Source organism: Maniola jurtina, chromosome 2 (genome assembly GCF_905333055.1).
Source record: "Maniola jurtina chromosome 2, ilManJurt1.1, whole genome shotgun sequence".
Lineage (NCBI taxonomy): Eukaryota > Metazoa > Arthropoda > Insecta > Lepidoptera > Nymphalidae > Maniola > Maniola jurtina.
The window spans coordinates 11,275,157-11,511,485 of record NC_060030.1 but is presented as its reverse complement, the minus strand read 5'-3'; the positions used below and the strand labels follow the sequence as shown (position 1 = coordinate 11,511,485).

General features: G+C 35.5%; 8 protein-coding genes and 1 pseudogene across 10 annotated transcripts; 5 read left to right on the top strand and 4 right to left on the bottom strand.

Annotated features, from left to right (window-relative positions):
- Positions 1-273: 273 nt before the first annotated feature.
- LOC123871347 lies at positions 274-6,038 on the top strand. Of its 2 annotated transcripts, none has more exons than XM_045915117.1 (6): positions 274-551; positions 1,536-1,627; positions 3,305-3,457; positions 3,776-3,865; positions 3,952-4,308; positions 4,812-6,038. In XM_045915117.1, the coding sequence occupies exons 2-6, from the start codon at positions 1,555-1,557 to the stop codon at positions 5,966-5,968; spliced, it is 1,830 nt and encodes a 609-aa protein (XP_045771073.1). In that variant the 5' UTR covers positions 274-551; positions 1,536-1,554; the 3' UTR covers positions 5,969-6,038. The 2 variants fall into 2 exon arrangements, with proteins under 2 accessions (XP_045771073.1, XP_045771064.1); XM_045915108.1 differs by having other exon boundaries at positions 3,952-4,317.
- A 1,104-nt stretch (positions 6,039-7,142) lies between these two features.
- LOC123872734 lies at positions 7,143-12,525 on the top strand (annotated as a pseudogene).
- Positions 12,526-13,205: 680 nt separating this feature from the next.
- LOC123871361 lies at positions 13,206-16,557 on the top strand. Its single transcript, XM_045915128.1, has 6 exons — positions 13,206-13,467; positions 13,682-13,779; positions 13,874-14,021; positions 14,931-15,023; positions 15,538-15,695; positions 16,341-16,557. The coding sequence occupies exons 1-6, from the start codon at positions 13,401-13,403 to the stop codon at positions 16,539-16,541; spliced, it is 765 nt and encodes a 254-aa protein (XP_045771084.1). The 5' UTR covers positions 13,206-13,400; the 3' UTR covers positions 16,542-16,557.
- Positions 16,558-18,480: 1,923 nt separating this feature from the next.
- LOC123871338 (N-alpha-acetyltransferase 35, NatC auxiliary subunit) lies at positions 18,481-28,997 on the top strand. 2 transcript variants are annotated; one of them, XM_045915098.1, is made up of 14 exons: positions 18,481-18,589; positions 19,668-19,750; positions 20,108-20,259; positions 20,900-21,123; positions 21,778-21,958; positions 22,382-22,571; positions 23,084-23,265; positions 24,061-24,300; positions 24,695-24,835; positions 25,460-25,623; positions 26,146-26,335; positions 27,253-27,410; positions 27,725-27,818; positions 28,363-28,997. In XM_045915098.1, exons 2-14 carry the CDS (start codon positions 19,672-19,674, stop codon positions 28,501-28,503), a joined length of 2,136 nt encoding a protein of 711 aa, XP_045771054.1. In that variant the 5' UTR covers positions 18,481-18,589; positions 19,668-19,671; the 3' UTR covers positions 28,504-28,997. The 2 variants fall into 2 exon arrangements, with proteins under 2 accessions (XP_045771054.1, XP_045771044.1); XM_045915088.1 differs by having other exon boundaries at positions 18,503-18,669.
- Positions 28,998-29,131: 134 nt separating this feature from the next.
- LOC123870816 lies at positions 29,132-31,291 on the bottom strand. The gene is made up of 3 exons (XM_045914274.1): positions 31,067-31,291; positions 30,481-30,631; positions 29,132-29,924 (listed from the first exon to the last, which is right to left on the bottom strand). Exons 1-3 carry the CDS (start codon positions 31,289-31,291, stop codon positions 29,791-29,793), a joined length of 510 nt encoding a protein of 169 aa, XP_045770230.1. The 3' UTR covers positions 29,132-29,790.
- Positions 31,292-37,843: 6,552 nt separating this feature from the next.
- Positions 37,844-57,871, bottom strand: LOC123870806 (adenylate cyclase type 2-like). Its single transcript, XM_045914262.1, has 20 exons — positions 57,772-57,871; positions 53,927-54,109; positions 52,508-52,654; positions 51,669-51,834; positions 51,123-51,325; positions 50,393-50,542; positions 49,475-49,593; positions 49,049-49,193; positions 48,238-48,374; positions 46,837-46,986; positions 45,225-45,369; positions 44,022-44,096; positions 43,361-43,497; positions 42,616-42,786; positions 41,941-42,256; positions 41,213-41,576; positions 40,713-40,891; positions 40,117-40,378; positions 39,551-39,675; positions 37,844-39,048 (listed from the first exon to the last, which is right to left on the bottom strand). Exons 1-20 carry the CDS (start codon positions 57,772-57,774, stop codon positions 38,599-38,601), a joined length of 3,627 nt encoding a protein of 1,208 aa, XP_045770218.1. The 5' UTR covers positions 57,775-57,871; the 3' UTR covers positions 37,844-38,598.
- Positions 57,872-65,152: 7,281 nt separating this feature from the next.
- Positions 65,153-194,483, top strand: LOC123871235 (protein artichoke-like). The gene is made up of 3 exons (XM_045914923.1): positions 65,153-65,452; positions 156,250-156,337; positions 191,726-194,483. Exon 3 carries the CDS (start codon positions 191,754-191,756, stop codon positions 193,482-193,484), a length of 1,731 nt encoding a protein of 576 aa, XP_045770879.1. The 5' UTR covers positions 65,153-65,452; positions 156,250-156,337; positions 191,726-191,753; the 3' UTR covers positions 193,485-194,483.
- Positions 70,861-77,504, bottom strand: LOC123872733. Its single transcript, XM_045917229.1, has 3 exons — positions 76,865-77,504; positions 71,774-74,650; positions 70,861-70,889 (listed from the first exon to the last, which is right to left on the bottom strand). Exons 1-3 carry the CDS (start codon positions 77,502-77,504, stop codon positions 70,861-70,863), a joined length of 3,546 nt encoding a protein of 1,181 aa, XP_045773185.1.
- On the bottom strand, positions 141,591-143,408 carry LOC123872732 (MFS-type transporter clz9-like). The gene has a single exon (XM_045917213.1). It carries the CDS (start codon positions 143,406-143,408, stop codon positions 141,591-141,593), a length of 1,818 nt encoding a protein of 605 aa, XP_045773169.1.
- Positions 194,484-236,329: the final 41,846 nt, after the last annotated feature.

Genomic DNA, 236,329 nt, shown 5'->3' with positions numbered 1-236,329 from the left:
ATGACCACAGTATATCCGAGATCAACGCACTGTAAACGAATGTTCTAGAAAACATTTTCCTCTTAGTCATGGAACTATGGATTCTAAAGAAATTGTTTGAAAAGCAAAAAATATTCATAATATAAAGACAAAAATAAGGAAGTACGAAATATTTTAATTTTATAATATGAAATATTAGTAATAATTAGTTATTATTCATTAGCTGCAATTTTCCGTATATTTTCCTGTCCAAAGTGCATGGAACTGAATACTACAAAGGCGGTCAAGAGCGTCTCTACTTTCACCCGTCCTTCACACATCTTTTATGAGTGAAAGAGACGGATTGTTGTTTTCCTTTCTCGTATACGTCATTTCACATTTCTCCGGTTTGTTGAAGTGGCTATATGAAATCAGTGTCGTTGTTCCATTGGTATCGTTCGTTTTAGGGCTGGCGTGTGATTTCTAATAATTATAATTTAATTGACTGTGAACAGCCAAAGAGGTGTGACAGCGGTAGCGATCGATCTTGTATCGATTTTATTACAGACGAGCAAAAGAAGTCAATTTACAAGGTAAGTGTTATCAGTTTAGTTTGATTTTATGTAACTTTTCTTTTATATTACGTTATATTTTCATGTATAAAAAATACCGGAAAATATTACCTGTATGGCCTCCTAGGTATGTTTATTAGAGTAAAATATTCACATTCCATACATATGAGTTAATTTTTTTCATTTCAATACACTCGGTACTCGTATTAGTGTGCAAGCAAAAGACTTCAACGCGCTACAGTGCCAGATTTTGAAACGTAACAACAAAAATATTATTATGACATATTATATTTATTTTATAACAAGTATTTATTATATTAAACTGAATTCGTTATAGAGGAAAAACCACAATTATATAATACTTTAATTTAAATTCATAAGTACGTTTAGTTATGATTTCTTTTCATAGTTAAGCAACCCGTTCGGTTGCATCACTTTTTCTACGAATTTTCCTGTTAAAAGGTAGACATCATTTAACTAGGTTATTCAAAAATTTTACCCGAGCGAAGCCTGAGCGAGTGAGCTAGTTTTTACTCAAATTAATATGATTGAACTTATTTGGGAGCTAACTTATGCCGGTTAGGTATGCTTTTAAATGCAACTCGCGCCTATTGTACATTGATAATACAGTCATAAAACTTTATGCAAGTGTCAACAGCAACTGTACAATGTTTTAACTTAATAAGTTGAACTATGCGCATATGCGTAACGAATGAACAAACAATCATTGTTTTTTATTTTTTTTTAATCTTTAAATAGATATAGTGATATAATATTCTTGACTGCATATAAGAAAAAATCATCAAGATGTTGCATTTCTATGATAACATCGTATAACCGAGTTTTTCTGGTTCTTCCCAGTAGGAAAGGCTTTCGGGCCAATGCAGTGGTAGATTCTTTTTAATGGTTAAAAACGCTTGTAAAAGTTAATTTGTATGAAAAATCTTTTTATTGTAAAGGTAATTAAAACGTTATATTCCAAGGGTACTTTTCTTGTATTTTCAGACGGAGTGCGAGTTCAACAATGAAGCTCTCCCTAGTGTTTGAGCTTCTGTTAATATTTGTGTTACTAGCATTTGCAGCCTCTAAAAATATCGGTAAGTGAACTAAGATAAAGTAAACTATTTTTTGGTTACCTACTAAGTAAGTATTACGTTATTATGAGCTAAAATATAATATATATTATTAGTTTACAATTTATAGCTTTCTTTATGCAATGACTAATAAAACACAAATACTTTGAATAGTTAACTTTTTACAGTTTACAGAGGATGTCTATCTGTGTTTATAATTAAATGTTGTGTTAAATGCTTGTGAATAATAAAGAAAAAGCTGATGTAACTATAATGTTTATGGATGTTTCACGCGTCTATGTGAATAGGTGTTCATACGGTCTAGTATAGATTACTTTCAACAAAATAGGTAGATGTTTGACCGTGCTTCCTATAGGTAGATGTAGCGTGGGCCGGTGTATTCAAATGTACCTATATGTTCGGAATTAAGACCACATTTAACTGAAAATTCTTACTTAAACATTATTGATATTCCTATAGTTTACTTTTAGTAATCTTTTGGAATAATCTTAATCATAGAGAAACTTGTTGTAGGTGAAGTATTTTGTCTTCCTTTGAACCAAGATAGCAATCATTTGGATTAAATAATTACCTTAGGCGATAAATATTGCGAATCTTTATATTAAAATATAGTCTCAATATGCCAAGAATTATAAATATTACACTATCTACTTGTGTATATACGAGCAAATCAAGCAGGAAAATATTTACGATACAAATAAATCTTTACTAATGTAGATATGCGCATTCGTACATCGTGAAAAAAATGTGTGCATTATTTAGTCAACAAATTCGATTCAACACAATGTAGACATCTTCCGTGAAAGCGGAATATAAAACAGATTTATATTCCGTTTGTGTATTTGAAACACGAAATGTATGTAACTTATAAACGATCTAGCGTGACATCGATAAAAAATATTTTAATAAGTTTATGAATTAAAATCTATAAATTATAAGTCCTGAGTCACTGAATGACGCGTCAACGCCCAGTAAAAACCCTTGGACAAGAAAGCTGAAATTTTGCACAGAGGTTTCCCTCAATGCAGACAGGGAACAAGGCCGGATTTTTCGAAATTTATCTGAAATAGAGAATAACGAGGATTTATATTTTAAAAAACGCTGTGGGCGGTGGCTAGTTTTTGTAACTGTTCTGATAACAGATTAGGTATTATAGGCGTAAGAGCACCTGCAAGAGCAATCACAATGTATTTTTCAACACTGAAAATGCGAATAAACGCGTCGACCGCAACGGATGCACCAAAGAAATGTGAATGACGTAAGCTGCGTATATATATCCGGCGGATGCGGCTTGCAAATTCATAATTATGAATGCGAAAGTGTCCGTCTGCTAGTTTTCACGGCTCATCTGTTAACCGATTTGGATGAAATTTGGCACACATCTAGCTTGTATCCTAGGTCATAAGCTACTTTTATCCCGGAAAATCCAAGACTTCCCACGGGATTAAAAAAACTTTAATTCACGCTGAAAAACTGTTTAGTACAAAGATGCTTGCTTCCCGGTGTCGAATATAGGTTACTCTTATCCCGGCAAATCAGAGAGTTCCCACAAGATTTTAAAAAAACCCAAAACTTAGGCGGACTAAGACGCGGACATAATCTACCTAGTTCAAAATAAAAGAAAGGTTGTCAAAAGTTACATCCAGATATTTTTTAATTTATCTGAACTTTATGTTACAGGAAATCAGAAAAACAACAAGAAAGGCATTCAAAAGCAAAATGATGACATAAAAATAGAAGATAACAGTATTAATAGGTTCTGCAAGTGTTCTGAGGCGTACTGCAACTGTTGCCGAGATTTCGCCGTTCCTGTAATCAATTTGAACGGTCCAGGTAAGATATGAGTTTTTCCTACATATCTATGCTTTTTCCCCTCCTGGTAGAGAAAGAGCCAGCGAGGGCCAGATCTTCGTTATTTTATAAAAGCTAAGTCAGATAAGCTGTTTTGAAGTTAAGTTTGAATACGTTTCCAATGCAAAAAAAAATAATTGGAATAATATCAGTAGAATAAAAATTGTTTTATTGACACTAGTGCTATTTTATTCATGAGTTATGCTACTTTATTAGAGATAGGGGTAATGGTAATAAATTCCCTTTTTTTAATTGATTAATTTTTAACAAAAAGTGATTAATTAAATGTTTTTTTTTCAGGATGTGCTTCGCTAATGTACTTAAGTGGCGATAAAATGTCCGTATCATTAAGCTTCGGTAATAAAGTCATCACTAATCGGACACTCTCCAGTATGTATGCTTAAATCTTATTATTATTTTAAAGTTTGTTGAGACTCATCCAGTAAATAGTATGTACTATGCTTGGTTTTTCACAGGTCGCAAACCTAGTCCTGTTTGCATGCCTCTACCCGGAGGTATATCAAAGTTCTGTGGACGAGTGTATAATATAGCGAGAGCAGGAGAAGAGTTTAGAGCCTGTCTCGGCTTGGAACTACAAGCTAAGAATACTGTTGAAGCAGCAGTAAGAGTATCCTGTTTCAAGTTCGGCCCTAGAGGTGTAACTTCTGAGCCAGCTGATCCGCTGCCGTTAGTGCCTCAGGATGAAAAGGATGCAGATGACGACGACGATGACGACGACGACGACGACGACGATGACGTCGTCGATTTTGGTATCGACGCTGATGATGATGATGACGACGATGATGAAGAAGAGACCGATGATGATGACGAAGGTGATGATGGTTATTAATTTGTTTAATTTTTTTTTAAATATAAACATGAAATTTACAGCTTACAACATCTTGATATTTTTAGTATAATTATTATCTCTGAGTTTAGGAAAATATGTATATATAATAACGTCTGACTCAGTCTGCGTTTTGGTTTTACTGTAAGCATACTGAGATATTATTATTTAATAAATAAAAAAACAATTAATCAATCAATTAAAATAAAATATCCGTTCCAAGCAACTTGACCGAAATTTTGCGCAAATTTTGGTCACGCTGCCTTCTTTCATTGGATTTAACATGATGAATCAACATCTTATTTGTACTAAGACTTTTGATGTAGTGACCCCAGGCTCACTACACCAAAATGGAAGAAAATTGTAACACTCGCTAAAAGACATACCTGCATACATCCTAACACAATCATAAATTTTTATGATAAGTATTTGAACAAATAACGTAGGTACAATTACAAAATGTAAAGCTTGGTCTTCTCAACTTTTCAGGTGGTCTCGATGCAGTCAACGATGTAGACAGCGCAGACTACACAGGATTCAGTCTTCTCGGAGAAGATTTACTAGGAGGCCTATTCGGTTCGTCCGGTGGCAAAAAACCGACAAAGAATAAAAATAAACAAGCTCCATTTACAACTACCACGACGAGCCGTCCGCGTCCCGTCCGTAGACCGATCAGACCTGTTAGACCTGCTACAACACTTAGGCCATATGTTACAAGGATTACTACAATTAGAGTTCGACCGGTCAACCGTAGACCTACACGCAGACCATTAAGAAGACCAGGTACTACTATACGACCAATAAGTGCTTCTTCCGTTACGGCAGATAAAAGTGCTACCGTTCCAACGATATCTACAACCATGGCACCTTTAACATCCGTAACCACGGAGGTTAAAGCTCCTTCAATTGAAATACAAGAAAACGCTCAAAGTGAGACTCATCAGGTAATACCTATAACTGAAAAACTTTTACCAACTCAGGAATCGACGACGCCTAAAAGTGATACCACGTTTGAAGATTCAGGTTTAGAAATGTCCTTAGCCCATATAACTGATCAACTTTCTCTTAATATTATGCCAGTTACTCAATTAGTACCAACAGAACAAGTCAAAGAGGATGATGTGAAAGCCACTACGGAAAAAGAGATGAATTTTGAAAAAATCGAAACAATTACTTCTAAGCCACACTCTAAAATCCCTTTTGCAACGACAGTTGACGATGATGAAAATGAAGAAACGGTGCAAATAGTCCAAACTCTGGATTCCCCTGAAGAGCATGCTGCTGATAGTGAAAATGTAGTAGATGAAACTAGATCACATCATGAATCAAATCATCATTACGAAGGACTTTCTCTGCCCAAGAAAAAGCATAGAGGAGGAAATTTCAATTTAGATGATTTAGATGTTCTTGATTTAACTGGTATTGGAGAAAGTGTTGGTCATCAATTAGGCATTTTCGGTAGACATAAACGGCAAAACAAAAATAAAGTTAACAAACCTCACAACATGAGAGGTTTTAACGATTATGATGATATTCTTGGATTGGAAGCTTTAAGTGAATCAATCGCTTTTCCCGATATCGATGATCTTAGCAGGAAAGACAGAAGAAGACAAAACAAAATGATGAGAGGTTTATGGCCTCAGTGATTATAAGTCAATCTAGTAGTAATTCTTAGCTTATTATTTATTTATTTATTTCTACATATTAAATTGTAAATAGTAATCTTACGTAAAATGTTTATATTTAAAAGACATTAAATTAATCATAAATATTTGGTATTTTCATTGAATTTATCGTAATTACAAAGAGCAAAAAACTTTAAGAGCATAATTTATACAAGAGCATACTTTAAAGCATTGCGAAAGGCAAAATTAAAAAAAAAAGAAGTAAGTATGAGCATTTTATTTCAATCAATTTTTATAAATAAGAGGCCACAATTATCGAGTTCCCTGGTACTGTGATGAGCGCTGTGGTCTTATAAGTGGGAGGTCCCGGGTTCAATCCCCGGCAAGGGCAATTGGGACATTTATAACTTAACTCTGATCTGGCCTGTTGGGAGGTAGTTACCACTCTATCAGTGAAAGTGTATCGTACCGCCAACGCTAAATGCGTTTCAGTATAATGCTGTGTAGAAACCGATAATAATATACGGAATGGGTTAAATAAATCTACCATACCCTTTTATAGTTAGCCCGCATTTTAGAATGCATCATCACTTACCACCAGCCAGGTGAGATCGCTGTCAGGGGTTAACTTGTAATGGGATAAAAAAAATTTGAAGTTTGTTATACAAAAAGTATATAGTACTAGCTGATGCCCGCGACTTCGTCCGCGTGGATTTACATTTTCTAAAATCCCGCGGGAACTCTTTGATTTTCCGGGATAAAAAGTAGCCTGTTAATCCAAGGCATAATCTATCTCCATTCTAATTTTCAGCGAAATCCGTCCAGTAGTTTTTGCGTGAAAGAGTAACAAACATACACACACACACACACACACACACACACACACACACACACACACACACACACACACACACACACACACACACACACACACACACACACACACACATACAAACTTTCGCCTTTATAATATTAGTGTGACAGAAATTTATGACCTTCAACATGTCTGCAATAACCTAATAAGCAAAGCAGTCTGGTAAAAAGATCGGCCTCACTTGGGGCGAGTTGAAGCCTGAGGTGTCCGATTGATCGGCTTGTAAGAAAGCGCTGTCTGCCCTCTGCCACGGAGCCCGAGGGAATACATAGGATTTAATAATGATGAATAAACTCTACGTCAATAATAATAAGAGCAACTATGTATGGTAAATAACAATGTTTAAATATAAATGAATTTAAGGAAAAACGTTTGCCTTAATGCAGATTATTATAATTCATATTTCAAACAACAGTAAAGTAAGTTTTTCATATAAGAATAAAATAACTACCTATGTATAAACTCGAAACCAGTAGTTATGACCTTCCATTTGAAAAAAGTTATTGCTTTACGGACATCCGTTCGTCGTTATACCACTTCTAACGAAATGCAATGAGAGATCCATAACAAACGTCATGAGCGTTTAATATGCGCAATTGATTGCATAATTGTCGGAAGTGTTTAGCTGTCTGGAAGTGGATCTGTTTTGGTGATTGCCTATTTATTATATGTAAGTCCCCAACAAAGTCACTAATAGCAACTTACATTCAACTTGCGTTCCCAATTCTGAAAGTAGGAATCGATACTGCCATTTAAAGTGGCTACTTTCTCCAGACCGTAGGTACATTAAAATTTAAAACTTGTTTGCCATGCTCATTGGCCGTGCAGCTCAAGCCAGGCTAGGAACTTTGTAACTGGACAGCAGTTAAATAGATGGAAGTTTCATGCTTCACCAACAATTTCAACTGGAGAGCCAGTCGAAGCTGTTGTAAAAGTAATTGTGAATTATTTTACAATGTCTTTACACCTTAAACTGCTGTCAATATTAATTAGTATACACTTTCATTCCTTTTGTTTTGCTAGACATGGTACGTATTGTTATCCGTAAAAACAAAATACACTATTTCAGTGCTTATTCATGCAGAAATTGTTTATTGTTTATTGTTTAACGCTTTCTACCTTTACCCAATAATATTTCAGGTGAATTTATAACTAAAAATGATAGACCTTACGGCATTTTAAATATAAAAGTGCCACAAGCACTTTGGCAGCAAGCTTTAAATCCAACACCAGTACTCAAGTCTCCTGTAACTATTACTGTGCCTATACATGTTGCTGCAGAGGAAGAAAATGAAGTCGAAGAAAATGAAATTGAAAATGTAGTAAATGATGGCACTGAAGTTAGCGTATCCGTAGACAGCACTTTGATAAACGATGAGCCTGTTACTTCAACAACTGTGGCACCTGTGACTACAGTTTCTCAATCGCCAGTTCTTCAAGATGGTCTTCCAGAACAACCAGTGCAAGAAGTAACTGGCCAAGTAATACGATTCCCTTGTACGTGTAACGATGGTCAGTGTGGATGTTGTACAGGAGCGATCATGGAACGCTTCAGAATGAAAGCATGCGGAAATATATCTTTTGTACCAGAAGATTTTGTGTTCGATGTTAGATTAACTATGAACAATAGCACTGTAGTCCGGCGTAGAGTTTCAGGTAACTTCTTAATTCTTTTTCATTGCCCCAAACTTTTCTCAAGTAGGTATTTACATACAAACATTACTACTTCAATCATATCATCATTAAAATTTTACATTTCAGCTAGTGATCCCCCGCCCATTTGCTTTAATCCCAGGAGAGCCCCATTTGTCCGAGTTTGTGCAGAAATCAGCAACATCCGAATTAGAAACGGAAATGCATTCGCCTGTCTAGATATTAATGCAGATATTGCTAATTTCCCTGTTTACTCAGCTTCGTTTAGATGTTTTGGGTAAGACTTTATTAAAGTTAAATAATTATATAAGAAATTTATTTACGAATTAGTTTAACCAATTAATATGATTCTCAAAACAAAACTATGTGAATCTATCTAAACAGTTATTTTGTTTGTTTCAAGATTGGGAACATCTGGTATACAAACTGGTTTAAAACCAAAACCAGTATCTTCGGGTCCAAAACCAGTGAACTTATTCGGAAGTGGCAATACTAACAATGATGGAACCATCTTAGATGCAGCCGGTCAAATACTTACTGGTGGTGGTAATGGAAACGGATTATTTGGAGTTCCCCAAGGGGGACTTTTTGGAGGAGGCGGCGGGCCTTTAGATGCTATTGGAGATGCAGTAGGGGATCTAATACAACGAAGATAATTTACGAGTAATATTGATAATAAGACAGATGTTGAATAGGATCCAATAGACTGCTAGTAATTTAATTATTTAACTGTAATTTAAGAATAATTTATTAAAGCTTTATTTTTATGATTTTTGTTTCATTTTTTCAGTGGTTTAATATTAAACTCTCAAAAGACAAAATTAGTCCACATACATTCACCAAATTTAAAAGCTAACAGCATGTTAAAACATAAACTTATTGCGCATAATCATAACTGTTTGCACCAACCACATAGCAACTGTAATTGTCCCACTATTGAAATAGTTAACTCGCATAAATACTTAGGATTAATAATTGACCATAAGTTCAACTGGCATGAGCACATAAAGCATGTATGTGATAAGCTCAGAGCATTCTTGGCAAACTTATTTATAATTAGAAATAGGTTAAATTTTAAAGTCAAATTGATGCTGTACAATGCTCTTGCCGACTCCATAATTGCTTATGGGTTGAGTAGCTATGGTCGAACCGACAAGTCGCACTTACAACATGTTTATCAGTTGCAACTAAGGATTTTAAAAACCATTGTTCCTCTTAATATTAAACTACTTGCAAAAAATAATGAAAATCTTATATTTAAGTATTGTAAAGTGATTAATATTTATGACAAAGTACAATTTACGCTTCTGAAAGAACAATTTTTTAATTTAGCCATACAAAAGGAAGTTAGTAACAAAATTCAGACACGCAAAGTAACTCAAAAAAAACTAGTTACCATCTTTGCAAAAAATAAATATGGTGAGCGCACCAGCGCGTACATGATCCCTCGCCTAATAAATAGTTTAGATAATACTTTTAGGTCAGGACTTACCGAATTTAACCTTAAACACAAGTTAAAATCATACTTTCAAAACAAATATTAACAATTCCCATTTTTGAAAAATTAAAAATAACAAATTATTATCTTGTAATGTTCCCTAGTGCTTCTATAAATAATGTATATATTATTTATGGAAGTACTATACACAAAATCGATTAATGGACGGAATGATAAGCAACATACTAAACCTTAGTGGTTTTTTTGTTGTGTTAAAAGCATTTGTAATACGTTCAATATTTGATAGTTAATAAAAAAAAAAAAAAAAAAAAAAAAAAAAAATTTAAGAGAAGCTACAAAGGGGAACTTTTGCAGGAGGCGGCGGGCCTTTAGATGCTATTGGAGTTGCAGTAGCAACCTAATACATTGAAGAGAATTTGATATTGATAATAAGAAAGATGTGATATATAATTCAATAGACTGTTAGTAATTTATTTACTGAACGGTGATTTTAATAATAATATATAAAAATTTTATTTCTACGATCTTTGTGCCATTTAAGAGAAGGTAATATGAAGCCTTTGCCGGAAATTTCTCAACAGTGTGTCGGGGCATATAAAAACGGATGTAAAAGGTAAACATCCGTAGAGTGGCTCGATATAACCGGAACGAACGTGTAAGGAAAAATTAAAAGATTAAACAAAGCATAAACGCACAAACGAGCTCATTATGTGAAAGTGGTAAATCCCGTGATGATCAGATCTCGCTATCACCATTAACCGGTTCAAAGTTAAGGCGAATTGGGCCGACTGTATTACTCGCACGACCGGCATTGGCGTAGCTCCGTTGCATTAGGCTATGGAAATGTACATCAAGTTTTTTATATTTGTTATAGTGACATTGTTTATAAGCCCTGCTTGTGGAAACGGTGAGCGATTTGTGAGATTTTCACACTTTTGAATGTTTATTTTTTAACCCCGACCCAAAAAGAGGTGTTATAAGTTTGACGTGTGTATCTGTGTCAGTGGCATCGTAGCTCCTAAACTAATGAACCGATTTTAATTTTCTTTTTTTTTTTCTTTGAAAACTGGCTTAATCGAGAGTGTTCTTAGCCATAATCCAAGAAAATCGGTTCTCCCGTTTGAAAGTTATTAGCTCTTTTCTGTCATTACTGTAACCTTCACTTGTCGGGGGTGTAACAAATTTTTAATTTACACTTGTTCATACTGTGATTTCTTTTATATAAAATAATATGACAGTCATTCAAGCGAAATATATTATTTTATATACTTATGTAGTATGTATGCATGTTAGAATTCGCATAGAGTATGAGTATAAATTGGTTTGTAATTAAAACTGGTAAATTTCTTGAAGAGCAGGTAATATTTATTATAATATTTACAAAAATTAATACTTGTTTACAGTACTAACTTTCAATGATTTGAATACTACCAGCTTTGATAAGCTATCTGGTATCGAATTACCAGACAGTCCCTTACTGTTGCTGGATCGATTAAACTGGAGGCGGATCTCAAACATTTCCCACTATGCAAGACAAAATCAAGGAGGCAACGAAGAAACGTCGTCTAGAAGATGCACATGTAACCTTGGAGTTTGCAAATGTTGCACAGGCTTTTTAATGGATTTGTTCAATCAAAAAGCTTGTATGAAGGTTACCTATCATCCAGGCGACTTTGCTTTTGATGTTGCGATGTCTTTCAATGATAGAATTCTTTATGAAAATTCTATTTCAGGTATGTGCGATCCGCATTACTTTGAAAGAGGAAAACATTAATGTTAGGTATTTAGTTACTTAATAAAAGTTGTTACATGTTTACAGGAAAAAACCCAAGACCGATATGCATAAATCCACCGAGATTGACGAATTTAAAAGTTTGCGCGCAATTTTATAACGTATTCTTTCCCGGAAGGAACTTTCACTTTTGTTTAGCAATGAACGGAAAATGGCGATCGCTCCAATTGTTCAACTTTGCATTTGATTGCTTGCGGTAAGGTTCATTACCATTAATTAATTTGATCATTTTTAACTCTGTCGTAGAGGAGACCCGTACTCAGTAGTGGGCCGGCGATGGGTTGATCATGATGATTATGAGGATAATGTTGATGCAAGTTAAGCATTATAGTAAAACAGGAGAAAAAGAACGGGGCAGGACCTAAGATATATTGTAGTTTTTATTATACTTAACTTAAAGAAGCATGGATTTGACCCGAAACAGTCTTAAGAGAAAAGGATTGTTATAAAAAATAACATATCAAATTAATTACATATTATTTATTACTTACTACTTTGTAGTTAATTTAAAAGACGCCTTTTTCGGGAACAAATTCTGAAATAAACTCAAGAAACCAATTGATGTAATTACAATTATTGCATACTGGGTTTACAATAATTAATGAATTTTTCATTTTGTTTCATAAAGTATGGGTGCAAATGGCATAGCTATGGTGAGTCCTGAGGAAAATGGTGGAATAACAATTCCTAATCCTCAAGGCGGAGTCGACGCTGTTATTGACGCAGGGGAAGACGACATAGAAGAATATGACGAGTCTAATATAGTACGGTCACTGTTAGAAATATTCGACGAAGATTAATTTTAAATAACTAAGATATAATTCTTAAGACTATTTATTATTTAGATTGTACAGGATACGGTCAATCGCCATATATTATGATAGTGAATTTGAATAATTATGTACAATTACGAGAGTAAAAGAGTTAAGCAACTACCAATGCGATTTGTTTTACAATCCTATAATTAATAATAATTATAAACGCGAAAGTGTGTATGTATGGATGTTTGTTAAACTACTGGACGGATTTGGCTGTTGGAATGGAGATAGATTTTGCCCTGGATACTTTTATCCCGGAAAATCAATATTTATAAACCTATATTCACGGGAACGAAGTTGCGGGCATCAGCTAGTATTTTATATGGTTGAAAAATCTTATACAAACATGGGTTATGGTTTGATTAACTTATTGGTAAACATACATTCTGATCTTTGTTAACTAGCTATTACGTACTGTCAAGTCAATATTATTGGCAGCAAAGGAAGCTAGGCTATTCGAAGACTTTCATCAAAAGGGCTTGGGTCTGATTTATACGATCGACTATAGATTGTAGCTTTGGATGAAATATAATGCCCACATCGGGCCTTGTGGTCATTTATTTCCCATTACTGGCGCTCCTATAAGTACGTTTTCTAAACGAAAGAGAAAATGGTCCGTCCACTCCAGCAAAAATGGATATTTAATGACGATCAGTAGTGGTGCGTCTGTATACGCAGGAGTTTCTCTAGAAAGTCCCGCAAGCCAGTTGTCGTTCGTGCATCGTATATCTTGCATACAAATAATAACTATTGAATCTCAATCTATGAGTTGACGTAACTTACCGGCGTGCTGTCATTTCGATAGTGTCCCTTGAGACCTCAACATAATAGGTACGAGACAATACGAACTTAGAAATATGAAATTGAAAGTGGAAAAAATGTTCTTCTTTTTTGGTATTTGTGCTGTAATAATTGGCGTTAGTGGTAAGTTTTATGTAATTTTTCAATAAGAGATTAAGTAGGTGTATCTAATTAATCTTCTGTAAATTAAATTAATTTTCTTTACCCTCCGTAATTCTAAATTTTCTTTCTTTTCCCAATAATAATATCTAGTACAAGGACTGTCTCTTACCCAAATACTTGCTCATTGCCCCTATTGCAATTTTCGTCACATTTATTGATTTTTCATGAATTTTAGGTGTTTCTTCTGAGCAACAATTTTTCGAGAGTATAAAAGAGGATAATGCAATGGACGTTACTGATTTTTCTGTGTACTATGATTTGGAAACCAATAAGGTAAAATATTGATGATTTTATTAATATCCTTTAAGTAAAAGAATTAATTGATGTTTAAGAACTAGATAAAATCAAAATTCTCTCTATTTTTCAGACAATACGGGCCATGATGCCCAGGCCGTGGTACAAGCCCGGATGGTTACTTCGACTACCGTTTAGAGGCGGACCATGCAAATGCGAAGGCATGCGTTGCAAATGCTGTACCGGTATTCGAGTGCAAGCTTTCAATTTGGATAGACAAAGTAAGAATGACCATCACGTCATTTGCGTAGTTACTTTTGCGTAGTTACTTACTCGTATGTTAAGTGTAGAACTTATTTCTATGAGATTCCAACAAAGGTTTCAGCTTTAATGAATAAGTATATTAGGTACTAGCTGATGCCCGCAGCTTCGCCCGCGTGGTTTTAGGGTCTGAAATCCCGTGGGAACTTTTGATTTCTCAGGACAAAAGTAGCCTATCCGCAATAGCCCGTCTCGGGGATGCAACGTGTTTCTGTACCACGTAAAAACATTTAAATGGATGATTCTTTAAAAATCCCGCTGGATCACCAGGATTTAGGAATGCAATTCCTTACAGCATCAGGGTTGAGGAGTTGGATCCTCGAAGTCAACGACAAAGTCTTTACTTGGTACAGATACCTTCAATATCAATCAATTTATAACCGACAGTTTCTAAATCCCATTAGTATTGATGGTGAGGTCCCCTGCAGCATCAGAATTGAAGAGTTGGCATCCAATTTTTTTATAAAACAATGTCACAAAGTTCCTCTATCGATTAAAAAAAATACGCAAATCGGTTCAGAAATCTCGGAGATTTCGGTGTATATAGGCAGAAAAACACAACTCCCTTTTTGAAAGTCGGTTAAAAAAGTAGCCTATGTTATACCCTGGTCAATCCTCTACTTGTCTGTGAAAATCCCGTCAAAATCGGTTCAGCCGTTCCGAAAATTAGCCTTTTCAAACTGACAGACAGACAGACAGACAGACAGACAGACAAAAATTTTAAAAACGTGTGATTCAGTGTTGGTATCGTTCAAATAACCATATGAGCTTAATATGAGGTAATTATTTCGAAATTACAGACAGGCACTCCAATTTTATTTATTAAATTAAGTATAGATTTTATTTTAATGGGTACTTTTAATTTTCAGCATGCGGTATTTTAACATACGACTCTCAACAGTCTACCATCGATTTCGAAGTCGTCATGAATAATGCAAGCGTGCGAAAGGATTCCTTTTCGAGTGAGTAAACACATTTCGGGTTCTTCTACATCCTAAAGATGTTCTGATAGCCAAACGCCTTGTTCTGTTTATTATTTTAAACTGATTTGAGTGGTCACTCGACTACAAATACGAATCACCTGCCATTTTTAGGGTTCCGTTGTCTGTCTGTCCGTCGTGTCTGTCAAGAAAACCTATAGGGTACTTCCCTTTGATCTAGAATCATGAAATTTGGCAGGTAGGTAAGTCTTATAGCAGAAGTAAAAGAATAAATCTGAAAACCTTGAATTTGTGGACACTTCTTTAAAAAAAAAATTAAAATGTGTGTAAATTTTCAAAGTAAGATAACTATACCAAGTAGGGTATCATATGTAAGGGCTTTACCTGTACATTCTAAAATAGATTTTTATTTATTTTTATGCATGATAGTTTATGATTTATCGTGCAAAATGTCGAAACCGAGTACGGAACCCTCGGTGCGCGAGTCCGACTCGCACTTGGCCGGTTTTACTTAAATAAAGTTTCTTTTTTCCAGCTCGGAACCCACCACCTTTCTGTGTGCCTATACCAGTCCCGTATTTACCACCTGGCTTAGTTGACATGTGTGTGAGATTATTCGACATCACAGTAGTGGATCAAAAGCTGCACGTTTGTATGGATATGGATACTAGAATCGACATGGCACCGATAGTGGTATGTTTAAAAAAATAATATATATTTAGTAGGTAGTATAGGTAATCTACTTATTTTTAAAATATGCACGAGTACCTATGCATTTACCCCAGGCTTAGATACCGGCTGCAGTAATATCCTAGGTACAGTTTACCTATTTCTTTTGTATCTTTTATATCGTATAATAATTAACCCCCGACCCAAAAAGAGGTTTAAGAGGTAAGTTTGACGTGTGTATCTGTGTATTTGTCTGTGGCATCGGTAGCTCCTAAACTAATGAACCGATTTTAATTTAGTTTTTTTTTGTTGTTTGAAAGGTGGCTTGATCGAGAGTGTTCTTAGCTATTTAATCCAAGAAAATCGGTTCAGCCGTTTGAAAGTTATCAGCGCTTTTCTAGTTACTGTAACCTTCACTTCTCGGGGGTGTTATAAATTTTTAATTTACACTTGTAATTATTAGCATACTTTTTTGGAGGGCAAATACGGAAAAGCTTTATTGTTTTAAAAAGGCCAGTGCAGAAGAAAACTGGATAGCCCCCGCGCCAACCAGGTGCGCGGGTGCCGCGCGGGTGTGCGGGACGTCCCTCCGCCTCATACCCCGATTGCCATCTCGTCCTGTCGCGTACTATACCTACTTAGGTGTTAATAAAAATTGTTTCATTTTAGATTTTACATTTCGACTGCATGGATATGGGGGCAGGAGGTGTTAGTTTGACCAAACCTGGTGGTTCGGATTCAAATGGCTTATTACCTGGAGTTACTGCACCAGAGCCCGGGCAAGTGGATAGCGATGTGTACGACCCCGTTAGTCAAAAGGAAGAGACGACGGAAAAAATATTTTTCAACAATAGTATTAAATACATTTAAGTTTTATATTTGATTTTAGGTATGGATAGGTACGTTATCTACAATACTTAGGTATAATAAACAATTACAGTGCATTTCTAATAATTTTAAGATTGAACGTTAATAAAATTGACATGATTAATAAATTCACTCTTTTATTTTTATTAACCCCCGACCCAAAAAGAGGGGTGTTATAAGTTTGACGTGTGTAACTGTGTATCTGTGTGTCTGTGTATCTGTGTATCTGTGTATCTGTGTATCTGTCTGTGGCATCGTAGCGCCTAAACGAATGAACCGATTTTAATTTAGTTTTTTTTGTTTGAAAGGTGGCTTGATCGAGAGTGTTCTTAGCTATAATCTAAAAAAATTGGTTCAGCCGTTTAAGAGTTATCAGCTCTTTTCTAGTTTTCTTGTAGAAAAGAAGGTTAGATAACCGTTAGGTTCATAATATTATGTCAATAGACAAATGTCAAGCTGTCAAGATGGACGTTGCCTAAATACATCATTATTTATTTGAAAATGATGTTTTGGAAAACTCAAATACTTTGGATCGTCGGGGGTGTTATAAATTTTTAATTTACACTTGTTACAACCGAGTTATAGCAGTTCCATACATTACAAGTTACAACGCAATGGTAGGTACGCACTACGTTTACGCACGCAATGGTAGGTACGCACTACGTTTACGCTTACGCAGCCGATGCATCACTACGAGACGAGTTATCTGTTCCAATCATCATCAAAAAAAGGTGGAAAGAGAGATATAAATCATACTAGTTACCTACTTACCTGTGACTTACCTAATAATATAGTAGGTAGGCAGTAGGTAGGTAAGCTTAAGTCTTGATTCCCTTGGGGTTTTTGAGGACACTAGCTAGAGAGATACATACACCTCTGTCTATCTTTTAAACTGTTAAGGGTCATGAGACCGGCCTGCCCGCGAAATTCAAATTTAATTTGGTTTTTCGCAATTTGTAAACTATTACAACAACGTAGGCTTATGGTTATTTTATTTGCGACAATGGCAATATCATCCTCATAGGTTTATATAAAAATCTTTACTTGAAAAGGTCCAGTTTAAGAAATAAATTAAAGTATCGACTATTCTCACAAATTAGTCGATACATTAATTGAATTTCACGGGCAGGCCGGTCTCATGACCCTTAAAATCAAAAAGTAATATTATTATGATGTGCTTTGTATTTGAACACCAATTTTTTAAAAGTTAATTTTGAAAAATCAAAAATAATGAAGCCAGATCCGTGAAGCCAATTAAAAAAGTAAGCTGACGTTGTCACTGTCAAGCTACTGTTGACGCTGTCAAGTGTCACTTGCCACAAAAATACGGAAGCGGCTCCGGGATAGGGATGTATAAGTGCCAAAAGGTATCGATATAATTTATGTACTTATAACATTATTGATTTCCATTTATTGAACAAGAAAATCGAATTGGTAAGATCTTGTAAGTATATGACTGTGTGGTTCTACATTATAGAAGAGAGAGAACCAGCGTGTGCCAGACCTTTGTTATTAAAAGCTGAAAGTTTCTCTGCGTGTTGTCCCCAACACAGGGAGGAACGATCAGCGAGTATAAAGTTCGGTTCCTGGTGACTTTGGAAAATATCAGGTAACAAAGGTGAAAAAATGTCATGTATAAACTCTAATTTTTTTGATAACTATTTTCTCTGGAATAGTATTATTAATTACATGCATTGCCAGATACAATCATAGTGCCGTGCTCTGCCAGACGCCCCTAAAGTTCATCAGTTTAGCCAACAATTTATTGCTCAGTTTGCGATGGACTTGGATTGATGGTTTGGTCTTAACGAGTTTTTGACAGTATAATTTAATTTTAACATGACAGATATTGTAAAATTGGATTGTCTCAAATGGATTATCGATTGAAGTTCGATTATTCATTAAACGGACGCAAACCTTAGGTACATCGATATTCGATATAACGATATTTTGCTACACTAGCACCACCCTAGCACACCTAGTAGGCATGAAGATGAAATTGATTTTTGTGTAAATAATACTTAGGTACATAATAAAGCTAAAATTAAACGGTAATAATATATTTTACGTTCGTAATTAAGCTAAGATAACTTAAAATGGGTGATACTGATGATTATTACGATGGTGACGGGTTAGTAAAGTTATGCATGATATTTTATTTTGTTGTTTACTTACTAAACTCAAATTTGGATAACAAATTCATTTCATAATCGTCTTTTTCTTCTGTACAGTTTGATTTATAATAGGAATCTTTATTTGGAATTACTACAGCGTTGTGTTTATAATACCTACCTAACCTTTAATAACCTTTAAATTATGTGCTACCTATCTTTGTATGCTGATAGAAATACCTAAGTTTTATGCCTTTGTCTGTCATTAAAAACTTTAGCTTAATATGTAATGTTATCTGTAAATATTAGTTTAAGTGGTATTTTTTTTGGTACCAGTAATATAATTTTTTCAATGATTATTATTGTCAATAAGTAAAGTAAGAATTTTTTTTTATCCAGTATCAACCATTTTAACTCTTATTTATGACAGGATCTTTTAAATCTAAGCTTAGTAAATTAGCCTAATATGGTAGATACATAACAAATTACTAAGTATATAAAAATCATATGAGGCACACATCTGAGTTGCGATACAATAAAACCACAAAAATGCATGCATAGCATCTATGAATATGGCCCTTCTAAATCAATAGTAACTTAAAAGTAATAAAAATTTATTTAATTACTTAAAATAAATTTCAGCTCTTGCTAACTTTCGGCTTCAGCTAAAGAAGGTAGCTTTTTTGGCTAACGATGACTGAAGCTGGAGTTGAAGGTTCGATCTGAAACTAGCATATTGTCACAATGCAGTATGCAGGCTGTTGATTCTGGAAAAGCTGCATCAATGCTTAGTATAATCTCAAATTGTTGTGATTGGCTAATTTAATTGTATTCTTGTTACAATAATGCATTGTAGCCAATAGTAAGCGAGTGTCAGTCAATCAGAGCAGATCGTGATTGTCACACTACTGCAGTAGGGCCCATAAGTCTCCTGTCTTGTGCTTTGCATCCCCGTCACACGCCTCAAATCGTGTTGAAAATGTTTTGCCATTAAATGATTATAAAAGTGTTTTTTTAGGACAATGGATTCCATACCAACATCACCTGAAGTTACCTACAATTGGGTTGATATTACTACAGATTTCTTCAAACACATACAAGGTATGTACATCAATTTACATTTACTATAAATTCAAAATAAGTAACTGGATAAGTTAATTTTGTTCTTGCCCAATCAGTGTGCTGAAATAAAATAAATCTTTCCAATTGTGGGACAAATTTGCACACCAAGGCATTATTTTATTTTTCCTTTATAATATATTATTTTATTTTTCCTTTATAATAAATAATATTCCATAATAATAAATAATCAATACAATTTTGTTTAGAGATTAATCAATGCTTTGGCAAAGGCTTCCTCCAAACTTTCACACTTCTCTTTTTGTTGCTTGTCTTATTCAAGGATTTCATTCATCTCAAAGTTGCAATATATCTCTCAATTTGATGCATTATTTTTAGATCTCCAATTAGGTGAATTACTTCATGATGGCCACCTCTTTGGATTATTTGAGGCCATGTCAGCTATTGAGATGATGGATCCTAAAATGGACGCAGGAATGCTGTGTAATAGAGGAAACCCTAAACCTTTAAACTTTCAGCAAGCTGTTGCAGTAAGTTATAACTATTATTAAAAACTAGCGGATACCAGGTGTGTGCTACTATGCTAAAAAAGAATGTGCCAAATTGTTTTAGTGGCCTATAACCTTCTTTGCATTATTGATTAGGGCAAACTGGTTAGATTGAAGGTTATATAGTATATCATATTGATTGAAGGTTTCGAAGTCTAAGACATAGGTAGAAATATTTTTGTATTTTATATATTAGGATTTAAAAATTTTTCTTTAAGTTTGTGACACATCACCAAAACCTGCTTGAACAATTGACATGTTTATCAGGTCAAAAGCACATCATCAATAAAAAAAAAGTAGCAATCAAAGAATACCTTATGAGGTATTCTTTGATTGCTACTTTTTTTTAGTATTGTTCAGGTAGATACAGAAAAGTCCCTCTGTAAAGACATTTGAATAAGTAGAGACTTGTACAGTAAAGTGCAATTAAGCTTGAACAGTGCTGCAGCTTGTAATCTAAAAATCGAGCCTAGTAGTACCCCAGATATTATTGTTGGAAACATTTCGAAATTTTTGTAGGCTAAGAGTAGTATTTTAATCCAAGATTATGATTAAAACTTGTAAGAAAATACAAAAAAAAAAGAAAAAAAAGAATAACAATAAGTACATTAATATTTTCCAGTGTGGCAAGCTAAAAATAGATGACTTAGAGCCATCTGAAATCATCGGCATCATAGATGCGACAGTGGCATGTATTGTTTCCTGGTTAGAGGGGCATTCCCTCGCGCAGACAGTGTTCACAAACCTGTACCTACATCAACCACACTCGATAACAAACAAGACCTTAAAAGCTTACTGTATTGCTGTCTATAAACTGCTGGATTGTATTAGAGATTGTATTAACAAGTAAGTCTTATGCACAGAATTCCAAATAAGATAATAGAAATGGCATAGTGTGTGCAAAATGAGTGGTTCAATCTGAACAGGCGTTGACTGTGTATTGTACAAAAAATGGTTTAGGTTAGGGTTGTATATTAAATTCTAAGTCCATGAGGTGTGTAGATAGCCATGTTGCAACTTCAGATTGGACTATTTATTTTGCGATTGCTGTCAATTTTGAATGCCAAAGTAATAAATCTGAAAACTGTGAATTTGTGGTTACGTCCTTTAAAAAAAAATGAAAAAAGGTCTCGTATTTTTACAAACAGGTAGGTGGAGCTATTTAAAATTAGGTATAGTAAGTACCTACGTGATTTAGGATGCTTTAATAATAATAATTAATAATAAATGTGTTTGAATTTTCAAAGTACGATAACTATACCAAGTGGGGTATCATATGAAAGGGCTTTACCTGTACATTCTACAACAGATTTTCGTTTATTTTTATACATAATAGTTTTTGATTTATCGTGCAAAATGTCACATTTTGTGTGTGGGTCACATGATGGTAAGTGATTACCGCCCCCCATGAACATTTGCATCACCAGAGGAACCGCCAATGTCTTGCTAGTCTCTAAGCAAGTATAGCATAATAATATAATATGTATAACTCTATTTTAGAGCACAAGTGTTTGAAGAAGAAGATTTTTTACCAATGGGCTACGGTTACCGGTTGGGCTCAAATCCTCAGGTTGGGAACACATACAATGCCAATCTAGAAGTGAGTGAACAGAAGTGTATTGCTATGCTTCGGGAACAGGAGGAAGAACTGAATAAGAAAGCGAGGAGTCAAGAGGATGAGGTACACAGATTGATGCATTTCCTTTTTTTTAGTTCGACTAGAAAGAAAAACATTTATTGACATCATATAACAATACAATATGAGGCGGGGTGTTGACTTACCCTGGCGCTTGCATTATTCGAGCATATGCTCAAGTATTTCTGTCCATCTCTTTTCACTCTCTGGTCACTGGTAGAGATCTCTCATAGAGATAAGTGCTTCCCTGTCCATTTTTCTTTCTTTTTTTCTTTATTGTTACAACTTTCTAGTACAAATTAAAAAAAATGGTCTACTACCTACGTTAACTGCTGATTAATGACTAGATTGACGTTTTGTTAGTTTTTATTAGCAATCTGTTTTAAAAGTTATGTACACATGCATGTTTTTAATTTTTTGTGGTAAGATGAAAACCGTTAAAAAATTAAAAAAAAACCCGTTTTGTAGGCCAATGACTTGTGGATGGCTTTAGCAGCTAGGATCCGTTTCACCAGAATGTTCTATCAAGCGCTCCTACTAATAACTAGGAGGGACTCGCAGTCTGGAGCCGACTGTGTCGCACTGTTGAATGGATGCTCCGAAATGATGAAGGTTATTATTAGGACTATGGGAAAAGGGACACAACCCCTGGAGAATTGTAAGTTTTTTATATTTTTTATAGAAAATACCCTTTTATGGTCCTATGGCATTGCTCTGGTGAAAGAAATGCATCGGTTCTAGAGGGCCGATTTTGATCAAAGTATTTATGTTTTGACTATTATGTTATCTAACTGAAAATCAATCTAAGGGATGGTGTCTTAAGAAATCCCGTAATCTCCCAATATTCATTGAAGGTACCCACTCATATCCCTTATAGTTGAGCGTAACAGAATCTCTGTACAAGAAATCAGGTAGGCACTCTAATGTTCTACGTATGGAGCGCACTTTGACTTAGCTCTGACTTGAGACACCGTCAATACGAGACAGCGTTATATCGCTGATATAAATCTGTCTCTTTTTGACTGAAATTTAAGTCTGAGCAAAGTCAAAGTATGCTCTAACGAGCTCAGTCTAAGACATCTTGTTAACAAAGTCAAAGAATGGTGGATATCCATTCTTAGTTTTGGTCTCACTCTATAAAATCAAAGCTCATTGAACTGTCTTTTTCAGCTGACTCACCAAACCCAATGGGTTTTGAGCCAATGATCAACCAACGCCTATTGCCGCCAACGTTCCCTCGGTACACGCGTATCAAGCCGCGCGCGGAAGCGTTGCAATATTGCGACGAGCTGGTCACCAGACTGCGCCACGCCTGGAAGATTACGTCTGCTACCAACTTCCACACTGCGCTGGTATGTTTGTATCAGAACCCCAAGAGTTGGGGCTCTTTGGCCATGCTTCTTTCATATTTACCCAGAATTAGCCCCATTTAAAATTTTATTTAGTAGGGTCGAATGAAGTACAGAACCCTGATTCTCTAAAGTTTCTTGACATTAGCGATTCTCGCATAATTATCAAGACAGGTCATGCTCATAAAAAAAATTCAAGTGGCCCGTGGCTTTCAGATGTCTGATCGTAATTTTTGTAAGGATATGGCAGTTTAGCACTCCTGCGCTAGAATTGCTAAATGTAGAATTTAGTTAAATATTGCCGGTCGCCTCAACAATTGAATAAGTTCTGAATGTAACGAGAAGAACCAGCAAGAAACTCGGCGGTTGCTCTGTTTTTATTGGTTTGCTTTACTGAATACGAGTATAGTCAAAATCTAGACTAATCACTTTCTACAACAAAACCGCAATTTTTGACACTATCATTTCATTTAAATCTGTTTCTTTTAAATTTCAAGATCAAAGAATTTTGATGATCTCATCTATTATTAAACTAGCTGATGCCCGCGACTTCGTCCGCGTGGATTTAGGTTTTTGAAATCCCGTGGGAACTCTTTGATTTTCCGGGATAAAATAGCCTACGTGTTAATCCAGGATATTATCTATCTCCATTCCAGACAAATCCGTCTAGTAGTTTTCACGTTAAGGAGTAACAAACATACACACAAACTTTCGCCTATATAATATTAGTGTGATGTGATAGTATGATTGGTGGGTGCCTGAGGAACAATAATTATGAATGTTTCCAATTTATTGCAGGACTTCTTCAGCGAATTCAGCCGTCAACGCGCATGCATACTGTCCCGATCAGCCTTGCAGCTGCTGTACCTGAGCCCGTCCCCCGCCTCCACCGCGTCAATGGCCCAGGCCGCCGCCAATACGCCTGTGGGCCAGCTGAGACCTCAAAATGTGTTTGTGGACATCCTCAGAGAATCTGTGAAGAGCTTTGTCAACTCTCCCAACATGTCAACAAAGACTGCCGTCGGAACTAATCCTCCGGTGAGTGATCCCTTATATATATGGGAAACCACAGTTATATTACAAGCAATAGCCTGTGGGAAACCAAAATTTTTCCAAGGTTTTCTGCGTGCTTTCTGATTACTTTTGGACTAGAATCACGTCATTAAACATTTCATCACTTCAACGATTTCTAGTAGCGTATGGGAATTCTTGGTTATGGTTCCATAACCGGTCAAAACAGGGCATGTGAAAAGGTGAAGGTGGAGTTTTTATGGAATTGAATAATGAGTTAACTGTATCTCGAATTGCGATTGCGGTCATAGATATATACCAAAAATCATTTAAGTAAATAAATTTAACTGTGGGTGTGATATTTTCTGGATTGTGAGTGTAGTCTTAGTTACCGTCAGTAAAATTTCGTCCATTGTTTCAGGCTCGTGAATTCGTGGAGAACTTCCTAACACGATGCATCCGTCCATTCGCAGTGTTAGTGCAGGTGTGTGGACATAACCGCGCGCGACAACGCGACAAGCTCGCGTTACTGTTGGACGATTTCGCCACACTTCAGGAAGAGGTGAGAAATCCCGTATCCAAAGAAATTAAAAGGAAAATAATTAATTACTTACTTAACATGGATGCAAGCTATTTCTGTGCCAAATTTCGGCAAAATCGGGTAAATAGCAATCTATTTATGTCTATTAGCCCGGCCAATAAGCGATATACCGAGCATGGCCCGCTTATGTCCATTTTTAGTCCATCGCAGCTGAAGCGTCTTGTAACTGGTCAAGCACCGTTCGCAGTTCTTCAAGTTGTTTGGCGAAGAGAACGATATCATCAGCGAATCAAAGATGCTAATTATAAGAATAAGATACCTTTTCTATTGATGTTCACTCGGTGGGTGAATTGTCATCGCCGGCTCACTACTGAGCACGCGCCTCCTATAAGAATGAGAAGAGTTTGGTCATACTCCACCATGCTTCACACGCCTTTGCGAACATTATGGAGGTACGCAGGTTTCGTCACGATGTTTTCCTTCACCGTTAAAGCAACCTATTTCTATATTGTAATTTCTTAAAACGCACATAAGTTGAAAAATTAGAGGTACATGTCCGGAATTGAATCCACGACCTCCCGTATAGGAGGCGGACGTCCTATCACGGCCATGGATGAATAGTACTAGAATTAAACTTGTTTACAGGCGGAAAGTGTTGATGCATTAGTGAGCAGCGCGGCGGGGACGGTGCTCAGGCCTTACTTCACTACCTGGATACTTTACCACGTGCTACGCGTTATGATTGCGTACCTTTTATCTGGATTGGAGCTTGAGTTGTATAGCGTACATGAATATCATTATATATTTTGGTAAGCTTTATATATAACGTATTTTGATGACAATATTAGGTTTGAAGTAGAAAAAAAAACTTCTAAATAAAACAATCAAAAAAGTACAGCCATTTATGCCGTATATTTTGACACTCACAAATAAATCAAAACTTACTTTCTGTTGATCTAGAATTACGTTTGGGAAAAAGTAAGCTTTCACAGCACAAGTAAAGAAAAAATCGGAAATCTTTAATTTTTAGTTCACACATAAAAAAAATTCTATGTGATTACAAACTTCTTACAATTTTGCAGTTTGCAGTTGGAGCTATTTTTTTTAGCAACAAAATAATTATCGTATCCGTATCCTTCCGATGCACATGTACAGAACCCTCAATGCGCGAATCCGACTCGCACTTGCGCAATAATTTTATTTATTTACACAGATTGATCATGTTATCGATTCTGAACTGCCGCTCAAAATATTGTAGGTGGACCAAAAGTATCTTCTGTATAATAAATACATCTTAGGACGGAATTCCTCATTTTCCTTTTGTTTTGTAGGTATCTATACGAGTTTCTATACGGTTGGTTGGTGTCAGCGCTCGGGCGAGCGGAAGGGTTGGCGGGGGAAGTGCGGAAGTGTGATGCGCGGAAGAGCGGCGCGCGGAAGCAGAAGAAACGCACGCGCCCTTACGCTAGGGAGGGTCTTATGTGCCAAGTCATGCAGAATATGTGTGGGGGATATTATAAGGTATCTACAAGAGTTTCTGTTCGGCTTGTTGATATAGGAGCTTGGGCGCGCAAAAGGGTTGGCGGGGGAAGAGCGCAAGTGTCACGCGCGCAAGCAGAAGAAACGCACGCGCCACTATGCTAGGGAGGGGCTTATGTGCCAAGTCATGCAGAACATGTGCGGGGGATATTATAAGGTATCTACATGAGTTTCTGTATGGCTGGGTGGTGTAAGAGCTCGGGCGCGCGGAAGGGTTGGCGGGGGAAGAGCCCAAGTGTGACGCGCGGAAGCAGAAGAAACGCACGCGCCTCTATGCTAGGGATGGGCTTATGTGCCAAGTCATATGATAGCCAGACATCATCGCTCTGATGACGTCATCCATATATATTTGAGTTTCAAATTTTTTATAAATCCATTTGTGGCTCTCTCCATCGGAGTGCCCGTTTTCTGTATTTTGGACACTTCAAAGTTTTTAAATATTACGGTTTATACATTTTTCAGCGGTTTGAACCTGTTTTTAACCCCCGTCCCAAAAAGAGGGGTGTTATAAGTTTGACGTGTGTATCTGTGTATCTGTGTGTCTGTGTATCTGTGTATCTGTCTGTGGCATCGTAGCGCCTAAACGAATGAACCGATTTTAATTTATTTTTTTTTTGTTTGAAAGGTGGCTTGATCGAGAGTGTTCTTAGCTATAATCCAAAAAAATTGGTGCAGCCGTTTAAGAGTTATCAGCTCTTTTCTAGTTTTCTTGTAGAAAAGAAGGTTACATAACCGTTAGGTTCATAATATCATGTCAATTGACAAAATATGTCAAGCTGTCAAGATGGACGTTGCCTTGATACATAATTATTTATTTGAAAATGATGTTTTGGAAAACTCAGATACTTTGTCGGGGGTGTTATAAATTTTTAATTTACACTTGTACTTTATTATTTCAGGCTCTAGTCGCATTCAAATTACAAGGCAAGCTTAGACAACCGCAGTCAGAGTTCGACAACGAGGCAGTCCGATACAAGCACAGATTCGCGCCGCTCTCTGTTCTGACACCTCCGCAAGTGCATTATCACGAGTTCCTAGAGTTGACACAACCTTTACAGTGAGTAACCTTAGTTGAATCCATACTAATATTATAAATGCGAAAGTGTGTCTGTCTGTTTGTCTGACAGTCTGTCTGTCTACTAGCTTTTCACGGCTCATCCGTTCAACCGATTTTGACGAAATTTGATACAGAGATGGGAAGGATTTACTTTTTATCCCGGAAAACTGACCAGTTCCCATGGGATTTTAAATATACTACTACTATAGTATAATATTACGTGCGGGTATTTGTTGAAAAATAAACTGACTGGCTAGTTTAGCCATCTTAATTGACTATGTATGAAAAATAAACATTTATTTTCATTGTTCCAGGTATGAAAATCCAGTAATTTTATATTTAGGCGGCTGCAAGCATTTTCAGCAGGCGCGGTCTTTACTAGAAACTATAACAATACCAGATCAAGAAGTAAGAATGACTTAACCTTATTTTTTTTTAAACCGCCGCTTTACTTTCAAAATTGAACCCAACTAAGCTAAATTGGTACCAATTTACGAAAATTGAGTTAATGAATTCTTAATTAAGTACTAGATTTTTTTAAATTAATGCATAATCAACTAAAATGTACAAAGATCTGAAGAAAATAGCACAAACTGTCATTTACAGTAATAACATTAAGTTACTTGAACTAAGAGAGTAATCACAAGTCAAACTTTAAACGTTATTTTTCTCGACATCACTGCAATGTGGTATATTTTTTCATACCTGGGTCTAATTAAAAAAATAAATAATTTTAAAGGTATTTTTAAAAGTATTTATAATTTTATTAGTATTTTCTGTCGTTATTCCGCTGTTCAAATTCTTCGGTTCCGCAATTTTGGATGTATAATCATAAAAATTGTTACTTAGGCATGTTGACGTCGGTATTCTTAGTCTTTCATCATCTATTATAGGATTTTTTTGAACATTTTTAGCAAATGTCTTTTAAATGTTTTATCTTTTTTATTTTCAGGTGACAGATCTCCTGAAAGTAGCCAAAACAAATTTCGTAGTGTTAAAATTACTAGCGGGAGGTCATAAGAAAGATTCAACTGTGCCACCTGAATTTGATTTCTCTGTACATAGACACTTTCCTATAATAAAATTAGTCTAAATAACTATATTATACTGAAGTTTTTACATTTTTTATGGGTCTTTGGCCCTATGCATAAAGTTGTTCAGAAGAACATTATTGTATGGTAGTAGCATTATTGTATTATTGTATGGTAGTAGTATCTGATTTAAAAACCCGATCGGATCGAGTCGGACTCGCACAAGAAGGGTTCCGTACCATTGTGAAAGAAATAACACTTTAATTTTTTTTGTAATGTAACCACAAATTCCTATTTTCCTCTGGACGGAACTCTAAAAAGAGGATTTTCGAAAGAGACTTTTAATCAACATCATTAATAATAATAAGAACTCCTGAACGTATTCGATATAGATAAATTACTATAGATCGATATGTAAACTGAATGACGTCTGTTTGATTTTTGTTAAAAATATTTAAATATTTTGTAATTGGAAAGTCTCACTGCTATTGTGAATATTTGTAAAAAGGAAATTACAGAAAACGAAAATATTATGTATAATATTGTGAAAATATAATATACAAAGTGCAATACAATCATTTTTTTCCATAATTATCCCCCAACCCTAAACGGCTACATTTTGGTTTGTGTACATATTGACGTAAATAGAAATTACTTATTTGTTATAGTTAAAAATGAAACAAAGTGTAGTATATAAATGAAATTTATTGATCTTTAGGATGGTTAAATTACAATAACATTACATTAATATGACTAGTACATCATACGTCAACGATTGATACGTATAAAGCTCTGTAGGCGAAACATGCTAATTTTAATCTGCTAAGTAAATTATAAGATTTCCGTAGCTTATGTGTCCTAATTCTCTTGTTTGTAACAATATGTCTTTTCATGTTTTACATAACTAATTGAGTTACAACGACAGTACCTACTCTTTTAGGGCACAACTCACATTTACCTACTTTTAAGATCTTATCTGGGGAGGCTAACGTGGATCACATTGCGAAAATCGCAGTTACTGTTATAGTTACTGTACTGTGTGCTATCTAGTCAATACTGAATGGCGGCCAGTCAGATTGCGATCGTCATACTGTAGCTGTCAAACGTGTGTCAAACATATATCGTTACTATCTGATGCTCATTGAAATCGTGCTCGGCGCGAAATCCATTTTGTGATGTCAATTTTGACAGATTTTCATATAAGAACTACCTCAGTTGATGTTACAATAGCAGTTAGTAACGAGTAAGTTACGATCATCATAGAGAACCAGTTTCCTATTCACAAGTCAGTTTCCACTACGAATTCCCGAGTGTAAAAATATATTATTTTATAGGTTTGTCTTAGATTTTTAATTATCTAATTTTTCTGGTACATCATCTATATCTTCTACATCATCTTCGTCTTCAGAACCTGCGTCGGATACGTCGGTGTAGCAATCTTGTTCTATTACTTTGACTTTCAAAAAGTCAGATGCTTGTGGTCCTGAAACAAATAAACAAATCTGAATATCATCTTTGTAGACATTTTTAAGATTTTCTACAAAAGTCTCCATAACCCATATTATTATGTTCTTCCTTAAAAGTATGTTTTCAAAATGTATAGGTAGGTAGTAATGTACTTAGTGGTAACATTTTTTACAGTTTGTTAAGCATTTTAGCTGAATTTTGGGGAATAAGTTATATTTTACTTTCTTATTTCAAGAAAACTAATTTTGATGCCGAAAATAGCTAGAAATAGGTACCGATAGTCCGATTTATAATTGCATGGAGTAAATTGGCTGGTTTTGATGTCCAACAATTAAATAGTATGCCACTCTAAATGAAGTAATAAATATTGGGGGAATGTTAACTTGGAACAATCGTTTCTATTTAGTAAGGGATCCGGGTCGTACTTGGTTTTCTGTTGTAATCGATAGTAACTTTAAGTCATTATTCTTTAGTTTCATTTTCAGACAACTTAGCAAACGTCACTTTACTCCATGCAATTATAAATTGTATTATAGGTACCTTATTGTATTAAACATTTTTTTTAGTTTCACCTTCCGTATATACGACGCTGGTGCCGAAGTCTTGCACTGGCGTGGGCGTGACGGGTCGGTTCGGCGTTACTGCGCTTGCGTTATCCTCACCGTCGTCGGCGCCTTCCTCATCGCTTTCTATTATTATTTCGATTTCTTCGCAGTCCTCTACCTGTGCATTGATTAAAAGATGAATAAGTAATTGGGCACAAAAAAATATATTTTAGACTTGAATAAGGCTTTTGATTTTTTATCTCAGAAATCGTTCATAGGAATAACCACTGGAGTCTACCTAAACCATCTTAAATACCGTGAACAAGGTTTATTGTTTGCTAAAAAATGTAGCTATATGGCTATATGGAATGCCGCAAGGCGGTTTATTAGGGCTTTTATTTTTTCTGATTCACAGCAATGATATTCTAAATGTTACGATATAATTTTGCATTTTTTGCTGGTGCCATCAATATCATGCTTATGTAATTTTCAGTATCATATCAAAAATAAATTGAATATCCATTACAGATAAAATCATCCATATCCATAAATCTGCAAGCAAAAGTACTGCTACGCTAATCGCTACTGGATAATATAAAATATTTATGCAAACCTGAATATCAAATGACTGTTGCCTATTCTTGAATTCTTGTAAAAGCCTGGCGGAACTCGGCGCTGTGCTGGGCGTCAGCTTAACATAACTGGGTGAAGGAGTGCCTTGACTACTGCTGCAACCTTCGGTGATGGCATAACCAGTGTCGAAGTGCAACGCCATATTGGGATTGGCGAAACAGCGTCGTCTCCTTAGCTGACAACCTGGCTTGCGTTCTTCTTCCATTTTGATTGACCTGTTGGTTCAACATTTTTAGCAATAGATGCAAGTTTTTAATATATTTAATAGTACCAATATTAGGCTAAATATTTTTTTAGTATATTATCAGTAGGTATGTTTAGATTAGCATTAAGGCAATAGAACAATAATTACTGTTTAGGAGTATACGAACAAAACTGTAGCGATGGGATCTTAATCAATGATTTATGCAATGTATTCAGCATTTCATAAACCAATATAAATAAAGATCCCCTTAAAAATATAGATATTCATTTAATGCCTATCGATTCCGATCTTGCACTAAACTGCCGAAGATTTCCTGCAGACCAATCCTGAGTCAATTTAATAGGATGATTTCCAAAATTACCCAAAAAATGAATCCGTCACATTTCGTTGCTACAGACAATTGTTGATAAGTTATCAAAAACATTACCTGTTATCAACTTCTTCCTTTTGATGTTGTTATTTCGGGAGCACAATTTGGACAACACTAATGTAAACACGATCTATTATTTATTTGGTAACCTAAATAACATTCAGGTGTGCGGGGTGGGCACAGACTAAGAAAGAGCCTTGTGTGGTTTAACGTGAAGCCTTAGAGCTATAATCTGCAGTGTTTTTTTCAGGGGTTGACAACTTTATTCTACTAGTGAAAAACTATTTGTAAAATAAGTATAGTGCGTTTCATCGACTAGTACCTATGGCGTTAGGTTGGCTCCCCTGTCTGTCCAAGTCATTGGTACCATATTTACATAAGAAGACGCAGATTTTGTTTATTTTCATTTGATTTTCCTGAATGAATGAAATGAAAATCAAATGAAAATAAACAAAATCTGCGTCTTCTCATGCCAAAATGGTGCCAATGACCATCCAACAGACAGGGGAGCCAACATAACGCCATAGGTACTATTCGATGAAACGCACTATAGGTAGATAGGTTTATGTATGTATAACGCCTTGTGCAGCCTGAGTTCAGCATATTAGCCAGAATCGGTATTTTTCTTAAAATATCAGGTATAATAAGTTTCTTAAAGTATCGGTAGGAATAATAGGTACGTACGTGCAGTAAGTACTAGGGAAGTATATCTACTCGTATGCAAGTAGTTACCTACGTAGCTAGGCAACAAGAAATATTGCGTTATCCTGCACCAGGAAAAAACTTGCAGCAATAGCATAATTATTATTCAAGCAATTATAACATTATCCTCACTTTGCTGAAGAACCTACCTACCTATTACGTTAATCTATAATATAAAAATGAATCGCAAAATGTGTTGGTAAGCGCATAACTCAACAACGCCTGGACCAATTTGGCCAAATCTTTTTTTAAAATGTTCGTTGAAGTTCAAGGATGGTTTTTACGGCGAGAAAAATTAGAATTATTGCTGGAAAAACCCTAAAAATAGCCCTTTTCTTTTTCCCATACAAATGATTTCTAACTAAAACGTAGTCAATTTGAGCTTTATTGCTATGGTATAAAGTTCATATTAAATTACAAGCACTAAATGTTGTCTAAGCAATGTACCACATTACAAATCTTTTTGACAGGACGAAGTCTGTCGGGTCAGCTAGTTGGTAATAAAATTAACTTGACAGTTAAATAAAAGATGAGTGGATAATAAAAGTTGTATTTACGGATGCACTTTGACCCTTTGTCAGTATTTCGTATATTCTCACTAATTTTCTTTGGCTACCTAAATTTTAACGACCTCCTTATGGTAAAGTAGTGGGCGCTAAGCACATAGGTATCTAATAAGCAGAAGGGCGTGAGTTTGATTTCCAGCAAGATCAATTTGGGAGTTCATCATTCATGGAAGGATTCGGCCGTGGCTAGTTATCGCTCTACCGGTAAAGTCTTGGCGTCAAGCGATTAAGCGTTCCGGTACAGTTACGCTTGGAAACAGATTTATACCTATATAAGTACCTATAGGTACCTACCTATAAGTACCTATAGGTTTAGTACAACAGCTATTAAACCCATGTAGTTTATGTTTTGAAAATGTTAATTCGTCTGAACGCGCGCTTAGACTAGTAAGATGCACTTACTGAAGATCATTATGACACCAAATGAGGCGGTTAATGTTTCATAATTGTCGCCTATGGCTAAGTGTCCATAAGTCCATATTACATTTCCATACACAACAGATCCCAATCAAGGGCCAACCTGTCATCGATTAGAAAAATTCACTCTGGTCCTCTGGTTCCGGTGAGAGGCTTCGGCCGTGGCTAGGTACCACCCCGAAAATACCTAATAAACCAGAGGGCGTGTATAAAACCAGCAAGATAGAAAATATATTTTCCATCTATTTCCCCAGGTTTTCCGGCCCTGTTACTCACCTATATGGTTTCACTGCCCACTCGAATGTTCGTACGTGTCATAACCTACATTTTTTAAGAAATATGAGTACGATAGTATGACAGACAAACAATTATTATTATAATAAACATCTATAAGTCAATTAAGTAGTTTTATGTATTGTAAATTAACTTTTATTAATATCAGGAACTTCTTAATGTTTCTCTATGTAGGTATGCCATCCAAAAGTTTCTTAAAATCTGACCGAAACTGCGATATTTGTATATGTGTAGGTATTGATTTTAAGAAACTTTTGGCCGGACACAATCACTACCTATCCAATAGATAGTCAAATACGGCAACGCATAGATATAGGTAGAAGTGGGATGCCCAAACCCTGCACGAAGTTGAACAACCACGTTTCTATACAGGTTCTGCACTGGAAAACGCAAAAAGGAAAGCCAAAAATTCGGCATACATCGTCGTTACTTCCTATTCGATATTGACCTTCGTTATCTCGATATCGACCTTCGTTACATCGAAGTCTACTTTCGAAACCGCAACATTGACCTTTGTTACCTAGACTTCGATCACAGTTACCTCGGAATCGATATTCGTATCTTCAACTCTACCTTCGTTTCCTCGATGTCGAACTACGTAACCTTAAAATCGACTTTCGTACTCTCGACGTCGATCTTCGTTAACTCAATATAATTTCGCTATCTGACATTCATTACCACGACATCGAATGTTACCTTGTATTCGACTTTCGTACACTCGACATCGAACTTCGTATCCTCGAAGTTAGCTTCGTGACCTTGAGTTGACGTTCGTTACCTCGACATTGAACGTTCCCTAATAGCCGACCTTCGTTACCTACACATCAATCTTCGTTCTCCCTGCGTTATTAGAAACATCATGTTGACGCGCGTTTTAAAAGTAAGAATCCGCCTTTTTCTTAAACACAAAGAATCGTGTGCCCTTCGTATATTTTAAAGACTAGGTATAGGTAGGTAGCTAAGATAAGGAAGGTAATAATCACATCACACTAATATTATAAAGGCGAAAGTTTGTATGTATGTGTGTGTGTGTGTGTGTGTGTGTGTGTGTGTGTGTGTGTATGTTTGTTACTCCTTCAAGCAAAAACTGCTGGATGGATTTGGCTGAAATTTGGAATGGAGATAGATAATATCCTGGATTAGTACATAGGCTACTTTTTATCCCGGAAAATCAAAGAGTTCCCACGGGATTTCGAGAAACCTCAATCCACGCGGGCGAAGTCGCGGGCATCGGCTAGTTTATGATAATAGTCTTCAGGAACAGCTACGAATGTAGAACGCATGAAGCTGACGCGGAAAGACATGAAATTAAAGGTACCTAGGTATAATCACTGTGTATAATACATAATAGCTTTTTCTTGCTTACAGAACCGGATTCGCAGAACTAATACTATAATTAGTTGACTAGTAGGTACCTACTGTAACTAAGTCATTAAAAAGAAAAACGAAAACAGGGTTCATTTCATAGGTAGTGCTATCCCTTTTTAGGATTTCTGGATAGCTAACAACGAAGTTGGGATTGTCATCAGGGTTTCGATAATCGTAATTGAATCGCAAGGAATACCATAATTTGAACTAAGTTTGATTGAATCGTGCATTCATCCTGGAGCAGTGCACTGTGATTTTAAACAATAAGTAGTTAGTGAGGAGTATCAGGAGCAGGTAGGAAGGTTTATAAAGAACAACAAGTTGTGCTATAATCCGCCACATCAGAAAAATCTGTATAAGTACAACGTGCAGCACGCGTTATGCATCGCCCGCAATCCCACTGCTAAACGTGCAGATCAAACCAGCAAGTGCGAGTCGGTCTCGCACATGATAGGTTCCGTAGTCCGTACCATCGGACAAAATATAGATGTCGATAACAGTATTGGTGTACCATACCTAGCTACTTTTAATATTCTTAACATGGCGGCTGTGCGGCGGCTTAGCATGATGGCGAATTTCGAAAATTTCTTGTTTTTTTTTTCCATTCGTGGTTATAGCGGCAACAGAAATACAAATTCTGAGATTTCAATTCTCCACATATTACAGTTCATGAGATACAGGCCGCTGACAGGATGGACGTACAGTGAAGGCTTAGTTGGCACCCTTCGAGTAGGTACGGAACTCTAAACATGAAGTAATACCTACACACTTCTGAAATACGTAGGTACTTACTTAACTGACCACTCTAACACGCACGGAGCATCTTCAGGAGATGTAGCCTCTACAATGCATACTACTGTCTACATCATTACTACACTGCACATACCATAAAGATTTATCCGTTTGAGCGGATTATGGACTTCTCCAAAGTAACACCTGTTTCTAGCCTGCAGTGTAAGGTGATTGCCATCATCACACTGTACCTACTTAGCTGTCATGTTGCTATGAGACTATGGTATTAGGTAAGTACTAAGTAGGTACCTACCTATATCTTTGCTAAGATCGATGACAACTCATACCTACCTACTGACGCGCAAATTCAATATCATTGATGCCCAAGTTTTATTATTATTTTATTTAGTCAAGAGGTGAACGTAAATCAAAATCATAATAAAACTGACTACCTATTTCTTACTAGCTGACCCGATCCGGATTCACTTGGCTGGAATTTACGAAAATTCTTAAGGACTCATTTGGGACTTGAGAGACCTTGCAAAAGATTAAAATGTCTATGTAGTAACAGCTAGAAACTTTTGGTCGTTTATGAATATATTTAGGTACCAATATAATACCTATTACCTAAGACATCAGTGTGACAAGTTGATAAACAGCACACCGAGATGATTAAGATTTTATGTAAGTGTTCCGTTCCGTTTCTGCTTTTAAATACGGAATTCTAAAAACTTATACCTATAGCTACCTACTAATCATTGATTGCCAATCAATATATAAAACAGATGCGTTGGCAAAACCGTTGCACAGTAATCAAGACATCACGTTCCTTACGTACACCTACTTACTTACCTACCTATTTAATTATTTTTAAAAAGGCGTAGAAAACTATTATGTATTATTCGTTATGGTGTTTTCTACTTTTTTCGGCTGCTCTAGTAAGTGGGGGAAAGGTAAGTGAATTCCTACTGTTAAATTAATAAAGTAAAAATAAAAAATACAATTTTGAAGAATCATCCGTTTAAATGTAGATTAGATATATTAGGTAATTTAGTACGGAAATCCCTTGCATCCCGGAGAAGGGCTACTACGGATAGGTTACTTTTTGTCCTGGAAAATCAAAAGTTCCCACGGGATTTTGAAAACGTAAATCCACGCGGGAGAAGCCGCGGGCATCATCAAGCAAAAATATAATTATTTAGATAGATTTATGTAGATATTGAGGTATTAGTTTCGATTAATCAAAGAATTTGTAATTTTGGAAGCTGATTTTTCACGGCAGGAAGAGCATTTTGAAGCAATGTTTATTATTACGAGTATATAAACGAGTATAAGAGAGTATTAGTTTCTTTCATTATATAGGTAAATAAGTTCTTTGTGAGTTGTACGGAGTTAAGTAAGTATTTTTGTACCCTTATATCCGGTTGAGTTTGCTGTGGGCTCTTCTTAGACCTGGGCGCGTTTGAAACCCTCGTAGATTTAGTTTTAAGTTTAAGTAAACAATTACCACCACTACCTATATCATTTAACAAATCTAACAATTCTGACCATCAATATGAGTACAATAGTACCTACTTTGAATAGGTAATTGTTTAATTTGAGTTTGAGTTGTTATTTCGGGGTTTCGAGTTCCGACTACTGTAAAGAAAAGAAAAATTGTTCTAGTAAGTAGGGAATATTATCATTTAGGTACTTACCTATTTTGATTTTTTATTTTAGGTCTTCGTAAGCGTTCCACCCCAGTACGCCACGGGAATTTTTTCAGCTTCCGTGGATTGTATACAGAGAACTGGTGTGCCTCCAGACATCCTGCAGCAACTGCTCGAGCAACGTTTCAAGGACAGTGATCAATTAAGAAAATTCATATACTGTTTCGGCACAACCTCTGGATACGTTGATAACACTGGACACTTTAAGACTGACATGATGGCGAAGCTTGTAGGAAATAATGCGCGAAAGAATCAGTTCGTTAATACCATAAATGAATGCAACAAATCAATCGGAAAGGATAGGTACGAAACGTTATATAAAGCGTCTGTTTGTGTACGTGAAAAATCGCCTATTATAATCACTTTGTAAAGTCTTTGAAATATGATCCATTGCTTGGTATCGTCATCCATCTGTTATTTATCTTTAATTGACATTGAATTCTCAGGTTTCCTTTACTTAATCAGTTACTTGGAGTCAGGTAAGGTATATCTAAAGAAAATAAATACATTCACCTTCACGTACAGTCGTCCTAGTTTTGCTACGAAGGTCGTCGGCTCGTTTTGCTCACCACCTCTCGATCTCATGAGTTCGCATCCAGGACTTCCTGCGAACTTCTATCTTCGTGCTTTAACAAAACGCTGTAGGGCTAGGATAGACTAGATAATGATTTATTTCAGCAAACAGTTTTCAACACGATTTCAGTCAAAACTACTGTTGACCAACAAAGACTGGGTGGAGTCAGTCGGCCTGTTTTTGTAGTTTAAACTAGTTTTGACCATATGAGAATTCAGACTGTACTAACAAATATATTTTATGTTAATAATTTTATTTATTGAATAAACCTAGCATTTTCTACAAGTAAAAGTATTGATTATTTTGTAAATCATATACCTGCGCTTTTGTTATAATTGAATTATATTAAGTATATTATGTAGTAGGTAATAGACAAATAAAAAATTATACTTCTAAATATGGAAAGGTAACTACTTATTTTGAAAAATATACAATTACTTAGTGGGTAGTTATTTACTCCATTCATTCAACACTTACTTAAGTTACCTATATTTAATTTAATATTAATAATCATTTAATTATAAAAAATTACGACATAAAAGAACATTCGAAATGAAACAACCACAATGCTTATTTTAACAACGAGTTTCCATAATATCAGTTTCTTTATCACTCAGATTATTCATTTGAGATGCGGGACTAAAATTTTCCACGTCCACTAATCCACTAACTGACCTATTATACTTTTTTTTCTTGAAAAAATCTTCTATATTTTCATTTGAATTTTCATTCTCGGATGGAACACCACCTAAGTTATGATAAGTGGAGTTTTGTGAGGAAGAATCGAAAATGCCTGTTTCACTTGAAGTACCGCTAAGTAGAGTGGTCCTAGCTGTATATGCTCGCCCTTTATCATTGTACTTGAGGTAGTCCAAGGTGCAGATATTTTGCTTTACTAGATTGAACTCGTCATCAAGTGGTACAAAATATGTCTTTATTAACCCTCTCCCTTTTATGAATACATCGCCACGACATTGAGTAAGTATTCCACATTCTTCTAAGATTTTTGCTGTGTTTTCAGTCACCTGAAAGATTTGAATGATTATGTATCCACATATAAAATTACATTTATCGAATGCTAAGACTAATGATGGCTGTTGCGAAAACAACACGATTTGAGAGAGCTTTACAATAGGTACCTACCTACCTACTCAATCAGAAGAAATCTTTAATGAAAATCTTTTTTGAACTCTATAAGGTTTTAATTTAAAAAACTAATCTTTATAATAACTGCTCTGCTAGCTTTCCGTTTTACCAATTTTGATGAAATTAGATACAGATATAAGTAGCATGCATCCCGAGAAAGAGCATAGGCTACTTTTGGCCCCAGAAAATCTAAGGCTTCCTACAGGATTCCTAAAAAAGTAAGTCCACAAGGACACAGTTGCTCTACTTTTACTTAATAATTACCCTAGCAAATCTATAGCCAAAGGCACCTAGAATCATTGTTTAAATTACCAATGAGTTGGTTTAGGCCATTGGTAAATTAAACACTGATTTTATAACCTGAATATTGAACAATCTTACCTGAATCCGGCCCGATTCTCCAGTAGAGTCCATGCGGGAGGCCATGTTAACCGCGTTACCCCAGATATCGTACAGTGGTTTCAGCGAACCAACCACACCCGCTGCAACTTCTCCGTTGGATATACCTTTAAAACAATTCATTTATCTTTATTATAGTTATATAGGTACCTATATAAAAAGTATAAAAAAAGGAAAAACATACTGACTGACTGACTGGTCTATCAACGCACAGCTCAAACCACTGGACGGATTGGGCTGTTTGGCGTGCAGATATTATGACGCGGACGTAGAGAGATGAGAGCTATTATGATGTAGGCGTTCGCTGAGAAAGGGTTTTTGAAAATTCAACCCCTAGGGGGATAAAAAAGGGGTTGAATTTGTAATAAGTGCTAGAAAAGTAATTGTCAGACCGTCGAATGAAGTAATTTTTTTGATTTATAGACTAGCGCTTGGCTGCTGGCAAGTGATGATGCAGCCCAAGATAAAGCGACTTGCCTAGAAGAGGCCTATTTACTCTTGACTTGAAGGTTATAGAAGATATTAAAAGCAACAAATTAGGTGATTACCAATCCTTAGATTTAATCCTTCAAAACTTTGGAAAGAGCCGCGATTGAAGTTTTGCAGCTGCATCATCATAGCTGCTGCAAATTCGACCATAGTAACAACTATTGTTCGATTGTATGGAGTGTTTTTGCTTCTATCGACTATTGAAGTGTAGGAATCGTATGAATCTCGTCGATTCGGATCTAGTCCACAAGCTGCCATGTACGTCCAACCCGCCATTTTGATTTTCTCCACTTTGTGCAATGATGCACCAGTTAGAAGAAGCTATAAAAGATTGTTTCATTTATAATAATATTAAAAGTAAATAAAAATTCTATGCCATCAAAACATGAACCACTAGGCTCTTAGCCAAGGTGGCAGGTCAAAGCCAAGCCGAGATGGTAGGCTAAAGTCACGCTAAAGTACGTTACCAGGGAATCGTTCTTCCTTGCGCCTACTTGTATAATTGGGCCAGGCCTCGAGACCCGCCCGTACCCCCAATTAGCCTTAGCCAATTGGTAAAAATTACACAAGTTAAATTTCGAACAATATTTAGACGCTTTATTTGTAAAATTTCTTCATGATATATCGAACTAGTGTTCAAAATTAAAATACGTACCCGATCAAAATCCGATATGACTTCGTCAAGTATGCTTAACAAGAATTTATCGCTCATCTCTGCATCGTTTTCTAATCCTAACTTATAATCCGTTAGCGAAGCAAACATTACCGCTACATTGTCATATTTCTCATAATACAACTCATCCAGAGATCTGTTCAGATCCATATATACCTGTACTAGAACAAAAGTATCTGTATGAAATTTCAAATATTTTTTGAAATACCTAATAGTAAAGTTGTTATGCTTGGCCCTTACGCACATAGACATCCGTCGAGCAAGCCATATGTAGTGCATATCTCATGTTGCGACACATAAGAAGTTGATGAAATGAATTCAACAACGTTGAACATATAAACTTCGAGAGCTAGCAGGTGCGATACACGCTACAATATGATTAGCAATTTTCAATGGTGTCCTTTGCCTTTTACTTGCATTTAAAAACATTGAGCATGTACGCATGTGGAAACCTAGCATTACATTATTATCATCTCGCTTACCAACATGTGCAGGCAAAATATTTTCTAGTAGCATATTATTAACTTTCAACATAGTTTCCGCTTCTGCTTGTTCTTCCTTCAGTTGTATTTGCCATAAATGATCTAATCGATTTCTATATTCAGTAGTTCTATCGATCCAATACAAAGTTATAGTTATAATGACCACAGATAGTGTATGGGACACTCTTGGGTCTAAACCGACGTTCCAAGTTGTGTCGATAGAGAAGAGGTTGGTTTTGATTTCCCAAACAATCCAGAGGTAAAATAGAGTCATGCCACCAGCCACAATCCATTTGAAAATGAAGAACACTCTACTGAATAGAAAGTTTAGTAGCAATGCTAAACTCCAGCATTGGGTAACGTGCTGAAATATTTTTTTGGATATTAATCAAACTTTATATCACGTTGCATCTGCATGAAGATCTTAGAGTGTCCATGCAGATGCATGCTTTAATATAGAGCATATCAGCATATTATATTGTGACATTCCCACACACTTAAATTATTTGCTTGCCTGAACTTGAAAATACACTCGAGCATGTTCGTACATAGATACGACGTCCAAAAATGCTATTAGGCTGAATTTCTCAGCTCTAGCTGACTTCATGCACAAATGATATAGCTTGATATAGGTATTTAATTTTGATCATATAAGTGAAGTTTATAGAAGTTATAAAGTCTAAATTTGGTAGGGTAATGAAACAAATAGATTAGCAGAAAGAACTTACCCAAGAAGACACGCAGTTTGATAAAACGCTCTCCGATGTTGGTTCCACTTTAACTTCTGTGCAAGAAATGACGTTTATCATGGAAGTTCCAGCGAGACCCAGACTTATAAGCATGTATGTTCCCGTTCTTATTTTTGGACACCGTATGATGGCTAATGATAAATCGTAAATGCATCTGATTAGTTTATTCTTGGGTTCGTCGATGCCTTTATGTTTTGTCCATGCAAATTGAAACCAGGATAGGGGCTGCATTATAATTAAAAATAGTAGCAATATACCGAGCAAAGTCTGTGCATACCACTCGAATTGGTAAAACCTAAAAGAAATAAAAAAATTCAGCCTTACAATTACCTACGCCGTAATGCCTGCAGGAGCCGCAAGAGGTGCGTTTTTGAGTATTGAAAATGCAAAGGATAATGCTGAATGCCATCATTCAGCAGCACAAAATTCCTAAGTAGAGGTGTCATTAGCATCAACCTTTTCCCTTGACCTTGATCTCTGCTTTCGTTCGCCGTTTTTTATTCAAAGCACGATGCGGTCTAGTCCTGTGGTTTGCACCACATTTATTTTTTAAATCAGTGCTATGTGGCTTTTACAGCTCTAATGACGCATCTTCTAAAGATTTTGCGGGTCATCCCTTGGTATGCGATCATCTATAATGTAAAAGTGTCATACCAGTGTGTGGTCAGTCCATTGATAGTCATAATCAAGCAAAGCATAAGAAGGCAACACGTGATGTAGTACTTGAATAAAGGATCTGGTTGCAGTAGAAAAGATTTCTCTAAGTTCAAATTCTTGTACATGAGCGTAAATCGGTTAAGTCGAGATTCCTGTTTGAAATGGTCCCTGAAAGGTAACATTTATCATTATAGAATTTAATTAGTATATTTTGTATCGTTATTATTAAATTTATTCTTCTTGAGGAATTTATTGAACTGTCACAAATCATAGTTATAACATTATAAATGTGAAAGTGTCTTTTTCTGTCTGTCTGCAAGTTTTTCATGTCCTTCAGCTGATTTTGATGCATCCCGAACGTAGGCTACATTTTATCCCAAAAAGTTGAAGAGTTTCCACAGGATTTTTAAAAACCCAATTCCATGCGGACCAGATCGCGGGCATCATCATCTGGTATAATACAAAATCTTAAAAATAAAATTGTTCTTCTATGTACCGAAGTTCATTTGGCTACTTTTATAGGTATGCATGCACATGCATATTGCTATGCAGGTATGCATAAGCAGGTGGATTAATTTAGGCCATTATTATTGTCATGTACGTTTACGAATACGCTTTTCGATACACTCACACTACTACTACTTTGGCTGAAGGGACTTCGAAATAGGTATGGTAGGGTACTTCGAATGTACAGTTTGAATTATGTAGGTACTGAAAATACTACTTTTTAATACGTACTTACTTTCCATTGCGCATGTCTTCTATTTCCTTAGCCATCTGAGCATCAGCCGCCTTGAGCATTTGTTGGTATTCAACTAGATTCTCGTCCATAAACGCGGTCGTTCTACGTGCAGATGATGAACTTCTATTTTCCGATCGCTACTAGAAATAGAGATATAATTTGTTCTGAGACCCACTTTCAAAGAGTTGCTTCTTCTTCTTTGTCCTTATTCCCCGCTATCACAACATTTTTTCTTTCACTCACTTCTGTCATACTTCAACGCATTATTCACCCCTTTCACACATAATCCTCTTTCACGTAATCCATCCACCTTTTCTTTTGGCTTCCTCTCCTCTTTTTCCTTCCACATACATATTTAACTTTCAAAAAGTTGCTATAAGTACCAAAACAATTTCCTTTTTGAAACACCTTATCAAAGTAATGGCTGAAGGGCTGAAGCTACAAAAACTTTCAATGGTGCGGTGCGATAAGCATTTTTAGAAACGAGTCTAATTGGAAAATGTAATTAGCAAACTAGATGTGCTTGAAACATTAAATTAAAAGAATTTGAAAAAAAAATGCGTCTTAAAGGCAGTCAAATTCTCACTAATAAGATATACTGCATGGCGTACGATTTGGGCTGTGTGGATTTAGGTTTTTCTAAACAACAAAAATAACTTACTCTACCACGTCGAGTCGGAATTATTTTGTTAAATCCGACAGAAGCTCTTCGAAACGGCTTGTAGTCGATGATAGGCTATAAACAAAAAAAAAAAAATATTGCAAATCGGTCCAGAAACCTCGAAAAAATCGGTCTAACTACATACATATAAAAAAATATATATATTCGCGTCGAATTGAGAACCACCACCTATTTGGAAGTCGCTTAAAAATGAAGAAAGCTTACAATAAAATTATACTTACGTAATACTTACTCGTACTTCAAGTTATATGTTGTGAAGTTATGGTTAAGTAATCCAATATAAATTAGCAAAATATCTGCTTGTAAATATACAGCATAGTGGTGTGTGTCAAGACATGTAGAGATAGTTACTCTTCTCTTGAGCACTCTACGTACGGTTAGCATGCAATAGGTGTGGACTGTGGCGTAATATTGTAAAGAAATCTGAATTTTTAACCGACTTCTAAAAAGGAGGAGTTGGGGTCTTTTTTTATGTATGTTCCCCGTTACTCGAAGACGCCTCGACCGATTTTGATTGTTTTTTTGTTTTAAAGGGTGTAACTTCCCATATTTTGGTAAAGATAATATGATGAATACCTTCGGAGATAGAGAACAGAACTCCTCAAATGGATAAGAGTAAATTACTCGCGATCAGTGTAAGAACAGGTTTTTAACGAGGCATAGCATATTTTAATACAGTGGGGCCACTAAAAATGCCACTAAAAATTGTAAAATAAAAAATAAAAAATTAAAACCGACTTCAATAACCACAAACACTAAAAAGTTTAAAATAATTTAATATATTACTGAATATATTGTGTAAACCAGAGTTAACGTAGTTCTATAATAACATTTTTTGGAGTTGGTGGTACTCATTCTGAGAGGAGACTGTCTTCAGTTCGGTGATGGGTTAACGATCATGATAAATAGAATAGAATAGATTTTTACAAGTGCTTTTGAATCGTCAAAATAATTTACCACTGGTTCGGAATGCCGCTCCTACCGAGAAGAACCGCAAGAAACTCGGTGGTTGCTCTTTTCAATTGTTCAATTCACAATAATATGCCATACTTTAGAAGCAATTGCAGCCCCGCCCATTGCTGAAGCGAGTTAAATCCATGATGATATTATATTCATTCGCATGTCGATGCTGGCTGTACAATTTTACTTGCGCTATCAATGTTACGGTATTTTAAACTTTACCTTTTGCGTTCTCGAGAGTAGAAATGTTTGTAGCTTATTCTTCATTATGAATGGATCGTTCTGGGACGCAAAGTTCGGCTCTATAATGTATTCTCGTGCGTATTCCAACAGCAGATCTAATGTTTGCTTCGTTATGTGCACTTTCCTAAAATAAAAATATGTGTCTATGAGGTAAGCAAGTTTTTAGTCTTTAGTTTAAAGTCAAGTTACTAGGTTAGTAAGGATAACTTTTACCTATAAACATACAACATAAACCAGGAACTAGACACTAAAAATATTGCACGTAAGTTTTCTTTGTAACGTTATGTTCTACTAAAAAAGGGCCTTTAGAAATTACTTACAAGTAAAACTGGGGCAACTCAGCTAGTCTGTACTAAAATTGCAAAGTTACTACTTAACATTAGCAAAGTAAGCGCCAAGCTTTGCGTGACAGAGCTTCTGGCTTCAATGGAAGGAATGCTACTACTTCTTCCAGGCGATGCAAAAGTCGCGAGTCACATTGGGACTCAGTTATTGACTAAATAAATCAACAAAATGGCTGATTCAAGAACTAAGATAATAAAATGATGTGTTTGTGATTTAACGATATATTATAATGAAAATAAAGGGTACATAGACATACTTACCACAATTAATACTATAATTCAAAATCATTATATTAATCGTGTTATGTATCCGTTATTTACATTAGAATAAAAATACTGTCCCATTATGTGGTTTAATTTGCTTTGCACTTTAATAATTTTACTAGGAATACCCATTTAAAAAGTCTGCGTAATTAAGCCGTTTGTTTGCAATTAAAGTGACCCTAAACGATTCAGAATACAACAGCTTTCACCCAATTCAAATTCACCTGGGACAACTGACAGCGAGACACCACCCAGGATTATCCTGTCTTTCTGTCAGTCCAAAATGTCCTCATTTTTGAATGCAAAAAGGGAACGATACGTCTGTTCAGGTAGCGTATTGTATCAGATTTATTTATTCAATTACACTGCAGCTTTCCAACAAATCAAGTTCCAGTATTCAACGTTTTGTTGCATGCAGATAATCAATCTCTCTGTCCCATGTCGGTCTGTCTGCATGAAATTGCAGAACTATTGTTTTAATGACAAGCAATTTAGCCTTTGTGCATGCGCGTCAGGATATATTGTGGGCCAAAACAATTACCAGACTGTACGTGGACGGTGGAGTATGGTTGAAATATGGTGGCGTGTTACATTAGCCGTGTCGTTTCTGTTACAGTGGGGCCATTAACTATATTTGTGAAAATTTAACGGATTCTTCTGCCGTAAAGTCGCCGGCTTATCGTTGTTTTATAATATTATATTTCAGTTAATGTGCTTTAGCTTTCCAACCTTGTTCACCCTTCTATAAACCCCTATCCTATAAAGCAAGACACAGAGCGGGTTTCCATCTTTGTGTCATCAATGTTTTATCTACATCCACAAAACGCATTGCATTTTCATTTCTTATACGCATGACTAAGGTAAAGATACCTTTTAAAGTTTGTGTTTCCTGATCCGGGTATTTACATATATATGTATGTATAACAAACAAGCTTATAGTGAATTAAAAACAGATAGTAAATATGATATTTGCGTTAGCTTACCCCGCTTTTCCTGTAGATTCCATTTTGTTTGCAATAGTAACGTCTTTCGACCAAATATCGAATTGCCACTTGCGAATGCCGATCAAACCGCTTAATATTTTACCTGAATGCACACCGATCCTCATATCAATATTCAGGGCGCGTTTCTCTCTGTAAATAATAGTAATATTCAAGTAAAGTTAGCAGGATGTGCAAAATCATTTGTTACTATTTGAATTTCTTTGTTGTTAAACCCCATAAATATAATGTTTCAGGGTCCTTGAGAGTAAATTAGAATAGAAATGAGTAAAAATGTAATACGTTATACGACGAACGTATGAAAATAATGGCCTCATAAGAAAATATAGTCACTATGAAATGAGGAGATATAAGAACAGAACTAGAATAAACGACATAGGCCATAGCCTAATGGGTACGAAACATACGTTTGGTGCTAGAATGGTGACCGAAACGTGCAGAATTGGTAGACTTCGCACAAGATGCACAGACGACATTAAACTAGTAGCAGGGGCCCGTCAAAAGCCCCTACAAGAGACCCTAGATATTCAGCAGTGGATGTCTATCCGTTAATGACGACGTGTGCCCCATTAATATTGTTATCTTTTCCATAATTTCACTAGAGTACAAAATGGGGTTATTCAAGGATCAACAAATTTCTCAAAGGCCGGCAACGTATCGGCGGCGGCTCCTCTGGTGCTGCAAGTGTTCATGGACTCACCTGCTCGTTTGCTCGTTAGTTAATTTATTTAAATATTGTTAAATATTTATTAATAATATTGTACAATAATGTGCAAACTAAGTTAAACATCTAAGTAGGTATTCCCCCTGATTCCAGGAGACAGGTAAGATGAAGTCTAAAGTCGCAGTCTCAAGCTGGGTTGGCCGTTTGCCAAGCAGATTATTGTCCGCAGGTAAAGTATGATATTCATATAATGCGGGCGCTGAACGTGCTTAAGGTTTTAATGGATAGCCTTTATGTGTACGCGTTCTGCGATTTTCTCATTTTAATATAACAAAAAATCTTTTGCCGCATCGTGGCTGGATGTTATACGATCAGCTTTTATTAGCTTTAGGTATAAGATAAGAACTCCTCGATAGTAATTACCTACCGTCCTGCCATCCTATCCTTACCCCCCGTCCACACACTGCAACCATGCAACTCTACTCGCGCAATTAATCGCGACGCCCGACGCACTAGGTCGCTTGCCTTTGCAACGCGATGGACGTCGAAACTGTGGCAGCGTGCGCGTTATTGCATACTTACCGACAAAACAGGGAGCGATGGGCATGAACGAGGAACACACTACGTCTCTTTCTCCGTTCCTCGCTCCTTCCCATGCTACAGAGGCAGTGTGTGGACGGGGGGTATCTCAAAAGATATAATTGAAAAAATATACACACCTAACATTTTTAATAATATGAATCATTTCTAGTCCTAAGTCCACGCAGTTCTTAGCATGTTGCTCGTTTGGTTTTGGTATACCGCTCACACAATAGTAGCAGTCCCCTAAAAACTTGATTCGCAGGACGTCGTGTTCCTGAAAACGTATTAAGTAGACTATAAGTACATTAGACCCCAATGCATGATTTTAAAGATAACTAGCTAGGTAGGTAGTACCAGCGCTTTTTTTCGCGAGTTGGTAAAAACATCTGAAAGTGACGTCGGATATATCAACAGTTTATTGAAATGTCTGACTTCACTGACATACAGAAAAAGCCTCTTGCCTTTTCCAGCCACCCTTTCGGAACTGCGATGTGTAAACACTAGGAAGGCGGCTGTCTCTACTAAGGTTTGGTTTGCTTTTTGCTTGGCCCATTTATCTTTAACTCTGATTCCCAAACCTTGGGAATTCAGAAATGTGATGGAACTGTGTCCAGTATTGAAACTGTATGAAGGCGAAGGGGCCGCAAAGCTGCCGCTACGATCGTGCTTTTATATGTAGAATTCCTGTTTTAAAAAGCGCCGGTAAATGCGACTTTGCGCGTTCAGTGTGACATCCTATCGTGTAGTAATTAATAAGCCTTCGTGCTTATTTTGAATGTCTAACTTTTTAGAGCAGTAGCTAATTGAGAAGATCTTGAAATATAATTTCAGTTATAAAAGGGTTTCCTAAAATCATTCCCTGGGTTAGCCACAAAAGTATTTCGACTTGATTCTCTACGCGGACGAAGTTGGAAATAAAGTAAGTTCAAACTTCAAAATCAAACTCACTTCGGATGCCTCATCGAATCTTCCAAATAATTCGTTTAGTAGCTCCACCATTCTCAACGGAGACAAAGTAGTTGATATCTTTGTATAGTTGACGACGTCCGCGTACAAAATGCTTACATTTTCATGCTCTTCCACGTACAGTTGACTGAAAAAGTTTATACAAAAATAATACAATGAACGGAATTCCCACGGGATTTTTGAATACCTAAATTCAAGCAGAAGGAGTCGCTGGCATCATCTTCTAGTATTCAGTGCCATTTATAATACATAATATTATTATGATTGCCAAAAAGGATGCAGTTCCTCTTGTTCAATTTTGCGAGACATGAACACCCCTAGTATTTTATTTGTGATACCTCATCACTACAATAGAGTGTGGTACTAATGTTTGATTAAAGTAAAATTAAAAAACTCTTTAGTGCCTACCTAAAGGATCTCATGTTGTAACTCTGGCTGGGTGACCTTATGTTCAAGAACATGTTTCGTATATCTTGTCTCACTTTCGAAACTATGTGTTCCGGTAAAATACTTAACATGAGACGTTCCTGAAAAAAATATCAAATGTATTTATTAGGATCCACTAACCCATTAAACTTTTTCTTGCACACAACTTCATCAACGAAGTTACAAACAAAGGTACTTTTTTACTAATCGGTAACCGAATAAGTTACTCATAAATATCAGCTCACTAATAGTCCTATAATATTAAAATAGATAGATATATCATATGGGGTCACATCAAACTTCTTGTCAGAGAAATTTCTTAACAGAGTAGTTTACAAAAGTTAGACAATTATTTGATTGAATAATTGTAATTAGAATTTCCGCCTCGAGTTTAGCGCATGAAAGTTAGGCAGCGATCTGAAAACTCACTCACTAGAGTAAGCGTTAAAATTATTTTTCAAATTAACAACAAACGCTAAATTCATTTTAAAAAGAAGATCGCATACAGCTGCAAGACCTGCAAGAGGTGGAATTTTTCCAGGTCTAAAAATTCGAGTGGAACATTGGTCGAGCCGTCTGCAGTTGGAAAACAACCATGTCTTTTCCAAGTTAGTTCGCTGCATCATCACTGACTCCCAGCGGCCTGAATCGCTAGGTCAGTGTCTAACCTGAACGATAGCCACCGAGCGCATTCGACATTGGTTAGTTCTCCATTGCTGCTTAACTGAATGATATAAAAATAATTTTTCGTAGAAAACCTTCAATGGATTAAAAATAAATGTCAAATGAGCTCGGCGGCCATGATTTAGGGTTAGATGCTGAGTTAACGAATCAGTAGGCAGGTGAGATCGCGCTAAGAGCTAACTTGTAATGGAATAAATGAAAAAAGATTACATATACCTCTTGATCCTTAACAAATTTCAAACGCAACGTACTCTCCACGCAAGCTCGCCTGTCCAAGAAGGAGCGTCGAGTGACTATCTCGTTCATCAATCTGAAGTACACTCCCATAAGGTTGACGCCAATTAGGTAGATAACTTCACACGCTACCTACAACGGGTTCTGTGTTTATTGATAAGGTTTATTAATAGGTCATTTGCATTCAATTTAATTAATCTGTTAATCATCGTATCCAATTGAGTACTTTTAGGTTTCTTAGCATCCGCTGTCAATCCGTCTATCTGTCTGTCTGTTTGTCAGCGGGAGTGTATCTCATGAATTTTAATTGGTAGAGAAGTTAAATTTTCACAGAGTAGGTATTTGCCGCTATATATAAAAAGTATATATAAAAATAGTGTTATATCAATGGTAAGGAACCCTTCGTTTGCTGAGTTAGACCATAGTCAGACACACTTTTGACCCATTTTTTATTCAAAGAAAATTTTGAGAACTCTCAGGCTTACTCAGGATGTTTCTTGTCTTTCGCCGAGAATAACTGATTACTTAAACGCTCAATTCGAGTAATTCCGAAAAGTTAAAGACGCGTGCCCCGGATGGAACCCCGGACTCCGCAAATAGGAGGCCGAACTCATGTCTCCTTTCTCACTGTAGATATATAAGTATAGCAAATTGTACACATCTACAGCTTCGAACGCCCAGTGTTTTAGTTTTTAAAGAATATCCTACTTACCACTATGCCCACGTTGGGGTTTTCGTAATACGTGAAGAATGCGAACACAAAGGTGTAAACAGTGCTAACCAGCACACCCAAGAAAATCGCCAGAAAGTTGTTCCTCATTGGTAGAAATATGTACACCGACAGTAAAGCCATGGTTGAGTATGCAGGCCTTAAGAGCATGCCTTCGCTAACCGTGAAAATGGCAACGGCTATATCTGTAAACATAATCATATTATAGTACTTGTAACGAGAATATTGTGTCTATCCAGAAAAACATTACCAAGAAAAATAACAGGGGTTTATGAAGTCAGCGTTCAATCGCCCCGTGATTGGCTGAATTTATAATTCAAGTACCTATTCTTTTTGCAACAATGCATTGTAGCAAAAAGATTAGCATAAAATATGTAGCCAATAACAACAATTGCGATTGTAATAATGATTGATGCAAGTTTTATGGAATCGAGCTACTGTTTATCATGTTGCAATAGGTACCTACATAATTTTCCTAAAGTTTATAAGCGTGCTATATTGTCTCTCTTTAAAGTTTTAATATAATACCTGACATCACGAGGTCCACAGTAAGAATGAATGTAAAAAGTATCGGTATCCAGAACCACCGCTTTTTCAGCGGGTTGTAGCAGCATTTGCAGAAGGAGACCGAAGGCACTGCTATTCTTACGATATACATAGCCATCGACAAATAGGTAGAGCGCCATTGTATTTGCTGGAAATATATTTAAACTATTTTAATGATCACAATCCTGATTCCTGATTTCGCTGATTTGTTATCTGTGCTGCAGCGATGCGGTATCGGCAGTACACTAACTACTGAAAACTTTTTAAGTTCGAGTGATTGTTTCAATATTTTTAACCGACTTCCAAAAAAGGAGGAGGTTCTCAATTCGTTGGAATCTTTTTTTTAGCTCTTAGCAGAAACCGGGCGAGTTTCCACCCCTATGTCGTCAACATTGCTTCTATGCGCATGAAACGCTTTGCGTCAATATTCCTTGTCGCATAGCTAGGGTTTGAAATACTCTTCCGAGATCAGTATTTCCTACCAATTATAATCCGAGTGTCTTTACATAAGAGTTAATAGGCACCTTCTAGGCAAATGTCCCATCTTAGGTCACATTATCACTTCAATAAAAATAAAAACGCATTGTCGCTTTGTAATATAGAATGAAGGCAATGCGATAACGTTTTGGTGATCGAGTATGTTGCTGCAGTGCATAGAAAAGAAAAAGGCTAGATTTTTAGAAATTCCCATGAAAGCGAAGCCGCCGACGTTCGCTAGTTTTATCTACCTATATATTTTATGAGCTTCTGCTGGTAAAATGAAAAATAAGTAGGTAGAACAAATAAAGAAAAGAAAAAAAAAAATTAAGAAATCAACATACCTCATTGTAAGTGAATGCTACGACCAAAATTATGTGAATCGTCGAAAAGAGTATTAGAAGTGATACGTAAATATAAACTAGTGTTTCTCTTAATTTTTCGTCGTATTTCCGATATAAGCCCTCCAAATCTTTTTGATAAAATTGATCCTGAAAAAAAATTGTTTGAACTTTTAATCCTGCTTAGCAAAAGCCTAAGTAGTTTGGGTGGGGCACTATGTTCGGCGCTCATCAGGGAAGACTAAGTGCAACAGTGGATGTCTACAGCTACAAAGGAAATTCAGAGAAAAGGACTCTATCTATTAAGAACGCAATGATGAGAGAGAGGATGGTGTGGAGCGAAACCGAGTGGAAAAGCTCTATAATTATATTTTACACTAGAGGATGCCCCCGGCTTCGCCCGCGTGGATTCCGGTTTTTTAAAATCCCGTAGGAACTCTTTGATTTTCCGGGATAAAAAGTAGCCTATGTCGGTTCAGCGGTTGGGCCGTGAAAACGTAGCAGACAGACAGACAGACAGATAGACAGACAGACAGACAGGCAGTCACACTTTCGCATTTATAATATTAGTATGGATTAGTCAAACGCAGGTTCGTGCGTGGCGTTTTCTTTGTGGTATACTTTTAATTTACATTTACCCATAATATGTAGAACCGTACGTCGAAATAAATAAAGATGAGTTTAAATTATTATAAAAAAGACGCTGCGTCTCGGTTTTATTGATCCTACCGTAGAATGAAAGGTTATAATGATTTTTGAGTACCTAAGTATGTTGAACGAGAAGGTCTTCTTATTAAACCTTTTGATTTATTATAATCTCACGTTGATGATAAATTTAAAAATAAAAATATTTAAAGTTAAAAGCTGTTCAAAGGTTGTTTTATTTATATTATTAATCCTCAGTTAATCAGTGCAAAAGATACAATTCACCTCCGAAAAACATTTGTATGCGATAAGGAACATGTGATTTTTCAAATATAAACATACATTTTATCATAATGATTTGTTTGGCTTTATCAGCTTCAAGTTTTGACATTTGTAACCATATTGTATAAGTACTTACTATTATTATCAAAAGATTAGGGATAAATCTTTGGACGATAAATGAAAAGTGGTTATAATGACGGCCCCGTATTCGGCGGGTCGAGGGATCGATTCTACGCGCTTATATGTCTAACTATTCTCACTAATAATGTTTTCAATGGTGAGAAATCTGCCAATCCGCAATTAAATATCTCTAGGTAGCTTTAATGTTGAAGGAAAACATCGCGGGAAACTTGCATATCTGAGAGTTCTCCCCTACTGTTCTCAAAAAACCAATCCGTACTAGGCCAGCGAGGACTATGAGCAAACCCATTCTGAGACGAAACCCGTGCTCAGTAGTGCGCCGGCGATGGGTTGACGATAATGATAAAAGCTCACCCTCAAATATTTCCAATTCCATTGCTTCCCACCAGTCTGCTCAGACTCATGACTCCTGAACTCGTGTAGAGATGATAAAACGCTGGTCGCTCTGCCCGAGTTCACTGAATAACGGGCCAGTAGTTCCAGGGCACCAACTTGAAGCACCACCGAACCTGTTGTCCTTGACAATGTGTCATCGTCCTGGTGAATTTAGTAAACAACAATAGAATATGTTGCCAGCGGTTTCGTCCGCGAGGATTTAGGCTTGTCAGCGTCGCACCCTATGGTTGCCAAAGGGTGCCAATGGGTGGCCTAACTAAGCCTTCCGTCAGTCTGTCTGTCAGCAATTGTACCATAGTTTTAGGCCGTTTTGCATGAAAACAACAAATTAAAAAAAAACCATGAAAACGAATTGGTAAGTATTATTTCTTGTACCATATATCTATATTATATATGTAGGTATACATGTATAAGTCTATTCATATTTTTTAAACATAACACTGGAGAAATGCCTGCTTGAATTCCGCTGATAAGGATCTGCGCACGCATACCATTAGGCTAACACTGCTACTTACTTAAAAAATCGATTTCGTTTTATCTACGATAATAATATTAAAAAAATGATTAAAATATTAATAAAATCTTAGGTCAGGTCGGTTACTTAAAAAGAGGGCCAACCCCTGTCCATCTATAAAATATTTAACGCTTTGAATTAGTCTTAGATATAGTAAGTAAACTAAGTTCGAGATTTTCGTCAAAATATTCGATTAATCTTGTAAACTCTATAAACAAAATCTTAATATATTATGTTTATATAAAAGCCAAGGATCTGTTCGTAAACACCGACTTTTTTCCACAACTCACGGTTAATATGACGATAATTAACTTAATAATGCTTACGTCCGTAGTTTACCCATTACATATATTGAAGTAAGGAGGTTTTAGAAGGATTACTTAACAGGGCTCTCTCCGTCACTCGTTTCATACAATCGTAGTTCCAATTTCATTTGAATATTAAGCCACCAAAGTAAATGAAATTTTGCAGACATATTCTAGAAACTAATATCTGTATCTGTGATGTTTTAGATTTTTCTAAAAATATGTAGTTTTAAAATTACAGGGGCTCAAAGATTTGTATGAAATTTTTTAAGACCGCGTAACTTTGAAACCGAATATTTTAACAGAAATCTGGAAAACCACAGACATAGATATTAGTTTCTAGAATATGTCTGCAAAATTTCATGGGCTTTGGTTTTTTAATATTCAAATGAAATTGGAACTACGATTGTATGAAGCGAGTGACGGAGAGAGCCCTCTTAAACTTAGAGCATGTCGCATCGCAATTACTTTGACACCCAGTTAGCTGCATAAATCTCGGAAACGTTGGAATAGTAACACAGCGAGATTTAGACTAATAGTTTACAGCTGGAATTTGTTAATAATGATCAAAGTTAGCGATCGGATTTGTAACCCATTGTATTTTACATCTAAACCCACACCAAGTTCTGTGAGAGTAAACTAGTTCTGTTGCAGTTAATATTACGACTGTATTTCCTCTAGAAATAAGTTGAGGAGCTGGTTAACACAACTGTGAAATAAAATTGTAGGTACAAGAGGAGCAAAGAAGTGAATGTAAACTCTTGAAACTCTACTGTACTCGTGCCGTTTTGATCGAAAAAAAAAAGAAATTCGAACTTAATTTTACCATAGTTTTAGGCCGTTTTGCATGAAAATGAATTCAAATTCGTATTAAGTGATCATAAGCATGAATTTTGGGCTCAATTTTAGAGCAGTTTTAGGTCGTTTTTCTTAAAATTGGGTTTAGGTATGCTGTATTGAGTAGGCTAATAATAAAATCTGTGTTATAGAATACACCGCAGTTTTGTTCGCCAGCTCCTGTTGTAATTTAAATTTAAGAGGGCTCTCTCCGTCACTCGTTTCATACAATCGTAGTTCCAATTTCATTTGAATATTAAGCAACAAAAGTCCATGAAATTTTGCAGACATATTCTAGAAACTAATATCTATGTCTGTGGTTTTCCAGATTTCTGTTAAAATATTCGGTTTCAAAGTTACGCGGTCTTAAAAATTTTCATACAAATCTTTGAGCCCCTGTAATTTTAAAACTACATATTTTTAGAAAAATCTAAAACACCACAGACACAGATATTAGTTTCTAGAATATGTCTGCAAAATTTCATGGACTTTGGTTGCTTAGTATTCAAATGAAATTGGAACTACGACTGTATGAAACGAGTGACGCAGAGAGCCCTGTTAAGTATTACAGCTAAGTGCAACGTTTAGTAGTTAAATGCAGATGGACGAATTCATAAAATATGTAGTGACAATACTCGTAAGGCGTGTCCCACTCCCCCCTCTTAAGTCGAGCAAAAGACGAGCAAACGAACAATACACATAATGGCCGTACAATTACATTTTTCTCGAATAAACTTACGGCATTATTAGACCTCCTGCCCGGCTAGCATGGGCAGTAGATAAAAATTCCCGATTATATCCACTGATGTCATAGAAATCAGTGGATATAATCGGGGATATAATTTTTATCTACTGCCCATGCTAGCCGGGCTGTATAGGTAAAGGTAGAAAACTGAAATTTCAGTGTTTTCTTTGCAGGGAGAGAAAGGAGAGCTGGTATGAGTATATTCTTATTAACCAAAACTTGTTTGTATATCAATACCACACCAGAATGAAATCTTATCAAACAAGAATTCTTGCGCTATCCTAACAATGTGTGATTTACTTAGAGATATCTAATCATGGTTTTGTAAAACTCAATGTTCGATGAATCATAATAATAATTAAACGCTGCAACACTGCAACGGTAGCGTAGGTAGGTATACTGATAATACAAATTATTTATTTACTCGTAAAGTTTTTAATTTTTTACTAAACATCGTTCTTACTTTTATTAATTAATTTAATTTAAACAGTAATTTACACTTGTGCGAATCAGCTAATTTAATTAAATTTAATTTTGCAGTTAATTTTATAGGTCTTTTGTTAGATACCAGCAGCGAAAAAACTTATCGATAAACGAATTACATAAATAAACTATAATTTCCAAATAATCTTTCCCTGTCGAATTCGAGGGGTCTTCTCATTTTCAGTAAAATTCTAATGTTAATATCACTTTTACTGAAGTGTTAGGTACGAGGTACCTATTGATCAATTTCTGGAAATATGATTGACTAGCTGATACCCGCGACTTCGTTCGCGTGGATGTAGGTTTTTTAAAATTCCCATAGGAACTCTTTGATTTTCCGGGATAAAAAGTAGCCTATGTGCTAATCCAGAGTATAATCTATCTCCATTCTAAATTTCAGCCCAATCCGTCCAGTAGTTTTTGCGTGAAGGAGTAACAAACATACACACACACACACACACACACACACACACACACATACAAACTTTCTCCTTTATAATATTAGTGTGATGATTGAGTGATGACAAATCAGAAGCATAACTTGCAGGCGTTGCTTACTCAATTGCAGCTGCTTAATCAATTGCAGTGAAACAGGTATAAAGGGCATTTTCTAACCAAGAGAAGAAAATTGTAAAAATAAATAAAAAATTACAGTGGTAAGAGATGAAGCGCAACTTGTTGCTCTAGCAATTAAAATGAAAATGAAATAAAAAGTTTGTGTGGATACATAGCTTTGTGGTACAAATTATGAATACAAATTAAATCGAAGGTTTAACGATATTTTTAAAAGGTTCCCTAATACCTAATAATATTAACAATTTGACTCATCTTGAGAATTTCACAGAAATTTTCCGTTGTCACTGATATTTTCACTATAAAACTACCAATCAATAAGTAATACCGAAATGCAAAAACAAACCATGATTATCAGATGACAATAGGCATTCTTGCAACTATTTGCAAATAACACTACACAAATTTTCCCAACCAAACAAAAAACATAGTATACACTCAACCACGGCACGTCAATCACTGAATAGAAGCTCAACAATGAGTCGGTCAAGTGATAATTGGTGATAACTAATTTGATAAGCGCCACTCGTCCATCGCAGGTACTGCAAAATTACGATAAAGTTCTTTATCATGGCGAGTAAAATATTAGAATTTTTTCTATGTACCTAGACTAGGAATGCTAGTAAGTAATCCCATCTATGAAATAATCTTTAGTTCTTGAATCTATGCTTTCTGTGCAGTACCCGCCGATTATTTTTGTTTAAAACTGATTTTTTAATAAATAACATGTTTAAAACACTTGTTTAAAACAATGCCAAGCCTGCCTATACAATGGTCCACGACTTGGTCTACGTTGATTTTGATGTATTGTGGAATGTATAAACTACATACCTACATAGAGTATTATAGGTTTATGCCAACATATTAAACTTTCCTTTTAAAATGTTCTATGATGTTGAAAACAGTTTTGAAATCCAATAAGAAGTTTCAAAGTTAGGTATGTAACTATAGACAAAAGCGTACAAAATAATTTTGCAACTAGGTACATATTTTATTATAATAATTTAGAAAAGAGAACAAAAGGATATATTTTTATACGACTTAGTCGGCAATTTCTTTTTCAATCCTTAGTAAATAAGGATTCGTCAATTTAGATCTAATATAAATAATTAAATACATTTTAGAACCTACGCTTATGGTAATCTACACTTAGTACTTCTAAGACCTTTGTGTAAATTTAGTCAACCAATTTATTGCTGATGCTAATCCCTTACCCGATACTTGTAAATACATTTGGAAACTAGATAACATGGTACTCGTATCAAAACAATTGTATCGCGTATCTGATAAATGGATCAACGCTTTCTAAAGTCAATGTAAGATTAAATCAAAGTCCAGAATTAATTCTCTTATCAGATTTATCTAGACAAGTAATTAATGGATCATCTGCTAATCAAGAAATTGTTTAAAATAATACAAAAAAAAATTCTACACCTGATTTAATCTTTGTCAGGAACAAGAAAAACACTCAAGTTATGAAGAATTTAAAGAAAATTTAATATTAAAATGTATACATATTTATAATTAAGTAGGTATATGTATCTCTTATGCGAAGCGGTAATAGGTAACTAAGTATAGTATTTAAAGCAAAGGTCTGGTCTATTCGAAGGGTCAGGTCTTCGGACTCCGGAGTCCAATTACGGGCACGGACCTCTAACTTTTTGGAGTTACCTATGTGTGTTTTAAGCAATTAAATATTACTTGTTTTAACGTTGAACGTAAACATTACGCACCCCCAGGAAACCTGCATATGTTCTTTCTAGGACTCTAAGGCTAGTGTTCTCAAAGGTGCGTGAAGTCTGCCAATCTGCACTTGGCTCGCATGGCAGACTGTGACCTAAACCTTCTCACTCTGTAAGGAGACCCGTGCTCAGTAGTGGGCCAGTGATGCACTGAGATGATATATTACTATACAGGTCACAGGGCCTTGTATATCAGACAAACATCTGACTATCGTACACGTCTACTCGAAAACGGCAAAACCAATTACACAGTCTCCGAAAGAGAAGCAATTTTCTTAACGAATCAGAGTAAAGTCCGTGAGAACTTGTAACTAACAAATTATACTGCTCCTCCTAATTGGCTCTCAAATTCATTAGCTCTCTCCAAATGGAGCAGGCGCATCAAACAGTAACTAAAGCACGAAAATGACATTAGTTTTGGTTCCTTTACTAGAAAAAAAATACAAATTTAAATGATATAGAATCTATAGTACGCGGCAGGTCGGAGTAGCAATCGGGGTATGAGGACACCCGCACGTCATCCGCATTGTCCCGCTCCGGTTAGCACGGGGGCTGTGCGGGTGTGCGGGGCGTCCCCACCCCGATTGCCATCTCGACCTGTCGCGTACTACCGATAGACGATAAAACATTATTCATTTATTTATTTTACATTATCACATTATCAACATCTCAGCAAGTACAGTAAGTCAACTTTTGCAAGTTTTAAGTATGTACTAAAACTCGCAGAAATTGATTATGAAATGACGATAACAGTTAATTCTTGCAAGTTGCGGATGAGCCGTAAAGGTAAAAGACATAGGTACGTATTTCTTCCTTCCTTTCCTATTTATAATAAGTAGTCTGAGTATGTATAAGATTAATTTATATATATATATTTATTTTCATGTACCAAAATTGTAGTTACAAAGTTAAGATAAATTAAGCTATGTACAAAGGAAATGCTTATCTCTAAACAGAGATTTCTTCCAGCTTCCCCGTGCAGGATGTGAGTAAGGTGCATAAATACGTGGAATAGGTCCCATGGTACTAGATTTATATAAAGTTATTAGTGATTTATATAAAGTTTAAAAAAAGATTAGGTAGTAAATAGAAGGATTATTTAGTAAACAGTAATTAAAAACTTCCATTACGCTACCGTTAAGCTCGTTTGAACAAAAAACAAAAAATTTAAATGAACAATTATTGCTTCACCTCATCGGATTCAAAATGATAATAACTAACGGCTCAGTAAAAATTTAAACAAGCGTTAAATGCGTTTGTTTTTTACCTGACAGTTTTCCCATACAAAAACTGTCAAAATGTCAATTATTTAGTCATCATTTACACTGTTTCATTGGTGTCTGTAAGGCGGTAAATATTTACAAAACTTAATGAAGAAGCCCACGGCAGCTGATTTATAATGGACACAAAAAGTGGCCGGATGCTTCTTATATGTTTGTGATGACAGATGTAATAAGAACGGGTGTAAAACTATAGCCAGAGATATCTATCTATTGTACTATAAGAGGTGGTGGGTGGTTTAATCTGGATGCTCAAACCATTGCCAGCTCGCTAGTGAACACGGGTCTCCTCTCAGAATGAGAAGGGTTTGGCAGTCCAGCATGCTGGCCAAGTACGGATTGGCAGACTATATGAGAACATTATGGAGAACTCTCAGGCATGCAGGTTTCCTCACGTTGCTATTCCTTACCGTTAAACCAAGTGATATTCATTAATAGCTCTGAAAAGTAATAAGTTAATAAATCTGAGGTGCGTTCCCGGGATATAAATATGAATGTTTCTTGGTTTGTCCTTCGATCACGTTGCATACAAAAAATCACGTCAACCCGTTGCTCCATGCAACGGGTTGACGTGATTTTTTGTATGGGCATAGTTAAAAGTTGGAGAGTGACATAGGCTACCACCAGTTCCCACGGGATTTTAAAAAAGCTAAATCGCAGACATCGGAAACTAAGACGTGGATGAAGTCGCGGGCATCAGTTAGTAATAATTATTAAGTAATTAAACTGTTCTGTCAGTCAGTATAACATCTTTCAGCAAATCATTCACCAGCTCCCTGCCTATGAAGGTAGTCACACGAATATCTTGTATTGAAAGGGAATCAAAGTGAAAAAAAAATGCACGCCCCGTTGTGACGTTGGCCATTGTATATAATTCTTTAGAATGCCGCAGTAATTTTTCATAGCAGGCCCTGAATTGACATGTCTTCTTCGAAATGATTTATCTAACTTGAACATTCGTTGCTTTTTGGATACAAGAAAGAATATAAATTATTGCGATCTTTACATTAAGTAACGGCGAATGAAAAGATAAAGTGGAGATTGCTTTAACAAAGAAAAACTGTACATATTGGAAAATCAGAACATTCTATTATAGAGAGGAAACGTTTGTAAATATGTTTGCAGGAAGTAATCTCTTTAACTACTGATACTATTTTGAATAAGTAGAAAGCTACAATATTATTCCTGAGTGACATAGGCTATATTATATTTTCAAAAATTAGAGATTCCTGCGAAAGTTCTACCTACCTTTTTGTACCTATTTGATCAATAGATACTATTTTATTCATTACATTTTATGCATACATAAATTGCTCAGAACCTCGTATGTGAACGTTTTTGAGTTCAAACTTGTTTACTGAGTTAGCGTTGTCTGTTAATTTGTGTAGCGACTAGCGAATCGCTTGAGGCGATTTATACTTTCCCATACATACTCGTAGCTATAATAATATTATAGATATTTAATGCTAACTCCATGGCTAACTCCAGTTATTTAGGTATGTTCTTTGTGAAAAATAAAACTCAATAAGAACACGTTTTTTAAAGCAAGCTTTTATTCAAGCCGTGTGCTAAAACGAATATGTTAAGATAAAAGTACCAACGAGCCCAAATAAGGCGAAGTTATGATCGGTAATTGTGGAGTTCCTATTATTTACTACTTCCCGGTTCTTTCTATCGGTTTCTTGGTGCATCATGGATTAAGGTTACTTTTTATTCCGGAAAATCGACGAATTCTCTTAGAATTTAAAAAAAAACCTAAATCTATGCAGATGAAGTAGCGGGCATCATCTAGTGTATAATAACGAAATTAATTCAATAATTATGTAGATAGGTATCCTTGTTTATAGTTGGCGTTAACAAAGACCAAACTGTACTGTATTTGACATCAAGGCATGGGTTTGGCAAATAGCCAAGCCACAGGAATCACAATTAATTGTCTTTCTTATGAAAAATCCTTCATTGGGACTTTAGATTCTGTACCTAAGTAGGTAGGCATATTTTTTTTGTAAGCTTATTTTTTAGTTTCCTTACAGGTTCTAGTTTGTTCAACACTGGTTATACAACACGACAATTGTTCAAATTCAAAAATTTATGTATCTAGTTTTCAATAAATCACTTGGTGGCACGGATTTGCAGGTAAGAGCAGTAACTAGCCACAGCCTAAGTCTTCCATCAGACAAGACTAGTCCCAATTTAAAAATTAATTTCTAGATAATTTTTAATTTGGGATATAATATTATGTAGACGTAGACCTAGGTACCTATTTACACTACGTTAACAATAAAACGGATATGGTCATCCTACTAAAATTGAACTATATAAGGTACGAGAAATTGAACGTTATGTACCCATTAACGATTTTTCTATGATTTTACCCAGAATATTCCATCGTAACATTAACTTTGACATCACAACAGTTACTTATAGTGAAAACTATTAGCAGTTATATTTGGTTGACAGTATGGTAATGGTGATAAGTGGCTGCGATTTCTCTATCTTTGTGGCACTTTGTGGTTTGCCGAGGAAGCCATTTTTAACATGTTATTGTAATATAATATTTATGTTTAAATAAACATTAATAAAAACTTTACAACATTTAATTGGCATTTTAATATTCCTACATGATTGACTTCAATATTTACTTTTGTATTTATACAGGAATTTACAAAAGTAAAATAAGAATACTAAGTACCTATAATATCATTGTTAATTATGTAGAATTTAATATGTGTAATAATATGTATTTTTGTACTGCACATAAATATACCAAATGATGTTTTAATACTATCATGCGTATCTGAGTTTAGCTCAATTTTATCCATTTTAGAAGTTGCATCTTCAATTATATATCTTGATAATATTTGGGCCAATTTATCTACTTTCAAGAACCAAGTTGAAAATTTAAAGAGGCCAAAACCATGCAAAAATGTGAAAAGGATAGATTTATTCACTGTCAAATAAGCAAGAACTTTACAACTTCAAAAAACATAATAAACTCAAAAGATTTTATTGAATTTTTTGAAACTATTTGTAGGGACTATGCATCGGTGACTACCTATCTAGGTACGTACTATGATAAACAATAATTAATTGTTAGAGTGGGACTTCTATAGTATACAATTAAGTTCCTTATAGTATATATTCCTTATTCTATGTATTCTCTATGGTCTAGTATGGAACTTGTATTTCTACAGGTTGCTTGCAGCGTCGGTGAGATTTTAGTAAGAATCCACTGAATTCACAATCTTAGGTATCAATCTTAGCACTTCGCCTGGTAGGCGGTGACAAACGCAGAATCTGCGGGCATGTCAGTTAGTTATCCTGCCTGCGAGCCGACGCCAATGGCATCGCGTAGGCAAACTGCCAAGAGGGAATAATAGAATATGACCGAACAAACCTATGCGTAATATACCGAATTGTCATTAATCTTTTTATTATGTTTGTGTGTTCTAGTTTTAGTTGGCCAATAATGTTCGTAATAAATCTTGCAACGGACAAATAACTTTTATAATATTTTTTGAGCTCTACAGGCTTTACTAAGATACTTAATTACCTATTTCAGTCAAAACAAAGCAAACTTTGTGGACTTTTGGAACTTTGCAATTGTGCGTTGCACAGTCTACTTTTCTAGACTCCTGAGGATGTTTCAGTGTTTTATTGGAAACGTAAGTTGAATTTGTTTGAGTGCTGTTGTGTGATGGAGGTGTGATGGAGGTGTGTAACTTGCTTTTGGTAGCATATTAATTAATTATCAGTGGATGGGCTTCCTTGTACCAGCGATATAAAGTAAATCCATGTCTGTGCCTTGTACACATTACACATATTAATTAATGATGTGAAAAGCAATTTAACTTCGTAGAGCTGTAACCATTTTAGGTAAGTAACTAGTTTTAATTTTCTTTAATTCAATTAAACTTAATTACAAGTACTTCTGAATCGTCAAATGCATTGGCTGGTTCGGAATGCCTTTTTCGTTATTAAGTGCAGAAAGGTTGCTCTCCCCAGAGCCAGATCAATGCGATCATATTATTTTGCACTCTAGGAGGTCAGTTTATATATGTATTATTATGTATTTTATTTGTATTGTGTAAATTATATTCTTATTATTACAACAATCAGAGATTAGTAATAACCTACTACAGACTGACACCTTCATCTAATGAAATTGATGGTTATAAATAGGTCAAAATAAAATATGTGCTTGTTAATATTTGAATAGGGTCTATTTTGAGTTATTAATGACATAATATCTACATTTTTTTCCATATTTTAGGACTGCTGGAAGAAATCTCTCCAGTAGAGATCAGTTTTACTTTGAGCATGTCTTTTTCATTGAAGGGACCTACATTATTTAGTTTTAAGTTAATATACGAATAAATGAATAATAATAGCTTACTAGTTATTCATGGTACAAAAACAGCCACTAAGTGTAAATAAATGCATACGAGTAACTTTATTAAACAGGTCGTTTCTGGATTAAGCATAATAATGTAAGTATTCTAAATACACATTTAATAAATTCAGAATTAGGTAAAGGTAATTCAATTACGCTGTATGCACCCAAAGCGGGCGCCGGCTGAGCTCCAGCAAAAACAGCTTTTGACAGCTTGGCTTTGCAGCTTATGCGAAAATTTATAGAAAATTGCATGGAACACGCGTTGCGCTCGTAGGGTGCGCGGGAAACATCGGGGGGTGTATATTTAGAAAGCTTCAGGCCGTAGACCGCCGACAGTCTACGTTTTACTTACGGGTGGAGCGCACGTTCGTTGGCCCCTCTCACCGACATCGACGCACGCTCGATCTTCGTAATTAACATAAATGGAAAATAATTAATACGGTTCTAATTTTGTGTTCTGTGCCCCGAACTGGATTTGGACGTGTTTGTGCTACGACGCCGTGCAATTTGTTAGCCCGAGTGACTGTTGAACGGTAATCTAATAACTGCCGCTTCCCTGTGTGAATGGACTCTTATTGAAAATTGAAGCTATTTGTATGCGAGTTAAAGGTACGTGTAACTGTTAATTATTGCTATTAATTCTCCATATCAGCAGTTTCAATCAACCATTTCACTCGGTCGTTTCATTGTGTTGTTTGTTGTGGCGCGTATCAGAATTTTTTATTACCTTATTATCTCTATTTCAATTTATTTATCGTTGGGGTCATTTTGTTGAGTTTATCAAGTATTGGACAATGACACGTGTTTCACAAGAAACGACAGTAGTATACATAAAAAGGTCAAACAGACAAACAGATATGAATTATTGACTCTCCATTAAAACCACTTAAACTTTCTGTTTAACTTCTGAACTAGCTTTCCTGTTATTACTGAGAACTATTATTTCTTTCGTTCATTTCAAAGTCTTTTCAAACGGTCGTAAATTAGTGTTGACATGACAAGCGACACTTGATATATAAAAAAAGGTTATACGAACAGGAAATATTCATAAAACGGCACATGATTTATAGAGCATTACGTGAATAGGCCGTATCGCAAATGTGACGTAGAAGATGTTTATTGCCGTATCTTTTTCATGTTGAAACATTAGATGCCCGGTCAGTGAGCACACCGGTGAAGCGAGGCATGCGAAGAATTTCCACTTTACGGACATTGCTCGACAGGAAAATTCGCCTTTAGATATTTACAAAAACTCTAAGGTTTCTTGGGGTACGTGGTACGGTTTATTTACCTTACCCGCTGTTTGATTTTATTCGCTTGTATATAGAGTGGCATATATTGCTGTAAATGGAAACTTAAAAAGGGTCTGTTGTTAACATTTCGTTGAGGGTCGAAAACCAAAGCCGGGGTAGGTGTGCATTTTGGTAAGTACATAGTTATCTAATTTTGTACGTAGCTAAGTATGTACTTATATTTCCACACATATATTTCACACTAGATGATGCTCGCGACTTCGTCCGAGTGGAAATAGGTTTTCCAAAAACCTTTGGAAACTCGTTGATTTTCCTGGATATAAAACAGCCTTTGCCCATCTTCAGTTATCTGCGACTTCATCCGCGTAAGTTTCGGTTAAAATCTGAATAGTGTAAAATGTGAATAGGTCAGAATTATTTTGAGGAGTAACTAATTAATATATCTACTCGTTTATGTAAGACGTTCATAGCACATTTTTTTAAGTATCCACTTTGAGAGCGGTGTCTTGCTTTATAAAATACTGGCGGGCTTCATACACAAGAGCTTTCCAAGCAAAAAATCGTTAGGAGTGTTCCACATCTGCAGATGTGTATGAGGTTTGTGCTAAATGTTGAACGAAATTCTCTGTTACAATTTTAAGGATACTTCAAACAGGAAATGGAATTCCTCTTCCTCGCATGAACACATTAGGTGATAGAACGTTTAATTTAATGACTGTAAACATAATTTATTTAGTAGCGGCATCTACCTATAATTTTTTATTAAAGCTTTACTCAATATAATAACAAAGCAAGGAAGCCTGCAAGCTTTCGAACTGTGAATCTACAGGGAAATGCCCAAGATCATCTGGAACAGTTTTACATCGCAGAAGGTTGAAAATTGGTCCATAAAGAGTAAAAACTCATGTTCACCATCATGCGCAAGGAAGCTCGCTTTCTTTGGGCATTTCCAGAGAGGAACCTACTTTTCATTTCCAAGATATGTGTTAGAATAAAGAATATTGAAGGCAAATGGTTGGTTAAAGAGTTTGCTTTAGATAGACAAGCTTTTCGCATGATGACCGGCCGAACTTCGATTCAACAAGGGCACGCGATGATGATGATGAAATAAGAAAAAAAACCATAACTGAATCATGAAAAAATCATAATGTTGGAGTTTCATATTCATACATTTTGTTCACAGCAAATGACAACTCTATTAAAATTCAGGGATATGGAAAAACTTACCTATTCGAAGTTATAGATAGCTTTCGTTCTTGATTGAAAAGTTATATTAAAATGTTAATTAAATTAAGTCAATTATTCTAGCATTATTTCACTATACATCAAACAAATTGTGGTTTCAAAAAGGTTGTACCGTGTAAGACGAGATAAAATGATTTCGCCTTAAGATTTAATAGACGCTCGGGACGCTCTGTATACTATTACCACCAATTAGTCGGTACAAGGCGGTTTACTTTGATAGCCGGCGGTAAGACGATTGTAAACAGTAAATTGATCTGACCAGCCCGCCCTGGAGTCACCTCTAGCGCATCGAGTTTAATATCGACTCTAACGATCATTAAAAACTTGAAATGACTACTTAATACGATCATAATATTTGGGTTAGGGTTTAATTGAAGTCGTTATTTATGAGGCAAATTTTTTGACAAGTTGCATTTTAGACTGAAATTATCGTGCATAATAATGATTTATTAGTTAAATATTGCGTTCATGCGCCAGTGATTGCCTAAAATATTACCATGGAAATTGGTTCATTTATTAGGCCTTCGGCAAATGATTCAATTAGACGATTTTGACGATGAAACCAATGGGAGAATTCCTGGACAGTTTTTAGGAAATCGAGTTAAGTCTTCTCATCGTTAAGTATTCTAAATGCCTTAAGACAAAAGTCTTCCTTCCAGCCCTCACTTATGGTGCTAATATGTGGACAGTGAGAAGCGGCCTTATCCATATATTCAATGTTGCTCAGCAAGTTATGGAGAGGGCTATGTTGGAAGTTTCTCTGAAGGATAAAATCCGAAGTGAAGAAATCCGCAGGAGCACCAAAGTTACAATTAGCAAGCTGAAGTGGCAGTGGGCTCCCCATGTTTGTCATAGGAACGACGACCGTTGGAGCTGAAAAGTCATAAAGTACAAGTAAGCGTAATGTGGACGGATGTGGAAGAAGAAGAAAAAGTGAAGACAGAAGTGGCGGGATGAGGAAGGGTAAGGAAACAGTGTGTTGGCATTTATGTGTCTAAAGGTCTATATCCAACTGTAGATGTCCACAGGCTGATCCACAGGTTGACTATAATAAAATATTGCATTTGCAAATAATGCGAATTGAGCAGAATATAATTATGATTATTTGTTTAAAAATAAGAAAAAACTACTACTTTTTTTACTTACAAATCAACGTAAATATTCATAAATTCCTATCAACACCGGCTAAATTAGTAGCTGCTACATTACAAAAGAAATTTTAAAGAAAAAAAAGTAAGTATTTGATATGTTTCAAATTTTTAATTTTTATGATACTCCACAACTTTGCGGGTTACTTTATGTATGCTATTTAGCTGTGTCCTAAAACTGGTTTAATTAATATAACTGTACAATATTAGTGTAAGCATAACGATATACTTACCTACAGTAACACAACATATTTTCGACTAATAAAGCTCTTGAAATTACCAATTAGTGCTGCGTAACTAAATCGATAGAATCTTAATAATAAATGAACCAATTAGTTGGCTTAGTGTTATGTTGATGAAGCGGCATGAATTATGTAACTACCTACAGGCTACGGGTTAATGAAGAAGGAATATTGCGGAAGCGTTGCGTTGCTTTGGCTTTTATTTGCTTATTTTAGTTACTGATTGCTTATAAGTAATAATAATCATCATTCTTCCATCGATATTGAACAACTAGATATTATGATTCAGCTATAGTTGTTAGTTAGCTTCTATTAAATCAAATATATCACTTTGGTATTCTGGAACATAAACTAGAGGTTTCGAAACTGTTTTGAATGATAAGACATGTGATAAGATTAATAAATTAGTCAAGTAAGCATTGATTATTATTTTTCAAATTGGGTTACAATAGGGACGATTCCATAAAGACAACTATGAATTAGCTCATTCGTTAAATGTTGACGATTAATCAGTACTTTGAATAAAACATATTTTTATTTATTTATCATCATAACAATTTGAAAATGCCGCCCTTTTTTGTGATGGTGTGTGTTTATTACATATTTTATTAATGTAATGGGTGATATTATATAGGTATGTCAGTTTAGTTGGTACCTAGTCCATTTTAATTATGGCGTTGTTTATGTTATTACTGCTAATTGGAATGCCGTTAAAATAATTCACGTTGTTTCGAAGTGGATTGTCTCAATTAAAAATGTAATAATATTATTCAAAAGGTAATAGAACTTGCGGTTAATTAAAATTCTGTTCATTTATGCTTTTGTTTAATTTATGTAAAATATTAAATTTAGTTCAATGATAATAATTATGTACGAGCTTGAGGTATATTATTAACTAGATGGTGCCCGCGGCTTCGCCCGCGTGGATTTAGGTTTTTAAAAGATCCGTGAGAACTTTTGATTTTCCAGGACAAAAGGATATTCGTAATAGCCCATCCCCGGAATGCAAGGTATCACTAAATCAAATTTCGTAAAAATGCTAAATGGATGATCCTTTAAAAATCCCGTGGGATCACCAGGATTCAGGAATGCAATTCCTTAAAGCATCAGCGTTGCGGAGTTGGGACTTCGAGATCAACGACAAAGTCCTTACTTTGTATACCTACCTCCAATATTAATTTATAACCGACAGTTCCTGATTCTCATCAGCTTTGATGGTCAGATCCCTTGCAGCATCAGGGTTGAGGAGTTGGAATGCAACTTTTTTATGGAACTTCATTATTTTTACTACGTTCAAGTTTAAAACCGTTGTTTATTTACTTATTTGAACATTTAATAAGATACAATTCCAGAAGCTGCTGGCTTCAGAAGCAAGGTGGAGTTTGACCCGACGCAGCTCCCGTGTAATCCGCACTCCGCGAAAGGCGTTAAAAGTTTCAAACAAACTCTCAACTTGGTTCTTACATTCATAAACATTTTACTTTGCAAACTCCCGACCCGATCCAGCACACTTAATATTTCACGCCTAAAACATTGAAAATGTTTCCTTTTACCTCGGAATATTTTGCGTTAACTAGTGGTTATACTCAAATGTCAATTTGTTGATTTTATTATATTTAGTAAGAAGATGCAATATTCTTTAACTTTTGGGTATAATTACTTACATCGATTGACTTCAATAGTACGCGCTAGATTTGTTATTTCGAACTAAAATTTTTGCGGGCTGCAATTCACATGTTGCTATGACTTACTTAAGAGGGCTCTGGTTCCTCAGCTTGTAGCCAAGGATCCGGGAGCGTTTGCGGTAGTAATATGTGCAACCTAAAACCTAGATCAACATCAAAATATGGCCTAAAACAAATCCAGCAAGAAAGGTCACTAACCTGTTGTCTCTGCAACTCTTCCTGGCTCCGGAATCTGCTCCAGGGATGCTGTGGCGGTTTCGGGTTGTATGCGGCCAGAAAATTGGCGTGCGCGCGCGTATGGAATTTATGTCCTTACAGGAGCTCGTCGCAATGACTTCTCGCGTTCAAATATGGCGTCGCGTCGATGGTTATGCGCGGCAGTGCGCAGGCGCGGATTTTAGCCTAAGCTTAACCCCTAGCGTCATCTATGAATCCAGGAAGGAATTAGCTCAGACGAAGGAAGGCGACCGTTCCTGTAGATATAGTTTTTAAACCATATTTTGCGTTTACTACTAGGTTTCCGTTGCACAACCATACTCCCCGCGTTGACGAAGTCCAACTTACTAGTACTTAATAAATATTATTATACGAATTTGCGCGAGTAATAAATAATACTAAGTTTAATAATAAAAAATATGATAGCGTGTATAAAAATTATATTTAAATCCGTTAAGCGTGTTAAAATTAACGTATAGTTATTTATTCTACAATTAAAATTACTTAAATAAATTATAATGCGGTTATTGCGTTGGAAGTGGGTAAAGTTTCACAACAGGTCGTTTGAATTCGCCAGATTCAGTTTTAACAAGAGCAACGCGAACCACATTATCAGCCCCTGGATAAACCTTTGTAATTATTCCTAGCGGCCATTGTAAAGGCGGTAAATCATCATGCCCAATTAAAACCACCGTACCTATCTTAACAGGGTTAGAAGGCGTACACCACTTTTGTCTAACTTGTAAAGTGTGTAAGTATTCTAAACGCCATTTCTTCCAATAGGACTGAACTAAACTGTCGAGTAGTCTTTTTCTCTTAATTAGGTTAGGGCTTTCGCTAGGTAAAGGAGCAGCCGGAAAATATTGTAGCGGAGTAGACATCAAAAAATGGGCCGGAGTTAGAATTTCCGGATGTGGATCGGACGACATTAAACAAAGCGGGCGAGAGTTTAATATGCTTTCAATTTGCGTTAGCACTGTTATTAACTCTTCGTATGTAAGAAGTTGATTACCGATGACTCGATACAAATGCGTTTTAAAACATTTTATATTACTCTCCCACATATTTCCAAAATGGGGGGCCCGGGGAGGGATATTCTTCCATTCAATCCGATTAATTTGTAATTCTAGGTTTAATTTACCTTTATAATCTGAACTATTCAGAAGTGAATACACTTCGTCCAACTGCGATTTGGCTTTAAGGAAGGTTCCAGAATTATCGCTGTAAAAACAGGAGATTGGACCTTTGCGACTTAAAAATCTTTTTACAGCCATGAGAAAGCAGTCAGCTGTTAAATCTGACGAAAGTTCAATATGAACGGCTTTCGTCACGAGGCATACGAATAAGCATATGTAAGCTTTCTGCGACTGATAACCGCGGCGACGCGTTGGCGTTATACGGAGTGGACCTGCGTGGTCCACACCTGTGTGCATAAAGGCTTTCGCTTCTTGCAAACGATGAGAAGGAATATCAGCCATTAATGGTGTAGGATGCACAGGCTTTACTCGAAAACATGTATTACATTTGTGTACTCTAGACCTAATGATTGTCCTAGCGTCTAGTATCCAAAATCGTTGACGAATAAGGGACATTAATAAAGAAGGCCCAGTGTGACAATTGCGCGTATGATAGTGATCAATGATCAAGTTAACCGCGTGATCGTGTTTTGGAAGAAGTGCGGGATGTTTAGCCTCGTATGGTAAATCCGATTTAGAAAGCCGACCTCCAATGCGTAAAATGCCGTCATTATCAATAAAAACAGCTAGCCTTTGTAATTTCTTCGAAGGTAATTTTTTATTTTTTAATCGCGTGATTTCATCACTAAAGTGAACCCTTTGGATGTCCTTTATTATTGCGTTTTCAACAAAATTAAGTTTATCGACTTCTCCAGTAGATGGCAGAAGTCGCGCGAAGCGTAATACATAAGAAGCGGAGCGAATAAGTTTATTCCATGAGGAAAAGCGTTGCGATAAAATATATAATACCGGTTGTTCGCATTGAACATCTGTTGTTAATAACGCGGTGGATTTGAATTCAGGTAACTCGTTATCAGTGGTAGGCGAAAAACTATTTATCGGCCATTCCGAAGGCGAGTCGCGGAGCCATTGTGGGCCATTCCACCAAAGTGGGTGCGAGATTAATTGTGATGGCAAAACACCACGTGATAAACAGTCACTTGGATTCTCGATTCCCGCAACATGATAAAAATGCTGTGGGTTAAGATTTTCTTGACACTGTGCGACGCGGTTGCTAACGAAAGTATTCCACCTATGAGGTGACGATTTTATCCATGACAGCGCTACTGTGGAATCGGAGAACGCATAAATTCCTTCAATCGGAATGCGAGAAGAATAGGTATCTCTTACGATTTTAACTAATTTTGACATTAAAAGCGCGGCGCATAACTCCAATCTAGCGAGTGTCGTTACTTTGGTAGGTGAAACTTTCGATTTTGAGCACAACAAGTTAACGCGTATATTACCGAGAGCATCAGTAACATGTATATAAATCACACAACCATAGCCATTTAAACTAGCATCACTGAAGGCGACTATATTTATTTTGCAACCTTCAGTAATACCCGTATGACGTGGTATTTTTAAACTTGGAAGAATTGAAAAATCGTGGACCAAATCAGAGTATCTTTTGATTATATCTTCAGAAGGAATTTCATCCCAATCGATCCGTTGGAGCCAGAGTTCTTTGATCAACAGTTTAGCATAAAGAATAACTGGCGCGACTAATCCTAAAACATCGAACAATCTAGCAACGAGAGATAAAATTGTGCGTTTCGTGCATTTGTTGTCGATCTTAGAAATGGTCATGCGAAAGACATCTTCACTGGGATCCCAAGACAGACCTAAAACCTTAGTGGTATTGTTACTATCGGTAAAGTTCACCGAAGCGCGATGCGTGTCTGGCAGACTACATAAAAGAGTTGACGAGTTACTTGACCATTTGATCAACTCAAATGAACCCGATTTGAACAAATTAATCAATTCTTGCGACAAGGTTTTAGCGGTTTGATCGTTAGTAGCCGAATGCACAAGGTCATCCATGTATAATTGAGACTCAGCTATTTTTGCTGCCTCCGTGAAACGATTACCTTCGTCCTGGCATAGTTGTCGCACCGAACGCATGGCTAAATACGGACTGGACTTTAGTCCAAACGGGACGCGGTTAAACTGAAAGGTGCGTATTTCTTCATTTTCGTCAAATCTGAAAAGGATCTTTAAGTATTTACGATCTCGCGGCAAAATCTCAATTTGCAAGTACATCTGCTTTATATCTGCAGTCATAGCGACTGGAAATAATCGGAAATTTAACAAAAGTAAAAACAAATCCGCCTGTAAGTTAGGTCCAGTATGGAGTACATCATTTAACGATAGGTTCCTATCTGCGGTTTTCGCGGAGGCATCCGTGACGATTCGAACGCGACTCGAACTTTTTTCGGGGCGAATAACAGCGTGGTGCGGAATATAATAGCCCTCATCGGCATTGTTATTGTCCGAGACCTCAGATAAATAACCTCGTTGAATGTATTCCATGATGATTTGATTATAATCATGACGTAACGAAGGGTCAGTCTTAAACTTACGCTCTAGAGCAAGCAAGCGGCGGTGAGCGACGCAACGCGAGTTGCCTAGTTCGGATGCGTTTTGAGAAAAGGGTAAACCGACCGAATATCGGCCACTCTCATCCCGAGAAACTGAAGCGCGGTATAAGTTCTCGCATTCAGTCTCGGCGGGGCTGAGGTGCGTTTTTTCATTAATTTGTTCCAGTTCCCAAAATTTTTGGAGATTTTGTTCTAAATCTTCCAATGCGAGTGCGGTGAATGAATATTCATTAGATTCGCGATCACGAGGCGTATAATCACCCATTAAAACGTATCCTAAAGTCGTTAATAAAGCTGCCGGTGCGGTACTGTTGGATACAATTTTATCACCTAAGTAGATGTGCGGAAATAACTGAGCGCCTAAAATGACGTCAATGTCACCAGGTATATTCCATTTCAAGTCTGCGAGAGGTAAGTCTTTAATATGATTTGTATCACAATTTTCAATAAAGTGCGATGGCAAGTTATCGGTAAGACAATCTAAAACTAAAGCCTTGATATAATATTTATTAGCAGGGTACACGCGCGATTCGATGTTCAAATAAACATAGCCATGTATTGGTTGCGATTTTAAACCTATACCTTTAATACATGAGTTAAAAACGGGAGTAATAGGTAAATTAAGCAATTTACAACATTTATAACTGATAATGTTGTTTTGTGAGCCCGTATCCAATAAACAGCGTATCATAAGTTTTTTGTTACTGTTATAATGCTTCGCGTATACTTGTGCAGTGTAGTGGTGTCAAAAAATAATTTATCTATAATACATATTCAATATAGAAAAATATTCAGGATATTAGATTTTCATTAAACCCCATATTGATTACAAAATATAGTACCTAATTTAAAAAAAATAGAAATTCTTACTAGCATTAGAATTGCTTTTAAATTTGACGAGGCGTTTGCTAAAGATACAGCTACGATCTACGCCTACGTCACAACTCACAAGTCACAACAGTAATAATAAAAATATTGGATATTGCGTAACTGTTACATCATTTTTAGTATTTTGCCTATCTAACCCGAGATTGGTTCGAATGTGGAATACTGCGATAGAATAAATTATTTATCTAGGTTTTCGTATTCTATTAAATCAGGACTGCAGTTTATTTATTTGTCAACGTGAGTGTCGATAATTATTTTGAATGTGGATAATTAATTGTTTCGTTTTTCGTAGATAGATTTGTGTCGTGCGTTAGTTATTATTTATAGGTTAGGTAGTTAGGTACGTAAAGTGCTAGTTGATGTTTTTGGAAATATGTGCATTATTTTATAACACGTATGAATTAGCTACTATGTTTTCTTTTTAAGTAGTAAGTAGTAAATACCTATCTACTTAGTGTTTATGTGGTTAATTCTTGCAACTCAACTTCAGATTAGTTTTTCTAACCGATTGAGTTGAAATTTGAAACAGTAATCAGATATTTAACTTCGATTACAATGCAATAATTATGGTACCATATCGGTGGTTTGATGATGGAACCGGGTGGGCATAAAATTTCTCAACTTCTGAACAGGGTAACTCGGTCGTGTTTGGTCTCGTTGGATTTGCCTTGACAAGTACTTTAGAGTGAATATAGATCATATCCAGAATCTCATGATGGAGCTGGAAGGTGGCCATAGAATCCAAGTGTCCGTTATAGCTTCGGCGTGCTTGGCCTGTTAGATTTTTGTACCTGTTTTAGCGTGATGAAATAATTTCAATTGACATAGTTAATAATATTTTCAATGTACCTATTGACAAACTTGTACCTACTTTCTTAAGTTCGGGATTTCTCTATGTTTTTCAGGGTTCTGTATCGGAAGGGTGCTAACAACGAGAACCTATTATTTGTTTTTGTAACTGTAACCTTGTAGCTGTACTAATAAATATACTATAAAATATAGGTAGGTATATTTATTCAAGTAAACTTTTACATTTTACAAGTGCTTTTGAATCGTCAAGAAACTCGGCGGTTGCTCTTTTCAAGTGTTCAGTTGTTTATTAACCCCCAACCCAAAAAGAGGGGCGCTATAAGTTTGACGTGTGTATCTGTCTGTGGCATCGTGGCTCCTAAACTAATGAACCGATTTTAATTTAGTTTTTTTTGTTTGAAATGTGGCTTGATCGAAAGTGTTCTTAGCTATAATCCAAGAAAATCGATTCAGCCGTATGAAAGTTTTATCATTATCGTATGAAACAATAAATAAAAATCTGTTTTAGAATGTACAAGTAAAGCTCTTTCATATGATACTCCACTTGGTATAGTATCTTACTTGTGCTATAAGACCTACCTACCTGCCAAATTTCATGATTGTAGGTGAACGGGAAGTACAATTAAATAAAAATCTGTTTTAGAATGTACATTGTACAGGTGACTACTAGGCTACGTAAGACCTACCTGCCTGCCAAATTTCATGATTGTAGGTCTAGGTTCTTGACAGACACGACGGACGGACGGACAGACAAATAGACAGACAACAAAGTGATCCTAAATGAACTTTTAAGTACGCCTAGTGTGTGAACTAGACAGTCCTAAGCCTGTAAAAGTATGAAGGGAAGTTCAATTTTTTTTTTTATTTTTTTTTAGGAATATATTCTATCGTAAAAAATATTCAATATTTTTAAGTAACTAGCGTTAGTATTAAGATATGTAAATGTAACCATATTTGACACCTCTAGTGCAGTGGATAATAAAGCGCTTGAAGCATGCGTAGGTAAAGACGTAGTGAGCGACTGTACACTAGTCAACGGCGCGGGCGCTGGCGCGGACGCGGGCGTTGCGTCCACGGCTACAGCGGGCGAAACGCTCGTGAACGTGCGGTCGGACGATGATTTTTTATTTATTGTGTCATTATTAATTCTACACAAGCTGGAATGGTGTTTCTTCTTAGCTGGAAGACACCTGACACAAGATGATCGAGATTTACACTTGCTTAGAGTATGAAATAGCGACAAGCAATTTACGCACGCGTTATTAGCTTTAATAAAGTCGAATCTTGCTTGCGGCGACTCCATCTCCATAAACTTATTGCACTGATATAGATGTTTGTGGGTCTTACTACTACACAATACACATTCGCTGCGCGCCGAAGCGATAGGCTCGTTTGTGTCACATGCAATGAATGACTTGTAGGTACCTCGCGATTTGTCCGATCTATTATTAAAATTGGTAGGTTTATTTGAGCGTTCGAGTACTTTAACTTGAAGTTGAATAAACTCAATGAGTTGCGTGTACGACGGGATCTTAGAATCGTTTGATTGCAATGACATTTCGAAATTTTGTATTGTTTGCGTGTCTATTTTTTTTAAAGCGAAATATAGAAATATAAAATCCGTTAGGTCTGGAATCTCTAACTGCTTTAAAGCAGCGATAGATGCGGAGAATTTCTCAATGAATGTATTCAAACTATTAGCGGTATTTGAACAGTTTTTTAATTCAAAAATGTTATTTAGGTAGTGCGTGCCTAATGCTCTTTTATCTTGGAATTTTTTGACTAGACTATCCCATATAATATGATAAGTTTCTCCTGTAGGTACAATACCTGCCGTGAAATATAACGCACCGTGTGACAATTTACTAATTAAATATTGAACTCGCTGCGAATCCGTTAAATTACTATTATTATGAATATTAGCCTTAAACGACTCATAAAATAAGGGCCAGTTTTCATTTTTTCCGTCAAAACTGGGAATATTTATAGGCGGTAACTTTATTTGTGGCTGTAATTGGCTATCATTGTTGCTTGTAGATGTGGAATTATTGCAATTTGACAAGATTTTATTACGAATTCTCTTAACAGGTGCATATAAATCTTCAAAAGCATCAAGAGGCTGATAATTAGGCTGCATTGGTGGGTCTAATTGTAGCGAAATAGTATTTATTTCATCTAATATTGACTCGAACTTTGTTCGTAGGTCATCAACCGTTTCTGACTCACTCATAAACCTTTCATTTTTTCGCGTTTCAAAAGTTGTAATACTTTTAGACATATCGTACAATCTATTCATTCTTTGAAAGATGTTTTCTTTTTTGGAAGTAAGAATATTTAATTTAGACGTTAATTTCTCCATTTTAACGGCACAAAATAACAAAAATAGTTAACAATTAAACTGTTAGCGAATATCTTAAACCAAGATGGCGGCGTACAAAGAACAGAAATTAACGCGTGTCGAGTAACTTACGATGGCAATTTTACGAGTAATTTACGTAAATTGAGTAAATATTAAGATATATTATCGAAATATTTATTAAATGCGTTAATTTTAAATATATTATGAACTTGTGAATAACTTACACAACGCGTTGTCGATTATCTTACGACTACAATTTTACGAGTAAATTACGTAAAATCGCGATAAATATGCGTACTAGAACAATATCCTAGGTTCGAATGGACCAAAGAAATGGTTCCTCAGCTTGTAGCCAAGGATCCGGGAGCGTTTGCGGTAGTAATATGTGCAACCTAAAACCTAGATCAACATCAAAATATGGCCTAAAACAAATCCAGCAAGAAAGGTCACTAACCTGTTGTCTCTGCAACTCTTCCTGGCTCCGGAATCTGCTCCAGGGATGCTGTGGCGGTTTCGGGTTGTATGTGGCCAGAAAATTGGCGTGCGCGCGCGTATGGAATTTATGTCCTTACAGGAGCTCGTCGCAATGACTTCTCGCGTTCAAATATGGCGTCGCGTCGATGGTTATGCGCGGCAGTGCGCAGGCGCGGATTTTAGCCTAAGCTTAACCCCTAGCGTCATCTATGAATCCAGGAAGGAATTAGCTCAGACGAAGGAAGGCGACCGTTCCTGTAGATATAGTTTTTAAACCATATTTTGCGTTTACTACTAGGTTTCCGTTGCACAACCAGGCTCTCTCCGTCACTCGTTTCATACAATCGTAGTTCCAATTTCATTTGAATATTAAGCAACCAAAGTCCATGAAATTTTGCAGACATATTCTAGAAACTAATATAGTTTCTATATTAGTTTAGTTTTATATTAGAAACTATATTAGTTTCTAGAATATGTCTGCAAAATTTCATGGACTTTGGTTGCTTAATATTCAAATGAAATTGGAACTACGATTGTATGAAACGAGTGACGGAGAGAGCCCTGTTAAGCTAATGGTTTTTGCTTACATCTTGATGTCTAGTGTCACTTATTTTATAAGCTTCAATAGAACACGTTCCATATTGAATAGTCATTCCTACTTCCATACATCTTTTGATTCAATGGAATACAGATTCTTTGTTTTGATGTAAGTTCTGTGTTAATGTCTTAAGTTGTTTGGTTGTTTTTTTTATTTTCTGTAAACGATAATTTCTGTTTTGCTAGGTGTATGTATTATCGTAGGTACACTAGAATTAGATTCTGGTAATATTTTAAATGTAACTTTAGGCCTAGTAAGTAGTAACATAACCAAGCCATTAGAGGTACACAGACGTATTTTAAGATGCCTTCAATCTAAATTTATTTGCTTTTATCGTACGTAAAAGCGATGTTATGACGTCCCATATTGGCTTTTATTCAAATAAACTGTCACTTATCAGACAAGTAACATCCTTTATGGACTAATTTTATAACCTCTTATAGAAGTTAAACGTTACTTGATAGGCGCTTTAAGTGGTTATAAAATTTATAACAACTTTAAGAAATTTTTCGGCGGCTATTCGTCTTCATAAATAAAAAATGTTCAAATTACGTAGTAGGATTTATGTTCTCGGTTCAATTAAAAAAGTTCGTTATACGATGTTTATACGTAGGTACATACTACCTACATATCTCGAGTATTTTACATTCGTTTCCTGCGGAGCTTAAAAGCTTCTTTCGATTCTATAGCGCTTTTTGAAATCAAAGCATATAAAATTCATCAGAATTTTTAAGTCATGTTTTTTGGAGCTAAATATGCGATATTTTATTAAAAGATGAAACCTTTTCCTTTTATGGGAGTCGGTTAAAATCTTTTATATATTTGACTTACTTTTTCCGGCGACTTCATCTGCGTGACATAATTTATAGCATAGGTAGTAAAAAAAATTAGATTCAGATCATTATTCTACTTACATCCACACTACTTATAAACTTTACCTCTTTATAATATTATTAATCTAGAAAATGTTAAGTATAAAAAATAGATTTGCACTGACCTAACCGCATTGCATTTGAATAACTACTCACCTAGAAAGAAAAATCTAGAGCACTCATTGCTAGTATAAATTGAAAATCAATAAAGAAAATATAGCACCGCTAAGCGCATAAATAGTATGTGATAGGATAAATGGTAGGTATATACCCTGTAGCCCATTATATTGGCACATAATGAACCAATTGATACGTATACAAGTGTTGTGAATAAATTATTTACATACATGCATGCCCGTTCTGTATGCTAGCACTTTATGACTGGTACCTACTAGGTTTGGTACAATATAATATGGCTACAACTACTACTTTTTTAAATAATATAATATCTGCCATGTTAAACACTTTGATATTCTTCTCTGTACCGTAAGAGGATAACCGAAAACTTAGTAAGTATACGAAAATTGATTACACTGTCTCTGTAGTAAGTTCTTGAACTTCTGTCCGTAAGATATTAGACAAAATCTCTGACTACGGCTTTGGTTTAAAAAATAATTTTAATAAATAGTTATGGTCCATCCGTAATTAATATTATAAATGCAAAAGATCCTAACGAAAAGCAGGAGGATATTTTGCATCCTGCAGAAGGATATACTCGTAGGATACTATTTATCCCGAAAATCAACGAGTTGTCACTGGACTAGAAAAGCTAAATACACGCGGACAAATCGCTGGCATCGGCTGCTAGTACCTAGGTATTTATTTATCATTCTTCTTATGCAAACTGTTCTTCGTCTGCGTCGACCCTAAACGTCAATTGATTCGAAGAAGAAAGCTCACAAAACTCAAAGAATGTTATAAGGAAAGTTTGTTAAGTTCGTTCCAGATTATTTTCCTAATTGAACATACTTGATACCTACCTACTTTCGTATTTCAAAAACTAAAGTTGTCATCATTGGAATTTCTTAATTGTTACTTTTAGTGCTTAATATTAAAGCTTTATTTATGTATTACTATTTTTATCTACCTACCGTCCTTTACGAGGTTTTTATAAAATACCTCCCATTTGTACGAGTGTACCTACTCATAATATAAACGAAGGGTTAAATTGCGATGGAGTTTTTTTATCTTTTAAAATAAAAGTAGTCATGGCACAAAAATATTGTTTCATTTTATTAGCGGGCTTTTCTGCTGATTCACATTATTTTTATGGCATCCAATCCAATGTAAACGCGGGGTAAAAAATAATACCTACCTACATGTTAACGCGTAGTATTTAATGTGCAGTAAAAGAACATTTTTACAATGAATGTTATTAAGGGAATCGATTAACAAACATTTTTTCCAATGAAAACATAAGATGTATCTATAAAAATTACAAAGGAATGGAATAATAATTAAAAAAAAATCATTTTGTCTCATCTAAGCAAAGACTCTCTTTTAATTAAAAAAAAAAAATGTATTTAATGAATGAAAAAATGGATAAGCACATAGATACCTGTCTAAGCACCACATAATAGGACTATTAGGTATACGAACTTACGTTTAGGTAAAAATACCATTACTATATTCATAGAATTCCTCTGCGATCTCTTGAGTACAATATCCTACTAATATTATAAACACGAATGTTTGTATGTATGTATGGATGGCTGGATGTTTGTTACTCTTTCACACAAAAACTACAGGATGGATTTGTATGTATGTATTGTTGGCAACAACTCGTTCTCACGTTCGGTGTTGCTTGGTGTTGGTGGTTATGCTGTGGTCGTGACGTCAGAGCCCCCTCCATCGAGACGAAAAAGATGGCGCTAGGGCGAGGACGTGGCGTGCAACGACAAGCTTCAGTTGCTGTTTGCGTTCCAACCGATTCACATTGCATTATACGGGTTGATTTTACTATCTGAGACTTTAATTGTTTACATCAGAAGTGTGTAGTAACTTACGCTTTGAGGAAAAATCGGTCGAAACGCAAACGTACTTTTCTACCTAGAGGTCTTCAAGTGCCAGGACACCGTCGGCCGCGATGGAAACGTAATAAGATATCTCGTAAAGATACCGAAACTGTGAGTACTTTGAATAATTATTAAAGATTAAGTGAATATGGTTTAAATTACTAAATCGTATTCTCAAACTTTTGTATAGTCAGGTGAGATAATTCGTTACTAAACTAAGTTGAAGGTATCAGCTAAAAGTCTGACACGATTTAATATTGCGTACAGTCTATAAGTGGTCCTCGTGGGAATAGTGATCGGTAAACGCAATTGTCTTTTAGTTCCAAATTCAAAGGAATATGTTTTAAAATGGTTAATTTTTAGTTTGTTCGAATTTTATTTTGGAACTAAATGTTAAATTCACGTTTGTCTCAACTTTTTTTTTTCGAACAAAATATTATTTAAATTATAGTGGGTCAATTATTATAGTAGAATCAGTAATATACGTCCTTAGAAGATAATAATTTAAAAACGTGTGACTATTGAGCTTGTTATTTACATAGAAGTTTTTATAATAAAAATATTAAACATGTGGGTAGTATACGTGACGAACAAGTTAAAATGTTATCGAAGAATGTCTTAGGTTAGTCAAACTTCACAAGCGAAATGTTAGCTCAGATATAAATCATGATAACCAATCCCGAACTCGTATACTGAAATGAAATGAAATTTATTTATTTGCTGAATATCAGTTGTTGAGTTCAAAATTATAACTAAGCAGCGACCTTCATATTCTACTTTATAAGCATGCAAATATTTAATACTCATCAGGAATAATCCGTACAAATAATCCTGATGAGACCAAAAAGTGAATTAATTTCTATGGTAACATGTCTCTTAATTAAATGTCAATATTAATATTATAATAATAAGTTATTATATATATAATATATAAGTTATTATATTAATTGTAAGTAAATGTTACATAATATATGGGGTTAAAAAGTGTATATTTTTGATACATGTCACGAGGCGTTTAGAGATACCGGAAGTAGTTGTCCGCGCATATCAAAATCGTCAGTAAAGGGATTTCAGTTTAAAAACATTTATTTATCAATAAAGAGCATAACAGTCCTTTTAAATATCAGGAATTACAGCTATTTACATTTACAATGGTAGGTACTTACGCACATGATATCAAGTATCCATTTTAGTACTTCATATTATCTACATTGAATAATTGTGTGGGTAAGTAATAACATCCATACGTTTACAATACTAGTTTTTAGGGAAGTTTTCGTAATTGTTCTTCTTTTAAAGCATAATTGGGAGTGTATATATCCTGTTATTATTTTCCTGATAGGAATACAAGTTTGAAGCGCGTACGAGTGACTTATATTTAGAATTTTCGTATCTTTATAGAGGTAATTCTTTATTCTTTCTTTATTTGCATTCATGTCTTACATCATAAATAAAAAAAATATCATAATATTACAACATGAAACCCCGTTGGGGCGTTGCAAAGTAAAACATATGTAAATAATCAAAGGTAATATTACAATTCTTATGAAATATGAAATATGAATAGCAAAAATTATGAATTAATTATATGGTCATTAAATAAAAATAAAATAAAAAGGTCACATATAAATAAAGACTATGGGAGTTTTCAAATTATGTCCTATTATAATTAATCAGACTTTAAAAAAAAAAGTACTTACAAATAAAAAGTGGTTAACAAAGTTATTACAATCTTTTTATATCGTATTATCGTATAATTGAGGTATATTCATTCAATAGTTCATGCACACTGTAGTAACATTTTTGGATTAGCCATTTTTTAGTTTTGTTTAAATATTGTTTCTTTTGTTTCATCTATTATTATTGCTATACAGGTTATTTAAATCAGTAAATATTTAAAAAAAGAGCCTTTGTTGCAGTTTTAAATAAGTACTGTACAGGTTTACCTTAGTGCTACCTAAGTAAATAATTAATTAGATAGATAATAACTTTAAATTATTACAGTAAAGATTATTTACATATGAAGTTTTAGTTTTATTTTTTATATTCTGCGTGATCATCGACATAAGCATCCCCTTTTCGATATAATATTCAATATACAATAGAATAGAATAGAATAGACTAGACTAGAATAGAATATGATATAATATAAAAGAATAGAATATAATATAATAATTCAAGTAAACTTTTACAAATGCTTTTGAATCGTCAAAATAATTTACCATGCATTACAATATGATGTTTGACTAGAGCGTTATAATATTAGGGCGTACTTTTGGCATACAAGATGAATAATTTTACGTAAGGTTTCTATTTAAAGATAAAGCTGATTTTTTTTGTTGATACAAGGGTTTTTAGCAAAATTACAAAAAGGTAATAAAAAAAAAAAATGTGTTAACATTCCTTTTGATTCAATTGCGTTAAGCGAATTTATTTTTAGGTTATAGGTATGTACCTATTGGGTACTAGGGAGTAATAACTTGCTTGGACGGAATGTAACAGAGTGATCCGATTTGGTTTATCCCCGAGAAAAGTAATGTAATAGTAGTAGACTCGTATACACATTGACCTCTGAAAGCATTTTAGCTATTTTTTTTGTACATCCAAACAGAGAACCGTTTTGTATACATGTACAAGTCAATTAGATTGAACTAGAACGAAGGTAAAAGGATTGTACATTATATTTTAATAAAATAGACACAGACAGACTAGTAACGATGAAAGTAATATTTCTCTTCAGAGTTAGAACTAGTGCCTGTAGTTAGTCTGTTCAATTCAAAAGTTTTGTTGCATTTGTTGGGTACCTGCTTCAAAAACAAATAATAATTACGGATTGTGGTGTGTATAATATGATAATGAAGCTTTATTTAGTTTGTAAAGTTATAGTATATCATTAATAATGCAAATTAGAATAATATTAAAAAAAATAACTATGATTTATGTTGGTAGTTAATACCTAATATTACAAATTTGGGTAAAAGCTTCACATTTGCGTTGAACAAAGAAATATTCTTGTCCGGATAGCTAAGTGGGTATTATTAACTTGAGAAATTTTCATTAAAAAGATTACAATAAGAGGGTAGACAAATGCAACATTTTTATGCTCTCAGCTGCAATTCTGTGCTATAATCAGGACGGGCCGAAAATAATAAAGAGTGACAGTAAGAGTATATTGTGCGAATAGAAATATTAAATAGCATACAGTGGCAGTAGATGAATTCCCTGCGCGAATGGACAGATGAATGAGTTAAAAAGAAAGTCTTGGTTTTGGCAGTGGCATGCATCGGTGTCGCTCATAATCCATGACTCTCTGTTTATCATTTTTAATTAGCCTAATAATTATTTGAGATAGCGTAATTTAATATTTGCATATATGGAATATGAAATACCAATTATTATTATTGTTTGATACTAGAGTAATTCATGAATTAAAATAGTTTGTGGGTTATAAGATTATATTTGGTGACCAACCCTTGTAATTAATAATGCAGTGAACTAGTGAAATCATTAATATAACTGCAGTTAAGATATTGATTAGTTTAAAAAGTGATAGTTTTAGTATGATAATAATTATTTAAAGTTAACTTTGATAGCACCAGCTTTACAATCAAATGATCCGTTTATAATAATAAAGCATTGATAGTTAAAATAAAATGGATGAGATCAAATATGATTCTTATGAGATCAAATCACTTGTATTATGGTGAACTAGGCACCGGTGATCCCTTGCGTGGATGCGCGGTAGATAAAGATAGTGTGGTGATTGCATACGTGGATGAATAGTGTCGGAGCACTGTGTGGGTGCACGATGCTATGGCATTGAGTATGTGTTCAGAATTTAGTAAAGAATTTTGAGATTTAGTAAAGAGGTATGATCTGATTTTAATCGTGAGTGCTAATGCATTGCTTCTTTAAAGAATATTCATGGAGTATTAAAAACCGTGTTGGCAAGGCTACCCTGTGTATTATGTTGAGTAATCTATTTAAAATTAAGTATGTATAGCAACATAATTGATACAGCGAGCCGTGATAAAATTTTGGAAGATTAATTAGTTGGAATATTGCACCATGGATATAAGATATCACACTGGGATACGAAGCTTGAACTTTGATAAAATATTCGAAAGATAATTGGGAATATTGTACCATGAATATAAAATATCACATTGGAATACGATGCTTAAACTTGAAGGCGAACTTGGTACGCTTAAGTGAGTGAAATGCTCTTTAAGTGCAAGTGGTCTTCAAGCGATCTTCTACGATGCTTGACCTTGATAGCGAACTTGGTACGCTTAAGTGAGTGAAATGCTCTTTAAGTGCAAGTGGTCTTCAAGTGGTCTTTTATAATGCTTGGAACTTGAAGGTGAACTTGGTACGCTTAAGTGAGCGAAATGCTCTTTAAGTGCAAGTGGTCTTCTAGTGGTCTTCTATAATGTTTGGAACTTGAAGGTGAACTTGGTACACTTAAGTGAGCGAAATGTTCTTTAAGTGCAAGTGGTCTTCAAGTGGTCTTCACCAACTTGGTACGCTTAAGTGAGCGAAATATTCTTTAAGTGCAAGTGGTCTTGACCAACTTGCTGCATTTAAGTGAGCGAAACGCTCTTTAAGTGCAGTTGGTTTTCAACTACGACAAATCTGGTCCCCTAAGTGTGGCAAAGTCCCTTTAGATGCGGTTGTTTTGTTCTTTAAATTGAAAGCTGTTGTTGTGATGAGTGATAACGAATGGACAATATTCCCGGATCTTACGAGTACATAGTGGAGGTATCTTGTTAAGTTGCGAGCTGTCGTATGATTGTTAAGTGATAAGTGACAATGAATGGGCAATATTCCTTAGGAAGTTAGGAAGGATCCTTACAAGTAGGTAATGTGAATCAGGTGTTAACGGTTGTTTATTTTGCAGTAATTTTATCCCGACTCGTGGGGTGCCCGGGGCGGGCACCATGCAGCATGGCCGTGTTGGCAACAACTCGTTCTCACGTTCGGTGTTGCTTGGTGTTGGTGGTTATGCTGTGGTCGTGACGTCAGAGCCCCCTCCATCGAGACGAAAAAGATGGCGCTAGGGCGAGGACGTGGCGTGCAACGACAAGCTTCAGTTGCTGTTTGCGTTCCAACCGATTCACATTGCATTATACGGGTTGATTTTACTATCTGAGACTTTAATTGTTTACAGTATGTATGGATGGATGTTTGTTACTCTTTCACACAAAAACTACAGGATGGATTTGTATGTATATATGTATGGATGGATGTTTGTTACTCTTTCACACAAAAACTACAGGATGGATTTGTATGTATGTATGTATGGATGGATGTTTGTTACTCTTTCACACAAAAACTACAGGATGGATTTGGTTGGGAATATAGATAGCGATACCGTGGATTAATACATAGGCTATTTTTACCCGAAAAATCAATGAGTTCCCACGGGATTTGAAAAAAACCAATATCCACGGGAATGAAGTTGCGGACCTAATCAGCTAGTAGTAGGTATATAAAATCAAGTTATTCCATTGTTTTCAATGGAATAATCGCTGAATAGCCCAGTCTCTGGAGCCGGTAACGACCGACACATCAGGGTTAACGCGGCGGTCTCCGTTTTCGTCGATACTAAAGTTTACTAAAATGGAATTAAGTTAGGAACGCATGGATCGAAAAATTTGAAATTAATATATAATATTTTTCATTATATCCCCTTGGATTTGGTCCGATTAAAACATGATTGGACAAACTTTCCTCGATAGAAAAAAAATCAGAAGTTTGGTCTAAAACCTTAGACTTTTGGGTTTTTCTCTTTAATGACAAAGCTCTTAAAGACGTAACTTTCACCATAGGTGTAAAACAATCAAATAAATAATTCGGTCCGATCATTTCACAGTAAGTGCTATATTTCAAATTATATTCTAAATTAATTGATTTCACGCTTCCTCGCTTATTCTCTTCAAATCGCGTACAGAGCGAGTACAAAGAATTTTCGACCCTATTGTTGAGTCTTATGGGCCGTAATTACGTTATCTTGTCAGTCATACCCGTCGCCTCAGCGCGGCAGGACCTGTTTCGGGTTTCATAAGCATTTTGTCATACTGTAATTGTACAGAATGCCATAGAGTAGTAAATTCAGTACTATGTTATAAAGTATTTTTATTTAGGATTTTTCTAGATTTTAAGATAAGTTTATATTGTGCATTTATTACATTAAAAAAGTAATTATTTTAAAAAGAATGCAGTAAACAGTACATTGCAGTGTAGTGAAGCTAATATTAGGTCATTATAGACCAGGACTTATAATTTGAAAATAAAAATTAATTAATCTGAGTGCTCTATCCCGGTAGCTCAAAGATCAAAAACCAAACTTGTAAAATGCATAAGTATTAGAAGATAAGATGGAAAAAAAACTTTATTGATATCAATTTAAAGGTTTTTAGGGGAAAGTACTAATTATTATGAAAATAGGATGAGAGGAGACCGCGTATAAGCAAGCGTAGTGTAGGACGTCCTCCAGCACGATGGACTGATGATATAAAGCGGCTGGCGCTCTTTAGGGAAGGCCCATGTCCAACAGTGGACATCCACGGGCTCTAATGATGATGATGATGATCATGATTATTATGAAAATGACATCCACTTTCAAGTCCGAGATGTTTATCCAAGGTGTTATAATTTTTAGTTTCTTCACTTGCTATGCAATGATATCATTTATTAGGGTTCCGTACCTCAAAAAGAAAAGCGGAACGCTTATAGGATCAATTTGCTGTCTGTTTGTCTGTCTATCTAACTGTATGTCTGTCTATCTGTCCGCCTGTCAGTCTGTTTTGTCCGTATGTGTTGTGTCTGTCAGGAAAACCTATAGGGTACTTCCCGTTGACCTAGAATCATGAAATTTGGCAAAAACCATGAATTTATGGGTTCATTAAAAAACAATGTGTTTCAATTTTCAAAGTAAGATAACTATACCAAGTGGGGTATCATATAAAAGGGTTTTACCTGAACATTCTAAAACTGATTTTAATTTATTTTTAAGCATAATAGTTTTTGATTTATCTTGCAAAATGTCGGAAAAATACCTGAGTACGGATACGGAAACTTGGTGCGCGAGTCTGACTCGCACTTGGCTGGTTTTTTTATGTATATACGTCACTAAGTAGTCAATAATAAGTTTGACTAAAAATTGCAGTGTCATAAATGTTTTATAGATCAAAAAATAATCATACTATTAAATATTCCTTCAACTTAGACCTTATTGTCACAGCTTAAAAGTTGAAAATGTGCAAAACAAAATTTCATACGTACTTAATACTTTTTCTCATAAAACTAGTTCAATTTACAAGAAATGAAAGATCCTATTGTGTTTGCCTTTGTCAATACAAAGGATCTTTGTGGCTTTTGTGTTCTCACTCACGTATACTAACATTAAAATATCGATGTTAAAATATTCGTTGTAAAACTTACCTTATGCAGTTATTCTTAAAGTATACATTAAATTGTTATTAGGACGAGAGTTGCTTCGTTTTGGAATGCCAAATCAGTGTATCAATTTTTCTTGTTTTGAATCGAAAGGTAAGAACAGTAATAAAATGTAACTACTGAAATCGTTTGTTCGTAGCTTTTATAGGTTCGTGAGAAGTAGTATTGTTGTATGATAATTTGGTCAATTTACAGATCAAATTTCTCAAATTCCTGTCTTAGTGCGGGTCTACGTTATATAGAGAACCAACTGCACCTTTTCAAACTTCAAAATCCCATCAGGACCAGTCCTGGCACAATTGTTAGTTAGTGGTAGTACCTTTTCACCCCCACTTTTTTTCATATTACATCCGTTAGGTCAATTTTTTTCGTATAAAATGTAGCCTATGTTACCCGGATTTACACCTCATTCATCAAAATCAGCCCAGTAGTTTCGGCGCTACGGTGGAACACACAGAATCTGGATACAAACACACACACATACATATACAGACTGCTAAAATCTCTATAACAACTCTTCCTTTAGGCTTTGCCGCAATGGGGTAAAAAAACAGGCTGAATTGAGAACCACCCTTTTTTGGAAGTTGGTTAAAAATTAAAAAAGGAGCAAGCAACAGACCATTTAGACTATTTACTTTTCCAGACGTTTTAGATACTATCTCATTCAGCGTTTATGTCATCCAACTATGTAATTTGACGTCTGGCTAATGAGGTGTTCTAATCATACAGACTATTCACAATTCCAGACGTTTTGCTACTTGTGCATTCTGTTTTTATGGCGTACAGCTAAGTTGACTCTCTGCTGACTGGGTAATCTGCTTTGATGTCATCTAGCTGAATTGTCTATTGGCTTACTAGGCACTTTGCTTTCATGTCAGTCAACGTAAAATTGTCTTTTAGCGAAAAGGTAATGACCTCTTTTTCTGGATGCCTAATGATAGGCATCCAGAAAAAGAGCTCAGCTTCTGAATTAGAGAAAATAATTACTACAAATTTATTTGAATCAATGGCCCGAATCTGAATATTACAAAAAAGCTATAAAATATTTTAATCTCTGTCTTGACTTTGTTCAGTATCATATAAAAACATTTCTCCAGCGCTTTGACTTTGAACCTTAACGTAAACAGTTAAGTTAGCGTATTGAATGTGTACATACCTACTTATGCTCTTTTGGAATATTTCACCTAATTAGTTAACTTTTATGGCTATTAGCTCCGAGCGGGCCGGTTTGACTGTAACCATATTGAATAAACAAAAACAAGGATTATAAACAAAACAGCTTTTTATACAACACGAAATATATTATAATGTTATCCTGTTATGGCTGCAGGTGCATATAATCTCTTTCAGGTGTTTTTGCACGCCTAGCGCGTGTGATATTTTTTTACTGTAAACGTTTTGATAATATGAAAAAATAGGATTTTACGATCTCGGTAATTAGTGAAATGCAATAAATAGTTACTTGTGTAATGTCCGTGCTAACTATATTTTCATTGAATTTCAGTTGAGTGTAATTTCTATAATCTCAGCATCTATAATAGCAATAAGATATAGAAAATATAAGATTTACCTATAAATGTAAGTAATTAGGAATGACAGTATTATCATTATCAATAAGTGAAAATTTCAGAAACTTGGACTTGTCCATGCTATAATCTTTTATCCATGTGAAGTATCTTCTTTCAAGGCCAAATGTAATGGTCACCACAGTAATGACCAAAACTGGCAGATAGGGGTTTATAATGAGAACGTTAACGTAAAATAGACCTTAACCGCCTTGTTTTATAGCTCAAATTAATCCATTCATGTATAGCCAGTCAGACAGAACCAGAAATTAAAATCGGTGTAATTGAATTTAGGACCTTAAGTCAAGGTTATTTAGGCCCATTTTAATTTAATGTTACTGTGTGTGTGTGATCTCATTCTATGAAAGTTGGTGAAATGTTAAATCTCCTACTATAATAAGCATACAGGTTGAAAAAGACACCTATTAGCATGATTGTAAATAGATCTCATTCATTATTTCTCGTTGTTGACAAAACAATAAAAGTACATTATAATATTGTTGTTTTTTTTTTATCAGTGACTGTTTACTAACTAATGATAGTAACTTGGCAACAGTGTGCATTAAAATCCATACTAATATTATAAATGCGAAAGTGTGTCTGTCTGTCTGCTACGTTTTCACGGCCCAACCACTGAACCGATTTTAATGAAATTTGGTACAGACTTGGGATACATCCCGGAGAAGGACATAGGCTACTTTTTATCCCGGAAAATGAAGAGTTCCTACGGGATTCAAAAAAACCGAAATCAACGCAGGCGAAGCCGCAGGGATCCTCTAGTAGTATATAAAACAATATTTAACTTGTACACATATTTTTTATAGATACGCAATGTTATATATTACAATAAAGTAACCCAGCGAAGTCGAATGTAATCGATTCTGATGATACCTACAGATTAATTTTTTTAAATAAATTTTTAATTATTTCATAATAAATATTTTTTATCACTATAACTTTGAATTTTAAACTTATACATAACTTGACTTTTTACTCCATCGTAAACACTGAAGTGGGGTGACGTAATGATTAAATGCAGGAGCGATGTGAAAATAATAATCTACACTGTGGCGATGCGCAACCGGTTCAGGGGCGTCTAAGAGAGATGCCGATACAATGTGTATCGCCATCTCTAGATTTGAAATTATACCTGGAATATACCGTCCCCTTAAGGGTGTGCGATCAATATTCAATATCCGGACAGATTCACCTCTTCCGAGCTCGGATATACCCACTACATGTATAACCGGATCCATCTTCTCGCTGCTTGAACTTCTTAATATGCTAAATCGATTGATTTATCAATTATTTAAATCCTTGATCTCCAAGATTTCATCGGACTAAGCTAACGTAAGGTAAGTTTTGATTTGAATCTAAAGTAAAAAGTTCCTATTGGTTTGGCTTGCAGTCACTTTCATGGATTTAGGGTTTTAAAATTTTGCAGGAGCTCCTTGATTGTTCAGGATAATAGGTATCCCTTGTCCGTTTCTAGGATGCAAGCTATTTATGTACCTTTTATCAAAATTGGTTCAGTGTTTGAGCTGTCAAAAGCAGACAGACACACATTATACTATATTATTTAGTTAGTGTTTACAAAATTTGTCTGGAAATAAGAATTTCACATTAATTTTTGAAATTAAGAGCTGATTACTTTAAAATGCGTGGAAATACTTACATAGTCACGGGCATCGACTAGTAATTGGTAAGTAGGTTCTTACCACCTACTAGTTAATGACCACGATTTCATCCTTGTGATATTAGGCTTAGCAAAACCCCCGTGAGAACTCTTAGATTCTCCGAGATAAATATATCCTATCCTATGTCTGTCGCCAAAGTGCACACTTAATTTCGTAAAAATCTATTTAGTGGTTGAACCGTGAAAAGCTAAGAGACAGACAGACACACACATGGTGGATAGGTAGGAGTGTAGTATAGATGTTTAAAAAATATATATATTGTATTGACTAGCGCTTGGCTGCAATCAGCCCTGGCAAGTGATGATGCAGCCTAAGGGGGAGCGCGCTTGCCTAGAAGATGCCTATTCACTCTTGACTTGAAGGTACCCATATTAAAATTTGTACATATAAAGAGAAATTTTAATTACTTAGTTCGTTTCGAAGTTTGAAAGGAGCTTTAACTTTTAATTTAGTTTATTAGACGACACGAGGAAATTTTCAGAAATAGTGTTCACGAAGTTTGCGCTCGTGTGTACCTACTTAATGTCGACCCGCAAACTTGTACCGTCTGCAGCAGAAACGCTTAAATGTACCTACAAAATCGTTTCGCGTTGAAGTGTATATTCTTGTTAAATCCTTTTGCGGTGGTTGCTTGATACCAACAATATACCTTACAAGTGTAAATTAAAAATTTATAAGTAACACAAGGTTGCAGTAACTAGAAAAGAGCTGATAACTTTCAAACGGCTGAACCGATTTTCTTGGGTTATAGCTAAGAACACTCTCGATCAAGCCACCTTTCAAACAAATAAAACTAAATTAAAATCGGTTCACTCGTTTAGGCGCTACGATGCCACAGACAGATACACAGATACACAGATACACACATACACACGTCAAACTTATAACACCCCTCTTTTTGTGTCGGGGGTTAAAAATAAAAAATAAATACATAATACGAAAAATATCTACTTATATCATCATAATAAATATAAATTAAATTCAGCATTATGTTTATTATATTTCATTGTTTAAGGCATATTATGAACTAGATAAGTATATCTAACTATTATTATAGCTGCTCGAATTTAACTTCAACGTTAGTTCATATTCCATTCAGTTACTGGACAGTTTACATTATTTAAATATGTAACTATAAATTGTGCATGTATTTTGTGGGTAATAAGTTTTGCTATCGCAAAAATAATAATTGCACCCCTACTGGACAAAGTGTTGACTGCCATAAGAGAGACAGAAGGAATTTTTGAGTAGTTTTTTACTTTAGTTAACTCTAACACTATAAACATACATTTCGGTCATCCCAAGCAGAATCATGGTGTATACAAAGCTTTGTCGATGAAAAAGCCGACGAGAAGCGTTATATCAATGGTTATCACTTATGACTCTGTTTGCTTGGGCTGTGATATACGATTTATGTTGCATCAAATGCTGCCAAAGACTCCTACAAGTTTCCGCACATATCATTAGCTAAATTACGCTGGATCCGCTAGAACTGCTTGCGTGTCTTATCTAAGATACTCGTTAAGACGCCCTAGTAGTTGGTTAAGTTGTTAGAAGCGGAGAAATTCCAATTGATTTTCGATTCGCATGCAATTACATTCAATTTACGTTCGGCAATTTCTGGGGCCTGTGTTAACGGAACGTTTGGTTTTGTTAGTGCTGAAAATCATTTTCAGTACTTTGATGAATTGAATAGAACTAAAGGAACGCCTTTTTGTAAAATCGCTTGAGAGAAGACAAAAATAGTCATTAAAAAAGGTCCAGCTTTAAATAGATTTCATAATGTTTTCAAAATAATACGGCTGAAAATAAAATCTAATAAAAACAAAGTCATTGAAGGACAAAGTTTGCAACACAGTTTTTACTTCAGTACGGCTTTGTTGAACGCCAGTTGAACTAATTTGATTATGTCTAATTATTTACATTCAATTAGCATCCAGTACAATTTCTTTTGGTAATTGGTAAGCTAAATCAATTACTGATATAGAAATGTGTTTGAAAATGCTTCTTTTTATAAAACCTTCGTAGCCTTTGTACATCTGCTTTTCAGATACAACATAATTTACTTGGGCTAACATTTTCTCATACAGTAGATAATATTGGTTATCAGATCTCATCCCATTCAGCTTTAATAGCTGGTTCGTTGTCCTTCGTCTCACGGCCCGTCCGACCGCGTCGCAGGTGCATCGCGCACACCTGCCGACCCGCCAACTCACCATAAAATGCGATTCAACTTACCCTGACTGAAACTAATCTATCTCCCTCAGATCCTCAGGAGAAACAGAGACAGATGTACAATCACGATCGGCATTATCTCAATATACGACCGGTGGAATATCAGTTTTTACCGGAGCAAAAACTATAGGAATTTCAAGTTCTATACCAAGAGCCAGTTAGCGCAAACTACCAACTCTTTGTCTCGATAAACCCTATTAAAAATTGCGGTGTTTTTGTTCCGAAATAGAACGAGAATTATTTTATCTGGCTGCTGGTTTCACAAACGAATCTCGGTCAAGCCTCCGGCATTTTATGAGTTTTATTGCGTTTTTATAATTCAGCTGAGGCATCAGTCTACCCAAAATTCTAAAATACCACGAACCGCGTTTAATTTTTGCCAAATTGTGTTTAACTTAAGGTAATTAACAAATTAGTATAACAATGAAATTTGATGGAATTCGGTTATAATGAAAATAGAAATAAAAAGCAATGATGATGATGTCTAAGTTGGAGCGCGCTTGCCTAAAAGATGCTTATTTATTCCTGCCTTGAAGGTAATTAAGTTATACTTGGCCATTTTACTTGGCAGAAAACACGGAAGCCGAAAGGGCATTCCACATTTTAGCAGTTCGTATTAGAAACATGGATTAAAAACGGATCTTGCCTGAAAAATGCTCACAATATCTTGTTCACTAGCTCTTCATCTATCCAGGCTAGCCGTCGCAGTCATCACAACGGAACTCTCTCTTAAAACAATATCACTTTATATTTCATCGGGCAGGTGTAATTTATGGTGTGCGCTCGTCTCCCTCGGACGCAATTTTGATATTTTAGGGATGCGTACTCATGAAAATGAAATGTCTTTAATCTAAATTTAATTACCTAGTATTTCCAGCTTAATTATTGCTACGTACAAAATAACAAGTCTTCTTATATAGTAAGCTGACTTACCATGGCTTCGCTCGAGTGGATTTTTTGAAAATCGGTGAGGGGGTGGACTTCCCACAAATTAATACGTACTTTTTAATTTAGACCGAAACCCCAAATAAAATGATGTGAATGTTTTAAAAATGATGGGTTTTGATAAATAAAATAAATAAGTATGCTTTTCTTTATATTCTCTTTTCTCTGTAATAAAGTAAAGAGTTTTTTCTTTATGCTACCATGTTTATGTTTTATTTACCAACTGATTCTATATAGATATTCGACTCTATATCTTTTTAAATTCTTATAAGTAGCTGTACCTTATTGCAGAGCTGGGACTGCTGAGTGCTGTACGCGGCGTTCGTGTTAGCGGTTTTGTTTTACTTCAGCCCGGGCATTCATCTTGCACCTACGTTTGTTTAGAACTTTTTATTAGATATAGAAGATATCTAATAAATAACTTTCTATGCAACAGCGGAAATCAGTATTTTACTATTTTAACTATACCTTAAAATGTATGTAGGTTGTTATCAATATTCATATAAGTAACAAATGCAAAAGGGTATTTAGTACCATAGACACAGACTCGTTTCTAAAATGTGAATACAAAATTTTATTGAGTTTGATTAATAATAATCAAATGAGGACCAAACTTCGTTTGAGGAGCGTGCTCCTGTAATCCTAATGGGTAGTAATAATTTCCACGATCTTGCTTAAATGAAGAAAAGATACCTACGGAACCATGCTAACGCGGCTGATTCACACTAAACCAATTTTTAACCCTCCAACAGCGCTGTGAACGTTATTCGCTTTAGCAGTTTTATTTTACTTTTGTCTGGCGTACGTCTTGCAGTTGCTGTTTGTTTAGCAGTTTGAATTAGGTTCTCTTTTTACTTAACTTGCTTAGTTCCGAGCTATGTATAGTGGATTTTCCACGGGCATATTAGATTAAAAGTTGAAGTGTTTTCATGCTCGGATCGTACAAGTTTAAATACGTTTTCCCTTCGGACTAATAGTAGATTTATTTTTAAGGCTTCAAAATTCCGTGAAATTAACTAATGCATACAATATCATATCACTAGACATTAGGTTTAAATAAGCCTAGTTATTCAATATTACTAGGGTCCCAAGGTGTTAGAATGTCCAACTGTGGACGTCCATCCATAATTCATTAATAATGATGATGATGATGATTCAATATTAATTATGCTAAGCTACGTTGTTCACCATTTAATAATAAATAATTAATTGAGGCTAGGGAAATCCCTTTTAACTCTTGATGTAAAGTGGTGTTGTAGTCAATGATATTAGAAGAAATTGTAGTAGGTATATTTGATGTCCTTGAGTCTTGTCTGTGTGTCTTTCCTGGTGCTTGGTATTTAAGCTCTTGAATGGATTTCAATGCGATTTTATGTATCTACTTCACTGTTTGACTGTCAAGAAGACGGGTAATATTTTCTAAGCTTATCCATTCCATACTATAAGATAGCTTCCCACCAAAAAAGCCTTTGGCATCGTAGATATGTACAAGTTTACCATTGGTTAAAAATCAATTACCTATTAACAACGGCAAAGAATGGCATTTTAATTAAAAAAAACATTGAAGCCATTGTTATAAGAAAATAACAGGCAGTCAAAACGGATTGCGATATCAAAACATGAAATCAATATAGAAGCGTGGCCGAATATCCATTCATAGAATAACGGGCCGCCCGTTGTGTTCAAAACTTTTTCACTTCCAAAACTCTTTTGTTTTCTTTTGCATCGGCCTGTTTACAAATCAAATAGATAGCGGTTGTTTTAAAACGTGTTGCCTTTTGTTTTATATTGGTAACTAGTGATCGCCCGCGGCTTTATCCACGATTTAGGATTTTAACCCAGATTTCGAAATACAGTCACTCAAACTTTATTTATTTGATTAGGAGTAACTGATTCGACGTCTGTTTCGTTTTATGGTTTTCCTTTGAATGGATTTTTAATTTGAATAAATTTTATTTAGGTTTAAAAAAAGAGATAATAAATATGTAAAGCGTTGGGGCCACTAAAAATTGTGAAATAAAAAAAATTCAAAAGAAAAATAAAACCGACTACTTTTTACTTTTTAGTGCTTCTGGTTTTTGAGGTCGGTTTTATTTTTCTTTTGAAAATTTTTTTATACGCGGCAACCGATGTTTGGCTCTTTGGTACTCGTAGCATAAGCACTAGTCACTGAGGAAAATACTAAACTCAGTTTCAGAATAACTCCGACCCTTGCAGCAAATAATAATTACGCCATAGCCTTTTAATTCCATCTAATCAAAAATACTCCATAACTCCCTTTGAACTCTACAAAACAACTAAACAAATATCATGCGGAAGTCATTTGACGAATGGAAAGGGAATAAGCAAAAGCCAAACTTTTTAAAAGTCATGCTGCAGTTCGTTAAACAATGAGGCTTAATTAAAACCTTTACCGACTGAGTCCGCCGACATGCCATATAATTATTTGATAACGTGCACCAAGAGCCGTAGAACTACAAAAATCGATCAATATAACCGAGACAAGATTTTGTGGAGCACGAAATGTAAAAGAATTTTCAGGTGCGGTTTTAAATAAAGAATGAATGCGGGATACAACATGTATTTACGACATTCTATTTACTATTTAGTAAACTAAAATATTAAAATGTTATTATCTTAATACTTAAGTACTTTGTTCTTTAGGCAAAACGCAAAACCTAAACTGATCCTGATTGTCATTCTAATAGAGAGTAATCGTTTCAAAAGAACATGCATTTTTGGGTTGAAATCTGTCGAAAGTAAATGTGAATGATTCATTTAAAGGGCACCTAATTTGTCTTGACTTGCTACTTATTAGATTTGATAGTTTTTGTATAATAGATGTGTGCTAAACTATTTGTTATTTCTGTACAAATCGTAAAACATACATCGTAACTCAAACAAGCTACGACACAAAAAAACTAAGCAACACGGTCGTAATTATAGGCGCAGAATTTGCATCGGAACACGGCATAGGAATTGGAAATTATGTGATACGCCTGTACCTATTATTGTTCCTGGGGAAATATTACGTCTAGACCGACAAGAACGCGACGAGAGCAAAACGAATGCACCAGGCATTGGCGCATACAAGACACCGGCCTATTGTTAGCGTGATATGCCACAGTAAATCTAACAAACTACCACTAACATTTATCCCACTGTAATTACCTGATATAATTATACCATAAATCCCTACGCTGTTACCACGACCAAATACAAGTGATCCAACCATTGATACAAAGTACAAAACACGGTTTCCAGAAACAAGTTCCGGTAAAATTGAGAATTAGCACGTTCATTAGTTAAATATTCATTTAGATTTTAGACATAAATAACTTGTTTAACAAAGGCAAGTCTTAATATTTTTCAGCCAACGCTATCTCAATAATTACTCAAGCCCAATTTGTTTAGTGTTTCATAAAACATAAAATGTGCATACTTGGCAGTTAGCTGTCGCCTTAGAATACACAATTCCCTGCTGCAGAACTACGGAAAATGTATATTCTAAGGCTGGTACATTTTCTGGAAAATTGTGTACCTAAATATTCCTGGTCTTCGTACTTGTATCCATAGAGCCAATGCTATTTTTTTTTTCTCTCTCGTCTGGCTTTACAAAGATTAGCCAATGTCAAGTTTGTAGTTATTTGTAACAAGTTAGTTAAACTATACAAGTATGAACCCGTCTGTGCCGGCGCTCGCCGACATTCGCACGGCACCCTCTTAGAGCGCTTTCCAGTCAGTTTTAACAAAAAAAAAAAACACTCCAGAAAGGCAAAGCACGCCCACCAGCTAACACCAATACAGACGAAGTTGCAAATGCTATTAGCAATAGCATGTAGTCACCAGGTTGGGTATACATAATCTGTGCTATTAATTCCGATTTGCTCTATCAAGTTACGTGTAAAGAGACAGCTGATTAATTGGTGACTTTATCGGCCCTAAACATCGGCTTATCGACGGTGGAAATTGCGGCCATCACGCTCGTTCCGCTGTTCGTGACAAACGAAAAATACTTTTACTCTAATCTTATAGAAATCATTCTGCTCGTGCCTTGAAAAGTAGTTAAATCAGTGGTATATTTAAAAGAATCTTTTTGAGTATCCTCAAGGCAAACAGTCTTCCTTGTCCTGAGGTTACCCTAGGCCTGGCAAATGGGTATGTCTGCTCGTTTGTCTGTTGTGAAAAAAACCTTTGAAATATACCTAATGACTCGGAGAAAGTCTCATAAGGCAGTGTACCTTCCTCAGGTTGAAGGATCGTCTTCACTTGAACTGCCAAAACCTATAGGCTCCCTACTATATAATTGTTTTACTCTCAAATAATATAAAAAACAATTAGCTGGGTACTTTGGTTAACAATCAACATTCATAAAATTAACATAACTATTTCTATGCGGGAAACGATTTTTCTTTTAGCTCACTCTCAAATAATACCTATCATAATACTTTTAAAAAAATATGTGCGTTTAATCTTGAAAAAAAAAAACAATCACGTAAGTAAGGTAAGTACTTGATTGTTAACATACATAAAAATTACACAACTATTTCTACACGGGAAAACGATTTTTCACTCGGGCATAAAACTCTATGTTTAACTACCAATTTGTTCTATTTAGATTTACGCAAAGAAAACAATGGATCACCAAGTAGGTACTACCAACCCTAACTCATGTTGAAATGGAACTCGTTTACGCGGCTAACAAATCAAATAAAAAAGCTTTTACTTTGAAGGCAAATATGTGAGTTTATTAAAACAAAACATCAACCACGCTCATTTTCAATTCCATCGAGGGAGTGGTGGAGCGCTTCTTAATATTCACCGGGCGCTCGCGTGCGGTAGGTGTATTTAATTTGAATTATCTCGGACTGACTGACAGAATGTCTAAACGACACTCAAGGAAAGAAATACCTATAAAGAGAAAAGTTTAGAATAAAAGGAACTCGTTGTTTCGCCAAGAATATTAAAAGGGTTCGCGATTATTCTCAAAGTGGCCGCAACATGAGTTGCGAATATTAACTCTTGACTCATACTCGATTAAAAGTACCGATTTTGGACAGGATGAGTGATGCACGTGATTTTCTAGAATAACAATGCTTTTTTTAATACCAGCGGATATTATAACTTCGTGATAGGAAGGCTCCGCGTGCTGATGCATACAAATTAAGGCGCCCGTTTAGAATCAAATAAAATATCTATTTAATCGTGAATTTATTGTTCGCTTGTGATTTATGGCAGCTCATTCTATGTAATCGCCTACACTTTGTCGTCTTGAGAACAAGAATGGAACGAATATTGCTGAGAATAGTAGATCTTGTCAAAGGAACAGATCGCCGACGTGCTAATAAATCTCTTTAGCCGATGTTTTCGTTTTCTAACACAGTAATTATTACAAAAACGACTCATTACTTAAGAGAAGTGTTGAAATAAGATGTGGGTGGTAAAAATTTGCATACTTTTTCACTTGAGCTTTGTCCTCTGATTACTCGTATTCGTAGTGAATTCAAGGCAAGTCCGTCGTCACAGGAGATAATTTAGTGGCTTTATTGCTTTTCCTGTAACCACGTAGCACAGTTTTGTGACCCTTTAATTATGTTCAAGGTTTTCCGACGGCCATTAATCTTTCTTCGAAGTTGTTTCAGTACAATGTATTCCGCTCGTTTATGGTTTCACTAAGCGAATGCTTTGTCGCCGGCGCGTGGAACTGAGACTGACAGTTTGCACCTTGCAGCGTCGCTAATCCAGTCTCGAATGCCACTCTAAATATAGAATAGTATCACGGGATGATTGCTGTCGAACGAGTTTTGCGGTATGCATGCTTCTTCTGCGGTTACCAGTTTTTCTTCTCACCTAACCGCAGTCTGTGCCAGTTATAAAGTCCGTTTGCACTTTTTAAACTCGATTAATATTTATATTACTCGTTTCGAGAAACTATCAATCACATTATTATATACACTGATACGCGGGTCATTAATTGTAGGGAATGGTATATTTTTTGTTAGACGAAAATCACGCCACATTAATCTTTCTCAACATTAACGCGCGAAAATCGCGCCGTTCTTCTGTCGCCATAAATCATTACCATCAAACAGACCTCCTCGCGACAACGTCGCTTTTCATCGGACGCTTTCAATCTGGCTTCCTTTATTTCATTACAATAAGCAATTCCTTCGCCTACAATCCTGTCACATTTCGGTAAACACTACGTGAAATTGGCAATAAATTCCGATTAGAAACATTGTTCCGGCGTCGAGAATGTGCTTTAACGCGGCGGTCTCCGTTTTCGTCGATACTAAAGTTTACTAAAATGGAATTAAGTTAGGAACGCATGGATCGAAAAATTTGAAATTAATATATAATATTTTTCATTATATCCCCTTGGATTTGGTCCGATTAAAACATGATTGGACAAACTTTCCTCGATAGAAAAAAAATCAGAAGTTTGGTCTAAAACCTTAGACTTTTGGGTTTTTCTCTTTAATGACAAAGCTCTTAAAGACGTAACTTTCACCATAGGTGTAAAACAATCAAATAAATAATTCGGTCCGATCATTTCACAGTAAGTGCTATATTTCAAATTATATTCTAAATTAATTGATTTCACGCTTCCTCGCTTATTCTCTTCAAATCGCGTACAGAGCGAGTACAAAGAATTTTCGACCCTATTGTTGAGTCTTATGGGCCGTAATTACGTTATCTTGTCAGTCATACCCGTCGCCTCAGCGCGGCAGGACCTGTTTCGGGTTTCATAAGCATTTTGTCATACTGTAATTGTACAGAATGCCATAGAGTAGTAAATTCAGTACTATGTTATAAAGTATTTTTATTTAGGATTTTTCTAGATTTTAAGATAAGTTTATATTGTGCATTTATTACATTAAAAAAGTAATTATTTTAAAAAGAATGCAGTAAACAGTACATTGCAGTGTAGTGAAGCTAATATTAGGTCATTATAGACCAGGACTTATAATTTGAAAATAAAAATTAATTAATCTGAGTGCTCTATCCCGGTAGCTCAAAGATCAAAAACCAAACTTGTAAAATGCATAAGTATTAGAAGATAAGATGGAAAAAAAACTTTATTGATATCAATTTAAAGGTTTTTAGGGGAAAGTACTAATTATTATGAAAATAGGATGAGAGGAGACCGCGTATAAGCAAGCGTAGTGTAGGACGTCCTCCAGCACGATGGACTGATGATATAAAGCGGCTGGCGCTCTTTAGGGAAGGCCCATGTCCAACAGTGGACATCCACGGGCTCTAATGATGATGATGATGATCATGATTATTATGAAAATGACATCCACTTTCAAGTCCGAGATGTTTATCCAAGGTGTTATAATTTTTAGTTTCTTCACTTGCTATGCAATGATATCATTTATTAGGGTTCCGTACCTCAAAAAGAAAAGCGGAACGCTTATAGGATCAATTTGCTGTCTGTTTGTCTGTCTATCTAACTGTATGTCTGTCTATCTGTCCGCCTGTCAGTCTGTTTTGTCCGTATGTGTTGTGTCTGTCAGGAAAACCTATAGGGTACTTCCCGTTGACCTAGAATCATGAAATTTGGCAAAAACCATGAATTTATGGGTTCATTAAAAAACAATGTGTTTCAATTTTCAAAGTAAGATAACTATACCAAGTGGGGTATCATATAAAAGGGTTTTACCTGAACATTCTAAAACTGATTTTAATTTATTTTTAAGCATAATAGTTTTTGATTTATCTTGCAAAATGTCGGAAAAATACCTGAGTACGGATACGGAAACTTGGTGCGCGAGTCTGACTCGCACTTGGCTGGTTTTTTTATGTATATACGTCACTAAGTAGTCAATAATAAGTTTGACTAAAAATTGCAGTGTCATAAATGTTTTATAGATCAAAAAATAATCATACTATTAAATATTCCTTCAACTTAGACCTTATTGTCACAGCTTAAAAGTTGAAAATGTGCAAAACAAAATTTCATACGTACTTAATACTTTTTCTCATAAAACTAGTTCAATTTACAAGAAATGAAAGATCCTATTGTGTTTGCCTTTGTCAATACAAAGGATCTTTGTGGCTTTTGTGTTCTCACTCACGTATACTAACATTAAAATATCGATGTTAAAATATTCGTTGTAAAACTTACCTTATGCAGTTATTCTTAAAGTATACATTAAATTGTTATTAGGACGAGAGTTGCTTCGTTTTGGAATGCCAAATCAGTGTATCAATTTTTCTTGTTTTGAATCGAAAGGTAAGAACAGTAATAAAATGTAACTACTGAAATCGTTTGTTCGTAGCTTTTATAGGTTCGTGAGAAGTAGTATTGTTGTATGATAATTTGGTCAATTTACAGATCAAATTTCTCAAATTCCTGTCTTAGTGCGGGTCTACGTTATATAGAGAACCAACTGCACCTTTTCAAACTTCAAAATCCCATCAGGACCAGTCCTGGCACAATTGTTAGTTAGTGGTAGTACCTTTTCACCCCCACTTTTTTTCATATTACATCCGTTAGGTCAATTTTTTTCGTATAAAATGTAGCCTATGTTACCCGGATTTACACCTCATTCATCAAAATCAGCCCAGTAGTTTCGGCGCTACGGTGGAACACACAGAATCTGGATACAAACACACACACATACATATACAGACTGCTAAAATCTCTATAACAACTCTTCCTTTAGGCTTTGCCGCAATGGGGTAAAAAAACAGGCTGAATTGAGAACCACCCTTTTTTGGAAGTTGGTTAAAAATTAAAAAAGGAGCAAGCAACAGACCATTTAGACTATTTACTTTTCCAGACGTTTTAGATACTATCTCATTCAGCGTTTATGTCATCCAACTATGTAATTTGACGTCTGGCTAATGAGGTGTTCTAATCATACAGACTATTCACAATTCCAGACGTTTTGCTACTTGTGCATTCTGTTTTTATGGCGTACAGCTAAGTTGACTCTCTGCTGACTGGGTAATCTGCTTTGATGTCATCTAGCTGAATTGTCTATTGGCTTACTAGGCACTTTGCTTTCATGTCAGTCAACGTAAAATTGTCTTTTAGCGAAAAGGTAATGACCTCTTTTTCTGGATGCCTAATGATAGGCATCCAGAAAAAGAGCTCAGCTTCTGAATTAGAGAAAATAATTACTACAAATTTATTTGAATCAATGGCCCGAATCTGAATATTACAAAAAAGCTATAAAATATTTTAATCTCTGTCTTGACTTTGTTCAGTATCATATAAAAACATTTCTCCAGCGCTTTGACTTTGAACCTTAACGTAAACAGTTAAGTTAGCGTATTGAATGTGTACATACCTACTTATGCTCTTTTGGAATATTTCACCTAATTAGTTAACTTTTATGGCTATTAGCTCCGAGCGGGCCGGTTTGACTGTAACCATATTGAATAAACAAAAACAAGGATTATAAACAAAACAGCTTTTTATACAACACGAAATATATTATAATGTTATCCTGTTATGGCTGCAGGTGCATATAATCTCTTTCAGGTGTTTTTGCACGCCTAGCGCGTGTGATATTTTTTTACTGTAAACGTTTTGATAATATGAAAAAATAGGATTTTACGATCTCGGTAATTAGTGAAATGCAATAAATAGTTACTTGTGTAATGTCCGTGCTAACTATATTTTCATTGAATTTCAGTTGAGTGTAATTTCTATAATCTCAGCATCTATAATAGCAATAAGATATAGAAAATATAAGATTTACCTATAAATGTAAGTAATTAGGAATGACAGTATTATCATTATCAATAAGTGAAAATTTCAGAAACTTGGACTTGTCCATGCTATAATCTTTTATCCATGTGAAGTATCTTCTTTCAAGGCCAAATGTAATGGTCACCACAGTAATGACCAAAACTGGCAGATAGGGGTTTATAATGAGAACGTTAACGTAAAATAGACCTTAACCGCCTTGTTTTATAGCTCAAATTAATCCATTCATGTATAGCCAGTCAGACAGAACCAGAAATTAAAATCGGTGTAATTGAATTTAGGACCTTAAGTCAAGGTTATTTAGGCCCATTTTAATTTAATGTTACTGTGTGTGTGTGATCTCATTCTATGAAAGTTGGTGAAATGTTAAATCTCCTACTATAATAAGCATACAGGTTGAAAAAGACACCTATTAGCATGATTGTAAATAGATCTCATTCATTATTTCTCGTTGTTGACAAAACAATAAAAGTACATTATAATATTGTTGTTTTTTTTTTATCAGTGACTGTTTACTAACTAATGATAGTAACTTGGCAACAGTGTGCATTAAAATCCATACTAATATTATAAATGCGAAAGTGTGTCTGTCTGTCTGCTACGTTTTCACGGCCCAACCACTGAACCGATTTTAATGAAATTTGGTACAGACTTGGGATACATCCCGGAGAAGGACATAGGCTACTTTTTATCCCGGAAAATGAAGAGTTCCTACGGGATTCAAAAAAACCGAAATCAACGCAGGCGAAGCCGCAGGGATCCTCTAGTAGTATATAAAACAATATTTAACTTGTACACATATTTTTTATAGATACGCAATGTTATATATTACAATAAAGTAACCCAGCGAAGTCGAATGTAATCGATTCTGATGATACCTACAGATTAATTTTTTTAAATAAATTTTTAATTATTTCATAATAAATATTTTTTATCACTATAACTTTGAATTTTAAACTTATACATAACTTGACTTTTTACTCCATCGTAAACACTGAAGTGGGGTGACGTAATGATTAAATGCAGGAGCGATGTGAAAATAATAATCTACACTGTGGCGATGCGCAACCGGTTCAGGGGCGTCTAAGAGAGATGCCGATACAATGTGTATCGCCATCTCTAGATTTGAAATTATACCTGGAATATACCGTCCCCTTAACAATAGCCTATGATAGAGACGTTTCTCGATAAAGATGTTCACTTGGATGTTTTGTTAGGTTTAACAATACATTTTATTTGGCTACGAGCCTACGCTGCCCACACGCCTCTGCTAATGGCCAGGATTGTATGAAGATGTAAAAACTGAATGGCTGCGTTTGTAAGGGGCCAATAATATAAGTTCTCATGCGGCTGTATGGGGGCTATTGTTAAGATTTCTTTTTGCTTATCGCGGTCTTTGTATAATGGGGTAGGTGTCAATCGCGGGCAGGCAGGTGTACAGTCCGGCCGGCCGAGGGATAAAAATGCTCATAATTTAATTCTGCAGCTGCCCGCCGAGCGACGCGACGGTCGGCCGGTCGATCTGAGCTCGAACTTATTCCTTTTGTAATAACGAATTCCAGAATTTCAACTCACAGTCATCATTTTTAATTTGTGTTCAGTTACGCTCGGCGTGGGTTGTAATTAGATGGTATTTTCTGGCGTAACGCTGAATTAGCCCGACTTGTGTCTGTTTTGAATGTACAATATACTCGAGTATGAACTTCAATCAGAAATTTGGATTAAATATCGCCTGAAGGCTATGTGTGCCTCGGTTTTATACTTTCTATTCTCTTTGATGATGAATCTACGGGGTACAAAATACAATAGCGGCTTTCTTGTGGTATGTATGTATACATATACGTATACGCAAAATATATCGTTATGCCTTAGGTACTTCAAAGTAATTACGTTTGCTATTCGAGTTAAACATGTATACTAACAATAATAATTAGATTTAAACAGTAATGAATTATTTCGAGGCTATAATATAATTAGAGCAATTAATATTGGCTTCAGAAATCAACGTGGCATGTAATTAATCATAATCAAGACACTTCAATAATATTATTCCAATACGCCCCGCTGGTGTTCCATGCGGGCATAAATGGAATTTATATTCTTGAAATTATTGTTTTAATATCAATATGAAGAAATTTTCTAAGCGGCGGGCTCGAGCCTCGAAGCGCACGTTAATCTCCTTTGAATAATACATAAGATGCTCGATAGCATTCTAGAAGGGTTAAGGCACATTTAATATGGCTTACTATTAACAATACGTATAGGGTTCACATTAAATACAGAAAAAAATCGAGACTGGTACCATGTAATTATTATTATGCTAATCCATTTAAACAGATAAAAGGAAAACCTGCCCGACTGATTGACTGACTGACTGACTGACGGGTCTACCAACGCACAGCTCAAACTATACTGGACGAACCGGGCTGAAATTTGGCATGCAAATGGCTATTAATTATTATGACATAGACATCCGCTACGAAAGAATTTTTGAAAATTCAATTCTTTCTTAGCGAATATTGTGTAGTTCACGCGGACGAAGTGGGGCGGGCACAAGCTAGTTTTAAGCATGTTTGAAATGTCTAAACTCTAGATATTTAAAACTTAAATATTTCAAAGTCATTTGTATAATATGACTGACTAATATTATTATTATAAAACTTGTCTTTATTCCATTTTCAGATTTATAATTTGGTCTATCTTTCTTTCAGGTACGCAAAACAGAAGAAGTTTAAAGTTGAAAATTTAAAAGGTATGAAAGTTTATATTCGGAAATAGTAGTGGAACGCTAAATGTGCCCAAGCGGCTAATAAATCCGCTACTGGGATCTCCCCCCAAACTTATATAAAATCAAAAGAGTAGGTTACCTTCAAAATCATTGAAGATGTTTCAAAAAATATTTTTTTAATGCATAGTAAATAATACATATGAGATAACTCGATAAAAACCCCCGACACAGAAACCTCTATAAGAAACCTAAAAAAGAGCTGATAACTTTCATACGGCTGAACAGAGTTTCTTCGATTATAGCTAAGAACACTCTCGATCAAGCCACCTTCAAACAAAAAAAAAACTAATTTGAAATGGGTTTATTCGTTTAGGAGCTACGATGCCACAGACAGATACACAGATACGCAATGGATACACTGACACACAGATACACAGATACACACGTCAAACTTATAACACTCTTTTTGGGTCGGGGGTTAAAAATCAGTTAAAAATGGGATTTGATAATATAAATTCTTAGTAGATGGTTACTCTACAATATGGGGCATTAGTGGCGTAATCTCAAAGCACGCGCGCTTAATGCCACCAGCTTCCGTCGCTTAATTAAATCTCAATAAAAAGATACATTCCCTAAAAGGGGAATTCGTAATGCAATGTTAATGTACATTTCTTAAAGGCCTACACGTGCGTACGTGCTCTACATTTTTGTAGACAAGCAAATTCGAACGTGGCTGCAATGACGAAAGTTCCTAAAGAGTAGATGTCAGTAGATTTCTAACTAGCTTTTACTTAAAAAACTAAAATCCAGAATGAAATATGATCATCCCGACTCCTCGTAGTCTTGTGTGTCCTACACAAAATATGGTTTGTGGTCCTACCCCTACAGAATCCAAAAGTTCACGAACGAGGTCTTGAGTGAAGGCCAAGTAAGTGAAGCTGAATGAAGGGAAAACTGAGTGAGTCTTCTGGTGCAGCTTTTTTCAAAAAATCAGTCAGTCGACAAATTAGTTGATTAGAAAATATTATGATTGTTTAATATTCTAGTATCAGTTTTAAAATTCTGATTTTTAGTTCATTTTATAATCAAGCCTTTTTGGGGACCCATCTTTAAAGATACAAAAAGGTATTTCCGATTCGCGTGTAGGAGTCGTGCGGTGCTCAACTTGAAGTAAATCAACAAAGTTACGTTGGCTAACTGTGTAAAATTGTATTGATTTTGCTTTACGCTTGTGGACTTTATATAACAGAAATATCCAATAATAATTATATGATTGAGAATATCGACTATATTTACTCGAAATAGGTCAAAATAGATCTTCTTTAATACAATACACACTTCAATATTTTGTTATTAAAACCTTAAACAGAACTAAAAGCGAAGTACCTTTTAATAAACGTAAAGGTACCATACCAAAGTATCTACATATAAATACGTTTTCCACCGGGATCGTGAGTAAGAACAATCTTTAATGTATTCAAATAACATAGATGCATTTCAAATGTAATGTGGGCATACCTATTCGTGATGGTTTATCTCGAATAATTATACATTAGATTCCTAAATAGGATATTAAATATTAATATATGTGGTGCGTCGTTCGCACAATCTCATCGATTCAATTAACCCTCCCACGTAGCACATAAACCTTCCTCGATCGCAGTGTGTATGGGCCGATCAATTTGTTTTATCTCGGGTGCCTCTTATCGCTGAGTAAAATATTTACAGCACAATAAAAGTCGTCCCCGAAATAATAAACTTCATAACCGGATAGTATGGGATGGGACATTGGGCGCCAACGAGTTGTAGGAAGATTGTGTTTTGGCCTTCTGGTTGGCCAAAACACGATCTTCCTATAACTATACTTCCTACAACTGTAGATACGTTTTGGTTGGAAAAAAATTTAAAGTTTCAGTGGAATGGTACGGAAAAGAGATCTCCAAATTGATACTTTTGAGCACTTTTCCAAAGCACCAAAACAAACTTCAATTCATAAAAGTTGTAGAGCTTTTTTTTGACAATTAATCTGATATTCTAAATTCTATATACCTAGGTTCCAATTTGCGTTTCACCCGTTAGCTATAACATTGGTAAGTACCCTCAAAAGAAGAGTGAATAGGTAGATATTTTCTGGGCAGGTGCGCTTTACTTTAGACTGCATCATCAGCTAAGTACTGTTTGGTGTGATTAGTCAAATTCAAGCTTATATAGTTAAAAAAATATACATATATGATACTAGACGATGAATTTAGGAATCCCGTGGGAACTCTTTGATTTTCTGGTATAAAAAGTATCCGTCATAGTTTAGTTTGTTAACATGAGTATGGATTAACAGTACAAAGACGCATTGCTGTTACTAGTTTCTTCAATCCATACTAGTATTATAAATGCGAAAGTGTGTCTGTCTGTCTGTCTGCTACGTTTTCACGGCCCAACCGCTGAACCGATTTTGATGAAATTTGGTACAGACATGGGCTACATCCCGGGGAAGGACATAGGCTACTTTTTATCCCGGAAAATCAAAGAGTTCCTGCGGGATTTAAAAAACCGAAATCCAGGCGGGCGAAGCCGCGGGCATCCTCTAGTCTAAATAATACATATCCTAATGCCTCGTCTTAAAATCGTCTTGAAAATTAAAAAAAAAAAAGAGTTGGTGTAAATAAAGATGGCCAAACATCACTGGGCCAACATTTGACTTCAATATGCGGAGTAGCCAGGGAGTGGCGTAATAAAAGTTTGGGACACCGGTGTGAGATGTGTTGGCCTTTTTATCATAAGGTTCCTAATTTGATTTGGACGATGTAATAAGTTTGATACTTTTGGGCTTATTAATAAAGTGGGTGTTGTTAATGAGTTTGTTGCAAAATGTTCAACGATATTTGTAAACAATTATAATCTCACTAGCTGATGCGTGTGACTTCGTCTTTAAATAAAATTTAAACAAAATGCCATTATTTATACTTTTTGATTCTCACCTTTTGATAAAGAGCTTCAAAATTCTTTGTTTGTTATCCCGATGGTATAATCCAACCGCCCGCTTCCGGGAGTAAGCATTGTTATTGCAATAGGTAGTGCAAGTCACGAAACGTATGTAGGCGGTGCAGCCCCGAGCTATCTTGGGGTGGTCTATATTTCTAATATGCTTTGTTTACCAAACATTTCATATTGCGACTTTAAGGCCAGGGACAGCTAAAGGAAACTTGCGAGCGCATAAACGCGCTTGGAATTATATTCTAAAGGTGTCTCCAGACTACATAACGGGCTATAAAATGGTTCCGTAGCATTTTTGTTACAATAGGCTCAAGGATTTCGTGGACTAATTCAATTATATGGCTCCGAAATAATTTTTAGATTTGCCGTTACACGCGTTTTAATAAGTCTAACTAAACTAATGTAACTTGTTTGTAACTTGTAAAATTGCTAAAGTTGTACTTGTAAGCTTATATGAATTAAGATAAGTAGGTAGGTAACTACTGTATTTTTTTGCCAACTCTTCCCAGATGTAGATATAGGACACAGCTACATGAAATAAACATTTTATTTATTTAATAATAAAAGCCTTATCTAATGTAAATACAAATCATGCCCGCGTGGAGTAGCGCCAAGAGTGCTCGCTGCATTTCCGCGCTGGACAGACAGACAGACAACAAAGTGATCCTATAAGGGTTTCGTTATTCCTTTTGAGGTACGGAACCCTAAAAAAAGAAATTATGTGTTTTTAACTTCGCAATTTTTCACTTATAATAATTCCTTCACTTTACCACAAAATAAGTATAAGTACTTATACTTTTTCACTTAATAAAATACATAAATATACCTACAGGTGTTGATTTTTTAAAGTACGTTAATAAATTAGATCCAATTACTCGTGGCTCTGAATAGTCCAGATTAAAACCCACTTAAAACTCGGCAGCCTGTATTATGGATAATAATACCTAACTAGTGTGGTGTACACAAATAATACAGCTCGGTAACAAACAGCCCACTTGCATATCTTTCCTTGTATAATTATATATGAAGTCTTGTCCAACTGTCACATCTATTCTATGGAACGTTTAACGCCTGTCCCATTATATTACGTAAGATTGGGGCTAATTTTCTGTATTCATTCCAGACAGGAAACAGTGGTATAAAAGAATTCATTTTGCTCTACGCACGACTTAGCATCTTGACAGTATTAATTATACGATGGATGTTTTGGTAAATTTAACCGCCTGTTACTCCTGTTGTATGTGTGTTTATCATAATCAAATGCCTATTATATTTATGAGGAACTAAGGTATGCCCGCGGCTTCGCCCGCGTGGATTTCGATTTTTTAAATCTTTGATTTTCCGGGATGAAAATATAATCAGACTATGTCCTTCCCCGGGATGTATCCCAAGTCTGTACTAAAATCAGTTCAGCGGTTGGGCCGTGGAAACGTAGCAGACAGACAGACAGACACACTTTCGCATTTATAATATTAGTATGGATTGAAAATATTAATCTTGAATTTTGTATCAAGTACTAGATATTGTTCACGACTTGATTCGCGTGGATTTAGTTTTTTTAAAGCCTTTGTTTTCCTAAGTTATAAAATACCTAAGATATCCGTCTCCACTCTCTATAATACAAACTATGTCTATGCCAAATTCAGTTGAAATCGGGTGAGGATTTAATGCGTAAGGAATTAGTATAAAATAAACAGACCTATACAATGATACATAACATCAAAAAATTATAATATATGAACTACCTAATATACTTATTCGTCGGTGAAAAAGCAGGCGGCAACGAGAAGGTATACGATTTTAGTATTTCATTTCGTAAACTAATTAGTATTTTAGATAATACTCTCTCATAATAAGTAGGAATTAAAAAAGCTTTAAGAGAATGGATTATATTTTTTTTTAATGTAGATTTTCCCAAGTTTCCTAAGACTTCAGAAGCTATGACTTTCAAAGTTTTTGAAAGTGAAATGAATAAGATATGAAGCAAGATATATTACCTACTTAGTAAGTAACTTTTACGTAACTTAAAATTATCGGGCTTGTAACAATAGATACTTTCGTATTACAGAAAATATCAAATAAGTAATTATGTTTAGAATCTCTTGTTTTATTCGGAGAAAATCCATACTAATATTATAAATGCGAAAGTGTGTCTGTCTAGCTGTCTGTCTGTCTGCTACCTTTTCACGGCCCAACAGTTTAACCGATTCTGACGTTTGGTACAGGGTTAGCATATATCCCGGGGACGGACATAGTCTATTTTTTATCCCGGAAAATCAAAGAGTTCCCACGGGATTCCAAAAAAAACCCATCCGCTTAACCGATTTGTATGAAATTTGGTACCGAGGTAGCTTGCATCCCTGTGATTGACATAGGCAAATTTTTATTCCGGAAAATCAAACAGTTCTCATGGGATCTTTAATAACCAATATCTACGCGGACGAAGTCGCGGGCATCCTCTAGTGCTTAAATATTTAGGGACCGTAATTCTAAAACATATTATTTTAAATTGCATGCTTATTTATTCATCTCGTAGATGATAAATTGTAATCCAACTTATTGACTAAGCGTTTATAAAACTGAACACACCGGACCTGCAGTAAGAGGGAGTTATTGTAGGCCTTTTCAAATTGTATGTTAATATTGTGGACACCTGCTGAATACGTTAAGAGGAAAATCACTAACGCTTCCAAACTTGATCCTTATGCTTCTCACAATAAAGGCGTTATGTAAAACGGCTTTAAATAGTACTCTACGTCTACAAGTCTGTTTGAATGCTCAGCGGAGTGCACTCGGGTATGTAAACTTATTAATATAAGCAAACTGCTATGAGGTGTTATGTAAATGATAGATGTACGTGGCAGCTAAGCGATTATGGGATTACAATCATTTAAATAAGTATTTCAAAGTATTAACTTGATGGGGTGTTTCAAATGTTGTTAATCATGTAATTCGTCCATGTCGTAGTTTCACATTTCAATGAAAAGTTTAACATACCTACTAATGAATTGATTAAATTCTTGCGTTCAAGAACAACATCTATATATTCCTTTTGAGAAAATACATTATTCGATTCTTAATATTTTGCCAGGGTTAACTAAAGTTTAGTTACACTTTTCAGTAAAAGTTTCAAAATAATAATTATAACAAAGCAAACATTTTGTTACCATTACTTTGTAATGGTAACAAACGGTTTGTAATGGTTTCTTTACTTTGTAAATGTTCAAATTCAATTCGAAATATTTTTATTCAATTAGACTTTTACAAGTACTTTTGAATCGTCAAAAGCATCTATCATTCCGTTGTTTGTAAGTAGGGGGGTAATCCCCGGAACTAATGAACTGATTCTGAAAATTCTTTCTTCGATAGATAGTTACATTAACCCGAGTACTTTAAATTATTTCACGCGGACGAAATCTCACACAAAGTTAACTTTTCATAAGATTCAAACCGTAACTAAAATTTTAATCAACACATACCTACACATACGAGCTACGCGACCTTTCATGTCCGACATAGAAACTGTAATAAAATACCTTCATTATCGGGCTACGGAGCCTACAATCTTGTTACGTTACTTAAGTTAGTACTGTAATGATATTGACAAGGTTTTTTTATTATCTTCAACTCTCATCTCGGGGCTATCAAAGCCTTTCAGGTGATTATCGTAATACAAGAAAAAAGTTTTTAACTTATCGCTGCTGTCAGTAACACTAATCTTGCATCTCACGGAATTTCTGGACAGTGACGTTACGTAATCGTCACTGGACGAATTATTAGCCGTTAATGCGGTGTCGTAACGTTTTAAAGCTTCATAACTGCCACTTAGGACGAATGTTCGTATTATCGCATCGGAAAGTCTTTGTTCGTCAACCGGAATGGAAAAATGAGACACCCATCAAAAGTTTATCATTTAAATCTTCTATTGAAATATTATTACTTCTATGAGGTATTTATTTATCTTTATACTTATCAATATTAGCTTCTGTCTGTGGTTTCAAAGGTATAAGTTTTATCAATCTGTGTTCTCAACTTTGGATTCGAAGATGATACATGTAAAAGCTTTACTGTTTATATTCCGATCTTTTTTGAAAATTGCATGTTTGTATACAAAAAACAAGCTGATAATTACTAGCCTACGACTACGACCCCTGGGAACTCTTTGATTCTATCCATCTTTAACTACATTCATCAAAATATCACGCCAATCAGTTGCTTGAAGAACAAACCAATAAACCAGCAAACAAACAAACTTTCGCATTTATGATATAAGTTAAGGTAGTGATACTAAAAACAAGTTCAAAAACTGTACAGCGACTTATTAGGCCGTATCATATTCGATCGTTGTTCTACTTTCGAAATGGAAATATTTTATCATTAAAATAAATCGATCACTTCTTATCGAACATTTACATAGGAAGCGCATTCGAGAAGCAATCGGCGTGATAGATATAAATGAACTAAAGTTATCTCGCAACCCGCAGTTCGTAATTAATGTATTCGAGTTCACTAGGTATACTTACTCGTAGTTTGACAAAGAGAGGGAACTTCTAAAATGCTTGTTACGTATTAAAAAGTAGTTCGGGAGCTTTGTGAAGTACTTAATTATGGTGAACTCGGCGAGTCATTATTGGAAAACAATTAAGGGAAACCTAAGGCAGCCCCGTCCATTGCTTTTCTCTTTAATTGTAATCTCGAGCTGTAACTCTAACAGAATACTCAATTATTAACATACCTAGTACTTTCAGTGCATTAAGATAAATTAAATTGAGTACCGTTACAAAATCATTCACATTTCGCTGACAAATTATGGGTTGAGAAATAAGTAGCGCTATCTGGTAGTCAAATAATGAAATGTCTGATTTCGCTTATTACAGACCACGCGTATGTAGAACACTGACTCTATAATTTGTTAGCCATCGATAGTACCTACCGACAAACAAAGATTGTTCGTCAGATTCGGTTGACCGGATAGATATAGCTATTAATAATATTCTACCAGTGCCGACGGTCAGATCTATAAATGATGAGTTTCATTTCAGATAAGATCGTATCCTACGCATGATTGATGGGCCCCGTTGGAAATTACTTAGTAATTCTATTACCATTGCCGTATTGTTTAGGTCAATTATTGTAGTCGAGTTGCCTTGTATCGGCTTTTGTTCTGAGTGATTTCCATTAGCTCTGATTCGAGTTCTGATTTCGCAAACTGAATACAATATTTGAAGGTCGTGCTAGGCTAGAGAAAAGCGTACGAGTACTGAGATTGATAAAATAATGTACTTACCTTAAATTAATAAATGTTCTATTTAAGCAGGTTCCGCCGTCATTGTATATGAAACCAACAGTTTCCATACACTTTTGTTGGATAATGAATCCTCAAAATACAAAATCGCTTCAATAGCATATCCAATTTGTTTGAAAATAACGAGCTTCGAAATCTGGCGTCAACAGATTGTGAGTTCAATTTTAAAATAAAGCAGAGCCTATAAAAGGAATAAATTATTATATGGGCTTCAATCGATGGCTGATAAGCCTCGACAACGATTGTATTGTTCTAAGCCTATTATAGGAGAGTGTATACTGCCGTAAAACCCGCAGGAAGCGTAAGAGCCGCATTTTTCAGTACTGGAAATGCGAGTTATGTCAGTAGATCGCTTGTGTAGTAAAAATGCGTGAGTAAATGTCACGTAATATAATGAAGACCCCTGCTAACGTAAAATTACATCTCTTCGATGCGCCTGATGCAGCTGACTCTTGCTGCTAACATTACATGCAGTATAGAAAAATGCGTTTTGCCTCAAGCGGGACGTCTTGAATCACTAGGGATTAGGTAATAGATACAAAAAGTACCAAATCACGAAAATTCAGTGCTACTTTTAAAAACGACATTTTACCGAAATGACAGTTCTAATATCTAAAATCTATGTGAAAAAGCACAGAACAAAGCCTTTGAGCCAAAGAAATTGAAGAAGTAATAGAAAATTATTATCATCAATATTTAGGTAGGCACCATTTACCTACCTTCTAGTGTTGGCTGTATTATTTTGTTTGCGCTATTACTAGTTTAAAAAATGCTCTAAGTTATTTGAGCTTACTCTTGACCGTTAAATTTTTTACTGTCATCATGTTAACAATACTTGATACGAACATGAGCGTGACTAAGCAGAAACCGAGGATCCTCGTCGTGATTAGAATAACTATTGTTTAAATATTCCAATGTTTAATATGGCTGAGACAGGCCTTTGACTTTGATAATGTGGATATTATATAGCTTTTATACTAGTTGTCTTGCCTAGCTCCAATTTGATTGAATAACTAGTTTATGCCCACGACTTTGTCCTCATGGACTACACAAATATTAAGCCCTTATTTTACCACCTTAGGAGTTGAATTTTCAAAAATCCTTTCTTGAAAGATGTCTACATCATAATAGCTATGCTATATAGCTATGTGGCTGCATGCCACATTTCAGCCCGATCCATCCAGTAGTTTGTTACCTCTGCGTTGATAGATTAGTCAGTCAGTTAGTCACCCTTCCCTTTTATATAATAACTAGCTGATGCCCGCAGCTTCGCCCGCGTGGATTGGTCAGATCCCCTGCAGCATCAGGATTGAGGAGTTGGACTCCAAATTTTTTATGAAACAATGTCGCAAAGTTCCTCTATCGATTAAAAAAGAAATGACGCAAATCGGTTCAGAAATCTCGGAGATTTCGGTGTACATAGGTAGAAAAACACAACTCCTTTTTTGAAAGTCGGTTAAAAAAGTAGCCTATGTTACTCCCTGGTCAATTCTCTACTTGTCTGTGAAAATCCCATCAAAATCGGTTCAGCCGTTCCCAAGATTAGCCTTTTCAAACAGACAGACAGACAAAAATTTAAAAACGTGTGATTCAGTTATAGTGTCGGTTAAATAACCATATGACCTTAATATGCGGTAGTTATTTCGAAATTACAGACAGACACTCCAATTTTATTTATTAGTATAGATATATGTATTTATTTAAAACTAAATGGTACTTTATCTTTCTTTGTTGTTTATTTATTTAAATGCGAATATATTTTATCTCTACTTACGCATTTTTAAACCGCTTATAATGCTGCACGCACAGAGATCGATACTTACTTGTAGTGTAGATAATAGCGTTTACGAAACAATCTCAATAATCTAATCTCCAATACTGCATTTCAGCGATCAGTGGGAAAGTGATGGCCAATCAAAGGTGATTGCGATAGTCAGAATGTAGTTTGGCAGCTACAGTCTGATTTACTGTTACTCTTTTGCTATTCGTTAAAATGTTCTATCGCAGAAAGGATACCATAAATTTAGCCAATCGCAGATAGAGCAATCGATGCAGCTTTTCCGAAATCGACAAGCAAGTATTCAAGCACGTGAAGTAACCAATAAAAAATCTTTGGCTAGAAATTTATCAATGAATGGACACTTTTTAATTAGGTGGGTAGGATATAAACAGCGTTTTACATCATGTGGCATCACTCAGATACATTACCATACAAATGTGAATAGTGTTAGAGATACCGACCCCTTTCTTCGCTTCCTGGTTGTGTTGTAGATAGAGTGTTAACCAAGCGAATATATTTATTTGATAGTGTTCAGTACATTACAGACAGAAGTAAAAAGTAATTCAGGCAGTGGGTATCTCAAACGAATGTCTATATAGCTTACTTTGACCTTAGTTTAAAACGAGAAATACTAATTAATTTATATCAGGTATTTAAAGTTGCCGATGTTTTCTTGCATAAGGCTACATAAGCCTAAGGCGTCGTGAATTATAAATAGTAAACATTCGTTTTCGTAAAAAACTAGTTTAATTTATAGATAGGTAGATATGTTCACATAAAAAAATTAAACATGCTATTAAATTAAGAGCTTTTATGTCGTTTAAATAAAATCCATAAAATATAAATCTGATCTGTATTTTAAATGTTTGTGAGCTTTTATATTATTGTGTCAATAAAATAAACCATTTATTCCAAATTTCTGTCAGATTTACCCATCGATTATATACTAAGCAATTATTTCTATGAATATTAAAATAAAATTATTTATTAATTCAAGAGCTGTTGTAATATTTATAATCTAAGTTCAAATTAGTATACTTACACGCTTTTTTCACAAAACATTTCTCATATTGTACATACCTAGTACCTACCTACGTAGGCACAAGTCGGATAGAGAAACCGCATTTGTAAAACTCCTATTCCAAATCTTCTTAATATATAAAAGAAAAACTGACTGACTGACTGACTGATCTATCAACGCACAGCTCAAACTACTTGACGGATCGGGCTGTTTGACCTACAGATAGCTCTTAATATGACGTAGACATCCGCTATTTTCGAAAATTCAACCCATTACCCTCTCAATATAAATAAGGGGTTGTTTGTGTAGTCCACGCGGATGAAGTCGCGGGCATACGCTAGTCATAGATATAACTTAAGCGAATTAAAAAAGATTTAAGGACTTTCAGGACGAGGGTTGCTCTGACTTTTTGCCTATTTTGTAATAAAATATCATCTGGACCGATATAAAGCACATAGCAAAAGTTTAATAAGCTCTCAGACTAGAAGTCAATGATCCATGATCTAAGACTCGTGAATCTTAACATCGCTTGAGTAATTTATTAGTCATTAGAATCATTCGATATTATTAAGTCGTTGTAAATAAATAAAACATAGCATTCACGTAACGTCATCCTGTGGTCTAAATATTCTGACTTATTATTTTTTAGTTAATAAAACTGAATTGATAGCGTCTGACCCGAAATTCGAGCCTCGCTAATGACTATAATGACTTAAGTGCCCCACAACTTCATCTTGTAACGATCAAAAATCATTTAATGGATACGATTATAGGTTTATGTGTGAAACTATTTTTTTTTAAAAAGGATTCCGTACCTTTTCGTGTCTATAAAATCATAATTATAGATAAAAACTAAAAACACATTTCTTCTTGAGGAGTCAATAATAATCAGCAAGGAAATATGTGGTGCGTAAGGATTTACTACCGGTAGGTATTAATAATTACAACTGCTGGGCTCGCTCCGACGTTTGACGACTACAATGTGAGGCTTTAGTTCTGGTTGCCTATATTTCACTATCGACTGAAATACATAATTGCCGCAAGAATACCATAAATTCAGCCAATTACAAACATGAACTGCGAGTATTGTAATGATCAGAACTTCCGTGCTAGCCCGATCTAGCACCGATATTTGTCATCTATTTTGTGATATCCATACTAACTAATAAATAAAATTGGAGTGTCTGTCTGTAATTTCGAAATAACTACCGCATATTAAGGTCATATGGTTATTTGAACGATACTATACCTGATTCACACGTTTTTAAATTTTTTGTCTGTCTGTCTGTTTGAAAAGGCTAATCTTCGGAACGGCTGAACCGATTTTGACGGGATTTTCACAGACAAGTAGAGAATTGACCAGGGAGTAACATAGGCTACTTTTTTAACCGACTTTCAAAAAGGGAGTTGTGTTTTTCTACCTATGTACATCGAAATCTCCGAGATTTCTGAACCGATTTGCGTCATTTCTTTTTTAATCGATAGAGAAACTTTGCAACATTGTTTCATAAAAAATTTGGATTCCAACTCCTCAATCCTGATGCTGCAGGGGATCTGACCAATCCACGCGGGCGAAGCTGCGGGCATCAGCTAGTTCCTAATATAGATGACAAATATCAAATAAAAGTTAAACATATATACATATATACAATTAAAAAGAAGAGTACAATGGATAAATTGATTTCTTCCGGCAGCTCTAAAATGTCGAGTGTGCTTTCATTTATAAATACAACAATAATTATTTTCCGCGTATTGTTTGGTTACAATATATCAACATACCTACTGCCAAAAGTTCTATTCATTTAGAGTCGAAATTATGAATAGAAATTCAAAAACCATTAAAATGAAAACCCAGCGCTTGCATGCATCTAAAGGAATACGTATCCCTAACAATCTAGTGAGCCGAAACAAAAAAGAAATACACATTGAATATCGGAACGGGACCACACACTCGTTCGCCTGCGCACCTCTTGTTAGTCTAATGATATGCACGTTTATTTGAAACCTGGCTATATGCTCGAACATATACGGAACATGTTATAATACATACTAGCTTTTACCCACGACTTCGTACCAGTGAATTGAAGTCGAGTACAATACCCTTTTTTAAAATAATCTTAGTACCCAGAATTTGTATAATTAATGGACTTATTACTGTTATTTTTATCTCGCAAAAAAATTGTGAAATAAAAAATTTTCAAAAGAAAAATAAAACCGACTTCAAAAACCACAAACACTAAAAAGTAAAAAATAACTTTTATTTAGCTACACGTGTAATGTACTTAGGTATGAAGTCGAGCGAGCATATTAAAACAAAATTAGAAATCCAAGAGTGAAGCTCGCCCGACTTCATACCTAAGTACATTACACGTGTAGCTAAATAAAAGTTATTTTTTACTTTTTAGTGTTTGTGGTTTTTGAAGTCGGTTTTATTTTTCTTTTGAAAATTTTTTATTTCACAATTTTTAGTGGCCCACTGTACTATAATATGCTATGCCCCGTTAAAACCCTACTGTTTACTAAGCTATTACACTGATCGCGAGCAATTTGCTCCTATCTATTGAGGAGTTCTGTTCTCCATCTCCGAAGATATTCATCAGATCTTCACCAAATTTATATGGGACCATCTGCACAGTATACCCTTTCAAACAAAAAAAAAATTTTCCAAATCGGTCCAGGGGTCTTTGAGTAATCGGGGAACATACATAAAAAATAAAAAAAAAAATAAAAAAAAAAAAGATTCCGACGAATTGAGAACCTCCTCCTTTTTTGGAAGTCGGTTGAAAATATGGATTTCTCTAGTGTGCAAGTGTGACGGGCGAGTATTAATCGGAGTCTTACTAATAGTCCCGTTGGCATCCTTCGGGTACGGACTACGGAACCCTAATAAGAAATGGTTATTGCTTAGATTGTATAGACTATCTATATTGTAGATGTACGTGTGTTTCATGTTTGCCACACACAGACCACGACGGGACTTCCGGAAGCTTTTTTAAAAATTAAAATTATAGCCCCGTGAATAATTAATGTTTAAAGTATGTTAATGACCTGTGACGCAGTGGTCCAAATATCCGCCTTGCAAACCAGGTTCTATGACTTCTGTGGAACACGATTAGTAGTCTCATACGGAATGTGCTAACTTAAAATTACCTACAGGCACCTACGGTATTTTAAAGACATTACTTACCTATACTTAAAGCACCTTTAAGTCTGCATTGTAGCGAACTGCAAATTTATGAGTGTGACAAACGCTTTAATCTAACTTTCAAAAGTATATGTTTAAGTTCTACTTAATTGTCGATCATTTCACTACTAACATTATAAATGTGAAAGTGTTGTTTGCTGGTTTGTCCTTCAATAACGCCGCAACGGAGCAATACGACGGATCGAAGTGATTTTTTGCATAGATATAATAACATACTTATAAGTAGTTAAAGACCGTGGAGTGACAATACATATACTACATTTTTTCCGTAACAAGGGAGTTCCCACGAGAATTTTTAACTTAAATCCACGTGGAAAAGTTGAAACTGACTGACTCTTTACTTCATATAGATACCTACAGACTGCTGGATCTACCTAAAAACTTGAGATATTACACGTAAGTTCTCTTTATAACGTAGAACCACAAAGGTATTGTTTTCAGGAATTCCACTTGTATGAAACAAACAAAGCTAAAATAGTTTTAAATATCCTAAAAAAACTGAAAAAAAAATAACTTCTAAAGATTGTTAGTAAGTATAACTAGATTATTCCTTAATTCGCAAAGCAAAGTTTGATAAAGTACAGTTTGTATCGTTGGATTTTCTTTGAATGCAAGCCAAATTATTGTGTAAACTGGCTCAGTGCCCGGGAAGGAAATCTTGTTTTCCATAATATAATACTAACATAATGTCACCATTTTTCATAAAAATCTACATAACAATAAATTTAGCATCCATTGTTGTAATTCCAGAGCAAGCCTAACCTGCTTTCAGACTGAGTCAACAATAATATAATATGTATAGACGCCATTTTACATCTTTTTTAAGCTTAGCAGGAGCAGAAGGAAAGAATCTTTATATCTTGCATCCTGGAGAAAAACATAGGCTAATTTAATCAAAGAGTTCCCACGGAATTAAAAAAAAACCTATGGTAAACCTATATACACGCGGATGAAGTCGTGGACATCATCTAGATTCCTTTTTACTGCAAGTTAATTAGAAATTGGACCCGTTTAGCTTTTTAAAACCCTTCCCTTTTAATACATAGTCTCCAGCGAAATACTGAAATATATTACTTAGTTAAAACATACAGCGTATCCTGCCTAATACAAATTTACATGAATTCCACCCCAAGCACAACGCATGTTAAACAATGATAATTTCTACGTGGACTCTCACAGTGCCAACCACTCTCCAAGGCAATATGAACTTTATATTTAATACCTTAAATATCAATTCTGTAAAACATTATGTGTGGTCATATGTATGCTCCTTGAAACGTATCGTAAGGCGGTGACAAGAATCCATGCTCTAATCTGCATATGGATGGGACCAAGACCATCTTACCTAGGTACTTAGCCAAGCGATTTGATGTCCTAAACACAAGGTGTTACGGTCTAATTACTGTTAAACAATGTCCGAATAAAGTATCCACTTTTAATTATCCGGTCCCAACTAAGTTCGTATGCATAAATAAAGTCAGTAACAGAATTTCATTAACAGAGTCATTATTTTTTCCAGCAGCCGTCCGCGTTATTGTCCGAATGATATAATATTCCATTTATATTTTTACGAGGGTTGTAAGTATAATAGAGTTTTCAGTACAATGTTTTGCAAATAAAGACGTCAGCCTCTATTTTATTACGATGCTTCCAAGAATGGCAATGAAACCCGGATAATAATTTCTAGTTATGAAGCGTGATGGATGATTTCATACGCAGGTAAATTAAACTCCCCCGAGGTTAATTTTTTTCATGATTAGAAAAAGGTTCACCCAAACATAAACACATCTATTATTCGGACAACAAAAGCCAAACTGCCGAAGCGAGTTCAAATTCGTCACGGCTATTTAACATTCTTAAATAGATTTTTTTGTATGTATCAATAGCCGTTAATAACAATTTCGGCCCATTAATAACCAGTGGAGCGGTAGAAAATGCACTCAACAAGATAAAGTTGAAAACTAAAACCCGACTGCGATCGTCTTAATAAACGCTGAAATATTAGGTATAGTAAAATTGTTTTCCTGTCGCTTGGTATATTTTAATGTTGTAGTAATTACATTTATATTTTATGAACTCAGAATTTTCTCCTCTTTCATTTGACACCCAACTACAAAAAAAGGTCAAGTTTTTTCGTATAAAATGTAGCCTATGTCATCCGGACCTTTACGACGAATCGATTGACACCTCATTCATTAAAATTGGCCCAGTAGTTTAGGCGCTACGCTGGAACACACAGAATCTGGATACACACATACATAAATAGACAGCTTGCAAATACAAAGCCCTTCCTTTTGGCTTAGCCGCAGTCGGGTAAAAAGGTAGAGCTATGTACCATAGAGTTGTTGGAATTCAGAGACATAAAGTGTAAAAAAGCACCCATACCAACATATTACAAAGACGTAATGCAATTATTAATAAAATATTCTATTATATTAAGTAAACATCATCTGTTTTTATCTCTTTTACTCCTTTTATAATAGCGTTAGATTTGCTTAGTAATATTTTGATGATGACCTAGCTATTATTCCTATATTTAGATGAGAACAAGCACGCCCAGCGTTGAGTTTTACTGAATAAGAAAAAGCTCGACTCTCTAATTTAGTCTCGTAGGTAACTAGTTCACCCTTTAGTCTGATGCAGTTAGCTATGTTGAATCTCACCAGTCACCACCTCTAGTATATTTTGGCATCTCCCTGGCTGCGATTATAAATGCGAAAGTGTGTCTGTCTGTCTGTCTGACTGCTAGCTCTTCACGGCCCATCCGCTTACCCCGGGAAGGACATAGGCTACTTTTTATCCCGGAAAATCAAAGAGTTCGTACGGGATTTTTAAAAAACCTAAACCTCTGTGGACGAAGTCGCGGGCATTACCTAGTAATTAATATATTCGAATAAATAAATCTATTTAATTAACACTTTTTATCTTTAAGTCTTTTTAAATAATTAAGTGGACATGACATATTTGTTACTTTAATCTTGTTAAAACATTATTATGATTTTATTAAGGCATCAATTGCCAAATAACTGCTGGATATATATTAGTAGGCACAGAGCTCATAATTATATTGAGTGACAAAAAAGCTTGGCTAGTTGTCAGTTTACCAGTCAGGTTTTATTGAGACTGTTTTGCGGAAAATAGCCACGTCTAGTTTATGATACCACTCCGTCTAAATTATATAACATACTCATAATAATACATATTATTATTGTAACAAAATACTAATCAGTCCGTTCAATAAAAGTTTCATGAGCCCTTTCAAGGGATGTGTAAACATAGGAAACATGATTTATTAAAACTAAACACATTCATCTGCAAAATACTTGTAGTTTATCTAACAATTAGTATTTTTAAACATAAGTGTATGAATAAAATATTACCTTCACATCACTGAATAACTTATTGAGACTAATAGCTGAACTAGTTCGCGTTCTGCTGCGTCTATAGAAATTTCCAACCTATTCAATTTTTCCGCATTCATAATTCTATACCGCTAATTTATTTCGACATCCGCACTACCGCAGAGCCGTTTAGCGTGGAAAAATTAAGTAATTCATTCGGCATGAAAGGGTAGACTGTATTTGACGTAAAAAAGCGGGGTATGAAGCCATCATTCGAAATAGACGCGCATGGCTGATTCCCAACGGGTGGCTGCCCCGTCCAACCGTCCGACGCATTCTTATTCCGATGTTTAGATAAACATTAATAGGTCCCTATTCTATCTAAAAGTTCCCTTGTTTCAATTATTTCCGGGCAACGATTTATATGTATTGCGCCTGTGTGGGTTTATCAAAATAAGCAATCGACTGTTGCGATGAGATCTTATCAACTCCACGTGCACGCGGTGGCAGTGCTAGTTAAGCTTTTTAACGTAATTAATTAAGCTTGTTTACTGTTACTACAAAACACTCAAAGCTACAAATAAAAGCGCTACTAATTTTAATTAAACACATTTAATGTAAGTATTTGTTTGTATACGGCATTTAATTAACCACTTGTGTAGCGGAGGGTTTAGGTCGTGGCTAGGAGCTAGGAAGTATCACAATGGAAATGAAGGATGTGTGTCAAGAGGCTGGATAGCTTGAGCTTTCGTAGCACGGAACGGCCGCCCGAGTGCTGAGTAAGCAAGGCAAGTCGGCGCTCGGCGGCTAATGAAGATATGCGAGTGCACTCGACCGTGTAAACAAGCGCGGCCCGAGGCTCTGTTTCTGTTTGCTCCCGCGGGATTAGTAATTTAAAAGTCAATGCGGACACTCGAAAGGGTCAATCGCATCGCGCCGGGCGTATTGAAAACAGATACCCTTTTCTGTATTCCGGTGGTAGCCCATGAAAGTTATAAGGGCTGAGTTGTTGAACTATGTAATTGACTCGGTTCTGCGGTCGCAGGCTTCGCTCGCCGGAGGGCGGATAATCTAAAGCGTCTCTGGTAAAACGGCCCGAGTGATGAGATGAGAAACAATACGAAGTTGATATGTAGACTCGCCGGCGGTCCCTTGTTTGATTTGCAAAGAGCTATTTACCCGAAGACTACCGACAGAGCAGGAAATTGAGCGCCGCCGTCGGTTTCGACTGCGCTAACACTTGTCCAATTACTTCCTTTCAACAGTTTAACTGTTAAACAAGTTGAAGCGGCAATCGTTTTAATAAAGGGCAGTGAGCTTTCGAGGCGGTCCTTTGTGACGCGGCAATTTCCGTGCGCCGGGAGCACGTCGCAAAACTAATATGTTACACGAAAATGTGAAAAACAAGAGCGCGTCAGACATGACGCCGGTCATAAAATAGACAAAAGCGTTTAGTTTTAACACGAATAGTGAGCTATTTAAATCTGAAGCGGTCCCTGTGCCATCAATTTTATTTTCTCGCACAAAACATGTCGGCTGTCGCAACGCATTATGCCAGCAGTGCCACACGCCACACGCAACATTCGAACGTGTTTTATTTTGGGCAAACGTGGACGTGGACGTTTCCAATGATTGACTTATCCGGGGGTAATTTGAGAGGCACTCGCGACGTGAGCGCTGGCGCGAAGCACGCCGCGGCCGCGCTGCCGCCCTCCCGAGGGAAACCCTATACCCCCGCTTAGCACGACAAGCACCGGCGGTGACAGGTATTAAAATAGAGGACCTTTAATGTTACCGATGCATATGAAAGATAGATTCTTAACCTGCCGGAAGCACATCAGATCGGCATATCATTTATCACTATTAGAGATACCAAGACATATTGCATTTAGATTTTTGATAAAACCATACCTAGAAGTTTTTAGTGCACGTTAATATTAGATAATATTTACTTCATTTTAATGATCTGTTACATTGTATAGGATATAAAATACGTATTCGATATCTTTAACATCGTATAGGTACCTCACTTATTCGAAAATAATAAACAGTAAAGTATCTATTACTTTCCGTTGTTTCTAAATCATCAAATTCATTAAGTCAACGATGTCCTCACTCTTTTACTATTATATTCAGTACTTAAACTTATACCTATAAGACTCACAAAAAGATCTATTTTTATGACCCAATACCTCTGTGGTATAGACGTAAGTTAAGTAAACTCATAAAATTTGGTGAGTGAACTAATACGTCAATAAACTTTTTATGGACTTTTCTATTTAAATAATAAGCAGAAAGATATTTCTAAAACATTTATACTCTAGTCTGTCCTAAGTAAGCTCTTTATAATTTCTTCTCACTCACGTTACTCACTTCGAAGGAAATTGGAAGAAATTTCTATTAGAGTGATAAGTTCATTTTTTGATCAAAGGATCAGCCTGGCTGTCCAGTGCGGAAATGCAGCTATTATTCTTGGCAGCATTCCACGCGAGTATGATTTGTACAGTAATAATTAGATAAGGCTATCTTTAAGATTTATTGTTACATTTTTAATTTATAAAAAAGTTTGTATCAAATAAGGTACAAAAAGAATAAAAATACGTAAGCTCTTTCTTCTTTGTCGCTCTGTACGAGCTACGATAATCCATCTTAGTTAGGACTTAGGAGCCGAGCAGATACATTCGTTTATTTACAAGACAATATTGACGGTCCCACAAGATTTAAAAGTCTTCTGTTTTAAGAGAAAACCAATACGGATGTACCTACCATCTGCGCGTTGTCTTTTTCAAATGGCCGGGAATACACGTAACTTGATACGCTGTACTCCGAACAGGATGGAGCGGTATAAAACGAACAAATACCATTGTAGTGAATCTAAATAGCAACAGTACGTGACTTAGGAGAAATAATCAACGATACAAACTCATAGATGGAGCTTAGCGAAATGAAAAGAAAATAAAGTGGAGAATTCCAGCAGCGCGAGCTGGCTTAACGCATCACCATAATTCAATTGCTCCTCGCTACCAAAAGAGCATCGAATTTATTACAAAGCTTCGACCCCTGCCTATTATTTATGGCACTCGGTTGGCCTGTCACAAAAAAACGTACGGGTGCTCCGAATGTCGCAGCGGGTAGCGCGAGCATAAGCTGCAACAACACGCACTTCCTCCATCTGAAAGAACAACGACTTGCTGAAGAATGAGCCTTGTTTCTTTTGACTTAAAACTGTTTCAAAAAACTGAATACTCTCATATATCAGTGAGCAGTAATCCGGATTTATTGAACACTGTATTGGATGGAAGGAGATAGGTTTTAATACGAACCATGTGGTGGCAAATGTGGGAACACCGCCAAGACGTTGCCCCACTAAATAACTTTGTTACACCATTGTTACGCTGTTTAACAATGTAGGTACGGTTAAATTTTATAAGTACACTGTTATTTTTATTTCGTTTGTTCTAATTAACTAATTAAAACGAATTCCACGGAATATTAGCTTTGTTACACGAGTAAACTTTACGGGTACATACAGATTTTAATTACGATTCGTTTACTTTTATCATTCGTGTTTAATTACTGACCAGAATGATTTATGTGCTGCCAAATTTGTAAAATGCTAATTAGAAGCACGAAATAAAAACACGAAATTCAGAAAAACTAATTATGCAATTATTTTTCTATTACGGCACTCACTGAAATATCTTTTCATAAAGACAACTTCAGTTTCGTCCTCTTCGTTACAATTAAAATTAGTGTTATTGTAAGATATCACTACAGAATACCTCCTAACTATTAGGTGCTACCTGTGGTTCTACGTAAAGAAGCGACACTCACTCTGCCAATTTATCATCGTCGGCAAATTAATGGCACGGCTACTGGCACTGCCGCATTGGGTTACTCCCTTCTCACCTTTTTGTCACTTGATCGAGAAACACTGATCTTGGTTACGTATACCGCTCGATTGGCTTCGCTAAGATCTGTGTGCGGACTGCGGACATGCCGGTGATCCGTAAGTAGTAATAGGTAATTAACTCCGTTCGCTTACTATGAAGTGTCGAGGGTGTGATATACTGAGTCTTACCTACTCCTAACATAGAACTTCGTATGTATTTCTAAATAAGCTATAATAGCCTTACAGTACAACAAGGTGACAATCTTACCTACTCGTAAGATAGAACTTCGTATGTGTTTCTAAATAAGCTTAGCTTCACAGAACAACAAGGAAATGAATAAGACCACTTATCATTCTCTACACGTAAAATACCTTTTAGTAAAACCCAGGTGTAAGCTCTTTTCTCATTTTGAAGTACCGTACCTGCACAAGTACCTACTACTAATTTCACCGGATACACATAAAAACCTCTTCCACAAACCCGACGAGGTGATTATCATTCAAATATCTATAGAATTAACCGTAGGAGCATTCTTTGCGAGAATCTCTTTAGGCTCCTGCTTTTGTTATTGAAGAACACTCGAAAGCTATTTCGTCCCGGTACTAATTATTATAAGATCTTCCGAGCGAAAGATTCGTAAGCCATCTGCGCCATTTACATTACTGACACATTCAACAAAGCTAAGTTTCTACAGATGTGCCAACAAGTTGGTTCCTAATGTTTCAAACTAGTACTTAAATTAATAATTAAGTTAGCTCATAAGTCGGGCCAAGTAGCTAACTTGCGTCAGTGTTGTGAAAAGGTCGGCTACTTGCAAGTTTGGGTAATTAAAACTCATCACACATATCAACATGACTGTATGCACCCTTTACTTCGTAGATTTGTACTCAGAAATTAGAATGCGGATAACTTTATCTTCCGAGCACTTCTGTTAAATGGTCTGTGACTTTAGTGCGCGTCCAACGCTACGAATAAAATGGTTTTTGTTCGAACATGCGGATATTGATTTACTGAAGAAGAATATAATATTATGTGAGAGACAATTAGACTGAGAACAGCTTATAATATGTAAAGCATTGTCAGGCTAATGAGCTGTATAGCCGCGAGAGCACGAAAAGTTGCTTAGTTGATGAAAGCGGTTTGCTGATCTAACTTACAGTTGGCACGTCTGCTAAAGCTTTTATATTAAAGACACATTCAACAAAGCAAAGACTGTCGTTCGGGCGCGATCAATTTTAATCCTAAAAACGAGACAAATATCACGAAGCGGGTCAACGGAGCTATCTTCTCACGTTTGTTGACGACTTAAAGTGTGATAATATTTATTAAACAGTTCAGTAGAGACGACCGACATCTATAAATAACCCAGAAAGGCTATTAACCGTCTTATAAGATTTACTATGTATAGTAACTACGCTGTTTTAGGGTTCCTTCCGTACATTGCAAGACAAAAACAGACCCTCTCTGCGATTAAGACGGATAATTCTTTTTTACAGATGATTATATTATATACGTGTAGTAGTGTCATGACCATTTTTCTCAGATGTACTAGAGATACCTACTCGTTAGTGTGTTAAACAATATGAAATATATCATACTAGTTGGCAATATAGTTTACATTCTTATGGTCAAATTATACTATTAAAAATAGGCTTTTAAAAGGTGTAATATTATGTACTTGTTTCAAATTAAACTAATTGATTATTAAAATATATTAACTACGTTACTTCTCGTAAACCTTCGCATAAAGATGGTAGCACAAATAAAAATTTTCATTTCAGAAGTTTGCATTCCAGGACAAACATTACACTACGGAATCACATGGGGTCGGTTCTAAGCACTCTTGTCCGTCTTTTAGTTAGAGTTGGCTTACAGCTGCTTTATAGTGCTAAGAATTTTGGTCGCGATGTTATCATTATTATTTTAGTTGTAATTAGTATTTATTACCAGCAGTTCTTTGCTATGGCTTAGGCCGTTCGTACATTGGATGCATTTGGTATCGCACGTGAAGATACTTGTGCCATATACCTATAATTTCGTTGTGAATTAATAAAATAATCAATTAGGTACTAAATTTTGACTAGCAAGAGAGGGTATATAGTATTTTAGATATGACTGAATGATAAAAAACTTCTAAGCGAAGAAACTGCAGCCCGAGAACAATCAGTGCAACAAAATATGTTCCTTGCAGTTTAGGCAACGTTTTATCGATGAAAATGCCGCGAGAAAGTCACGACAAAGCTTTGTCGTACTGATTGTGCTTGGAAATCCAGCTAAAATATTAGGTAAATCTGTTAGTTTTTTCGCATGCACTTTGTTTTTTATTTCAGTCTTATATAACCATATAAATCTTTGGTATGTCCAAGCTATGGTATGGCCACAATCCACATAAATATCTACGCACAACTAACTCGTACTCAAAGTGCTGTATTTAGGGGGGCAGGAGCTTTCCTACGTTTTCGTATTCACAACGCATCCAAACTGCGGCCGGCCTTACTCGTTACGAGATAGTTTCAAGTTTGAAAGCGGCCAGAGTGAGTAATGTGGTCAAAAAATGGATGAGTTGAGCAATTAAAGCGGTTCTCGAATGGGCATTCCGTCTTAGATGTGGCGTTGTGATAGTGACGGAATTTATATCTTTGTGCCGCTATTGTGAGATTGTGTGTCAAAAGTGTATGAAAAATGACGGTGATTCAATTACTTGCTACACAGAATATTAAAACATTAGTTTAATGGCGGAAGTCCTTTAGAAGTAGATCATGCATTAATTGTTATCATGATCTGTTTTTTTAAATTATACCTAGATATAGGCTCAGTCATCGCTATGATCACTGCAGTTCGTAAATGATAAGACGCGCTTGTCTAGAAGATGCATGTTCGCTTTTCTTTGTAAACAATCTGTGGTGGCATGGATATAAATTGTTGAGGTTCATTGGCACGAAATAGAGAGAACTTTTTGTTTTACCTACAAAATATTTCCCATACTTGGAATGTTTTGGAAACACAATCGGCCCACACAAATCGGTAGCGTGCTCGACAAGTTGACAAAAAAATCTGCTACCGTCTTGTGAGAATTTGCCCGCCATATGCCGGGAAGGCGATACGATGATATTAATGTGCTAGTTAACGCTTAAATAACCCGGGCTCACCCCCGCCAACCCATCGTCCCGTATAAATCATATGATAATTGAATCATATGCTGCATGTCAAAAGTAATTAACGAACGACGCGATACGCATCTCGGGGCACATGTGCTTTTTTAATATTCTCTCAGCTTCCTCCCGTACACGCGACTCACGCTCGAGATAGCATCAAATAGCATTTCTTTAATACGTACGTAATGAAAATTATTACTCTACTCACTGGGCCGAGATGACTTTATTATATTAACTTCTTTGTACGTAAATTGAACCACTGTGATGCTGCGGGCGGTAGAGCAATTGCTTACGCAGATGGGACGACATTTTTTCTTCTTATTCGATGTCATAATGGCCTGCTAGATAATTTAGCTGCATGTTGTGCATAGCTTAATAGCGTTTAAATGTAGTTTATTTATGAACTTGAGTGCAGCGTTTTTATAACAGATGTCCGTGACAAGGCGTCGTAAACACGGGGCTTTTAATTTTATATACATTTGGTGGTTTGTTGCGCAATAAATTCTGAGAGCCAATTTATTGGATGCCTAAAGTTCCGTCTTCATCTTGACTCATATTAAATTTGGCCAGAGGCGTTCTGACAATGATAGGTCTGATGTAGCTTTAAACGATTGCTTTGGGCTATAAAACTATTGTATAGACGTATACCAATTATCTTAATATTACTACCAAATAAACAACCTTTTTTGCAAATCATTCTTTAGCCTTTTTCCACGAAACGTTGATTAATTAATTATTATTAATGAAATAAAGAGTGTGTTAGTAGTATAGAATGTAGCTACTAGTATACATAGAGCGAAGGGCAACTAATGATTTAGAAATAAGATCATGTCAAAAGGAGCCGTTTTTCTAGTGGCACTTTCATCAGTGCTCCCTTTTAAGGATGAAATATTAGAGGTATCGCGTGCCGCCCGAAGCGTAATGAGGCCTTTAGGAATACGAAGCAATATCTTAATACTCACCTTGGCCCGGGGTGACAAATACAGGTCATTCGCGTGGAAACTGTAAATAATTTATAACCGCTCGCTTTACGACGTTTCTAACTCGGTGCGATGACAAGACGGGGCCCGCGTAAAGATATTGCACGACGAATAAACACCGGGCCACCTGAAGAGACATGGTGCCTATTAGTCTCCACCAGAGCAAAATGAGCTCTCCTTTGTCGGGCTAAAATTCAAACTCGAGTGTACAATTTTCGGAGATTAAACACCCCCTCAACGGTACTAGTATGAAGGAGAATTATTGCTGACGAGCTTGCGCGAGTAGTTACATTTTCTCATTGAGGCTTAGTAATTTTACCTCTCAGACACTTCAAAGGTAAACGTAAGCGATATTCCACTCGAGAATCCCAAACTACTTAATATTATGGCAATGGTTGAATGACAAATACGTAATGAAAATTCGTTTAGGGGCTTGATCAAAGGTGACGACTAGTAATAACTGCTTCGGATCTTCAAAGATATGGTTATGGCGGGACACGTTATGTTTTACGAGTGCGGTATTAATTTATTTCGTCCTGGAAACAATCGCGCTTCCTAAGAGCGTGAGCGTCCTGAATGTTGAAATGAAAGAGCTCATAAAATGGTCGTTAAAAGTTGGTGTAGAGCTGCAGTGATTATTTTTGATGACAGATTTGCAATAAACCGCTACAACCTGATGATATAATTCAATCTAACCTTAAAATTATTATTCCTGGAAAGGGTGAGCCACTTTTCAAAAATCCTAACATTGCATGGCATACGTGTCCGAGGTAGAGAAGTAAAAGCCTCCAATAAGTCGTTACAGGCTGGCTTGAAAAAACTAGATCTCAGCCATTGAATCCATACTAATATTATAAAATGTAAAATCAAACAGTTCCCACAGGATCTTTAAAAACCTAAATCCACGCGGACGAAGTCGCGGGCATCCTCTAGTTAATAATAAATAAATAATAGATGTCGGCCAATTTTGCCGAATTACCTGATTTCACACTTTGACTAACATAATATGTTAGTCAAAGTGTGGAATTTCTCATCCGGCCTCTTTCTATATTATAGAAAGAGGCCGGATGAGATGAGAAAAACAAGAGAACATACTCTTGGAAACAATTACCGGTAGATAAATTTTGCAGCTATGATGCTAAATTGAACCGAGCAATACTGAAACTTTGGCTTGAAGGAACTAAGCGCGTTGCGCCAGAGTCGACAAAAGTTGAAAATGAAAGAGCTCATAAAACGGCCGTAAAGTGTCTGTTAAGACTTTAAGAGCGGCCGTGCTTTCCGAGTGGTGGGCGATCGGCACTTTGATTTGTGTGAGGCAGCTGTTTGGAGCGTTAATAACTTAATTCGTCAGAGTCGACGGTGCGGAAGAGGATTTCTAAACGTTGCTGTAGTTACATCCGACGCCATAGTACTGGTTATATGAGCGGGCGCCACGCGGCGGGAAATAGCTTTCTTAGTCTTACTTATTTGTATTTATCAAATGCAACACGTGTGTCTGTCGGCTTAAAGTTCCAGTTCTGCTTGTAGCATCTTATAATATGCATGTTATGAACTGAAATGACAACATAGGCAGGCAATGTATGGGTTTAGATGGCAGCTCGAATCTTGTAATCCTACGTGTAAAGCAAACATAGTGATTATGAGGACATGGAAGCACAGATTATTTAAAAATAATTTTGTTCGAGTTTCATATTATTATAATTAAAATTAATTACGTCTGTTTAGAAACAAATTCGCGTACACAAATTATAATGAGACGAGTAGACAAATAGAAATTAAATTACATCATATCACTGTATAATCAAATAGTATTGAAATTTAATAATTTAAATTGCTAGTGATGATACATAATCAAATTATTAATGTTTTCATTACTACACTCTAAAATTAAATTTGATCAGTTCTAAATAATATGTTTTGAAATTAATTATTGATATTCATGTAATGATTTGATTAAAATTGCGTTTCAGAATTAACTTGAATAGCTATTGGTAGTATGATTTATAATAAAATTTACATTTAGAAACATTTTAAGTCTAATGAAACCAGAGCAGTGCAGACAATATACTTACATAGATAAATAAGAAAGTGATGAATAAATAGTTCAAGTCCATATTTAGGGGTTACTTTTCTTAAGACACGGCCAAAGTGTACAAGATGGACTATACGTAGACTATAATACTATGAGAAGGAATTAATAAGCTTAATTAAAGAAAAATAAATTATTGTCCATGGTTCAGAGTAGGTATAAGGAAGGTAAAGGAAATTTCAAATTAAATAAGAACTATTATATATTCTGTTGCAAGAATTCGGCCTTATTAATTATTTATGGTTATTTTATTATAGTTAAAAGCTAGTCATGCAAATTATGAGTGCACATTAAAAAGCTCTTAACAGTAATAAGAAGTCATTAATTGACTTTTAAGTACTCTAAAGTGCAAGTGTGACACCGTCATCCCCGAATAAACGAGCCAGTTTCGGTTTCCGCGGACGTGTTTATAGATGTTTTTTTAGAAGCTTACTTATTGCCTATTGAGTCGGTAGCTATTTTCAACGCGGCTTAAAAGGATAATAATCGTTTTAAACCCTCCAACGATGTTTGAACTGAAATAGTTGTATCAATCAACGGAGATGTGGTTACAGACAGTTTTTAAATGGGGGACAACGCATTGATGTCTCAATTTATGCATTTGATACTTAACTTAACTCATTTTATAGTGGTTATGTTTATAACTCATAATATTATACTTTACGTTTATGTAGATATTAAAAAAAACACTTATCTTAACTCCTATTCACCTACTGGCTAAAACCTATAAGACTATAATTAACTGTGAATCTTGAATTTCAGTGGAACTATCGAAGTTAATAATTTTATTTGTAATTTTTTAAGATATTATGTTTTTAAGACCAATATTTTCATTATTGTAAAAATTTGTCTACCAAATCCTATAGAATTTTTAATGAATCCAACAATGATTTAAGTTAAATAATTGTACTTACTTACCTAATATACCTTAATATTGATGAAGTTACACGTGATAATAATTAATCTTTGCTGAGTAAATAATGAAACTATAATAACAGAACAGAAATTAATTAAAATTCCTTTCAACAGGTAGGCTCTTCAAACTCCTATGAGAACTGTCATCGTAATCGTCTTTATTTGTATACTCAAATCAGAAGCTCCAGGATAAGTATGAATACAAATTACGTGAGCAAAATAAACCCTAATAAATATGGAGTTAAAGACTGGTTTTCTGTGTATGTTTGTTAAGTAAAGAGACGTCGAAACAACTTCAAATTTAGATTCTCTCATAATTCATACTGACGCTTCGGCGCTGGAAGCCACTCTTAAACTTGTTAAGTATCATTGGGACTCACCTTAACATTATTTTTATAAGGCAACTAAAAATAGTAGTGAAGTGTCAGCTCTTAAGCCCTAAATAAATTGTTAAATGTTTCTAACAAGCAAAGGTGCAGTTGAGATGTCGAAAGTTCTATTCAACGAGCTATTTTTGACATACTTAGAATTTGTTTTATTTTTTCATTACATTCTCTAATGTTTACTAAAAAATTACTTTCAAATCCATTTAATAATAATAGTCTTCTTCTCTACTACTCTTTTTGTGGCTTTTTGCAGTGCCAAACCACTAACCAGCAAAACGCAATTCGCCAATGTCAAGTAGCTTGAAAGAGGCACGAAGAAGATTGGTCGGTAACAATGTATAAATTTTCTGAATATTGTAGTATTCAGTAGTATTATAAGTAATTAATAATAATGCTGGCTCCAAACAATAGTTTATAGGGCCGTATAAACAAAAAAAAATGCCAATGCATTGCAAGAGACAGTGGCAAAATCATTATGTTATGTAAACTAATTCGAAAATAACTACATAATATACTTTTCAACATATTGTTATTGCTACAACAACAAATTATTACAATTAATAAGTTGCTCTGCTTCTACTGCCGGAATCATAAACCTTAATCTAATACCCTTAATATTAAGTAAAAAAAGATATTTCAAACGATTTACTTTCGAATATAATATAAGTACGAAAACCAAGGAGAAGAATAATAATTTATTAATTGCAAAATTGTATGTACAAGGGTCATCCATGTGAGTGGTTATTTTTCACTAATAGAAGAATATTACTAAAACCCAGTGGTGTAGCGCTTTAAAATATATATTTCATCATAGTTATAGTGCAGTTATAATACCACACGAAAATGTTATCGTCCACACTACACGGTTCCACAATAAAACCGACATAAACCCGCTGCGTCACGTACTATGAAACGATTCCAGCCTAACTAACGTTCATATTCCGTAGCCGTAAGCACTAATTGGAGACACGTATCTACAGTTTTAGCACAGAAATCGATAGTTCTTGTTTGATTACACGCCTAGGGAATAGTCAGCGAGTGCTGCCATTTTGCCGTAGTTCAATAGGCGTACCACACCTCTCTCTTAATTAACGGAATTGGCCCGGTATCGAGGTTTTTTACGTGGGAAACAGTTGTTCTTCATGAAATCTGTTGTGTTTTATGACTTATCATTATCTATCGGGATATTGTGTTTTATTTATGAAGACTTTATCGGCCTAGGCTCTTTAGTTTAATATTATCTATATTTTACTATAGAAGATTACATCATTGCTTCGTACGCTTGGTCTTTTACCTAACTATATGTTTGCTAAGATAAACGAGTGACCCCCTCTGAGATGAGCTGCTATTGTTTGAGTCTGATTTTTTACAATAAAACAATATTTTTATACATATTTAACTACTTATATTATGTTACAATTACAGAAATCCAAATAATATGGTTACAATCATTTATTATTTTGTTTGCGTAATATCGTTTATCCCGCGGCATTTATTACGGATTGCCTAATGTAGAAAATTGGGCTGTATTGATTTTGGATTAATGTGATTAGCCAGATTTACCTACCCCTTTCTTCGTTTATCACAACAATAGGTACGCTTGTGACAAACTTTTCTACTATTTTTGCGCAATAATGTTTTACGGATTCTTTATTTATACTCAAATGCAATAAGTACCTACTTACATTTTTTATTTTATTTATCAGGGGTTTCCAACAGGATTATCGTATAACAACTTTATGCTAAACACATGCTTTATTTGGAATATTGCTGAATGTAGATAAACTATTGAGAATAATTTTCAACCATAAATAAAGCTTTAGGGTATTGGTAGAGTAAGTAAGAGTAAGACTGTTATCTATTACAGTTAGCTACTCTGCTCTCTAGAGAGCAATAAAATATCTGAGCGTATTTGTTTCCTATAACACTGCGACATTTCGTATAGCCGCCATTGTGTAACTTTGGAGGGTCGACGAATCGTTCCCTCATTTAAAGTTACCTTGTCAAAGTAAACAGCTCTCGAGTTTAGAGGACGTGCTTTTTACGAGTGCATCCTGATTATGTCACACTTTATTATTGCGCATTTACGCATATGCGTACAATACAAGTGCGTACGAATCTTTGCCTATCTGAAGATTTAAGAGTATAATACCTGTAAATGTAACAAGCGTTTTAAAGTTTCTTAGCAAGGAGGGCTGTATTTTGCTGCGAAGAGACGCAACGTGCACGAAGCTGATTCGCGATCTTTGTTCGCCTCACAAAGCGAAACAAACTGTACTTTACGAGCAAATGGCGATTGTGCGCTATCTGAAATATAACTTCTATGTAACAGTGTTAATCCCGCATCGTATAAATATTCTTGCTTGACAGCAAATAAAGAGCTGAATAAAGAATGTGTGTAGGTAATATTGTGACTGTCGCCGCTATTGTGGGGTTAATATCTGAATTCAACAAAGGCGAACGTACTCCCGATTCCAAAAACGAATAAAAGTATAGCGACTGGCGGGCGAGAGTCAGATTATAGGCATAAATTATTAGGTGCTTTTGTCCAATCGAAGCGGTCGGACGCGATCCATTCAATTACGTTCCAGCGGTTCCACATTCGAGGAGTACCGAGTCTCCTCCAGATATTTGTGTAAAGGATTAGTCCGGGATATCTGTGTCGGTATCTCGGTAAGATAAGTACTAATATACGTCAACGTCAGACAACTAAGCCGATTATTTTAAATGTATTCACTTCCTTAATGGACGTCGTTTTTCAACCAGGCCGTGACTCCGCTTTGACTTACTGAAGATTTGGTTATGATCCGGCCAATGACTGGACGGTATTATTGCTTACTTATCCGACATATTTTATTATATTGTCTATCCCGCTACCACCAAGAGGATAAAGCTTTATTAAGATTTATCTTTGACGTGAATATAATATGAGATGAAATATTAGTACACGGTTTCGAATTTCGAGATGCCTTTAGAGTTTAGTATCATGGCAAACAGATACAGAAAATAAACATGAATAGGTATATTGATTGGCTGCGTTAATTAAATTGTTATAAGAAAATTGGAGTTAAAAGTAGGTACAATGCCATTGAAACGCTCTTTTAAAGAAGTTAATAATATTTTGAAAATTCAAATCCGCTTGAAACTAGATATGAGTTGCTATCATAAATACAAACACGGTAAATATAAAGATGTCGCTAGATTGTAGATTGTACATGACATACCTAATATAATATTATGGCGCTCGAGTCTGGTTTGTATAAACACAAAAGAAACGGTTATGCGGCATGTTATGACATATGTTTGCGTTTAAAGAAGATATTGCGCTTCCAAAATATTATAAAGTAATAACTGTACGCCTCTGCCCACCTGCGCGGTGCGAGCATTGACAAATGCCACTCTTTATATTATCTACCGCAGCTATGCCGTACGCGTAAGGTAACGACACAATACTGATGTGAATACGACTTTAAACCAACATTATGAAGAGAGAAATGTATAAAACCTTGTAAAACATGCTGTTAGCTATGATATTAAAAAAAAGTAGAGTAAGCTAATACATATATGCATTTGAAAAAATATAATGTTACTCCTAGAAATATTACTGGATGTGTATAATATACCCTTAATAAGTATTATAGTGACAACGGGAATAGCCTTTTCATTAATTCTTCTTATATTATATGTTTATTAATAATATATGGAATGATATGCCTACCTCTATAATTTACTAGGGTAATTCCGGGGGAGATGGCCCTATTAACTTTGAAGTCTGATTGTCAAAGAATCATAATAAATCAAACGATTACTTTAATCACAAACGAAACTTTAATTATATTTCTTATTAAATGTTAACAATAATCAGTCTTAAAATAAACAAAAATAATCATTCAGGCATGAAATAAAAATCTTACGATTGGCCATCTCTCCCCGTTTGTCCGGGTATGATGGCCATAGGAGTGGGGGAGTGATAGCCAGTACTCTTTTTCCCTTTCCCTTTGCCCTTACGTCCTTTCAACTCCTTCTTTTTCTTATTGCCGCAGACGGAGCACATATCCTCAAACTCCGTACAATTTTCATGCGTCCAGAGCATACAAATATTACATTGCAGCCAGTCTTCGACGAGTTGGGTCTTATAATAATTTTCTCCACAGCCTCTACAGTTATCTTCTTCTTTGTCGTCGTTCTCACTTTCAGAAGTATCACAAAGGGACATGGGGACTTCTTCACAGCTACTGTCTGAGATCCTTCGAATGGCTTTCCGTTTTCTAACAGTCTTGTTTTCCTTATTTCTATCAGTCTCTATTTCTTGTTTAATCTTCTTTGGTCTCTTGAGCTTCTCTTCCTTTTCTTTTTCTTTTATTTTTTGCTTGGCGATGTAATCTTCAGACGTCAAAAGCATACTAACCTGCTTGGCGCGTTTACAGGCTTCTTTAATTTTGTTAGGCAACGGCGATATTTCATTCAGTACTTTTGTTGGTGTAGGTTTGTCATAATAAGATATCGGAGTTTTGGAAGTACTCGGGCCAAGTTCTAGCTGCGCTGATTGAGTCCTTTCAAGGTTCTCACGCTGACTTTCTCCAAGTGCTTCCAGGTTGCTACCAAAAGCGTAATCGGGTATAGCTCCTGGATTTAATGGAAAAACTCCAGTGGCTCTAAATCCGGATGTTGCATTATCACTGGTGGCTGATTTTCCCCAAGCTTGATTAAGTAGGGATCCAAACTGATGTCTCGTGAGTCGCCGTCCAGGGTGCTGTTTCATCCACAATCTGCACGATTCATAAAAATAAGTTTTAAGAGACTTAAAAACGGCAACGTCTAGTGGCTGTAGATAGTGTGAGGTATGACTTGGCATCGATAGCATGATAATGTCATTATCGTTGGCAAATTGCAGCATTTTGACAGAATTGCAATGGGTAGAGTGACCATCGAGCAAAAGCAGCACTTTCCCGGCTGGTTTCCTAGGCAGGAAATGAGATTTCATCCATTCTAGAAATAAATCTGAGGTTATGTAGGACGATTTTGGGGACATAAAAACCAGTGATCCTGGCGGCAAACCATCTTCAAATTCTGGTTTTTTTCTTTTCCCTTTCATTATGCATGTGGGGGGCAAAAAGTTACCTTCCGCATTACAACAGGCTATGACGGTAATCGTTTCGCCTTTTTCAGTGGACGTCGACATAGCTACAGCTTTCGAGCCCCTTTCAGCCAAAACATATCCCGGTTTATTGTTTAGTTGTAACCCTGTCTCGTCCATATTAAATATATTGCCAGGTTTTTCAAGCAAATCATTTTCAGTCAGTGTCTTCTCAATCATCTCGAAATAAGCACTTACTTCGTCTTTATTCATTCCTCTACCTCTTGCGTAAGATACTCCTTCTGATTTTCTTAAAGAAATATCAGGATTTCTTTTTAAAAAGAGTTGTAGCCAATCATAGCCCGCCTTCTCATTTGATTCATTGAATCGGTGTTTAATTTCCAATTGCTCAGCGAACTGGAATGCAATTTTTCTTAGGTCGTCCATCGTCAACGGAAATCCTTTAGCCTGCATTTCTTTTATGTGTTTACATAATCTCTTTTCATTAGCAATGCCAAACGTAGAAGATGGACCCATAGGCCCTTTTTGGTCGTTATTAAGTTTAAGTCTTCGTTCTAACGTTTTTCTAGGTAAATTATAAATAATGGAAGCCCTGTACACCGACATATTTCCATTTCGCACTTCAGCCATGGCTTTTTTTAAATCTTCTTCTTCCCAAACCCCCCGAGCAGCTGTTGCTTTACGCACGTAGGTATTGGGCATCTGTAAAAGAATGTTTTGATTAATATATATATACCTAAACTAAAATACCGCAACGACATAAAAACATTATATGGCTAACTCACCCTGAAAATAATAGGCCATCTATCCCGATTGTTCGGGAGAGATGGCCATATGAATTAAAAGAAGAAACATACCACTATGATTCATAATTTATAGGTTAGAATGCGTGTAAACTTAATTACTTTACAATAACTGTGCTAAAACATGCAAATATTGTAAAATCTTTTTGCGACCACGTAATATGATAACCCCTTGCCTTATATTGAGCATTCAATCAAACAAAAAAGTGGAATTTACTTACCTTTTCATTTATTTTTTTGACAAAAACTCACGGACATTTGTCGCCGGTCGCGAAACGAAGCGTACTAAATAAATATTAGTGCCATCTATTGCCCAATAGACGTATTTTTATTTATTGGCCATCTCTCCCGTACGGCCATCTCCCCCGGAATTACCTTATACATAAATACGGATGCCTTTTTCACTAGACCCTGTGTAAAATATTCTTACAATAACGCGAACTAAAGGCACTGGCAATTTTCTGAGAAACAAGCTCAAATAAGGTGAAAATGGAAGACAAAATCACGATAATGGATATGTTTTCATATGTGCTGTCGTGTCAAATCTTGCAGGTGAAGAGATAAATGTATGTATTTGATCTCACGTGAGCTGTCAATGTTACATTTCAAAATAATTGTATGATTCTACACATTTAGTTTTCAAAATAATTATGAACTTCTGCAGCACAAAACCGTGGTTGGTTGGGTAAAATACCCACTCAGTCTTAGCATAAGTCAGAGTTCTGAGTAGGTACTACCATAAATCTTTCAATAAAAATAATTTGTAATGGAAATAAAGTAATGATAATCAGTTTAGTATAAATGCGTCTGTTAGAATATAGACATAAGTCTCTTAGAGTCCTCATACATCAATCATCAATGGACTCTTATATCAGTTTGATTACAAGCAAAGGTCAAAAGAAAAAAATGGGTTTCAATTCGGTAATGTGCGAGGTTGAAATACCTACTATAATAATTAATAATAATACTATGATAGTACATATATAGTTTGATAAGAACAATAAATACCTCGTTATAATATGAGCGGTTGGGTGGAATATTTTTTCCACGATTATAAGTTAGGGTGGTTATTCCAACACAGGGCGGTTTTATAACAGGTGGTTATCTAATTTATAGAGGGTTTACCCCTTTAGGGTTAGAAATTAACCGCATGGTTTGCATATTTTTTCACCTATAAACGCCGTTACGACATACGGTCGTCCTCTTGTATTTTATAATGATTTTAAATTAAGTAATATCGCATACAAAATATTCATACATGTACACGATAACAATGATTATAATTATAGATCTTATATCTTACTACTTACTGTCGAATGATTTTGGAATTTGAGGAATATTGTATGTATATTACGTTAAAAAAATTACAAAAGTCATTTAGGAAAATAGTTTGGTTAACATACATCTTGTCAAGCGACAAGAACTGTAAGAATGGACGGAGGATTTTTTTATAACCTATCGTAAATACTTAAATACATTTGTAAAACTACAGAAAGGCGCACATACAATTGTATTTTAAAAAGTGAAGATAAAGTACGTTCGTGTGTGTAACATTATATACTTGTAGCAATACAGACCACATAGATATTATGGACGCGTGGTATCGTACCTTTCGACACCTAAGAGCATGCTTCATAAATGACGGTCCGTTACCAGATCGTGCAAAATATAGTTCACTTTTTTTGTCACATAAACGTACAACAAAGCCAACAACAAATCTCGAAAATGTAACACCTATGTACTTTAGTTCAAATCTGAAATAGGTATTTATAATATTATGTATGTATAGCAGTCGCATTTTGGGTATTCACTTTGGCGGCAAGACAAAGAAAAATATAAATCGACTGGTTTATTTGCCGTTCTCTCATTCAGCGTTTTTAGCGGGTATAAACTCCTAACCTCATTACTGACCCGCTTCTTGGATAGTAAATCTTTTTTTTTAACAGCTGCCTTTTCCTCTCTTTCTAGGTTACGTGAACAATAAAAGACCCTTTGGTATATATCGCATCGTGGATCGCCGTTTCTTTAGTAACTCTTTTAAAAGCGGTATAAAACTTTTATGTTTGCCCTAACTTATCAACAGAATAATATAAATTAATATTCGAATATATTTGATTACATGTTACCTAATAACCTTGAGTAAAACATTGTTTATGTTGAGAAAAAAATATGAAACAAGCCTTGACTTTCTTTGTGAGTAGTGACACGTGCAACACGCACGTTTCCACACACGCTAAGGGATTTTAATTAGGGGTTAAAATTTGTATCGTAAGTTTATATAATGAGACCCATGTGATTGGTTTGAATTCGAGGGATGTGTGGCCTAGTTGTAAGCAACGTTGACCCAAGTTGGTAAATGGATGGGTGATGGACTTTGAAGATCCAAATTTGGTCGTTTTATTTTCTCCATGTCTCGAAAAGCACGTCATGTCTTCGTTCCCGGTTAATATCATTTACATCTGATAATAATTTTAAAACATATATGAGTAGATATCTCGTTCTCTTAGTCGAGTTGTGGAAGAATCTGGGAATCCAGTACCCACCACATTATTACCTATCCCAAGGTAACTTCTATCATTATATGAAAAGGAGTCAAATCCTTTAGCAATGCAAGCCAAAGGGAGAGAGAGAAATAGGTTTAAAAAGGGCATAATTGTGAAAATAACAGAATACTTTTTTTTTAAAGAATCGAATATTAGCCATGCTAATCATGATCAATATCAATAAAGCTTGTGCCAGGAGTGGGTACGACAATAGTGCAACGGGTGGGGTTTGAACCACCGACCTTTCGGAATTCAGTCCGCTTCTCAACCGTTGAGCTATCGAGGCTCTGTTTAGCAACATAATCTTACTTATATGATAATTCGTATGTTTAGAAGAAATTATGACACTTTTATACTCGATTGTACACAAACCCGTATCGCGTGCGCCGCGCAAGGTGGGGTCGCTCACTTATATCACTTTTCTACATCGCATTACACTATTATTATCGTTTATTCCAGTCTGTACTAGTACTTGAACATAATTAAAGGAGGGTACGACTTCTAGTTCTAAGTCGTTGGTATGTGTAGTTGTAACACGTATAGTAAAGCCTTATACTTACAGAGCTATACAATTGAAATGTCTTCATTGTCTTGCAATATTTTCATAGACAAATATAGAAACAGGGTTTTATTCCTTATTTAAAAAAAAATCTTTATTTAAAGATCATCCCTTGGGTGATTCGTGATGTAATATTACGTACCAATTAATTTTTTTAACCTTTGAAAAATGTACCTACTAACTGTAACCGAATTTGAATAATTCAAATTCAGTTACAGTAAAATACAAATATACCTATCTATAGTAGGTAAATCCACAAATAGAAGGTAAATTAAAGATGCCTAATTTAAATTTAATTTCAAGATTTTAATAAAACAAATATAATCGCCACCATCAGGCCTATGAATCTAAACGGTCAGACCGTAAGGATCAAATTACATACTGTTTTTATTGGAAGCTATATTCAAGATAATTACGTCCATTGCATCAAATTACAGTCGTCACACCTTCAGGCTCTACCATAAATATTACATTTAATATCCACATTAAAGTTGAGGAATCTTTGGTTTATCCCAGGCTTAGATCCTTAATTTTAATAATAATAATATTGTATAATACGTGTTTTGTACTTATTGCGCAACGTCATCGCATATTTGAATTTACTTTCGGATAAATAGGTAGTTTTAGGAATTCCAAATATTCAAAACCGCTCTTTCTGATATAGAAATAATATTTTAGACTATAAAATAATACGATTTAGAATGTACTAAGTAATTATTTAGTATAATCACACTATACCTATTTTTTGGAGGAGGGCATGGTGGCTGAAACGTTCAAAACTTTTTCATCCCTCATAGTTCATAGAGATCAAGGTCTGTAAACCCGAACAGAGGCAAATAAACAATTACATACCATTATACCAGCTCATTCAAAGTTTTGCTACACAGTCACAGGTACATAGTATGTGCTTCACATAATACAAGGTAAGAGTATAACTTAAACAAATAACAATTGTTAATACAGGAACATAATTATAAAAGTTGCAGTAAGTAGCTCCTAAGAGCTTTTCTTGGAATGTCGTCGAGAGTTTCATTTCGTTTTCTTAGAATAAAATCTTATGTTTTGACTCATTCAGATCACACAACGTTTGTTTTATTTATTCGTGTACAAAGTTAGATTTATTTGCGCCGTATTTCAAAAGTTAAACTCGTAAAATAAAGAATCTAAAACTGAAAGTGGACTGTGCTTTTGACAGTAATAACTACCTATATCATAAAAAGAAGTTATGTCTTTGATAATAACTATATCATTAATTAAAAAAGTTACGTCAAAGTTTCTGAACAAACATAGAAAAGTTTAGATGAGATGATCTCATCGAAAAACGAATCTAGATTCAGCTCAGGCTTCTGATATTGTATTCTGGTATTATACCGTCGTTATTATTTCAACACTTATTTTACAAGTACCTACCTAGTTAGATAAGTACCTATAAGTAGGCATTGCTTTATAGAGATGTACAGATTTCAAGTTTTTTCTTTAATATGCTTATATTTACCATTCCAATCTTTTATTATAGTCAAGCACTTGCTTATTCCAAGAAAAAATATTAATTAGTATTCCAAGCTCAATTTTGTGTGGCCATAAAACTCGGAATCACCGTAAAGTGTAAATACAAGTTAAGATAAGTATATTGTAAAACATTCCAAGTGAATGTCTGTATAGATTCTCTGGAGATGTCCCTTAAATAAATCTACCCACGCGTCCTTAACGCCTCTCTGTACAGATAATAACCAGTCTTGACAAATCTGTAAGAATACGGCCAGTAAAGAGATTAACTTCACAGATACAGAGCAGTAAGTGGCAATAAATTCGAAACCGGGTTGTAATAGAAGTAGAAAATTATTGTACGATCGGAATTATAGTAGTCACGATTTGCGGAATATGTCGAGAAATTGTTACTAGGTTATTGCTATACAAAATATGATTATCAAACGTTATTTATTATCAAAAAAAAAAATCTTAATCATCATTTTTGTCAGTAGTTATCCAATCTGCCTTATATCTATATATTAAGTAGCTTACATATTTTTCTCTTCGGTAACAGATTGGTATTAAGTGACAGGAAAATTGATTTGCAAAAGATAAGAATAGTTTTATTAGTATCTTAGAATAAATTACAAATAAAGTAAACATCGTTTTATCTTTGCAAAATAATCACCATTAAAAAGCACTATCTGAACCGCATGCAGTTGCGCATAGAATTGTCGTGTTGAAAGCATTAATGCTTAATGGAAGGAGATTTAATCACGAGATACAAGGCAATTACTGTGTATCAACTGAAATCTCAAACCAGAGGTGCAACTGTAAAATCACGAAGTTGCTGCTATGGAAAAATTTCAAAGCGTTTTGACTCGCGAATCTTGAGCGATGGAGAATTTAAAGAGTTTGAAAAGAAAATTAACGACGGCGCAGACTGTAAACTACCGGCACAGTCATCGCAACTTTGTTACGTACACAGTTACCTCGTTAACGCTATGGAAAAATTAGAGAAAACTCGAATTAATCTGCGCTTTTTTTCGTGTTAAAGGAAATTCTCGGCGCTAATGAGCTAGACTTGCTTGGTTGACGCTTGCTTTGTGGCAGGCATAGCTTTGTGTTAACTTCGTTAATGCTTAAATATGATTTTAGTGAGACGTAGTTTTGAGTGCATTGTACAATATTTTCAAGCTCTCTAGCCTGTGCTAACTTCGACATCGTGGCGTAAACTAATTGAATTTTTTCCTGACTGTTTCCGTTTTACGAAAATCTACAAAAATTAAAAAAAAATCTTTACTTTCGTTGGAATGTTCCTAAGAAAAATACCAAGCTAGTGAAGTTGTGCTATATTAAGTTATAAACCCCTAGTGAAGTAATGAGTAGTATTTTTCTATATAAAATTAAGTTGGTTTTAAATAATTTTGAACTAAATATACTTTGATGAATAATAACTTTGCAATTTAAAATACACAAAAAGTTCTTTGAGTATTCTATGATAAACTTTGTCCGTGGTTCTTTGAAATACTTAGGTTTTAATAATATTATTAAATTAATCAGACCGCGAGCATACCTAAAATTACGATGATGAAGTTAAAATGTAAAGTATAAAGACATACTCGTAAAGAGTTAAAATATTCATGATAGACGCTGATATAGGTATCAGTCGCAGCGTATTTATGCAAAAGAAGCAATTCCCATTAATCTGGGTTAGAAACGTTAAATATTTACAGTCCGTTTTTCGAATTTTCCATCCAATATTGATCCTAAAGTGCTTATGCTGTATGCTCAAAGGCTTTCAATGACACGTCTAAAGAAGTGTAACATCTCACTAGGGACTTTTTGTTTTGGAACTTTTGTCCTGTTGCTTCCTATAGGTATATCACAATGACAAGAGAGTCAGAGATAGTCTGACAAGAAAAAAAACGACCACTAGCCGTCTGGTGCTAGGGTCAAATGACGTCACTGGGCCAACATGGATCTTGCACTGGTGTGCCAGTGTTCCCTTTATAGTTATAATGTATACAAGGAAGTAGGCTGGAGTTTTTGAAACTCCCACGGGAGCGAAGCCGTGGTTGATCGCTAGTTTTTTTTAAATATGAATCGCGTCATAGAATAATAATAATTTTTGTCCATTGTCGGCCAAGAAAACTCATAAAACCCACTGTTTTTTACACAAAGTAATAATATTATGAAGCAGCTTTTCGTTGAGTGGCATATCAGTAGTATCTTACAACTAAAATTTATATAGAGTATAGATACTGATCGATCCGCAACGATACACTCTTTCTGATAAATTCCCTCATTTTTCTTTCGCTCACGAGCCGTCGCCGTATAAACGCTTCTAGTTTCTTTTTTGTGCTCCCAAGCGCCCGAATTACAACATTAATCAACAGAAATGAACCCTTTAGCGGAATGTCAAAAAGCTTATTCGGATGTATGAGGTAACGAGCTTCGTTTAACCGAGCGTAGGGCGTGACCGATACAAGAGACCGCGAACTCTAGTTTCAGAGACAAAGATAAATACCCCTTAAACGAATATAATATATAGTCGCCACGTTGCTGACTCTAGCGCACTAAATCTGTTAATTAATTTTTTATAAATAAAGTGTAAAATAAAAGGTGCCCGCAACTTCATCCGCGTGGATTTCGATTTTTTTGGGGATTTGTAGGGGTTTAAAAGTAATCATGTCAGTTTTCGGGTGCAAGCTATCTCTGAACCCGTCAAAATCGGTTAAATGCATGGGGCCTTTAAAAGGTAATGTAACACATTCCGCATTTGTAAATATTAAGTATTTTGGAGTACCTAAGTAATTAATATATTTTTATATCAAGTTGACTGTTTTTGTTAACAAGTGTAAATTAAAAATTTATAACACCCCCGACAAGTGAAGATTACGGTAACTAGAAAAGAGATGATAATTTTCAAACGGCTGAACCGATTTTTTTGGATTATAGCTAAGAACACCCTCGATCAAGCCACCTTTCAAACAAAAAAAAACTAAATCAAAATCGGTACATTAGTTTAAGAGCTACGATGCTACAGACAGATACAGAGATACACACGTCAAACTTATAATACCCCCTCTTTTTGGGTCGGAGGTTAACAAATCAACGCTTGATAGAGCTTGATGCTAAGTGATGATGCAGTCTACGATGAAAGGAAAGCAAGGGACAATTTTCATAATCGCTCTATAAACTACTGAACAAATACAAGAATAGCGTATACAGCTGTCGCATATCGCTATATCTAGTCTCCGTGGTATATTTTGAAAACAGGCTTTTCTTAGAACAAGGACTATAATCTTTGCATCAGTGCGTGTTCCGCAGTACGCGTGCAACCCAACCGCTTTCTCTTAGATAAGACATAGCTTCGACCGTCATTAATTTAACTGGAGATTGTTAAATTGGCTGTAGGATTTTCGATCACTCTTTTCTCCCACTGTTTTTTTTTATCTTTCGTTTGTTAAGTAGCTACAATTATTCATACTTATAACTTTTCTGTGTTAACTTTTTAAGGCTCTTGTTCTCAGAAATGCGTTGATTATTATCAAGTTGAAATAAAAAGCAAATATTAAGGTATAATTGGACATTTACAGAGAGGAGCTCAATTCTTTTTCCAAAGGTTAGTGTTGGAAGAATTACAGGTAAAAATGCTCCTGGTTGATATCTACAAGAGAGTGGATAGGATTAATTTACCCGTAGGTAAAAGAGGCGGCTTTAGATAGAGAAACTTTTTGCAGGATGACTTCAAAACTTCGTTTCAAAGGGAGCATGCAATGATGATGATGATGATTAAGATATACTAATAAGTTCATTTAAAGCTTAAAAATACAAGTTCAAAGTTTAACGCTATAAAAAGATCATGAGATAATCAAAACCTATATACCAGAGACGTACGATTTACAGAACTTAGGTAAAAATAAATAAATAATAATTCATAAATCTGTTGTAGAAATGGAAACCTCTGGGGCCAGCAAGGTTGTCAAATATGAAAACCGGTAAAAATTCTGTATAATAATGTTTATAGGTTGAATTGTGCGGAAAAGTAGAATAGACGGGCTTTTTCCTGGTGCCTCGTCGATTGTGATTGATTCAAATTCCGTAGGGTGAGCAGTGTTCAGGTGAATAAGAGACTCTGGGTTGGTTTAGTCTGATTTGAATTCATGAAATCGTTCAAGCAAACGTTTCAACTTGATTAAAGAGCTACAGAACACTTGTATCTGTACGAGGTTGGGTCTTCTATAATTATGCTTTTTGACTTTAGAGGAGGCAAAGTTTTGGGGAGCACCACCATCTGGAGAGCGTTCTATTGGTCCTCTATTCATCGTTAGTTAACGAATCTTCTTCAAGTGCCTATCTATTGGAAAAAACTTCATCAAATTCTTATACAAGCCCAAGCATAACCTGCGAGAACACTTTCTCACGATTTGCTAGCGTTGCAAAAACAGTGCGATTAGTGCTTTTTTCAGACCTATAAATAAACACCTATGACGGAATATTTTGGTAATTAGGTGTCCTCCTATTAATAACCTAATGCCTTGTGCACTTGTGTAGCCTGCGCATATTATGAAGATAAAATACCTACTTTTACTTTAAACTCACGCATAGAAGACTTAGAGGATTTCATACACACGTAACCTGGCATGGTAGTGTACTTTCATAGTGCATATTAATACGTAAGTACGGTCAACGTTGCAAGTAACTCTATCAAGTGACTGTACTTCGGTTTATTATTTTGGGAGTATATTAACCTTTTTTTAACTTTCTTATATTAGGTAGGTACTTAATTATCTAATTGATAACTAGCTAAGGGAATTTAATCTCTTAATGTTAAAAGGTCTTCGAAAAAGTTTAGTAGAAAAATGTTTTTAGCTGGGATCTCAGGCTGGGACCTGTTGGATAAATAGAATAGGTCTGCGCCTTTTATCGAAGCCACCGATTGTGAGTGATTCAAATTCCTAGGGTGGGTCGCATTGATGTAAATAAGAGAACCATGTGAGTTATTTTATAAAACGCTATGCTCGTTGTCGACTTCGCCGTCGAAGTACATAATAAAAAAAGCATATAAGAAGGACATATTGCACCATGCAGAAGCACTCATTTATATTGGTGTAGTTGAGATATTTCGTTATAATATATAACAATAATACAATATTATGGTTACAGGAATAGAAATAATTAATTTGTCTTTTCACCGGCTGCATCAATTTTTAGCACAAACAGTTTTAGAATTTCCATAAGAAACAAAAATAGAGCAAATTGTTCTATGCGATAAGTCGCTAATTGCTTAATTTAATAATACCGAGCAAACGCTGGAATAACTGATAATTGTCATGTAGTTTATCGCTGCGTCAGCGTTGAAAGCGAAGCTGCACGTCAGAATAGCATGTTTGAATTCGGTCCGATTCAAATTCGCCGAACCGTCCAAGCAAATATTTCTACTTGATTAGAGGACGACAGTTGGCCGAAACACCTGTGTCAGGGCCCCAGAGGAAAGTTTTCTACGCGTTTTGTTTTTCGACCGGACTTGACAAACTTTTATCGCTCCGTACGAATGCGGGCGCCATTTGGCTTTTACACGACGCAAACGCAATTCTATAGTTTTCAAGTTTGATACTAGAATTTTATTTTCCAGTTCCGCTTAGTTTTCATTTTTCAATACTGGGCGCTATTACGTCAAAAAATCCGAGCTTCGTGTTCTGGTTCGTGATAAATGTTTGTATTGGCAATACAATATCTTTATGGTGTGAACGTGTTATATATTTTTTATTAGAGTTCGATTTTACTCTCACCGACTTAGAGGACTTGGAGTCCTTACCATTTCATTTTATAGATACAAAAGTGTGTCTGTCTGTCTGTTTACCTTTTCTCGCGCATTTTGACATAGTTTCCAACTCAGATTCGAAAGTAGGCTACTTTTTATACCGGAAATTCAAAAGTTCTCTTTCTATTTAAAACACCTAAATCCACGCGGTCGTAGTCGCAGGCATAATCTAGTGTTTGATGTAATTAAAAAAAAAGTAAATATCGCTACAGTTGGGTACACAGGGCAATTTGTTTTGTAAAAAAAACTTACACGACAAAGATAAATAAAACTTTAGTTACTTAAACGTGCTCATTTACATTTGGTCACAGGTCAATACAATGATTTGTACCTATAGATACTTGTAGACCTTTAAGAGGGCTCTCTCCGTCACTCGTTTCCACTCGTTTCATACAATCGTAGTTCCAATTTCATTTGAATACTAAGCAACCTAAGTCCATGAAATTTTGCAGACATATTCTAGAAACTAATATCTATGTCTGTGGTTTTCCAGATTTCTGTTAAAATATTCGGTTTCAAAGTTACGCGGTCTTAAAATTTTCATACAAATCTTGGAGCCCCTGTAATTATAAAACTGCATATTTTTAGAAAAATCTAAAACACCACAGACACAGATATTAGTTTCTAGAATATGTCTGCAAAATTTCATGGACTTTGGTTGCTTAATATTCAAATGAAATTGGAACTACGATTGTATGAAACGAGTGGAAACGAGTGACGGAGAGAGCCCTGTTAAGAGTGTTCCGCGGCGCTACTCTTCATAAGAGGTAAAAGAAAATGGTTGCTTGCACAATCTGCTTCATAGGCAAAGTTCAGATGTTTATAATCTAACAAAAGTTAATTTACCATTACATTTTTTATGATTTTCAGTTTTCGTAACAACAAAACCCTTTTTATAGACATAAACAACGATTCTGAGAGTTTATTTTCATGATGAACAGAAACATTGCAGCGTCGGCATACCCAGTAACCTTTGATATAACTTAGAAGAAGTAAAAGGGATCATGAATTACGTAGATCCATAAAGTAATACTGCTTGTTTATGAAGGTCTGCTTTATGGGTCTTAAACGTGAGAATCCTTTATCGAGTCATTATAAGAGCTGTAACGCTGCCCAAATAGATAATAAATATGATGGGGTACATCCATTATTAATCATCGCCGAATATTTTGATAAGATAGCCTGGGAAATCTGGTTAGCTACCTATTCCGCATTTTTATGAAAGGTTGCAAGGATTTTGGTAAAAGCTTTGTATAAAGCTAAAGTTTTGGTTAGTTTTGATATAAGGCCGGCAACGCGTTGGTGGTTCCTCTGGTACTGCAAATGTTCATAAGAGGTGGTAATCACTTAACATTAGGTGACCTGCTCGTTTGCAAGTCTGATGGTAAATAGCAAATAGCAATATTATGTATCATAGTTGAGCATGGGTTTAGTAATAGGAGCTTAGAGTAATGGAGTGCACTTGTACACAAAATAATTTTATTTCTAATTAGGTATCCGACTGTACCAATAAGGTATAATTTTTCAACTACGACAATTTTGTGGTTGCGATACGATTGCTGTCGGTAAATAATTGTTGAGGCAGTGAAAATGAAGAAACCAGTACATACATAAATTATTTGTGTATCGGATATCGGATGACTGCTGTTTACACAATGCGATGTAAACGCATAAGAGATTCCAAACTAAATATTAATAGAATGTTACCAGTTACCACCTACGATGCGATTAGAAACAACTATATTGCACACATTTTAAACAGAGTTCTCGTTGTTACATTTTACGAAATGAAATTATCTTCTACGTTTACATTCGTTCTCATAACGTAGCGTCTTAAGAGGGCTCTCTCCGTCACTCGTTTCATACAATCGTAGTTCCAATTTCATTTGAATATTAAGCAACCGAAGTCCATGAAATTTTGCAGACATATTCTAGAAACTAATATGTATGTCTGTGGTTTTCCAGATTTCTGTTAAAATATTCGGTTTCAAAGTTACGCGGTCTTAAAAATTTTCATACAAATCTTTGAGCCCCTGTAATTTTAAAACTACATATTTTTAGAAAAATCTAAAACACCACAGACACAGATATTAGTTTCTAGAATATGTCTGCAAAATTTCATGGATTTTGGTTGCTAAATATTCAAATGAAATTGGAACTACGATTTTATGAAACGAGTGGAAACGAGTGACGGAGAGAGCCCTGTTAAAAGCATGTTTTATGTTACCCGTCAAGTTTTGTTAGCATACTGTCTTTATTGTTACAGATACACATTCGTCCAAGTTGGCCTAACTGCAGAGGCACATGACTCCGTATAGCAAAAGTTTATAACATCAAGCCACTGCCTTACTTAGGTAAGTTTTATTGCTCTTTTTTGTATAAAGATAATTTATTTTTGGATCCGAATAATATTAGAGACATACTTTTAGAACGCAACAAGACTCAGAAAATCACTCAAAGAGTTCTGGATTTTTAAGAAATCTAGTCACTGGCTGCTGAAATTGCGAGCTTAACTTATAATTGTGTAACATGACCTAACTTGGTGTCCTTTTTTGTGATTTCTGGGCATGGTAAATACTACGATTTGACTCTCTGACTTTCGTCGGATCACAACTTAGGTAATAGGTATATTGCGTGAAAGTATATTTCTACTATTTGTTAAGAATTTGTGAAAGAAAATCTCGTTTAAGGAATATCGAAACGTAATTTAAAATTATTATTTCTTTTAGTTTTTTGTCTTGCGTAAGCTATTTTAACTAATGTATGTATGACATATTTTGCTAACGAGCCCAATGTTATTTTTTGGAACATTTTTTAAACTATTAACTCTATTGTTGAGAGGTTAAAAAATATCCCAGAAAAAACAAAAACAGTCGCCACAAAATATTAAAAAATAGTGCGAGGTAACATTTCCAAGCATTACACAGCCTAGCAGGAATAAATCTTTTTAATACCGGCCTTAAACCGACATCAATCTTTGAAACGTGCATTGGACCCTAGCAATTTTTAGGGTTCCGTACCCAACGGGAGCCTAATACTTGCCTCTGCCGTTCATCTCTCTGTCCATTCATCTGTCTGTCTGTTAGCGAGGTGTATCTCGTGAACCGTAATATACCGAGAGTTGAAACTTTCACGGAATGTTTATTTATTTGTATTGCCGCTATAACCACAAATACTTAGTAAAAATAAAAAATGACCGCCATGAAAATTTTAAAATAAATAATAAGTGTTATCTTTTGTAAGATGGTACGGAACACTTCGTGTGCGAGTCCAGCTCGTACTTGACCGATTTTTTTCAATATACCAACACCTGGGAACCATTTGTGCGGTGTTCCTTCTAAGCTACGAATATTGTAAATGTTCCGCCATTTGTAGCGAGATTGAAAAACTGTTTTGTACAACTGCAACAGTTTGGTTCCGCTGTTCGCGTTTAAATCCAGTTTTACTGGTCTTTTCAGAGAGCCCTCTGAAAGCCATACGATGTTACAATATTGTCACGCTGAAAGATGTTGGAGTTTTCCGTTTTTTAGCTCCAAACGCGTCGATGTTTGGATTTATTCTTTTGTTCTATCATATAAATCTATTTTGATCGCGCAATGCTTTTATTGCACGCCTGAAAATTCTACGTAATATTCTCAAAGGTGTGTGAACTCTGCCAATCTGCACTTGGCCAACAACGGCTATGGCCTTAGACCCTTCTTTTTATTTCATTTCGAGATAGGCTTGTGTTGAAGACAATCAAGCTAAATAAAAATCAGTAATGAGGTCTAAGTTGGAGCGTGTCTGGAAGATGTCAATTTTCCCTTGCTTTGAAGGTATTTAGGTTATAATATGTGGCAGGAAACACGGACGTTCAATGGGCATTCCACACCTTAGCGGTTCGTATCAGAACCGTTAAGCAAAAACGTTTCGTATGAGTAGATTAGATGTGCTAACATTCAAAACTTCTCATCCGCATAGTGGTAAAGATTTTCTTGGGATTATTATTCCAAGAAAACTCCTACTCAAACCTGCATGCTCTAAGAGCTTAATCAGTTTGCATTTCCATCAATTTAGAAAAGGCATCATCATCCAACCAGGAATAGAACCTGTCACCTTTAAGGTCACTTAAGTACACCAGAGAGGTCGAAATATCTATAAGTCACAACCTATTTCCAACGACGACCTATCAATTAGAATCCAGTTACAAATACTCTCAAAGGGTTACCTAAATCAATTTCGAGCAAGTTTACTGCGTCGATGACACCCTGTCAAATGTGTCCACAAGCAAAATATGACCAATCATTTTTCAATGACACTCCCCTTTGGGCATTCTGAATGCTGAATGAGCGATGCATATTTTCCAATATGTCAATCCCACGTCTGACTGCGTTTAAATGACCAGGCGGGTACGCCTTGGCTCTATAGAAATATCCAATCATAATAATTATATTAAGTAAACAAATTTCAACGATCTCTACAGTAAATCATTGAGCTGATCTATTTTATGCAAGTAGATCGTCGTAGGGCATATGCTATGGCTGTATGATCGGGACATTATTATTATATATATTATTATTATTTTAGCCTACCTCTAAATTATTAATATTTTTTAATTTTATTAATTTTTAATGTATTTTTTCCTTTTTATTTTTTATCGGGACATAGCTGATCGGGACATACTACAGTCAACCTTTTTAGAGTTCAAAAGCTTATTCGGACATTTCTGTTCAACTTGTGTATAGGTACAAATAATACTAGGATAGTGGGATAGGGACTACGGCCATAAATTAAACTTTTATTGTTCGATTGTTTAGACCACGTCAAGGACCACAATATTTATTGGATAGGTACGTAATACGTATATCCATTATAAACTAAAATTCTATACAAAAAGGATGATTTGACAGTTATACGCTCTATGCCCCCTCTATTATCCTTTCTAAATTATTTATTGTTCTGTAATAAATGTTCTGTATGGATACCATTTAGTAAGTAACGACTGCACTAAATTACGAGTGCTTTGTTCCATTCAACTGCAAGATAGGACCAGAGGTCATTCAGTTATTCTCTTGAACTCGACGTTGTAGCAGCAATAAAATATCTTAAATGCTTTTAAGTAGCTATTTCAAAAAAAGAAATTGATAATAATAGTCGAATACTTTTAGACGCAGGTAGTACTAAAGTAGCTGTGAAGCTCATGATAGCCTAGTGGTTAGAACGTCCGCCTCCTAATCGGAGGTCGGAGGTTCGATCCCGGGCACGCACCACTAACTTTGCAGTTCTCCATATTCTCGAAGGTGTGTGAAGTCTGCCAATCCGCATTGGGCCAGCGTGGCAGACTATGGCCTAAACCCTTCTCATTCTGGGAGGAGACCCATACTCAGGAGTGAGGCGGAAATAGGTTGATCACACTTTCAGATTGAAAGAGAGGAAAAACGCCTTTGCTCAGATGACACTTACAGCTGGTAAATGTTTCTTGGTGACTTCTTTCAGTAAAAGCTGCTTTCCGAATCGGTGGTAGAATCCAGGACACAATCCCATAAGAGACACGAGTTGTTCTACCTTAAATAAGTTAATTTTGAATTTTAACAATCCATATCCATTATCCATACTAATATTATTAAAAGTGTATATTGATCCTTTTTACGGCTCAACCGCTCAACCAAGCTACGAACGACTAGTTTGGATACTTCAACTCCTTTGGTACCTCGATACTTTTTAATAGACTATCACTATTTATAATTTTTTTTTATTGTCTAGGTATATCACTAAATTATTAGACTAAATCCACGCGGACGAAGTTATGGGCATCCAATAGTAACTGACTTTTCTCTACCTCTGCGCTTCTCTCTTTCTCTCTGTGTCGTTTCCCTCATTGTGAAGGGTCGTGACCTTTCCATTTTTAGTATACTTACATAAAGCTAATCTTGGGATAATGATGCGGTGGGTCTCAATATCCCCTTCCACTTAGAACTCGAACTTGGACTATTTACAGTTGTCAGATATTTAGTGATTGTAGGTCACCCACAAATGCTTACTGACTTTGGTTAACGTTGCTTAACGACCGCATTCGATTGGTATACCTACATTATCACGACCCGGCCCAATGCCCCATAGAATACCAGTCTAAAATTTTACACAAAACAGACCATACAGCTATATAAAGTTTAAATTACAAAGTTTTATCTATGCAAAACTGCATAAAGTATACTTAGCTTGCATTAGTATTTTAATATTCTAAAGTAGCCATTTATTATTCTAAACCATTTGTTGCGGAGCAAAACAACAACTAGCTAACTAAATAAAATATGCAAGAGAGTAATGCCTACTTGAAATTTTGTTTCGCGCATTAGTAAAATTAGATTATGTAGAATTTACAGTTAGAAATTCCACCGAGCGGCTGTGTAAACTCTATGCGATCAGTTTCATTATCATACAAATTCCAGTCGAGCTCTATTACTTAGTAATTTTCGTTATTATGACTTATTTACACGGTGCGAGCTGCTGACCTAATATTAGAGTACTACTGAACTCGCATGCCCACTCTCTTCTCTACTACTTGCTCTACGTCCTGCCTATGTCTTATGTCATATAAGCAAGAATTCACTGAGCGAGTGACTAAGTCGAAATTTCGGAGCGTGTGGACTGGTTTGTGAGCTGTCGATCCCATATTAAAATATTTTATAGATCCGAATCTCAGCACTGTACTCCTACGAATGAGGTGTGAGTAAGTACTTACAGTTTTTGAAAACGAAATCCGATGTCGATTTCCGTACTCCTACAGTTAGCTCTCCTAGCGACAATTTTGTAAAATATAACCAACACACGTACTAATTAATAATAATAATTAATAATAATAATTAACACGTACTAAATAAATTAAAACGATGAGTTGTTGGTAAGGTTTTGCTCTTGAGTAATACCTAATATTGAAACTCTTGGAATCTATCAAAGCTTACCAGATGTGCGAACTCTGTTAGTGTAGTACTTAACTGACCAGACTAACTCGTACGTTGTAACTAAGCCATTATTTAGCCATTTCCCTGATTAAGGGTTTGCTACCTATGTGGCGGCGACAGCGTGGCAAATAGGTCGAACGTGGCCCGATGAATATGTATATGCGCCTAGTTTAATATTTGGGCATGGTATTTAGTAATCTAATATTGCTCTCGGAATATAGACTACACAAAACGTGCTCCTTATTTAAATGTGCTTTACACGAACGGATAAAATTGATGGTACACCTTTTTATCATATCTAAATATTTTAATTTCACTAGGAAATCGTAATGCAACCAAAAATACCTATAAAGCGCAATTAATCGAAATAATTTTAAATTAATCCTCTTCAATAATAATCCCTTACTTATTCATGTATCAATTACATTATAGCTTTAATATTTTATCCCCTGATATAAATGAGTGGACCACAAAATTAAATCTCTGTTTTAATATACAGAATTCTGTCAACTCCCAATGTAATTTTGTTATGTGGCATTGACTATTAAATGCATCGATGAGTGTCCGAATCAAACAGAATGTTGAATGATAAAATTTTATTGGTCATTCTTGCATCGTTTAACGTAATTGATGTGTTAGCAGTTTATAACGGAGTATTTTTTCATCAAACGAGCTGGATTCTATAAATTTTGCCGTTAAACATTTTAGATGTTCACTTTTTATGATCGTTTGCTAATTTGGTTGAAAATAGAATTTAGAACCTTGTAAGTTAAGTAATCGTTAGTTGTAAGGCAGTTATTTTTTGAGGCAAACTCGAAGCTGTCAAAACGTTGGTTATTTTATCTACACCATTATAAAAATAACAAGATAAAGTTGAAAACTAAAACTCGACTATCGTAGTCGAGTTTTAGTTTTAATAATCGCTGAAATCTTATAGTAAAATTGTTTTTCAGTTGCTTGGTAGATTTTAATGTTGTAGTAAGTAGGTACATTTATATTCATGAACTCAGAATTTTCTCTTCTTTTATTGGACGTCCCGAAATTAGCCGTCCTATATACGAAAAAAAATTACCTAACGGATGTTACATCAAATATAAATAAGTGTGGGTCTCCAAAAAATTTTTTTTTGTTTTTGTATCGGTGGGATGTTAAATGAAAGAGGAGAAAATTGTGAGTTCATGAATATAAATTACGACAATGACGACATTAAAATAGCAAGAAACAGTTAAAAATTATTTTGCTATAATCCGCCAACAATTATTAAAGTAAAATAGTCGAGTTTTAGTTTTCAACTTTATCTTGTTATTTTTATAATGGTGTAGATAAAATAACCAACGTTTTGACAGCTTCGAGTTTGCCTCAAAAAATAACTGCCTTACAACTAACGATTACTTAACTTACAAGGTTCTAAATTCTATTTTCAACCAAATTAGCAAACGATCATAAAAAGTGAACATCTAAAATGTTTAACGGCAAAATTTATAGAATCCAGCTCGTTTGATGAAAAAATACTCCGTTATAAACTGCTAACACATCAATTACGTTAAACGATGCAAGAATGACCAATAAAATTTTATCATTCAACATTCTGTTTGATTCGGACACTCATCGATGCATTTAATAGTCAATGCCACATAACAAAATTACATTGGGAGTTGACAGAATTCTGTATATTAAAACAGAGATTTAATTTTGTGGTCCACTCATTTATATCAGGGGATAAAATATTAAAGCTATAATGTAATTGATACATGAATAAGTAAGGGATTATTATTGAAGAGGATTAATTTAAAATTATTTCGATTAATTGCGCTTTATAGGTATTTTTGGTTGCATTACGATTTCCTAGTGAAATTAAAATATTTAGATATGATAAAAAGGTGTACCATCAATTTTATCCGTTCGTGTAAAGCACATTTAAATAAGGAGCACGTTTTGTGTAGTCTATATTCCGAGAGCAATATTAGATTACTAAATACCATGCCCAAATATTAAACTAGGCGCATATACATATTCATCGGGCCACGTTCGACCTATTTGCCACGCTGTCGCCGCCACATAGGTAGCAAACCCTTAATCAGGGAAATGGCTAAATAATGGCTTAGTTACAACGTACGAGTTAGTCTGGTCAGTTAAGTACTACACTAACAGAGTTCGCACATCTGGTAAGCTTTGATAGATTCCAAGAGTTTCAATATTAGGTATTACTCAAGAGCAAAACCTTACCAACAACTCATCGTTTTAATTTATTTAGTACGTGTTAATTATTATTATTAATTATTATTATTAATTAGTACGTGTGTTGGTTATATTTTACAAAATTGTCGCTAGGAGAGCTAACTGTAGGAGTACGGAAATCGACATCGGATTTCGTTTTCAAAAACTGTAAGTACTTACTCACACCTCATTCGTAGGAGTACAGTGCTGAGATTCGGATCTATAAAATATTTTAATATGGGATCGACAGCTCACAAACCAGTCCACACGCTCCGAAATTTCGACTTAGTCACTCGCTCAGTGAATTCTTGCTTATATGACATAAGACATAGGCAGGACGTAGAGCAAGTAGTAGAGAAGAGAGTGGGCATGCGAGTTCAGTAGTACTCTAATATTAGGTCAGCAGCTCGCACCGTGTAAATAAGTCATAATAACGAAAATTACTAAGTAATAGAGCTCGACTGGAATTTGTATGATAATGAAACTGATCGCATAGAGTTTACACAGCCGCTCGGTGGAATTTCTAACTGTAAATTCTACATAATCTAATTTTACTAATGCGCGAAACAAAATTTCAAGTAGGCATTACTCTCTTGCATATTTTATTTAGTTAGCTAGTTGTTGTTTTGCTCCGCAACAAATGGTTTAGAATAATAAATGGCTACTTTAGAATATTAAAATACTAATGCAAGCTAAGTATACTTTATGCAGTTTTGCATAGATAAAACTTTGTAATTTAAACTTTATATAGCTGTATGGTCTGTTTTGTGTAAAATTTTAGACTGGTATTCTATGGGGCATTGGGCCGGGTCGTGATAATGTAGGTATACCAATCGAATGCGGTCGTTAAGCAACGTTAACCAAAGTCAGTAAGCATTTGTGGGTGACCTACAATCACTAAATATCTGACAACTGTAAATAGTCCAAGTTCGAGTTCTAAGTGGAAGGGGATATTGAGACCCACCGCATCATTATCCCAAGATTAGCTTTATGTAAGTATACTAAAAATGGAAAGGTCACGACCCTTCACAATGAGGGAAACGACACAGAGAGAAAGAGAGAAGCGCAGAGGTAGAGAAAAGTCAGTTACTATTGGATGCCCATAACTTCGTCCGCGTGGATTTAGTCTAATAATTTAGTGATATACCTAGACAATAAAAAAAAATTATAAATAGTGATAGTCTATTAAAAAGTATCGAGGTACCAAAGGAGTTGAAGTATCCAAACTAGTCGTTCGTAGCTTGGTTGAGCGGTTGAGCCGTAAAAAGGATCAATATACACTTTTAATAATATTAGTATGGATAATGGATATGGATTGTTAAAATTCAAAATTAACTTATTTAAGGTAGAACAACTCGTGTCTCTTATGGGATTGTGTCCTGGATTCTACCACCGATTCGGAAAGCAGCTTTTACTGAAAGAAGTCACCAAGAAACATTTACCAGCTGTAAGTGTCATCTGAGCAAAGGCGTTTTTCCTCTCTTTCAATCTGAAAGTGTGATCAACCTATTTCCGCCTCACTCCTGAGTATGGGTCTCCTCCCAGAATGAGAAGGGTTTAGGCCATAGTCTGCCACGCTGGCCCAATGCGGATTGGCAGACTTCACACACCTTCGAGAATATGGAGAACTGCAAAGTTAGTGGTGCGTGCCCGGGATCGAACCTCCGACCTCCGATTAGGAGGCGGACGTTCTAACCACTAGGCTATCATGAGCTTCACAGCTACTTTAGTACTACCTGCGTCTAAAAGTATTCGACTATTATTATCAATTTCTTTTTTTGAAATAGCTACTTAAAAGCATTTAAGATATTTTATTGCTGCTACAACGTCGAGTTCAAGAGAATAACTGAATGACCTCTGGTCCTATCTTGCAGTTGAATGGAACAAAGCACTCGTAATTTAGTGCAGTCGTTACTTACTAAATGGTATCCATACAGAACATTTATTACAGAACAATAAATAATTTAGAAAGGATAATAGAGGGGGCATAGAGCGTATAACTGTCAAATCATCCTTTTTGTATAGAATTTTAGTTTATAATGGATATACGTATTACGTACCTATCCAATAAATATTGTGGTCCTTGACGTGGTCTAAACAATCGAACAATAAAAGTTTAATTTATGGCCGTAGTCCCTATCCCACTATCCTAGTATTATTTGTACCTATACACAAGTTGAACAGAAATGTCCGAATAAGCTTTTGAACTCTAAAAAGGTTGACTGTAGTATGTCCCGATCAGCTATGTCCCGATAAAAAATAAAAAGGAAAAAATACATTAAAAATTAATAAAATTAAAAAATATTAATAATTTAGAGGTAGGCTAAAATAATAATAATATATATAATAATAATGTCCCGATCATACAGCCATAGCATATGCCCTACGACGATCTACTTGCATAAAATAGATCAGCTCAATGATTTACTGTAGAGATCGTTGAAATTTGTTTACTTAATATAATTATTATGATTGGATATTTCTATAGAGCCAAGGCGTACCCGCCTGGTCATTTAAACGCAGTCAGACGTGGGATTGACATATTGGAAAATATGCATCGCTCATTCAGCATTCAGAATGCCCAAAGGGGAGTGTCATTGAAAAATGATTGGTCATATTTTGCTTGTGGACACATTTGACAGGGTGTCATCGACGCAGTAAACTTGCTCGAAATTGATTTAGGTAACCCTTTGAGAGTATTTGTAACTGGATTCTAATTGATAGGTCGTCGTTGGAAATAGGTTGTGACTTATAGATATTTCGACCTCTCTGGTGTACTTAAGTGACCTTAAAGGTGACAGGTTCTATTCCTGGTTGGATGATGATGCCTTTTCTAAATTGATGGAAATGCAAACTGATTAAGCTCTTAGAGCATGCAGGTTTGAGTAGGAGTTTTCTTGGAATAATAATCCCAAGAAAATCTTTACCACTATGCGGATGAGAAGTTTTGAATGTTAGCACATCTAATCTACTCATACGAAACGTTTTTGCTTAACGGTTCTGATACGAACCGCTAAGGTGTGGAATGCCCATTGAACGTCCGTGTTTCCTGCCACATATTATAACCTAAATACCTTCAAAGCAAGGGAAAATTGACATCTTCCAGACACGCTCCAACTTAGACCTCATTACTGATTTTTATTTAGCTTGATTGTCTTCAACACAAGCCTATCTCGAAATGAAATAAAAAGAAGGGTCTAAGGCCATAGCCGTTGTTGGCCAAGTGCAGATTGGCAGAGTTCACACACCTTTGAGAATATTACGTAGAATTTTCAGGCGTGCAATAAAAGCATTGCGCGATCAAAATAGATTTATATGATAGAACAAAAGAATAAATCCAAACATCGACGCGTTTGGAGCTAAAAAACGGAAAACTCCAACATCTTTCAGCGTGACAATATTGTAACATCGTATGGCTTTCAGAGGGCTCTCTGAAAAGACCAGTAAAACTGGATTTAAACGCGAACAGCGGAACCAAACTGTTGCAGTTGTACAAAACAGTTTTTCAATCTCGCTACAAATGGCGGAACATTTACAATATTCGTAGCTTAGAAGGAACACCGCACAAATGGTTCCCAGGTGTTGGTATATTGAAAAAAATCGGTCAAGTACGAGCTGGACTCGCACACGAAGTGTTCCGTACCATCTTACAAAAGATAACACTTATTATTTATTTTAAAATTTTCATGGCGGTCATTTTTTATTTTTACTAAGTATTTGTGGTTATAGCGGCAATACAAATAAATAAACATTCCGTGAAAGTTTCAACTCTCGGTATATTACGGTTCACGAGATACACCTCGCTAACAGACAGACAGATGAATGGACAGAGAGATGAACGGCAGAGGCAAGTATTAGGCTCCCGTTGGGTACGGAACCCTAAAAATTGCTAGGGTCCAATGCACGTTTCAAAGATTGATGTCGGTTTAAGGCCGGTATTAAAAAGATTTATTCCTGCTAGGCTGTGTAATGCTTGGAAATGTTACCTCGCACTATTTTTTAATATTTTGTGGCGACTGTTTTTGTTTTTTCTGGGATATTTTTTAACCTCTCAACAATAGAGTTAATAGTTTAAAAAATGTTCCAAAAAATAACATTGGGCTCGTTAGCAAAATATGTCATACATACATTAGTTAAAATAGCTTACGCAAGACAAAAAACTAAAAGAAATAATAATTTTAAATTACGTTTCGATATTCCTTAAACGAGATTTTCTTTCACAAATTCTTAACAAATAGTAGAAATATACTTTCACGCAATATACCTATTACCTAAGTTGTGATCCGACGAAAGTCAGAGAGTCAAATCGTAGTATTTACCATGCCCAGAAATCACAAAAAAGGACACCAAGTTAGGTCATGTTACACAATTATAAGTTAAGCTCGCAATTTCAGCAGCCAGTGACTAGATTTCTTAAAAATCCAGAACTCTTTGAGTGATTTTCTGAGTCTTGTTGCGTTCTAAAAGTATGTCTCTAATATTATTCGGATCCAAAAATAAATTATCTTTATACAAAAAAGAGCAATAAAACTTACCTAAGTAAGGCAGTGGCTTGATGTTATAAACTTTTGCTATACGGAGTCATGTGCCTCTGCAGTTAGGCCAACTTGGACGAATGTGTATCTGTAACAATAAAGACAGTATGCTAACAAAACTTGACGGGTAACATAAAACATGCTTTTAACAGGGCTCTCTCCGTCACTCGTTTCCACTCGTTTCATAAAATCGTAGTTCCAATTTCATTTGAATATTTAGCAACCAAAATCCATGAAATTTTGCAGACATATTCTAGAAACTAATATCTGTGTCTGTGGTGTTTTAGATTTTTCTAAAAATATGTAGTTTTAAAATTACAGGGGCTCAAAGATTTGTATGAAAATTTTTAAGACCGCGTAACTTTGAAACCGAATATTTTAACAGAAATCTGGAAAACCACAGACATACATATTAGTTTCTAGAATATGTCTGCAAAATTTCATGGACTTCGGTTGCTTAATATTCAAATGAAATTGGAACTACGATTGTATGAAACGAGTGACGGAGAGAGCCCTCTTAAGACGCTACGTTATGAGAACGAATGTAAACGTAGAAGATAATTTCATTTCGTAAAATGTAACAACGAGAACTCTGTTTAAAATGTGTGCAATATAGTTGTTTCTAATCGCATCGTAGGTGGTAACTGGTAACATTCTATTAATATTTAGTTTGGAATCTCTTAGTCTAAGAACATAAACCTATCTGCTAGTAGAAGGAACAAAGCATTCGAAAACTTTGCGTGTAAAAGTTGAAACTAAAACCCGACTACGATCGTCTTAATAAACGCTGAAATATTATAGTAAAATAGTTTTCCTGTCGCTTGGTATATTTTAATGTCGACAGGAAAACTATTTTACTATAATATTTCAGCGTTTATTAAGACGATCGTAGTCGGGTTTTAGTTTCAACTTTTACACGCAAAGTTTTCGAATGCTTTGTTCCTTCTACTAGCAGATAGGTTTATGTTCTTAGACAATTCAGTCCACTTGGTTCGTTGTTCGGGCTGACATTGATAGGGCATACGGGCTCTAAATTGGAGCTCCGACTGGCCAGACATTATGTTCCAACATCGACATGCTTTTGTCAGACCGATTCAAAGGTATTTATCCGAAAGTGGGTCAGGGATTCTGTACGGCATTTTAGGTAAATGTACTTCAGCTCATGTACCAGTACTGCTTTGTGTCTCGTCTTAGACCTGTTACATCACTTTAATAGGACCATGGTCGTTGGATATATCGGAATATCTTCATCATTGTCTTTGTCATACAATATCGTTGACGGACATTCATAATGCTCACCTGACACCTATAACTCATTACAATGCCCAGTAAAGTATTAGGTACATGACTATAATCTTATTTAACTTATTATATTAAAAGGTTTACATATTGTAAACTTTTATAATAGGATCATTATAATTAATATTAAGAGGGCTCTCTCCGTCACTCGTTTCATACACTCGTAGTTCCAATTTCATTTGAATATTAAGCAACCATAGTCCATGAAATTTTGCAGACATATTCTAGAAACTAATATCTATGTCTGTGGTTTTCCACATTTCTGTTAAAATATTCGGTTTCAAAGTTACGCGGTCTTAAAAATTTTCATACAAATCTTTGAGCCCCTGTAATTTTAAAACTTCATATTTTTAGAAAAATCTAAAACACCACAGACACAGATATTAGTTTCAAGAATATGTCTGCAAAATTTCAATTTCATGGACTTTGGTTGCTTAATATTCAAATGAAATTGGAACTACGATTGTATGAAACGAGTGACGGAGAGAGCCCTGTTAAGCCACTGCGCTATACACTTGTATCTACTCGTGTATTGTACAGTTATTCGTATTTCTACAGCTTTTATTATAACGTTTTATTAGAAAATGGGAAAAATGGCGACAATAGGGAAAATCCGACTCGAAGAGCGTTTATACAAAAAAACCGCCTCAATACAAACGGGCCGTCAAAACAAATGGCGAGTGAAAAATTCAGTAGGAATAAACAAAGGCCTGTTTGCTAGGTTGTCGAGGGAGGTGAGCCTCATTTCGGCAGGCGGATAAGAGCTGGCGTAATCTGTGCTTGGGCTCGTGTAAATGCAAATTGTCCCATAAAGCCATCGTACCAGAGATGGGCATCGTTGCTACTTTTACATCCCTTTCCTTTGATGAAATAATTGTTTTCCTTCATAGCGATTTCACATGCGATTTTTCACGAAAAGTGATTTTTCTACTTTTGCATTTACAACGGTTTGCTACATTAATTTAAATAGAAATTATGGTCAATATCAAAAGTGCTGATATTTAACAGGTTGTTTTTTTTATTATAAAAAGTGAATAATTGCACTAATTATGAGTTTGTTTTTCGTGAAACGTAGCAAACAAAACGATTGCTATACCTTGATAAGTACCTACTTTAATTAAATGTTTTTTACTTTTTAGCACGCAGTGTTCTCGCTCACGCGTCCTTTAGCATCTTGGGTCTCTCATCTAGAGTCCATGACCGTGTAACCGTATCAAACAAAGTGGGATAACATGTAATAGTTTTAAACTCAGTGAGATAATATTCAATTTTTCACAGGCTATTTTTATTAAGGTAGGGAGATTTACATTTGAAAAAGTTTTTCACATGATTTTTCACATGCCACCTGTGAAATGGTCCACCTCTACATTGTCCCTCCTTTGCTGAGCTTCTCTCCTCCCCTCGTCTATCCCTTAATGAAGAGCTTCTCGGACCTCGAAGGCCGACGTTCGTCATCTCAACGCTTTACTACGAAATTAGAGTCGCCTGTTAATTGCTTCACCTATGTACCTATCGAAGTTATATAGGAAGGTTTTAGGTATATAGATTCGTAGGTAATCTAAGTTTGTAATAGCACGGTGGGTTAATGATATGTGATATTAATCGGTTGTATCTTTGGGTGATATAACATGTTATAATATCTCCATATTAATGTCTCTTTACATGCCTAATGTCTAGTCTGGGTATACCAATGGCAATCTACGTTTGTGGTTAGTTCTAATCTAACATGGTTTTAATCTAGCAGCAAAGGTGTGATGCTGTGTAGAATCTTCTGGAATATGGGTGTAATAAACTGAAATACGTTCGGATTAGATAAAGGTTAGCTTACATTTATCTAGGCGGTTGCATCGCAATGCACCGTAATGATATTGCAGTTAGCAGTGTTAACTTAAGAGGAGCTTATTCGTACCGCGCTCCATGTAAAAGTAGTTTGGTTCTCATATGAACATTAAACAATCAAAATTAATGATTTTTTACAGATTACCTACTATTAAAAATGTCTACATTTCATTGAGTTTGATTGATCAGCATTCAAATGACTACGTTTGTGTGAAGTGCACCGGGGAGCGTGCTATGAAAACTTCTCTTTATATAGAATAAAATAATAAACAAAGAGTTCAATATTAATTAATCAAAAAGTTTTGGCGTCCTCGGAAACTTTTTTAAAGAATTAAATTAATTATAAACTCGCTACGTCAACCTATTGTTCACGTCTCAATAGCTTGTACCTTATTGCGCCCTTTTGAAAGTCGCGACTTCATTAGCGATCCGCGTCCAATCGAAGAGATTCGAAGGAATAGAACGGGTAATTGAATAATTTTCTTCCTGAATAATATAGTAAAATGATCATTTTTTATCTATTTAGCATAGCACCGTGCATAACGCGTCATTTATGCATTTTTGTGGGTGATTTTTTTTCCATAAATAGCGAGTAAATGAGCAGGCGGGTCACCTGATGTTAAGTGTGTGCCGCCCAAGTACTTACATTTGCAGCACCAGAGGCTGCATTGCTAGATTTTCAGTTTGTTGAAATGAAATAACACCATGTTGAAATCTAGTGTCCTTTCAGTCTAGTGATCTAGTCAGCTAAGGAAAAATAGATCAATTTTGTGCGCTGCCACAATGCAAGTCTATTACTAATAATAATTCCTCAATCACAGAAATGGCGATTCCGGCATGAATGTTATAATTACAACTTTCGTGCAAATTTGAAATATCCACTTTTATAACCAAAACATTTGAAAAAAAAAAATTATAACTGGAACTTGTGGCCAAATGACCTCTTTTTCTTGGCTTACAACATACGCAATATTTTTATCCTGCCCTTCATTAATATAGCGTTTAAAAGTCTTTGGGTTCAATGTTTTATGAACAAAGTAGGTACTTCCCCTTTAGCGGTTGTAGGTGAAACAATACGTACGCCGCGTGGGACCCCGCGTTGAATTACAAATACGGAGACTTGACGTGAATTCGAATGAAGAGGATAACCATTTGGGAATTAATAAAAATAGGATATACACCCTTAAAATAAAATGAAAACGTATCAGAGTTCACAAAATTGTGTCAGTGTTACGGTTAGTAATGGCATATTTCCTGAACGTGATAAAACTCTAAAGATATGTAAAAATATTAGATGCGATTTTTTTGTAAACATAAATTATTATTTTTTTAATTTGGTCAGTTTGTTAAAACATTTTAATGAAAACTACCTTACAGTAACGTAATTATGTGTATAAATTATATAAGAATAGAAGAAAATAAAAGAAAAGTCCAAACCAAATATTTTATTTTCTTGAAATATAGAATTTTCAGGATCTTGTCTAGCTGAGACTATGATGTTAGTAATAATTTAGTTACAATTAGTTAGATAAAAATGTCCTACGAAAAATTGATAATTGGTGACACCCACTGATACTAAACAAGGTGAACTTCATGGCGATCGTGTGCGGGATATTATTATAGTTCCTTGGTTGTATTGTAACGTAGTTACAAGTTACAGGCAGGACAAGTCGTTCGAAAGTTCCTGTACCTTACCACCGAATGTACGTTATCCGAGTCTTATGTTAATATTTTAGCAGAAGTCGTTTCACCCTCAAAAAATATGTGTACTCTACAGTACACGCTACGTGCGTAAAAGTTTCTTCATTTTAATGAATGTACGTAAATTTTATGACGGTATAGTACATAAAATTTACGTACGTTCTACAATACGCACGAAAAAATAAAGGCTTGGCTATCTGGTGGATTGTTTGTTGATTCTTCTACTTCATTGAACATAATGGTAGGCAAATTTTTATATGCGTAGATATGTACCTATATAATCCACACTAATATTGTAGCGCGAAAGTGTGTATGTCTGTCTGTTTGCTAGCTTTCAAGTTTCATGGTCCACCTGTTAAATTGATTTTGACGAAATTTGGTAGGTACAGAGATAGCTTGCATCATGGGGAAGGACACCTTTCACAAGGCTACTGTTATTCCCCAAATATCAAAAAGTTCCCACGGGATTTTTAGAAAACCGAAACTTATACGGACGAAGTTGCGGGCATCGTCATTATCATTTTAATTAATAGGTAGTTTTCATAAATAAACTTGTACCCTCACGTTATATTGAGAAAGGTTTTAATGTAGTTGGATTAGTATTTATGCTAATTGAAGCAAGCGACTTACTTTCCTACAGTCCGGAACACCATCAGTTGCATTATTCTCTAACTTTTAGGCTTAGTATAAGCTAAAGCATAGTGCTTAAGATATTCTTACCAAAAACACAGTTCAAAGGAACGAATAGCGAGACATAAAGGACAAATCTTTTGCGACGCAGACGTAGCCGTAAGCGTCGGCCAGTGAAGTATTTTGTTTTGGAAATAGATTTTACAGTTTGAGCTATCCTATAAATATAGATTCTCTATCCGAAAAAAGTAGAGCATATAAACCTACACGAGTGGTGTATAAAAACTCATTCATCTCCGCTTCAACAGATGCGCGGACAAACATAAAATATTCATAGGGATGGAATTGGAAAAATTCTTCTTTTAGGAAGTTGATTAATAAATAATTCTCCGCAAAACGGCAGGATAAAATATGCATATTGTGTGAGTAGCTCTGAACTAAAAAGCTTCTAACTTTTTGTTTGCTTTGCGTTTGAAAGCGAAGCTTTGCAGGCCACCTGGATGGCTCTGCATAGTAATAAATGTAGCCTTTTTATATCTATAAAGGGTTTTTAATTTGGATCTCAAATGTTAGTCATGATGATTATAACTATAAGATTAAAAGCGTTTATTTTTCAACTAGCAAAAAGACGAAGAAACGATTATTTTTTTTGAAATTACAACAAGTGTTGTTATTGTTGTAAATATTGTTAATACAGAAATACATAAGTACACAATTCATTTATTATCAGTCTATGTATAATGTTAATAAATTTTATGTCACAAGAGTATGCAATTAACATACCTAATAATTAACTAATAAATAATTAATTAATAGACTAGTTCCTCATAATAAATCATTTTGTATTGAAGAATTCATTTAAACTGTAGAAACACTTATTAATTAACCATTGATGCAGTCTTCTTTTAAATACATATTTACATACTCGTAAATAGGTACGTGTTATTGTTTCACAAAACTTTTTCATTCAAATAAAATGTGTTCCTGAAGCGTGGAATAATATATTAGCATGTCACGTTTGTAATAAAAATAGTACTCACGTTGTGGTCTAAAAAACCACTAAAAGTTCCGTTCGGATCAAATGTAGATTAAGCCAAATTTAAAACGTTCCCACCGTTTCGCTTGACCGCCCGTGAATATAACATTTCAAAGTTCCATAATTATTTTTCTCGTGAACCAATACAACGATTAAAGCATTCGTCACGATTAACTCTGATTTAAGGCCTATATAAGACGTGCGGTAAAAACTATCCTGCTCTGTAGTTTATTCGAAACTTGAACATAAAGGTAGGCAAGTTGAAACTAGATGATGCCCTCGACTTCGTAAGGGTTTAAGTTTTTTTTTAAATCCCGTGGGAACTCTGATTTTCCGAAATAGTTTATGTCCATCTCCTCGATGCAAGCTGTACCAAATGTCCAAATCGGTTACAGATTTACATATCTATCATGTTTATCTATACATATAAATCATCATAATTTTAACCGATAAATGTCCATTGTTGGACATAGATTTATAATATTAGTTGGATAATAATTGGGTCATCTAAAGGAAATGGAAACGATTAGGCTGCGCGGCTTTTGGTAAGGTCATTCAAGTTTTTAGTCGTTATAATTCTTTAGCGAGTTTTTCCTTCCCATTTTTAGTTATGACGTTGAAATGTAGTTTAAACGAGGTGTTTACTAACCACGGTCAGCCACTAGGCGCTTCCATCTGACTAAAAAACTAAAAAAAAAATTATTATTACCCTAATAGATAACGTGGAATCGAACCTAGGACTTTCCATTTTTGAGACCATATACTACTGGGCCAGTCAGGTTGTCTATTATTCACTATGATATATAAAATAAGTAATGGTCCTTAATTAATAAATAAAAATTATAAGGTCCAAATGGTATCCGAAGGATAAAAATATTATGTTACCCGAGGCCTAAATCTTTAACGGACTCAAAGTGGCTATTAAGAAAGCATTTACATTTCATATAGGTTCATAAAAAGTAGATACTTTTATTTACTTTTAATCTGCGGTTTCATGGTCCATATCCCAATATCTGTTTGAAAATTTGAATGTACCGCGTCTGATATCCGATAGCCATCCAATGGGTTAAGTACCGCACGTACGGCTTACCGCACACTTATCGAATTTATACACGAAATAGTAGGAGCTAAAGTAAGCTGTAATACGTTACGATAAATGTCAATATCGCGTAATCCAATAAATTGTAATCGATACTGCTTGTCTATATTACATAGATCATCGGATAACTGAGTCCGGCCACTGTGGTAGACATGGAACATCTCGTGGGAGTTTATAAACACCTACCTACATGTATTTTGAGGTTCACTGAGGTTTCATGGGAACGAATTTTCGATTTCACCACGGTAATACAAAATAGAACAACTCAAAACGATTTTAGTATCAGCAATTAAGCGTACTAAATATTGTGTTGTTATCTTGGATATAATTTGAAGCAGTTCGTAATTTCTTTAGATCTTGTTCGCATTAGAATATCAGCTTCGTTGTAATAAACGAAATCAGTGATTAGAAAGTTTAGAGATTAATCCATCAGAATCACAGCATACCCGGACATTCCATACAAACAAACTGATACACTTACCCGTTACTACTACCGGAACACCAGCCTGTCCGCACACAATTTACGTGTGTGTGGGCAACGGTAGAACCAAGCGAATCGAGCGGGACAAGGACAGCGCTGTGCTAAGGCAGCATCCATGCTTCTCGCTTGCGTGGCACCAAAGAAGAACCGAGTGACGCCAGCTCGGCAATGCCAGTCGCCATGCTATTATGTCCAGACGATAAATTGGCAGGGAGTAGTGTTGCTTCACTAAGTAGTAAATAGTTAGTGTTCTATGGTCATAGGGTCATCATTAATCAAGCATTTCGATAATTCTAGTATCTACTTTCTCGTAATACAGTGATTAATGTTTAGTTTAATAGTTACGCTGACCTTATTTTGTGAGTTGCAAAGGTCAGATTGCTCTGGCATCCTATAAAATCGGAGAGCCTGTCTAATGTGAGTAAGAATAATGAGCCGACCTTAGTTAGGTAAATACTGGGAAAATGCTTGCATAAAGAGAACTCTAGTACATAATATACACTTAGTAACTCAGAAAACATCTTAGTAAGTAGACATGTTACAAAGCTCCGAACTCTTAGTTAGGGAAAGCTTTTACTGAAACCTTAATAGAATAAATTACTTTGCCTTCAGTTACTAAGAAGGTACCTATTAATATAATTTAAGATGTGATGTATCAAAGTTGCTTGATATCATTGTTGAGTAAACTTTAAATTGAGTTCAATTTTATGGGGCGACCATAACATTAGTAGTGATCTTGTGCTAGGGTAGAAACTTTTACCCAAGTTAGTAAATGGATGGATGACTGGTGGAAGTCAGAATTTGACCTTTACTTCGTTTCCTGCGTGTCTTCGAAAGAATTAGCCGTCATTCTCAATTGTTGTGATATTTTGAATTTATAAGAATATATTTAAATATAAACAATTAAGTTTACAGCCAGTTCCAACATCAATTACCATAACTAATAAGCTAAGCTTATTCCTAGTTCGATGATTATAACTATCATAATACCTGAAAATGAAAACTTTTTGGCTTGGCTTGGAACTCTCAGATGGAGTGTTTTTTTCCGACTTACTTAATTCAAAATTATCATCATTTTTAACCCCCGACCCAAAAAGAGGGGTGTTATAAGTTTGACGTGTGTATCTGTGTGTCTGTGTATCTGAGTATCTGTCTGTGGCATCGTAACTCCTAAACTAATGAACCGATTTTAATTAATTTTTTTTTGTTTGAAAGGTGGCTTGATCGAGAGTGTTCTTAGCTATAATCCAAGAAAATCGGTTCAACCGTTTGAAAGTTATCAGCTCTTTTCTAGTTACTGTAACCTTCACTTGTCGGGGGTGTTATAAATTTTTAATTTACACTTGTTTGTAACAAGTTAGTTAAACTATACAAGTATGGACCTCGTCTGTGCCGGCGCGGCGCTCGCCGACATACCCCCTTAGAGCGCTTTCCAGTCAGTTTTAACAAAAAAAAAAAAAACACTCCAAAAAGGCAGAGCACGCCCGCAAGCTAACACCAACACAATCGAAGTCTACCTAGTAGGTAATAATTGTAAATATTAGTATGGATGTTGTTTCCAAAAGTTAGAGTTTCTTTGTCAAAAAGCTCTTTTATTGTTTCAAAATATGCGTGTCCAACTTTGTAGTTGAAGCGAGTCTGCCACTTCAGGTCCACTTAGCTATTTTAATGAATCCTGTTACTTTGTAGGAATGTTTCTACGGACTTATAAAGGAAGAAACTACCGCTCTCTACTTCCGTAGCTTGGTACAATTTAAGAAACTAGTACCCAGTTTCTCTAGCTTTGTGTTATAATTTAATTTCTAGAAGTGTCTAGTCTTTTAAAGTGCGATAACAATTTACGTTATAATAGAATTGATTTTGATTATATAATTTTTTTAATTTTTTGATCTGAACTTATATATTTTAAGAATGAGATAGTAAAGTACAATTATGTCTTACTTATTTTGGATTTTTTATTTTTACTTTAACTAATAATTTTGAATGAGGTGAGTAATGAGCAATAGGTATCTCATTAGTTAAGGGGCTGGATTGAAATTCTCAGTTGTCTGTTCAAACCGTATCAAATCTGAGTGCAAAAGTTAGAAGGGAAATGAGAGTAAAATTCATGTAAATAAAAAAAAATATCTCTAACTACTAGTTCGCGCCTTAATAAATTTCTATAATTCAACACACACTATAACACATCTTGAAGACTTTTCATTAGGTAGGTAGACAATTCCCACGGGAATGACAAGCTCCATATCCTAGATTTGGAAGCTATTAGGATACATAAATTAGATGCCAAAAGACAAAAAGACTCATTAAAATGTTGTGGAACCGGTATTTTGCACATTTAAATATTACTGTTCACATAATAATTATATTATTATTCATAACGACCTAGTGTAGTGTTTCGGTGGGAAGTAATCTATATAGTCTACACAATTATTATTTGGTACACTCGTTATTCAAGCAAAAATTGAGCGCGGGTGACATGCGGCAGGGCGTCCCCCCGCCTCATATCCCGATTGCCATCTCAACCTGTCGCGTACGTGTTAGGTTCATGCCAGCGACGCGTTTGATGTCGTCAGCTGTCCATGTCTAGTGTGGGGTCGAAACTGTAGAAACGTCTGATCTAAATTAGGTAAGTATCTATACCTACTTACCTAATAAACTGGTATATCTTCCAAACATTCTAGCTTCTGAGTATTGCTCACTTAAAGCTCAATACAAGACTCGTCTCAAATGATCAATCATAAAGTGTCTTGAACCAAATTATTCTGCCAAGTACCTAGGTACTCGGTAAACTTAAATTCTGTGTAATATATTGGGTAATCTCTATACAACGTGTCTCTATTTCGCACAAACATACAAAGTATTGAAGGAAACATCAATAACCTAATAAGAGTGCTATCGCTAGTACGATGACCCCCGGAAGCAGCTGACCAGCGATAAGGCAGGTTCAAATCGGACCATCCATCTTACGGTTACGCCATTCATGTTTTTCTTAGCGCAGGATGCGGACCCGCTATAGGAATTCCATGTTACGTTATAGTTTCTTTTATGGCTAAGACTAGTGTCTACTCGCTATCGGTCATACCTTTGAGACAGTAAGACATTTATGGGATTAAAACCTAGGTGGTAATAAATGAATTTGAACTGTTTCCTTTAGCTAAAGACTAAAGTTAGAATAAAGAAGAATGGAAGAATCTAAGATTGGAACTTTTGGTTGGATGCTGAATCGACGATATTATGTCAAATATTGAGGCTATGGGTGACGTGAAATCTAAGAAAAATTCTTGTTTCATAGTTTAACTACTCGTAGCAACTACAACTGTAGGTACAAGTGTAAATTAAAAATTTATAACACTCCCGACAAGTAAGGGTTACAGTAACTAGAAAAGAGCTGATAACTTTCAAACGGCTGAACCGATTTTCTTGGATTATAGCTAAGAACACTCTTGATCAAGCCAACTTTTAAACAAAAAAAACTAAATTAATGTCGGTTCATTGGTTTAGGAGCTACGATGACACAGACAGATACATAGATACACACGTCAAACTTATAACACCTCTCTTTTTGGGTCGGAGGTTAAAAATTTGACGGCCTGCCAGTGACGTCGAAGTCTCGATGTTTCGTTACAAGTTCCCTAACTGCCGTGAACTGTGCTAAAGTGCTAATGTAGGAGAGGTTATTTGTTGTACAATAGACCTCAGTATTTTTTGTTTCCAAAGAAGGTCTTTCATGTCATTATGAAATGGACTAGGTTTGTAATAATATTAAGGGAGTTAAACTTAAAAGAGATAAAGTAAATTAGATTAACCTTTACGAATCCGAATGAAGCTTCTTACATTTCTTACAATTTATCTGGTAAATTGGAAGTAGTATTGATTGCGGATACTTTGGTCGTATGAATCTATCGCGGGCAAAGTAAATCGATTTCAGTCTTACAGCAATTGCAATCAGTGTCCAAAGGGTCGAATTTAATCAATTTTGGCCTTTGAGCGTCGCGAACCATTTGCAGATACATTGATTTATAAATACCTCGTGAATTTCGAGACCGGACGCAGGTTAAATAAAACAAGTGGGCACCTAGGGTACAGCTGCCAAAATAGCAGCGATTTTAGCATTTCTTTTAAATTTCTTTCTAAATAAAAGAGTCTCGTCTGTCTTTTATACGACAAAATTCACACTTTATCCTCTTTATTCATTATTGCCATCTGTAAAACTAAAGCTTCGAGTTATGGCCCTCCAAAGTCAGATTATGTGAAATACTGTTACAGTATTCTGCATTCGAAAACCTTAAATTTATTCAGCTCAGCTCTTAACTTTATGTATCGTAAAATTGCAACGTAGTCGTAGGGAACAAAAGTAATATTTTTATTACAGCAAAACGCGTATTGCTTATCAAATCTTCGTACCGTTTTATCACTGGGACAAACGTGAGGTTGTCGCATAATCACAACATCGGTAGGGTTAGTATAAGATTTTACATCTATTTTTCTTTACATTTGAATTGAAACAATTCGAGAGTCGAAGAAAAATAACGTCTAAGTAAAATGGATGTAGATCCTTGGATTTAAGTCAAAAATTCACACCGGGGTCTTCTCCGATTGACCTACGGAGGGAGTACGCATCTCAAGGCATGGTCCTCCTTGCTTGGGTGTGGCGTTGAAGAACGCTTTCCTTGTAACGTTCTTGAACGATGTCGGCTAAGGCCTGCCCTTTTAGCTTAGGGGTCTTGGTCAAAAATTCAGTACCACTAGTTTTAAATTTGTAAAGTTGCAAAGTTTCCGCTTGATGCACTGGCTGTACATATATCGACAAATTTGAGCATTAAAACAAGACTTTTAAGATCCATTTTACTTTAATATTAATTGACGCTCGAATTCTATCAACGTTGGTGAGATGAAAATTCTCATACTAAGCACTTTCCCGGTGTAAAAACTTGCGTTATGCGAAGTAGGCGTGCAGGGCAGCGCTCGAATGAATGGTTTCAAATGAAATCCTTCCATTCATTCGCTCATTCATTCATAAAACGCATTACCGTCGCCGAGTGCCCTAACCCCGTCTCGGCTGCAAATATAGGATACATAGGGGAGAATCCCTCATGCGCTTCAATACGGAATGGGTAGTGAAATGTTGGATTTTGTTGAAAGTTACGCTTACCAGACGAGAAGCTTAGCCGTTTGGGTGAAGGCTTTGTGCAGCCGACGGGTATCAAGCGTCTGGGTTTTGGATTCTCTTTTGATAAAAGAAAAAGAATAAGCATGAATATATTATCAGCTGCTTCGGTGAAAACCAGCATTTATTTATTTTTATTCGAATCACCCGTCTTATATGTAGTTGGAGAATACAATCCCGAGCAAGTTTTTAATTCTTGGATTACGGAATTTTTGATTCGTAGTCGTGGGACAGTCAACAATGAAAGACTAAGTATAATTATGGTTTCTAATTAGGCTCAAATGAAAAAAAAAAACAAATAAGTAGAATTTTGGAAATACAATCGCAGACATACTCGTAGGTATACAAGCATCCAATGTTTGACTACCGAGCCTGCTTCGTAGTTTATTGGCAACTAAATTGCTCGTGCGGCGCGCCTAATATTGTTTTATTCTCGTTATGTAATGAGTGCACTTATATAGTCTAGGCAAGGTCATTGTCAAAGCAGCGAATTGCTTACTAGACCTGTGTGTGGTAATCCAAAAATCCCGAGAAGAGTCTTGTACAGTCCCGGTATTTTCGGGGTCGAAAAATGGCCAGGATCTTATGATCCCTGGAGTCGGGATCCCGGTATTGTATTCTTTACTAGTATACTAGAGTAAGTACTAACGGAATTGGGAATCAGTGTGTTAGTAGTTGAGGTCGTTGGTCTGTTTGAAATACGTTCTTAAGAATAAAGCTTTGCCAATAAACATTTGCTCCACATTACATTACATTAGGGTTAAGGTTTAAATTGCCCCAGTTAATGGCCCCGCCATTTTCATTATTTCCAATTGGCAATCCGCCATAAGAGGCTACGAATTTTTATCTGTGTAAAGGCTCCATGAATATTGAGTGAAGTCAAAGTGTTGGGCTTATTTTATGGGAGCGCTTTATTTATTGGGAACACCGATTTCTCACCATAAAAGGAATTCGAATATATTTCGCGACTCATTTCCCTAAAACCCACTCAATTTAATAACCCTAAAAGAGCCGCTAGATATCTCACACGGATTCGAAAGATTTTCGGCTGGGCTTCGTTGGCGTTTCAATGGCTTCCTAGCAATGAGATGTAAGGCTATAGAGATGCAGACCTCATTCACGAAAGCTCCAAAGAAGCGATTTCATTTATCAATATCTGATATTATACAGATCATACAGATGAAAATATAAATCCTCTTTATTTGTGGGAATTTCTCTCGACAATTTCTTTTGTGTAAAATTTCAGCTTATTAAGTTTGGGCTGGGCTTTGGCAGATCAATCAGTGAGTTAGGACTTTTAATTTTATATGATTAGATTAATAAAACCAGGCTCAGTGCTAATTTAGTGAATAAAAACAAGCACAGCTGATCCTTCTGTCATCAGTCAGTTTGTAATCATACAGTTTTGCGGGACAACACCACCTCCAGTATACGCCACCTCTCTGTTTCCCAGTTGATAAGACGAACCCGAGTGTTCATGAGGTATTTCATTATTCAGCCTCGCCAAGTTCGCCGAGATGCTCCACCGATAGGATTGACTAATTTTCTAGTATTTCCTTGGAAGTGTCGCGGAGTCTTCATTAGGCTGGGGCCATTTGCCAGGCTTTAGAGGTCGATCCGCGCGATATCACAGACGTAAGCACGTCATTTGCAGTTCTCTGAGCCGCCTCCATTAAAATGCCACTGATTTTACTTCATCCGGCTGACGTTAAATTATGATAATGTAACGATAAATTCTATCTTTATAATTTGATACTTTTTAGTAATTTCGTGGGAGAATCAGCGCTTAGGATTCTTCTATACCTACCTATCAACGAACAGGTTTAAATTAATACAAACATTAATAATAGTAGTTACTTAACTACAATTTTCTGTAGGAAGTATTTACCTACGTATATATTTTATAATACTAAATTAATGCAATTCGTTAATATTAACACTTATAATGCTAAAGTTTGTTGATCTGTCTGTTTGTTACCTATTCATGGCCCATCCGCTTAACCTGGATTACGACGATACATAGAGTTTGCATCCCGGAGACAGACTACTTTTTATCCCGGAAAATCAAAGAGCATTTTCGCGGGATTATTAAAAACTTTAATCTTTTTTATATAATTTGAAACAGTTACCACGAACTAATTAAAGGTGTAGGTACTAGACAGACTTCGTAGATGAAGCAATACAGTGCATATTATACGAAGCCAACACTGCTATTCCTAAACACCCTTGGGAAGGAACACAGCCAGTAGTTCATAAAACAAAGTTTCTCTACATGTTGACGTGGGAAAGCGAAAACTTTATACCAAAGATATAGATATTATTATACACGTACGCTAGATAAGGTGTGCCACACTGACAGTTATTTTTTGTGCCGATTCAAAGTGAAGGTACCGAGTATACCTACCACTTGTGTCGATAAAGTGGTGTTTCATCAATCATCACTAAAATTTAGTTCCAAGTACGTTCAAATTGAGCTCATATTAGCACTGCTATTAGCCTCAAAATGCCAATAATCATGTTGCTTTAAAATTAGGTCGGCAATAGCTAGTCCAGCGTACTTGTATTAGTAAAGTTCAGTGATACACACGGTGTAACATAAGGCTGATCTAAACGAAGCATTCAATTCAGCGATGAGTATTTTTTAATCGAGTTAGTATACAAGCTTGCTTTTAATCCATGCCGTTCGCTTTGGCCCAAATTCGTTCATTGACTATTCATCAGTGCGCCGCATCCAATCGGGGCGAGTTGAGCGTAATCCAAGCGAGCAAAGTCAAAGCAAAGCAAGTTGGTGTTCGCTTAGAGCGCTTTAGCTGGCGAGTTAGCTCGTGAAGAGCAGAGGCGACCTCGGAGCACCGCCATTACAGGCCAAGAGGCGAGTTTTGTGCTCGCCTCATGGACGATTCATCGACGCCTCTCGTTAGGGCACACGGCTGAATGCCGCCTTAGCACTCCTCATTATTGCGTTTATAAAGGCGCCCATAGAGCAGCCTGATTCACTAAGACTCGCTTGGCTGCGATGAAAGAGAAAATGGGATTGTGTTGTGTAGACGTTTTGTTGGGGCAAAGTTCTTTTTATCCTTTTAGCTATAAGCTCGTGGTGTGGGAAGGATCTAAAGAGCGATATTTCGCGGTAACGTCCTGTATTGTGTTTGTAACGACGTGACATTTCCTTCGTTTTTCTACACGAATACCTTCAACAATATAAGAAGAAAAGAGTTATGATTTAGTATCCGAATGTGTTCCTACGTGTGTGTACGAACGCTCTGTTGTGGTCTGTACACTAAGAAATAATATATCCATGAAATATAACATAATGTACATTAGGTACCTCCAGTGATAATATAATTATTATTTACATACAGGTATCTACCTACTCTCTTTTACAGTTTGTATTTGATAAATTAGTGAATCTGTTCGTATTAATTTGTGAGAAAGCAATGGGGTTCTAATGCGGCATTGATTATAAAATCAATAACATGTAGAGTTGCCACACATTTTTTTATCACGAGATTCACTCCATCAAAATTCAGGATAAATAATTACAGTGAGAAGGGTTGCTATGTTGATATTGTTTGGTCTGAAAAATTATTATGTAAGTATAAGGCAGCCAAATTGTACCACATATCATTTATAACCTAGTGTTTTTCCACGGAAAACAGTGAAAGATTTTCCTACTTTTATTATTATTTTGTGATACCTACAAGTGAAATAGGTACCTTTTTGGATACATCAATAAAATGTTACGGATGTGGAACCGCACCACCACCATGCACCGACCTAATAAATTAGTATGTCAAACATCAAATACCTGCCTGTTATTGTTTTCTGGATTGTAAAGGGGTATTTTTAAGACTTGTAGGTGTTATATATGATAAATAAATTAAGGAAAAATCCAGATCTTGTGCAAACATGGTCACTCTACCCTTCAGGGAGTGTAACTATTGGCAGGTGGGCTCCCTCATAGCATTAAAATTGGTTGGCCGTGGCGAAATAGGGTGTGGACACTTTATCATCGTTTATTTAGATTAACTTTCATATTGGCTTAATTAAAACGACCCTAAAGACCGATTAGACATCTAAAATGGCTAAGGTATTTACGTAATTTTCCTAATATTAAGTTACTTATTGAAGAAAATTATTTGTTAGAAAATTTTACGAATATTTTGATAAATACTTGAAGTAGAAATCCAAAACTGAATTATTTTATTTTCCTACTATTTTGGTAACCTATTTAATAATATTTATTTAATATCATAATTTATTTAATTATAAAATTGTTAAAATGATTTTATACATACTCGTACTTTGGTGAATACCTTGAAATTAAAAGCAGACGGAATTGTTTTATTTCCTATTTAATATCATAATTGACCTAATTGTGAAATTAACAAATTTATATTTACATTATGAATTAGGATATGATGCTAACTAAGATTCCTTGCGACAAATCGTGACAACAGACGAATTAATAGAATAAACGAATGATGAAAATAAAAATGAAAATTCATTTACGAGTAAACTACAAGGAATCTAGTTTGTAATTTCTGTTGAATTAATGAATAATAGGATAGAACAAAGCGCATAACCAGGATCAAATTAACTCTGTCTTCTCTACGAAGATTATTAATTAATATATATAAAACTATTAATTGAATCTGCTCATTTTAATTTAAATGCAAATAGTTCCATTCCCAACTTATCTCGGAAGTCGGAAAGTTTTGTCATTTATTCTCCAACAATTTAGTGTAAAGTTGCAATCGCTATGCGAACGTGTCACTCAGTTTGGTTTTGTTTGCCTTTGCCCGTACAGTCGGACTTCTTAGTCAAAACTTTCCTCATTACACCACTTAGAATCCAACGCCACTCTCACACATTGTAATCACTGAATATCTTTAAGATAATATACATACCTAGTAACTAATACACAAAATAGAGATATTTTAAACTGAACTTTAATAGCTAAACTAGCTTTATGCCCGTGATTTCATCCGCGTGGACTACACAAATTTAAAACCCCAATTTTACCCCTTAGGAGTTTCATTTTCAAAAACCCATTCTTAGTAAATGTTTACGTCATTATAGCTATCTGTATTCCATATTTCAGCCCGATCTGTGCAGTAGTTTGAGCTGTGCATCGCTAAATCGGTCAGTCAGTCAGTCAGTTAGCTTTTCCTGCTATATATTATTTAGATTATCATGTATTATTATTAACCTCTCCTATCTTTTCTTACGCAAAAAGATTTTTAGGTAAGTCTAGTAAAAAAATGCTTACGGAATTAAGACAATATAGAGCTGAGAGTAAATAATTTCATTCTTCTATAGAGACCAATTTAATTTTGGCACTCGCCAGACGTCGTTTATGTTTGTTCTTCGCATGCATTGTGTTGTGGTTATACAACTAACTTACCTAACATACGTGCCTGAGTGTTTCGCAAAATATTTACAAATAAAGCCGCAACCAACTATGACTGTTTATTTAAGAATTAAGATAAACCTGTGTGGCATCGCAGTGCATCGACTTTTGATGGAATGTATTTATTTTGATAACAAAATATTATCAACCAAATTAGTTTACCATAATCTATAGGTACATCATTATTCATATTATAAATGCGAATAAGGTTAATTTTTATCCCGGAAAATCAAAGAGTTCCCACGATATTTTTAAAATCTAAATCCTCAATAGCTCAACGGTTATAGGAGCGGACTGAGATCCGAAAGGTCGGCGGTTCAAACCCCTCAAGTTGCACTATTGTCGTACCTACTCCTTGCACAAGCTTTACGCTTAGTTGGTGGGGTAAGGGGAATGTTAGTCATGATTAAAATGGCTAATATACTTTTAAAAAAATCCACGGAAAGAAGTCACACGCATCATCTAGCATCATGACCCTCAGCAGTAAGAAATGCAATGCAAAGAAAGAGTTATAGCTTGGTTCACTATTTTAAAAACGGGAGCGCATGACTTGAGCTACCGACTTATACAATGGTGAGGGCTCGGATATTTTCTTGGGGGGAAAAGCGGTTAGCCGAGTTTTACACCGGTTTTATTGTCCCAGCGTCCGTCGTAAACCGTCCTTTGTGTTAGTAATGTCTCAAGTTGTATTAACACCGTGATAACTTTAGTGGGTTCGGCTACGCACGGCTGTTGATTACCTTACCCACAATTGCGAAGTTGATAGTTCTGATCATTGAGTGACGCGGCTAGAAAGAAGGAGTAGACATTGCCAAGTTTATCACGCGCGATGCACACTCCGTCGCGCGATGCGACGGAGTGCGTGCACTCCCGCTAAATGAAGCGCAGAATTATGTACCCGCAATACGAAGAAGTCCTTACCAAAGTGCCTTGTGCTGCCCTTTATCCATACAAACTTACAAAGCCTAGGACAGGTATGACTTCACTCGCTTTGTGCACTCTTGACCGATAAAAAAAAAGTGAATAGTGGGGTGAAATTGTAATATAACATGCGCGCTGACAAAATGTAATTTCACTGTGACGCATTTTATGGAAAACAGACTAATACTTTAATATAATTCACGCACAGATCTATTTCATAGTTTGTTATATTATTTGCATCTGGGGTCTAGTACTTTGGCAAACGTAGTTGCTGAGTATAGTTCCTCCCCCTTTAGCTAAGAAGCTTATTGCTGTATGCTTCTGATAATTTTGATAATTTAAATAGGCCGATGATGGTAACTGTTATTCAGAGGAGAGAACGCTATGGTATTCAATTTGAGACTGGGACAGTGCTTAGTGAATTACGGGCGACTCTATAACTTGCTTTATAACAATAATTGTTATTGCGGCACGTTTTGCGATTGTATCGCAAAATTTCAGTTATTGTCTAAATAAATCGTTATTAAATGTCTCTTTTGTTTACGCAGCTGTATCTATTAGTTAATTATTCAAAATATGTACTTTTAAGTTCAAAACACAAAATACCTAGTTACGGCTTTGGTTAGATAATAATAATTAATAAAAGATATAATAAAAATAATAAAAGATGTAATAATAATTTATGAACGCACATCACTACCCATATTATAGAGTGTGTATGTTTGTTGGTTTGTCCTTCTATGATTCGCAATACAGCTATGGATCAACGTGCATTTTACATACCTGGAGTGTCATATGGCCTACTTTTTATCACGGAACATTAAAGAGTTCTCACTGGATTTTTAAAACCTAAATCCACTCAGACGAAGTCGCGGGTACCAGCTAATAAATAATATAGGTACTTACGTAACTTACCTACCTAAGCTCGTAACATTTACATAAAGCTTTCGTGTAACTCCCACTCACTTTATCGGATTTCGTTGATTAGAAACTTCGCAAATCATATTCAATGGATTTCGGGAAAGAATTAGAAGTCCATTAGACTTATCGAAATCCTCTCTTAATGTCAAAATGCTCCCGCCAACTTTCCAATAAGAAAACATTTAAATTCCATTACAGTTTTGGAAGGCAAGCCCAAAGTTTCATTCACATTCGTTTTTATAAAAGGCAAATTAAAATGGGCTTTGCTAATTTCACCGGCTGGGAAAGATTTTCCAACAAATTTGGCGGTTTCGATCGATGACGTTTGTAATGGAAAAGTTCAATAGGCAACAACAAAGGCCGATACAAGTTAACGAAGCTCACGAAAGCGAAATTCACGACGGCAGCGCGCCCTGGCGGACAGGAAATTAAAAGACAAAAGAGTACCGCTCAGAACAATGTTGGCTCGGAAATGGAGGGCGTCCCTTTCGCTTCTTTATCAGGGGCCGCTTACCCGCGATCACCTTAGACACTTAGAGTTTAAACCAAGTTGGACGGTGAATCGGTGTTATTAAAAGTCATTATACCCTTTAAAGTGACGGTTATGACACCAATCTACGTTCAATAGTCACGACCTAGATGCTTTCACGAATGCTATTTACTTTAACCATATTTGGTGTGCTGTCAAATTTAGAACGAACGTTATTATAGAACGTTCTTTATTGTTATTTGCTACGAAAATGCTTGGAAATCTTTTGTTTTAATAAAATAACTTTTTCACAATTATAGTCCATCTTAGTTTAAAATTGCATAGGCAGGTACGCTTAGCTTTTAGACGGGCAAGAGCACTTTACCTTGAACTGCATCATTGCTTACCAATTGTGTGATTGCTATCTGGAATCACATCGCTGCTTGATTTATTTTCGTACCAATCATTCATCATCATCACCTCAACCATCAGCAGCATCGACCCACTACTAAATATGAGCGTATCCTAAGAATGAGAAAGGTATAGGTCATTGGCCAAATGCGGATTGGTAGATTTCACACACATATGAGAACATAAAAGAGAACTCATAGTTTCATGATGTTTTCTTTTACCGTTAAATCAAGTTATCCATCCATCCATCAGCCTGTATGTGTCCACTGTTGGACATACGCCTTTCTAAGAGCGCGCCACCAAATACGGTCCTCCGCCTTTCTCATCCAACCGCTCCCCGCCACCTTCTTCAGGTCATCGCTCCAGCGGGCAGGAGGTCGTCCCACACTGCGCTTACCCTTACGCGGTCTACACCCCAGAACACGTCTGCCCCATCGGCCGCCGGTTCTACGACAGACATCACCTGCCTTTTGCCTACTTCAGCTTGCTAATCCTTTGAGCTATGTCGGTCGCTTTTGTTCTTCTGGGAATTTCCTCGTTCCGGATAAATCAAGTGATAATTATTAATGCACATAATAATATGTATTTTGTCATGTAATTAAATTGGTGCTTTCGGAATATACTGGAATTAATCCGGTCTTATACGGGAATCTCTAATGTGTATCGAATGTGCGTAGACATATGGTTTCTGTAATTCAGGCGAGCTGAAGTAATCCATTTGTACCTACGGGACGATATCCAATTTCTAAGGGAGAGACTTCTCACATACCTACTCGGGGAAGCATTTATGTTTTATTATCATTAGACTCTTTTGAATTTTTTTTTTTCAAAATGTCAATGCTTCTTTAAATTTATACAAGTGTAAATTAAAAATTTATAACACTCCCAACAAATGAAAGTTACAGTAACTAGAAAAGAGCTGATAACTTTCAAACGGCTGAACCGATTTTCTTGGATTATAGCTAAGAACACTCTCGATCAAGCCACCTTTCAAACAAAAAAAAAAACTAAATTAAAATCGGTTCATTAGTTTAGGAGCTACGATGCCACAGACAGATACACAGATACACACGTCAAACTTATAACACCTCTCTTTTTCGTCGGGGCTAAAAATGATATATGTGCCTTTTTGTGATGGGTTGGATAGAATGCGCAAACACAACGTAAGTTACATCTCTCTTGCAGATATCGCATTGACAAAGCGTTTGCTACTGATTGTACTTGACCTAGTTGAAATAGCTGTAGTAGCTTGGATTGTTTTCCTACAAGCATATCGTAGCTATTTATAAGCCACGATTATTGCAAGCCAGCAATGTTAACAAAATATAGTAGTAAGTATTGAAATTGATAGGTAAAGGGTACAGTATACAAGTGTTGTATATTTGCATAATAGTAATGCGTTTCCATTTGCGCCTGCTGTTTATACTGAAAAGACTAGTGAACTCGTGTTATTAAGCCGAGGATAACTGGCAAAGCGACAGGATGAACTCCATAATCTGACGCTGTTTCCTAATTCAATTTGCATTCGGAATCAAAAACTTTCCGTGACACTGTTTTGCATTATTAATACTTTGGCATGGCGTGATCTCCACAGAGACGCACTAGAAGCCATAAATTGAATTCCAACCTTCGCAATTAGTTATTCCCGCGCGTGAAAACTTTCGAGATCGTTCGCCTTCGTTAACAGATGTTACGGTGCTATTCATTATACATTCCGTCGAATTGTAAAGCCGAACATTTAATTTAAAGTACCTAATGCTCCTTTGTTAAACACTGCAGCATTTTGTAAGGTATTGTGGAATCATTTGGGCATTGGAGGATTAGCGAAACGGGTTCTAGCCGCTAGCTCTGAATTTATAGGGAACATTCATCTTAACGTGGACCACGTAATACATAAAGGGTAGGCAATATTTTCTTCAAATAGCGTACGTGGAACTAGCTGCTTGGATATTAACCCTAACGCCATATGTGTTCGTGATATAGGGGTAATGTACGAAATAAAAAACTATCGATTTCATTGTTGAAACCATTCTGAATAATTTGTCATTTGTCAAAGGTCAATTAACCAATATTCTCAACGCACGGGCTTCTCTAGTTCAAGGCCTTTCTTTAAGGGCAAAAGACTAAAAGGTCATCATTTTACGCTCACTGCCCAAAGGCGATGGAAAAGGAACTAGGTAATATAAATACAGTATAATACTGTTAATGGTATATTTTATGAAGTAAAGTTATTTTTGGTGTAATAACAAAATCTCAGATGTCGAAAAAGGCAGAAATTCCTTTTATCACGTTAATTTGGGTAACCATTTCGCTCCCCTAACGCAGAAGATGTAAGGTGTGTTTGTTATCTGCACTCCTTCGTTGAAATTTTATTAAGATCATGTCTAATGATAACGTTGTAAATATTTTTTATTTCTCGTATTCTAAGGCTTTTTACCGACGCTTTATTTTAAAAGGAAATTACAAACCGCAATAAATATATTACTTCAAAGCAAAGAAATATCCACAAAACGAGATTTTCTTTTATTCAAGTAATTATGTCTAATGTTTTAGAACATTACTGTTATAGGGTATGATTAAGTTGAAAACTCTTATTATCTTTGCTTCTTGTTGTGTTTTGATGAGAAATAAGGAAATGATTTTTCTTTTCTTTTCTTTGCAGGTCCCAGGTGGCGTATACATGAGATGTTATGGGCTCACGCGGCATAGGAAAGTGGCTTTGGTTGGTGGTAGTAGTAGCATGGGCATGTGGCGCTGCAGCGCGAACGTTATGTCCGCCGAGATGCGCGTGCGACGACGCCATGCGCGCAGCTTCTTGCGCCAACGCTGGCCTCGAAATAGTACCCATTCAGCTCAACCCAGAAGCTACGCACATCAATCTCACGCACAACACCATCGCCGATCTACTATACACCTTCACCTTCTACTCGCAGCTGACCATCCTCGACATTTCTTACAACAGAGTACAGGATTTAGGTAGTAAAAATTTTGACAACAATATGGAGATGACGCATCTAAATGTAAGTCACAATACGCTCAAGCGACTGGACAAAGATACTTTCGTCGGCCTGAAGAGATTGATTGACTTAAATTTATCAAATAATGATATATCGAATATACACCCTCAGACATTTAAGGATCTCGCCGTTTTAGAAAGACTCGACTTATCAAACAATAGATTAGTGAGTTTCGAACCTGAAACATTCGAGCCCCTATCATCGCTCAAAATATTGTCACTGAAAAACAACTCCATTTTAGAAATCCCATCGCCAAACCTATTTTTTGTTGTTCGCTTGGAATATTTGGACCTTTCTGAAAATTTAATCCAACGAATAGATAAACACGGGATTCCTTATTTAAAAGAGCTAAAGCACTTAGACTTTAATAACAATATAATTGAAGGCGTGGACCAGTTGGGCCTGCACAATTTACCTTCGCTACGCCACTTGGATCTGAGCGATAACAATTTAACATCGATCCCTACATCTGCTCTTTCGAAACTATCAAACTTGTCGCATTTGTACTTAAGCGGAAACTTCTTTCATAACATTTCATCGCTGTCTTTCCAAAGTCTTTTCCATTTAAAACATTTACACTTGAGTAGGCTTTATGACTTAGAGAAGATTGATTCTAGGGCTTATGTGGATAATATAAACTTGCAAAAGATATGGATGAACGAAAACTTAAAAGTAAGAGAAGTCCCTTCGAGACTATTCCATGGTAATCCAAAGCTGACTCATATTTACATAAGAAATAACGCACTGGAAACACTCGAAGCATCACACTTTCCAATAGATACGCTTCAAGAACTTGAAATTTCTGGAAATCCATTTTCGTGCAATTGTTCTCTATTATGGCTCTGGAAACTTGGTAGAAATAATGAAATACGCGGTAAAAAGTCTGATAATACAAGTGCCATACTTAAAATAGATTACGAAGATGTGAAATGTTCTGCGCCAGGGCATTTGAAAGGTGTATTGTTTGTACAAATTCCGGAATCTGAATTTGGATGCTCAAATGGATGGGTAGTAGTCGCGGTTGTGGTGCTAACTGTTAGTATAATAATAAGTGTGGTCGGGGTTGTACTGTACTTCATGGGCCCGCTGAAAAGATGTAAGGGAGATAAGTCAAAGCAAGTAATGACCAGTGTAATGTTAAATGGCGATGTATCCAAAATAGGTAATGGTTTAGGGTATTCTACGCGTAGCAGGGAGTCGGAGACAAAGAGAGACGTCGACCGGTATCTGATGATTGGATCAACGGTGACAAATAACTTTCATTCATTAAACCCTCCGTGGAATAGTGTAGATAAAAGCCCGTACTATCAAGAGGATAGTGAGGAGCATATTTATCAACAATTTGCCTATGAAACAATACCCCACCATAGAACCCCAGAGAAACCGCACATAGTGTACGTTTAACAAAAGTTTTCTATTACGGACAATTTGAAAAACGTAATTTCATGTCTTCGTCGTGTTACGGAGGACATTTAAAAGGTAGTGATCGACGGAGTCAATGGTTTCTGCAATAATGTAAATAGTCATGTTTAAAATTGTAATATGTGATAGCTTTGTATATAGATATGTAAATATAAAATGTAATAATTTTTACTGATAAAGACATTCTCGATTTTGTACTTAAATTGTTTAGTAATGTTGTACGTTAAAACTTCGAATTATTTTGCCAATTAAGGATCTATTGATGTAGAGATGATTTGTTTATGTTTGGACTTACGTCACTCGTTTGTAGAAAGAGCGAACACATTCGAACTGTATTTATAGAAAAAAAAAATGACTTTTTTGGCTTTTCTACAAACTAGTTACATATATGTATTACATAAACAGTAAATGATGATCAGACGTGACTTAATGTACAGACATAATATTATATTGTACTTTGTAGATTGTTTTGTTTCCTAGTTCCTCTCCCTTATGAAACCATTTGTAAAGTAACTTAAAATAGTCATGTCATGTATATGTAATTATTATGTGAATATTCATGTATAATTCCATAGTAGTTATACGTATATTTTCAGAATTAGAACACCAAACATGATGAGAACTTTGTACAAATAATTATGAGCAATATAGATTACTAATTTGAAATACTATAATAATATGTTAATTTTTATTAAAACATTGTTATAGCGTATAATTGTATTTAATAAAGAAAAAATACAGAATAATCTGATTATCAGTACTGCTTAGAAAAACATAGCCTATCTACATAGCACAAGGTACTAAAACATTTGCTAGCAAATTAATTTAAAGTACCTCACCAACTTTTATACTACCACAATAAGTAATTGTAATTAGGTGAATATCGCATTTAAATCGTAACAATCTTGTTTTGAAAAGATAATTCTGCCAATAATAGTAACTATAGTGCATTGAGAGGGGTCTCTCCGTCACTCGCTTCATACAAACGTAGTTCCAATTTCATTTGAATATTAAGCAACCAAAGCACCTGCAAAATTTTATGGACTTTGGTTGCTTAATATTCAAATGAAATTGGAACTACGATTGTATGAAGCGAGTGACGGAGAGAGCCCTGTTAATCAAAAGTCATAATGGAACAAACTTTTGTTTCATTTATGTTTCTGAACTGCCTTTTCTTCCTCTGCCTAAATTATAATATTGTTTAAAAAAATATGAGCACTTTCTTTTCTGTTTAATAAAGTCAGAATTAACATATATTTTTATTTTATTGTATGCGTTAATTGATGATTTATATTCACATAAGAGGATGTAAAGATGTTATAACAATATTACGCAAAGTAAATAATATGACCTAGCGTAGATGTCGCGCGGTCGTCCCGTGTGTAAATAATGAAATAACCTTTCTCATATCACAATTATTTTGTAAACAAAACATGCTAATTGCTAACAAATGTTTTAGTGTGTCCACAATTTATCATAATAATATAGAAATAATACGAACCAGCTGCTCTGATGGTGAGGGGTACAAAATGAAATAAGTACATTATTTATTGGCTATTTTTGTAGGTTCATTTCAAGAGACTTATTTGGATTATTATGTTGGAAAGATATTAAATTAATATTTTTATACTTAGGGAATATTAATTGTATTGTAAGTATGGTACTAAGTTTCTAGCTAAGCCTTCTTACTCACATCAAGACGACTTCATTGGAATAAACGACTAAATTCATACAAAACTTAGTCAACGTTACGTATTGGGTAGAGCAGATATAGTTTTTTATTTAATCCATATTTAGATTAATTGTAAAAAATAATATGAGTAAATATTTAAAAATATTTTACTCATATTTCAATTGAAAGATGATATAATTTGTTAGACCATATTAGATTCCAAGTATTTATTAGTTCTAGCGTATGGTGGTATGATGGTACCTTTAAATTTGATTGATGTTATCCCTAAATTCCCTCAGGAACTCAGCTATTACGTCTATCTAGATAAACTTCAATATTAAAACATTGTCTAAAGACAAAGTTTCATCCAAATCGTGCCATTTTCGAGAATCGAATTCCATATTATAAGTATAAGAATTGCTTGTTTATATTATAGGATTTAACCAATACTACCTACCTATGCCTAATAAAGAAATTCGTAAAGCTAGAGACTTAGAACCATATTAGATAAAAATAATAGCTAAAAATTAACCTTGCAGTACACTTTTTTCTATATATCTCATATACGTTTCATAAAAGTATGCCTATTTCATAACCAACATTATACCTATTCAGATAGTACAGTCATAGTGATAGTGTAAGACTATTTATACATACTTACTACTTTTAAACTTTTGTTATGGAACTTATTTAAATATATAATGCATTGAAACAAACGACAAATAAACAATTAAAACATTTACTTTGATTTTTCATTTTTACATATCCTACTCTAATTCGGGATCTTTAAGTCTGCAATATGACGTAAAAATTGATTCCGTTGATATAACTATATTACTCATTCTTTACCAACTATTATTTTTTATGCCTTACATATTCAAGGAACCAGAAGCTTAATTTTATATAATCCGCCAAACCAACGAAATCTGTATGGTACGCAGCACACACCACTCGACGCGCGTTTCGCCCCGACACCGGAGCATCCTCAGGAGATGTAGACCTTTGAATTGCAGTCTTTGCAATCAGACATTGTAAGGTCTACATCCATACCATACAGATTTCGTTGGTTTGGCGGATTTTAGCAATTTAAGCTTTTGGTTCCTTGTATATCATGGACTTCCGCAAAATAACGCCTGCTTCTATAATGCCTTACATATTGCTCAAAATTTGATCACAATCGGTCCACTAGAATAGTTTGACTGGTATATTTTGCGGGCAATATCGAGGGCATTCGCTAGATTTGCGGACAAAATGGGCAATCGCTAGATTATTAAAAGCTTGCAAATCATGAAAGTCCTGAAACTTCTTTCACCTATGCTGGCATCTTCGGTTATGGAAGGTCATTACTGCCACACGATTGTAACTGTAGAGTCTGACCCTTGCCTGCTTTGTTCCATGAAAATACCATATAGAGCTAATCATAATCAAGGGACATAAATACATTCCTTAAACGCTGGCAACGCATTGGCGATTAATTTGGTTCATGGGAGGCGCTAATCAAACCGAAAAATAAAATAAAAATATCTATAGCAGACTAATTTGCAGTAAGCCGTTATAAGTTACTATAACTAGTAGATGTCCGCAACTTTACCCGCAAATATATATTTTTTTTTAATTTCGTGGGAGCTTTTTTATTTTTCGAGATAGGAAGAACCTGTAAAACCTATTAAAGACTATTAATGACCTAGATATTATCCAGGTCATTAACTAAATTCATACAAAAAATCACGTCGCTTTGATACTCTGTTGTGGCGTGACTGAAGGACAACCAACAAACAATCAGACTTTCGCATTATTTTATATTATGATAGTGGTGCATAATTCTCCAAGGGATTTAATATGATCTTGCTTATAGCAAGACTAGAATCAAATTAATCCCAATTCCCACACACAATCCCGCAAAATATTAACCGGAATCCGCTGATCCGTAGACATAATGGGAAATGATCCCTTGCAGGCTGCATTCGGGACCGTCCCTCCGGCACCATAACGCGTGGTGTCGCGAAATAAATCTTACTGCCCTAGCTGAAATGAAGCTACAGCCTCTAGGCGGTAAGATAAACGTGATAATAGACGAGCCAATTTAGTTGGTACTGATGACGACGTGTCTGATAGTGTGTATAGTACCTAAGTACTTCCTGTGTGGTTTATAATCCAGCTTGATCAGACTGAACAGTAACTGACTCAAGTATTATTACTGGCTAACAATCCAGCTTAGGTTGACAGCTTTCTTTGTAGCAAGTCTATAAAATTAGTTAACCTAATACCAAGCCTAATACCTACAATTTTGCTGTTGCAGTTATCGCCTGAACATCGACGTTGCATTTAATTTTTTTCATTCAGATTTATTCATATCGGTTATCACCCAACTAGTATATAATAGTGTATTTTTGCTTCAAAACATTTAGCTCAATCACTTTTTTGCACACACTTACCACGCAAGATAGCATTTTACTATCCGACGAAAACGTCAGTGGATGTTTTATGTGATTATAAGATACTAGAGGAGGAAGATATTAGATACAATAACTACCTCGGTACCAAATTACATACAAAGCAGATGGGGTTTTAGGAATCCCGTGGGAACTCTTTGATTTTCCGGGATAAAAAGTAGCCTGTGTCCGTCCCCGGATATAAGCTAACGCTGTACCAAATATCGTCAGAATCGGTTAATTTTTTTGTTCACTATGTAAAAACATGCTTTCATTCGTCCTTCAGTTGCATAGCTAATATCCTTTTTTCGGGCATGAAACATATTCTGGACTGTCTTTCATCTGAGCGGGCCCCTTACGCTTGGTGTCGCAAAATAAATCTAGCCACCCCAGCTAAAACGAATAACGACGCTACAGCCTCCTCGCGGTCGGATAAAAGGGTCTTTATTTTTCCCGTTAAAGCCTTTTATGTGATGTAGTTTGATTGGTCGGTGGTTTATTGCCCGTTGATTGCTACCTTTCCCTTTTGATGTCTACACAGCGTGTAATGTGAAAACTCTGCCATTTTTTAATTATTATTTAGAAATAAATCACAAGATTTTTTAAAGTTAGAAATTAGTTTATTCCTGAGTTATTTTATTTTTACTATTTGAGAAATGGATATGAATAAAATGCTGGCACTCACTCTTCACTTGAATATAAGCCCATAGGTAGATTGGCCTACAGTTAAAATTATATTATATCTTCATTCGACTTAACTTTTTAGCAAACAATCTGCATGTGCTACTTTTTAACTTTAGGTACGTACGTTTAATCATTAATCGTAAATATTAAAATAAGTACATATTATTGTTTTTATGGAAGTATTATAAGTAAAATATATTTCAAATATTCACACCTTTTTTAAACAAAACCATTTATTACAAAGTCCGTTCAAATATAGATATCCTGATGTACGCCGTAAAATTTTAAACACGTTCAGGTAAAATTGAAATAAACTGAGTTACAGCTCAACACAAAACGAAATTTTTAATGGACACAAAGCCGGAATTATAAACAAGCGGAAGCGACGCTCGAATTTCGCGGAACTTGGTGCAGACTAATAAATTAAAAGCCAATAGACATTGAGCCGGATAGGAAACGTATTTCGGAAAAATTGGAAAGGGCTCCGAAATTTATACTACGATTTCGGTCCTTTACCGAGACCATTAAAACTGTCCGTCCATCCGGATTGCAGATTCAAACTGAAACGGCCCACTGTCACGAATCTAAAAACATTTATCACTCTCGATTTTCCGCCCATAGCCCTGAGCAAGAACCGTAACCATGTTACGTTCTGCCAAACGTTGGGCCAACCACGGACTTGGGCAATTCTGCTAACTTAGCTTTTTTACCAAGTGCGGCCCGAATACTCTGTGCGACACATTTTCTATAGCGACTTTGGCAAGGTTTTGCCATAAAGTCGCGAGAAAGCGTTGTCACCTTTATTGTGCTTAGGCTGTTGGTGAAAAGGCAATACAAATGTATACCAAAGATATTGTTATGAAACTTCAGACAGGCAATGCTCATTCGTATTTTAAAAGAAGAAGATTAATCGTAATGCGTGTGTGTGTGATTCGCATCGCGTAGCGGCATAGATTACATATTACCTAGATAGGTACTGGCACTCTGTTTACGCCTCTTTGGGTAAAACTACACCTACGAGCATGCTTTAAAATATGGTTACCAGGTCGTTGGTATGAACTTAAAGGCGAGAGATAAGTTGATTTGCCGACATAAACAAAGTAGTAATCGAACAAGAAAAACAACACATTTCCCAAAACTTGTTAATGGATTATTTAAAATTCTTATAGAAAATCATAGACTGTCCCAGCCCAGTCCCATTAATTTTAATTTCTTTCGAGAACCCACTATGCTTGTGCGCATATTAAACTTGTCATTATCAAAGAGGGTTTTCCAAGTAGGCAAGTGAAAATGATAATGTACTGGGTAAAACAATAGTTAACGTGACAATGTCGATGCTTTGTACGTTTACCAAATAACGCGCTACGTAGAACTAGTGCACCACTATTCGAAGTAATTTTAATTATAGACGGGCTATTGTACAATATGAGCACTTTGGCATTCATTTCTAGAATAGAGAATGACATATTATATTTCTCAGAAATTTGCGTCACTCTGTACAATTACCTACCTGAATATTTTAGTCTAATTTAATATTTTAAGGTTCTAGTCTGGAACTTTCGATAATTATTTAGTCCAACCTTTTACAGTTATAATGGTGATATCTAACAGTTAATTTTTAGTTCATTCAGCATCCTTCACTCAGAATGATACGATTGTAGTAAGCTTCACTTAACATTTAGTGTTTATTTCATGTCAATCGGTTCATAAATAAAAAAGTTATGTCAATTTAAAGAATCACGGCGAACATTTTTAACGTACAGAGTAGGTACGCACTACACGCCTCGCGCCTGAGCGTCCGTGGCTATATAAAGCGCGGTCACTATTCCACGCGAACGAAGTCGCGGGCACAGCTAGTATTTAATATAATATGTAGTTATAGCGGCAATATTGTGTGAAAATTTCAACTCTTCGGTTCACAAGATACAGCCCGGTGACATATCGATGGACAGACGGACGAACGGACAGCGGAGGCTTTGTAATAAGGTTGTAGGAAGGTACCAACTCTTCGGGTACGAAACCCGAAGACAATACATATTTCAAAAAATTTTGGGCTACTAAAATTTCTTATAGAAAATCATAACCTGTCTCAGCCCAGACCCTGCAATATTTTTAATTTCTTATCCTTTCAAGAACCTACTATCCTTGTGTGCACTTTAAAATTATCATTACGGAAACCCTAAAAATGGACGTGGAATGAAACCAAAATGAATCCATCACTACAATGAACATTCAATCTAATGCACCGTCTGATTTCACTTTTTAAGGATCTACCCAAAAAATTTTCGCTGTCAGGGTAACACGGAATGACGAGCGGAAAAACAATCTATAGTTTTTCATATAATATGAGTAGAAATCTGTAAATCTGCCGGGATCGCCACCCGAGTCGCAGCATACTTCGCAAAAGTTCGTGGGCAGGCGGTAAAACTTTTACACTATTCAAATTGCTATATTAAATACACAACACTACGAAGCAGTCACACGTAGAGTTTTTGCCTGTTGAAATATCTTGAAAAGCCTCTTAATTAAACGAAAACATATTCGAATTTACTTTAAAATGCGACACTTAATTACGTTGTAAGTATTTATTTCACAGAATGTAGGATTAAATGTTACAATTTTGTCGACGGCACGTTAAAAATTCAATTATTCCACCACAATTATTCGTTATTCGCATTAAACGGGAAACAGGAGGTAAATGCGTTCCGGTAATGAGTTTCACTAGCAACAAGTTGATTATGATAAAGTCATTTGCGCCGGCATCAGGCGATGACGCTCATTGGCAGGCGATGAACGGCGTACATTATGTCTCTTGTAATATTAAATAGCTTTATTAAGGGGCATTGCAGTGGAGTCCATGAAAATAAATTGGAAACAAAAAGGCCTTATCTTTACCAATTTAATAAATAAATTATTATTAGTTCTTTATTATTGTATTTGATGCACAACCAATCCATAATATTATATTATGCCAAAAGTCTGTCTATTGCCTTTTTACGGTCAATTCGCATAACCAAGTTTGACGAAATGTGGTAAAGATACAGATGCATCCTGGATACTTATACTTTTTATTAATAATGTTATCTAAATAAAACAATTTTATAAACAACTAATATCTAAAGAAATATCTAATATCGGTTAAGATGCATACATCTGGGATATAAGCATGGCAAGTTGCATAATATTATCGCAGCTGTGCGCACATCCCTGGGGGCCTACTGCCGTATTTTGACAGCTACTGTGCAATCACCTATGATTGGCCGATACTTACTAGGTATTGGCTGAAATTCATTGTTGCAAGAATATACCACAAATTTAACCAATCACAACAATTGCGATTGTACCTACTAGCAATATATTTGATGCAGCTTTTGTTGCAGTCTACACAAGACACGAGTAGCATAATCCACCATAGATCACTAAGATTTGCTTTTACTGGTAGAATGGTGAAATGGCAGAGCCAATTTCTTTCTAGAGAATACACAGCAATTTTTAGCAAGCACTTACCGCAAAGAAAATGTAAAATAAAATAGAATAAAAAAGCGCACCAATTAATTTACCTATCATTATTTAAAGTTACGTAAGCAATAATAATAGAAACCGGTGCCTATACGGGTGGCCTGTTTAAAAGGCTATTATTTAAATTAATTGCCCTCAGTATACCTATTATTGTCACCTGTTAAACCAAGCCCACCTTTTTTATATAATTGCCTATTTACTACTATCGAATTAAAAATAATGACCTTCGTATAGGTAGGTTTACGTGCAAAGGGGAGTTGATTGCATTGGTTGAAAGTTTTACTGTTATATTCATCCACACAACACGAACATTTCTACCATAATGGCGTGCATTTACTGCTTATTCCTATAATAAAAGGGTGTGTGAGGGCACCAGGACCTGTGCAGTCCTATAATGGAGATAAATGAATGTCAAAGCGCCCAAATTGCCGTACGGTGGTACGTCGAAAAGTAAAATTACTCTGAAAAGTAAACCCACTAGCCCCTTGTAATGGAGTAAACGTGTAGAACATTTATATTACAATTAGCCATTGTTTTAACTCGGTTTCACGGTTGCTGTTTTAAGCCTGCAGTGTGTGGAAAATTAAAGTGTAAAGCTTGCATTAATAATAATGTACATTTGCCAAGAGATTTTAAGAATGCATACGGTCGTGCATATGCAATGGTTATATCCATTTAACCTACAATCTTTTTTAAAGACCCAAAAGATGTTGGGTGTTATAAGTTTGACGTGTGTATCTGTGTATCTGTCTGTGGCATCGTAGCTCCAAAACGAATGAACCGATTTTAATTCCGTTTTTTTTAGTTTGAAAGGCGGCTTGATAGAGAGTGTGAGCTATAATCGAAGAAAATCGTTTCAGCCGTTTGAAAGTTATCAGCTCTTTTCTAGTTTTCTTATAGAAGTTTTTGTGTCGGGGGTTTTTTAAATTTTAAGTTATTCTTAGCTGACTTAAGAGGTAAGTCGCTTCTCGTAGAAACGCGTAAGAAACGAGCTATGAGCGGCGCATACGACGTTTTTGTAAACTATGAAACCGTAAAAGTGAAAAATGCGTAAGCGACGTATTTCTTCTTGAAATTTTTGCGGTTTATAATAATAATCATTGGAAATCAGTCGAGAAAAATAATTTTCCAAAATTGTTATAATATTACGTAAATATCGAAGTTCATTCAAGCAAATTCTAATATTGTATTGAGACGGCATGGATTGCCCATTTTCTTTATAATAGTCAAATAGAGGTCCCGTCGAGCGAATTATATTTATCAAATGTTCGTGAGGAGCTAATATTACATAAATATTATAAGAAAGAAAAATATTTTTTTAAATAATATAATTTCTTTCTTACTTACTTTGGTTATAGGTATGTATTTACTTATCATAAGAATTTATAAACGATTGGTTTCTTTATTTGATGTCCAAAAATGGTTATAAAATTAGGGTTATTATCGTAGGGAATTTGGTATTTTTTTAAACGGCTGGGTTTCGTGTTTATTCTATTTCAACTGCCATTGTGTAAAACCAATTGTATGTGGGGTAGCATGCGGGTTGCGGCAAGGTGACAGCGACGTTGGATTACTTGATTTCTAACATTGGAATTCATAATCCAGATGCAAGCTTCTTTAGTGGACAATACGGACGGCACAAAGGTTGAATATGACAGATGCCCTTTAAGAAACCCCTAACTTGACTATGAATTTTAGTGTAAGTCAACGAGAAGCCTTACTCTACCTCACGAGCCGTCTCAGTGAAAAGATGGGCCTACAATAAAATATATGTTTCTAGTTTTAAGGTGTGAGTTGTATTCCAATGTATTAACTGCAGATAAGCCGAACCGAATCAACCAGAAACAAACTTCCGAACAATTAAACTAAATCACGTAAAAGGCTTTAACGGGAAAAATAAAGACCTTCCCGACCGCGAGGAGGCCGTACCGCTTCAGGGGTGGCAAGATTTATTTCACGACACCTCTCGTTATAGTACTAAAGGGACGAAAATGCAACGTGCAAGGGATGATTTTTCTTTATGGCGAAGGATCAGCACATGACATCTCAGTTAATATTTAGTGATATTGGGTTTTGTTTTTGATTTTGATAAGTTTGAACAAAATACGAGTCCTCCGATCCCCGATGCTACCTTTAGGCTTAGGAGCTCTGTACTGTACGCTAAGTTATAATACTAAGAGTAGATATTTTTTTGTGCAACTAATTAGCTTAAAAAATAATTTCAACATTACTAATTTCAAACTATTTAAGCGATAAGCGCAGTTAAAGTTTATTCAGATTTCATAAATTTTCTTCTCTTAAATTTTAGATTTTGCCACGCCACGCTGCGCCAGATCAAAAACCATTACAAATCTCTTCCTTCCTCTACTACTAGTAATGAAGAAAATAGGGGCGAAGTTACCAAGTAACTTAAGATTAAGTTTGTTTAAAGTTAAGTTAATCTATGTTTAATGATTAGCTATTAAAGCTACACGACTTATTGGGTAAGATTAGACGATAAAATTGCGATGAAAAGTGTGTAGCCTTAATTGGTAGTTAAGGTATTACGTGATCGGCTGTGCAGGTCAGAGATAGGTACATCATTTCACGGATATCGTGTGAAAAATAATGTGAAAAGCCATTTCATATCTAACCCTTGCTACTTGCTTTAAAATTTTTCAAAGTTTGAAAATTATTATATTTAATCCCACTTTATTGTTTAGATTACGCGCGCACACAGTCGTCGACCTGAACTAAATAGCGCGCGAGCGAGAACACTCGCATTGCTACATGTTAGAAAGGCAAAACCACCTATTCAATTAATGTAGCAAATAATCACTTGCTATATTTCACTAAAAGTGAATTTTCGCATTTATTACTGTAGGTGAGTGCGAAAATTCGCTTCTCGTGAAACCAACCTGTAGAATCAATAACCTTGTTTTAGAAAGTCATTGTGTAGAATATAAACGCTTTTGGTATGATCAATACCTACTATATTCTATAATTCTTATTTAAATTTATGTGGTAAACGATCGAAAGTGTGAAAAATTGAAAAATCACCAGTGAAATCACTGTGAAGAAAAATAACAATTTCACGAAATGAAAATGATTTAAAATTAGCGATTATGACCATCGCTAGTGCAGGTACTACGTATAACCTGGCTTCCTCTAAATAAGTTATACGAGTTTCGTGCAGATCTAGATTGGATGTGGTTACGTGCTCTTAATCGCTCTGTAATTAAAATTTAATTTTTCAACACGAAGAAAGTCTTCAAATGTTTTTATTTTGTATAAAGTAGGTCGAGCTTGACAAGGAAGTTGGTTTCTTTAAAATGTTATACTTAATAAAAACATTTTAATTTTTAATAAAGTAAATTACTTAATGGCTACATTTATAAGTATTGTTGTACTTTTTTTTTGGATACTATTCAACGTCTCATAAAAAAGGTTAATTTCGCCAAGATAGCAAGACACCCGAGGTGATCGCTTCCGTTCGTATTTGCAATGCACATTAGGGAATGAGGTTCCGATAATGTAGTAGTATAAGTGTAAATAAATTTTATAGTCCAAGATAAAACCCATTACGCGTGGTTTACGAGAGGCACTCCCCTAATGATGCGAGTGCAGGGGCTGGTTGCGTTGGGGGTGTATAAGAGGCTGGACATACGAACAGACGCGTGACGGTAGCAGCACAACAGAACGTCACAATGAACGCGTGTACATTGTACAATTTAAAATACTAGGAAGCAATGAATGAAGCAATAATGAAGCATTTTTATTAACCCCCGACCCAAAAAGAGGGGTGTTATATGTTTGACGTGTGTATCTGTCTGTGGCATCGTAGCTCCTAAACTAATGAACCGATTTTAATTTAGTTTTTTTTGTTTGAAAGGTGGCTTGATCGAGAGTGTTTTTAGCTATAATCCAAGAAAATCTGTTCAACCGTCTGAAAGTTATCAGCTCTTTTCTAGTTACTGTAACCTTTACTTCTCGGGGGTGTTATAAATTTTTAATTTACACTTGTGAGAAAAACTTTTTTTAACCTGTCTTGACTAATAAAATTATGTCTTTCAACGGTACAAATTGTACGCAGGAGACAGTGAAATTTTTCTGTCTATTAGGGGAGGAGGTTGCCATTGCCTACAGTCAAGATGATTCGTAGGTACGCATCTGCTGTGCCACATTTGGATACCTTGCTCATATATTGGGTACAACATCTACGAGTCTCGTTTGACACATCGCTGTCTCGCGGTAGGATGTCTGTACATACCTTTACCGCTTATAACAAGTAGTCAGTTACTACGTTGTCCGTAGTACCTATACGTTGGTACCTAGTCGTTCACACGCAATGGGCAATGCGTGTTTCACGACTACATTATGTTAACTGTAGTTAGGGTGATATAACAAATTAGGGTAGAGATCAAGGAGCAAGTGCTGTATTTTTCTGCATACACGTTTTTGTCTGCAGCTCCACCCGGGCAAGGATTTGGTCGGTATTTGACGTATGTATCTGTGTATCTGTCTGTGGCATCGTAGCTCCTAAACTAATGAACCGATTTTAATTTAGTTTTTTTGTTTGAAAGATGATCGAGCTTGATCGAGAGTGTTCTTAGCTATAATCCAAGAAAATCGATTCAGCCGTTTGAAAGTTATCAGATCTTTTCTAGTCACTGTAACCTTCACTTGTCGGGGATGTTATAAATTTTTAATTTACACTTGTAATTTATGGCATTCTTCTTGTAACTGAGCATTTTAGTGAGAGAGTGTCAGTAAATCAGAAGTGATTGCGATGATTAGGTTATTATTGTAGTTCTCAAACTTTGGTGCTATTAGGCCTGCAGATCAGTAGATTATTTAGATTTATTTAACATTTTCGTTTTTGTAAAAACAAGCAAGTCATAGATCTCAATTGAGTTTCTAATTAAGTTCAAAAAGGGGTAGTATGAAAAAATGGCAATTTCGTAACGTCCGTCCGCAAAGTTAAAATGAACGAAATAAAGTTTGAGTTTGCGTATAATAATTACTCGGCATTTTCTTTATTAGCATATTACATTGCGTCGGAACGTTTCATTTCATGGGAAATGATGCGTTGTTGTTTTAAATTAAAAAGGATAACAAATCACCTCGCTCATGGCTAAAAGGGTTTGCGTTTTTGTTCTACCTTGCATTATCTCAATGGTAAAGCTTTGTTTATTGTTATTTTTATGTAAAATACTTTTTCAAACTGTCATAGCTCATTTACACATTATCACGAGGATGACAGGGAATGCGCGACGGCTCAAGATTTGCATGACCGATTTTGACGAAACTTGGTACAGTTATAGCTTGCATTTCGAGGACAACAGATACAGGCTACTTTTATTGCGGAAAATCAAAGAGTTTCTTCTTCTTCTTCTTCTCTCTGGGCTGGTTTCCGCACTTAAACGTTTCCGTCTGTTGTGCGTATCAAAGAGTTTATAGTAATTATTAAAAAACCGGTCAAGTGCGAGTCAGACTCGCGTACCGAGGGTTCCGTACTCATATATTTGTCAAAAATGAAACAGGTTTAAATTTGTTTTTGTGATGTAACCACAAATTCACGGTTATCAGATTTTTTTCCTTTACTTGTGTTTTGAAACCTACCTACCTGCCAAATTTCATGGTTCTAGGTCAACGGGAAGTAAGAACCCTATAGGTTTTCTTGACAGACACGACTGACGGACAGACAGACAGACAATAAAGTAATTCTATAAGGGTTCCGTTTTCCCTTTTGAGGTACGGAACCCTAAAAACCTAAATCCAAGCGGATGAAGTCGCGGGCATCATCTGTATACGCACGTAGGTATATTGTTATATAAAAGGCGCGTGTTAAAAGCTTTCAGAGCTGGATCAGCACTGGTTTCAGCGAGATAGTTGGCTCGTGCATGGTAATGTTTCGAGAAGCGCGTATTTTACTGTTTTTTAAAAGGATTCGATACAGTCGGGGTGGTTTCGCCCGTTTTTAAAACGAACGTTTCCAATAGACAGAGGCGGGAAACAATTTCCATATAGACAGTCAGACACCGTATACTTTTATGTTTATTTTTTTTCTAAGGTTTCTAAAGACTAGGGGGGAAAGATAACTTTGCAGATGAAGTCGTGGACGTAAACTCATCTGTCTCTACTATGAGTTTTACTTTTCTGTTTATTTCTGTGTTTGTGCATCACGCAAAATTAGTGGATCAACGACCTCAATAATAAAGTATACTACCAGAGTGAACTAGAGTGAGGGAACTCTAAGTTTGACGATATTTCATATTAGGCTATGGTGACATAAAATCAAAGATAAATAGGGCTACTTTGGGGCTATCTGCGTCAAAAGTGCTAACATGTGAAGCCTGCCAGTGATGTCGAAGCCTCGACGTTTTTTTGGAAGTTTCCCTATTGTCGTGAACGCTTTTTTGCTCGCGGAATTCCGCTTGATTAGTCCCTAGACTCCCTAGCCATGTAATCTTCAAAGTATACAATTTTGTTTTATATATAAAGCTAAATAATCAAAACCAGTTGAGTAGAACTCGATATGCACCTTGACTAGCATTAGGAAAGTACATTAAAGCTAAGTAATTTTATCTAACTTTAAGTCATTTTATCTACCTTTTTATATTATTATTTAAATTAAAAAGCATAAGTGCTCATTTACTTAATGTACGTTGCAGCTGTTGAATAACTACTTTATATACAGTTCAAATCCACTGAGAGCTGCGTTATAAAGCATCTGCAGCGGTATTTACCTATTTTATAGTAAAAAAGTTTTTATAACTAGTATACTAATATTTATTAAAACATAGGTATATGTACTTAGTTTATATAGAAGTAGAGTTATCCTCTTTATTTATGACTAGGTAATTAATGATGTCCTACTCATACCTACCACTCCGTAATTCATTAAATATTCCATTATCTTTTTAGTAATAATTAAGAGCGTACGATATTAATTTATAAATTACATCAAAATATTATTAATGTTATTAGCTTTGAAATTATGAGCCCTAGAGCATTTTATTTGTGTAGACTGCACGCTACAAGCGTATTACCTAAAACCAGTGTCATGCCTCAGTAATTTACATCACACTTCACACTTCACACTGATATTATAAAGGCGAAAGTTTGTATGTGTGTGTGTGTGTGTGTGTGTGTGTGTGTGTGTGTGTGTGTGTGTGTGTGTGTGTGTGTGTGTGTGTGTGTGTGTGTGTGTGTGTGTGTGTGTGTGTGTGTGTGTGTATGTTTGTTACTCCTTCACGCAAGAACTACTAGACGGATTTGGCTGAAATTCGGAATGGAGATAGATAATATCCTGGATTAGCACATAGGCTACTTTTTATCCCGGAAAACCAAAGAGTTCCCAGAAGTCGTGGGTGTCAGCTAGTATTGTATAAACACTGGTTTCAAATAATCCTGCAGCCCAACAGAATTTGTGTGATGCATATAAGAGTAAATATTTCTGTAAATATTTTTTTTTTTTAGTTTTGATTGTGATTCATATTATGAGCTCTTGGAGATCGTGAATGGAAAACAGTTAGCAGCTAATTTTATGATTATTTATTATTAACTATTCTTTTAAATGTGCTTACGTAAAAATGTAGTACATAGTGATGCTTACAATTTAAAAAAAATAACTAACTATACCTCAGTTCACGACAGTTAGTGAACTTCTAACACAAGTGTAAATTAAAAATTTATAACACCCCCGGCAAGTAAAGGTTACAGTAACTAGAAAAGAGTTGATAACTATCAAACGGCTGCTAAGATAGCTAAGAACACTCTCGATCAAGCCACCTTTCAAACAAAAAAAAACTAAATTAAAATCGATTCATTAGTTTAGGAGCTACGATGCCACAGACAGATACACAGATACACAAATACACAGACCCCAATGCTTCTCTAGTGCCGTCGCCGCTTGGCCACAAGTTCATTCTAACTTGGGCGTCACAGCTTGACCGCTACATGGTATAGTCTGGTGTAACAGCATCACTTCTTCACTTTGGCATCATTATTCTAAAAAACTAGTGCTGTAAGGCTACATCAGACAAGCAGATTTATCCAAATAAATTATGTTTTATTTCTACCGAATAATTATTATTTCCCTTTAATAACACAAGCTTTAAATAAATGTGTCTACCCACACCTCGCTTTTACGAAAAATGGCATAAATTAAACGCTCCGAAAACGAATTTATCTTTTTTTACCATCAGCATACTAATGCTAGCAGCCCTCAATCCTCCAGGGTGGCCTCCGCATCAATAAAATTAACATTGTAATCCACTTTAACTTACCAAAAAATTACAAGTAAAACGTGTTTATCATTTCTCACAGATTCGTGGAAGAAAATGGTTGCTCTTTTTTCCAAGCTTTATGCTTTTGTATGACGAATTAAATAAAACCAGGTTGACTTATTTAGTTGATAAGAAACGCATTTCAGAAGAACTAAACAGGTTATAAATTGACTCTATAATTATAAAATATTTTCAAATCCTGTTTTTTTTCATATATTTTGCACAATAACATTTGAATAAAAGCTTTTAATTGACTTTTGGTTATACTACATCTGTTTAATTGATTTTGATGGAATTTGGTACAGAGACAAATTGTTTAACGTGGATGCATAAAAGCTAGTTATAGAATGATATAGGTATAATGTATTTCGTTGTATTTTATATTCAAGGTAACGTAAAATGTATCCACGTTTGAATAATTAAAACGCCTAACTAATTAGGTATCGGCTTCAATTAAGAGAGACGTAGAAGATTACAAAGTATGTAGGCCTACGAAGTGTACTGAATTATTTAACGACTTTTTAATGCTTGATTGCTTAAAGAAAGCTACCTACTTCTTTGACGCATTTTTTGCTGAAAATGTTTTATTTAACTTAAAAGGAAATTAAACCGTTATTTTAGTAATGTAACTAAAATCTCTTATTTTTTGTAGACGCAACGTCATAAAGTTAAATCATCGAGCATATTTACAAAAAAACATCACTACCCATATTATAACAATGAAAATGTGGTTTTTTTGTCCTTTATCACGTTTCAACAAAGCAATGGATCCACGTGATTTTTTGCATTCAGAGTACTAGGTATAGCTAAAAATCTGGAATGTAACATAGGCTAGTTAGTTTTTGTCCCGGAAGATCAAACAGTTCCTATGGGATTCTTAAAATCCTAAATCCACATGAACGAAATCAGAATCAGTTAGTCATTTTAACAATATTGTGAGTATGTAAGTAGGTACCTAGTGTAAGAAAATATTTTGCAATATTCAAAACTGTATTACTGCTATTTTATGAAAGCGACTTTATTCAATTTATTTCTCACAGGGCTGACAGAAATGTGATGCACAACAGAATCTTATTAGGCGCCTCCTCGAAAGAATTATCCGCTTTACGAATCACATTATAAAATGCATTGTAGGTACATGTTAGGGCAGACTTCAGACAAGACGCAATGTCTCTTCATGGCCTTTCTACACCAAATTCAAATGGTGTGTATAATAAGACGTATGAAATAAATTTTGAGTAAACTTTTCACACAAATAATACATAAATTGTGGAATTTCTGTATGCTGAAAAAGAATTTCAATTTCGAAATATTCATTATGTGAAACTGCCATACCCTTCCAAGTTTGCCTGCTTCCATCTTAGATTGCATCATCACTTACCATCAGGTGAGATCGCAGTATCGCTAGCTTGTAACAGAATTTAAAATACAAGTGTAAATTAAAAATTTATAACACCCCCGACAAGTGAAGGTTACAGTAACTAGAAAAGAGCTGATAATTTCAGTAACTAGAAAAGAGCTGATAACTTTCAAACGGCTGAACCGATTTTCTTGGATTATAGCTAAGAACACTTTCGATCAAGCCACCTTTCAAATAAAAAAAAAAATTAAAATCGGTTCATTAGGAGCTACGATGCTACAGACAGATAGGTACACAGATACACAGGTACACACATCAAACTTATAACACCCCTCTCTTTGGGTCAGGGGTTAAAAAGTTGTCTAATGTGTGTAACGTCTCTAATTTTTGGAATTAGACAGTTCGCGGATCCGATGTCAAATGCAATAATGCATAAAGTTTCCTAATGAGTTTCACCTCGGTTGAGACCACAAATTGGATTATTAATGTTAATACCCACCACGATTCTGCGGGGCGCACTGCTCTGCGGGGTATAATTTTGCTACTTCTTATATGACTGTCAATGATACAGTCAACCAAAGAAATGCAGTTCTTTAGAAATATAAGTATTCCTTTAAATCAGTGGTACAAGTCTGCATTTTGTAAACAATGATAGGTACTTATCGAAAAAGTTATCGATATTTTCCGTGCTGTTAGCATTGATTTCTTTTTCACTAAAATTCAGAATATTAACGAAGTTAAAGTCAGTTAAAGTACAACTTCCTTTTGGCTAGAGTCGTAAAACTTGAAAGTTACGTGGACGTGTGGTTTTAAAACCGTTTTTGTATATCAATGGGCGCTGGACGTCTATTATTCTCGTTTCAATAAGAAATAAATTACGATTTCTTATTACGTTTTTCATTATACGCGAAAATTCAGCCGAGTTCAATTTGGCGGAGCGTATTACCGGGGATTTTAATGAATATTTTGACGGCGCGCAATAATTTATTTTTCTATCAGTGGAAATTGTAATATGAACAGTAAGTAAATACAATTTCGCAAAAGAAAAACGTGTTGATTTCATAATAGATTTGGAAATATTTGTGATATATTATCTGTATTATTAACAAAATTATTCCATTGAGATGTAAATAAAAATGAAATATTGTAGGTAGCTTTATGATATTAGGTTTAGAGTCACTTTAGGCTGTGATTTAGGTTTCGACTAAATAAGTCAATGTTTCCTGGTAACAATAAATGACAATTAAATTAGTAGGTACTAGGTATATCTATTGGTATTTTTTTAATTGTTTTTTTTTGTACCGGCTTTACGGCTCTGGGTTTTTGGGCCTGTTCAATTAATCATTGAAGGCGAGGTTTAACTCGAAAATAAAACTTTGTCGTATATTCCTAAGGCGAAATAATATTTTTTCGTCTATTATCACACGACATATTGTTTCAGCTAATGAATTTAGGCGCGATGTATTTCTTCTTCTTGGTGTAATGCTGTTTCCTATAGGAGGATGGTTTGGTGACCATTAGGGTTACTTGCACCTTGGATGCCTCATAAAGATCAAGTACTCTTCCAGTAGGTAAGTTCTATTCACGTAAATAATTTAGTCAAGATATTCTTCGTGCAAGTGGTCTTCTGCCAGCTATTTTTCCCTGCATTTTGAGCTGAAGGAGGTTGTATTTGTTGTTTCTTATAATACGGCCAAATCACTTATTCCAACTTCCGCACTTTTACGCTTTTCAGGATTTATGTTACATAGACTTGTGTATACACGGCTTAACTAAGGCCTAATATACACTTTGTAAATTGCAGGTGCAGGTAACTTCAAAACGCACTATATCACTTAAGATGTAGCCGTTTATATGCTAACTTTAGAAATCACTTCACACTTACACTTGCTACTTAGCACTGTCTGTGTCCATAATATTGTAAATGAGAAAGTGTGTTTGTTTGTTGGTTTGTCCATCAATCACGTCGCAACGGAACATCGAATTGCAGACGTGATTTTTTTCTTGGTTGTGGTTAAAGATGTGAAAAGTGACACAGGTTACTTTTTAACTCGAAAAATCATAAAGTTCTCACGGGATATGAAAGTTGCGGGCAAGTGACTTAATGAAATGGTGAGAAGGGAACATAAAAGACAAAAATATGATATTAACAGATATTAACAATCGAACCAGAAAGCAGTAATAGCCTAGTGGTTAAAACGTCGTTCTTCAATTTTGGAGGTCGAGGTTTCGACCTCAGGCACGCATCTCTAACTTTTACGTGAGTGTTAAGCAATTAAATATCACTTGCTTTAACGTGAAGGAAAACATTGTGAGGAAACCTGTGTGCCTGGGAGTTCTCCATAATGTTTTTAAAGGTGTGAAGTGAGCATATTTGCACTTGGCAAGCGTGGAGTGCTATGGCCTACACCTTTCTCATTAATTAGCGAGGAGACTTGTGTTCAGTAGTGGGCTGGTAATGATCATGGTGGTGATGATGATGAACCAGATACTAGATAACTAAACTAGAAGTTATAAACAAAAAGCAATTCCGTAGTATCGCGAATGCGATGCGCAACCGACAGTTTATTTCACTAATGTTTTTCGGCGAGCCAACTTTTTCGCTGGCAAAGTTTTTCTGTTAGTACCTAAAATGAATAACTTTATTGCTTGTACATACAGCATGCAGTTCGTGCTTTTAATTTGAAAATGGACCAAAGCTACGTGATATTTGGGAACTACTGATTATTTTTAGATGACAGAGTTTTTTAGTAACAAATGCTACTTAGTAATTGACGTGTGAAAACTAGACGCAGATTTTTCCAAAATAATAAAAAAGACGTTGAAATAACTGGTGTCTCTTTCTCTTGTGGACACTTTGTTAATCTGAAAACTCAATCTAGGATAGGTTTTTCTAGGATAACACTAGGGCGAAAACTAGTATAAACTAAGTACTATTTATAATAATATAATAATATATATTATGTTGTTGCGTGCGAACATATTTAAAAAAAAGTTAATAATTCACATATACTTAAACCAGTTTATAAGTTTTAGACTCCAGCTGGATACATACTAGAAAAAGTTTACGGCACATTATACGACAAAGTTCAATTTCTTTCTCTTACCTAAATTTTTTTAAGACTATCGATTTTACGGCGGCGATTTTCGCAAAATTTACATAAAGCTACTGAAAGATTCATGAAGACTACGTTTTAAAATAAATGTAAAGACTTTTAATTTTTTCTTAGTCGGGGGAAAAATCAGAAATTTATAATCGAGTTGAATCCGGTGTACCCTTTCGCTCTCTGGAGAAATGCGCTGTAAATATTGGCTAATTTCATTTTGTAGTGGATATAAGCAGGAGCTAGTTATGTAATGAGCCCTCGTTTTTATGAAGTGGCTTTTTGTCTTAGTTCTTTCATTCTCTTTTCATAGCTAGAAGCACGGTTTTTTTTTTAGGCACCTACTAAAGGTTATTTCATCAGCTTTAGGAGTTTCTCTGAAAGATAAGATCCTAAATGAAGATATTCGTAGGAGAACTAGGGTAAGTGACATAGTCCAAACTTTGAGCAAATTGAAGTGGCAGTAGGTGGACTGTACCCTATGTCTGATGGCCGTTGGAGTCAAAAAGTGGAAAGTTTACCTACTTACTAGGAAGGTGTTGCGTAGGGTGTTAGCATGATGGACTGATGATGTAAGGAAGGTGGCATAAACCGCTGGCTGGAAGAGGAAAGCTGAGGATTGGATTTGATGACGGTCATTCAGGCTTATGTCCAACAGTAGCTTACAGACTAATAATGATAATGGTAAATTCAAAAACATAGTGTACCTAGTATACCAACTTGCTACGAACCAAAATATTGTGATCGTGCCATCAAACTAGTCAATGAAAATTTGACTCAGTAGAAAATCTTCAACAGTTAACTTAGACAAAAGGAGGTAGGTAGATTGGTTAAAAGGATCTCGAAACTAAACCCGTATAATCTCATTAACTAAACCTGAATTTCTCAATGCAAGATGTGTAACACATTTTTATAAACCGTTATCAATACCCCAAGCATTATACTTCCGAAAAATATTTATAAAATACTGTTTTGCTGTTTCAGATTGTGTAAAAACGACAGCAAAGATAAGCTTGCATGTCAAGTGCCATATGAATAAAAGTGAGCCGACAGGCGCAGCTTTTGAAATTTTAGTGATCCTCATGTAAAATGTGCAACATTTTTAGTGTTTTTTTTTTGTTGAGTTGTAGTAGGTATTTACGTTTTAGTCTTATCTGGTCTTATGTAGGAGTTAAGATGTTTAAAAATGCATCTTTTTTATTTCCATATATAGCCCATATAATATTATAGTCCTATGTTATATTATAGTCCATATATTATAGTCATATGTTAGCCCGACTCATTGAATACGGTTAAAATAAAGGTAGCGATAACATTGTAAATAAATTAAAACGGCTCTCCTACATATTCTTAATTTGTCATTTATATAAATGTTTGGTAAATAATATAGGAGTAAGCCAATTTTTTATCCGTAGAACATTTAAACATCTGAATTAAAAAATATAAAGTTGCCATCGTCATCTTTTAAAAAAAATTGTGTCTTTCAATGAGTTACATTATTAAGTCCAATCAGAGCACAACATACCATTTTAAGTAATCAGTAAAACAATTTACATAACGATAAAATTAAAGCATGCCAGCATGCCGTAGAAAGAAACGTTTCTAAGAAACTTTTCATTCGAATCACGTAACTTGGCAAAGACAGGGTTAAACTGACAGGAAACGACCTTGATTTTACATCGTCGTATCGTAAATGGTAACAGCCTAAAGCCCTACGTGACGTCGTTTGGTACCATTCGCGGAATGTGCCTTTAGAATTAAATCTTTAATGAGATCAGAATAAGGCTTTCTAAACCTGGGATTGCTTTGGTTACTCATATTTACATTTACGTGAGAAGTGTGTGTGTGTATGTGTGAGAGAGAGAGAGAGAGTGAGAGAATTTGAAAACTGTGTAAAACCTTGTACAAACACACTTATGAATGATAAAATTACTCAGCTGCGCTTTCAGTTGGCCATAAGATTGACTGTGTATTTGAAGTGGTATTTTGTGGTAGGTTGACAATATTGTAACCATTGATGTTGGAGGAGCCACCTCCATTTACGATTTGAAAAGAGCAGTTGTTGAGTTTCTTGCCGGCTCTTCGCAGAAGAATCGGCTTTTCGAACCGCTACAGTGGTAGAGTCACAGATGTAGCATTAGAGACACTAGTTGTCAAGTAAATTACCTACTTCATTCAAATTCAAATTCAAAATATTTTTATTCAACTAGACTTTTACAAGTTCTTTTGAATCAACAAAAGCATCTACCACTGGTTCGGAATGCCTTTCCTACCGAGAAGAACCAGCAAGAAACTCGGCGGTTGCTCTTTTCATTCGTTGCGAAGATGACAACAATTGAAGTTATGATGTTATCGTTCTGATAAACATCACGTATCAAGAACGCAATAAAGCGAATTAGCCACGTCGTCGTTGAAAACGCGGAAAGTACTTAATGCATATGACTCTCAAAATTATAAAGCGGGCTCATTAATATAATATTATGGAAACATACCCAGCTTCATACGTGTTGTTCATTATAGCATGGGAGGTGGTGGCAATTTCAGTAGGATATGATTAACTCGTAGTTGAAAGTGATAGAGTTAAAAAAAAAAACTAAACTAAAATCGGTTCATTCGTTTAGGCGCTACGATGTCACAGACAGATAGGTACACTTTATTTATTATTATTTTATACACATTATCTCTCAGTTAATTTTAAGAAGGTGTGAGAATCGCAATGAAAATTCAAAAGTATAAACTAATTTAGCAATGATGCAGTTATTCTGAAATCAGAGCTCTGAAAATCTTATTAAGAATAATTTTATCAAAAAAAGATCAGCTAATTTGGGATAGTTTTTTTTTTAATGAAGTCTAGTGCAGTTTTACTGGTTTATTATAAAAAAGTTCTCAACGTCTGCCACCAGCTCCCTAGCTATTAGCTGAGAGCGGGAACAGGCGCACGACAACGAAATTCCATCAGCATTATGTTATAATAAGTCAACGCGAAAATTTGCGGCGCCTCGAGCGGCTTTTCATTAAGTGCGAATTACCGCCGGAATGAACGTCCATACCGCGTTGTTTATCCGATGTGAAATAAACTTCAGTATGGTGAATTATTTAAAATTTGAAAGAATACTAATTAGGTATCCATAGTATTAAAAAAAAACAATCGTGAAAAGTCGCAAATTAAAGGATTAGGGATCTAATGATATATTTTTTTTTGTTTTATATCAAAGTTCTCTATATCTCTCCCCCCCATCTCTCTCTTACTCCCTCGCTTACGTTGTCTCATACACTCTCTTACTTTCTCTCCTTCTCTCTTCCCCTTACTCTCAAGAGAGAAACAGTCAGCTTACTATCTCAGTATTTCTTAATTCTGAAGTTTATGACCGCTTTCTATTAATCACATAATGGTAGTTACTTTCTTGGGATTATAATAGGTACGATAAGCTTCCAGATCCATCAGCAAGTATTTATGTCTAACACAAACATATTATCTAAAATTTCGGCACTGAGCACTAAGTGAACCTTGAAGTTTAGGTGTTAAAGGGCTGATTTTTTTAATATTATGTACTTATTTAAAATAAATTAAAAACCCTGAAGTTTACGTAAAGTACCTATCATAAAAACTAATTAAATAAAAAAATTAATTAAATAAAAATTAATTTAAAACTAATATAATAGTTATTATATCATATAGGTACCGTATATGATATTTCAAAATATATCTGGTTACAGATTCTGAGCGATATCATTATTATGTAGTACCGTACCTACAAAGCGCTTGACCGCTAGGATAGAGTTCAGTAAAACATACCCATATCGAATACCCATACCCTTGACTTTGTCGCGATTCTGCAGTAATATCAATTTGCATGCACTCATTCTGAGGGCCATCGAATGTTGGGCCCTTTGTTACATCGTTTTTGCCTCTTTCCTCATTGAGTTGTACTATTGATTCATGAATATAAATAAGAGAGATGCCTTTTTAGGTTTTATGCTATTGTTTTCTTTTTGTTTCCATGTTTTTATTTATACTGACATAAATAGATATCTAGGTATTAGGTATATTGTGAATAGATAATATAAATATTAAATTTCTGTTAAGTACAAATTTTTATAGATGAGTAACTTTTGCCGACGTGAGCAACAACGGAACGGAGAAAGTATGCGTCGGGGTTAGTCTCCATTTTTGTGTATGTGTGTCACCCATTTTCTCAAAAATACAACAAGACATCTCCTAAGAATAATTTATCTTTCAATCTTGAGCCGATTATAGAGTTTGACCATCCACTCCATTTCTATGCAATGATTTTATACAAAAGGCTTCCAGTTGATTAGACAGCAGCAACCAAATTTATTTTGCGTTAGGTTTCAATCACGACTGGTCTCGTTGCAAATAATGTTACAAATTCACATCAACTGAGCTGCAACGCTCATCGGAGCGAATATAGCGAGTACTGCGTCAAAACATTCAGCTAAGCGGAATATCAGCTGCAACGCATTCGTGGCAAAGAATTTATTACATTTTCTGTCGCTTACTGCTGGAATTAAAAGCAGTGGTAACTTACTGGTTAAGATGTCGGCATCCTATTCAGCAGGTGGGGGTTCGATCCGGACCTGCACCTTTAACTTTTCAGATTAGCATTTAATGACACTTGTTATCACAGTGAAGGAAAGCATCGTGATGAAATTTGCATGGCTGAGAGTTCTTCATAATGTTTCCAGGTGTTGAGTCTTCCAATCGACACTTGGCCAGCGTGATGGATCATGGACAAACCCTTCTGATACTAAAGAGGAGATCCGTGCTCAGTAGTGAGCCGACGATGGGTTGATGATAATGATGTCTGCTGGAGTTGTATTTATAACCATAAACAGTTCTATTTTTGCTCAGAACTAAGCTGGTGGTAAACCTATAGTCAATATTTTTTTCAGTGTGATCTTTTTTATTACAAAAGTCTCGGTTGCAAGAATGCAATCTCCGTCAGAAGATTCAGTTTAAAGGAAACTTTTAACAGATTATTGCACATTGCATCTAGATCAATCAGAGCCTCAGTTGCGGTAGACTGAATCGATTGTAGAGATAAAACGAGATAAATTATGCTTGAACGATTGTAAGCAAAAAGTTTACGTTTGTATTTTTAATGTGGTCTTACATTATAGATGTAGATACATATTCTGTCGATTGCACTATATGATTATACTAAAACTAAGTAGGTATGACTCATGATGACTCAGTGTTCAACACCGAATGATAACCACCGAGCTCATTCCACGTTGCTACTTCACATGAGTTAAATAAAAATAATGTTTCATAGAAAACCTTCAATGGATTAAAAATAAATGTCAAATGAGTGCGTCGTTTATCATTCAGTGTTCAACACGGAGATAGCACATCACCAGCCCAGTCTCTCAGTCGGAAATTCAGAATATCCTAGCTTAGGATACAGAGAGAATTACCCTCATGCAAAATCTTAAGTTTCCAGACCCAGTGGCTTGAACTCTGTGTTGACATTTCGGTAAGTAGGTTTTCCATTTCTCTATACTAATAATATTATAAAGAGGTAAAGTTTGTAAGTTTGTTTGTAGTGGGTAATCTCAATGACTACTGAACTGATTTTGAAAATAAAGTTATATTTTATTTCAAACAAATTAGAGATCCCTATACGAAAATTGTAATAAGTAACCCGTGCGAAGCAGGGATGGATCGCTAGTAATTAAATAAAAAGATATAGGTAGATACTTTGCTTCTGTACGAGTATTTATATCCAGAATACAACATTTTACATAGAAATATGAAGCTGGATGTAGGTAAATACCTATATTTACCTGTGACGGTTTAGTCTCATGAAGTCCTAAGTAATCTCCAGGTGCTATTTTTGTAAATATGTACATTGTACGTATTTCATAAATTTAATATAAACAAAATAAATAAGTGGATAAACTCTAATTTAAATTCACCCTTGAGTCGGGATAGTTCTAGTTTACCTACGATAATAATATGATATCTTGTTATGGTTGTCTCGTATTAAGCCTCGCGTAATAGTCATTAGCATATTTCCATTAAAGCCATAAAGTGTCGTCGGGTCTGTCGCCAGTACAACTGCCGAATGTAATATACATTTTATTCAACAAACCCAAACTTTTCTGCATAAATCTACAACTGGAGGGAGCATTCATGAAAATGAAATGAGGAAGAACTATTTATGGCTAATCCTTTCGAAATAAACTTCTGGGCACGGTGTCCGTTTGAATTTCTATGCGTGACCGTTGTAAGAAAGTGTCTGGAAAATGTTTGTAGCGGAAAGTAATCGTGGGGGAAAGAGATACCGGTAATGGCGCATTATGGGGATAAAAGAGATGGTTGCGAAAGGCATACGATAGAGTAAATTTTAGAATTGCAAATGCGGGAAATGAATCTGCCGTCTCGCCTTGGTCGGCTCCGCCACCCCTGGGCCTCAGTCCGGACTTCTTCCACCGTTTATAATCATCCTTAATAACGCGGGAGTGCTTTAATGAATTTATTTCGCGATCAAAGACGTTTGCTAAACTCGGATACAACTTAAGATGTATTAATTAGAAATTAATATTGAAGCTGTTTCTGATTTACAGTTACATAGATTTTAATATATTAAATACTAGCATCCGCGCTGGTTTTTGCACGTCTGCAATTTACTTTTAAAGAAAATGAGAGTGTATTGAGATTTTCATACAAAAATATTTTAATCCACCACGATGTACACCTACTCGCAGTTGAATTAAGAATCAAAATCCACAAAAACCGGCCAAGTGCGAGTCAGACCCACACACTCAGGGTTCCGTACTCGGGTGTTTTTTCCGACATTTTGTAAGATAAATCAAAAACTATTATGCATAAAAATAAATAAAAATCTTTTTGTAGAATATACAGGTTTCTTTCAAATACCCCACTTGGTATAGTTACATATTATAATTTTTTTTCTGTGACTTTCGGATTCATTCCTTTACTTATGCTATAAGACCTACTTACCTGCCAAATTTCATGATTCGGTGAACGGGAAGTACCCTATAGGTTTTCTTGACAGACGACGGACGGACGGACGGACGGACGGACGGACAGACAGACAGCAAAGTGATTCTATTAGGATTTCGTTTTTCCTTTTACGGGAGCCTAAAAATCAATAAGTATCTAGTTTTACTATCTCTAACCGACTTCTGTAGAATCTATAGCGTCACCTGTTGTGCTCTACACGTCTCGCTGCACACGGATGGTTCAAATTTAATTCCACTCAGAACATTCCACCGCAGATTGCATTCCTTGCAGGGGACTGTCACTGGAATACCAGTTACAGGAGACTGAAATTTCCCAGCCATTACTCTGCAGTATTGGTACTTTGATTTTAATTTAAATTCAAAAACAGTATAACGGTTGTGTTTAAAAGCTTTAAATCTTAGTAAAGCTTGAAAGGTAAAAATGAATGAGACTACAAAATTCAGCTGATTTTATTTGAAGCCGACATTCATTTCTAATTGGCTTGATGACTTTATTCATGCTTAGTTTTGGTTGGTGTCACGGATATCTCTTTTCTATGCTTAGCTGTTTACACTGACTAGTTTCTGACCTATTCAAACCTTGTAGTATTAAACGAAAATAAACACAATCAAATCAAAATAAACATTTTTGCATTTAAATAAATAAAAGCATTTTTTATTTAATAAATTTTTTACAAGTAAGTACTTTTGAATCGTCAAATCCTTCTACCACTGGTTCAGAATGACTTTCCCTACCGAGAAGAACCAGGAAGGATTTATAATAGTAAGTAGATCCCAAACCCTTTCCCAAACCTTTCTTCGCAGCTTCGTACTGGAACGCTATTCACTTAGCGGTACTACGAGTAAGTTGTCATTGTCATCAAGTTGTTGTGACATTTCAAATTCTGGCGGCGTTCATAAAATATGAGTAGGTACCTATACTTGCGGCTTTTGTAGCACGAAAAGACGAAAAATAAAACAACATGAATTTCATTTAATCCGTCTCAACTAGTTATGCGGAATAATCCGTAAACATTACCAGCAATAAAATATAAATACTCGTTCATCCGAGTTGCGGCTTTCGTGGCACGCAATGTAATTTAATTAAGACGCGATATAAAACACCTTCGCGGTGCGCGGTGGCACTTAAGACGGCTTAATTCAGCCCCTGATGAACTTCCCACGCGTGTACATATTCGGTATACTAATAGCATTGTTCAGTAAATGACGATATGATTGCGCTTGAAGATATGCGGTTATGCATTACGTCTGTTAAGTAGTAGAATAACCTAAGTACCCTGTACCCTACTTCTTGATAAACCAGTTTTCCCGTCTATTCGTTACTAATAATAACTGTTTATGCGTTTGTTCGTTGCTAATAAAATAGTAGGTACCTTAAGAGTTAAGTTTTAGTTTAGTAAATAATATTAGCCAGTGTCAAAGTTAAAGGCAGATAAAAGTAGTTTTTGACTTTGTCTAAAACTTTATTTAAGTAGGATTGATATTTTTGGTTGAAGGCTTCAGTAAACCAATACTTTAGCCTCAAAGCAAGTAATAATATCTTTCTAAAGTCTTAAGGACTTTAATTCTTCGAATATTCCGCATTGAAATGTTATACAATTTTTTTCAATTATTCCAATGAAAATAACTTTATGAATGGAACAAAAACATACCATACCTTACGGATATTTTTATTCAAAATGGAACTTTACGCTTGATTCATTTTCATAATATGCTTTTCAATAACAAACCCTTTCGGGCCCTTAAAATAAAGTATTAGGGGAGATTGCAACGTAAATTTAAATTGATTTTCTTTTATTAGGGTTTTAACCTCTAACAAAAAGGTTTTGGAAAAGGTTCCTTAGCTACTTATTTATTGTAGTAGACAAACTCGTATATTTTTAGTAAAATTTATTTTCACTTAAATTTGTTTTTCCAATAAAAAAACTAAAAAATATTTTTAATTTAATAACTAGGTACACTAAACTCACACACATTTATTTTTTCAGAAATGAGGAGATCTGAAGGAGGACCAGAGTGACTGACATAGCTGAGCGAGTTGAGAAGCTGAAGTGGCAATGGCCATGGCACATAGTTCGAAATACCGATAGACCTTGGGGTCCCAAGATGCTGGAATGGCGACCTCGTACCGAAAAGCGCATCGTTGGAACACCTCCACTGACTGAACGGGGACGACATCAGGCGAGTCGCAAGGAGCCGCTAGATTCAGGCTAGGTGGTGCAAGATCGTGGCGTGTAAAAGTCCTTTCAAAAGCCCTATGTCCAGCAGTAGATGTCTATCGATTTATGATGGACTAGCTGATGCCTGCGACTTCTCTTGGATTTAGGTTTTTCAAAATCCCGTGAGAACTCTTTGATTTTCCGGGATAAAAAGTAGCCTATGTGCTAATCCAGGATCTATCTCCATTTCAAATTACAGCCAAATCCGTTAAATAGTTTTTGCGTAAAAGAGTAATAAACATACACACACACACACCTAGATATACACATACACACACACACATACACACAAACTTTCGCCTTTATAATATTATTAGTGTTAAGTGTGATGGTTTATCGTTGCGCCCTCATAACACAGCTTACTTTGGTAATATCTATTGTAATGGAAGAATTTCATTTAATTTATAACTATATGTAGATTGTAGGTGCTAGGTAGGTATCTAGGTATATTTCGCTAAAAACAATAAAGTTAAAGTACAAAATACCGAGTTTAAAACAGCCGTATAGTAAACAACACTCACCGCCGACGAATTAATTTTCACGTGAAAAAGTATTTGTTTCGAATCGGTGGCCCAATTGATTTTTTTTGGCGCACGTTATTTACCGTCCAGTCCATAGGTTTTGAATTTACAGTTTAAACTTTTACTTTATCCAAATTAAAACAAGTACATTTTACATTTTAACATAAAACAAAACGATAGGTAATACTTTTGATGATCGAAAGAAAAATATTAAGTTTATAATATTATGACTAATGATATCAAATACTTAAAGAAAAATACTTAGATACCTACTTTTTTCTTTTTTGTCTTATAGAAATAGAAAGATTTTCTTATTCAAGTAATCTTTTACAAGTGCTTTTGATTCGTCAACAGTTCGGAATGCCCTTCCTACCGAGAAGAACCAGCAAGAAACTCGGCGGTTGCTCTTTCTTTCTTTAATGACAATAGGTTTTAATTACCTAGCTATTTGTGTAGCTCTTTTAAGAAGTAGTTGATTTCTATATTTCATTGACACTAGGATTGACTGCCAAACTTACCTAGTTACGTTGGATAACACAATTTTTTCCGCAAATTCCCCTTAGATATCCTGAGATTTTGAGAAGAGATAATCTAATAAAATATACCCATATTCATTACACGTGAATGGTTTAATGATTAGGACTTATTTTTTCTGGATCTAGGCAGCGCAGAACCGCGGCTGGAGCTTGGAAGTCCCTCCAAACATTTATGTCCAGTAGAGGACGTCTACCTATTCATTGACGATGACGTACTCTTTGTTAAAACTGTTATCTGTTATGCACCAAATTACTTTTCTCTTCAGATAAACATCAATATCAAAACAATACAAAAACATCAAACGATATCGTAAATTGTGCGTAAAATCCTTGCCTCGAGCACACAATGTTTTGCTCAAATTATTTTGTTTAATAATTAAGTACCTACGGTTATCTTCTTTATTTACGATAATTGTTGTAAAAACTGATACGGACTCTCGCTAAAGTTTGGAAGTTATGAATATTGTGTCTATATATCTGTACCTATCTTTATAAACATCGTACCTGCTTTGAATTCAAGTTGTTGAACAATAACAATAATATTGACGTCTGGAAATTGCTTTCAACTTTAACTTTTCAGTCGGTAATTTTAGTTTAGAGTTTATTTTCAACGAGCTAGAAACAAACGTAGTCAGGTTCTGATTTGAATACTAACAAATCAAACTCAATGAAATTTTTGTAAGTATTTGTATTTTTTTAATCGCTATAAATTATGTTTGCGACAATTAAAAAAATTAATAAGAACGTTTTTATAAGCTTAGAATATGAAGTAAAATAAATAAAAACAATTTCAATTTCAACGGTTTCGATTAATAAGTAGGTACTCTACTCTCCCTCGTGTTCTTAAGGATTGTTTTTAAAACACCCTTAATAAATAAAGGACTTCTACCTTCACAAATCAAGTAGGTAGGTTTACAGCTCAATTTCAAAGTAGGTACTTATCTTAAAGAAATTCGATGTACGCTACAACTTTTTTAATTATCACACCACTCACTGATTTTGTTTAATTTAAGTAGGTTTGCTGATTTAATTTACAGCAATTTTATTGTTTATATTATCCTCAGTGGACACATTTTTTACGTAACCAAGTTTGTTCTATTACAAACTAGGCTCTTGGTGAAACCTTTATAAAACCTGTTGAGAACTCTTAACATCATCATGATCAACCCATCACCAGCTGACTATTGAGAATGGCACTCTTCTTAAAATAAGAAGGGTTTGTCCATAGTCTACCAGGCGAGCCAAGTGAGGATTGGCAGACTTCACGTACCTACATCTTTGAATTGCAGGTTACACCTCAGGAATCCAGGTTTCCTCACGATGTTTTCCTTCACCGTTACAGGAAGCGAGTGTCACTTGCTTTAGCCCGGAATTGAACCCTCGATCCTTCAACTAGTAGGCTGATGTCGAAACGACTAGGCTATCCATCACTGCTATTGCATACTATAGCCTGATGTATTATTGCGCTTGAAGTTAGTAATACGAAAACAAAGACCGCCATGCCCAGGCGCCGAAGTGAATAAAGCTTAGCTACAGTGATTATAAAAAAGACGCCAAGTAGGTACGTTCAGTTTCACACCACTCTGCAGGTGTGCGTTGAGCTAAGTTGTTTTGAAATTGAATAACTTTATTAAACACACCTTTACCTTTCACTGCTTTCTACGAAGTGCCAAGTCGATTTGTATCATGCCTTCATTAAAATAATTGTGACACGCAAGGCATGGTATGAATATTTATTTTCAACTGCTGGTAAGTCCCCCAAATAATACGTGCCTACGTTATACTATTTTTATTTAAGCATTGATAAAATCAAATCCTTAAAGTTAATAGGATTAATACCTAAAAGTAAGTACAGTTCCCCGCAGGAAATATTGTACATCGACCGTTAGAAAGAGATAGCGGTTTCATAGAGCGTGGTCTCTGTCGTTGAGACCGACAAAACGTCACATAGGTATGAGTGATAGAGACAACGCTCTACGAAGCCGAAGTCCCTTTCTAAAGGTCGATGTACAAAATTTTCTGCCCGCTACTGTAGGTGGATTTATGTATTTAAGTTAAAATGTCAGGCAATCCTTCAAATTACACTAGTTTGACATGCAATTTATCTGAGTACCATTAGCTTTATCTGTTTCTTTCATGTTGTCTGTCCAAGGATGATCAAACAGATTAAGTTATTTACTGTAGGAAAATACCTTTGAAAGGAATTCCTTTACAGTTATGTAAGTTTTCAGGCAAATAATTTTTTTTTCGCAGCGTCTTTTGTTTTAGGTTTGAAATTTCCAAGTAAAGCACTGATGTTATGTCACATAGTGGAATTAAATTACTTCTAAGAAAATCAGTTCAAATTTTTTTCCGAAGGTTGACTAATTTTTTATAGAATCGACTCCAGCCCAGATTCAGTCCAGATTCCACCTGTCATTAGATCTCTTGGCAAGTTTTTACAAATTCCACTAAGAATAACCTTGTTAAATTCTTTGTCGATGAAGACTTTTAACGATCATCCGCAAGCAACTCTACATACAAACGAATTAATTAATCGCGAAAATCAAGTTGGTGTAGTGAAAAACTTGACGTCGGAAGTTAAACGAAGTTTTAAGGAGAAGCTAACGAGGAAAGGGACGATGAGAGACGAAAGTTCAGTACCCCTATTATGAGTTTCTATAGTTTTAGAAACGAAATTCGACTTCGAGTTCCTTATAACACCATGTAGGTCATATACAACTAGTTATCATAAACTGCAAAAAAAATCGATATCATATAGAATGATCTACTTTTAAACAGGAGTTTTGTAGGTTTGTAGGGTTAATATAACATGCCAATGTTGTTACGCTCTGCAGTGTGATACTCGATAGGTACAGTTCCTTATATTAAAAATCGTACACGAATATACGGCGTTGAGAGTGACGTACGCCCGTGTAGCGTCTGTCGTATCGAAGAAAGCCATCGAGATTTCGAGTCATGCAAACTCCTACTAGGGGAACTCGTACAGTTCAGTCCTCAGCGAGCGCAGAACACGAGAATGGCTGCAATTTAAAACTCGATTAGAATTTGAATATTGAGTCGTGGTTATTAAAATATCTCGAGTACGTAGGATTTTTATTAAAAACTGGTCCGGTTAAAAGCTTTTTCGGTTAAAGTTGAACAAACAGAAACAGTTTTAGACTTGCCTCTGTCTGGGATTATTTAGGTAGTAGGTGTAGTATCTATACATAAATGTTGAGTCACTTATTGACTTCTCGATCGTATCAATCAAGGAATGAATGGTTTATTTATTCAATAAAATCCAGGTACAATAGATTGAAAGAATTGAAATTACTCGGCGAGATAGGTCTGCACTGGCCCTTATGGATCGACCGATAGCCGTCCAAAGCTTGACACAGGTCTCTTGTAGGGATTTCCACATGCCACGATCTTGTGCCGCCTGAATGCAGCGGCTCCCTGCCACTCGCTTGATGTCGTCTGAGCACCTAGTGAAGGGTTTCTGCGCTTTCTGATGCGAGGTGGTATTCTAGCACCTTGAGAGTTGGGACCCTAACGTATCGGTTTTTCGAACTATAATGTGCCTTGCCCATTGCCACTTCAGCACCGCAACCAGAGCTATGTCAGTTACTCTGGTACTCTTACGAATGTCTTCATTTGATCACGTAGAGGAGCTCTCTCCATCGCCCGCTGAGTTCTTTGCTCTGAGCTTTCTTAATATGTGACACATAGTCATTATTATTTTATTTGATACTAGAAGATACCCGCGACTTCGTCGTGGATTTAGATTTTTATAGATCCCGTGGGAACTGTTTGATTTTTCGGGATAAAAAGTAGCCTATGTCAGTTTCCGGGATATAAGCTATCCCTGTACCAAATTTTGTCAGAATCGGTTACACTGTTGGGCCGTGAAAAGGTAGCAGACAGACAGACAGACAGATAGACAGACAGACAGACACACTTTCGCATTTGTAATATTAGTATGGACTATAATATTATCTACCTACTTACACACGTCTACAATGTTCATGTAGCCACCTACTCCAATACCGAAGATTTCAATTATTTGCAGCACGCTTTCAGTTGTAAGGGAAGATGGAATTAATTAATAGTAGCATGTAGGGGTGAGGTCTCGTCCAAAAGACAAACATGATATTAATATAAATGGTTACTGTTGCAGTACTGTGGTATGCAAATCTGATTCTCGAAACTTGCAAGAATGTGCAAATGAGACATGTTGGTGCAACATCGAAACAAACACCAAAGTAGACATTGTAGGTAAATAGGTACTTCCCGGTAACGTCATTACGATAAGATATACGTATTTATAACGGAATTATACACAAAACTGTGTTAGTCTGTTGGCTTGTCCTTCAATCACATCGCAACGGAGTAACGGATCGATGTGATATTTTGCTTTGATATAGTAATTGAAGACCTAGAAAGTGAAATAGACTAAGTTTTATCCCGAAAAATCAAAGACTTCCTACGGGGTTTTTTTCACAACATAATCCACGCGAACCAAAACATGGGTATCATGATTTTAATTAATTTTCATGATTGAAAAATGATTTAATTCATTTTTCTTTTTCGTCGAATAACTCTTGGCAGAGCGGTCATGGTCATCACGAAGTGACGTTTTTGGGGGCAGATGTTATACGCCTCACGAGCATTCGCCACTTCTCCCTGCTGGCACACTCTGCACGTCTGCAGTCTGGTACACTCATGCACGGCACCGCTCACAGCGGACTTAATTTGGTCAGTACATCGCGTAGGCGACCTTCCTCGCCCTCTGGCACCCTCAAACCTTGCCATGCACTACAAGAAGCTTCTTTTAGCACAGTAATTTAAATTAGAACTTAACCATTAGATATCGTCTTCAAGTCACTTTCATCCACCACGCTGGCCAAGTGTGGATTGTCAATCCTTCATACACGCCGAGGGACTCACGATGTTTTACTTAAAACTTAATAGAATATTACCTACTCCGAAAGTTTCAAGCTATAACCACACGCCGTTGTTCGTAGAATTACGAGTAACTTACCTAATAAATATTACGTGAAACTCCCACCAGTAGTATTCAAAAAGTTTACATAGAGAGTACGTGATCGGTTTCCATAATATTCTCATGGCTGAATATGAAATAAGAGACGTTACTTTATTTGCATTTAAAGTGATCATACAAGAAATCGATGCGCTATTGGAAAACCACGTTTCCGTAAAAACAAAGTGTACGGAAGTGTGAGAGCCAAGTTCCGAGTAAATAAATAACGAAACGGTTAACGGTTATTACTTACTGCAGTAAACTAGATATTTTTGTGGCTAGTTATTTGAATTTTACTCTACCTGTTTTTTTATTTGTTCACCTTTATGGATATGCGACTGTATTCAAAAATAATTCACCTGTACTTTATACTTTTTGTAATCGATAAACTCGTAAACTACTGAACCGATTTTAATGATTTTTTCAGTATTAGAAAACTGCTTTTTCCAACGTATAGTCGTTGACGAAGTTGCGGAAAAAAATTAGTCACTCATAGTTTTTGGTTGCGCACCAAAAACCAACTCAAGCATTAATTCATCCAATATTCATATGCATAAAGAAGCAATCATATACTGCCTTTTAAAACTGTTAAACCTTTTATGTGCATTGAAGAAAACACTATTAGGTGTCAGAACTTGATCCCTTTTCACATTATGTTCGAATATAGCTGTTTTCGATTGATCTTATCTACCATAGACTAAATGAGATTGACAAAAGGTACTTGCTTTGTTTACGAGCTATAAAGTAAATCGAATAATCTAAATACAGTGTGACCACAGCGCCCAGGGGCATTTGAATATATGAACGATGCGATTAACTTTTTTCCTACTTGTTGTTTCATCTGACCTCGGGCGTGGCCGGTTACCACATTAGTGGCTAATGAATAAAATAAATATATAAATAGCAGACTATTTCAACCAACAAAGATAAAAATAGAAGTATTTAAACTTAAATAAAATAAGCCTGGGCAATGGGCAGGTCATGTCTGTCGCAGAACCGACGGCCTGTGTTCTGGAATGGAGACCGCGTACCGGTGGGCGCAGTGTGGGATGACCTCCAGCCCGCTGGACCAATGACCTGAAAAAGGTGGTGGGGAGCGGGTGGATGAGGAAGGCGGAGGACCGTGTTTGGTGACGCGCTCTTGGAAAGGCCTATGTCTAGCAGTGGACGCAAACAGGCTGATGCAGAAGCGGTTTATATAACAGCAATCGAACTACCTGCTGTCTATCGTGCTTAGAACTTTGTTAGCGAGCAAACTCCAAAGTCATGCTGCTGAGCGATTCTGTTTTCCGGTAGGATGCCACGTATAAACTGATTAGGGGTGAGTATCATCATGATCAACCCATTGTGGCTCACTACAGAGAACGGCTCTCCACTCAGAGTGATAAGGGTTTTGGTCATAGTCCACCACGCTGGTCAAGTGCGGAATGGCAGACTTCACACACCTTTGAGAACATTGTGGAGAACTGTCAGGCATGCAATTTCCTCACGATGTTTTCCTTCACCTATAAAGCAATGGTATTTAATTAATCAATGGGTACATAACTCTGAAAAGTTAGAGGTGCGTGCTCGGGATCGAACCCCCTGACCTCCGATAAGCAGTTGGATCACTAGGCTAGGCAAAAACGTCACGTCGGGATGACCGCGACCGCTCCGTCAAGAGTGTTACGACGAAGCAGAAGAATGTCCCGCTTGAGCAAAATCTATGTGTTACATCTCTTTAGCACCTTTTGCAATGCTTCGATGAATACGTTGCCACGGTGATTGGTTGGTCACAATGCTTTGCTGCAGCTTGCGTTCTGTGTGACTAGGGATTAAGTGGGAAGAAGAGCAAGTATTTATAATTCATGACGCGTTCTGCGTGCTCGCGTGAATGAAAACTTCGTGACGAAACTTGCATATCTCGGGAGAGTCTGTAGACTGTAGAATAAAGTATTATATTTAACTTAAGTTCATACTCCTTTCTAGTAGATAGAGTCTTGAATATGGTAATAGGTAAGCGTTTAAAAATGAAAATGTACCGAACGTTTGTAGCTAAAACTCATTACCTTGTAGTGTTAGCATTTTCTATGGCTTTAGTTTTTATACACTCAAGTAGACACACAGGTCAAGCAATCAAAGCCTAGTGGCTAAGACGTCGGCCTTCATTCAAGCAATTAAATATCGCTGGCATTAACAGTGAAGGCAAACATTGTGAGGAAATCTGCATGCCTGATAGTCCTCCAAAATTTTTTCAAAGGTGTGTGAATTCTGAAAATCGGCACTTGGTCAAAGTGATGGAACAAGCAATGGGTTGATGATGATGGTGATAAAGGCCAAAGGAAACAATAATTCGAAATAAACGTATGCTTTGCCAAGCCTGTGAGTAGATGTAGGCTTTAATTAGCTCACTAAAATTTATTATTCGTATCGTTAAAAAAATAGCAACTGTCTTAAATTGACAGGCACGTATTGTTTGTTGCCTTTAAAAATATTTGACCCGATTAAATCTTTTCGAATTCTAATTTTGGAACTCGGTATTCGCTGCTACGTCAAATACTTGTGCATCAATATTCAAGAGATCTGCAAAAAGAATGTGAAATTACATTTTAATTCGACAGACCCTAACTGTAGCAGCCATGTCGCCGGTTATCGAGCACCAATCAAAATTGCAAATGTGTGCAGTATTGCTTCGTTATCTGCCCGACACGAAATATTTGAACTTTTCGAGAAATGTAATAGTGATGAGTTGATGATTTTAACTAATATTGTAATACAAGTGTAAGTATAATTTACACTCATTAATTGTACAAAACTGTAAGGTACATTAAGCCGAAGCCACATCTGCGCCAAACTCTAAATTAGCGGAGACAAATGAAAATCGCATATGAGCTGTACCGGCGCGTTTATTGCAACTTAGGACCAATTTTTCAATCGTCAAACAACGTTTATCTGAGGAGTAAAGATTGCTTGAAAGTTTTATTCCACAGATAAAAGTTATTTGACGATTGACAAATTGGCCCTTTGAGTACATTTTTCACATACATACAGATTTATTTACAATTTTCATAACTTGTATTGTTTTTAAAAAAACCATTTTTTTTTTAATCACACATAAAACGATATAAAAATTATCAGAAAATTGCAATAGAATATCACAGTCAATGTAACATAAGTTAAACACGAGACTGAATTAATTTTGCTTGTTGTTTAATGTTTTATTACAAAAGCGAAAGTGTATTTGGACAAAAGTTGTGATCAGATTAAATGTTAATACAACAGACCCCAAGCGTGGCTGCCATGTAGCCGGCTATCGAGCCCCAATCAAAATTGTAAATGTGTGCAGTATTGCTTCGTTAACTGCCAGAATTCGCATAACTTGATAAGCGATACTCAAAATTTAAAAACCCCCGACACAAAAACCTCTAAGTATAAGAAAACTAGAAAAGAGCTGAAAACTTTCAAAGGGCTGAACCGATTTTCTTCGATTATAGCTAAGAACACTCTCGATCAAGCCACCTTTCAAACAAAAAAAAAACTAAATTAAAATCGGTTCATTCGTTTAGGAGCTACGATGCCACAGATAGATACACAGATACACACGCCAAACTTATAACACCCCTCTTTTTGGATCGGGGGTTAAAAAGTAGAAATGCCGGTCGACTTATGAATTCTTAATTTTAATTCTATATAAAGACTAAGTTTTTATAATTCAGTCATCCGTGGTATCTGTCTGCGATTTTCTAAATCCACCGGATAATCTGTTTAACTTTTATATCGCATAGTCGGTTACTGTCGTCGCCTCGCAGGTAGTCCCCTTCTGTCCAAAGATTTTTCGATTTTCCAGACAATGTCTTGTGTTACTTTTATCCGACGGCTCGGTGAGACGCCTATTGATGTCGCCTATCGCCACCTAATGGATGGTCTACTACAGCACCACTCACGACACTGCGGCAGGGCTGATTTAGGGTGGAAAAGTGGGGAGGATACTAACTAGATAGCCTCCTGAACATACCATATGTATGGTCATTCTAGGTCGGATCCTAGATTGATCAGCAGGAGCAGAGATCCATCCGATATGATACTGAGCGGTAGACAAATACATAGATTAGATAGATTCGGTTTTTAAAAAACCTACGGAAACTTATTGATTTTCCGGGATCAAAAGTAGCGAATGTCAGTCTCCAGAACAAAACACATCGATCCATTCCTCTGTTGTGGCATGATTGAAGGACAAACCCATAAACAAATGCATTTTTGCATGTACTTACCCCACTCTCAACACCCATATTATATATGGGTGTTGATGGACTAAAAATTAAATAAATATAAATAAATAAATAAATCTTTATTTTCTTACCAAAACAGTGTTTACAAACTTTAGTGTGAGGCCCTGCCTCCTGATGAAGTGAAAACTGTGTTTCAGGAGGCAGGATTGAATTGTATTTATCTACTAATAAATGAAGTGGACATTGGAACAGCTTATATCTCTATTAGAGCTTTCTTCCAGCTCCCCAAAACTGTGAATTAAATGTGTAATAATAAGTCATTGAATTTGCATTGCACAGACTATAAACATTAATTAATTCAATTGTAGAGTTATTGCACTTTATTTGACTTGCGTAAATAGTCCGTTTTACAACAAGTGTAAAACAGACAGCAAAAATATTTGAGTAATAAACCCTTTAATAACTTAATATGACCACGCAGGGCAGTTCACGTCGGCGTTTATAATGAATAATGATCAATAAAATTCAGTCAAATGCGACCGTACTCCGCTTTTAATAACCCTGGGTGACCGTATATAATAATACCATTTTGTTTTCTTTGATAAATATTTTGTGGCGTGAGTAAGTTATGCTCGGACGTTTGATCTCAGTCCCTTCGACTTCAAATAATATTAAGCGAAATGGACTCTGAAGGAGGGCTCGTAGTCCGTAATTAATTAAATTAAGTTCGGAATACGTTAGGAACAAAGTTAGAGGTTAGTAGCGACTTGTTAATATAGTGTGGGGGATGATCCCTAGTGAGTTTGGTACTTGGTAGTCCATTGGGAGTCGGGCCCAACCTGCATGCTAATAGCCAATCATATTCTGTTTACATTCCATCACGGAGTATGAATAATTTGTTATTGTCTCAACAAACAGTGCGTTATGTCACGGTCAGTATTGTCTGCGGGATTAATTTGAGTCCAGCACGCAACTCGGATTGAATAGCAGAATCAAAGAACCAATTTCAGGCCCTCTGTTGGCGAAAGATTAATATGAATTGAAAATTGAATTTTGTTATTATTTCCACTCGGATTTCGTAATGGCCCAAGAGCCTGTAGAAAATTTTGCTTAATCAAATCAGAAACCAGTAATTAGATACTTCTGCGTTAAACTACCTAGGTTTATACGGTAAACTAGATCTGCCAACTGAATTGCGTTGGGTGTAGGTACGAGTTATATGACATTTCAAAATCTACAGTTCCAATCCAAAAAAAAAAAACAAAAGTTGTTTACAGAAAAGAAGAGAAAAGATTACAAATACTTTACAAAAAAAGCTTTACAACGTACCTTGAATAAATCAACTACGATAATTACTGTAGTAACCAAAAACCTGACAATTCTACCCAAAATTTGAAAATTGGAACTCACCACGGATTATAGCTGTTTACCGATCTACTGGGCGAAACTCAGGCAACGCAAAAGAACCGACAGCAATATACCTACCAATTTTCAGCTTTTAATAAACACTTCATCAAATTTTCCCACGAGATCTCGGACCATATTGTCGAAATCGCTTTTTGAATATTTAAATAACGTGCAAAATGGCTCCGTTTTGTTGGATTCGAATAGAACCAAATGTATTTACGTGAAATGAAATTTACACGCAATTGTATTTATTAATTGGCGATCGAATTCACGTGTAGGATACATTTTATTTTGGTAGAATATCTCATAATGAATTTATTATGTACCGAGATATAATATTTTCTTAAGCAAAATAGAAGATGAGGTTATTATTTAATGCTGTTAACAATTTTTACTTATTTATTGGGAATTTAAACGATTTCATTTTGGGTTCTTATTAGTCCTAATTAATGCAGCGTTGGAAGACAACCGACTAGGTGGACGGACGACATCAGGCGAGTCGTAGAAAGCCGCTGGATTCAGGCAGCGCAAGGCCGTGGCATGTGAAAGCCCCTACACGAGACCTATGCCCAGCAGTGGACTTCTATCGGTTGTTGATGATGATTAGTCCCACTACTTTCTTTAGATAGATCATGTGTACTTACGTAACTATAACCAATAACCACGATACAGGTCCTTAGTGCTATGTAGTTAATGAAAACCCAATATTGTCTAACCAAAATTGATTGCCAGCAACCGCTCGTCGAGTTTAATCCGCCTTCGCGACGGGAACAAAGCTCGCGCCACTTGTTAAACAAAGTGCCATTTGTAACTACAATATCGTTGGAAATTACAGTGAAAATATTCTGTACGAATAGGTTT

Excerpts from the sequence above, each read along its gene's own strand:
- LOC123871347 (XM_045915108.1), top strand. The coding sequence starts at position 1,555 with ATGAAGCTCTCCCTAGTGTTTGAGCTTCTGTTAATATTTGTGTTACTA. Across the intron at positions 3,458-3,775 it reads AATCAATTTGAACGGTCCAG|GATGTGCTTCGCTAATGTAC; the intron begins GTAAGATATGAG and ends TTTTTTTTTCAG. Across the intron at positions 3,866-3,951 it reads CACTAATCGGACACTCTCCA|GTCGCAAACCTAGTCCTGTT; the intron begins GTATGTATGCTT and ends GGTTTTTCACAG.
- LOC123871361 (XM_045915128.1), top strand. The coding sequence starts at position 13,401 with ATGAAATTGAAAGTGGAAAAAATGTTCTTCTTTTTTGGTATTTGTGCT. Across the intron at positions 13,468-13,681 it reads TGTAATAATTGGCGTTAGTG|GTGTTTCTTCTGAGCAACAA; the intron begins GTAAGTTTTATG and ends CATGAATTTTAG. Across the intron at positions 15,024-15,537 it reads GCGAAAGGATTCCTTTTCGA|CTCGGAACCCACCACCTTTC; the intron begins GTGAGTAAACAC and ends TCTTTTTTCCAG.
- LOC123871338 (XM_045915088.1), top strand. The coding sequence starts at position 18,635 with ATGGGTGATACTGATGATTATTACGATGGTGACGG. Across the intron at positions 21,959-22,381 it reads CGAGGAGTCAAGAGGATGAG|GCCAATGACTTGTGGATGGC; the intron begins GTACACAGATTG and ends CCCGTTTTGTAG. Across the intron at positions 25,624-26,145 it reads GAATATCATTATATATTTTG|GTATCTATACGAGTTTCTAT; the intron begins GTAAGCTTTATA and ends TTTGTTTTGTAG.
- LOC123870816 (XM_045914274.1), bottom strand. The coding sequence starts at position 31,291 with ATGGAAGAAGAACGCAAGCCAGGTTGTCAGCTAAGGAGACGACGCTGT. Across the intron at positions 30,632-31,066 it reads AACAGTCATTTGATATTCAG|GTAGAGGACTGCGAAGAAAT; the intron begins GTTTGCATAAAT and ends ATCAATGCACAG. Across the intron at positions 29,925-30,480 it reads CAGCGTCGTATATACGGAAG|GACCACAAGCATCTGACTTT; the intron begins GTGAAACTAAAA and ends TATTTGTTTCAG.
- LOC123870806 (XM_045914262.1), bottom strand. Across the intron at positions 50,543-51,122 it reads ACCCCAACGTGGGCATAGTG|GTAGCGTGTGAAGTTATCTA; the intron begins GTAAGTAGGATA and ends AACCCGTTGTAG. Across the intron at positions 45,370-46,836 it reads GAATCTACAGGAAAAGCGGG|GAAAGTGCACATAACGAAGC; the intron begins GTAAGCTAACGC and ends TTTTTATTTTAG.
- LOC123872733 (XM_045917229.1), bottom strand. The coding sequence starts at position 77,504 with ATGTCATTGCAATCAAACGATTCTAAGATCCCGTCGTACACGCAACTC. Across the intron at positions 74,651-76,864 it reads ATATCTTAATACTAACGCTA|ACTTGAAATGGAATATACCT; the intron begins GTTACTTAAAAA and ends TACCTCTCGCAG. Across the intron at positions 70,890-71,773 it reads GAATAGTTCAGATTATAAAG|GAACGGTCGCCTTCCTTCGT; the intron begins GTAAATTAAACC and ends CTATATCTACAG.
- LOC123872732 (XM_045917213.1), bottom strand. The coding sequence starts at position 143,408 with ATGGCTGAAGTGCGAAATGGAAATATGTCGGTGTACAGGGCTTCCATT.
- LOC123871235 (XM_045914923.1), top strand. The coding sequence starts at position 191,754 with ATGGGCTCACGCGGCATAGGAAAGTGGCTTTGGTTGGTGGTAGTAGTA.